At 36.4% G+C, this 288358-nt stretch overlaps 4 protein-coding genes and 1 long non-coding RNA gene across 5 annotated transcripts; 2 read left to right on the top strand and 3 right to left on the bottom strand.

Annotated features, from left to right (window-relative positions):
* Positions 1-50644: 50644 nt before the first annotated feature.
* Positions 50645-57613, top strand: LOC124406412. Its single transcript, XR_006929222.1, has 3 exons — positions 50645-51213; positions 56398-56404; positions 57603-57613. It is a non-coding gene; the product is annotated as an uncharacterized LOC124406412 (long non-coding RNA).
* LOC124406410 (A disintegrin and metalloproteinase with thrombospondin motifs 9) lies at positions 53122-225235 on the bottom strand. The gene is made up of 31 exons (XM_046881818.1): positions 225021-225235; positions 206989-208081; positions 135967-136092; positions 133163-133320; positions 127294-127419; positions 89838-90024; positions 75610-75847; positions 75265-75463; positions 69985-70202; positions 69639-69791; positions 68910-69059; positions 67917-68058; positions 66909-67090; positions 66267-66428; positions 66093-66181; positions 65601-65948; positions 65101-65267; positions 63667-63917; positions 62452-62824; positions 61361-61522; positions 61146-61286; positions 60789-60908; positions 60477-60647; positions 60179-60397; positions 58706-58888; positions 56381-56569; positions 55593-55918; positions 55125-55261; positions 54533-54726; positions 54323-54425; positions 53122-54236 (listed from the first exon to the last, which is right to left on the bottom strand). Exons 2-30 carry the CDS (start codon positions 207290-207292, stop codon positions 54336-54338), a joined length of 5505 nt encoding a protein of 1834 aa, XP_046737774.1. The 5' UTR covers positions 207293-208081; positions 225021-225235; the 3' UTR covers positions 53122-54236; positions 54323-54335.
* Positions 225236-239727: 14492 nt separating this feature from the next.
* On the bottom strand, positions 239728-245838 carry LOC124406411 (ras-related protein Rab-7a). Its single transcript, XM_046881819.1, has 5 exons — positions 245687-245838; positions 243366-243572; positions 240826-241044; positions 240350-240487; positions 239728-240123 (listed from the first exon to the last, which is right to left on the bottom strand). The coding sequence occupies exons 2-5, from the start codon at positions 243543-243545 to the stop codon at positions 240037-240039; spliced, it is 624 nt and encodes a 207-aa protein (XP_046737775.1). The 5' UTR covers positions 243546-243572; positions 245687-245838; the 3' UTR covers positions 239728-240036.
* A 5395-nt stretch (positions 245839-251233) lies between these two features.
* On the top strand, positions 251234-259876 carry LOC124406378. Its single transcript, XM_046881777.1, has 3 exons — positions 251234-255566; positions 255975-256512; positions 256717-259876. The coding sequence occupies exons 1-3, from the start codon at positions 251234-251236 to the stop codon at positions 259874-259876; spliced, it is 8031 nt and encodes a 2676-aa protein (XP_046737733.1).
* A 16048-nt stretch (positions 259877-275924) lies between these two features.
* On the bottom strand, positions 275925-284745 carry LOC124406262 (rhythmically expressed gene 5 protein). Its single transcript, XM_046881615.1, has 4 exons — positions 284366-284745; positions 281140-281311; positions 279468-279560; positions 275925-276554 (listed from the first exon to the last, which is right to left on the bottom strand). Exons 1-4 carry the CDS (start codon positions 284471-284473, stop codon positions 276118-276120), a joined length of 810 nt encoding a protein of 269 aa, XP_046737571.1. The 5' UTR covers positions 284474-284745; the 3' UTR covers positions 275925-276117.
* Positions 284746-288358: the final 3613 nt, after the last annotated feature.

The raw sequence follows: 288358 nt of genomic DNA, 5'->3' as shown, positions 1-288358 counted from the left end.
GGCTAACCCCTTTGCATTCTTGGTGAAAATTTCGACGACTTTGAAAAGTGCTGCAATTAATTCTGTAGGGCACTATTCCGACGTAATTTTGCGAGAGAAATCGAATAAACGCAGTCTTAATACGCTGCGAGCAACACCTGTAAAGTTACAGCCGAAAAACTCATGATTTTCGTCGTCATTTCTCTGCTGCTGGTCCTACGCTATTTTTGATGTGTTTTCTGAGTTCCTGGGCGTCGAATTAGTCTAGAAAACCTCATACGAATCGATTCCCAGACAAAAGATTTTTCGGCCAAAAAAAATCCAAGGCTAACCCTTTTGCATTTTTGGCGAAAATTTCGACGACTTTGAAAAGTGCTGCAATTAATTCTGTAGGGCACTATTCCGACGTAATTTTGCGAGAGAAATCGATTAAACGCAGTCCCAATACGCTGCAAGCAACACCTGTAAAGTTACAGCCGAAAAACTCATGATTTTCGTCGTCATTTCTCTGCTGCTGGTCCTACGCTATTTTTGATGTGTTTTGTGAGTTCCTGGGCGTCGAATTAGTCTAGAAAACGTCATACGAATCGATTCCCAGACAAAAGATTTTTCGGCCAAAAAAAATCCAAGGCTAACCCCTCTGCATTTTTGGTGAAAATTTCGACGACTTTGAAAAGTGCTGCAATTAATTCTGTAGGGCACTATTCCGACGTAATTTTGCGAGAGAAATCGATTGAACGCAGTCCCAATACGCTGCGAGCAACACCTGTAAAGTTACAGCCGAAAAACTTATGATTTTCGTCGTCATTTCTCTGCTGCTGGTCCTACGCTATTTTTGATGTGTTTTCTGAGTTCCTGGGCGTCGAATTAGTCTAGAAAACGTCATACGAATCGATTCCCAGACAAAAGATTTTTCGGCCAAAAAAAATCCAAGGCTAACCCCTTTGCATTTTTGGCGAAAATTTCGACGACTTTGAAAAGTGCTGCAATTAATTCTGTAGGGCACTATTCCGACGTAATTTTGCGAGAGAAATCGATTAAACGCAGTCCCAATACGCTGCAAGCAACACCTGTAAAGTTACAGCCGAAAAACTCATGATTTTCGTCGTCATTTCTCTGCTGCTGGTCCTACGCTATTTTTGATGTGTTTTGTGAGTTCCTGGGCGTCGAATTAGTCTAGAAAACGTCATACGAATCGATTCCCAGACAAAAGATTTTTCGGCCAAAAAAAATCCAAGGCTAACCCCTCTGCATTTTTGGTGAAAATTTCGACGACTTTGAAAAGTGCTGCAATTAATTCTGTAGGGCACTATTCCGACGTAATTTTGCGAGAGAAATCGATTGAACGCAGTCCCAATACGCTGCGAGCAACACCTGTAAAGTTACAGCCGAAAAACTCATGATTTTCGTCGTCATTTCTCTGCTGCTGGTCCTACGCTATTTTTGATGTGTTTTCTGAGTTCCTGGGTGTCGAATTAGTCTAGAAAACGTCATACGAATCGATTCCCAGACAAAAGATTTTTCGGCCAAAAAAAATCCAAGGCTAACCCCTTTGCATTTTTGGTGAAAATTTTGACGACTTTGGAAAGTGCTGCAATTAATTCTGTAGGGCACCATTCCGACGTAATTTTGCCAGAGAAATCGATTAAACGCAGTCCCAATACGCTGCGAGCAACACCTGTAAAGTTACAGCCGAAAAACTCATGATTTTCGTCGTCATTTCTCTGCTGCTGGTCCTTCGCTATTTTTGATGTGTTTTCTGAGTTCCTGGGCGTCAAATTAGTCTTGAAAACGTCATACGAATCGATTCCCAGACAAAAGATTTTTCGGCCAAAAAAAATCCAAGGCTAACCCCTTTGCATTTTTGGTGAAAATTTCGACGACTTTGAAAAGTGCTGCAATCAATTCTGTAGGGCACTATTCCGACGTAATTTTGCCAGAGAAATCGATTAAACGCAGTCCCAATACGCTGCAAGCAACACCTGTAAAGTTACAGCCGAAAAACTCATGATTTTTGTCGTCATTTCTCTGCTGCTGGTCCTACGCTATTTTTGATGTGTTTTCTGAGTTCCTGGGCGTCGAATTAGTCTAGAAAACGTCATACGAATCGATTCCCAGACAAAAGATTTTTCGGCCAAAAAAAATCCAAGGCTAACCCCTTTGCATTTTTGGTGAAAATTCCGACGACTTTGAAAAGTGGTGCAATTAATTCTGTAGGGCACTATTCCGACGTAATTTTGCGAGAGAAATCTATTGAACGCAGTCCCAATACGCTGCGAGCAACACCTGTAACGTTACAGCCGAAAAACTCATGATTTTCGTCGTCATTTCTCTGCTGCTGGTCCTACGCTATTTTTGATGTGTTTTGTGAGTTCCTGGGCGTCGAATTAGTCTAGAAAACGTCATACGAATCGATTCCCAGACAAAAGATTTTTCGGCCAAAAAAAATCCAAGGCTAACCCCTCTGCATTTTTGGTGAAAAGTTCGACGACTTGGAAAAGTGCTGCAATTAATTCTGTAGGGCACTATTCCGACGTAATTTTGCGAGAGAAATCGATTGAACGCAGTCCCAATACGCTGCGAGCAACACCTGTGAAGTTACAGCCGAAAAACTCATGATTTTCGTCGTCATTTCTCTGCTGCTGGTCCTACGCTATTTTTGATGTGTTTTCTGAGTTCCTGGGCGTCGAATTAGTCTAGAAAACGTCATACGAATCGATTCCCAGACAAAAGATTTTTCGGCCAAAAAAAATCCAAGGCTAACCCCTTTGCATTTTTGGTGAAAATTTTAAAGACTTTGGAAAGTGCTGCAATTAATTCTGTAGGGCACCATTCCGACGTAATTTTGCCAGAGAAATCGATTAAACGCAGTCCCAATACGCTGCGAGCAACACCTGTAAAGTTACAGCCGAAAAACTCATGATTTTCGTCGTCATTTCTCTGCTGCTGGTCCTTCGCTATTTTTGATGTGTTTTTTGAGTTCCTGGGCGTCAAATTAGTCTTGAAAACGTCATACGAATCGATTCCCAGACAAAAGATTTTTCGGCCAAAAAAAATCCAAGGCTAACCCCTTTGCATTTTTGGTGAAAATTTCGACGACTTTGAAAAGTGCTGCAATTAATTCTGTAGGGCACTATTCCGACGTAATTTTGCCAGAGAAATCGATTAAACTCAGTCCCAATACGCTGCAAGCAACACCTGTAAAGTTACAGCCGAAAAACTCATGATTTTTGTCGTCATTTCTCTGCTGCTGGTCCTACGCTATTTTTGATGTGTTTTGTGAGTTCCTGGGCGTCGAATTAGTCTAGAAAACGTCATACGAATCGATTCCCAGACAAAAGATTTTTCGGCCAAAACAAATCCGAGGCTAACACCTTTGCATTTTTGGTGAAAATTTCGACGACTTGGAAAAGTGCTGCAATTAATTCTGTAGGGCACTATTCCGACGTAATTTTGCGAGAGAAATCGATTAAACGCAGTCCCAATACGCTGCGAGCAACACCTGTAAAGTTACAGCCGAAAAACTCATGATTGTCGTCGTCATTTCTCTGCTGCTGGTCCTACGCTATTTTTGATGTGTTAGCTGAGTTCCTGGGCGTCGAATTAGTCTACAAAACGTCATACGAATCGATTCCCAGACAAAAGATTTTTCGGCCAAAAAAAATCCAAGGCTAACCCCTTTGCATTCTTGGTGAAAATTTCGACGACTTTGAAAAGTGCTGCAATTAATTCTGTGGGGCACTATTCCGACGTAATTTTGCGAGAGAAATCGAATAAACGCAGTCTTAATACGCTGCGAGCAACACCTGTGAAGTTACAGCCGAAAAACTCATGATTTTCGTCGTCATTTCTCTGCTGATGGTCCTACGCTATTTTTGATGTGTTTTCTGAGTTCCTGGGCGTCGAATTAGTCTAGAAAACGTCATACGAATCGATTCCCAGACAAAAGATTTTTCGGCCAAAAAAAATCCAAGGCTAACCCCTTTGCATTTTTGGCGAAAATTTCGACGACTTTGAAAAGTGCTGCAATTAATTCTGTAGGGCACTATTCCGACGTAATTTTGCGAGAGAAATCGATTAAACGCAGTCCCAATACGCTGCGAGCAACACCTGTAGAGTCACAGCCGAAAAACTCATGATTTTCGTCGTCATTTCTCTGCTGCTGGTCCTACGCTATTTTTGATGTGTTTTCTGAGTTCCTGGGCGTCGAATTAGTCTAGTAAACGTCATACGAATCGATTCCCAGACAAAAGATTTTTCGGCCAAAAAAAATCCAACGCTAACCCCTTTGCATTTTTGGTGATAATTTCGACGACTATGGAAAGTGCTGCAATTGATTCTGTAGGGCACCATTCCGACGTAATTTTGCGAGAGAAATCGATTAAACGCAGTCCCAATACGCTGCGAGCAACACCTGTAAAGTTACAGCCGAAAAACTCATGATTTTCGTCGTCATTTCTCTGCTGCTGGTCCTACGCTATTTTTGATGTGTTTTCTGAGTTCCTGGACGTCGAATTAGTCTAGAAAACGTCATACGAATCGATTCCAAGACAAAAGATTTTTCGGCCAAAAAAAATCCAAGGCTAACCCCTTTGCATTTTTGGTGAAAATTTCGACGACTTTGAAAAGTGGTGCAATTAATTCTGTAGGGCACTATTCCGACGTAATTTTGCGAGAGAAATCGAATAAACGCAGTCTTAATACGCTGCGAGCAACACCTGTGAAGTTACAGCCGAAAAACTCATGATTTTCGTCGTCATTTCTCTGCTGCTGGTCCTACGCTATTTTTGATGTGTTTTGTGAGTTCCTGGGCGTCGAATTAGTCTAGAAAACGTCATACGAATCGATTCCCAGACAAAAGATTTTTCGGCCAAAAAAAATCCAAGGCTAACCCCTTTGCATTTTTGGTGAAAATTTCGACGACTTTGAAAAGTGCTGCAATTAATTCTGTGGGGCACTATTCCGACGTAATTTTGCGAGAGAAATCGATTGAACGCAGTCCCAATACGCTGCGAGCAACACCTGTAAAGTTACAGCCGAAAAACTCATGATTTTCGTCGTCATTTCTCTGCTGCTGGTCCTACGCTATTTTTGATGTGTTTTCTGAGTTCCTGGGCGTCGAATTAGTCTAGAAAACGTCATACGAATCGATTCCCAGACAAAAGATTTTTCGGCCAAAAAAAATCCAAGGCTAACCCCTTTGCATTTTTGGTGAAAATTTTGACGACTTTGGAAAGTGCTGCAATTAATTCTGTAGGGCACCATTCCGACGTAATTTTGCCAGAGAAATCGATTAAACGCAGTCCCAATACGCTGCGAGCAACACCTGTAAAGTTACAGCCGAAAAACTCATGATTTTCGTCGTCATTTCTCTGCTGCTGGTCCTTCGCTATTTTTGATGTGTTTTCTGAGTTCCTGGGGGTCAAATTAGTCTTGAAAACGTCATACGAATCGATTCCCAGACAAAAGATTTTTCGGCCAAAAAAAATCCAAGGCTAACCCCTTTGCATTTTTGGTGAAAATTTCGACGACTTTGAAAAGTGCTGCAATTAATTCTGTAGGGCACTATTCCGACGTAATTTTGCCAGAGAAATCGATTAAACGCAGTCCCAATACGCTGCCAGCAACACCTGTAAAGTTACAGCCGAAAAACTCATGATTTTCGTCGTCATTTCTCTGCTGCTGGTCCTACGCTATTTTTGATGTGTTTTCTGAGTTCCTGGGCGTCGAATTAGTCTAGAAAACGTCATACGAATCGATTCCCAGACAAAAGATTTTTCGGCCAAAAAAAATCCAAGGCTAACCCCTTTGCATTTTTGGTGAAAATTTCGACGACTTTGAAAAGTGCTGCAATTAATTCTGTAGGGCACTATTCCGACGTAATTTTGCGAGAGAAATCGATTGAACGCAGTCCCAATACGCTGCGAGCAACACCTGTAAAGTTACAGCCGAAAAACTCATGATTTTCGTCGTCATTTCTCTGCTGCTGGTCCTACGCTATTTTTGATGTGTTTTGTGAGTTCCTGGGCGTCGAATTAGTCTAGAAAACGTCATACGAATCGATTCCCAGACAAAAGATTTTTCGGCCAAAAAAAATCCAAGGCTAACCCCTTTGCATTTTTGGTGAAAATGTCGACGACTTTGAAAAGTGCTGCAATTAATTCTGTAGGGCACTATTCCGACGTAATTTTGCGAGAGAAATCGATTGAACGCAGTCCCAATACGCTGCGAGCAACACCTGTAAAGTTACAGCCGAAAAACTCATGATTTTCGTCGTCATTTCTCTGCTGCTGGTCCTACGCTATTTTTGATGTGTTAGCTGAGTTCCTGGGCGTCGAATTAGTCTTGAAAACGTCATACAAATCGATTCCCAGACAAAAGATTTTTCGGCCAAAAAAAATCCAAGGCTAACCCCTTTGCATGTTTGGTGAAAATTTCGACGACTTTGAAAAGTGCTGCAATTAATTCTGTAGGGCACTATTCCGACGTAATTTTGCGAGAGAAATCGATCAAACGCAGTCCCAATACGCTGCGAGCAACACCTGTAGAGTTACAGCCGAAAAACTCATGATTTTCGTCGTCATTTCTCTGCTGCTGGTCCTACGCTATTTTTGATGTGTTTTCTGAGTTCCTGGGCGTCGAATTAGTCTAGAAAACGTCATACGAATCGATTCCCAGACAAAAGATTTTCCGGCCAAAAAAAATCCAAGGCTAACCCCTTTGCATTCTTGGTGAAAATTTCGACGACTTTGAAAAGTGCTGCAATTAATTCTGTAGGGCACTATTCCGACGTAATTTTGCGAGAGAAATCGAATAAACGCAGTCTTAATACGCTGCGAGCAACACCTGTAAAGTTACAGCCGAAAAACTCATGATTTTCGTCGTCATTTCTCTGCTGCTGGTCCTACGCTATTTTTGATGTGTTAGCTGAGTTCCTGGGCGTCGAATTAGTCTTGAAAACGTCATACAAATCGATTCCCAGACAAAAGATTTTTCGGCCAAAAAAAATCCAAGGCTAACCCCTTTGCATGTTTGGTGAAAATTTCGACGACTTTGAAAAGTGCTGCAATTAATTCTGTAGGGCACTATTCCGACGTAATTTTGCGAGAGAAATCGATCAAACGCAGTCCCAATACGCTGCGAGCAACACCTGTAGAGTTACAGCCGAAAAACTCATGATTTTCGTCGTCATTTCTCTGCTGCTGGTCCTACGCTATTTTTGATGTGTTTTCTGAGTTCCTGGGCGTCGAATTAGTCTAGAAAACGTCATACGAATCGATTCCCAGACAAAAGATTTTCCGGCCAAAAAAAATCCAAGGCTAACCCCTTTGCATTCTTGGTGAAAATTTCGACGACTTTGAAAAGTGCTGCAATTAATTCTGTAGGGCACTATTCCGACGTAATTTTGCGAGAGAAATCGAATAAACGCAGTCTTAATACGCTGCGAGCAACACCTGTAAAGTTACAGCCGAAAAACTCATGATTTTCGTCGTCATTTCTCTGCTGCTGGTCCTACGCTATTTTTGATGTGTTTTCTGAGTTCCTGGGCGTCGAATTAGTCTAGAAAACGTCATACGAATCGATTCCCAGACAAAAGATTTTTCGGCCAAAAAAAATCCAAGGCTAACCCCTTTGCATTTTTGGTGAAAATTTTAAAGACTTTGGAAAGTGCTGCAATTAATTCTGTAGGGCACCATTCCGACGTAATTTTGCCAGAGAAATCGATTAAACGCAGTCCCAATACGCTGCGAGCAACACCTGTAAAGTTACAGCCGAAAAACTCATGATTTTCGTCGTCATTTCTCTGCTGCTGGTCCTTCGCTATTTTTGATGTGTTTTTTGAGTTCCTGGGCGTCAAATTAGTCTTGAAAACGTCATACGAATCGATTCCCAGACAAAAGATTTTTCGGCCAAAAAAAATCCAAGGCTAACCCCTTTGCATTTTTGGTGAAAATTTCGACGACTTTGAAAAGTGCTGCAATTAATTCTGTAGGGCACTATTCCGACGTAATTTTGCCAGAGAAATCGATTAAACTCAGTCCCAATACGCTGCAAGCAACACCTGTAAAGTTACAGCCGAAAAACTCATGATTTTTGTCGTCATTTCTCTGCTGCTGGTCCTACGCTATTTTTGATGTGTTTTGTGAGTTCCTGGGCGTCGAATTAGTCTAGAAAACGTCATACGAATCGATTCCCAGACAAAAGATTTTTCGGCCAAAACAAATCCGAGGCTAACACCTTTGCATTTTTGGTGAAAATTTCGACGACTTGGAAAAGTGCTGCAATTAATTCTGTAGGGCACTATTCCGACGTAATTTTGCGAGAGAAATCGATTAAACGCAGTCCCAATACGCTGCGAGCAACACCTGTAAAGTTACAGCCGAAAAACTCATGATTTTCGTCGTCATTTCTCTGCTGCTGGTCCTACGCTATTTTTGATGTGTTAGCTGAGTTCCTGGGCGTCGAATTAGTCTACAAAACGTCATACGAATCGATTTCCAGACAAAAGATTTTTCGGCCAAAAAAAATCCAAGGCTAACCCCTTTGCATTCTTGGTGAAAATTTCGACGACTTTGAAAAGTGCTGCAATTAATTCTGTGGGGCACTATTCCGACGTAATTTTGCGAGAGAAATCGAATAAACGCAGTCTTAATACGCTGCGAGCAACACCTGTGAAGTTACAGCCGAAAAACTCATGATTTTCGTCGTCATTTCTCTGCTGATGGTCCTACGCTATTTTTGATGTGTTTTCTGAGTTCCTGGGCGTCGAATTAGTCTAGAAAACGTCATACGAATCGATTCCCAGACAAAAGATTTTTCGGCCAAAAAAAATCCAAGGCTAACCCCTTTGCATTTTTGGCGAAAATTTCGACGACTTTGAAAAGTGCTGCAATTAATTCTGTAGGGCACTATTCCGACGTAATTTTGCGAGAGAAATCGATTAAACGCAGTCCCAATACGCTGCGAGCAACACCTGTAGAGTCACAGCCGAAAAACTCATGATTTTCGTCGTCATTTCTCTGCTGCTGGTCCTACGCTATTTTTGATGTGTTTTCTGAGTTCCTGGGCGTCGAATTAGTCTAGTAAACGTCATACGAATCGATTCCCAGACAAAAGATTTTTCGGCCAAAAAAAATCCAACGCTAACCCCTTTGCATTTTTGGTGATAATTTCGACGACTATGGAAAGTGCTGCAATTGATTCTGTAGGGCACCATTCCGACGTAATTTTGCGAGAGAAATCGATTAAACGCAGTCCCAATACGCTGCGAGCAACACCTGTAAAGTTACAGCCGAAAAACTCATGATTTTCGTCGTCATTTCTCTGCTGCTGGTCCTACGCTATTTTTGATGTGTTTTCTGAGTTCCTGGGCGTCGAATTAGTCTAGAAAACGTCATACGAATCGATTCCAAGACAAAAGATTTTTCGGCCAAAAAAAATCCAAGGCTAACCCCTTTGCATTTTTGGTGAAAATTTCGACGACTTTGAAAAGTGGTGCAATTAATTCTGTAGGGCACTATTCCGACGTAATTTTGCGAGAGAAATCGAATAAACGCAGTCTTAATACGCTGCGAGCAACACCTGTGAAGTTACAGCCGAAAAACTCATGATTTTCGTCGTCATTTCTCTGCTGCTGGTCCTACGCTATTTTTGATGTGTTTTGTGAGTTCCTGGGCGTCGAATTAGTCTAGAAAACGTCATACGAATCGATTCCCAGACAAAAGATTTTTCGGCCAAAAAAAATCCAAGGCTAACCCCTTTGCATTTTTGGTGAAAATTTCGACGACTTTGAAAAGTGCTGCAATTAATTCTGTGGGGCACTATTCCGACGTAATTTTGCGAGAGAAATCGATTGAACGCAGTCCCAATACGCTGCGAGCAACACCTGTAAAGTTACAGCCGAAAAACTCATGATTTTCGTCGTCATTTCTCTGCTGCTGGTCCTACGCTATTTTTGATGTGTTTTCTGAGTTCCTGGGCGTCGAATTAGTCTAGAAAACGTCATACGAATCGATTCCCAGACAAAAGATTTTTCGGCCAAAAAAAATCCAAGGCTAACCCCTTTGCATTTTTGGTGAAAATTTTGACGACTTTGGAAAGTGCTGCAATTAATTCTGTAGGGCACCATTCCGACGTAATTTTGCCAGAGAAATCGATTAAACGCAGTCCCAATACGCTGCGAGCAACACCTGTAAAGTTACAGCCGAAAAACTCATGATTTTCGTCGTCATTTCTCTGCTGCTGGTCCTTCGCTATTTTTGATGTGTTTTCTGAGTTCCTGGGGGTCAAATTAGTCTTGAAAACGTCATACGAATCGATTCCCAGACAAAAGATTTTTCGGCCAAAAAAAATCCAAGGCTAACCCCTTTGCATTTTTGGTGAAAATTTCGACGACTTTGAAAAGTGCTGCAATTAATTCTGTAGGGCACTATTCCGACGTAATTTTGCCAGAGAAATCGATTAAACGCAGTCCCAATACGCTGCCAGCAACACCTGTAAAGTTACAGCCGAAAAACTCATGATTTTCGTCGTCATTTCTCTGCTGCTGGTCCTACGCTATTTTTGATGTGTTTTCTGAGTTCCTGGGCGTCGAATTAGTCTAGAAAACGTCATACGAATCGATTCCCAGACAAAAGATTTTTCGGCCAAAAAAAATCCAAGGCTAACCCCTTTGCATTTTTGGTGAAAATTTCGACGACTTTGAAAAGTGCTGCAATTAATTCTGTAGGGCACTATTCCGACGTAATTTTGCGAGAGAAATCGATTGAACGCAGTCCCAATACGCTGCGAGCAACACCTGTAAAGTTACAGCCGAAAAACTCATGATTTTCGTCGTCATTTCTCTGCTGCTGGTCCTACGCTATTTTTGATGTGTTTTGTGAGTTCCTGGGCGTCGAATTAGTCTAGAAAACGTCATACGAATCGATTCCCAGACAAAAGATTTTTCGGCCAAAAAAAATCCAAGGCTAACCCCTTTGCATTTTTGGTGAAAATGTCGACGACTTTGAAAAGTGCTGCAATTAATTCTGTAGGGCACTATTCCGACGTAATTTTGCGAGAGAAATCGATTGAACGCAGTCCCAATACGCTGCGAGCAACACCTGTAAAGTTACAGCCGAAAAACTCATGATTTTCGTCGTCATTTCTCTGCTGCTGGTCCTACGCTATTTTTGATGTGTTAGCTGAGTTCCTGGGCGTCGAATTAGTCTTGAAAACGTCATACAAATCGATTCCCAGACAAAAGATTTTTCGGCCAAAAAAAATCCAAGGCTAACCCCTTTGCATGTTTGGTGAAAATTTCGACGACTTTGAAAAGTGCTGCAATTAATTCTGTAGGGCACTATTCCGACGTAATTTTGCGAGAGAAATCGATCAAACGCAGTCCCAATACGCTGCGAGCAACACCTGTAGAGTTACAGCCGAAAAACTCATGATTTTCGTCGTCATTTCTCTGCTGCTGGTCCTACGCTATTTTTGATGTGTTTTCTGAGTTCCTGGGCGTCGAATTAGTCTAGAAAACGTCATACGAATCGATTCCCAGACAAAAGATTTTCCGGCCAAAAAAAATCCAAGGCTAACCCCTTTGCATTCTTGGTGAAAATTTCGACGACTTTGAAAAGTGCTGCAATTAATTCTGTAGGGCACCATTCCGACGTAATTTTGCGAGAGAAATCGAATAAACGCAGTCTTAATACGCTGCGAGCAACACCTGTAAAGTTACAGCCGAAAAACTCATGATTTTCGTCGTCATTTCTCTGCTGCTGGTCCTACGCTATTTTTGATGTGTTAGCTGAGTTCCTGGGCGTCGAATTAGTCTTGAAAACGTCATACAAATCGATTCCCAGACAAAAGATTTTTCGGCCAAAAAAAATCCAAGGCTAACCCCTTTGCATGTTTGGTGAAAATTTCGACGACTTTGAAAAGTGCTGCAATTAATTCTGTAGGGCACTATTCCGACGTAATTTTGCGAGAGAAATCGATCAAACGCAGTCCCAATACGCTGCGAGCAACACCTGTAGAGTTACAGCCGAAAAACTCATGATTTTCGTCGTCATTTCTCTGCTGCTGGTCCTACGCTATTTTTGATGTGTTTTCTGAGTTCCTGGGCGTCGAATTAGTCTAGAAAACGTCATACGAATCGATTCCCAGACAAAAGATTTTCCGGCCAAAAAAAATCCAAGGCTAACCCCTTTGCATTCTTGGTGAAAATTTCGACGACTTTGAAAAGTGCTGCAATTAATTCTGTAGGGCACTATTCCGACGTAATTTTGCGAGAGAAATCGAATAAACGCAGTCTTAATACGCTGCGAGCAACACCTGTAAAGTTACAGCCGAAAAACTCATGATTTTCGTCGTCATTTCTCTGCTGCTGGTCCTACGCTATTTTTGATGTGTTTTCTGAGTTCCTGGGCGTCGAATTAGTCTAGAAAACGTCATACGAATCGATTCCCAGACAAAAGATTTTTCGGCCAAAAAAAATCCAAGGCTAACCCCTTTGCATTTTTGGTGAAAATTTTAAAGACTTTGGAAAGTGCTGCAATTAATTCTGTAGGGCACCATTCCGACGTAATTTTGCCAGAGAAATCGATTAAACGCAGTCCCAATACGCTGCGAGCAACACCTGTAAAGTTACAGCCGAAAAACTCATGATTTTCGTCGTCATTTCTCTGCTGCTGGTCCTTCGCTATTTTTGATGTGTTTTTTGAGTTCCTGGGCGTCAAATTAGTCTTGAAAACGTCATACGAATCGATTCCCAGACAAAAGATTTTTCGGCCAAAAAAAATCCAAGGCTAACCCCTTTGCATTTTTGGTGAAAATTTCGACGACTTTGAAAAGTGCTGCAATTAATTCTGTAGGGCACTATTCCGACGTAATTTTGCCAGAGAAATCGATTAAACTCAGTCCCAATACGCTGCAAGCAACACCTGTAAAGTTACAGCCGAAAAACTCATGATTTTTGTCGTCATTTCTCTGCTGCTGGTCCTACGCTATTTTTGATGTGTTTTGTGAGTTCCTGGGCGTCGAATTAGTCTAGAAAACGTCATACGAATCGATTCCCAGACAAAAGATTTTTCGGCCAAAACAAATCCGAGGCTAACACCTTTGCATTTTTGGTGAAAATTTCGACGACTTGGAAAAGTGCTGCAATTAATTCTGTAGGGCACTATTCCGACGTAATTTTGCGAGAGAAATCGATTAAACGCAGTCCCAATACGCTGCGAGCAACACCTGTAAAGTTACAGCCGAAAAACTCATGATTTTCGTCGTCATTTCTCTGCTGCTGGTCCTACGCTATTTTTGATGTGTTAGCTGAGTTCCTGGGCGTCGAATTAGTCTACAAAACGTCATACGAATCGATTTCCAGACAAAAGATTTTTCGGCCAAAAAAAATCCAAGGCTAACCCCTTTGCATTCTTGGTGAAAATTTCGACGACTTTGAAAAGTGCTGCAATTAATTCTGTAGGGCACTATTCCGACGTAATTTTGCGAGAGAAATCGAATAAACGCAGTCTTAATACGCTGCGAGCAACACCTGTGAAGTTACAGCCGAAAAACTCATGATTTTCGTCGTCATTTCTCTGCTGATGGTCCTACGCTATTTTTGATGTGTTTTCTGAGTTCCTGGGCGTCGAATTAGTCTAGAAAACGTCATACGAATCGATTCCCAGACAAAAGATTTTTCGGCCAAAAAAAATCCAAGGCTAACCCCTTTGCATTTTTGGCGAAAATTTCGACGACTTTGAAAAGTGCTGCAATTAATTCTGTAGGGCACTATTCCGACGTAATTTTGCGAGAGAAATCGATTAAACGCAGTCCCAATACGCTGCGAGCAACACCTGTAGAGTCACAGCCGAAAAACTCATGATTTTCGTCGTCATTTCTCTGCTGCTGGTCCTACGCTATTTTTGATGTGTTTTCTGAGTTCCTGGGCGTCGAATTAGTCTAGTAAACGTCATACGAATCGATTCCCAGACAAAAGATTTTTCGGCCAAAAAAAATCCAACGCTAACCCCTTTGCATTTTTGGTGATAATTTCGACGACTATGGAAAGTGCTGCAATTGATTCTGTAGGGCACCATTCCGACGTAATTTTGCGAGAGAAATCGATTAAACGCAGTCCCAATACGCTGCGAGCAACACCTGTAAAGTTACAGCCGAAAAACTCATGATTTTCGTCGTCATTTCTCTGCTGCTGGTCCTACGCTATTTTTGATGTGTTTTCTGAGTTCCTGGGCGTCGAATTAGTCTAGAAAACGTCATACGAATCGATTCCAAGACAAAAGATTTTTCGGCCAAAAAAAATCCAAGGCTAACCCCTTTGCATTTTTGGTGAAAATTTCGACGACTTTGAAAAGTGGTGCAATTAATTCTGTAGGGCACTATTCCGACGTAATTTTGCGAGAGAAATCGAATAAACGCAGTCTTAATACGCTGCGAGCAACACCTGTGAAGTTACAGCCGAAAAACTCATGATTTTCGTCGTCATTTCTCTGCTGCTGGTCCTACGCTATTTTTGATGTGTTTTGTGAGTTCCTGGGCGTCGAATTAGTCTAGAAAACGTCATACGAATCGATTCCCAGACAAAAGATTTTTCGGCCAAAAAAAATCCAAGGCTAACCCCTTTGCATTTTTGGTGAAAATTTCGACGACTTTGAAAAGTGCTGCAATTAATTCTGTGGGGCACTATTCCGACGTAATTTTGCGAGAGAAATCGATTGAACGCAGTCCCAATACGCTGCGAGCAACACCTGTAAAGTTACAGCCGAAAAACTCATGATTTTCGTCGTCATTTCTCTGCTGCTGGTCCTACGCTATTTTTGATGTGTTTTCTGAGTTCCTGGGCGTCGAATTAGTCTAGAAAACGTCATACGAATCGATTCCCAGACAAAAGATTTTTCGGCCAAAAAAAATCCAAGGCTAACCCCTTTGCATTTTTGGTGAAAATTTTGACGACTTTGGAAAGTGCTGCAATTAATTCTGTAGGGCACCATTCCGACGTAATTTTGCCAGAGAAATCGATTAAACGCAGTCCCAATACGCTGCGAGCAACACCTGTAAAGTTACAGCCGAAAAACTCATGATTTTCGTCGTCATTTCTCTGCTGCTGGTCCTTCGCTATTTTTGATGTGTTTTCTGAGTTCCTGGGCGTCAAATTAGTCTTGAAAACGTCATACGAATCGATTCCCAGACAAAAGATTTTTCGGCCAAAAAAAATCCAAGGCTAACCCCTTTGCATTTTTGGTGAAAATTTCGACGACTTTGAAAAGTGCTGCAATTAATTCTGTAGGGCACTATTCCGACGTAATTTTGCCAGAGAAATCGATTAAACGCAGTCCCAATACGCTGCCAGCAACACCTGTAAAGTTACAGCCGAAAAACTCATGATTTTCGTCGTCATTTCTCTGCTGCTGGTCCTACGCTATTTTTGATGTGTTTTCTGAGTTCCTGGGCGTCGAATTAGTCTAGAAAACGTCATACGAATCGATTCCCAGACAAAAGATTTTTCGGCCAAAAAAAATCCAAGGCTAACCCCTTTGCATTTTTGGTGAAAATTTCGACGACTTTGAAAAGTGCTGCAATTAATTCTGTAGGGCACTATTCCGACGTAATTTTGCGAGAGAAATCGATTGAACGCAGTCCCAATACGCTGCGAGCAACACCTGTAAAGTTACAGCCGAAAAACTCATGATTTTCGTCGTCATTTCTCTGCTGCTGGTCCTACGCTATTTTTGATGTGTTTTGTGAGTTCCTGGGCGTCGAATTAGTCTAGAAAACGTCATACGAATCGATTCCCAGACAAAAGATTTTTCGGCCAAAAAAAATCCAAGGCTAACCCCTTTGCATTTTTGGTGAAAATGTCGACGACTTTGAAAAGTGCTGCAATTAATTCTGTAGGGCACTATTCCGACGTAATTTTGCGAGAGAAATCGATTGAACGCAGTCCCAATACGCTGCGAGCAACACCTGTAAAGTTACAGCCGAAAAACTCATGATTTTCGTCGTCATTTCTCTGCTGCTGGTCCTACGCTATTTTTGATGTGTTAGCTGAGTTCCTGGGCGTCGAATTAGTCTTGAAAACGTCATACAAATCGATTCCCAGACAAAAGATTTTTCGGCCAAAAAAAATCCAAGGCTAACCCCTTTGCATGTTTGGTGAAAATTTCGACGACTTTGAAAAGTGCTGCAATTAATTCTGTAGGGCACTATTCCGACGTAATTTTGCGAGAGAAATCGATCAAACGCAGTCCCAATACGCTGCGAGCAACACCTGTAGAGTTACAGCCGAAAAACTCATGATTTTCGTCGTCATTTCTCTGCTGCTGGTCCTACGCTATTTTTGATGTGTTTTCTGAGTTCCTGGGCGTCGAATTAGTCTAGTAAACGTCATACGAATCGATTCCCAGACAAAAGATTTTTCGGCCAAAAAAAATCCAACGCTAACCCCTTTGCATTTTTGGTGATAATTTCGACGACTATGGAAAGTGCTGCAATTGATTCTGTAGGGCACCATTCCGACGTAATTTTGCGAGAGAAATCGATTAAACGCAGTCCCAATACGCTGCGAGCAACACCTGTAAAGTTACAGCCGAAAAACTCATGATTTTCGTCGTCATTTCTCTGCTGCTGGTCCTACGCTATTTTTGATGTGTTTTCTGAGTTCCTGGGCGTCGAATTAGTCTAGAAAACGTCATACGAATCGATTCCCAGACAAAAGATTTTTCGGCCAAAAAAAATCCAAGGCTAACCCCTTTGCATTTTTGGTGAAAATTTCGACGACTTTGAAAAGTGGTGCGATTAATTCTGTAGGGCACTATTCCGACGTAATTTTGCGAGAGAAATCGAATAAACGCAGTCTTAATACGCTGCGAGCAACACCTGTGAAGTTACAGCCGAAAAACTCATGATTTTCGTCGTCATTTCTCTGCTGCTGGTCCTACGCTATTTTTGATGTGTTTTCTGAGTTCCTGGGCGTCGAATTAGTCTAGAAAACGTCATACGAATCGATTCCCAGACAAAAGATTTTCCGGCCAAAAAAAATCCAAGGCTAACCCCTTTGCATTCTTGGTGAAAATTTCGACGACTTTGAAAAGTGCTGCAATTAATTCTGTAGGGCACTATTCCGACGTAATTTTGCGAGAGAAATCGAATAAACGCAGTCTTAATACGCTGCGAGCAACACCTGTAAAGTTACAGCCGAAAAACTCATGATTTTCGTCGTCATTTCTCTGCTGCTGGTCCTACGCTATTTTTGATGTGTTTTCTGAGTTCCTGGGCGTCGAATTAGTCTAGAAAACGTCATACGAATCGATTCCCAGACAAAAGATTTTTCGGCCAAAAAAAATCCAAGGCAAACCCCTTTGCATTTTTGGCGAAAATTTCGACGACTTTGAAAAGTGCTGCAATTAATTCTGTAGGGCACTATTCCGACGTAATTTTGCGAGAGAAATCGATTAAACGCAGTCCCAATACGCTGCGAGCAACACCTGTAAAGTTACAGCCGAAAAACTCATGATTTTCGTCGTCATTTCTCTGCTGCTGGTCCTACGCTATTTTTGATGTGTTTCCTGAGTTCCTGGGCGTCGAATTAGTCTAGTAAACGTCATACGAATCGATTCCCAGACAAAAGATTTTTCGGCCAAAAAAAATCCAACGCTAACCCCTTTGCATTTTTGGTGATAATTTCGACGACTATGGAAAGTGCTGCAATTGATTCTGTAGGGCACCATTCCGACGTAATTTTGCGAGAGAAATCGATTAAACGCAGTCCCAATACGCTGCGAGCAACACCTGTAAAGTTACAGCCGAAAAACTCATGATTTTCGTCGTCATTTCTCTGCTGCTGGTCCGACGCTATTTTTGATGTGTTTTCTGAGTTCCTGGGCGTCGAATTAGTCTAGAAAACGTCATACGAATCGATTCCCAGACAAAAGATTTGTCGGCCAAAAAAAATCCAAGGCTAACCCCTTTGCATTTTTGGTGAAAATTTCGACGACTTTGAAAAGTGCTGCAATTAATTCTGTAGGGCACTATTCCGACGTAATTTTGCGAGAGAAATCGATTGAACGCAGTCCCAATACGCTGCGAGCAACACCTGTAAAGTTACAGCCGAAAAACTCATGATTTTCGTCGTCATTTCTCTGCTGCTGGTCCTACGCTATTTTTGATGTGTTTTCTGAGTTCCTTGGCGTCGAATTAGTCTAGAAAACGTCATACGAATCGATTCCCAGACAAAAGATTTTTCGGCCAAAAAAAATCCAAGGCTAACCCCTTTGCATTTTTGGTGAAAATTTCGACGACTTTGAAAAGTGGTGCAATTAATTCTGTAGGGCACTATTCCGACGTAATTTAGCAAGAGAAATCGATTGAACGCAGTCCTAATACGCTGCGAGCAACACCTGTAAAGTTACCACCGAAAAACTCATGATTTTCGTCGTCATTTCTCTGCTGCTGGTCCCACGCTGGTTTTGTTGTGTTTTCTGAGTTCCTGGGCGTCGAATTAGTCTAGAAAACGTCATACGAATCAATTCCCAGACACAAGATTTTTCGGCCGAAAAAAATCCAAGCCTAACCCCTTTGCATTTTTGGTGAAAATTTCGACGACTTCGACAGGTGCTGCAATTAATTCTTTAGGGTGCTATTCCTACGTGATTTTGCGAGAGGAATCGATTCATCGCAGTTCCGATACGCTGCGAGCAACACCTGCAAAGTTACAACCGAAAAACTCATGATTTTCGTCGTCATTTCTCTGCTGCTAGTCCTGCGCTATTTTTGATGTGTTTTCTGAGTTCCTAAGCGTCGAATTAGTCTAGAAAACGTCATACGAATTGATTCTCAGACCAAAGATTTTTCGGCCCAAAAAAATCCAAGGCTAACCCCTTTGCATTTTTGGTGAAAATTTTGACGACTTTGGAAAGTGCTGCAATTCATTCTGTAGGGCACTATTCCGACGTAATTTTGCGAGAGAAATCGATTAAACGCAGTCCCAATACGCTGCGAGCAACACCTGTGAAGTTACAGCCGAAAAACTCATGATTTTCGTCGTCATTTCTCTGCTGCTGGTCCTACGCTATTTTTGATGTGTTATCTGAGTTCCTGGGCGTCGAATTAGTCTTGAAAACGTCATACAAATCGATTCCCAGACAAAAGATTTTTCGGCCAAAAAAAATCCAAGGCTAACCCCTTTGCATGTTTGGTGAAAATTTCGACGACTTTGAAAAGTGCTGCAATTAATTCTGTAGGGCACTATTCCGACGTAATTTCGCGAGAGAAATCGATTAAACGCAGTCCCAATAAGCTGCGAGCAACACCTGTAAAGTTACAGCCGAAAAACTCATGATTTTCGTCGTCATTTCTCTGCTGCTGGTCCTACGCTATTTTTGATGTGTTTTCTGAGTTCCTGGGCGTCGAATTAGTCTAGAAAACGTCATACGAATCGATTCCCAGACAAAAGATTTTTCGGCCAAAAAAAATCCAAGGCTAACCCCTTTGCATTTTTGGTGAAAATTTCGACGACTTTGAAAAATGCTGCAATTAATTCTGTAGGGCACTATTCCGACGTAATTTTGCGAGAGAAATCGATTAAACGCAGTCCCAATACGCTGCGAGCAACACCTGTAAAGTTACAGCCGAAAAACTCATGATTTTCGTCGTCATTTCTCTGCTGCTGGTCCTACGCTATTTTTGATGTTTTTTCCGAGTTCCTGGGCGTCGAATTAGTCTAGAAAACGTCATACGAATCGATTCCCAGACAAAAGATTTTTCGGCCGAAAAAAATCCAAGGCTAACCCCTTTGCACTTTTGGCGAAAATTTCGACGACTTTGAAAAGTGCTGCAATTCAGTCTTTAGGGTACTATTCCTACGTGATTTTGCGAGACGACTTGATTAATCGCAGTCCCGATACGCTGCGAGCAACACCTGCAAAGTTACAGCCGAAAAACTGCAGATTTTCATCGTCATTTCTCTGCTGCTGGTCCTGGGCTATTTTTCATGTGTTTTCTGAGTTCCTGGGCGTCGAAAGAGTCTAAAAAGCGTCATACGGATCGATTCCCAGACGAAAGATTTTTCGGCCAAAGAAAATCCAAGGCTAACCCCTCTGCATTTTTAGTGCAAATTTTGACGAGTTTGAAAAGGGCTGCAATTAATTACAAGGGCGCTATTCCGACGTAATTTCGCGAGAGTAATCGATTAAACGCAGTCCCAATCCGCTGCGAGCAACACCTGTGAAGTTACAACCGAAAAACTCATGATTTTTGTCGTCATTTCTCTGCTGCTGGTCCTTCGCTATTTTTGATGTGTTTTCTGAGTTCCTGGGCGTCAAATTAGTCTAGAAAACGTCATACAAATCGATCTCCAGACAAAAGATTTTTTGGCCAAAAAAAATCCAAGGCTCACCCCTTTGCATTTTTGGTGAAAATTTCGACGACTTTCGAAAGTGCTGCAATTAATTTTGTAGGGCACTATTCCCACGTAATTTTGCGAGAAAAATTGATTAAACGTCGTCCCAATACGTTGCGAGCAACACCTGTAAAGTTACAACCGAAAAACTCATGATTTTCGTCGTCATTTCTCTGCTGCTGGTCCTACGCTGGTTTGGATGTGTTTTCTGAGTTCCTGGGCGTCGAATCAGTCTGGAAAACGTCATACGAATCGATTCCCAGACAAAAGATTTTTCGGCCGAAAAAAATCCAAGGCTAACCCCTTTGCATTTTTGGCGGAAATTTCGACGACTTTGAAAGGTGCTGCAATTAATTCTTTAGGGTACTATTCCGACGTGATTTTGCGAGAGGAATCGATCAATCGCAGTCCCGATACGCTGCGAGCAACACCTGCAGAGTTACAGCCGAAAAACTGCAGATTTTCATCGTCATTTCTCTGCTGCTGGTCCTACGCTATTCTTGATGTGTTTTCCGAGTTTCTGGACGTCGAATTAGTCCGGAAAACGTCATACGAATCGATTCCCAGACAAAAGATTTTCCGGCCAAAAAAATTCTAAGCCTAACCCCTTTGTATTTGTAGCTAAATTTCTGACGACTTAAAAAATGCTGAAAACAATTCTTTCTTGCACTATTCCGACGTAACTTCACGAGCGGAATCTATTGCGCAGTCGACACTCGCTGCGAACTACACATTGAAAAGAAACGCTAAAAAAACAGGAAATTCGCACTAGGTTGTCAGAGAGACGAGAAAGGGAAATAACGATATTACATCTAAAAAGTTTCTTTTTTTCTAGTTCATTTATCACGTCTTAATCTTAGTTCAAGTGATCAGGTGTCAGTGTATAAAGCGTAAACAAATCGCGAAATAACGACAAAGTGCATGAAAATACACAAAAAATGGTTCAATCTAAATTACATATCACAGGTGACTAATATCTTAGGATGAAGGGGTACACTACATATTTATACCTTAAGCAGCATACGAAAAGTAGGATATGAGATAGTAACGTTCAGGTTGGGTCCGGTATTTTCTACTACGTCTGTTGCCTGGTGAATCCGATCAAACCCGGTGTTTCATTCTTGTAGCTCATTGCAGGTGAAATTCGATAATCTTCCACTTTGATATCTCGATTGTACGAGTGATCTACCCTTGGGAAAATTTGTATGCTCCGCCCCAGAGTGAATCGTTTCATTTCAGAGTTTTGTCTACATGGTTTGCACCGAAGTTTGTCATAATTATTGATATCAAGATCTGGATTCGACTTTTGTGAATACTTTGAATGTAGCTTTCATACACTCTTGCTTTCATACACTTGAACGCAGAATGTGATAAAGATGACCAAAAATTCTGAAACATAAGATGCAAAATGAAACTGAATTTTGAGATTTATTCGAATCTTCAGCCGACTAGATTTCAATCCACAAGAAACTTATACCGCCAAAATAACGTAAGGAAATCAATTTTCATCCCGCCAAAGTCTACTTCAGCAAGATACCTACTTTTGATTAAATTGGAACTATGTTCGGGGATATTTTGGTGCACCAAATCATATTTCTGACAAACATTTTCCGCAAACTTCAACGTTTCCGCTGATGAAGATGAAAATTTACAAAAATAGTTACAGTTGACTTTACTTTGCGCGACCAGTTTGAGAAGACAAAAAAAAATACAACGTGACTAGAAGATGCGAGGCATCAAAATCAGTTTTCATCACATGGGTCTCACCATCGGACGAAGTCGGGGTATCAGTGTCTGGAGGTAGCGTAGTTTGAAACAACGCACCAAACCTGGAATAAGATGAAGAATCACATTGTTATCAATATTTTCATTTGATCAGTTGACCAATACAGCGCATTTACAAATTCAACGCATTCCAAACTAGATTTACTTCTTAACCAAAGTTGATTTCACGTCACAACATTTTCCTTTAAATAAGTTTTGTCGTGAGGATTTTTCGACACCGATACCTAAGTCATCCTTTCGACGTTTCGTATCTTTTGATGAACCAATCCTCATCATTTCACTGTAAGGTATTTGCACAGAAAAATTCATGTGAATAGTTATGATTAATTATCCAAACTTTCGCAAAAAATAATAACTGGTTTTGAGTTAATCATGAGCCAGCCCTCGACCTTCCCGTTCTCACACTGCAGGTTCCAAGTTCACAGGGAAAAAAATAAGAATATTCGATTAGATTTACCGATTTAAAAATCCTCAGGAACTATATTACATGATGATAAGACAATTTTTTTTATTTTGAACCACTTTAACGGGTCCACCAGTACAAAATTCGCAAGCTGACCTTGAATGGGTTATCGGTAATCTATAAAAACTTTGTTTACCAATTTATACCAAAATTCGAATATTCTTAGATTGGATTTGCCATTTTGGATTTCGCAAATATGACCTCTGATTCATGATCGGCCACTCAACAAACCTTCGAATACCAATTTTCATGAAGTTGACAAATGTTTTCTATTTTTCCCCCAGGATATTGAATACGACGAATATAAAATTCGGCATGTCCGACTTTAAATTTGTAATAAGCGACCCGAAAAATTGTACCGTACCAGTTTTCATTTAAATCCATTCACTAACTTCCAAGATAATGTTATTTTGATTTTATTCTTTGAAATTTTGCTATCCAAATATATCAATAAGTACTGAACCAATCGAAGCCAAAATCTGATAAGTTCTGAGTTTGGAGAGGGCGTCCAAATGTGAAGGGTGAAAAAATCCTTACAATAGAATTTTTTTACGCGGAATGAACTCCGGTTGAGAAATAAATCTTTTTAGGAGGACGTCGATTCTTTCAAAATCACTGTACCGAACCGAATATTCTTCTCATCTGAGCTAAATGCTCGTCAAAGTCCTTCCTAACAGATGCCCCGTGATTTTTCAGCATTACTGACCATTGCTCAGAAGGTGGGAAATAAAAATGCGGATGTAATTATATTCGATCTAGTTTCACCCGTTCAAATTTCACGAAAATTGGCCACTTCTGTGCATGCCCTCCCCTTGTCAGAACATGATGTGCACATATTGATCCTGGCACGACAAATGCGAAATGTGGAACGTGCAATAAAACATTTCATTGCAAATAATTTCAGCTACATGACTCATTTACTCAGCTGGCTAAAATATGCGACATACTTCTTAATCGAAATAAGGTGGCATTCTAGTTACCAAATTTTTAATACACTCCAGAATGTTTGGTTACACTTCTCATCAACCTCATTTCGATTCGGGTTAGCTAAATTTTAATTGTCCATTTCAAAGCGGAAATGGTAAACTTCATAACCATGTCCTGATGACATTTAAAACCCTTGTTAGAAAAGTTTTGGGAGTCACTGATTTCGAATTTCGTGGTAAATGTGTTAAACTCGAAACGGGAAAAAGAAGATCATGGCTTAGAATATTTCAAATTTGACCGCGTCGCACGAAAAATCAATAGATGTAAGTCCCAAGTTTTCAATAAACTCAATTTTGAATTCGAAATTGTGTTTTCAAAATTGGAAATAAATGACCTGAGAACTTATCCGAAAATTACGGGAATTCGGTCGAAGCTAACCAAAAACTGACTTCAACGAAATTTTTTTGTTGCCGTTGCCAAACATGATGCTATATTTTCAGAATCCGAAACTTCTTTTGGAGGTGAAAATGTACTACTTCAACAAATTGAAAATCAGCAGCCATACGAAAATTGAAATAAAAACTCATCTTTAATTTTATAGTACCTAATACTAATATACATATACTCAAAGTTAGACATCTTAAATTTCGAAAGATCAGACACAAGATTGATAATTAAAGAGTCCAAAGATAATGAATACACAATTTTCGCACAATTCAAAAGACGTTTTGAGTTTCTGATTCACGTACTGTGCCTGATATTGTTAATTTCAAATATGGAAGCTTAATCAGCAGACTGCAAGCGATTATAAAAAACCCTTTGGTCCAAAAATTGTGTAATGCGACTCAAATTTATCGTGCCTCGCAAATTTACAGATGAAAGAATTAGGGTATGCCAACAAAATTAGTCCCTGAAGCTGGTTAAATACTTCCAAGGTATAAAATTCGTCGGTAAATATAATGGATAAGTCGATAATGTGTTATTGCACGTTCCACATTTCCCATTTGTCGTGCCAGAATCATTATGTACACATCTGGTTTTTTTCCATGACACCAATAATGCCAAAGTATAAAAGCCGAGGAACCTTATTCATCGGCATCAGTTTTGAATCAACCTTAGAAGAAAAACATGACGAAATTCATCGTGCTTTTGGTAGTTCTGGCAATCAGTTCCCAGGCTATGACACAACGACAAAATCGGTTACCGTTCGGCAACTTGTGAGTTATATCCAATTCAGTTTTATCCTGACGATAAGAGGACACGCGTCTAAGGTGACCGATTTTCGTGAAAGTCGAACTGGTAATACAAGATCAAATTCTACTTGAGCCGTATTCCTTCGCTTTGACCGATGAAGAAGTTAATGAAAAATCAGTGTTCCGGCAGAAATATTATTATTATTTTTTTTTTGTCGTCAACAGCTAAGGAGTGTGAGTAATGTTTGATCAAATCTAAGCTTCATCCTGTCAAGGGGAGGACGCGCACTGGGGTGTCCAATTTTCGTTAACTTTGAACGGGTGGAACTAGAACAAATTTAATTACATCCGAATTTTTATTTTTTACATTCTGAGCAACGGTCAGTAAATGCTGAAAAATCAGGTGAAATCTGTTAGCAAGGACTTTGACGGGCATTTATCACAGACTAGAAGTTTATTCGGTTTGGTACAGTGACTTTTAGATTTCACACTATTGCTTCAAAATATCTCAATCATGGGTCATTTTTACAGAAAAACAGTTGTCATCGTATGAATACGGGGGATTGGAAAAAAAATCTTTCTCGACAGACTTTTCCGCTTCTCTGTTTATGAAGTTATTCAAACCACCCCGGAAATGAAAAGCTGAGTGTTTACTAGCTTTGCCTTTTGCCGAACGACAAGTAGTCGGTCAGATCATAACAACTCGTCAAGAATTAAGACGTGTCTGGTAAAAATTGTGTCATCGAGTCAAGCGTCCGCGGCCCAAATCATTGTGCGAGTCAGCGCAATTGGGCGAACGCAATAAAAAACAGGATCATCGAACATCGATTATACCTGCGAGTCACACTTTTATTTTCGGCCCTAATCCGCTGCTAAAGTTCACCCTTGAGATTATTGTCACAACTTTGGTAGAGAGTACTTGACGTAGCTATTTTACTACGACTCGTATATTGCAAACTCACGTTCAGCGTTAAAAGACGTACGTCTTATCGTCTCATCATTATGTAATATGGTTTCTGAGGTATTTTAAATCGGTAAATCCAATTGGATATTCTTATTTTTTTCCTGTGAACTTGGAACCTGCAGTGTAAGAACGGGAAGTTCAAGGGCTTGCTCATGATCAACTCAAAACCATTATTTTTTTAACGAAAATTTGGATAATGAGTCATAACTATTCACATAAGTTTTGCTATGCAAATTACCTTATAGTGAAATGATGAGGATTGGTTCATCAAAAGATACGAAACGTCAAAAAGATGACTTAGGTAACGGTGTCGAAAAATCCTTACGACAAAACTTATTTATTTGATTTTGTGAATGTGCTGTATTGGTCACCTTATCTAATAGAAATATTAATACCAATGTGATTGTGCATCTTATTTCAGGTTTGGTCAATTTTTTAGAACTACGGTACGTCCAGACACTGAGACGACGACTTCAAACGCTGGTAAGACCCATGTGATAAAAACTGATTTCGATCCCTCGCCTCTTCTAGTCACGTTGTATTTTTGTCTTCTCAAACTTGTTGCGCAAACCAACTATTTTCAGTAACTATTGCACAAAGTAAGAACTGTAACTATTTTTACAAATTTTCATCGTCATCTTGTGGATACTTTGAGGTTTGCGAAAAGCATTTTTCCAAAAAATGATTCAATGCACCAAAATATCCCCGAGCATAGTTCGAATTCAATCAAAAGTAGGTATCTTGCTGAAATAGACTTTGGCGTGATGAAAATTGATTTCCTTATGTTATTTTGACAGATATATGGTATAAGTTTCTTGTCGATTGAAATCTGGGTCTCAGAATTTTTGGAAATCCTTGCCACATTTTGATCTCAAGTGTATAAAGAGAAGAGTGAAAAAAAAATACATTCTAGGGATTTGCCAAAGTCGAATCCAGATTTTGATATCAATAAATTTGTCAAATTTCGGTGCAAACAATGTAGACAAAACTCTGAAATGAAACGATTTACTCTGAGGCGAAGCAAACGAATCTTTCGAAGAGTAAATCAGTTGTACAATAGAGATCTCAAAGTACAAGGTTATCGAATTGCATCGGCAATGAGCTATAGACGTGAAATATCGGGTTTGATCTGATTCACCAGGCAAAATACGTAGTAGCAAATACCGAACCTAACCTCAACAATACCTTCTCGGATGCGCGGTTTTCGGTGAGGTTAGGATTGAAGACGTAATAAGTATTTCGTCGATGAGTTTAATGTTTGATCAGACTAGATCTTTCAAGCACTGATGGACGAAGACGTAGTGTAGATATTATTGTATGTACCTGCTGCTGGAACTTGAAAGGACTTGAATATTTCAGGGACCCATTCCACTACCTCGACTACTGCCGAACCTTCTCATTATTCTGACCAACATACAACTCCAGACGTAGACGAGTAAGGCATGGACGGCTTTTAGGAGCTGATATCGGTGCGGGGCTAAAAGATCATGGCCATGCAACCATTGTGTGCAACGAAAAGATCATCAGTTTATTCAAAGTCACTAAGCTAAAAATCATCGATGCATCGGTCAATCCAATCCAAAAAAGTAATTGAACATCGCTCGATTAAATCGGTAAAAATTAATCAATCAATCAAATATTTCCAATTTTTTTGACATGGTGCAAGCAAAATTTTGTGAATCTACGCACGTGTTCTTAATGGTGCCCCATTCAAAATATTCTTCAATTTCAGTCTAAGATATTCATTTATTTTTGACTAATCATATGAAAAAGTTACTCAGTAAGTAAGATAATGATGATAATTGAGACTTTAATCACACAAATTGATATTGTATTGCGTCGCTCATGGGAGTAAAAAGCAAAAACCAATTGCGAAGAAAAATAATAGAATCGGTCGATTAATCGACTACGAAGAATTATTTATTACACTCGTTTAATCGAAGGAAAATAATCGACTTGATCGAAAATTGATCAATTTCAGTCATTCTTATTGTATTGTAATGCGCAATTGTGTTTTGTCGTATGCGCATATAATTTATGCAATTGTTTATTAATCACGAATAAATATTCACTGTCCATGTATCTTCTTGAAATTTCTTACCTTACACCACATTATCGATACCCAAGTACCAACGCCATTTAACTGCAAATTTTTCATTCATATAATTGTTGCTTTATGTTAACTGCATTCTCAAGAATTTGCTGCCAGCCGCGATATGCGACTGCAGTCTATCTGGATATTTTCGCGTCGAAAATAACTGATCCAAGAATGTGGCGTGAAAAATTTTACATCGCATTTTTTTCTTGCAAAAATAAATTTGAATAGCATGTGAATAAATTGATCCGAGCGTACCTCAAAATCCGAAAAAAAAATTTGCTTTCAAGAAGTTCTTGTCTCAAAATCGATTTTCAAGGATCTGTGTCGTCGCGTTGACTCAGCGAATCTTCAAAAATTTCGAAACAAACATCTAGAAGGTCGTGGGTTCAAGTCGTGTTTCCTCGATGTATAAAAACTTACTCAAATAACCTTGCTGATCTGCCAAGTTGAATCAATTTCATTCGAAAACCTGACAGCGACTACACTGAAAAATGCATTGGCCACAATGATCCAGTCTTCAGGGCAGGAAACATACCGAAGTAATGGTTTTTTCCTCTGAATCGTCAATTCTACGATCCTGCAAATTTCGCTGCATATTTGATCAGTTTTGTAGTCTTGATAGGTCAATGCTCTTGTTTTTGTACCGATAGCAGTTTCAATTCCATGTTTTTGTCTCGTACCCAATTTTATCGGTACATTTATACAATGGAGATGAATAATTTAGATAGTTCAGTCACGAATGAAATGGCGTCGCATCTATAAAGACGCGTTGCACACCTCAAAAATGCGGGGATGCAAAACTCCTATACCGCTCAAGCGATCAGAGTGAAACTTGGGCAGTTAAAGCCTTATTTCGGCAAAAAGTGGAGCCTCTTTTTACTTATTGAAAATTTGGAAAAAAATTTCACAGATTGGTTACCACCCTCAGGAATTGGTAAAATTTTCACAGTTGCACTGAATGAATCGAACTATCCAGTATGGTGCTACTCGGCAGTGATGTAACACACATTCTGAGCCCAGTCCAATGAGATTTGATGGTGAAATGACGAAACGGCAGCTGATCTGGTTTTCGATTACGAAGAACACCGAAATCTCATTTTGGCGACATTTTTTACCGACCATTCACGCATACCAGTAATTTTTTACCGACATTACACGCATGCATTACCGGCATGCCCGAAATGTTGGTAACAAATGTCGCCAAAATGAGATTTCGATGTTCTTCGTAATCGAAAACTAGATCAGCTGCCATTTCGTTATTTCACTATCAGATTTCATGAAACTGGGCTCAAAATGTATGTTTCATCACTGCCGAGTGGCACCATACTGGATAGTTCGATTCATTCAGTGCAACTGTGAAAATTTTAACAATTCCTGGGGGTGGTAACCAATCTGTAAAATTTTTTTCCAAATTTTAAAAAAGTAAAAAGTCGCTCCACTTTTTGCCAAAATAATGCACGAACTGCCCAACTTTCACTCTGATCGCTTGAGCGGTATAGGAGTTTTGCATCCCTGCGTCTTCGAGGTGTACAACAGGTCTTTACAAGCACCTTAAATGAATCAAAACGTTCGTAGTCGTAAAAATTTTGGCTTTTCCAAAATCCAAGGACATAATGAATGACACATTGACAATATACTGCACGTTGTCTATTTTATCAACTATATATATATTTAAATAATAATTTACGTACACGGAGTTCACATACATGTATAGTAATTTCTGATATCATACTTTCCAACAGACAGTAGTGTATAGTTATATTAATATATATTGTAAGTTTTGGCGTCGATAAAATCATTTGATAATATGTTATATACTGTGTAAACTTCCATATGTTAAATTAATAATCAGATATAGCTGTACAAAAGTAAAAAATAATAGTATGGTAAAAGGAATTACAGGTTAATTGCGACACGATATGTATACGAACCAATGAGAACATGGGTTTCAGGAGAAGTAATAATTATAATTGACTGGTTTGAATGATGAGTTACATTATATGTATAGTGTGTGATCATCGATACCGGAGTGTAATTGCTATATTAAAACTGAACGAATTTCGGTGAACGGGAACGATTTGTTCGGTTTGTAAAACTGAGATGATAAACTGGCGTAATCGTGATTATTTGATTATTGTTATTCACGTAATCATAATTAGAATAGCGGGCTAATTATAGGTTTCTTATATACGCATGCATTCACTGTAAAAGTCTAGCCACATTATGTTTAGAAATACTTTGCATTGGCAGTAGGAGTTCATGATGAGCATATCATGTATGAATGGTTCTCATGGAAATGGTGCCAATTTGTAATATCATGATAACAGTAAATATCATGGCGTTTCAATAATTATTCATTATTTATCAATGATAACAGTATTCCATTTAATCATTATTCAAAACGAACGACGTATTTTTCTCAATTTTTTGCTGTTGGTCTTTGCGTCGTAATTTCTCTGCTGTTGATCCTACTCTCTTTTGTTGTGTTTTCCGAGTTCCTGGGCGTCCAATTAGTCTGAAAAGGGTCATGCAAATCGATTCCGAGACGGAAAATTTTCGGCCCCGAAAATCACGAAAGAAGTAAGGCCCTTTAGATCATTAGTGAAAATTTCGACGACTTTGAAAAGTGCTGCAGTTAATTCTTCAGGGCACCATTTCGACGTAATTCTGCGAGAGAAATCAATAAAACGGCATAAGATAAAACGATACGTTGGAATAGTCGAAGCACGTGGGTGTTATAAGGCCTTAATATGTATTTTACATTTCATATCGTTATTTTCGCGACAATAACATTGTACGAAGTACAATTTATTACCTGTATCACGATAATTGCGGATGGCCTAGCAGTATTTCAGATTGATAGCATGGAACATGAAGGCAAATTTGAACAGAAATCGTTGAATAACGTCAATAATATTCGACCGTCCAAGAGCAAAGAGTTTTTGCTTGTTGTGTTAGACCACCGGTAACCTGAGTCAAGTGGAGAATTCGACCGGCGATTAATCGTGTACCTGCGGAATCCAGGTGTGATCGCGAACGCGACTTCGTGTCATTATTAGCGTTGGTGTGTGTATACAGGAACAGCCGACGTGTAGCTACGAATGCGAAGCGACAGAAATTTCACGACGTAGAAAAATTATAATGACGGTGAGAATGGACTTGATTTTTATTATTATTTCCGAGAAAAATTGAAGTCATACAAATTTTACTAGTAATATTTGTTATGGAATATCCGGCGAGAGAAAATAGCTATAACTATAGCGTGGGAATTTAATGACCGTTTGATATACCTACGATTCAAATGAACGATCCGAAAGAGAAAGAGTTTCTTTCGGAGCTCACCATTGGACCAGATTTTTTAAATTAACGTACTACTCTCTTTTATGCAAGATCCGTTGCAAATAAATATTCTCAACACGCTGCGAGCAACGCGAAAGAAGTTACAGCCAAGAAACTCATGATTTTCAACGCCATTTCTCTACTGCTGTTCCTACGCTATTTTTGATGTGTCTTTTGAGTTTGTCGGCGTCCAATTAGTACAAGATGCGTCATACGAATCGACTCTGACAGAAGATCTTTTGCCACAAGAAAATTCAAGGCTAACCCCTTTGCATTTTCGGCGAAAATTTCGACGACTTCGAAAATTGCTGCTAATAATTCTTTAGGGCACTATGCCGACGTAATTTTCAGAGAAAAATCGATCGAACGCAATCCCAATGAGCTGCGAGCAACGCATGGTAAGTTACAGCCGAAAAACTTATGATTTTAATCATCATTACTCTGCTGATGGTCAAACGCTTTTTACGAAGTGTATCCAGAGTTTCTGGGGCTCAAGTCAGTCGGAAAAGCATCATGCCAGTCGATTCCGGGACGAAAGATCTTTCGGCCAAAAAAATTCTAAGCCTAACCCCTTTGTATTTGTAGCTAAAATTCTTACGACTTAAAGAATGCTGAAAACAATTCTTTCTTGCACTATTCCGACGTAACTTCACGAGAGGAATCTATTGCGCAGTCTACACTCGCTGCGAACTCCACGTTGAAAAGAAACGCAAAAAAACAGGAAATTCGCACTTGGTTGTCAGAGAGACGAGAAAGGGAAATAACGATACTACATCTAAAAAGTTTCGTTTTTTCCTAGTATATTCATTACGTCTTAATCTTAGTTCAAGTGTCCAGGTGTCAGTGTATAAAGCGTAAACAAATCACTAAATAACGATAAAATGCATGAAAATACACAAAAAACGGTTCAATCTAAATTACATATCACAGGTGACTAATATCTTAGGATGAAGGGGTACACTACATATTTATACCTTAAGCAGCATACGAAAAGTAGGATATGAGATAGTAACGTTCAGGTTGGGTCCGGTATTTACTACTACGTCTGTTGCCTGGTGAATCCGATCAAACCCGGTGTTTCATTTTTGTAGCTCATTGCAGATGGAATTCGATAATCTTCCACTCTGATATCTCGATTGTACGAGTGATCTACCCTTGGGAAAATTTGTATGCTTCGCCCCAGAGTGAATCGTTTCATTTCAGAGTTTTGTCTACATTGTTTGCACCGAAGTTTGCCATAATTATTGATATCAAGATCTGGATTCGACTTTAGTAAATACCTTGAATGTAGCTTTCATACACTCTTGCTTTCATACACTTGAACGCACAATGTGATAAAGATTACCAAAAATTCTGAAACATAAGATGCAAAATGAAACTGAATTTTGAGATTTATTCGAATCTTCAGCCGACTAGATTTCAATCGACAAGAAACTTATACTGCCAAAATAACGTAAGGAAATCAATTTTCATCCCGCCAAAGTCTACTTCAGCAAGATACCTACTTTTGATTAAATTGGAACTATGTTCGGGGATATTTTGGTGCACCAAATCATATTTCTGACAAACATTTTCCGCAAACTTCAACGTTTCCGCTGATGACGATTAAAATTTATAAAAATAGTTACAGTTGACTTTACTTTGCGCGACCAGTTTGAGAAGACAAAAATACAACGTGACTAGAGGCAAGGCATCAAAATCAGTTTTCATCACATGGGTCTCACCATCGGACGAAGTCGGGGTATCAGTGTCTGGAGGTAGCGTAGTTTGAAAAAATGCACCAAACCTGAAATAACATGAAGAATCACACTGTTATCAATATTTTCATTTGATCAGTTGACCAATACAGCACATTCACAAATTCAACGCATTCCAAACTAGATTTACTTCTTAACCAAAGTTGATTTCACGTCACAACATTTTCCTTCAAATAAGTTTTGTCGTGAGGATTTTTCGACACCGATACCTAAGTCATCCTTTCGACGTTTCGTATCTTTTGATGAACCAAACCTCATCATTTCACTGTAAGGTATTTGCATAGAAAAATTCATGTGAATAGTTATGATTCATTATCCAAACTTTCGCAAAAAAAATAATAACTGGTTTTAAGTTAATCATGAGCCAGCCCTCGACCTTCCCGTTCTCACACTGCAGGTTCCAAGTTCACAGGAAAAACAATAAAAATATCCGATTAGATTTACCGATTTAAAAATCCGCAGGAACTATATTACATGATGATAAGACGATCTTTTTTATTTTGAACCACTTTTTTAACGGGTCCACCAGTACAAATTTCGTAAGCTGACCTTGAATTCGTTATCGGTAACCTATAAAAACTTTGTTTACCAATTTATACCAAAATTCGAATATTCTTAGATTGGATTCACCATTTTGGATTTCGCAAATCTGACCTCTGATTTGTGATCGGCCACTCAACAAACCTTCGAATACCAATTTTCATAAAGTTGACAAATGTTTTCTATTTTTTCCCCAGGATATTGAATACGACGAATATAAATTTGGCATGTCCGACTTTAAATTTGTAATAAGCGACCTGAAAAATTGTACCGAACCAGTTTTCATTTAAATCCATTCACTAATTTCCAAGATGATGTTATTTTGATTTTATTTTTTGAAATTTTGCTATTCAAATATATCAATAAGTACTGAACCAATCGAAGCCAAAATCTGATAAGTTCTGAGTTTGGAGAGGGCGTCCAAATGTGAAGGGTGAAAAAATCCTTACAATAGAATTTTTTTACGCGGAATGAACTCCGGTTGAGGAATAAATCTTTTTAGGAGAACGTCGATTTTTTCAAAATCACTGTACCGAACCGAATAGTCTTCTAATCTGAGCTAAATGCTCGTCAAAGTCCTTTCTAACAGATGCCCCGTGATTTTTCAGCACTTACTGGCCATTACTCAGAAGGTGAGAAATAAAAATGCGGATGTAATTATATTCGATCTAGTTTCACCCGTTCAAATTTCACGAAAATTGGCCACTTCAGTGCGCGCCCTGCCCTGAAATGTGCAACGTGCAATAAAACATTTCATTGCAAATAATTTCAGCTACATGACTCATTTACTCAGCTGGCTAGAATATGCGACATACTTCTTAATCGAAATAAGGTGGCATTCTAGTTACCAAATTTTTAATACACTCCAGAATGTTTGGTTACACTTCCAATCAACCTCATTTCAATTCGGGTTAGCTAAATTTTAATTGTCCATTTCAAAGCGGAAATGGTAAACTTCATAACCATGTCCTGATGACATTTAAAACCCTTGTTAGAAAAATTTTGGGAGTCACTGATTTCGAATTTCGTGGTAAATGTGTTAAACTCGAAACGGGAAAAAGAAGACCATGGCTTAGAATATTTCAAATTTGACCGCGTCGCACGAAAAATCAATAGATGTAAGTCCCAAGTTTTCAATAAACTCAATTTTGAATTCGAAATTGTGTTTTCAAAATTGGAAATAAATGACCTGAGAACTTATCCGAAAATTACGGGAATTCGGTCGAAGCTAACCAAAAACTGACTTCAACGAAATTTTTTTGTTGCCGTTGCCAAACATGATGCTATATTTTCAGAATCCGAAACTTCTTTTGGAGGTGAAAATGTACTACTTCAACAAATTGAAAATCAGCAGCCATACGAAAATTGAAATAAAAACTCATCTTTAATTTTATAGTACCTAATACTAATATACATATACTCAAAGTTAGACATCTTAAATTTCGAAAGATCAGACACAAGATTGATAATTAAAGAGTCCAAAGATAATGAATACACAATTTTCGCACAATTCAAAAGACGTTTTGAGTTTCTGATTCACGTACTGTGCCTGATATTGTTAATTTCAAATATGGAAGCTTAATCAGCAGACTGCAAGCGATTATAAAAAACCCTTTGGTCCAAAAATTGTGTAATGCGACTCAAATTTATCGTGCCTCGCAAATTTACAGATGAAAGAATTAGGGTATGCCAACAAAATTAGTCCCTGAAGCTGGTTAAATACTTCCAAGGTATAAAATTCGTCGGTAAATATAATGGATAAGTCGATAATGTGTTATTGCACGTTCCACATTTCCCATTTGTCGTGCCAGAATCATTATGTACACATCTGGTTTTTTTCCATGACACCAATAATGCCAAAGTATAAAAGCCGAGGAACCTTATTCATCGGCATCAGTTTTGAATCAACCTTAGAAGAAAAACATGACGAAATTCATCGTGCTTTTGGTAGTTCTGGCAATCAGTTCCCAGGCTATGACACAACGACAAAATCGGTTACCGTTCGGCAACTTGTGAGTTATATCCAATTCAGTTTTATCCTGACGATAAGAGGACACGCGTCTAAGGTGACCGATTTTCGTGAAAGTCGAACTGGTAATACAAGATCAAATTCTACTTGAGCCGTATTCCTTCGCTTTGACCGATGAAGAAGTTAATGAAAAATCAGTGTTCCGGCAGAAATATTATTATTATTTTTTTTTTGTCGTCAACAGCTAAGGAGTGTGAGTAATGTTTGATCAAATCTAAGCTTCATCCTGTCAAGGGGAGGACGCGCACTGGGGTGTCCAATTTTCGTTAACTTTGAACGGGTGGAACTAGAACAAATTTAATTACATCCGAATTTTTATTTTTTACATTCTGAGCAACGGTCAGTAAATGCTGAAAAATCAGGTGAAATCTGTTAGCAAGGACTTTGACGGGCATTTATCACAGACTAGAAGTTTATTCGGTTTGGTACAGTGACTTTTAGATTTCACACTATTGCTTCAAAATATCTCAATCATGGGTCATTTTTACAGAAAAACAGTTGTCATCGTATGAATACGGGGGATTGGAAAAAAAATCTTTCTCGACAGACTTTTCCGCTTCTCTGTTTATGAAGTTATTCAAACCACCCCGGAAATGAAAAGCTGAGTGTTTACTAGCTTTGCCTTTTGCCGAACGACAAGTAGTCGGTCAGATCATAACAACTCGTCAAGAATTAAGACGTGTCTGGTAAAAATTGTGTCATCGAGTCAAGCGTCCGCGGCCCAAATCATTGTGCGAGTCAGCGCAATTGGGCGAACGCAATAAAAAACAGGATCATCGAACATCGATTATACCTGCGAGTCACACTTTTATTTTCGGCCCTAATCCGCTGCTAAAGTTCACCCTTGAGATTATTGTCACAACTTTGGTAGAGAGTACTTGACGTAGCTATTTTACTACGACTCGTATATTGCAAACTCACGTTCAGCGTTAAAAGACGTACGTCTTATCGTCTCATCATTATGTAATATGGTTTCTGAGGTATTTTAAATCGGTAAATCCAATTGGATATTCTTATTTTTTTCCTGTGAACTTGGAACCTGCAGTGTAAGAACGGGAAGTTCAAGGGCTTGCTCATGATCAACTCAAAACCATTATTTTTTTAACGAAAATTTGGATAATGAGTCATAACTATTCACATAAGTTTTGCTATGCAAATTACCTTATAGTGAAATGATGAGGATTGGTTCATCAAAAGATACGAAACGTCAAAAAGATGACTTAGGTAACGGTGTCGAAAAATCCTTACGACAAAACTTATTTATTTGATTTTGTGAATGTGCTGTATTGGTCACCTTATCTAATAGAAATATTAATACCAATGTGATTGTGCATCTTATTTCAGGTTTGGTCAATTTTTTAGAACTACGGTACGTCCAGACACTGAGACGACGACTTCAAACGCTGGTAAGACCCATGTGATAAAAACTGATTTCGATCCCTCGCCTCTTCTAGTCACGTTGTATTTTTGTCTTCTCAAACTTGTTGCGCAAACCAACTATTTTCAGTAACTATTGCACAAAGTAAGAACTGTAACTATTTTTACAAATTTTCATCGTCATCTTGTGGATACTTTGAGGTTTGCGAAAAGCATTTTTCCAAAAAATGATTCAATGCACCAAAATATCCCCGAGCATAGTTCGAATTCAATCAAAAGTAGGTATCTTGCTGAAATAGACTTTGGCGTGATGAAAATTGATTTCCTTATGTTATTTTGACAGATATATGGTATAAGTTTCTTGTCGATTGAAATCTGGGTCTCAGAATTTTTGGAAATCCTTGCCACATTTTGATCTCAAGTGTATAAAGAGAAGAGTGAAAAAAAAATACATTCTAGGGATTTGCCAAAGTCGAATCCAGATTTTGATATCAATAAATTTGTCAAATTTCGGTGCAAACAATGTAGACAAAACTCTGAAATGAAACGATTTACTCTGAGGCGAAGCAAACGAATCTTTCGAAGAGTAAATCAGTTGTACAATAGAGATCTCAAAGTACAAGGTTATCGAATTGCATCGGCAATGAGCTATAGACGTGAAATATCGGGTTTGATCTGATTCACCAGGCAAAATACGTAGTAGCAAATACCGAACCTAACCTCAACAATACCTTCTCGGATGCGCGGTTTTCGGTGAGGTTAGGATTGAAGACGTAATAAGTATTTCGTCGATGAGTTTAATGTTTGATCAGACTAGATCTTTCAAGCACTGATGGACGAAGACGTAGTGTAGATATTATTGTATGTACCTGCTGCTGGAACTTGAAAGGACTTGAATATTTCAGGGACCCATTCCACTACCTCGACTACTGCCGAACCTTCTCATTATTCTGACCAACATACAACTCCAGACGTAGACGAGTAAGGCATGGACGGCTTTTAGGAGCTGATATCGGTGCGGGGCTAAAAGATCATGGCCATGCAACCATTGTGTGCAACGAAAAGATCATCAGTTTATTCAAAGTCACTAAGCTAAAAATCATCGATGCATCGGTCAATCCAATCCAAAAAAGTAATTGAACATCGCTCGATTAAATCGGTAAAAATTAATCAATCAATCAAATATTTCCAATTTTTTTGACATGGTGCAAGCAAAATTTTGTGAATCTACGCACGTGTTCTTAATGGTGCCCCATTCAAAATATTCTTCAATTTCAGTCTAAGATATTCATTTATTTTTGACTAATCATATGAAAAAGTTACTCAGTAAGTAAGATAATGATGATAATTGAGACTTTAATCACACAAATTGATATTGTATTGCGTCGCTCATGGGAGTAAAAAGCAAAAACCAATTGCGAAGAAAAATAATAGAATCGGTCGATTAATCGACTACGAAGAATTATTTATTACACTCGTTTAATCGAAGGAAAATAATCGACTTGATCGAAAATTGATCAATTTCAGTCATTCTTATTGTATTGTAATGCGCAATTGTGTTTTGTCGTATGCGCATATAATTTATGCAATTGTTTATTAATCACGAATAAATATTCACTGTCCATGTATCTTCTTGAAATTTCTTACCTTACACCACATTATCGATACCCAAGTACCAACGCCATTTAACTGCAAATTTTTCATTCATATAATTGTTGCTTTATGTTAACTGCATTCTCAAGAATTTGCTGCCAGCCGCGATATGCGACTGCAGTCTATCTGGATATTTTCGCGTCGAAAATAACTGATCCAAGAATGTGGCGTGAAAAATTTTACATCGCATTTTTTTCTTGCAAAAATAAATTTGAATAGCATGTGAATAAATTGATCCGAGCGTACCTCAAAATCCGAAAAAAAAATTTGCTTTCAAGAAGTTCTTGTCTCAAAATCGATTTTCAAGGATCTGTGTCGTCGCGTTGACTCAGCGAATCTTCAAAAATTTCGAAACAAACATCTAGAAGGTCGTGGGTTCAAGTCGTGTTTCCTCGATGTATAAAAACTTACTCAAATAACCTTGCTGATCTGCCAAGTTGAATCAATTTCATTCGAAAACCTGACAGCGACTACACTGAAAAATGCATTGGCCACAATGATCCAGTCTTCAGGGCAGGAAACATACCGAAGTAATGGTTTTTTCCTCTGAATCGTCAATTCTACGATCCTGCAAATTTCGCTGCATATTTGATCAGTTTTGTAGTCTTGATAGGTCAATGCTCTTGTTTTTGTACCGATAGCAGTTTCAATTCCATGTTTTTGTCTCGTACCCAATTTTATCGGTACATTTATACAATGGAGATGAATAATTTAGATAGTTCAGTCACGAATGAAATGGCGTCGCATCTATAAAGACGCGTTGCACACCTCAAAAATGCGGGGATGCAAAACTCCTATACCGCTCAAGCGATCAGAGTGAAACTTGGGCAGTTAAAGCCTTATTTCGGCAAAAAGTGGAGCCTCTTTTTACTTATTGAAAATTTGGAAAAAAATTTCACAGATTGGTTACCACCCTCAGGAATTGGTAAAATTTTCACAGTTGCACTGAATGAATCGAACTATCCAGTATGGTGCTACTCGGCAGTGATGTAACACACATTCTGAGCCCAGTCCAATGAGATTTGATGGTGAAATGACGAAACGGCAGCTGATCTGGTTTTCGATTACGAAGAACACCGAAATCTCATTTTGGCGACATTTTTTACCGACCATTCACGCATACCAGTAATTTTTTACCGACATTACACGCATGCATTACCGGCATGCCCGAAATGTTGGTAACAAATGTCGCCAAAATGAGATTTCGATGTTCTTCGTAATCGAAAACTAGATCAGCTGCCATTTCGTTATTTCACTATCAGATTTCATGAAACTGGGCTCAAAATGTATGTTTCATCACTGCCGAGTGGCACCATACTGGATAGTTCGATTCATTCAGTGCAACTGTGAAAATTTTAACAATTCCTGGGGGTGGTAACCAATCTGTAAAATTTTTTTCCAAATTTTAAAAAAGTAAAAAGTCGCTCCACTTTTTGCCAAAATAATGCACGAACTGCCCAACTTTCACTCTGATCGCTTGAGCGGTATAGGAGTTTTGCATCCCTGCGTCTTCGAGGTGTACAACAGGTCTTTACAAGCACCTTAAATGAATCAAAACGTTCGTAGTCGTAAAAATTTTGGCTTTTCCAAAATCCAAGGACATAATGAATGACACATTGACAATATACTGCACGTTGTCTATTTTATCAACTATATATATATTTAAATAATAATTTACGTACACGGAGTTCACATACATGTATAGTAATTTCTGATATCATACTTTCCAACAGACAGTAGTGTATAGTTATATTAATATATATTGTAAGTTTTGGCGTCGATAAAATCATTTGATAATATGTTATATACTGTGTAAACTTCCATATGTTAAATTAATAATCAGATATAGCTGTACAAAAGTAAAAAATAATAGTATGGTAAAAGGAATTACAGGTTAATTGCGACACGATATGTATACGAACCAATGAGAACATGGGTTTCAGGAGAAGTAATAATTATAATTGACTGGTTTGAATGATGAGTTACATTATATGTATAGTGTGTGATCATCGATACCGGAGTGTAATTGCTATATTAAAACTGAACGAATTTCGGTGAACGGGAACGATTTGTTCGGTTTGTAAAACTGAGATGATAAACTGGCGTAATCGTGATTATTTGATTATTGTTATTCACGTAATCATAATTAGAATAGCGGGCTAATTATAGGTTTCTTATATACGCATGCATTCACTGTAAAAGTCTAGCCACATTATGTTTAGAAATACTTTGCATTGGCAGTAGGAGTTCATGATGAGCATATCATGTATGAATGGTTCTCATGGAAATGGTGCCAATTTGTAATATCATGATAACAGTAAATATCATGGCGTTTCAATAATTATTCATTATTTATCAATGATAACAGTATTCCATTTAATCATTATTCAAAACGAACGACGTATTTTTCTCAATTTTTTGCTGTTGGTCTTTGCGTCGTAATTTCTCTGCTGTTGATCCTACTCTCTTTTGTTGTGTTTTCCGAGTTCCTGGGCGTCCAATTAGTCTGAAAAGGGTCATGCAAATCGATTCCGAGACGGAAAATTTTCGGCCCCGAAAATCACGAAAGAAGTAAGGCCCTTTAGATCATTAGTGAAAATTTCGACGACTTTGAAAAGTGCTGCAGTTAATTCTTCAGGGCACCATTTCGACGTAATTCTGCGAGAGAAATCAATAAAACGGCATAAGATAAAACGATACGTTGGAATAGTCGAAGCACGTGGGTGTTATAAGGCCTTAATATGTATTTTACATTTCATATCGTTATTTTCGCGACAATAACATTGTACGAAGTACAATTTATTACCTGTATCACGATAATTGCGGATGGCCTAGCAGTATTTCAGATTGATAGCATGGAACATGAAGGCAAATTTGAACAGAAATCGTTGAATAACGTCAATAATATTCGACCGTCCAAGAGCAAAGAGTTTTTGCTTGTTGTGTTAGACCACCGGTAACCTGAGTCAAGTGGAGAATTCGACCGGCGATTAATCGTGTATCTGCGGAATCCAGGTGTGATCGCGAACGCGACTTCTTGTCATTATTAGCGTTGGTGTGTGTATACAGGAACAGCCGACGTGTAGCTACGAATGCGAAGCGACAGAAATTTCACGACGTAGAAAAATTATAATGACGGTGAGAATGGACTTGATTTTTATTATTATTTCCGAGAAAAATTGAAGTCATACAAATTTTACTAGTAATATTTGTTATGGAATATCCGGCGAGAGAAAATAGCTATAACTATAGCGTGGGGATTTAATGACCGTTTGATATACCTACGATTCAAATGAACGATCCGAAAGAGAAAGAGTTTCTTTCGGAGCTCACCATTGGACCAGATTTTTTAAATTAACGTACTACTCTCTTTTATGCAAGATCCGTTGCAAATAAATATTCTCAACACGCTGCGAGCAACGCGAAAGAAGTTACAGCCAAGAAACTCATGATTTTCAACGCCATTTCTCTACTGCTGTTCCTACGCTATTTTTGATGTGTCTTTTGAGTTTGTCGGCGTCCAATTAGTACAAGATGCGTCATACGAATCGACTCTGACAGAAGATCTTTTGCCACAAGAAAATTCAAGGCTAACCCCTTTGCATTTTCGGCGAAAATTTCGACGACTTCGAAAATTGCTGCTAATAATTCTTTAGGGCACTATGCCGACGTAATTTTCAGAGAAAAATCGATCGAACGCAATCCCAATGAGCTGCGAGCAACGCATGGTAAGTTACAGCCGAAAAACTTATGATTTTAATCATCATTACTCTGCTGATGGTCAAACGCTTTTTACGAAGTGTATCCAGAGTTTCTGGGGGTCAAGTCAGTCGGAAAAGCATCATGCCAGTCGATTCCGGGACGAAAGATCTTTCGGCCAAAAAAATTCTAAGCCTAACCCCTTTGTATTTGTAGCTAAAATTCTTACGACTTAAAGAATGCTGAAAACAATTCTTTCTTGCACTATTCCGACGTAACTTCACGAGAGGAATCTATTGCGCAGTCTACACTCGCTGCGAACTCCACGTTGAAAAGAAACGCAAAAAAACAGGAAATTCGCACTTGGTTGTCAGAGAGACGAGAAAGGGAAATAACGATACTACATCTAAAAAGTTTCGTTTTTTCCTAGTATATTCATTACGTCTTAATCTTAGTTCAAGTGTCCAGGTGTCAGTGTATAAAGCGTAAACAAATCACTAAATAACGATAAAATGCATGAAAATACACAAAAAACGGTTCAATCTAAATTACATATCACAGGTGACTAATATCTTAGGATGAAGGGGTACACTACATATTTATACCTTAAGCAGCATACGAAAAGTAGGATATGAGATAGTAACGTTCAGGTTGGGTCCGGTATTTACTACTACGTCTGTTGCCTGGTGAATCCGATCAAACCCGGTGTTTCATTTTTGTAGCTCATTGCAGATGGAATTCGATAATCTTCCACTCTGATATCTCGATTGTACGAGTGATCTACCCTTGGGAAAATTTGTATGCTTCGCCCCAGAGTGAATCGTTTCATTTCAGAGTTTTGTCTACATTGTTTGCACCGAAGTTTGCCATAATTATTGATATCAAGATCTGGATTCGACTTTAGTAAATACCTTGAATGTAGCTTTCATACACTCTTGCTTTCATACACTTGAACGCACAATGTGATAAAGATTACCAAAAATTCTGAAACATAAGATGCAAAATGAAACTGAATTTTGAGATTTATTCGAATCTTCAGCCGACTAGATTTCAATCGACAAGAAACTTATACTGCCAAAATAACGTAAGGAAATCAATTTTCATCCCGCCAAAGTCTACTTCAGCAAGATACCTACTTTTGATTAAATTGGAACTATGTTCGGGGATATTTTGGTGCACCAAATCATATTTCTGACAAACATTTTCCGCAAACTTCAACGTTTCCGCTGATGACGATTAAAATTTATAAAAATAGTTACAGTTGACTTTACTTTGCGCGACCAGTTTGAGAAGACAAAAATACAACGTGACTAGAGGCAAGGCATCAAAATCAGTTTTCATCACATGGGTCTCACCATCGGACGAAGTCGGGGTATCAGTGTCTGGAGGTAGCGTAGTTTGAAAAAATGCACCAAACCTGAAATAACATGAAGAATCACACTGTTATCAATATTTTCATTTGATCAGTTGACCAATACAGCACATTCACAAATTCAACGCATTCCAAACTAGATTTACTTCTTAACCAAAGTTGATTTCACGTCACAACATTTTCCTTCAAATAAGTTTTGTCGTGAGGATTTTTCGACACCGATACCTAAGTCATCCTTTCGACGTTTCGTATCTTTTGATGAACCAAACCTCATCATTTCACTGTAAGGTATTTGCATAGAAAAATTCATGTGAATAGTTATGATTCATTATCCAAACTTTCGCAAAAAAAATAATAACTGGTTTTAAGTTAATCATGAGCCAGCCCTCGACCTTCCCGTTCTCACACTGCAGGTTCCAAGTTCACAGGAAAAACAATAAAAATATCCGATTAGATTTACCGATTTAAAAATCCGCAGGAACTATATTACATGATGATAAGACGATCTTTTTTATTTTGAACCACTTTTTTAACGGGTCCACCAGTACAAATTTCGTAAGCTGACCTTGAATTCGTTATCGGTAACCTATAAAAACTTTGTTTACCAATTTATACCAAAATTCGAATATTCTTAGATTGGATTCACCATTTTGGATTTCGCAAATCTGACCTCTGATTTGTGATCGGCCACTCAACAAACCTTCGAATACCAATTTTCATAAAGTTGACAAATGTTTTCTATTTTTTCCCCAGGATATTGAATACGACGAATATAAATTTGGCATGTCCGACTTTAAATTTGTAATAAGCGACCTGAAAAATTGTACCGAACCAGTTTTCATTTAAATCCATTCACTAATTTCCAAGATGATGTTATTTTGATTTTATTTTTTGAAATTTTGCTATTCAAATATATCAATAAGTACTGAACCAATCGAAGCCAAAATCTGATAAGTTCTGAGTTTGGAGAGGGCGTCCAAATGTGAAGGGTGAAAAAATCCTTACAATAGAATTTTTTTACGCGGAATGAACTCCGGTTGAGGAATAAATCTTTTTAGGAGAACGTCGATTTTTTCAAAATCACTGTACCGAACCGAATAGTCTTCTAATCTGAGCTAAATGCTCGTCAAAGTCCTTTCTAACAGATGCCCCGTGATTTTTCAGCACTTACTGGCCATTACTCAGAAGGTGAGAAATAAAAATGCGGATGTAATTATATTCGATCTAGTTTCACCCGTTCAAATTTCACGAAAATTGGCCACTTCAGTGCGCGCCCTGCCCTGAAATGTGCAACGTGCAATAAAACATTTCATTGCAAATAATTTCAGCTACATGACTCATTTACTCAGCTGGCTAGAATATGCGACATACTTCTTAATCGAAATAAGGTGGCATTCTAGTTACCAAATTTTTAATACACTCCAGAATGTTTGGTTACACTTCCAATCAACCTCATTTCAATTCGGGTTAGCTAAATTTTAATTGTCCATTTCAAAGCGGAAATGGTAAACTTCATAACCATGTCCTGATGACATTTAAAACCCTTGTTAGAAAAATTTTGGGAGTCACTGATTTCGAATTTCGTGGTAAATGTGTTAAACTCGAAACGGGAAAAAGAAGACCATGGCTTAGAATATTTCAAATTTGACCGCGTCGCACGAAAAATCAATAGATGTAAGTCCCAAGTTTTCAATAAACTCAATTTTGAATTCGAAATTGTGTTTTCAAAATTGGAAATAAATGACCTGAGAACTTATCCGAAAATTACGGGAATTCGGTCGAAGCTAACCAAAAACTGACTTCAACGAAATTTTTTTGTTGCCGTTGCCAAACATGATGCTATATTTTCAGAATCCGAAACTTCTTTTGGAGGTGAAAATGTACTACTTCAACAAATTGAAAATCAGCAGCCATACGAAAATTGAAATAAAAACTCATCTTTAATTTTATAGTACCTAATACTAATATACATATACTCAAAGTTAGACATCTTAAATTTCGAAAGATCAGACACAAGATTGATAATTAAAGAGTCCAAAGATAATGAATACACAATTTTCGCACAATTCAAAAGACGTTTTGAGTTTCTGATTCACGTACTGTGCCTGATATTGTTAATTTCAAATATGGAAGCTTAATCAGCAGACTGCAAGCGATTATAAAAAACCCTTTGGTCCAAAAATTGTGTAATGCGACTCAAATTTATCGTGCCTCGCAAATTTACAGATGAAAGAATTAGGGTATGCCAACAAAATTAGTCCCTGAAGCTGGTTAAATACTTCCAAGGTATAAAATTCGTCGGTAAATATAATGGATAAGTCGATAATGTGTTATTGCACGTTCCACATTTCCCATTTGTCGTGCCAGAATCATTATGTACACATCTGGTTTTTTTCCATGACACCAATAATGCCAAAGTATAAAAGCCGAGGAACCTTATTCATCGGCATCAGTTTTGAATTTACCTCAGAAGAAAAACATGACAAAATTCATCGTGCTTTTGGTAGTTCTGGCAATCAGTTCCCAGGCTCTGACACAACGACAAAATCCGTTCCCGTTCGGCAACATGTGAGTTATATCCAATTCAGTTTTATCCTGACAATAAGAGGACACGCGTCTAAGGTGACCGATTTTCGTGAAATTCGAACTGGTAATACAAAATGAAATTCTACTAGAGCCGTATTCTTTCACTTTGACCAATGAAGAAGTTAATGAAAAATCAGGTGTTCCGGCAGAAATATTATCATTATTTTTTTTCTTGTTGTCAACAGCTAAGGAGTGTGAGTAATGTTTGATTAAATCTAAGCTTCATTCTGTCAAGGGGAGGACACGCACTGGGGTGGCCAATTTGCGTGAACTTTGAACGGGTGGAACTAGAACGAATTTAATTGCATCCGAATTTTTATTTTTCACATTCTGAGCAACGGTCAGTAAATGCTGAAAAATCAGGTGGAATCTGTTAGAAAGGACTTTGACGGGCATTTATCACAGATTAGAAGTTTATCCGGTTTGGTACAGTGACTTTTAGATTTCACACTATTGCTTCAAAATATCTCACTCATGGCTCATTTTTTTTAGAAAAATAGTTGTCATCGTATGAATACGGGGGATTGGAAAAAAAACCTTTCTCGACAGACTTTTCCGCTTCTCTGTTTATGAAGTTATTCAAACCACCCCGAAAATCAAAAGCTGAGTGTTTACTAGCTCTGCCTTTTGCCGAACGACAAGTAGTCGGTCAGATCATAACAACTCATAAAGAATTAAGACGTGTCTGGTAAAAATTGTGTCATCGAGTCAAGCGTCCGCGGCCCAAATCATTGTGCGAGTCAGCGCAATTGGGCGAACGCAATAAAAAACAGGATTTCGATTGATTAACAGATGTCCGAGACAATAAACAATTCCTTTGGTCGAACATCGATTATACCTGCGAGTCACACTTTTAGTTTCGGCCCTAATCCGCTGCTAAAGTTCACCCTTGAGATTATTGTCACAACTTTGGTAGATAGTACTTAACGTAGCTATTTTACTACGACTCGTATATTGCAAACTCACGTTCAGCGTTAAAAGACGTACGTCTTATCGTCTCATCATCATGTAATATGGTTCCTGAGGTATTTTAAATCGGTAAATCCAATTGGATATTCATATTTTTTTCCTGTGAACTTGGAACCTGCAGTGTAAGAACGGGAAGTTCAAGGGCTGGCTCATGATCAACTTAAAACCGCTTGTTTTTTTAACGAAAATTTGGATAATGAGTCATAATTATTCACATAAGTTTTGCTATGCAAATTATCTTACAGTGAAATGATGAGGATTGGTTCATCAAAAGATACGAAACGTCAAAAGGATGACTTAGGTAACGGTGTCGAAAAATCCTTACGACAAAACTTATTTAAAGCAGAATGTTGTGACGTGAAATCAACTTTGGTTAAGAAGTAAATCGAGTTTGCAATGCATTGATTTTGTGAATGTGCTGTATTGGTCACCTCATCAAATAGAAATATTAATAACAATGTGATTGTGCATCTTATTTCAGGTTTGGTCAATTTTTCCAAACTACGGAGTTTCCAGACACTGATACGTCGACTTCGACCGCTGGTAAGACCCATGTGATAAAAACTGATTTCGATCCCTCGCCTCTTCTAGTCACGTTGTAGTTTTTTCTTCTCAAACTTGTTGCGCAAACCAACTATTTTTAGTAACTATTGCACAAAGTAAGAACTGTAACTATTTTTACAAATTTTCATCGTCATCTTGTGGATACTTTGAGGTTTGCGAGAAGCATTTTTCCAAAAAATGATTCAATGCACCAGAATATCCCCGAGCATAGTTCGAATTCAATCAAAAGTAGGTATCTTGCTGAAATAGACTTTGGCGTGATGAAAATTGATTTCCTTATGTTATTTTGACAGATATATGGTATAAGTTTCTTGTCGATTGAAATCTGGGTCTCAGAATTTTTGGAAATCCTTGCCACATTTTGATCTCAAGTGTATAAAGAGAAGAGTGAAAAAAAAATACATTCTAGGGATTTGCCAAAGTCGAATCCAGATTTTGATATCAATAAATTTGTCAAATTTCGGTGCAAACAATGTAGACAAAACTCTGAAATGAAACGATTTACTCTGAGGCGAAGCAAACGAATCTTTCGAAGAGTAAATCAGTTGTACAATTGAGATCTCAAAGTACAAGGTTATCGAATTGCATCGGCAATGAGCTATAGACGTGAAATATCGGGTTTGATCTGATTCACCAGGCAAAATACGTAGTAGCAAATACCGAACCTAACCTCAACAATACCTTCTCGGATGCGCGGTTTTCGGTGAGGTTAGGATTGAAGACGTAATAAGTATTTCGTCGATGAGTTTAATGTTTGGTCAGACTAGATCTTTTAAGCACTGATCGACGAAGACGTAGTGTAGATATTATTGTATGTACCTGCTGCTGGAACGTCAAAGGACTTGAATATTTCAGGGACCCATTCCACCACCTCGACTAGTACCGAATCTTCTGCTTCTTCCCGAAGTACGACTCGACGCAGTTTGTGGGGATTCTTTTAGGAGTTGACATCGGTGCGGGGTTAAAGGATCATGGCTAACCATTAAATTGTGTGCAACGAAAAGATCATCAGTTTATCTAAAGCCACCAAGCTAAAAATCAGCGATGCATCGGTTAATCCAATCCAAAAAAGTAATTGAACATCGCTCGATTAAATCGGTAAAAATTAATCAATTAATCAAATATTTCCAATTTTTTTGACATGGTGCATTGAAACGCAAAATTTTGTAAATCTACGTACGTATTCCCAATTTCAGTTTCAGATATTCATTTATTTTTGACTAATCATATGAAATAGGTACTCAGTAAGTAAGATAATGATGATAATTGATACTTTAATCACATAAATTGATATTGTATTGCGTCGCTCGTGGGAGTAAAAAGCAAAAACCAATTGCGAAGAAAAATAATAGAGTCGGTCGATTAATCGACTTTGAAAAATGATCTATTATACTCGTTATTCGGGGGAAAATAATCGATTTTATCGAAAGTAGATTAATTTTATTCATTCTTATTGTAAAGTAATGCGCAATTGTGTTTTGTCGTATGCGCGTATAATTTATGCAATTGTTTATTAATCACGAATAAATATTCACTGTCTATGTATCTTCTCGAAATTTCTTACCTTACACCACATTATCGATACCCAAGTACCAACGCCATTTCACTGTAAATTTTTCATTCATATAATTGTTGCTTTATGTTAACTGCATTCTCAAGAATTTGCTGCCAGCCGCGATATGCGACTGCAGTCTATCTGGATATTTTCGCGTCGAAAATAACTGATCCAAGAATGCCAAGTAAAAAATTTTCAATAATTAACACATCATCGCATTTTTTCCTTGCAAAAATAAATTTGAATAGCATGTGAATAAATTGATCGTCATTCTACGATCCTGCGAATTTCGCTGCATATTTGATCAGTTTTGTAGTCTTCATAGGTCAATGCTCTTGTTTTTGTACCGATAGCAGTTTCAATTCCATGTTTTTGTCTCGTACCCAATTTTATCGGTACATTTATACAATGGAGATGAATAATTTAGATAGTTCAGTCACGAATGAAATGGCGTCGCATCTATAAAGACGCGTTGCACTCCTCAAAAATGCGGGGATGCAAAACTCCTATACCGCTCAAGCGATCAGAGTGAAACTTGGGCAGTTAATGCCTTATTTCGGCAAAAAGTGGAGCCTCATTTTACTTATTGAAAATTTGGAAAAAAATTTCACAGATTATTTACCACCCCCAGGAATTGGTAAAATTTTCACAGTTGCACTGAATGAATCGAACTATCCAGTATGGTGCCACTCGGCAGTGATGAAACATACATTTTGAGCCCAGTTCCATGAAATCTAATAGTGAAATAACGAAATGGCAGCTGATCTAGTTTTCGATTACGAAGAACATCGAAATCTCATTTTGGCGACATTTTTTACCGACCATTCACGCATACCAGTAATTTTTTACCGACATTACACGCATGCATTACCGGCATGCCCGAAATGTCGGTAACAAATGTCGCCAAAATGAGATTTCGATGTTCTTCGTAATCGAAAACTAGATCAGCTGCCATTTCGTTATTTCACTATCAGATTTCATGGAACTGGGCTCAAAATGTATGTTTCATCACTGCCGAGTGGCACCATACTGGATAGTTCGATTCATTCAGTGCAACTGTGAAAATTTTAACAATTCCTGGGGGTGGTAACCAATCTGTAACATTTTTTTCCAAATTTTAAAAAAGTAAAAAGTCGCTCCACTTTTTGCCAAAACAAGGCAATAACTACCCAACTTTCACTCTGATCGCTTGAGCGGTATAGGAGTTTTGCATCCCTGCGTCTTCGAGGTGTACAACAGGTCTTTACAAGCACCTTAAATGAATCAAAACGTTCGTAGTCGTAAAAATTTTGGCTTTTCCAAAATCCAAGGACATAATGAATGACACATTGACAATATACTGCACGTTGTCTATTTTATCAACTATATATATATTTAAATAATAATTTACGTACACGGAGTTCACATACATGTATAGTAATTTCTGATATCATACTTTCCAACAGACAGTAGTGTATAGTTATATTAATATATATTGTAAGTTTTGGTGTCGATAAAATCATTTGATAATATGTAATATACTGTGTAAACTTCCATATGTTAAATTAATAATCAGATATAGCTGTACAAAAGTAAAAAATAATAGTATGGTAAAAGGAATTACAGGTTAATTGCGACACGATATGTATACGAACCAATGAGAACATGGGTTTCAGGAGAAGTAATAATTATAATTGACTGGTTTGAATGATGAGTTACATTATATGTATAGTGTGTGATCATCGATACCGGAGTGTAATTGCTATATTAAAACTGAACGAATTTCGGTGAATGATCGTTGTATCATAGGAACGATTTGTTCGGTTTGTAAAACTGAGATGATAAACTGGCGTAATCGTGATTATTTGATTATTGTTATTCACGTAATCATAATTAGAATAGCGGGCTAATTATAGGTTTCTTATATACGCATGCATTCACTGTAAAAGTCTAGCCACATTATGTTTAGAAATACTTTGCATTGGCAGTAGGAGTTCATGATGAGCATATCATGTATGAATGGTTCTCATGGAAATGGTGCCAATTTCTAATATCATGATAACAGTAAATATCATGGCGTTTCAATAATTATTCATTATTTATCAATGATAACAGTATTCCATTAAATCATTATCCAGAATCTTACTGAATCGACATCTCCTCGCACATTGTCCCCATCGCATTTATTATAACGACAATAATACAACAATTTTTATTAAGATTTAAAACCTATTTGTTATATTCGTTCAATCAAAAAATTACGAGTAAAAAATTTTCGAAACCGAATCGATTACCCCTGCGGTTTAAGATAAGATTACTATAGATAGTCAAGTTCACTGGAATATTGACCAATTTGGTAGTTATTTTTCAATTAAATTGCGTAATGATGATATTAATAATTGCATAAATACATCATCTTCAATGTTGAAAGCATATAAAATTTGATATACATATATGTATCTATATATATATATATATATGTTTCAAATATTACCTCGCACGAATTATTACGTATCATTCGATTTTCATTATGCGTCAAAATCCCATAGTAGAAATATAATTTACTACCAAGTATACATACAATGCATTGAATGGTAACTGTGCGTTACTTCAAACTGTTTAAAATACGTACTGGGATGACTTTTACGTTATATATTACAATTATCGTTTTTGATTAAAAAATAAGTTAGTTTGTTAGATGAGAAGCTGTTCTTTAAAAATTAAAGAAATTTAAACTAATAGGTTTTTTCTTCAAATTGTAGGTGCTAAGTAACGTGGCACATAAAATTATAATGGAGTTAGTACAACTTATGCAATTTTCAATTCAACTACTACGAGTATATGTATATATATTCGCGTTGAAATGCAAATTTGAAAAGAATTCTTTTTTACTATCGGTTCAATTTTCAACAGTAAGCTGTTGAAAAAGAACTGTTGAAGGAGAACGAACAGGTTAAATAACATTTTATTATTTCAACAAGCATATCGCATACTCTAAGAAGATATTATTATCATTTATAAGTAACACATAACGTAAAGATATATATGGCAGTGCGTTATGCTGACGGCAAATTGGCAAATTCTAGATTTTTCACATACAGTAATTAGAGAGCACAAATTCGGGTTTAGTGTTCTTAAGATCAGATCGTCCATAGACTTTTAAATGCCTAGTCACAAAGTACGGTGCAATCGCGGTATGAATTTAAAATTATTTCTAATGAAATTCAGCAATTTCACCAACTTTTTTCACAAATCAGTGATCGTATTTTGATTTATAACTGACTGATATATCCTAGCGTTTGATTAAAAATTTTATTTTAAACATCAAGTTTCCTACAGACGATTCATCCGACGATTTTGTCTATGTATACTTAATCATTTATACTTATTATTAAAATTTTCTGGACCACGCAATCACAAAAATGACACAGTGTACTATTTGATATACAGTCTCGGATCTTATGCCATTTTGTGAATTCAATAAAAATAATATATTACACGAAAGAAATATAATTCTACTGTATACAGCTCAATATGTTTTTTAACGCTATATTTTTAGCTCGTATCAGTATTTCATGATTATTACTATGGAGTTAACCAGACAATTCAATTCACTTGTTCAAATTCGTTGACAACGTCTTTTTCTCCTTGAAGATATATAATAGCAATATATTTCTATACGTGTAAATTGGCTCGCATTATTTTCTATTGTCTAATTTATTTATGTACAATTTTGGATCTGCTAGAGAAATTTACGTTTGACACAGGAATACGTTCTGTTTTTGCAGTAATTTCGCATACTTTTTATTAATTCATCTAAAAAATTCTTCAATGCATCGGAGTACGTATATTTGCCTGCTCAAGATTATTATTTATAACAAAGGAATTAACCATTTAAAATCCCGAAATTCAATATTCTCTTGTGATTATATTAGTGCGCAGAATTTCGGGTAATGTTTTTCAATCCTGAAAATTATGAGCAAGTCTCAACTTTGTCCGGGAAATAGCAATAATTTATAGAAATGCTCGAAAATTTGTCAAGTTCTAAAGTTAGTTAATTTAACGTTAGAAATATGAAGAATTTTTCGTCTGGTTTATACCTTTGATGCCATAATTACTGGCTCAAATCCTCAACTGATTAGAACTTACTTTCCCTGTCTTTTAGATGAAATTTAAAAAATTTTTCACCAATTACCAGTGGCGAGTTGGGCTTTGTCTAATTTCAGCGAAATGTAATTGTAAAGGGTTATACAATCCTCGTCCTCGATTTTCAGGTATTAATGATATTCATGAGCAAAAATTTGCGAATGACATTTTAAATTCCTAAAATTTGGTATTGATTTTCTCTAGCACCAATTAGCCTTCATGTTCCAAGCAGCAGTCTATGTCTAATACAGGTGGGCTTAGTACGGAACATGACTTAGAATAATAATTAGTCGTAATATCTTAGCTTATGTGTTCCTCGATAATAGTAGTATTGGGCCCTATAATTACCTTGGTTAACTTACTCCGTCTTGTTCTGGGACCAATATTACAAGAATTCAAACTGTTCGTCGGACAGATGCATAGTTCTAGAAGTTTAAAATGTTAAAAATATCAGTCTTGAAACAGCAAACCCTTGCCAAGCGTTTACCAATAACTCAGTGTGCAACCTGTTGCTTAAAAACTTTGCACAAATAAAATGGTTCTGTACAATAGCTGGTCTCGCTAAATATTTTGATTTCGATAGATCGTTTACAATTATATGTAACGTATATAATTATGAATAACAGTAACAATTCTGTTAAATTCAAAAAGAGACTTGCTGTTTCGTCATTGACATTTTTTCCCTACATTTCCAATACAGAAATAGATGTGCTGCACACTCAGTTGAATAGCTATGTTTTTTTAATGGTCCCAGCGCAGAGCCAGAGGTTTGAAGGCACTCGGTGTGGCAATGATGAAAGGCAGCAACATTGCCAATTCTATTGGCATATCCTGGCACTCATGCCATCTGCAGTCTTCAGAAAGCTGTTGACCAAATTCAATGAAAAATTTATCACGAAACTTCAATTTTGGCAATTTGGTAGTGTTTTGTTGTATCGGCATATAATTACCTTGATGCTTTGACTAAGGAGGTAAAACATCCAGCTTCAGGCCGGTCTCTAATTTACAGAACCCACAGTATCCTCCACATTTCCCCACAACCTTCTGTTTGTTCTGTAACGAGAAAAGAAATACCAGAGAATTATCATTGTAATCGCACTTATTATACATTTTTGCACTGTTTATGACGTTAATGACGTTATTTACTGTTATTTACTCACCACTTTGTTGATGATTCGCGACGTCATTGATCCTTGGGTAACCCAGGATAGAGTAGGTGAAAGACCTAGCTGAGTACCGACCAAATTTATGCTAAATTGCCCTTGTGGACACTGTACTGAACTGTAGCAATCGCCGGCTTTGCCAAACTCGACCCGTTTCGATCCCTTTGTCCAGGAAAATGTGAAGTCGTCAACTGTAAGTACGAATAATCATTGTCAAATGAGAAGCAGGTGTGTCAGTCGACGCTTTGCAACACTTTTTTTTTCAAATAAGGTGGTATTGATTCACCGCATCCACTGTTGCTTGACACCTAATTTTTGTATTCCGCTTCTATCGTTGACAAGAAAGAACGGTTTTCTGGTTTCGAAACTTGGTTTATCTCTGATTTGTTTCTGGTCTTTACAATATATTTCCGTAAAGAATATTACTAATGATAAAAACCTGATTTCGTCAACTTATGGTGTCGCAACAATTAACATCTTCAAAATACGTACAAGTGAAGCGTACACATCCAGTTATAATTAGGTTTCATATCAATAATTTTCTTCCCTAATGTTCGATAATTATTATCGTTTGTATCTTTTCCCTTACCATCAACGATAAGCGTTCGGGGGTCGAGTCGTATTCTTCTAAACATTGTTCGGCCTGATGTTGAGCCGGTGTAATTGGCACAATTACAGTTGTCATTTCGCTGACCATTGAATGGGCATGTTCTTGGGTCCAACAATCTGTGGCAGAAAATGTAAGACGAAATCAATACTTGTTTTGACATTGCTGGTTGGCTGACGAAAACAATCGTATCTCTAGAAGCTGTGCCTATAAAAATGTTTTACTTCAAATCTTAGCCGAAATATTGGACTGTGTCATCAGCATGACAATTTGTGTAATCTGTTCACTATAAGGCATCAATTTCTACGTATTTTCTGATATATTTTCAACCAGGGCAGAATTTCAACGCAATTACATCAATTGCCTCAACACTAAAAAATACATGAATTTAAGCATCAGTTTATGCGCGGTGGCATGGCGGAAATACATTATAACTAATAAATGACGCACCTTTTGTCGTAAACTTCAGCAAAATTTTCGTGGTCACCCGACGTAAGGGTCAGGTATTCCAAGGGCTGATCCCCAGTCATATTGTGGCAATATATTGACATGTTCTTTCCTCCAATCATCAGTAAATACTCGCCATCTTGTGTTGTTTTGAATTTCTTTTTAGCTTCCAAACATGAAAGTAGACCGCATCGACGTATGTTACACTTGCGTCTACGCAGTGGTTTGAGTGCACGGGGACAGGAGCGATTTCTCACCCTTGTGCCGTCTTTTCGTTTGCAAAGTAAATTTCTTACTTGTTTTCCTTTATGTCCACAAGTAGCGGAGCACTGGTAAAAAAAAATATCCTTCATATAGAGATTTCAACATACGGAATGGAAACGGTGAAACTTAGGAGGCTGGTGACCAACTACGCATGCTTAAATTAATTGAACTGTATCGGACGGCGAGCTTGTACTGCAAGATTTTCGTCTGTAAGACAGAGCAGCCAACTTATTCGAAAGCTTGCCAAGAAAAAATTTCCATAGCCTTCATAAACTCTATAAGCTGCTGCGTTAAGAATTTGAGGTGGCCAGCCTGCATAGAAAGAAAACTCGCGCATGCGCAGTTGGGCGCTCAGTTTGCTAAGTTTCACAATAAATTTTTTTCAGTACAGATGCGCTATAATAAGTCTATAGAATATAATATCAATAATTTTAATGAATTCAGAATAACCGCATATTAATAATTATGGGGTGAATTTACCCAAGTTTTGCTAATAAAAACAAAGCTGCTTAGTATGTTTACGGTACCTTTTTCCATGGTCCAGGAACCCAGTAATATTCATCATCGCATTCACGGAGCTTGCAGGTTTGTTCAGTTGCGGGCCTTTCACTCATTTGACAGCCATTTACGGGTGTCGGATCCAACCATCCATATTTATTAACTCGATGACAACTGACTGATCGCATTTGCATTCCATTCCCACACTCTGCCGAACACTGTATATAAAATTTATTTAGTGTTGAGACATGTTGAATTGTGTAATTAGGAAAGAAGAAAAAAAAAAAACACAGAATCACCACATTGATTCGTCGACACATGTCATTTGATTTCGAGATTAGAGGAAGGTGTAAGATTTTCAAATAAAGATCTGTAAAACTGTACGTATAAGACACGATCTATGAAAGTATATGAATTATAATATTCACAAACGTTTATTTTCATTTTCAGTATCGGTAATTTATTTTTTTTTTTATTTTTTTTTTTATGATGTACCGATAAACAGAAATTATTTCCTTTATTCTCGTACGTTGATATGCAGGTAAATGGATAGTACCCAAGTGAATTTCGAATTTAGTCTTTCATTGAGATTTGGAGGCAAAGTTATATGAGAAACTCAACTTCACAGAAGAGAATTTCAATAGATACTGCAAAACCAAAATTTTGGCGCCCTGTTGCTATTTATATTAACAATAAGTCTATTCTCAGGAATAAAAAATTCGTAAAATATAAAATTCAAGTTTCGATTTTTAAACATGTTACTTTAAAATGAAAAATCGACGATTTAGGATTGACTGATTTGTTTTTAATAATCGAATTTGGGTACCACCCTTACGCTTATAAACATAAATCATGCTCATGCAATAATATAGGATAAACAATCGAGCTTTCGTCGAAGAGTAATAATATTCATTTTAATTACAGTATATATAATAACAGGTTTGTTTTAACTTTGAAAAGTGGAGGAAAAACAATACTTTTATCGCAAAATATACACAGCTTAATGAACTAGCAGTGTTGCGATAAAATATTGAACAAATAGTATGATTGGGAACCCATTCAATAGTATCAAAAGACGAGTTCAACTGGACTCAGCAGGAAACAGAAAGTACGTAGGTGAGCAAGTTAGCAAGTAGAAAAAGTTGGAGCATTAATTGGTTGTTAGATAAGCATGTCGAGTTTGAACTGCGTGAAAAGGAATAAAAAAAAGAAATAAATAAATAAAACGAGACAGAAAGATTGTGAAGTAAGCATAACATGAATATAAAGCTTAAAATACGCAAATTAATGCAACATGAAGAAATATTGCCAAGCATTGCAACAACATGTGAACGTGCGCTATTGTGAAAATAAGAAAATTAAAAATACTGTGAATACCCTAATACATGCCCGAAAATTTTGATGTGCCAATTTCCCGCCAAAGTAGTAGATATACAGCATTCAAAAAGCAAAAATATTAAACACACGTTACAGTAGGGCTAGGACTCTAATCTTCTACGCGTATCAATCGAGATACTGCAATCACACAAGAATATCGTCTATGATCAGAGTTAGTTGCTTGGTTGAAGGTAACAAAAGTCATTATTAAATAGAACAGTTTAAGAGCACAACTGTATGGTTAAAATTTGCCATTCGTAACACATCGTTAGACTTTACACTTGGGATACATACGTATCATATCGCATCATTGTAGAAATTTGGAGTATAAAACTGTGTGATCTGATTTTCTGATTAATATTCTTTTGTGGTAAAAACGAAATAATCTTTGAGCGATAATTGTCAGAAAAAATATTCCCGGTAAAAAAGTTTGGAAATGACGGAATTTAAAAAAAAATAAATAAAAATTCTTCAACAAGTTATAAGGATTTTTCGAAACTTTGAAATAAATATGTTAAAAATTTTGTATATTAACCGATACTTTGAGAAACAAAGAAATAAAAAATTTGTCAAAAATATTTTTCCCATATCTGGATATGAAGATGTTCCAAAATAATTTCAAGAGAAAAATATTAATTTTACTCTAACAACAATGATAATCTTCAGTTTTCTGTATTCAGTCTTGAATAAAAATATTGCTAGTTCGTCTCTATAATTCTTAAAAATGAACACATTCGATTCTCTTTCACAAGATTCGAATTATCAAAAAAAAAAGAATGAAAAAACGTCTCGAACGAACTCTGATCATCGACAAGTAAATCATTATTCACATATCCCCAATTCCATTTGTCCATGTTTTTTGTTCTCTTCCGTTCAAATTTTCTACCCAAATAACGGCATAACGAGTCATGATAATTTGATGGCGAAAAATGCAACCCCAATTTTGCTATTGGCCAATGGTTGTGTGACATGGGTACCTCAGTCCAGGGTCCCTCCTGCCAAGTCAAGGCACATGGTCTTTGCTGACATGGCCTCTGTGACTTGGGTCGTCGTTTTAGCCCTGCACACTTTTGGTCTTCTACCGTAAGCTCGGCTGTGCCAGTTTTTGCTACGCAGTCCACCCTGCGAGTTTTAGTACCATATCCGCACGATTTTGAGCACTGTAAAAATTTGCCAGTCGTGCAAAGATTTTGATTTCAAGCAAAGTGCGACGTTGCATTTTAATTGGTGTGGCATATGTGAGCTCGTTAATAACTCACCGAATTGTAATCATTGTAATTGTACTATAGTATAAGCTCATAAGTATTATTCTAGTTCTGTTTCTACTTCGAGGTTTGCGAGGAGAGTTTCATCCAATGTATTATTGAACGTCTCACAAAAATTAACACTTTGAGTGCTATTTTGAAGTTATTTAGAAAATAATCTACATCGACAGCCTTGAAGTGGACAAAGAACCTTGTGTGGTACGTGAATTTATTTTAGTATTGTGTTCAGTGATTGAAGGATGATAAAAAATATTATTTTCTGAATCTACTTAGGTGAATTTAGACGCTGTGTAATCAAAGGCTCAAAATTAAAGTAGCGATTGCAAAGTTTTGTGCAATATTTTAGATCCAAATACATGAGAATAAACTTTTGAATGATAGAATAAAATCAAGTTTAAAAGTGCATTGAGAATTTTCAAAGTGTATTCGAATCAAGATAAGCAAAATCGATTCGTCGGTTAAACGAGAGGTTGGTCATTGCACTCTGCTGGTTCGATTTGATTTGTGCAGGAATTTTCTAAAACAAAAGTTTGTACAGTATGAATATCGAGAAGATATCGCATGAAAGATGTAAAGTAATTCTATCCCTGGTGAAAATAATCTTCTCCGCTATTCTACGAAGACATGGAAAAATGAAAAATCTTCGAAAACCGTTGTGTTCGAAGATTTGGCATAGAAACTTGAAATCGTCTACAATCGGTGAACTTTTGTACAAGATTTCGATAATTGACATTTTTCATGAACAAAAATAAAATTCCGTAAGCTGTCGTAAAGTCGCACGAATTTGTGAGAAAATCTACAATTTAATAGATTAACGGTTGTACATAGTTTCGCTGAGATTTTCGTAGAAAATTTGAAAAACAATTTCACCAAGGATGCGAATACGTTTGTGAATCACAGGATAGTCTCTGAACTGGAGATTCGAAATGTAGTAAGACTGTTGCTTAGAGACTATTTATCTTTCTGCTGCAATGGATAGTAAAAAAAATACCAGGCGGATGAACATCATGACAGTTTGTTCGCGCACGTTAATGAAATACAATAGCAAACGATTTGGCATAAGGCGTACAATAAAAATTGACACGTTACTGATATCATTGGACAACAATCTGCACGGACCAAATTGCGACTGAACAACGAAATGTACGATAATTACATAAATAGTTCTGATTAGCTTTAACTTACGGGAGTGAACTTCGAAACTCTCCACCTTACTGATCCTGGAATATTCGAGGAATGCGATTTTCCCTGTGGCGTTTCGCCTGCACAAGCTTCCTTAAAGCACCTCTGAACATGATGAGGCTTTTCACTTTCGGAACATTCTTTGTCCGGCAGAATCTCGCCCCGATCACTTTGACAGCGTACTTGACGGTGTTGGAATCCTGGACCGCACTTAGAAGCGCACTGAAGGAATTCCCTCGTTTTTTTAACGTTCAAATTGCAGCCCCCCCAGATTCATGCTACATTAACTACCCGATCTCACCTGGCTCCAATCACCGGTATTCCATCGCGGGCAGGCGTGTTGATTGCATGAAATGACAGTCGCTGGTTTTTGCTTCCAATCGCAATAGTCATCGTTTGAAACCTCGCCCGATATAGCCGAGCTACATCTAACCATCCTACTTTGATAGCCAACATTACACGGCTTTGAGCACTGTGAAATATAGAATCTCGTGATCACATCTAAGTTCTGACGGCTGCATCAAACCGTATGCAAAAACTGATATTATATCGAAACACGGAAATGAGTGACAACTGTCTCAAAATCCATCGATGGACTGGTTTCATTACTCACATTTCCGAAGCTTCCAGTTCGCCAGGTGTATCCAGGGTGAAACTGGTCAATTTCATTCTCGTCTTGTTTGTTAGAATCATCCAAGTCAGCAGCGTACGTTATTGGCGTAGAAGATATCACCTGTAAGAAATCGTTAAAATATGGCTGAAAAATCTTGGCGTTTCCAAGTAAATTTCCAAAGTTGAAAATGTTGTGAAAAATGTTATGTGAATAATTTCCCCAAGAACGAATCGGCTGGACGGTATGAATCTGGAGTTAGAGGAAGAGGAGCAACCGTTGGAAAAACTCGAGCAATTTTTTTTTTGGGTCAATGATAGTGAAAATGAATGAAATGATGTATAATGGAGGCGTGATTACCTGGATGGGACAAGGCTGATGCTTGCATAATCTCGTCCTTGGTGGCGCACGCAAAGTATCGCATTCTGAACTTGGAGTGCCGTTAACATCTTTGCAAGTAATTTCTCGTCTCGCCACTCCTTCCCCACAGCTCACGGAACACTAAGAAACAAAATTTGATCAGTCTACAATTGTTTCAATGCATGTCTAACAAGGTGATAAAGCTTTAAGCTTACCGAACTCCATTCGCCGGAATGCCATTTGAAACATGGTCCCATGTCGCATATTTTTGAGGATACGGGCAGAGGATCGGTGCAATATGTGGATGATATAATACGATTTTCTATCTGACACCAGTAAGGTTGTATTTGTGTGCCAATGCCGCATGTGACTGAGCACTGAAAACAGTACGAAAGATGGATTTTAGTCAAATTGATGAAAATTAAATTGAATTTTTTACAGATCGCAGTAATTTTAACTTGGGGTCATAATTTTTTATGTGCCTTTTGTCGACTCAATTTTTTTGTACATCAAGTTACTTTTGTTCTAAAGTAATATTGAGGAAAATCTTAAATCGGTTTCACACTACACTTTTCAGATATCATTCAAAGCCACTGAAAGTTCATTTTATTCATCAAGTAGTGTGTGCGCTTTATTGCGAAACTTTTTATTTTAATTTCTGTTAAATTCTGTTCATTTTTGTTAAAATTTATGACTTTGTTCAAGCAAAGAAGATTGATTATACAAAAATACTGTCTCAAAATTTGAAGTAAATCGGTGGAACCGTTTTTTAATGCTTGACGTTATTGTCAATGAAAACTGATACCAATGAAGAAAAACGTAAATAAAACTCTGTCTACATATTTTTGGATAAAAGAAACGCCAATTGAATTGAATAATCGATTGCCGAGATATAAATTACTAAAATTCACCCACTTTTTCAGTCGTCTATTTGTAAAAGAAAGGAGATATCTACCGTGTGTCCATGAGAAAAGTGCGCATCTTATGCGTGTGCGTTAAGTCCTTCGAATTTTATTGGCCGACAATTACCGCCTGATTGAGCAGCCGATGCAGTACCAATCGGGACTGTCATAAAATGTCCCTAGGAGCCCACAGATAATGGTGGGCTCCTAGGGACATTTTTTGACACCACCAGTTGTGGGCTCCTAGGGACATTGTCTGACAGTCGCGATTGGTATTGCGTCGGCTGCTCAATCAGGCGGTAAGTCAGTGTCCTCATGGACACACGGTATATTGTTTAAATTTAATATATCCTACTATCCACATGAACACATTATAATAATATATGAATTATAATTTTACATACCGGCGTCCATTCTAATGAAAGAGTCCATTTTGGACATGCATCCTGTTCACATATTTGCTGTAACACCTTATTCGCAGAGTCGCATTTGATTTCAGGTACCGGATAATTGTTTGAATCGACACAAGTAGCTGTGCGGAATTGTATTCCACCTCCACACGTCTTGCTGCAGTGTCCCCATGGCCCATATAGCCAATGAGCCTCGTCGCATGGTCCTATGCAAGCCTCTCGCCCAGATGGTCTCGCAAGATGAGCACAAGCATGTTCAGGTATCTGCCTTGTGCCGGCCGAAAATTGATATATGCACTGGGAAATAACGGTCCGTGTGCCTGGGCCGCAATGACTGGAGCACTCAGATTCGCTGACGATACTCCACCTGAAATGCAGATCGCATAATGCGGGGCTGTTTCTACGGAATGGATTAACAAAATTTTCGAAGAAGAGTTTGCTGGATTTGAAAATGCCTGGAGCGTACAAAAGTTGCTGCAATTTCAGTCCAGCAAAGTGTTTAATGACATGAGAAACCAGTGATAATCACGACGGAAATTGCCCAAAAATTTTACAAATTTACTCGAAATATCAGTTTCTAAAAGTTTTTGATAAGTTTTAGGTATTTTTTAGAAACATCTTAATTTCTAAGAGCAGAAAATTAATTTCGAAAGTTTTGTCGAAGAAAAACCTTGATATTTAAAAAAAAAAATTCTGATGTCTATTCATGATTCTAGTTTTACTGAAAATATTATTTTACAAATTATTCAAGATTTTTTCAGACGCACCTCAGGAAAACTAATTTCAATCGTTTGTTAACTTTTTTTCATCCCCAGAAACGCCAAGATTCAAAATTTTTAAGGTCTGTGATACAGAATGAATCATAAAAAATATAACTTTTTCTTAGAAATTGGTTCAATTTTCACCTCTTCATCGATTCATTTGATTTTCACCCAGAACTTGACCAATCATAGTCAAACACTTGGTAATTCGAAGTATTTTAGATTTCCAATAGAAAATAAAGTTTCGTAAGTATGTTAGAATTTTTCCCAGAAATTATATAAAATTTCCTAAAATCCCTCAGATATTATCAGAATAACTGGATTATCCTTGTCCGGAAATAATGTTGCAGATTTTTCGCGAGAATAGTTCGAAAAATATGGTTCACAGAAACGTCGTAATTTCGGATGAATTTGGATTTTGGATGAATTTTTCCACCAGTCAACTGACCTGACGGTACAATGCATGTTGCATGGTTGATTTTCTTCGAGTGGCTTCCTTTCCGTTCTGCAATAATCGTCCGGAACAACGTCCTTGTTTTCGGTGCTGCGACATTCCGCCTTGCGATGCATCGTGCCTTGGCAGACGCGATTACACGACGTCCAATCGCTCAGCACCCACGTGTAGCTGGTCAGAATATTCTTCGGAACCGTATATTCGTACGATATTTGTGGTGGGTACAAGATTCCAACCGACAAAATCTGCGTGTTACATAAAATCACAGCGATGAATAATTGTGGTATTTTTTCTATTAAAATCGAAAATTTCTTGAAACGGAGTTATTCTGGGCTTGTAGTAAAAAAATGTCCGATAAAACGGGGGGGGGGGGGGGGGGGGGGGTTAATTCGAATTTCCAATGAATTGCAATATTATCAGAAGCATCGGGTTAAAAACAGACTGGATGAATTCGTATATGTTGGCCGCCGGAAAATCTAAATATAGACGCTGTGCAGTAATATAACAAAACTTTGTTGTTTTTGATGTCGCTGATTACGAATCTGAATTCGAAATTCAAGATGGCGGACCAAATCCAAAAAGTCATTTGATTTGGATGGAACTCCGTATTCGAGGGTTTTTGAGGTCACTGATCACGAATCTGAACTCAAAATTTCAAAATTCATCATGGTGGATCCGATATGGTTACGTAGTGTGACGTATGGAGGAAGCGTTGGTGGCTCTTGTCCTTTTCGAGCTTAGTCGCCGATTGAGCGCTGCTCGCTTCTCGCCAGCCCGATTCGCCTCGCGCCGCGTGCTCACTCGCCGCCGCGCATGCGCAGTGCGGCCACTCGCAGCCGGCTGACCTGAGGCGCGAATGAGGCGCCGCAGCGCTCCGCTCGTGAAGGCGTCGAACTAGGGTGCCAGACGCTTGGCTTATCCCTCGGTGCGCATGTATGGCCCCCTCGACCGTTTCCCTGATAGGGAGCTCCATAAGTAATAACAATTGTTAATAGCAACGGGTTGCTGAACTGTGGGTTGGCGACACGTAGAGTATTTTATTTCGATTTTTGTCCGCCATCTTGAATTTCGAAAATCTGATTCCAGATCCGTTATAAGCGACCCCAACAACCCCACATTCAGGTCTTATGTAGAGCTACAACTTTTGAATTTTTACCTAGCGTTAACCGCCGGAAAGACTAAATATAGGCTCTAAGTGTGATCGGAACTTTGTATAGGTTATGTTTAAGATACAGGCACATTATTTAGGGACTTTCTAAGGGGATTAAGGCTCATAAAATCCCGGCAGTCTAAAGGTTAAAAACTGTACGTAATAATTAGAGCCAAGTAATTAGAGTGTAATAGAGTGAATAAGAGAAGAGATTTATTTTAATTCGCGATCATTGTATTCTTCTGAACTTTTGAACTTTTTTCAAGGAATATACTCACCTCTAAAATTAGATCGAATGCAATAGGCCGGGAGCTGTTTAGACGTTCAATCACGGATTCGGGTCCGCTGTACTCGATAGTAAGCCCAGGTTGTATGATTACTTTACGATGGGCGACCATGTATTTTCCGTTCAGAATGTTCTCTCCGGTTTCACCATTTTTTAGCGCTAAATACAAAGTGAAGACGAAGAGAAAGAAATGATTAATCATTATTATCTGAATTTCTGTAAAATTTATAAGAGGTCGAGAAAAACAATTTGATTCTCATTTTTACGGCCGATGAATTTTTTTTTTCGATTGTCATAACTTTTCGTAAATGTTAGTTAATTTTTTATACCGTGTAAAAAATTGTGGATGAACTCAATTTGCTGTTGTTTTTATTTTTTTCTTTCGTTTTCTATGAGAAATCTACAAAAATTAAGATTTTTTTCGATTTCCCATCTTTCTATGTTTTGGTAGAAAATTTTTTACACGAAAAAAAAAAAAAAACGCGGAATTACCAAGGTAATTGCTGTCGTTGTTCGACCCTCGCCATCCGTGCTGTCTTATATCGATGTAACTACTCCCGGCCGGTATTTTGGTGACCCTGGTATATCCATACCGGCTGATATTGTATGATCCAGTGATCCTTTGGCAGGTTGAATTATCTCCTCTGCAAACCCCGCAAGTATCCAATTCGGCAGATGAATTCAATATGTGATCACAGCCGGCTGCTTTGCAGCGACCATTCACGCAAATGTCGAAAGTATCAAGACCGCAGGGCGTTCCGTCAATCACTTTATCACGTAACATGTAATACTGATTACTTTCTACCTCGCAGTACAATTTGCAACGATCGTTGGGTAGGACTGAAAGAAAAATAGACGAATTACATGCAAATATTTCTCAAGACGCAACGTTTTTACCACATTAAGTTATTTTTCTGTTTTCTTAATCGAATGATTGTCATGTTGTACCAAAAAGTAAAGATTTCTATAATGAAATGAACTTACTTCTATTGTATTTTGCATGCCATTTGACATCTCTTGCTAGGTTGCGAATATTCATATTGTTGTTGTTGAATTTCGAGCACTGTTCTTCTCTGAAAAGAAATTTTTCCACATCATTTCTCACCACATCTTGGTTGTGAGCTTTCGTCTTCCGTATTGATGAAAAATTTTACATACCTGAAATCTTTACTGTCGGATGGACAATCTTTCGTCCCGCAACTACGATACTTCACTCTGGTGCCAATGCAGTAATTTCCACCGTTTTGTGGATGCGGATTATTGCATTCGCGATATTTCTTCTTAATACCTCCACCGCAAGTTCGTGAACACTCTCCGTACCTGAAATAATATTAAACTCATTGTTATAGCTCAAGTAAAATAAAAGATTGGTTTTGATATTGACGCGTCAATAATGGATACAATAGAATCGGTCAGAACGACCCAATAAATAACAATTTGACGGCAATACGTCAACATTTCAATACATACAAGCATTCAATCCAATGTCATAACGATTTAAGCAATCGATCTAGTTTTTTGGTAAAAAAAAAGTCAATTCGGAGGATTCATTTCAAATTTTGAGTACGTATAATATAGAGAATTATAAGTTCGAATTACAGAACATGTGTTAAAAGCTGTGAGACCTGCCAGAAAATGTCCCTAGGAGTCCATCGTTAGCTTTGGGCTCCTAGGGACATTTTCTGGCAGTCACGATTGGCATTGCGCATAAGGTGCGCACTTTTCGCATGGACACACGGTATATCCATGAAGTCTTACTATCATCGTGCGACCTGTTTATTCTTATGAAAGGAAACTCACTCTCCCCATGGTCCCCATTCTCCATCGACCGGCTTGAGATGCTTCCGATGCACGCACTCTCCGCGCTGGCACCACTTTCCATAGGAACAGGCAGTCCCATCAGCCCATGGCATGTGTTGTGTATGGCACAATTGTGCTTGATCCCAGACTGGCGCGGTGCACCACAGTCTCCTGCACACTGCCTGGCCAGTAGCCATCCACACACTCAGATTATGTTTCACTTAATCAGACCACGTAGGATCCATTTGCAATAATTCATTAGCTACTCGGTGTTTTTATATATGTATTTGTTTTTTTTTTATATATGTATTCGTAACAATGACCAGGTAGGCAATTGTGCAACTTCAACAGTAATAGTTTAAGTTTATATGGATCTCTATAATTGATATTTGTTTATCGATCTTTTTCGAAAAGATGAAGAGGAAATTATATATAAATAATGGACTTGCAGTAGTAAGATGAATCCACCCGATGATACTCGCATAATAATGCGATATATGCATGGACATGACGATTCTTTTCTTTGAAATATGATAGAACGAAAGGTTGATTATGATTTGTGTAAATGAATGCCAAACTTCAAAATCCAAAGCTAACTAAGAAGTTAATCGCTGTTACTGTTGGTACATACGATTAAGAAAACCTTTCAACTGTAGTATCAACGTTTTAACTCCACACGCGTTTAACATTTAGATTACTGTTTTTTTTTTTTGTTTTTTTTTTCTTTCTAGTAAGCCATAAATCCGAAATCCGTAAAAAGTATATAATATCTATCATTATAAACTCACTCTAAAAGCTGTGCTCTAAAAGCTGGTCTAATATTATAGGTATATTCATGAGTTTTTGTTAGTAATGTTAATGGTTGCATTACATTATTATTTGGGTCACATTTGTGCTTGTTAATAATTATATATCCGAGAAAGCTTGTTCAAAGCTAATCTGCGGATCAATGTGCAAAATGGACCCAAATATAATATGAAGCAGGATGCGTGACTCACCATCACTCACCATGTACGGGCATATCTTAGAGCCCACGCCAAAAACTAATTCGCATTGCTTATTCTCGGAATAATCTTCCCCAGGTAGCCGTTGATTACGCGGAATTGTGGTGGCACTCGGTTCATCCAGTAAGCAATTTCCGTATCCAGAGCTAATTGACGCGGTGGAAAAAAGGAGACAATATTTATTAATTTATGGCCCATTTTACCAAGTCTGAAACAATTACATTCATTCGATGGAAATGAATGATCTGGTGCGAAAATTATTTCCATGAGAAATTTCACTAACCAGGGAGAAATTAAAAATAAATCAATTATTTTTCGAAATAAATTCTTTTCCAATTAATTTTCATCAACGCTATTTTTAAGCTGGAACAAATAAATTTCTAATGGCTTCCATAATTAGGTAGGCATTTAAACAGGTTTTCGAGCTACAGCTAATCGAGCTTTTTTTCATTGAATTATGACAATTTTGTAGACAGACATTCGTAGGTGCTTATACTTTGGAATTTGGAAAAAAAACATTTCATTAGAAAGTATTTTCCAAGGTAACTCATTTAATAATTCATTGCCATCGAAAGATGCAATATTTTAAGTTATTGCATATAGCAACACCGAATTTTCCGCATTGGTATCATCGCTGATAATTGATTCAATAACAAAATATATTTAAATTTTCTTGTGGATTCAAGACTGACGCACATTCGAAAGCATATCGCAATCACGTTGATTGTATCCGCAGTTCATCTTTATTTATCAATGCGGAAACAATTTTTCTCAGTTAGTTCCGACGTAGAACCAAACTCAAAACTGGAGTTCGGTTCCTCTTAATGGAGTTTTAAAGTTTTCGAATTGAATGCAAACAAATTGAGAAGAATCCATTATTTACTATTGCATCAAATCTTCATGAATTTCTTTTAAATCACGATTTAAAAATGGAGCTGAGCAATTCAGTTTTTCTAACGGAGTGTAATTTGTGGCGCGATCGTAATTTGATACTGACTCTAAGTAGTCGGTGACGAAGTGACGGGAACAGTTTGACCATTCCCACGGAAATGTGTTGTCGTCCAGCATTCTCGACATTACGTTGTGGATTCTCGTGTTGCCCCGATGTTTTCGACAGTTCTTATCATCATCATGCGGCATGCTTAATCTGAAAAGAAATTAACTTTACTATTTACCGATCGAGCAAATTTAAGTGCCACCTATTTTTACTATTATTAGTATAGCTTTCACATCATTGACGCGAAAATGCGGCAAAAAGTGAAATTCCATTTACAATACCGAAAAAAAAAAATGTCTAAAAATTTTTTTTTTCGCATACAATAATAACATCAGAAGATGTATTCTTGCATTTAGTGGAAATAAAATTTCAATTACACACTTTTTATCATTACTGCTGCGTAAAGAAAACATTTTTTTGGATATTTGTGATCGGCATTAGCACATTTTATTTGGTTGGTAAAGACTGACTACGGCATTGTCTTAAGTTGTTGTTAAGTTAAGTTGACGTCAGTTTACAATAAATTGAGTTGCTGATCTACCCAATTTTTTTTGTGTGAATCAACTGTGGCACATGATGTTAAAGATTTAAAAACAGCTTTGTTTCCTAGATGCCTTAGAACTTCCCAAAAACTAATCAGCATAATCCGATCTTGGATGGTTTGATTCTAGAATTAATAATTGGTAGCGGTGACTCCGTTGAACTAATTATATTAAAGTAATATCGTACACGTGGCCAATTTCATGAGCGATGGTAAACGCTGCTGCCAATCCATTGTCCTGCACAATTGCACAAGATGATCTTGGGTTGCACATTTTTCCCAATTCCGCCAATCCGAGTGTATCGCATCTTTGTTCTTGCGTGTTGTGACACAGATTTTCCCTTTAGATTACCGAGAAAAATGAAAGAAGAGGTTAACTTTATTGTTACTATTGTTGTGTCATTGTCTTTATATCAGACATTTAACAATCAACTGTGAATATTTAAATTCCAACTCAAGTTTATTCAATACTAAATCAATTTTGCGATAAGAAAAGGTTTTTTGTTGTGGTCAGATTAAAACATGAAACGGAACCTTGTAAGAAGAAGTGCAGCATCGTAATGTTCCGGGGAAGTTTCGTCGGGATTGTTGTTATGCTTTTGCCACAAGCAGAATTTGCTCAGCATTTCATTAGCAGATATTCCCCCACTGTTTACGTGTCTAGTACCAAAAGTTTCGCTGGTGTTCGTTATTTTCACGACAACTATGCTGATCGCATTCCCGATTGAAGGATCCTTATAGATACGTGATACCTGCAACACAAACGCATAAAAGAAGCGTACAGTGACATTTAATTTTGTACAATTTGGTGCTACGACAGTCGAATCAGACAGCAAGATTACTGTTTCCACTTTTATTTTCAGGAAAAGTAGAAAATCGAGGTAAAATCTAATATCTTTTTTTCTAACACAAAAGGGGAAATAAGATTTACTTTCGTTATAACTACAACTACTACTACTACTAAAATACACGCGATGGTGAGGTAGAAATAAAGAGTCGTAAAAACCGTCCAATTCCAATTGTTCATTCAACTACAGAACTTCCTCAACAAAGGTTTTAATTATTTTCTCACCACTCGTAGCGGTACATGCTTATGCTATACCGTGGATGAATGTGCGAGGTAACTCGTTATTCTCAGAGCACCGCTGCGTCGTAAACTCCAATTTGCTCAGGGCACTTCGGGTGATCTTGACTCCTCAGACTTGGATGTTGTTTACAGTGTGTTATACCTACCTTCCACATTCACGCACATTTACTTAATTGCAAGCGGATAGCTGAACGCCGGAGTCGACTCAAAGACCTCTTCGCATATTCCAATTACTCTTGTAGAATTTTAACGATATTTGTACGCGATACGACGTGTCGAAAACCTTAAAGGTGTGATACTTGCAACGATTCGAAAGTGTTGCAATTATTTTCAAATATTTGTTCTTATTATACTTGTGAATAACTTTTGTTAATTTGTTTCTTGATTAGAAAAATATGAGCTTGAAATATTTTTCTATGTTTCATCGACGCGTTCATGAATTGCAGTTAAGCCCGATTCGACGAGTATGAATGAAAATTGAATTCCGAGGTTTGATATTGCGTGTTAATTGTTTTTAATCCCGGAAACGAGCTACACCTATCAGCTACAGTTTAAAAACGTGAGAAAACTTACGATCAGTGCGTAAATACCTTGCCAATCGATAGTTATGTATGCATATTCCTATACCGGGAGGTGAACGATTACTAGTTACTAGTAAAATATTCACGACAGTAATTACACAGGAATGCCTAGATAAACTGTGTTTGCAAGTCTCATAACCCGCGATAATTATGCCACTTGACGTGCAATTTGCTAGGTCTTGCCAAGTTTTTTCAAAAACTGATTACTTCCGATTACTTTTACACGTGTACAATCACGTAGTGCGATTTGCCTGCTCACAGGATGAAGCGCCGCAATTGCGCCTGCGACACGCAACCCTCGTTGTATTCATGTAATTAGGGTCATTTGAACAGAATGTGCTAGGCGAAGTTATTGCGTGAACGATAGATAATATTCTAATTGTAAGATGTTAAAGAATGGCAATTTGTTCAAATCAATTTCCATTACACGATCGGGATATTGTTTCATTAGTGTTCACCATCATTGGTGCAAATTTTTTCAAAATGTTCTTACTGTTTATCTAATTTTTTATTCAAACGATAGAGCTCATTCGTCCTAAAGATATTAGTTCAAACTATCTAATAATAGAAAAAACTTTCGTTGGTGGTGCATTTAGTGCGGCAAGTATTTATATTGTATATACAGTATATACACACTTGTGAAACTGTCCCGGACCCGGAGTTTGCGCTGCCCATCGTCAGCTATTTCGTGTGCTTAACCACCTTGTTGCCTCCGGCAAACATGCACATGAGGTATGGGTTCGAGAGTAAGTCTTGTATTCGGTTGGCAGATATGATTAAATCGTAATTAGCTATTGGTGTTAAGTTGTGAACCTGATATTTTTCGATCCAACATGTATTTCTTATTTCTTACGTGCTGAGTTCTCGTGGGTTATTGGATACATATCACCACGATACTTGTCTCTCTCTCTCTCTCTCTCTCTCTCTCTTCCCTCGCCGTAGGTACTTTCGATTGAATGAAATATTTCGGTCAGGATTAACATACGTAATTGTCCATGTATACGGTCTGTATCGTCTTTTTTCGTCAGAACGATATAATTGTGGTTGCATTTTACGTTATAAGGTTGCGATAGAATGTTATATACATACTTCTATAGTTATAATAAGAATTCAGAAATGAAATTATCCGCTCAACAATTATGGACAAGAAAGCATGCCAAATCCATGAAAAATTTATCGCATGAAATGATTTACGGACACGTGGGGATTGGTTAAAGTATTTTAAGTAATGAGATGTTACTTGCAGCGTAAGTAGGTCAGAAATAATTAATGCCGAACGATTTGAAAAACAAATATTACCCAATACTTATTCCAAAGCTTAGACAACTCTAAGCAGTTCCAGTGCAGAATATTAATTAGGTTAGTTGCGTACGGGTTTTAATTGCTATCATAATTGCAGAGATTAATTTCGTAATTACCGTCATTACTATCGGTCAGTGGAATGCAACTTTGTCTCAGCTGTAGGTTAAAAGCCATTAATTAACTTTCGACGCTATCGACGCAGGATTTTCCCTCTGAGAGCGAATGGTAACAGATAAAATGATCTTTCTTTACTCACATTTCACTTATTGTTTCATTTTAATAGGTATTGAGTGAATTTCTGGAAGCTAATGTCACCTGACGTTGAATTTATTTGCTCTGCAAATTGAAATTTGGGCAAAATTTCGTTCTACCGATCGGGATGACTTTCGCGAAGAACGATGCCACAGCAGTTGGGTCGAAACTGACTTCACGATCGACAATTTATCAGTGAAATAATGACTCAACATCCGAAGTAAATTATACGATACAAAGAACCTACACCTGCGATATTCGCGAGCAACTTATGGCTGTTATGCAATAGTTGCAAGGTTTCACCTCGATTTATTTTCACTGTAACATATTAATGTATTTCGTAATCGTGAAATATCGGTTTGATCATCGATCTGTCTGCACCAACATCACGATTCTACCAAGAAGTGAAAACATTTTCTTTCCTTATTCGTTTTTCACTCGGACTGTGTTTATACGACGAACCATAACAACTGCATTCTTCCTCCCGATAGCAATGTGATTAATTATAATTTATTACACGTTCATTTTATCAGCCATCCTTCGAGATTCTCAGCGCAGGTCGAGTCACAACGAAATCACCATTTTAAATGGCTGGAGTGATCTGCAGTTTGATCAACAGGCCATGGATGCTTGATCACTCGTACATTATACACGTTGTACTGCCATGATTAATGATTGATTGATCGTCAGCAGGGAGATCAAATTCCAGCTATGCAGGGCACTGTACTGTATATATAACTCACCCTTGGCCAGTGCACCTCATGATCAATGTAGACCTTAAGAGGATGATATAGTCAGACTTTACCGACCGAGTGAAACTCCATTTATTTTGGCTATCAACATAACCTCAACTCTAGCTACGAAATGAAATATCTTTTCGTAACATCGTTATGGAAGAAAAATGTTATCATCAGTTCCAATACACGTCAATTTCAATATGATTCATATTCAATGATTTCACGATGTTGTTACCCTAATTATTATAGCGTGCGGTTTTGTTTTGAAAGAATACAGACGGAAAAACGTTTCGTTGGATTCTCCAAATATAGCGAAAAAATATGGCTGTTGATGAGATTTTGTTGGTTTAAATGACATTTCTTTAGCCATTATTTGTTTGCTATACATTGCAAATTCAGTAAATCCTTTCTCTGCGTGTACATACACATAAGGTGAGCAACTATAGAGAGAATCTGATTTATGCCTATGCAAGTATCCATGCGGAAATCTCGCATTTCTGGTTCCGCCACATGTTCTGTTCGCAATAAATTATATCCTGCCGGCGGAATCAAGGAGCTGACAATGACCTGGACGCCTATGGGTATAATGGAATTTATTTGCATCGCTGGTGACATTTGCATCGAGCACCTTATTCTCCGCGGGTATTCATACATCGTTACAGAAGGTATCTGCAGGTAAGGGATTAATACTTCCCGAAGTATTCGATCAAGAGCGTTACACGCTGCTCAGCCATTCATCACATATACATATAAGTGATCTCTTTTTTTTTTATATCGTAGCAAAATGGCGAGATGTAAGTGTGAGACTGATTATAATAATGAAAATAATACAAACTTAAGGGACACAATAATTATGTGTGATTGTTTGCACAAGATGTATCAAACCGTGGATCAAATTAATCAAATACACGATTTTTTCGGTGTCCAAAAAAGGTGGTCACGATTCGCGCATCTGGTAGGACATAATACAGGTGCATGTAACTATCAAGAATGAAGGACGGCCTGCCCGGTGGTATCTTGTTCGCGGTATTTCATGCAACGATCATGACTGTGTTGAAAACTTACGGAGGCGAACGAAAAAGATGAAAAAAAGAGAGAGAAAAGAAAGAAAGAAAAAAAAAAGCTATCAGGGCACGGAAAACGTAGCCACGAATCGATTTGCATAATGTTTTACTCGTGGATCCACGATCAATGAGAGCTCGATGATTAATGATACTTTTATAAACCGGTAACTGATTCTCTCATTTGATAACTAGATTGTATGTACTTAACCCTCTGAAGTACGAATCTGTTGCAATTGAAATCTAGTTTTATTTTTATATCGTATCTTTTAACCTATGATTTACGACATCTTTTTATTCGTTATTCAGTGCATACGATATTCGGTTAGACGTTTCCTCTGTTTCTTATAAAGTTTTGATGACATTTATCCAATTCTATAAAGAGAGGAAACTATGCAACTTAATAGATTAAAAGTCGGTCTTGCGCATGCGCGAGCTTTGTAGGATCTTCATGTAGGCTGGCCAACTGAAATTTGAGCTGTCACGTGCGGCTGTTAGAGGTTATGAAGGTGATCCGATTACTTTGAGCGAAACAAATCTCAAATAGTTGACGCAGTGATTCGGCAAGACTGCTACGAGTCATCATAGCAACGTCATTATGATTCGCCACTTGACGCGGAAGAATTTGACATTTTTATACCCCGTTTCAAGTAACTCGAGTCCCCTGCTTGGCGCATGCGCAGTAGATCACACAGCTAGCTAAATTCCAGTTCAAATACTAAAAAAGGTAAATGAGATTTGCACGCGTAACGATAATGCTTGCAAGATAATAGATTGGTAAAAATTATACTCACGGTGCTCATGAGGACGAGAATGTAACTGTGTAGTCCTTCCCCGTGGTATTCGGCCATCTTCGCATCGGCAACGACCATTATTTCGATGAAATACTCCTGAGGAAGAGCTCGCCGTGGTCGCCAAGCACTAAAAGGATCCTCGATTTCGTAGTTTTGGTATTTTTGCACAGGATTTATTCGACGTTCGTTAGGAAAATACCTGAAAGCAAAAATCAAACGGTGTTAATTAATCTTAAGCTATTCGACAACGATGTAAAAATTATTGTATCGAGACACTCTGACCAATTGAAATGATCAGTGCCTGAATCTCAGCAGCAGGTGAAAATGGATTATAGAGAATATAACCTGTTTCGGGGCCGTTGATATTGCCCAAAGAATTGCCGTTGATCGCCGTGTCTGACGAACTCGCCGACATCATCCCTCTCGAAATCGTCACTGTCGGCGTAGTAATCCTCTCTGGATTCTTCGGCGTGAGACTTTCGGTATATAGAACGTCTCTTCCGCCTGGGATGTTCGCCGACGTAAATCTTCGGGCCGGAAGTATCGTCGATCAAAAGTGCCGGCGCCTCGTCGTCGATGTTATCTGAAAGGAAGGATTAATTGCCGATAAGAAAAAGGTATAAAAATATTTAAAAAAATAAAAAAAAATAAAAAAAATCCAGGCAATTAATTGAGACGTCAATTCGTCAAGGCTAGTTTATATATGTCTGTACACGTATACACGTAACGCGTATAATATACGCATATCAGCCTCTCTCGTAAATGGATTAGAACTGATCAATGAATATTGATTGGCGATTAGGTGGGTAAATGATTCATGGTTTTCGTGTACATACATCTTCTTGAAACAAATTACGACAAAATCTTTCTACGGAATTGCGAATGGTGTATAGATAGACACTCGTCAATTGAACCGTCGGATGCACCAATTATAACCACTTTGCGTCTTTCATTGTTATATACATACATGAGAATCGTCATATATTTTTTTTTTCGTCAAGTGATTTAGTCGTTCTTTTTCGCTGATTTTTTCACTGAATGTAAGACCCACTCATGCTTCTGATTTGATCTTGATGATAATACATATGTTGGGAATTGTATTTGAAGAGGTTGTCATAGTTGCACAATTAATTTTCTCACTGACTGCATTGTTGATTTGAATTTTATGAAAAATGCTTATCGACAGTTGCAGGACAAAGTCCACGAAAAAAGAATTTCCGGTTAGACAGATAACGTAATACATACTCGAATCAGGTTTTACAGCGTTTATATTATATATTCAATTGCTTGGCTATTAAATTTAGATGCAACTTGAAAAAATATTTTCGTATAACAATGTAAGGTCATAATTACTAAAGCTATTGTCCTTAAAGTCAGTAAGAAAAACATGTAAAAAAAAATTGGACAACTAATGAATCAGTGTAATGTATAATGAAAAAGAGTGTTTGTTTAAAAAAAATTGAAAGAAATGCAAATTACAGACTCATTTTATTTAAATATAATTTTGCCAAAAATTGCGAGAAGCTGATGCATGTTATAATCACAGGTTTTTTGCATCTTGCATTTTGATTTCAAGAAGAGATTTGGAGCAAGAGATGCAATCGCTAAAGTAACCGAAATAATTTGCAAAAATTTAGATCAAAGTAAACGTTTGATTTTGAGCCAGAAATTGATGGTGGTAAAATATATCGGCTCTCATTAACTAAATATTTAGGTATTTGCATTGACTGACATTTGAGATGGGATGTAGAGATTATAAAGAAAGTAAACCACACTAAATACCTTTTATATGTATTATCAAGAATGATGATAGGATATTAGCTTGGGGATCAGCCAATAAAACAGTAATTAGCCTAATTAAGAGTGTACATACCAGGGTTCCAAAGTATAATTACTAGAAATAAAATGCTTAGGTTACCCAAAGTAGAAAAAGAAATTAGAAGGAAAAGACCCGAGTATATTGCCGTGCTAAGCATTTATAGTTTTGAAATTTTTTATTAAAAAGTATAAACAGCAAGAGCTACAAAATAATCATTTGAAATTATTTAAGGAATACCGATGTGCAATAACAATTCTATTGTAATTTTTAATTCTATTTTTGTATTGTTACGATGTAACCTGGTTAATAACAATAATAATAAAGAAAAAAAAAATGTATAAATAAACAGATGAGAATGGATTCGCGAATAAGTGATGTGTTTGAGTACATAGAATAAAACAAGAAAAAGAAAAAATTGCAAGACCGGCATCTGAGTATAAGCTCTTCTCTGAAAAGTGGATTCTCTCCGAACTACTATTTCGATTATAAATGGCTTCGCCAAAATAAACTTTGATCCTTACGCCCAGACGCGTAGGTACGTTGCAAGACTAAGGAATTCGTCTATATTCGTCATAGCGTTAAGCTTAACGATTTGTTACGTGTCATGGAAAGAATGTCTGCGTAGATTTTTGCCGAACCAGAATATGAGTCCTTGGATATATGATTTGAGAAATTTGGCTTCCGAACAATCAATCGATGTCATAACCGCCCGTGGCTGTTATGCATTACTTGCCGGATTCCGACCGCGTGATTCCGACCTCAAGAATATATCGAAGATATTCGTTATACAAGTCTACGAATTGTGTCTGCTATTTAAAAAAAAAAGATCCCCGAATTTTAATATGAAATCAAAAATTACTAGCGCGCGAAAAAATTCAATTACAAAGTTTTGGTGAAATTTCAGGCATGTATGATGTAATGAAATAATTTAGTTTCAGTTGGCCAGCCTGCATGAAAATCCGACACACGACTGACTCATGCGCAGTATGACTTATCTAGTAACTTTCACCGTTTCCTTTCGGTACAACAACTCAGCTAAGATTGAACTCGTGTCACGTGACAACAATAGGACAATGATTCTTGTGATTTGACTCCCAGCATTTCTTCTCGCGTTATTATCTAACCGAAGAAGAAATACAAGATAGTTATCGTATAGTTTGGTAGTTGTGCGTCTCACAATTAAATCTTCATTTTACTTTATCTCGATAATATCTCTATGATTAAGCAGTTCATATGCTGTAGATAAATGCACATGTACTCAATGCATATCCATTGCATCGACCTTATGCTGCCGATTAACGAAGTTAATTGGAGAGAATGTAAAATCGGCATTGATTTCCTCCCGATTTATTCCAGACTAAGAATAAAGTCAGAAACCTTCATACGCATAATGAATAAATTTATATCAAGTACATATGTACTTATAATGAATTTGTACGCGTGTCTGGTTGCGAGAAATGATCACGTGTGTAGGGATACTCAGTGGCAAGAATTTACATGTTTAATTCAGTCAAGGCTTTCCTGCTGGTCGAGCAATGATTTAACGCCCGAGACGCTTGTGTTTTCTTTTTATTCCTTCGTCATTTTTGATCCAGGAATTTTTATCACAAACAATGTATTGCGTAAGCATTTACATTAACTGTACATATATGTATGTATAAGGTGCATGAAAGCATAAGTAGTAACAAGCACTTGCGGTTACCCGTTAATATTCATCACATATAATCACAAAACTATCTTATAATCTATCTCCTTATTTCTCATAATGTGTTAATACGGCGGTATACTTTTCAATAAAATATCTATTTTTCTTACACCATATTGCAATTAAATTTCCATTATCCAGCATCGAAGCATGCATAAATTATTCAAATTTCAAAAACTAGGAAGCCTGATTTGATCAAACTAAAACAGTTAAGAATGCATACGGAATGAAAAAGAGATAAAGGAAAATAAAAAACGGCACACAATTCGCCCACGCATCAACGGTGCTACTTGTGGCTAACTATTATTAGTACTGCACGTGAACGTATCTCAACGAGCAGACGTCGTCGGTCGGATTTCTTATTCGCCAAAGTTAGCATAGGTATTATACACACATAACATCTCTTTACCGCAGCGTGGGAGGCAATAAAGAAAGAATAAAGTTCTAAAAAAGTTGTAACTTCGCTGCAGCAGATAGCCAAGCAGTGTAATCATGATGTTGAAGAAAATAACTCCATTGAAGATGCATAAAACGAATGTACCACACGGCCATTTGCTTATCAATTTTCACAAGATAAATCAATGCAAGCAGTCGTTTAATTCGAAAATATTATCCCCAATGACTCCCCCCCCCCACCCCCGGCCGTCAAAGTGTTACGTTACGCGACTAATTGCTGAGATTGAGGTTAGATTATCGCGCGCGCGCGATTCAAATCGTCAGCAATGACCAGTTCATTAACTATTTGAACGACGTTTCGAGTTGAAAATGCAAAAAAAGAACTGTTACGTAACCTTTGACCCCCTCCTCCCCCCGAGAGTTTTACGTGATACTTGAATGACGCCTATGATGATATAAAGTTATTGTTGAAATTTAGATAATTTTAGAAAGCTTGTTTGCGAGTAATAAGCAAAATTTTCTATTTTGAAATTTTTTATACGCGAACCCAAGTTTTCGACAATTTCTGTCTTTTTGTTACTATATCTTCTGATAACGAGTGACGGTGTAAAGTGAGAAAAATTAAAAAAATGACGAACTTGATAAATGCATTACTTGCAAGTTGATTCTTCCAGTTTTTTTTTTTTTTTTTGTTATAGAAGTTTTCTAACCTCAATATGGCGGTTGGAAAATTTTACCGCAAATTCCAATTCGGCATTAAGATAGTTATTCCGCAAGTCTTATTGTTAGATGAATGTACGCACTGTACATAACGTGTCCACTTCTCCTTTCTTTAATTGTGGCAATTACCTTGAGTAGCGTGATTGTTGCAGAGTCTAAAAATTATTCCTGCCGCGTATCTCTACCCTGTACTTAAGGCTCGTACTGTTTAGAAGAGTATGACGAACCTGCAGCAATTGCAATTTACACGAAGCATGTGCAATGACCATTTTTGTTCCAACGGTGCATGGATCTGTAGATTGTTTGACACTGAGCGTAGCTAGTCTGCAGAAATCATCTGGCAAAGATTACATTGTGCAACGTTCAGGAATTTTCATATTGCGAGATCGTGTCTTGTGCTGCAGGTGCAGATGGAAAATTGCATGATTCATGTTGCTATTGAATTCGATTTTCGAAACGGTGAGAATTACTGTTTCAATATTAAAACTATAAAAGCAGGGAGTTTTGTAATGGCACGGTTGGCTGACCTGCACGGTCAACGCTCGGGGTTTGGCGAGCGTGCAAATTACTGCTTGTACCAACATGGCGTCAGTCACGTGGTAAACTTTTCAAATCTTAAGTCGTTATAACAGAATTGGTAATATTTATTTTATATAGGTAACAAGACAATGATAATAATATTCAATATCAGAGTTGCCACCAAATTTTACGACAACATGGATCTATTTTTGATAGAAAATCATAAGAATCCGCATCGTGTAACGAGTCCATTTTATTTTCATACATTACTGATGGTTGTCTTGCGAGGAATGCATAAGAAGCATTGAAATTAAAATGACAAAGGCCACACCTTGAGGTGTAAGGCCCACTCCTGTTGTCAAGCTCATTAAATTCTCAACTCTCCTCCAACGTGGGAGAAAAGCATGAATTTCTTGACACGTTGCTGTGCGCAGGACGATCGCGACACGTACCAACAAATTGAGCCTCCATTACGTAGCAAAAATTGTCCCAAAGTTGAGAGAAATTCATGCAGGTTGACATAGAAGTTCGAATGAATCGTCATCATCATATTGATTCAAAAAAAAATGTTATTTTCATACGTGTTTGAAACAGTTTTTTTTTTTTAATATCATAGGGTGGTTTCACTAAAATTTGTGCAAAATCATTTCGATCACATAGTAAGGGTGTTTTTTTTATTCGTGTTTACAATCATTGGTGTAAGAGATTTTTCAAAGGATTTCTTTTATTTTTGACACTATCGATGCAGCCGGTGAGACCCATTCATCCTCAATTAATTAAAAAAACATCTCTGTCCATCGGAAAATTGATTCTGTTAAATTAAACCGATAGGTAGCGAGAAAAAATGTTTCCTGAGTGCTCGGATGAAGAAAAAAAAATAATAAACTACAATGAACACCAGAAACCTGAAGCTCTCACGATTAGGACTTAACTTTATCGAATGATAAGCGGCCCGCTCATAATAAATTTACGGTTTCTTATCCGTACTGTATATTTATATATAAGTATTTCAAGTTTCTTCAACTGCTGTGGGAATGCAACCCATTATATAGGTATAGGTACTTAAAAATCGTGAAACCTTAAATTCTTACTTAACTATTAATTGAATATTATCTCGCCTGTATGTTATTCGACTGACATATTTTTACTATAATGATAAATCATGGTGACAATCTTCGAACGATGTTTTTGTGATTAGCTGAAAAGCTAAGGGAATAATTGACTTTCAGCGGTTATTGAAAAATTCATTTGCAAAGCGAAAAAGCTTTGAATAATTAAAACCAGACTCTATGTAAGAATGCAGTAATTGTGAAATTACTTATCATCAAGTCTTTTTTCCAGTCAAAATTCATGATATTTAATTTCTTTCTGTGTTAAGAATTTATCGTTGTAATCAAGTTCGCCTCGATCGTTTTCACTTTTAGTCTCTGCAGAACGTTCGTTTCATAATTCTCCTTTTTTTTTTTATCGATATTTTTTTGCTTCGATTGCTTCCGATGCTTGTACATAAATAAAAGCAGTTCGAGATAATCGTCCTAATAAATTGATTTAATAACAAGGCAATAATAATTGTATCGGACCTTCAATTACTTACTATCTTGACTCGAGTGACGAATCGTGCTCTGACTAGCGACAGTTATACGAGGTTAATTATAAAATATACTTGGTGGTAATTCGCGTTCGTTTAAATACAAGACCTCGGAAGATGATTGGAAGTTATGCGGACATTGTGCTGTGTGGCACACACAACGTATTATACCGTTCAAAAATTGAACCGGTTTCATCACCGGGAACTCTAGCGCTGACGTTAAATTATACTGGTAATACTGCATAAAGGCATATCGCAGCATGTTTGATTTGAAATTATGTCATACTCCGCGGTGCAATTTTAAATAAAGCCATTTGCTGCAGATTCTACATCACTTTCAATTCAACAGACTTTCGTTGTTGCCACGTTTGATTCTGACCACAGTGAATGAAATAAGAGGAAATCAAACAACGTCTTGGGTTGGTAGTTGAAATAATGACAGATGATTAAAAATGTCAGATTTTCCAGGTACAAAAGTAAACCAAAGAAAGCAAAAAATGACATTTTTAGAATATCTATAGATGGAGAAAGAAGGAGATCTGTACTTGTGACACTAGAGGTTCGAGTACCAACACGAGGAATCTTTTACAGTTCCTTCTAGGTATTGCTATCAATGTTTACAACAACGTTACAAATCCATTTGAACCGATCTTTGTTCCTGCACCGATTAAATGCGTAGAAAAACATGTGTTACAAGAATTCTTGCTGTAACTTGCAAGCATTTATATTCTGTGTCTAACCCTAAGGCCCACCAGAGACTTGTCTCGATGGTTGATCGATGCTGCAGTCATTTGTTCGAGAGTTGTCTTCCATGGCCAGGAGGTACATCTGATGGTATCTCGATTATTGGTCTTTCTACTCCTATCTAAATTCGAAGATTACATCGGATAAGGAGTACATGAGTCTGTTCAAACTTTTCAAGGGGAGTCCAAAGCCTCCTCCGGTGATCTGTTGTGCCACCCTGACGATTACACCGATTAATGTCAAAGGCATGTTTGTAGGTACTGATAACGATGTTTCGTTTAGAAGCGACATTTTTTTCCGCTCTCACCTGAAATACCTGTTTTTACGTGGGGAGAAATCTGGAATATGTAGGTCGATCAAGGAAACCTCAATTTTGTGTCGACGTTTCCGTCCTTGTTGTGGGTTCTCCTCAGGACATTTCTTTATTTTGCTTAAAAATCCACAGCAAGAAGCCATAAGCAGATCAGAACTATGTCCTGAGGAGAGTCCACAACAAGGGCCAAAACGTCGACACAAAATGGAGGTTTCCTTAATCGACCTAGATATCCAAGATGTTAAATTAAACTTTAAAAGACTGCTTTCGTAATTCAATGTTTGTCCATTTGAATGACACGTCTTAGCCATAAACTCGCAAAGTTCTAGGGGTTCTAGACGATTCGTCCATTTGGATTTGGTATTTCCGTTTTGTCTACTCCACAAGCTTCTTTCGTAAGACAATTGCAGTGTAGAGACCGTGATATGAGACGTTACTCAGCATGCTTCAAGGCTTTCCTTGGTCATAACCCGTGCCATTTTTTCTCCATTAGGAAGACTAGAGCCGCGTTGCAAGCATGAGCACGCTTCTCGTGGCACTACGCCTTTCTTCGTTTGGAAGGGTTGGAGAGGCAATAAAATCGGATGAGTAATTGTTATCCGTAATGGCCGAGGCCACCCAGCCGTACGCAGGTCAGGTGTAGCAGCGTTGGGCGTTTTCATCGAATTCCGTTTGTCCGTTAAACGATATTTACGTCCCGTTACGGGCATCATGATCCCAGATTTTATCGCCTTGGTTTATTCTCGATGAATATTTCAATCGATGTTCTCTAACAGTGTTCGTTATTAGTGGTAATAATCGTTGCCGCAGGTACATGAGTGGAAGCTGTTCCAACCCTTTCGGAACAGCTGCATGAACGTCTCCAAGTGAGATGAGCATTGGGTATGATAAATTGTCCTTTGAAAATCCTACATTCTTTCTCAAAGCATTCCATTAGATGTGTAGGGTTGATAATGTCCTGAAATTCCAAACCTGCACAATAATTCAGGAGAGCAAGGAAGCCTGACGACGAGACTTTAAACTGCAGTAGGAAATTTATTTTCAAGATCGTTATTCACCTCTTCTTCATGACTGCTGTACTGTTCGAAGAAGCGTGCTCAAAACAGACAACTGATTGTAAAGGGGGAAGAGTCTTTAGGACGTGTTCGCTGTCAAAGGTGAATGGATATTCATATCCCCTGTCTAGAATCTGCTTTTTTCTCTCCCTCTCTCTCTTTCCGTTGGATTATGCAAGTCGACACTTACGAGTTACGGGTCAACGGCTCGTCTAGCGAAGCTAATTGTCAACCAGTATAATTATTATTAATGTACGAGTGATGGCCTTCTGAATAATGGATTCGGACTTTATTGCACGATTTGCAATCGAAGTGATCGGCTTTGCAACCTTGCATTGCTTCATTGCAGAATTCAACACTCTTTGCAATTCTTGACAAAACTCAATTATGTCTTAATTCTACTGAGGATCTACCGAACAATGTTTGCAAATAGATATTTGCACTTAGATTGAGATCGTTATCATAGATTGCATAAATTATTCGACTTGGGCTTCACTAAGTTCACAATACAAATTCCATTTTACGGAAATTTATTACTTCAACTGTCGAACAGGCAATTATTAGTAGCAAATGTATTTTAAAAAATGATGATGTTCGAGTCCTGTGAAACATGGTAAGTGGATAACGATAGCTTCTGTTTAGTAATTTATAGGTAGTGGCCAGTAAAATTAAACCTGTAGCATTTCCTTCCTTCATAACTGACTGCTTTCACTCGCATCCTTGAATCTCAGCCCCAATATCGTGAAGAATTTACTACCTACACATTGAGTACCATGATTAAGTTGAACACGTTTTTGTTCCAGCATGTTGGATTGAGAAGAAGAAGAAAATCTTGACTTTGTAGAAAATAGTTGTCAGAATCGGTTTCAGAAATCGCACAAGTATTCTGGGTTTTCTGGGGATATATCAGATTTTTTTGTTTAATTCCAGTGATTTTTGTATCTTTTGTATTCGTATTATAGCGATCTTCGCATCTTGAGAAGATAATAATTTGACAAGTACCTATACAATGTACGAAAATCTCGTGATAAAATTGATGAAACGTGTCGATTTGAAAGTTCCTTAAAACGAGGGATAGACAGAGAAGAGCCGAAATACTCTCGGTGAAAAGAGATGCGACGTGTTTCGCCGGCGGCTTCATCGACGGCGACGACGGAAAGCAGACCGCGTGGCGCGCTCTTCGATCTTCCTGATGATAAGATAACCAGAAATGTACAGAGGAAGGTAGGTACAGGTAGGCAAGGACTCAGGCAGGCCGGTGCCCATGCCCGTCTAATACTCGACACGAAAAAGAAAGAGATCGCCGATCGAGAAGCCGCGATCGATCGTGTGATTGATGGTACGATATGTAAATATCTTCACGCCGTGTCTTTGGCTTTGAGATATAAGATAAAATCCCGAACCCACCATTGGGGTCTTACTTTTTGGTCCAGAGCCCACAGTTCCGCTGAGATGAATCTCGGTCCCGCATCTCTGTCAGAGAATTTAGTTGAATAACTTTATTAAAGCTCGGGCGTCAAATCGCTGGCAAGTATTGTCAAGTCACGTCGAATCATTTCAAAACGTTTCCCAAAGATATTCACACAAATTACTTTCATGTGTCCAACGAAGTGCGACATTCTTTTGCTTATACTTGGCGTGCCTAGGAGTGCAGCTTCTTTCTCCAAAAAAGTTTCTCTCTCGCGGTGGACTGGACTTAAGTAAGATGCGTACCAACGATGCCAAAATACCCTAGATCGGTAGTGATTAATTGTTGTGACGTTGAATCTGCGAGGGAAAAAATGAGCGGGACTTTAAATAACTCACACCACAACTATACATGATGGTATTACCAAGCAGGGTAGCGTTCTGCAGAAAAATAATTCCCTAAGAATATAGGGATTTTTTTAGACAGTTGGTACACATCTCACTTAAAGGCTTTGACCTCGAAGAAAGGCACGTGTCGTAGGAATTCTAGGCACACGATGATATAGGGTACTGAGAAATGGTTAGATACAAGGTGTTTCCGATTAAGTACCGCAGTGCGTTGGGTTGCCTACCACCGAGGGGTGTAAATATCGGTAAGATAGATCTACCGAGTTATCGGTAGTTAGTGCGTTTAAAGTCCTCTTGAGTGGGCTGGAACTGCCCGTTTTGTCAAGTTGCGTACAGCTCACTCGCAAGGACTTTAAACGCGCTAACTATCGATAACTCGGTGCGTCTGTCTTAACGATATTTGTGCACCGGAAGGGTAGGCAACCCAACATCTTGCTGGAGGGTTTTTTTCTCTTTTCTTCCTAGCTTGAGAATTAGACATTAGGGTCTATTCACCCTTAATAGCTAAATACCTACATTCATGTTACACAATTAGATGCGTAGCTTATTGCGCAGTGTCAGCTAGTAACTCTCTCTCTCTCTCTTTCTTTCTCTCTCCTGAAAAGGTGATACCAGTGCACAAACCGTTCATCCATCACCTCGCCACAACCACATTTCACAGTTTCACCAACCAGACATTATTGATTAACGCTGCTGAGTCAGGAAGCTGCCGGGTATGATCAGACGTAAAATATTCGAGGAATCAATCTCGAGCGTTAAGTCGAGTGATCGGCGTTAAATCGACTTGTCCACGGGACCGAATACATCTTCAAGCAAATTCAAACCTCTACGTGTACCAAAGACCATCATCTCGAAGGTCGTCATCCGTCAGTTTAGGCACCTGTACCATTCGGATCACGTAAGCATTAGCTACACTAATAAGTGTGTGGGTAGCAAAGCATGCAGCATATGTACCTCATGTAAGTACACTAGCGAAGCTACACAAAGATCAAAGATAATTGATCCCATGGGCGGGTTGAACAGAAGAACTTACCCGCAACTTTGCTTCCTTGTACGTATACATATTGGCATAACGTATAACGATACATAAGTTCAACGCTCGGTTTGCAGAACAAACAAGAACAAATTATACGTGTGAATCGTTATAAACGCAACAATTCAACTTAGGACGAAATCCTTCCACTTTTGGACTTATTCAATTTTTACCAACCGGTTTCCGGTGTCTTTTGTACCTATACTTGTATCAAGAGTGTATTATAAACGTATCAAAGTATGAATTGAGATGATTTTTGCTCAATTGTAAAGACGATTTAACGAGTGATTAATCTTTGAGTAATGAATCTTTGTATATCTACGTACACCTTAATTCGGCACATTACGCTAAACGGCCAATGCTACTCGATACTTTTTACGTCACGTTGATTTATTTAAATACATATGTATAAGAATGAAGCGTATTAAACCCGTGAATGATGACTGCAATTTTATAATTCACGACGCCAAGCGGTCTAGGCTCTAGGGAATCGTTCAGCCGCCGGCCAAACACCTGGAGACTGTCTGTCTATGATATTTGAAATGAGAATAATTATTCGGCGTGGGCGATGGATGACCGCCGGATAAGATCATCACCGCAGGCGCCGAAACGGAGAAAATAAAACAAATGTTTTAATTACTCGTAAAGAAAAGATCCGAGGATGATAAATCATGGTATGCACGTATACGTGTTTCGATCGACAAAGGCATCGGTCACATTCACAATCGGAATAGCCATTTAATCTGGTTTTAAAAATTCCCTGAATTTTTCCCATTTAACTGGCTGAAAACTGTCTTCTTTTCCTTAACTTTTCGCTCGTTAGTCATTTTTTTCATTGAAATTGAAAAACGAAATCTCTTATGGAGGTTGGTTGATCAAAAATCGATACTCTTCATGAATCTTATCGGATGACATAGTCGAATATTGAGTATTTATCGAAATGGTTAAAAATCTAGTAAATTCGTTAAATTTTATTCGACAATGGTTTATTTTCATCGTGATACTAGTTTCTTAGAATTATTAATATAGCAATAATTAATTGACAAATACTGAAAGTGCGATTATCTCGTAATAAAATCGATGGAAGTGCAGTTTTTGTCCAAATTATTTTGTTCGTCTACTAGTAAATACGAAACTTAGGTGTTAAGTATATTACATTCACAGTGTTGTTGCCATCATTATCATCATCTTTACAAATGAATATTGATAACTAAGTGAGTGCAGCAAGAGAAATGAAAGTTAAAAAAAAAAAACTTATAAACTAGCGTAGCCAATACCATGTTTCGCCAAATTTCCAAGAACAACTGGAAGAACTTGATGAAATTCTGCGGCACTTTTACTGTTTCAAAGTTTTTCAACTGAGTGATCATCCCGACAAAGTTAAAGATTCTAATTTGTTGAATTGATAAAAAAAAGTTAGAAATTGAAAAATTGAATGACTCCAGTTCACGAAATCAAGTTTTGTTTACACCGTGAAACTGAGTATTATGTACCTATACATATTAAATTCCTGCACGTTTCGTCATCAGCTAAAATTTAATGTTTGCCTGGGTAACCAACCGTCATAAATTTAGACGACAGTTCGCTCGATGTGCCTATATAACTTAAAGAACTTTGACACTTGTCGATGGCGGGTTGTGCTCGATTCAGAACTGTCAAAATTTTTGAGGTTAGAGACAGCCGCTCTCGGGTTTAAACGCGTGCGTATTAAATTTTAACAGACGACGAACCATGCGGTCGTTAGGAATTCACTCTGTATTCTGGTGTAAATATACATGATGTACCTAGGACTGTAGCTTCTTTCTATAAAAAAAGTTTCTCTCTCGCTCTGGACTGAACTTGAGTAAATTCGGTACCAACGCACGCCAAAATACCCTAGATCGGTGGTGATTAATTGTTGTGACGTTGAATTACGGGATTCGTGTACTGGAGAATATATTCATATTTTGAAACATTGAATAATTCAAAATACAAAAACTAAATTACGGAAATCAAGTGTTACACAATGTGCACGATTATTATCGCAACTTTGTACAATACACGAATGCGCCATTTAAACTATAAACTTCATATTCATATGCGAAAAACATTTGAAATAATCTATTTTCCATTCACATCACGAATAACCTGTATGTTGCACAATACATAACCATCAAACTGTAATGACCGTTCTGTGTTGTGTACTCTACACGATGGCGTTACCGAGCAGAGTAGCGTTCACCAATTAAATAATTCCCTAGCAATCTAGGGATTTTTTTTAGACAGTTGGTACAAAATTACTTAAAGACTTCGATCTCGGAGAAACGGGCGTGTCGTAGGAGTTCTGGGCACACCATGTATACTCACACCGCGTTCTACACGATGGCGTTACCGAGCAGGGTAGCGTTCACCAGACAAAAATTCCCTAGCAATCTAGGGATTTTTTTTTAGACAGTTGGTACAAAATTACTTAAAGACTTCGATCTCGGAGAAACGGGCGTGTCGTAGGAGTTCTGGGCACACCATGTATACTCACACCGCGTTCTACACGATGGCGTTACCGAGCAGGGTAGCGTTCACCAGACAAAAATTCCCTAGCAATCTAGGGATTTTTTTTTAGACAGTTGGTACAAAATTACTTAAAGACTTCGATCTCGGAGAAACGGGCGTGTCGTAGGAGTTCTGGGCACACCATGTGTAATCACATCACGTTCTGTACACAATGTAGGTTCGTTATATTAGAGTATACGTATGTGTGGTTAAAAGGAAGAGTGTGTAAGAGCTGACCATATAGAGAGAAAAACGGGGTATACGAGATTGATAAATATTTATAAACCAGATCGAGTTGACATGTAGAAAATGAGCCGCAGAGAGAGATCCGACTTACCAATGAGGACACAATCGTTCTCTCCTGTCCTGTCGTCCGGTAGATTTACGCTGTTAGAATTGGAGCGCGTTGCAGAAGCGAGGTAGATTTGATGGAGGACAGGTTTGTCCGTCAGGCCTCGTCCAGCCGTCTGACGATCCGCCGGCTCGATGAAATAACTTCCGGTCGATGTGCGGATATGTCCGCTCTGAAAGTTGTCGGAAAAAAAGAACGAATATTACTTGAAGTTATTGTAAAATGTGTGGCAATGTTGTTGTTCGAATTAATTTTAGCCACCAGGAACGTTTCACGCCTCTTACAAAACAAAAAATTCTATAACATATCGAATGGCAATGAATACGCTGTTATTGAACAGGCAAATTATAATGTTACCAAGTTTTGTATCACGAGTTGCTGCCATTGAGGATGCCAGTAAAGGAAATCTAAATCATGATGATTTTTGCTCACGGTCAAATAGCGTTCATGAGCGTTCAATATTGATCGGTAACCATAACCAATGAACCTTAACTAAATAACTTTTGTTCATTTTTTATCCGGTTTTATTACGAAATTATTTGCAATTTACAGGCATTAGGGGAATCATTTTTCTGCCTGCAGCTACGCCTTTCATCATTTTCTCTTTTCAAGTCTAACGGAAAGCATTATTTCCATTCTGATAAGATCGCGTGGCAAAGGGATGCGAGTATTAGATATTATCTTTTACGAAATGGTATTTTATTGATGTTGTGTCTGTATCGTCGACCTTTAGAATTTATGTGGGCACGTGGAGCAGGACCGAGGTTAGTAGTAGTGGCAGGAGTCTATGATGTTGAACCTCTGTACATAGATTATTTTGTTTCAGATCACGAAGTCGAAGTTAAGAATAGCTGACCGTTACAGTAAAGTTGTTTCGGCCTGTTTAATCATCTTACATAATAAATCATATTATTATATCAAGCCATTATTCTCTTCCGGTATAAACGATGGCGCTAAATTTAATCAGAAATAAAATTTCCTCCTATTTTTGATCCCCGATATTGACCATAGACTGCACGAGTTGTTATTATCACTAAATTGCATTCGTTTGTATACAATTTTCTATCAACGTTACCATAGAAAATTGTTTCTCAAAAATAGATTGGAATTTTTGTTTTTAATTCTGTACTCGATAATAAAATGAATTTTTATTAAGAGTAGAATTATATTTTGCATATATATAGTTGCGATTTAAATTTGCTTGAAAATCAATGTCAGGATTGAGTCATCCAATTGACAGATTTAATGATCCTGCAAAGTCATCACAAGCTGCAAGGCGCCAGTTGAACGACGAAACACGTGAAACGTGACTTCGTGTTCAAACAGAATTTCTTTTAGCAAGGCTCATGATATTGGAAGGCGAACGATGTGTTGAGATAGCCTTAAATTGACACACGCGAATGGAAATTATCTGATTTAAAAGGGATGACACGTGTGCGTAAGGAGCGCATAGTCGGATTGAAAATATTTCAAAACGAAAAATACCAAATCAAATGCCCAAAAAGTGAAACTGACGTTAACAAGATCAATCTGATGCGAAAAAATCACTCGATCCAAACAAGAATTTCAAAAGATCATAAGTCAGACTGTCTTACTATTTTTTCATTAAAAAATTCATATTGTTTAATTTATCAATAAAACATGATATTTTATCCAAAATCTAATTGAAATAAATTCTGAAAAATTTATTAATGAATAGTATCATGTATTATTGAATAATATTATTTCTTTGCAGATGGTGACGTATAATGATTGAGATTTTGGCAGATGAAATCTACTGTTTTCAAATTGTTTCAATTTTTAGATTAGTTTCATCCCGTTTTAGTTTCAAGACTATTTTAACCTGACTGTACGCGTATCATAAATCGTTAACTTCTAGCATCGTACAATGGAAGAAATTAAGAGACAGTAGATTATAATCGTGGATAATTTATGATTTTCCCAAGTCACGTTGTTCAGCCCCTTGAGACTTATGTAAGCAGATGCATAGGAGAAAAGCTTTTATGCATGCAATATGACGCGAATGCGTGCTGATTTATGTATCTCGCCGTTTTTCGCTCACGTTTTACATTCGCACTTTATACAGGGATTCGACTCGCCGTTGTTTTTCACACGTTTTTCTTGCATTCCACGCCGTAATTTACACGTTTATGTTTATTCACCCAATCTCTATGTCTGAATCACGTGACATTTGGCCGAGAAGTGTGCATACGTATGCATTTCTTTTTCATGAAAAATAATCGAAAAACAAGCACCGACAAATTTCGTTGGACTTCTTTGAAGTCTATATTTATATTGTACTCCCGGTTTTATTTTTAATCCATGTGTTGAGGAGCGAGTTTCACGAATAAGTGTGCATGAATAAACGTAATACAGAAACACAAACGCGTTTCATCGGTTAAGTTACATACATGAGTCTGATTACCGATAGGTATGATAAGTTTAACATAATAAAAAAAAAAAAAAAAAAAAAAAACTTTTACAGCTTTGAAGTGTTCAAAGGAACGGACGCTTGGACTGATAAGACAGTGAAACAGATCATTTTAAAGGTAGTTCTATAGCTATCGTATACTTTCGTAATGAAATTATATTATTAAGATTTATTACAATTTTTTACTCCATCATTTTCTTAATTTTCATTCATTGCGGTTAGTCGTTAATCGCTTTGGAATACACGCGCTTCGTCCATAATATTAGATAATAAACATCGTTGTTGTGACTCGAAAAATTCACTTGGTATTGGCATATAAATAAACAGCATACAAGAACTATTGTTTATCGTCAAGATTATTCAACTATAAAATATGATGGAATCATATTGCGAGATTTTTTTTTTCGAATTCGAAGCAAATTGATCGGTGATCCGTTTCAGTTGTTGGCGAAGAGTTTACTGAAATGGAAAGTGAACAAAGCGTGAAAGAAATGGAAGAAACGACGTGTCATATCACATGGGAGCAATAAATCGTCGCGATGTAGTGAAAACAGGAAATTTTTTGCATGGTAAAATATCATGGTAAATTATATTTAATCCACGACAGGTGCTTGTATACGATATCGTTTTGAGGATTTGAAATAACCTCGAATTAGTTAATGGCTTTTTGGTTATTTATACACTTACATAAATGCTGGCTGTACGATGTTTCTTTCGCGTTGTGGCAGCGTCGATATACACCTACCAGATGTCCCTAAGTTGGGGGTATCGAGTCTGCTGACGTAAGTAATACTGCTTCGAATTCTATTGATTTTGTTGATATGACGAGTGGAAAAGTTTTGCTTTTAATTTTTTTTATTCTCAACGTCTGATTTTCCGAGTTAAGCCAGAACAAAGTGACGATTGGTAGATTCATGCTTTCGCATTTTCTATGAAAAAACTTAGAGGTAGTGTGAAAAAAATTATCTATCGACGGTATTTTACCTCCGCGTGAAAATTTTTAAACAATTTTTTGTAAGGGAAATATCCTGACGATTTCACAAGTAATATAGTCGTTTATGTATAGGATTAGAAAAGTTTCTCTCAATTAGTTCGTGTTTTCGATTTTTCAAATTCCAACGGAAACGAGAATTTCTTTGAAAAACATGGACCTAGCACTCTGTCTATAGTCAAGTTTTTTTTTTTTTGGCAAAGCATTTAATTTTGGCGATCAAGCGTTTTGGTAATTAATACGAGGTATTAGAATTGGCTATTTTTGTGGCTCGCGTGGGCTGCGGCACCTGTTTTGTAGCCCGGAACTCGTTATCGTTTGATTCTGGTCAAAGCTTTTGAATAGCGGTGCGACAAACTTTTTTTTTAATTTCTTGAGCAGCCGACGCAATACCAATCGTGACTGTCAGAAAATGTCCCTGGGAACCCACAGCTAACGGTGGGCTCCTAGGGACATTTTCTGACGGTCACGATTGATGTTGCGTCGCGTCGTCTGCTCAATCAGAGGATGACTGTCGGCCAATAAAGATCGGGCGACTTGAAATTTTTCACAACTCTTACGTGACAATTTCCACTTCTTCGGCAGAACGAAAGTGAAAAGTTAATAAAAGAAAAAGGCATCAGGAATCGTATAATGTGAAGTCAGAACGTGTTTGTACAAAAAGAGACGCTATATTTTCATACCGCAAGTAGAGGAGGCCTCGTTAAGTACGTTCGCATAAACGAGCCTGGAGTAATTGAGACGTTGAGCGTTTATTCTCGTTTTCGCAGATGACCGATGTGCTGCTGCACCATTTACAACTGCATCAGTACAAAGAGTTTACTTGAGGCTTACCGAGAACTCTCTATCGGCACGTGTGCAGTGCGGACCGTTTTTCATCCGTCGAGTTCTAAATCGCTGTCTTCAATTAGGCTTCTCGAGAAGATTTTTAACCCTTACAACCTTACATCATACTCTGAAATTGATTGTTAGTTTAATTTTCTTCACGCTTACTTTCGACTGTATGTCTGCTACTTTCACTTGGTGTTTATTCCTAGCTCAATAAACGTCCGAATGCGCATGCGTGAGCTTTGTTGGATTTTCATGCAGGTTGGCCAACTGAAACTTCATCTGTCAAACGCGGTTTATGAAGGTTATGTTGGTCAATTAGCTTCACATTTCACGCTTCGTTTTGATTGTAAGTTGGCTCTCATGTCCAATTATTCTGCGCATGCGCAGTGAGTCGTTAAGCCTGCTAATAGTAAGTTCCACCTCATTCCTCTCGATATTTAGACCGGCAATTTTCACTGGCAGAAAAACAGCTAGGCTGATCCAAGCATGGTGAATTTACTCGCTCTGTCGACCACGTGGCTCGTATACATGCGCAACGGCTGAATTTAGCTACACATTTCGTGTGTGACTAAAAAGCTCCGGTTTTCTCAGTTGGACAGTTGTCCTTCGCTTTGAAGTCGTCGAGAAATCAAGACTGGCCATATATTCAACGATCACAGGCATCGGTCTCTGCAGTGACCAGATGGCTGGTTGAATACACATTGATTTCTAAAGCAGGAAGCTTGCTCACAGTTTACATACAGTAACTGACCGGTGGCGTTGGCAGCAGCCGTACGAGTCCACCTTTGTTAGGCTTATTGTAGGTTAGGTTGAGCACGTCTTGCACTCGAATCTGATACGCTTGACGTCCAAAAGCAATTGGAAGGTCAAAAATTGTCAAAAAATTGGAAAAATTTATGACTTAACACGTGTCTGAATCGAGGAAATTAATAGATGACTTTTGCACGATACTTCAATTCTGAAGGCGTTTATATTTCTGAGAAACTGAGGTCACGCATGCCACAATATTTTATCGTGCCATTCAAAACGTTGCGACAATTTAACGGAATTGAAATTCTCGTAAACATGGGAAAATTAGGAAATCACCATAAATTTTTTTTCAATATTAACGATGTTTTCGAATCCCAGGGATATTCTTTAAACCTGATGAAATCCCCATGGAAAAGCCATGAAAATTTCTAAACTACCATGAAACACCCATGAAAATTACTGAGACCCCATGAAAATCCCGTTAAAATTTCTAAGCCTCAGTATAATTTCCATAAAAAAAACCTCATGATAATTATTGTAATCCCCTAAATAATCATGAAATCTCCATAGAAAACGTCATGAAACGAATGAAATGCGCACCTTATGCGCGTGCGTCAAGTCACTCGATTTTTATTGGCCGACAGTTACCTACCGTCTGATTGAGCAGCCGATGCTATACCAATCGCGACTGTCAGAAAATGTCCCTAGGAGCCCACAACTAACGGTGGTTTCCTAGGGACATTTTCTGACAGTCGCGATTGGTATTACGTCGTCGGCTCAATCAGGCGGTAACTGTCGGCCAATAAAATTCAAAGGACATGACGCACGCGCATAAGGTGCGCACTTTCTTAATGGACACACGGTATAACACTCAAAACTTTGAATGTACGTCGGAGGAATGTGGCGCGCAGGTTTTATCCACTATAAAGAAAAGAAAATGAAAAAAATTTCTCGCTAGTATAAGTATTTGTAATAAAACGGTAGTTCTCAGTAATTGCTGACGTTGGTATAAGCTTATCGTTTCAGTACGTTGACAGGTAAACGACAGGCTTGTCATTTTCGTCGGGGGCTTGTAGCGTTACGTTATGGGTAATAAAAACGACGTTGGAAGAAACACAAAAATGAGAGGCTTGTTTAAAGAGTTTCTTCAAATTTCACAGAGGCTACGATATACGCACAGTCTGCACTTGAGACTCTCATTTTGTTCTATTTTTTTCCCTTCAAACCGCGCGGATATGTACATACAAATCGAAACTGCTTTCTATTTTTACTTTTAGTCTCGTGCCGTAGTTTTTACACTAAAGTTAATTTATCGTTAAGCGTAAAAGAGGCCCGAGCTTAATCTATTCGATACGATTCTAATTCAGCGAAACATGAATAATCGATTTAGAAATTGGAAAGAAATAAATAAGTAAAATATTCCCGTAAAATAATACATCTATAATGAAATCTGTTTGTTTTTTACAGATTCACCAAGCATTTAAAAAACAAACTAACTTCTCCTCCTGCCTCGAAATTTTATCCTGAAATATTTGGTTTACACATCAATGAAAATTCTTCGAATAGCTCAAACGGTGAATTCAACAAAAACTGATGGTAATGATTTTTGCAAAATTAGAATGCAAATTTTGAACAATCGCAATTGCACAAGCAAAATTCGTTGTGCCCACGTCGTCCGCACGAACAGCTGAGCCTCCGTTTCATTTACGCGTTTCAGCCTGACCCATATATCGGTGTAGATATTTTTACTCATCTAATTTGAAACACTGGCCGCGGGATACACTCATAGTATACTCATAAACTCACACAGACGCACCGTTTGTCTGCAATACACGCACATTTTCCGTTGTGATTTGCGAATTAGTTTCAACTTTCCTTTTCAAAATTCTTCCCGGACCAGCGGTCAATCCGTGCCTTTTATGTACGGGGTGTGCAGTAATTTTAGTCAAAAAATTTGCACAATTGATCCTTCAGTTGAGACCTGAAAATTTTTGATGCGTGGATATAGGTCATTCTAGTGAAAAATTAGCGTTCTGGGATCGTTATCTTGACAGAACAGTATAGGAATGAATTTTCATTTTCAAACTACATTTCCATTGAATAATTTGCCGAAAAAATTGACGTTTAATCTATCAGTTATACCAATTTATCAAAGTATTTTTAAATTCGGAAACTGTATATAAGCAGGCAGGTTTGCATTGTGTTTTCTTTCTGTATAAATACGTCACTGCGGTAAATGTAAATATACGTGCTTTTTGCATATAAATCGAATGTACACTTAGTCGTAGTGATTTTGAAACGGCTAATTTGTTCGACGAGTCGGTACCGTTGGCAATGCAGATTCCGTCCGCAATGTCAGATGGTAATGTGTTGTGATATGCTTAAAAATATTGATTCTATTTCACGTCTAACCGGCGGTGGCGCTGCGGTCGGATCTGTGTTGCCAACTTAAATGACTCCTCGAGAAAACTAATCATTGCAGAATCACTGCGACCAAGTGTACCTACATACGCATGTAAGAGTATCAGATTTATTCATCTTATGTCAGGAATGGACCAAGACGTAGAGTGCAGGCGCCTTTTTTCGGTATTTATCTTATTGTTGGTAAGCTGAAGAAGGCATACGTGTGTACTTTATACAATTTTTTATGACGCACACAGCGGACATGCCAAGTTTGTACCTGCAGTTATACCGTTAACAATGGCACAGCGCAGCTGCAGGGTGGGCTTCTTCGTTGGAATTTGTATTATGGGCTTGACACATGGATATTATATTATACATTGGTTATACATGCGTTTTATGTGTATATATATACATATAGATATATATGCATGTATATATATGATATGAATATCCCACACATTTGAATGGAAACCGATAATCGTTGCCAAATTCCGGACCTCACAAAGCACTCGGTATCTACGTATTTTATGTACGTTGTTATACACAACTCTACATCTGTATAAATGTTATATGATGCACATATGTGCAGTTCATGTCTCATACCGTATATTAATATTCTATTGTCCCTGAAGCAGTGAGGCTTATGCAGCATGGGAAACTCGGGACGACCGTCTTCATTACAACTGTCAGAGTTGTTTTTTTGATACTATTTGTAAAATGGGTAATGCAGAAAGTGTTTTTAAATTAGAAATTATGCTTACAAATCCCATGACATTTTTCATATGTTTAAAGACAACTTTTCATATTTTCTTTTAGATTATTCTTTTTATTTTTTAGTTCGGGATATATGATATTTAAAGTAAGACAGTTTCAGAGAAAAGAAATTGAAATTAGAATCTAACCGGGTTATAGACTTTTGCTGGATTCAAATACTTCTAATCGATTCCGGGGTTTTCACGAATTTCATAGCACTACTAGCAAGGTCATTTATTTTTATAACACAGCTGTACTTATGACAATCCTCACAAAAGTTTTTGGTTTGTCAATTAAAATAAATTTAGTTTCATTTCAAGACACGTGATTATACTTAATATTTAAATATTTTTATAGATAATGTATATTAGTTGTATTAATCGATCGAATTTTGATTGATTGATAAATTATTATTCGAGATATTAATTAACCAAGAAACTCATCACGTGATTAATAGATCGAAAATTTTCTTATCTTGATTCTCCTGATTTTTCACATTTCTTCGATCACTGCCACTTGTTATAATAATCATAACTTTTTCGATCATCGTCGTATGGATATAATCTTGTAACAAACTTGATTAAAATGTTTGTTGATCATGTATAACTTTTGCAAAATGAAAATTTATGCGAATTCACTGAAAGAATTAAGTTCAACTGTATTTGTGAGAATCAAATAAATTAGATTAAAGTATTCTGTAATCCCAGATTTGACAGATATGCTTATTTTACAATGCGTGGTGTGCCTAGAACTCCTACGACACGCCCCTTTCTTCGAGGTCAAAGCGATTAAGTAAGATATGTACCAACTCTCTAGAAAAATCCCTATATTGCTAGGGAATTATTTTTCTGGCGAAAGCTACCCTGCTCGGTGATGCCATCATGCATAGTCGTGGTGTGAGTTATTTAAAGTCCCGCTCATTTTTTCCCCACGCAGATTCAACGTCACAAAAATTAATCACCACCGATCTAGGGTATTTTGGCGTTATTGGTACGCATCTTACTTAAATGCAGTTCACCGCGAGAGAGAAACTTTTTTATAGAGAGAAGCTGCACTCCTAGGCACACCAATTATACTCACAGCATGATACAATGCCGAAATTAGACTCGAGAGAGGTTAAGTGCACGATGGCTGGTTGGCGGGTAAGTGAAACGTCGCGGACGTATTCAAAACCGACGTGAACTTTGTAGTGCAGCAATCTATACCTATTTACGATTACGTGTGTAATTGTAATCGCCGTTTATGCAGCGTTTATCGTCATCCGTGCTTCAATGCCTCGCCAGGCGCAACACGTATAACAACATCATTAGTTTAAATTTACTTAATAAAATCTTTCAACTACTTGTATATCTTAGCTTAATCAAGCTTAAGGTTGTTACTCCTTTTATGTCCTAATCAACTCTCTTGATTGACGTTAATTTATGCAATTTTACATACGTATATATGTATCCACATACTGTACGTCCGTACTCGTGTAATATCACATTTCACTTTTCATTTCATAATCATTTCTCCACACGTGAGCTTCATTTTTGCAACATTTTTATCTTGGAGATTTTTTTCCGTAATTGGTAATGATGTGAAATTTTTTTTTTTCAAAAATTCACGCAAATTTTTATGGTAAATATTTATTCGTATTACAATTTTCATTTTTCACGTGTACTAAAATCGTTGAATATAACTTTTTGACCAGATAATCTACGAAAATTGTATTTGTTTTTAAGATAAATTACTATAAAAAAAAAAGTTTTCTCCAGTGATTATATAAAAAGTAAAAACATCAGGCGTTCTGAAAATTATGCATTCACAGTTCCTGCAGTCAAATTGATTCTGAATTTATTTTGCAAGAACACTAAACAACAAAGCATGGCGGATAATGCAAGTTTTTCATATTTGTACTTTGTTTCCTGGTATTTCTTTTTTTTTTTTTTTTTAATTTACGATATCATGTTACTATATGTCATATGTTCATTGTATTGTTTTTCGATTTTAATAAAAATTAGTATTTACCTTGTCCGTTGAATTTGAAAAGATTGTGAGATTTTTACTTTAGATATAATGCCTGAACCCAAAAAATGTCCAAAACGAACGTGGCCAAGTTCATTTTAATGACTAATTTATAGGTGGGGGTAAAAATGCAGCAGGATCAGAAAACAAAAATGTCACAATAATGAGATCTGAAAGACGTGAAAATCAGTTTTTTATAATTTCAAAATGTAGAAAGTCAGAGTTCTGATGTCAGACTTTGAAAATGTGGAAAATGGAATTCTGTCGACTCTGCATTTTAGTTTTGTGACTTTTCACATTTTCTATATGCTCACGATGTTTGATACTCAGCTTTCTAATCACAGAATCTGTAAATGTGTAAATTGGAATTGCGACGATTCGACATTTTGGTTTTCTATACTTTGCCTTTTCTACATTTAAACTTCCTAAATCTTGAAATTAAAAAAAAATGTATTCACACCTTTTTGAAAAGTGAAATCTATTTTCACCCTTCTACCTTCTAATAATTCTATATATTCACAGTGCCTTTAATTTATTCTACAATTGTTCGCGTTCGAAGTTGGTTCGTTTCCGTCGCTGCGCGATGCACTCTCAGCAGGCGTGAGTCCCGGTCCCACGAAAATTTAGAGGACCATAAAAATTTGACGGTTCACGGCCACGATCGTATGCAAACGTGGTGCAGCATCGCTCGGGTCTCGAGAAGAGGTCTGTTGCCCGGCTGCAGCCTGAGTATCGTGACCCTTAGGTTTCGGGGTCTTTGATCGCGCATGAATCACCTTGTAGATAACAAAGAAGGCTCCCTTCTTGTCGAAGAACTTTATTTTACGTCCAGCCATTCAATTAGAATAATTAATTTACCTAAAATAGTCACCCAAGCCGAGAAAAGTTTTCGGTAAAAGTAGCCTGTAGATATTTCTACGAGACATTAAAAGAGATTAGAAGTAACTAAGATCAGGTTGCATTCAATCACAGGTAATAAATCGTTTCTAGACCTAAACTTTCAGCTTTCTTTCAAGTATCTATCTACAGATAATTCCTTTCTGAGTTATACGGTCTGATAATTTTTTTTTTTTGATAACATGATCGACGTTCAATTTTTACAGATAATTATACACATACTGATTGGGCAGATGAGCTATTAAGTGATTATACTAATCGCTTCGATCGGTGAGAGAAAAAAAAAAAAAAAAAAAAAAATGTAATAAAATCGCATAATACTGACAATCATAGAATATTTTTACAACTGGATGAAAATCTTGCGTTCAAAAGTCTCCTAGAAATATCCGAAATTGTTATATTTCGCATGATTTTTAGGCCAGCATCATCTTTGTTATAATTCGAACTTTTATCACGACCAGAGCTTTACATAAAAAAAAAAATGAAGAAGAATAAAGATAAATGCTAAATGGATGTAAACAAGAACAAAATGATTCGGTGCATTCTATTTCTTCATTCCATCATTTTCGTTCTATGATTACAGTTCATGTTTTTTGAGGAAAATACTTGAAATCTGTTTATTTTTATTTTTTTATTTTAATACTGCGCTATTGATAACTGTGTGGAAATGAGCATAAGTTGTTTTAGTTTCCAAAAAACACTGAGAAAAGTGAAAGTGAAACAAAACACCGTTTAATGTTATCGCTATTTTTACCATTTTCGTTATATTTAAAAATGCCGGAATATGATGTTTTTGTGTATAATTTATGGTTTGCGTGAAGGATATTATATTATATAACGTATCCGTTAGATCAGCTCTCTGGAAAAATCCGATGACTACATCTGTCGTAATATCGATACGATGGTACAGCTGAGAGAGATCAGTGGTACGCAACTGTGTGAGAAAAAAAAAATTATTATAGAGATAAATTTGACGACCATCGTAAACGTGAGATTAACTTGAGACAAGGAAAAACACACTAAAAACAGCAGCTGACAGTCTATATCTCTCGGAGAAGAGGGTGGTGATGAAAAAGAAGAAGAAGAAGAAGAAAAAGAAGAAGTCGAAGTCGAAAATAGGAAAATAATATATATTCAATTATACAAACACAAAATTGGCATTGTTGTTAGACGAATTGATTTCGTTGCCATAAAATTTTACACACGTATCTGAAATATAAAATTCAGAGGGAAAAAAAAGAAAAGATTTGTAATTTTCATTATGTATACAATGTACAATTTTTTTTTTTTACGAAAATGATATTATAAACTATTAAAAAAAAAAATTTAATATACTATCTAATATCTAGGCAAATATCAAAATCATGTTTGAGTATCAAAATTATAGTTTTGATGAAAAAAGAAAGAGGTGATTAAAGAATACGCAGTGATCTATGTCTCTTACAATTGGATCTGCGTTGTTAGACTTAAGGTTTCTATAAATGCATCACAATTAGCTCATCGTTCCTGCTGCGCAGCTTCTGATAGATAAACGCGTTTAATGAAGTGAAATTACTGCCATTCATTTCCCTCAGTCTGTATCTGTGCGCTCAATTTGTTTGTGCATTATGAGTAATACAATTCTTACATGGTACATGGTTATAAGGCTTGTTTATTTGCTGTACATGTATATATATTTTTTTCGAATTAGTTTAGGTAAATAAAAAATCTCGTGGCCGATCTTGTTACACGAGAGAAACTACCAAGCTCGTTTAAATATGTCATCTTTACTACGGGTTTATCTTATCGCTGTGAAAATTCAATGGAATCAAGTCTGGAGCGTATCATCAGCTGTGGCTTTTACTAGGTCCGTATAATAATTCATTGCGGCTAAAGGTTACGGTTAGATTTTGTGCTAGATGTTGGCATTCAATAGTCTAAAATCGATTCTTCATTTAGTCAAATTTTATTATCTTATCTCTGCTGCGTTGTATCGATGATTAAGGTCATGTAGTACTCCTTCCTTTACCGACTGAGCAAAGTCACGTTTGACTAAATGAAGAATCAAATTTAATTAATTAATTCTCTATTAAGTCAAATTTTATTATCTTGTCTCTGCTGCGTTTTATCGATGATTAAGGCCATGTAGTACTCCTACCTTTACCGACCGAGCAAAGTCACGTTTGACTAAATGACGAATCAAATTTAATTAATTATCAAATAAATAACCAAAGGAAATGTGGGAACAATAACACACGTGAAAAAACCACATATTTTTTTACCATTTTCGGGATATCAGTAACTTTTCTGAATTCCGCTAGGATTGTCGAAATTTTAACCCTTTCCGATCGTTTCTTTATTTGATATAAAAACAAAAGGGGTGAGTTTGCTCAGTCGGTAAGGGTGGGAGTACTACACGACCTTAAGGATTTCGCTCATGATTCTTGGTTTTGCTTTCTCTTCTCGATTTCTTTCATCCCGATTGATTTCACTTCTTCGATTACGGGTTTCATCGACACGATGTGCACTCTCTTCACAAATCAAATGTGTGCCTTGGTTTATAACGCGTTGAACATGAACTCCCCAACGCCTTCCAACTCGCTGCAAGGCCTTTATAACGAACGTTTTCATACTTCGGGGTCAAAATCCGATTTAACAATTATTCTCAGAAGCTGATCTTCAGTAAAAAATAACCCAGTTTACTCAACGATTGCGTTCCCGTATTTTTTTTCACACGATTTTCAAATACAAATAAATCAAACCATTCGCTTCGCATGTATTTTTATCTGATTTAAAACTGTGCAAATTATATATCGAATTGTAACTTTCAACTATACAACTTAATTTTATTTTTGCAATCAGATTTTTGAACTGTAGTGAAGAGAAAAAAAAAATTCTGTTTGAAACCGTAGAATTTACGAATAAAGTCAGGATAATATTAGATTGGCTATAGTTTTTACGATATATCGTATTGAATGGCGAGGGGGGGAATTTAATCATGATTTTATTCGTAAATTCCAATTTCTCAAATATTAAAATTGACGATAAAAGTCAGGGCAACAAAAGAATAAACAATTTTTTTCGATTATGCACTGTAGTGTTTTTTGATGAAGATAAGATATTGAAAAAAAAAAATCGAAATTATCATCTAAATATTGCTTTTTTTAGTCATATATGAAAACATCAATAAAATAAATAACTAGAGCCAATTTCGAAAAACTACGTTTACTCCTAGGGTCGTTGAAATCGAATCTTTCTAAACCACTCAAATATCAAGGTCACCAAAACCACTATTGACCAGTGTTATACGTAAATTTATACAGTCAAAAGTATAACAAAATAGTTTCATGGTGTAAAAAATAAACTCTCAAGTTTTACCTTACAGGCGGGGAGTTTTGGCGAGACGCGACGAGTTAATTTTATACTTCATTAAGGGATCATTGAATGTTTAATTGGACCCGTTAAATTTGCGAAGCGTCGCCTCGCCAGACGCTCACGTCCTGCGCCACATGTGCTTCTATAGCTAGGCACGTATGCATATATGTATGTATGATACGTAATCTGAAGCACGTGTATTCATATCTGCATATCCATACGAGTGAATATAGCTATGTACATTGTATGAGTATATATATATATATACATATAAGCATTGCATGTATATTCGCATACATTCGTAATTCCTGTTGCCGAGTATTTTTTCTGATAAATTTTCAACAGATGTTCTCTGCATCTCGTCTACAATTTATTTTTACATACTTTATAACTTTACAACAAACAAAATTGTTAACAATATCAGTGAGAAGAAGAAAATTTCTCAGTATTTCCCCATATAATACGATTTGTGATACATTACAACACTTCGAAACTTGCAAATATTTGTCAATACAAGTTGCGTTATTTTAATTCTCCTTTTTAGTGCAAATCTAACTCAAAATCTGATCTTACTCGACGCGAAACTCAGTTTGATCCGATTACATAACCTAATCTCACCTAACCTAACCTAACCTAACCTAACCTAACCCCTTTTTTTCTGACAAGTGCATAACAGATTACACTGAAAAAATATTGTGAAATACACGCAGTTCAATTTCTGGAAAGCATTCGCAGGAATTTCAGTCAGCCGGTAATTCGAGGAGCGAAGGATGAAGAAAAAGTTGTCTGTGACAATGAGGACAAGGGTGGGAGTCAGACGGGTTGCGTCCGAATAAATTGATGTGTTAATTTAAATTTATAAGCAGTTTGTACAATTCTGGGGTAACTGAAACGACGGACGTGTTCTAGAATGGTTTAATGTAATACTGCAAGGGAGAGCAGAAATTCTTTCTAAAATGCGCGTTTTTAATTACAAAAGTCGACGAAATTTTTTTACATCTATTTTTAGGATGATCTGAAAAAATTGCCCAAAATTACTAAAATCGACGTTACTGGTCATGAAATTCTTCGTCAAAACGTCAGTTGACGTATAACGTGACATTGCAGTGAATGATGTTGGATAAATTTTGTAAAAAGCCTGATAGAATCTGATGTCTCAACTTTGAAATTTTATTTTTGATGGTTTTTTTCGATCACTTTTTATAACGCCATGAAAACTGTAAGTCACGTACTTCTAATGATGCATAATACAACGATCATTGAATGATATTTTACAAACACAGAGGAATATGTCTCAATGCTGTATGAAATGTGTTAAATGATAACTTAGTAGGTACCTAATCCATATTGGGAAAAAATGACACGTGATCAAATGTGCGTGACCTTAAAATTTGATGGCTCATAAATCGGTGATTGACTAATGTGGCATGAATATGACACGTGACCACGAACGAGCCTATACCAAAATGTAGACGGATACCAATGAAGTTTTATATTTCCGTAAGTACTAAGCAGCCTGAAACCTTTACACTTTACTACCGGAATCCGTATAATGGTCAGTTAAAAGGCACATAAATATATTTCTGCGTTAAATAGCAGCCACGTATAACTTCATTTTCAATGAGACTTCAACGGACATTCTTCTCCACGTGACGATAAACCGAAGAGCACAGTTTGACCTGAAAAAAAATTCCGGCCCTAAAATATTTTATAGTTACCATATTCAAGAGAGATAATAGTTGGCTCCTAGGGACATTTTCTGACAGACAGCAAACAGTGAATTCCTAGGGACATTTTCTGACAGACAGCTAACAGTGAGCTCCTAGGGACATTTTCTAACAGACAGCTAACAGTGAACTGAACACAGTTTAATACTTTTATGTATAATTTGGATAATACTTTTGGTAGACATGCAGACTGAACTTTACATTTTTTCAATGTATTTCTAGCTGTTAATTCGTACCAATTATTGATGCTGAATTATTACTTCATGGCAAATCATAAAAAACCTATTTTTTCTTCAAATAATTTTAGTGCTGGTCACAGGATGAAATAATTTTTATATGTCGTCTTTTGTATCGTTACGAACAACTTCGGTTCCACGAAAATCAATGTAATGCATTGAAAAGGTGGAGAAAAATTCTTATACATTCTTCACGCGCCTAAAAACACGTCAAAATTATACAAAAGATGAAATTTATTTTTAAAATATTCTTCATCACATTTACAAAAAATTTTCTAGACAAAAAAAAAAAAAGATCAAGATTTGGAATATACTCACAAAAACTCTATTTTCTATTTCAATCAATTTTCAACGGATCGTGTGGTGGATCCAGTTATTTGTTTATTTATATTGTAAAACAGTTCGATAATTTTTGATCGATTAGAATCTAGTTTTGTTTATTACCCCTTAAAGGTTCTGAAAAATGATGTATGTAAAGCACTTTTATCGTTGAAATAAAGTATGTGATGGAAATAAAGAATGAAATTGTTTAATAATGCATGTAACTCGAAAACTTATGCACAAGAAAAAACGACGTCATCAAACCAAAAGTTTTAGAACAATAAAAAATTGTAACTATTGAAATTCTCCAATTCATTACGGAATGTCGCGTATATTATACCGTGAAGTACCTTTATAATGGTACTTTCTTACAATAACACAGTTAAAAATAAGAAGCCCTTAAGTATCCGGAGAGTAATAATTGCTCAAGCTTCACCGTGGCTTAAACTCTGCCCATAAAGTTAGCGCGCAAAAATTCAGGGTAAAAGTTTTTGCACGGTATAGAGGGACGGACGAGAGCGAGAATAAGGAATGAGGAATGAGGATTAAAGGCATGAGTCAGCCAGAGTTAGTCGGTGAGTAAGTGGAAATATATCGATGGTGTTCGGCCATTTCTAGTCGAAGGTTGCTGCGTGCCACAAGCTGAACACAATATTAGTAGTAACTGTGAGCGATTAGTCAGACGGTGAGCTAGTAGAAAAGCATACATGGCGTGCCTAGGAGTGCAGCTTCTTTGTTGCAAAAAAGTTTCTCTCTCGCGATGGACTGGCGTTAAGTAAGATGCGTACCAACGGCGCCAAAAAACCCTAGATCGGTGGTGATTAATTGTTGTGACGTTGAATCTGCGTGGGGAAAAAATGAGCGAGACTTTAAACAACTCACATCATCAACTATACATGATGGCATTACCGAGCAGGGTAGCATTCTGCAGGAAAATAATTCCCTAAGAATATAGGGATTTCTTTAGACAGTCGGTACACATCTCACTTAAAGGATTTGACCTCGAAGAAAGGGGCGCGTCGTAGGAGTTCTAGGCACACTATGTATGCTCGTATCATGCTGCAAGCCGAAACGGATTTTTGGTGGTAACAAATCGTGCGATGAATGATTATGTCACGAAGTCAGGCTTTGGTTTCAATGGACTTCGATTCAGGACTGCAAGATATACTTTAATTTTAATGGAACTAGTATTCGAGTTATTGGTTCAGACCGCTTTGTTAGTTTCATTCTTACTGTTAAGATGTTCTCAATATGTTTCTTTCTATTTCTATTTCTGTTTCTTCTTCTTCTTCTTTTTTTCTTAATAAATTCTATGCGAGACTTGAATAATGTATTATTTCGAACCGGGAATTAAATTCTTCAGTATTTAGTCACTAGTGATATAAACGTTCCTCCTGACGTTCAATATTTTCATGCTGATATATATATATATCCAATTTAGATAAATATGCTTTGAATTTTACCCGACATTCGCATTGATTTGTGTTGTTGTTGCTGTTGTTGTTGTTGTTGTTTTTTACTCCGCATTTTAAAGTTATGTAAATTATCGATATAACAATAAATGAAATGAGATTTTATTTGATATTGAACATGTTGTAATATCATCTGTTGTTACGTTTAAAACGAGCGAAAAGATATGTTTCACTTGACTCAAGTATTTTTTTCAATCGCTTAACAATGTACTTGAAAAAAGATGCAGTAGTATCAATGAAATACAAAATAACTATTATAATTTATTCTTTCTCCTGCATGCTGCATGTGAATAGGTCGATTTAGCAATTGCAGACTGGAATAATATTATTGGAAATCCTTGTCGTCTATACATTACAATGAATTAAAATCGAAATGAGGCCCATAAAAATTCATTGTGCAAAAGATCCTGCCACCGAAACAAAAATTATAGCACTTGAATCAGAGGAGAAATAAAAAACACATCGTTTCATACAGGAAGAAAACTTTTTACTCATAATAACTTGGAGGTTGATGGTAAAAACAGTGAAAAAAAAAATGGACAGTTTTTGTTAGCGTAAAATATGATTTCTTGTCAATTTCGCCAGTTTTTAGTGGCTTATTGGTAATTGAATGGGTTGGAATATTATTCATTCGACTTTACGGAAACGAATTGTTGACTGTGTTTGCAATTTTGAACGAATAGCTTTCATTATTTGAATATTATGAGGGCTAGCTATGAAATTTGAAAAATACTGTTTAAATAGTCGATCCAAAGAAAAAAATTGTGAAAACTATAATGCTATAATTGAGAGAAATGAAATGATGGTCCACAATTTTTGAATTTAGATCCATAAACAATATTTCAAATCGATTTGAGAATAATAAATTAAGAAAGAAATCGTTGATCAAAAATCTTTTCATGCATGATAGAGCGGCAATTGAAACTTTGTTAAATAAATTTAGTGACAGCTTAACGGTCAACCGGCACAGTTCATTCACTTGGAATACGAATACGTGGATATATGTGTATATATATATATATATATATATATATATATATATATATACATATATATTTATATATATATAATAGTAATATTGTATAGACAATTCGTTTTACGGGTGCGGTAACGAAGGCCGTTCCGTTCGCCAGAGTGCGTAATGCGTTTGGTTGTCCTTGATAGTATAGGTAGTTATATTTTCATCCTCATGCCGTAATCAAGAGGATCAATTAACGTCTAGAAAGGCTCGTGAGTCGCTGGCTCTGCCTCGGCATCCGTAAATCATGGCGTTATAAGAAGAGACAAATTTAATGACACAATGCCAGTGTTGATCTAGGCGATGAACTCAACTTCGACGCTGATGCTGATCGTGCCTTTGCACCAGATACCGAGTGGAAATTACGAAACTTAGTATATTGAGCGCGTGACTGCGCATGCGCGAGTTTTGCCGGATTTTCATACAGGCTGGCCAACTCAGACATCAGCTGTCAAACGCTGTTTACGCAGGTTACGTAGATACACTAAGCTTGGCAATTCTTTATTGTCAACCGATTACTGATTGATGACGGTTATGATTCATCGTAAAAACATAAATTCAATTCCCACTTGACGTGGGAGAGTTTTACATTTCATGCCCCATCGCGATTAGGTTGGCTGCTCTGTTTTGCGCACGAAAATATTTCCGCGGTATACATGGAACGAGGAATAGAATATTCATCTTGGAAGTCCCACTTGTGGCGCCACCTGGCGGCAACTGTTAGCGTCCCTAACCTAGCAGATCACTGATGAAGTTGTACAAATTGGACCGATAGAGTTCAATTGTTTTACGCATGCGCAGTCGGACCTTCACAATGAGTTTGCTGATTTTCATCGTTTCCTTTCTTTTTAACCTAGAGCAAGGATCTCTGATCACGATGTCGTCACAAAACGACGCGGGTAAAACTCCGTCACAATTTTTTGTCATTATACATTGTGCAGCTCTTGAGCTATAGAGAAAACAATTATTGAAAGTCGTTGAAAAGGGTTCAACAAATTTATTTTCTAAGTGTCCGATACGGCTGTCAGACAATTTTTTATTTCTTTCTGATATGCAAGCTTGCAGAATTGGCTATGTGGCGCCAGTGATAATTTCTACGCTAATTTTCGCCGGTGTGCAAATATGATGTGAATTACAATCGTCGCATACGTTCACCTATGACGGGATTAGGATCTGTGTTTTGCATACGAATATCGATCAAGAATTCAGTTTATCAGTACGCGTGTGCATGGGTTTGAAAATTTTTGTTGCACGTGGAGGAAGCGCGAGAGAGGGGGGGGGGGGGGGGGAGGGAGTAAAAGAGAAAGAGAGAGAGAGGTAGCACATTGAAAATAATAATTTTACAATAGATGAATATATACATCGGGTCGTTATGATTTGACGGATTATTAAAGTATCTCGTCTAGAACATTTAATGATCGTAAGAAATTTTTTTTTATATATTAATAATTTGGTTGAAATACTTTTTTTTTCATCATTCCGATAATAACTGATAAACGAAATTTATGCTGTGCCCAATGATTTTTGGGAACAATCATTAAGGTGAATAACTTCTTCGGTTGATTTGATATGAAAATATTTTTTCGTTCGCATAATCAGTTCCTAGAATTTTCACTCCATAAGTATAGCAACAGCAGTTGGCCGCAGCAACACTTTTGGAAGCTCTGCTATTTCCGGTTTGTGAATAGCGATCCACTCGAGTTCTGAGAAATCAATGACTTCTGCAATTTCTCGACGTAATAACTTTTGTTTATTCTGCTGGTTTTCAATTCTTTTCATTTGTTTCTAATTTTCAAATTCGTTTTGATGCTTGTTTTTTTTTTTTTTATTTACAATATCGTACGATAACTAAATTTCAATAGCCGCATTGTTTTGAATTTTTGATAACTGACAAGAATCTAATAACTTCTCGGAAATTAATTTAAACAACCGAAGATAAATTTTGCTCAGTTGTTTATTACTTCAATTTGATGAAACAATTTAGGATTATTGAGCCCATTATCATTGAGATTAAAACACTATCGTCAACCTTTTTTTTTTTTGTACATCCAGAGAAGTTTTTGATATCTATGCTGAAGAATCCTCAAATTTTTTCATTCGTTAACATAACCGATAAATATTGTAGTTCTAGGTACAAAATGAAAATCAGTTACGTATTGTATCACCGTGTAACGATTGCGATAATTTACTGTTTGTGCAAAAATAAATTGATGTTAAGATCTTAAACAATAAAAATAAACAGCTTTGATGTTCCAACAACAAAAAAACTACAGTATGATTATTAAATTAAAAAAATTATATTTTCAGTATTTTGTTTGATTTTTGATCCATGTCGTGGTGTATTGTTATCGATTCTCTCTTACTAAATTAGAAAAAAAAAAATTATTAAATTTTAATATGAATATCAAAAGGTCACTCGAAAAGATCTAAAGAAATGCACCAAAAAATTGAAAAAAAATAATGAGCGACCTTTCAAAATTCAAATTTTGAACTGAAACTTTCGGAAACTTATTTTTTTTTTTTGTCTATAAAATTATACCATAACGAGAAAAAAAAGACGATTTTTGACGATTTCTGACGTTTTAAAAAATGTGGAACGACCTCTTAAAAATTTTTTTTTGAACTGTCTGTGGAATAGGCTCCCAAAACATCAAAACTAACATTTTGTCATACGAGACTGAAAAAAAAAAAAAAAATAGTCGGTTTTTTTGCGCCACCCTAATATACATATATATATATATAAGGTATGGCTATATGCCCGTGATGTAGCTTAGAAGAATTATAACTAAGATTCTATCTGACGCTGCTAGGAATTACGTAATACCCTAACGAAAGGTACATATTATGTACCCGGCAACGTACGCCACGTGTCTAATAAAGATGACGTCTCCTGCATGCTATAGGTGGGGTATATACATGTATATGAGCAAGTATAAAGTGGGCGATATTCATATTTGCATGAGAACGAACTGCTCCTTCTGGCCACAGGGTTAACGCATCTCGTGAACTCGACTACAAACTCTAAACGAGGTGCACATGTATATCTACTGGAGTAATGTACGTGTGATCTTATGGTCTCTTCTCATCGTTCAGAATATGCTGTCCTGGGCAACAGTAAAAATGAGGGCTAATTTTTGCGTAAATATTTTTCGAACGATAGAATTTTTCCTCGTTTTTTCATTATCTATAAAGTTATAACACTCGACACTTATGTGGGTTAGCCAAACATTTGTTCGATCCTTTGTTCTGCACAAACGATCGCTTAATATTTCGTGCAGCAATTTTATGCTTCAGTTGGTCTATTTTTTTCTGCAATTGCATCATTTGCTACACAGCATAATGTCTGTGGATCCGTGATTTTACGTCACATCATTCATTCTGAAATCAATTGTACAATTTTAATTTAATACTGACTCAGACTTTGAGGGGATTGTAACGAGTTCCAAGTTAAGAAGGAGAATATTTTTGCCAGCATCGATAATTCACACTTTCTCAAACTCCATCTGATCGTAGAAGAATAGAAACCACGTCTGATATTAGTTGGCTTCATCTACTTGCAGATTAATCTCAACTGCCATGTGCTCATCATAAAAATAACATTATTTTGTATATTCCAATCAGTATTTAAATGCCATGAAAGCTTCTTTCAACTATTCTTACCATAAAACTTAGCCATAAACGTTTTGCTACTGTCCGCAAGCTCGAGACCTGATTAGGTAACCCTATAACCGGAATTTAATGTTCACCCATAAATAACCCCACAAATACAGATACTCCTGGGGCCAATAACCTCGTTAATTGATACCGTACAGCGATATGTTTTCTATTGGCATATTGCGACGAACGTTCCTTGTTCAGAGCCACACGCAAAACACAAAACAAGCAAGAGAATCTGCTCCCTGTCTGGTACACAATCGGTAATCTGTTTCGTCGGCATTCCATTCTCGCGTTGAAAATGGGAATGGCAACGTTGAGGTTTTACTGACTCAATTTTTGACCAAGAGCAAAGTAACTCAAGTCTAGCTTCTTCTTCTATAATCATCACTGCAGCCCAATACTACGAGCTTCACTATTAGCTTTCCATTCAATGGTAGGGTTCATGCATATCCTGGCGAAAGGAGTTCTTCAATAAATTATGGAAGGACAAATGAATTGGGATCAATTCCACGTCATTTCAGGGTATCCTTAAGGTTATAAAGACCCGTTGTACACCTCGAAAACGCGGGGATGCAAAACTGCTTTACCGGTCAAGCGATCAGAGTGAAACTTGGGCAGTTAATGCCTTATTTTGGCAAAAAGTGGAGCGTCTTTTTACTTTTTCAAAATTTTGAAAAAAAATTTACAGATTGGTTACCACCCACAGAAATTGGCCAAATTTTCGCAGTTACACTGAATGGATCGAACTTTCCGGTATGATGCCACTCGGCGGTGATGAAACACACATTTTGAGCCCAGTCTCATGAGATTTGATAGTAAAATGACGAAATGGCAGCTGATTTGGTTTTCGATTACGAAGTACACCGAAATCTCATTTTGGCGACATTTGTTACCGACATTACGCGCATGCCGGTAATGTATGTGTGTAATGTCGGTAAAAAATTACCGACAAATGTCACTAAATTGTGATTTCGGTGTTCTTCGTAATCGAAAACCAGATCAGCTGCCATTTCGTCACTTCACCATCAAATCTCATGGGACTGGGCTCAAAATGTGTGTTTTATCACCGCCGAGTGGTATCATACCGGATAGTTCGATCCATTCAGTGCAACTGTGAAAATTTGGCCAATTTCTGTGGGTGGTAACCAATCTGTAAAATTTTTTTCCAAATTTTAAAAAAGTAAAAAGTCGCTCCACTTTTTGCCAAAATAATGCATTAACTTCCCAAGTTTCACTCTGATCGCTTGAGCGGTATAGGAGTTTTGCATCCCCGCGTTTTCGAGGTGTACAACGTGTCTTTATAAGCACCTTAACAAGGGAAATGAGGATGAAGTATCACGGTTGAAGTATCGTTTGATGTCCGAGTATAACAGGCGTAGGATGTTGAGAAAGGCGGAACATTAGCGGGATGGTAGTTTGTCATCGTTTGAATGAGGCAACCTAATCCTGATGTTTACGAAATCTACTGAAGATTACAGAGGCCAGACACTAGAGACTAACGACTCTCTGGGGGTATATATAAATAGATATTTCACACTTACGTTAACTTTGTTTTCCACACTGCCGCAATTAAGTAGACTATCTATGCTCGTCGGTATGTTCCGAATGTCGAGTTATGGCCAATCGGTCCTGGATAGTGAATCAATGGTCTGTGATGTTCCGTACCGGCTTCTTGAGAAATGTCCGAACAATCAGTTGCGCGGTTTACAATGAGAAAAGATAACCGTTTCTTCTCGCGATTCATCTTTCGTGTTATTTGTTGTTTCAACTTAGCTCATGTTTAGTTGAACTTGCACCTATCCTCTGCTGAGTACAAGAGAAATGGTATTTACGAAAGAAAAAATGCACTGCACGAGGAGAGACTTACGCAAGCCATGTGGCTTGAGAACTTTGGAAAAATTTAAATATTTATATTCGTCATTTCTTCCATTTGTACAAGAATGTGTGATTCGATTGAACCCAACGACTCCTTTCACTTTTCTTGTCCCTGGTGTTTTCGGATATCAATTTCTGAGAACAATTCTTACAAATTGGGTCAAACCTCGTGATTTTTTTACGGATTTCGCCAGGTTCAACTATGCATCTAGAGACCGTTGTTACGGAAAGAAATAACCATTTCGGTTTGGGTGTTTCAAATATCAGATATGGGTATACCGATGCTTCTTTCAGGATCTATGAGATCTTTCTTTCAGATCTGTCACAACGTTTGATACAGTTTTTCACCTTCTCTTTTTGAAAGTCTAAATTTTTTTTGCTTTTGACTTGACTTGACCATCCGAATAAACAAAATCTTAATCACGGGTTTGAAAACTGTTGACTGTTGACTTTCAATATTCAAATGTTTGGAGAATAGTTGCTGTTGCAGGGATTCGAAACTTTTACTTCTTGGTTTGGAACATCTAAATTGTTATACTCGTTTTCAGAGCTACAACTCAATTCCGGTTAAAAAAAGTCAACTCTTAATAATATTCAAAAAAATTTTTCCGCGATAATTTATGCCCTCATGTGTTCAAAGTTCAACTTTCATCACCAATCTCGACTGCATTCGAATCTATTATCATGAAACACAAAGGAGTTTGATTTTCCTCTTTATTAAAAAAAAAAAAAACGACTCAATTAAATATGTGAAATACACGTCGGTTTTTTTTCATGTCTTTTAACCTGGTTACTTCAAAATGAAAATATTGTCTCAAAATGCCTTTATTTGAGTAAAGAGATGCTTTTCGGACGATTATAAGATATTTTCGAAATGTTTCAGAAATTGCGGGATTTTTTTTCTTTTTCAAAATTTGCATTTCTCTCACGATGAGAGAATAATTAAAAAAAAGTAAATAGTGACAATCGATTTGTCAAAAAATTTGACCCCTATTTCATGTACTTGAAAATAATCTAAAATCAAGATTGTACACTACGGTCTACAAAAAAGTGAATGGATTGAGTCAGAATTTTTTTTAAATTAGTTCTACTATAAAAATTCCTTCTTACTCACAACTCGTAATTTTTGTTTCTTCTTTTTATTAACACAGCAGATTCTGTATAGCACATGGATCGACGTATGCAACTATAGAACTGCACTATTACTATATACATAGTAGACAAGTTTGTACAACATTATGTACATATATTCATATAACGTACACGCGTACGGTAAACTTTTTTATTTCACCCTCTTTCTTTTTATTCTTTCTTTTTTACTCTCTCGTTTTTTTACGATCAACTTATATGCTCAGAGTTTCATTCAACTCTATGCCCCAGGGCACAATTGCAAATTAGTATATAGTGACCTTGGCGAGATTAGTCGACGGCGCGTGCGAACGACTACATATTTACTTTATTAATGTGTGTCAAGTTGTGGCTTAAATTTCAGGCTACACACAAGCCAAGCCAAGCCACGCCAAGCCACGTGCTGCATGCGTAACCATCGCGAAGGCGTAATTTTCGAAAAAAAATCACATAACGTACTCTCGGTGTAATTTTAACTATCGCGAATAATTGAAAACTTGTTACAAATAAAAAAAAAAAATTAAAAAAAAATTATTATACGACTATCACCCACGAAAATATTCAGCCCACGATAAGTTGATTTATGTTACATTGCGGAGGAGGAGTTAACGAGCTGTTTTATTACGGGGGAGAAAAAAAACAAAAAACCCGCATCGAACTTGCGAGATGAATAATTTTCTTTCTTCCGTATAGTAATTTCACGAAAATCTGGCCTACTGGTTGGATTTAAAAGGCACGTGATGATTGAATAACTATATGTATATATTTATCGTATAGGCACGTGTTAATGATGGAAGAAGCGTTAATTTGTGGGAACATTAATGCCTCCGCATTTCGTTGATGCAAATCACAGAACAACGTTTCGCGAATGAAGTATATGTACATTATATACAAGCTTTCATATAAATATAAACTCTAAGTGGTTTCTAAATTCCTTTTTTTAAATTAAAAAATTATTGGCGATATACAAAATGCGGTCACTGATTTTGGAAATGTGTAAAAATAGATATAAGAAACAGTGATTAGTATACGTAGATTTTGTACTAATCAGCCAGTTTTTATTAATCGCAGTACGCGTTTTATACATCCACAAATATTACAATGATAAATTGTAACATCTGTTTTAATTCATACTCCAAATAATACGAATGTAATAAATAATGATTGTAGAACAGCTACGAGACGTGAATCTCTTGAAACTTTTGTTTCACAAACCAAAACAATACGCCAGTATTAATGAGCAGTGAATCAGAATATTATTATCCACTGCACTCAGTTATTGCAGTGATATATATATATATATATATATGTATGTACATACAATGTATAATTATACGTACGCTGATAACGGAAATCGCGTAGCTGTTATTCCAGATGGATGATTCTACACTGACCTAGGGTTCAAAAAACTGAGTAAAACTTTTCAGTTATATTTACTTTCGTTACGTTACGGTTTTTAAAAAAGAAGAAATATCATCGGTATTCTCGTAATTATTTATACGATACATTCTATAATATCATGCGTACACAGGTGTATACCGTGTGTCCATGAGGAAAGTGCGCATCTTATGCACGTGCGTCAAGTAGTTTGAATTTTATTGGACGACGGTTACCGCCTGAGTGAACAGCCGACGCAAGACCAAACGCGACTGTCAGAAAATGTCCCTAGGAGCCCACAACTAACAGTGGGCTCCTAGGGACATTTCTTGACAGAGAGATAAAAGTGGGCTCCTAGGGACATTTCTTGAGAGACAGATAAAAGTGGGCCCCTAGGGACATTTTCTGACGGAGAGATAACAGTGGGCTCCTAGGGATATTTCTTGACAGAGAGACAAAAGTGGGCCCCTAGGGACATTTTCTGACAGTCTCGATTGGTATTGCGTCGGCTGTTCAATCAGGCCAATAAGATTCGAACGACTTGACGCACGCGCATAAGGTACGCACTTTCCTCATGGACACAGGGTATAATTAATGACACGCGGTGGAAATGATTGGGTTGAAATATTATTGAAAGAAAATACAGGTGTAATGTAATACCATGCATTAAAGTAATTTCGTCGCCGCATAGCTGATGATGAGAATAATTGTCCGCTAATATGGTGGAAGAATTGATTTCAGTATTCCTGCTAAGAGATGATGCGATGCGTGTAATAAGGGGAAATTGATAATCGTTGCTGAATCAACGACGGCGACTGGTGTGATCGAAATTTTATTGAGCATCTGCAGAAGAAGTATTATCCTCTGTCTACAATAATTGTCGGAGAGGTATTTTGCGTAAACGGTGACGCATGTTTTCCAGCCACTATGTAATCAGAGGTTAACTAATCGCGCAGTTGAGGATGAATGCAGAGCCGTATCGCCTGAAACGAAAGTAGGAGAAGGAGAAAAACCGTTTAAATAATCTTCAGCAGCGTTATATATTCGTGCCAATGATGGTGAACGAGAATAAAACGACATTTGTTCTTCATAATAGAAATGAGTTTAAGTAAATTCGAATAACCCAAGCTAATATATGAATAATTTTACAATAGATTTTCTAATTAAAATATTCAAAACGATTAAACTCTCGTGATCTTGATCCGATTCTAAAGTTTTTACACTCACTTTGCTAACTGACCGGGGCCTAATAGTTGTCAAATACATTGAACCCAATTCTTATTCACTCTGGACATAACGATTTGTAAAAATGTCTACCATCTATTCCTATGGTGAACAAAATAAGCCGAAGAACATTAGAATCTAATTAAAATCACCAGAGTTTCATCATTTTCAATATTTTATTCTCTTCTATTGAATGATTCTCAAAATCATTTCGATCAGGTAGTAAATAAAATTGCAGGAGATTTTGTGCAAAGCGATCTTGATGATCCACATAAGTAGGAGAGGCTGCCGATCATGCAGAGGCGTTGTTCTTGATCATCTAAGATCCAAACGATTTGACCCAGTTTATGTGACGTCTGACACCGAGACGAACGCGTTCGCCAATCCCATCCGAGATACTGACCCAATTAAAATCGCGCGTTTCGCACAGACCCGTGCTTTGAAGGATTGAATATGAATGGTACACCATATGCAGAAGTTCGGGATGCACGAGTCGATCCTCCAATTTCTCTAATTTATCGCTCACCTTCGCACGAGCGTTACGATAACTTACCGATTATTTCTTGAAATTTTCGCACACATATCGAGATGAAAGCAGGCCGCTCAATCGGCATGCGAGTATAACATATATCACGAAACCTGATCCACTGCGTGCCGAGAAAATTACCGCAGAAAAATTATGTCCAAGAATAAGAATAAGAAGAAGAAAGAGGAGAAGAACAAGTCGTTTTATTATAGATCGCTGAGATGCTACGTGTAATCGACAACGGAAATTCTTCTTCACTGCCTAATATCATTTGGAATTCAATTTTTCGAATCACTCTGATGATAATTAATGAATTCAGATATTGACAACCTTTCCAATTATTCCTTTACATCTACAACAGCTTGGGTGCAGCTTTTGTTTTCACAGAGCCAGACTCTTCACTTTTACAAATATTGAGAGGTTCTAATTTAAACCATAAATTCCTCTCCAACGTCAAAATTTCGTTAGTCTTCATCAGAGTCCTTTTCGATCAGAAAAAACAAAACGAGTCTTTGTCATATAACAGTCCCAGGACACAATTACGTTACTGACCAGTGTTAGCTCTATCGGCACGTTGATTCCTACCTTACCGACCGTCGGTAATGTAGTTGTACCGCGAAACTCTTATATTCTATCTACTTTTTCATTAACGTTTTAATTCTGAGTGAAGAGTGGAGGTACAGTGTCCATTCGTGATAAAATACCCGTCAAAACACGTCTGAGCGTATCTCAATCTGTCAAGTACCTTCTTGAGTCCGGAATAAGAGTTCCGATTATCTGTACCGCCAGTGTTTCGTTTTTGTTCGGATGTTTGCCTTCAATTCTAATATTTTATTTATTTCTTACAGTATTTTTGGTTGCAGTTTTTGAGCCTGAATCACGAATCCGTGACCGGTAATTTTTCTATGGACAGTTGAGCTAAACACTGATGAATTATCAAGGCGGAGGGTCTCTTGACCATGACCGTTTGTGGCGAAGGAAAGAAAAAATTGGGTCATCTAAAGTGGTCTAAACTTAGTTATATCAATTACGCCCACTTTGGAGATTTCATCTGGGTTTTTATTTCACGTAAGTATCTCTATTCGCAGCTGCTAGTTAGAGAGAAAAACCAAACCACATATCGATCAAATAAAACTGCACAGTAAATCAAATTTGCATCGCTTTATCAAATCCTCTGCAATTAATCATTTGAAAAATTATAACATAAGATGGACGAAACTGGGTTTTCGGTTAAGTTTTCAGTAGTTTCGTGTTTCTTTTCAGCCTTTCTTTTTACACCATACACTCGATTTATAATTCTCGTTCAAGATCAATTCGGCCACTTTGAAGTCTGTTAATTTCTACTTGGCATATGGCAGTTGGAAATTATTGTTATCACCGTTGGTAGTGAACGGCGATATAATTCGTTTGCCAAAAACAAAACCATAAAAGCTAATTCAATCCCACCTTAAATGAACCAGCGTTGTACACACGACTGTTTAATACGTTGTACAGAAACTGCAGGATGAATTGGATCGTTTCGTAGAATTACAGAGGCTAAAGTGATATCATCGTCTCATTAAATCAGGATTCTCCTATATACTCGGTCGGTAATGCAGGTTGCAGCAGTACGTTCGGTATAACTATTATTCAATCTTCCCGCAGAATTAGCTGGCAACAATCCAAACATCCTTCGCAGCACAAGTCATTCTGTAGGTTTAATTAAAATTCACCAATCCAAACAAAATACACAAATACACCAACTGCGCGAGGGAAATTTGATAATCTTTGAAAAATCGTTCTCTGAAACGTTTCCAGATTTTTCTTATCATGGTGTAAATGACACGGTGGTCTCTGAACATTTTTACTAAGATTTAACGTCGTCGGATTAAATCAGTTCAAGAAATACGAGAAAGTACGACGATTAAACGAAAACAAACGGATGTCAAAGTTTGGTCAATAGTCTTTGACTCATCTACTGATATATGAACGTCGCAATCCCGATCAACATCGTTCTCGAGGCGTATTAAGACACCATTAAACCTCACTGAATCATACCTACAAGGCAGTAAAATCTTATACACGAAAACACAATGATGGCTCCATTGCAGACGCTGATTAATAATAATGCCAAGCTTTCTTTGTCTCCCTGAATTTAATTCATGTATTTACGTCGCATCTTTGTTCAAAGTTCGTTTATACACTTTGAAAAAAAAAGGTCGTCACAAGTATCAAGTTTTTTTTTTTTTCTAAAGTTAGGATCAGCCTGACCAATTTTTGTTATCGTTAGGACGACACGTTTCCTGCAAATAACTCGAAATACTTTGAGCAAATGCCCCTATTCTTAATTTCGAAATCAAATAAACTGCGGACAATTTGTGATTTCTTTTGGCAAACATTTTTTTGTTCAATAATTTCAAGTATTATACACCGTACAAGAAAAATTTAACTAAACATTATGTCCCAGCAAGTCCACTTTAAACTTATGTTATTTGTTACATTGTTCTGTTAGCGAATATGACACAAATTTGAAAAAATTTAATATTCAAGTTGTCATATCAACATTTAGTTTGTAATTTATATATTTTTTTTTTAACCGTTCAGGGTATTGCTTGAGCTAAACTCACTCTGTTTTAATGCTTTTGTTGTTTTTTTTTTTTTTTCGTTTTATTGTTTTTCGCTTTCGCAAAAATGAAACACCGAGTTCCAAAAACAAGAGATGAGAAGAATTTTTTTCAATACCTTGGGACTTTCGCTGCGCGTCCGTCGTGTTCCATATTATATATACTCTGAATTCTGGACCTTGAAACAAAACTATTTTTGGAACGTTTCTAGAGCCAAGGCAGTGAACTTGCTGGTGATTTTTTTATGTCTCTTCAACACCTCGCGTATAACACGAATGCAAATGTGTACGTGGAATTACGGGAAGTAACTTGACGTATTGTTCGTTCAAAGAACTTCAACCCAAATAGACGTTAATACTCTGAAACGCATTCTGCAGAACGTTTTGATTTGGATTTTAACCCGTAGTTCATGAATTTCAATGACTGATTAGAAGAATTTTACAGTAATAATAATAACTATAATAATTTGAACTAAAAACAGTGAAATCAATTTTTCAAAACGACGTCGAAGTTGAATCAGCGAACTTCAGACATACTGCTAAAGAATCATTGAAAAAGTTGATTAAAATATATAAAAGTTCATTCCATTTCGAGTCCACAACTCAAGCATATCATAAAATGAATTGATCAAATAGAAAATTGGTTGGATGAAAAATTCTAGTTTGTCAATATTTTCAAATATCCCTAATATGATTTGCCCTGCAATTGTTTGAGAGTAAAAAAATAATGACAAAAATATGCTGCTTATCTGTTACCCTGTCATAAATGCCATTTGAAAATTGTCATAATTTTTGCTCAATATTTTTCGTTGAATCTATACACACAAAGTCATCGTTCACGTAATAGCGTACACATAAAAATACAAGCAAGCACACTCACAAGTGATCGAACAGTTTAACGGTGTTTGCGGATCTCTCGTGTCCCGCTGAAGTGCCGTTTCACGCTTCTAATTAGCCCGATTGTTTATGCGGTAATTAAATTTCATTCATTGCTTGTCAGGAGTGAATTTATACACCGCTGCATGCATGCGATGTACGCTGGTTTTTAAGCTGCTCGCTATCTTGAGAACGTTATTTATGATCCGTAGTGTTTTCTGTTAGTCTTCAAAATGCACAAAACATAAACTCGAAATTACCGATCGTTAAACTCTCTCGGTGTAATCTCAGGGTTCAATGAAAATATGTCGCAAGATTTGGACAGAATTAAAAAAAAAAAAAAAAAAAAAAAAAAAACTTCGCGCCAGTAATATTATCGAAACAAAAAGATTTATGTATGACGTTGAAAAAAATTGATGGTATCAAATTTATAGTAATTTATAGTTAATGGATTCACATTATCAATAATACGTGCTTTGCATCTCCGTAATGGAGACAGAAAAAAAAAAAAAAAAAAAAAATCTGACAAATAAAATTGTTCATCTCTTCATTTTTGGACATTCAAAAATTCGATTAATATAAAGTACAGTTGAGTGAAAAAAATATTTATCATTAAAGTATCTAAATGATACGCGCAACTTGACCGCAATTCATCTCAAGTTATCGTTGTATAGTTACCGAGGAATCAGTGTTTGTATATAAACAGAAATTTGGCCAACAGCCTCAATCCGTTTTGCTCGGTCTTTCCGAATAAATAATATCACAAGGCTGAGGATCAGTTAAACGACTGCGTCACGTCTCGTCGTCAGTTGTTCGGTCGTCATTCATCAGACTAATTGCAAAGCTCTGATTTCTCTGGATTCTGGCCAAAGTGGTTCACCGATTTGAAACGGGACGCAGCCTTGTATCGATTTACGGTAACGTGGAATAAACGTGGAACGTGACGTGGTCAGACGGTTGGTAAGGTTCGTTGTTAATGTTTTTTTAAATCAATTTTAACTATACATGTACATTTTTTCAACATAAAGCTATTTACGACCTTCTTCGTTCCGACCAACAGTTGAACATGCAATTGGCACGCCTTAAAAATACGTTCGACACCTATTGGGCAATGGGCATAAATTTTTTGCGTTACGCGAGAATATCTCGGACAAATTGTAAGATTATCGCATCGATTGGATCCGCCGATTCGCCGTCGAATAATTCTTAAATGGACAATCGTTCGGCCGACGATTTGTATGAAAATGCATTGGACGTACCAACTTAATCAAAACATAAGGAACTAGAAAAAAAACTTCATTGAAAAATCTCCAGCAGTATTATTTGTCCCGTTGATGATGAAATTGAATTATACAACATCCTTTGTACTATCTGATGAGAATAATTGTAAGCAAATGCGTATAACACAATCTAGAATATCAACAATTGTGAGAAAAGATTTCATGATCAGAACGTAAAAAATGACTAAACTCTAGTATTTTTGATCCGATTGACTTACAATTTGTTTTTTTTCCGGAAAGGTCCTGCTCGACAATAGCAACTCATCTAGTTTGTAAACGTAAACAACTTCGTAAAAATGTTACCAGCATGGTAAGCAGACTGATCGATGCGTAATGGATCACCACGGCGTCGTGACCCGGCGATTTTTAATAGGCGAGAGGTTATGGTTGACTGTCACTTGTCAACTGGTCGGATCTAGGGATTTTCTTGTTGTCAGGGAAAGTTTGCTTCAGACTGCGAGCACGGATGTCAGCCAATCAAAATTAGGCAAGTTGAATCGCGCGCGCTACCGGTAAGTACTTTCTGATTTTCAACATAACCTCTCACGAAATAACACCTCTTGAAAGCCTTCGTTTCCCAAATGATTCGTGTTGATTCAAAATACTGCAACGACCAAAAGGTCATACAATAAAATCGAAAATGATTTTTCTATAACAAAAAGGTTAGGATGTCCAGATTTTCGAATTCGACAAAGTTCTAACATGTAATCAAGAGGTGATAAAATTCCCACGTAAGTATTTATACACGCAAATAATCCAGTTCACAAAACTTCGTTTCGTAATTTGATCATTATAACCAAAAGTACGATTCAACGAGACTGACGACGAGTTACATCCCCTAAACTTCAGCATCATTCGACTTAAATAGCCTTATCTGATATCAGCAGCATATCTACACGTCTAGCTATTTGCCTACAGGTTCAAAAACCAAGATCATATTGTAATTACTGTTCCCTTTCCGCCATATTATTTAGCCACTCCCACCATGTTGAATCGCAAGAAATCGTGTCGTTTGAGCACAATTTCCTGACATATGATCCATGCAAAGTGCAGTTAGGATATCTAATAAGCGTCTACAGCATGAATCTCATTGTCAGTGAGGACTGCCATCCTCCAAGAAATGTTCCATAACGCGTAGCACATAAGTATGCATTTGCATGTGGATAGTGAGGCAGCTCATTGTATGCTAACTATTCTCCGTCTCTCATCGCATCTTCGAGTCTCGTCTTCTTCGTCCATCTCACTTTCTTCGCAGTGTTCTCATCTCCTCTGCTGCACCGCCGTCCGTGTGATTATCAGCATATTATTTTCGGCGGTCATATTATGTCCTCATGAAATCCGTTGCACCGTTCCGTTGGATTAGCATTCTCGTGTGACAGCCCACGACGAACGTTAACCTGAATCTTAGTCGTGGATTATTCGACAATGATCTCTCTTATAGCCATTCGATGTTCTTCGGTGCAAATACGGCGCCATATTTAGTAAAGTCAATTTTCAAAAGCTTTCTTTACTTTGACAATTTCCAAGAGTTCACAAGTCCCACGATTTTATCATAGCACCGTACATTCAGCCATAAAAATATCCGAATCAAAAACGCATTGGGACCAAAAATATAGCAGAAATTATCTACAACCTTGAAGGAAACCTTCGAAACCATTTGGACCAGCCAAACTATGAATTGAGGTTAAGGCGGTAAAAAAACTATGTAGATTGTTAAGTGTGGTATAAAATTTTGTTCTCAGGATGGATACGGAGGGTATCAAAATTTTCATCGAACCTCTTTAGTATTTTGGGCCAGCTTTATTTAAGAATATAGATATTTCTGATGCCTGAGTCATAAATTTTTTGCGACAGTCGTTTAAGAAGAAAGCGTCAGCGTTCGGAGAAGTTCTTAACTTCCGGTCTTTCTTCGAGATCCAGACAGTACGTCATTTGGCATGTATAACCTAAAAGTACCTATTTCCTGTCCTGTTAGCTGTCGCATAATGAGAATTAAAATTCGGGACTGTAGTTCGTTACTCGATAATTATTATTTGTGTTGATATTTACGGGAAATGAGGCGTTTAATTAACACGCAAGGTCGATTTTTTTTGTTAGTTTTTAATATCGCGCATCATCAGTTGTGATGAAAGAAATGAATCCGGGTTAAAGACACACAAAGTGATTGACGTTGAGGATTTTGCGAAACAGTTTTATCAGCCATCAAATATTTTTTTTCATAAGTATAGCTTTTTCGTTTCAACGGATTGCGACTGGTTCACGCCAATCACGCAATCCTGTCATCGTGTTAAATATTCAAGCATCATCCGTCGTCATGAACATCTATTACCGATGATCTGATTTCAATTGTATTGAACAGACGAAAAAGGCATTTTGGTTTTTCTTTACAGACTCTTTATGTAAAATAAGAGATTCGATTACTCATCTGTCAATTAAATTTGTTTACACACCGCAGTAAAAATTTGAACGACTCTGAACAGTTTCATCGAAGATGGTCAAAGTGAAGATAATTCGTTTAAAATTTTTGCACAATAATATTTTCAATTCGAGTCATTCCAGACATTTTCAAAAGAAAAAAAAGAAGGACACGGCATTTTGAATCCGACCAAACGTCTAGAAGATACGACAAAAAATTCCATGTTGCAATGCCTACTGTAGATCCTGGTTTCGAATTTTTATTCATTCAGACCACAAAAATATTGCTCATACGACTATCAGATTCGGTGGATCAAAGGTCTGCAACCGGCGGATTAATAGAGTGTTTATTTATTCAACAGATCTATTTATAATAATGATCATTAAAGTCTTTGTTGATAGATCAACATTCGAAGATGTTGTACAAAGAGGCACTTTGTTCCGGTTTATACGTCAATCGAATACAGCCTTCGCGAATGACCTTACGTACTCGTGATTTTAATCTGCGCGCGCAGGTCAGTTTGAATTTCAAGAATACTGCACAGTTCGAAAGTCAAAGGTAACGAATATTTGTCGATCATCCATGTTGAGTTCAGAAAGAAAAAAATAACACGGTTTCCAATTTTTTTTTTTTTTTTTTTAAATCAACCAGTAACGTACTATGAGCGCAATTATTGCGCAATCTGTTGTAATGCTATTGATGTTGTTTAACGCTTTTTGGCATTGCAGTATTTTTTTTTCCTTTCATACTCGTGTACTTCATACGTTTGTACCGGTCATAAAAAGGATCAGATTTTATTTATATTCTAGTTATGAAAAAAAAAAAAAAAAAAAAAAAAAAAAAACGGGTAGCGTTCGCTTTCATGCCGTTTTCATTAGCTTCAGTTTTAAAAAAGTTCTTACGTCAGTTCCGGACGAATAAAACGACGTTACGCCGAAACCCTAGCTGTCGCTGAATGTATAAATATAGACCAACACGGAATTAAGATTAGCGATTCACAGTAATATCCGCAAACGCTGCATTTTGTAAAAATAAAGTATACGTAATGCAAGTTTATCACATATTTCAAAGGCATTTCATCTTCCTGTAAGTCTGTTATTTTTTAAATAATGCTGCTTCAAATCTACCACAAAACTTTTATAAAGTCTCTTCGTTTTTAGGTTACAAGATGGCGTACCTCATCTGATTATTTAAAATATGTTTGAATTTTTTGCGACTTTTTTGTCTCCGATTATAGTTTCCTGGTGTTTGTGGTTGGATGTGGTAATAGAAAAAATGTTATTACTTACTATTCCGTGGCACAAGCTGACAGAAACAACGGATTTTGGATCGCCCTGTACGGTACCACTGTAAAAACATCCGATTTGGTGTCCAAGCTGTTCTCGTCTCGTTGAGTTTTCACCCACGTGCGTTACCTGGAATACAGAGGATTGTTTACAATTAATGCATTTATTTCCTGGATGCGTTATTTAAATATGTTGGATGTTGAGGATCTTTTGTTTTTAGTGGTTAACAAAGTAAAACAATTATATTACAACATGTATATGTATATCTTCGCAATGAATGTGAATAATTTATCAAACCTACAAAGAATTGAATACCGTGAACTTTAATTTTGATGAGGATTTGGAAAACGTTTTTTTTTTTTTTTTTTTTTTTTATTTGTGCTTTGAAATTAACAATTTCTCAACGTCGTTACAGGAATAATTTCTTCTGAAAATTGAATCGTTGAGCATTGATTTAAAGTTTTGAAAATTTTTGCTTTTGAAAAATCGAAACAGGTGACGATCGAATAAACGTTGGATATTTGTAACGCTGCAATTTGTGCAGTTTAATCGACTGCGTTAAATGCATGCTTGAATGCCATCTGGACGTCTTACGTACTCCACTTACTGTCTCACTATCGCAATTGAAAGTGTTTCCATTCGGATATCTCAATGTGCATGTACGCGCTGTAATATCTCGTCCTTATGCGTCAATTACATTTTTTTCTACAGGCAATTGCTTGCATTAAATGTACGAAGTTTATACACTTCATAAGATTTACGTAACGTTAACTTCATCGTACAAAAACCGCAGGTTTATTCTGGATAAAAAAAGATTTATAATATTACTTCAACGGTAAATATAAAAGGACGGCATACAGGGTGTCCAGTTATTAGTGAAAACGTAATTCGCTGAGAATTTCAGGTTTTTCGAACAAGAATCATTATTTATCCAGTTTGTTCTTATGTGAAAAATAATTGGAAAATACAATAGTCATACGAATAAGAATATTTTATATCTGACTAGGGCTCAGCTCATTGTAAGGCGAATTTTTAAGAAATCAGGGCTTGGTTCATGACCATTGCCTGAAAGTTGTAGGAAAATTTTTTTCTTTTCACCAAATTTTTTCTTCTTCTACGCTATCCATAGAAGCTAGAGAGAATCCACTAATCGGACAAGTTCCGAAGTGCAACGTGACTCACAGCATCCTCATCGTGTGCTAAAGTGATTCACGCGTAGATTCAAAACCGATGTTAATGTTTCGTTGAAATAAATTAAAGGGCCAGAAACTAGGTTCAATTACACGTTGTTTGAGTTTCTATTTACGATTGTTCATTTTCTTTTTTATCCGAAAAGAATTCGGAATTTTTGTGAAGGGAATTCGAGTATCAGATACTATAAAGCTTCGTAATACTAGCAACGCGTAGGTATACCAAAAGTTGAAGCATGAAGATTTGAATCAGGATTTTCGACTCGTGAGAATTTCGCGACATTCTTTCATCGTCGAATATTTGGTTCAAGACTAAACACCGAGCGGTGAGACAGAGTATACAAACATTCCTGTAACCACGACGAAAAAGAAGCATCAAACTATATCCAAACATTGCGAGAACGTGAGCGAAGAGTACGTGTCTCTTCTAAGGAAGAAACCAGGTACTTTAAGTATTTTGTCGAATTTTAACATTTGAATTCATAACTCATTTATAATAGTAGAAAATTTTCATACATTCCTAAAATGTCTGAAAATTTGTATGTTTGTATTTCGAAGAATGTTAATGCAGAATTTTCGGCAACCGGTTTGTCGTTCTTCCGGTGAACCTAACCTATAAAAAGGTGTAAGCGTGGTAAATGAAACAAGTGATAGATCCGTAAATTGTAAACCACATTGTAAAATTGTCAGTTTAGCTATTTTTGAAGATTTTGGAAAAATCGTAAATGCCAGGAGATGATTTTCTTTCGAGGGAAATCATGATTTTAGTCAGGTGAAATAGGTTAGGTTAGCCTCCGTTGAAATCATGGTTTTCTGCTGACCACGTGACTTGTTCGAAATCAGTTTGATTTTGAAATTTGAAAAGAAAATGCATCGGCATTTTTTTAGTTAAAACAACAAGAATTTTTACATAAAATAACAGTATAATAATGCTGATGGAATGGTATGGAATGATAATGATTTATATGTACTTCAAAAATTGTGAAAAATAGAAAAGAAAGATGAAAGAAATCTTTGGAAACCCGAAACATCGAAATGCTTCTTCAATATTATCTTGAAATTCAGATTTAATATTTGTTGTCGAATAATCAAGGAAAAACGATGTATTTTGATTCTGAGATTCAAATCAATCCATTCAAATTCAAAATTTATGCAATCGCAGATGGAAAACTTAGAAATGCAAACTTTTTGTATTGTTAATAAACATTACAAGTCAACTAAAATAACAATTAGATTATATATCATATATCATTAAAATATTAACACTTTTCAATGGGTCTTGGTAGTATTTATTTACTTAATGGTCCGAAGTTTGCAACGATAACTCGGTGCATTTGCAATTAAAAATTCAGTTGCTTCTATTTTATTGAAGCCTTCGGACATTGCAAAAAAAGGTTGCTTATTATTCAAATAACAAATGTGCTGATTTTATTCTCGTTGCATAAACTTTCGATGATTAAGTTCTTTCTGCTACATATTTATTACATTAGTGTTACAACTAACAGCTACATTATTTTTTGCTGCTCTATTTTTAGAACAGCGATACTTGTGGATAATAATAATCTTTATGACCACAAGCAGCTGACGTACACCAATACTTTTCTCACGGTGCTCACAAACTTTCCACACAAGTCTCATATTTTTACACAGTATAGTCTACAGTTTTTACTCAGAAAAGTTTCTTGTTATATCACAGAAATGTGTCACTGGTTTAAAATAGTTGATTTGACAAAAACGCTCTTATTCAGTGAACAAGCGAATCATAATTTTGTCATTGCATAGTAAAATAATTTTTTTGAAGTTTTGTAAATCCAAAATAAGAAAATAAATATCGTTGGCTCAATCCAACATTTTGTCGAATAAATGATAAATTTAATTGGTTAAATAATGGCTATGAAACTGTTTTTAATGCATGTGATAAGAGAAGAAAGCATCGATGGAACTCGCAGGTGGAAAACCGATGTGTAAGCACATAGAAAAATCACAAATCGAAGCACCCGATAGAAGAGTAAGAGCGCAGTCAGAGCCCTGGTAAGAAATCATAAGCATTGACGTCGTAGGATTAAAATTTTATATTCTCTTTTGAGTACGAGAAAACCTTTGACGATGTTTTATTAACATATTTATTTTAATTGTATGAATTTCAATAGCATTCTACCGACTCACGATGCTAGAATGGATACAGCGAGTGTGATTCGTAAGAGGAAACGAGATGTGACGTGCGAGGCGATGGAAGAAAGAATTCTCAAAAAGTGTAATCTGACACAGAGCTCATTAGAGGAAAAGAAAACTGAAGAAACCATGAAAAAAGCGCCGCAACTGGCTGTTGACGAAAGTGCAAATATGAAGGTACATAGATAAATACACAGATTCTTTTTTTATGCTTTATGGTTAGTTATGTTCAGGATTTAGCATTTAAATTTAGGAACAGTGGCGGTTCACATGTCACAGCAAGAAGGAGACTTCACTTACTGTTTGCGATGTTCTTATAAAATGGAAAAATCTTGTTGAATTAAGATTTAATGTTAAACATTAGATAATATTAAAACTCTTAAGTGTTTGCTGTAAAGATTCCTTAAAAATTGATTCAGGTACTTTTGCTCAATAAAAGATTCTTGAAAGTGGGGAATGGAATACGAGGATAAAAATTCTACAAGGATTTAGAATTAAGTACTTCTTGATAAGTGTTATAACGTTATCTAATGCAATTGTATCACAACGATTCGATTTTACATTTTCATACAGACAGAAGAAAGAGAAACGACTGCCGAATGTATCAAAAAGATGATGATACATTTGAAAGAAGAACTGATGGGGGAGATGAGGAAGAAGCGAATAGAGGAGGAGAAATGGAGAAGTGAAGTGAAGCAAGAGGTGGAAAAGCTTACGCTAGCGATAAATAATACTAAGAAAGAATGGACGCAGGAGAGATCGAAGCTGGAAGAGACAATGATACGATTGGAAACTGAACACGTAAACTGGAAGATAATGGAGCAGAAAAAACGAGAGGATGGTATGAAATATGTCGACAGACAGATGGACGAATTGTTCAAGCGAATAAAAGTAAGCGAATTGCTGGAAGGTTCGGTGTTAGAGGCAGAGAAAAACTACGAAGCCCAGGAGAAATGGGAGAGGAGAAATAACATAATGATCAGAGGACTGGAGGTTGATGTCGGAGGACGTGCAGACAGATTAGCAGAAAGACTTTTAGCCGAAGTAACGGGGGAACGAGTCAATATTAAAGAGGTGCAGGTGTTCCAGGAAGGCCAAAATAGGGCGCTCCTGGTGAAACTTGGGGATTGGGCGACGAAGAGAAAAGTTATGGATGGAAAATCGGTGCTGAAAGGGCGTAAGGTATACATCGATGATGATTTGACTAAAAGGGAAAAGGAGATCCAGATTGAGATAGCAAAGAGGGCAAGTGAAGCGAGGACCAGTGGTATGAGGGTGAAAATCGGCTACATGAAACTGTGGATCGGAGATTCAATGTACGTGTGGAGCGAAGAAGAGAAAGGTCTGAAAGAAATCAGGACGGGAAGGAAACTCGATGCTAAAAGCAACAGGGGCTCTCGAGACCTCGCTCAGAGATTAGGCGACGCACGTGAAGATGGAATGAGAAAAGTTAAGGGCCCGTGGGGGCAGAGATTTGAGTGAAATGAGAGCGAAGAGATGGAAAACGTGAGAAGAAAGGATATATAAATGATTTACAATTAGATGCTGGTATTTGCAATTTCGATTGTTTATCTAATCGCTGTTGTCGAGTGAAAACTGAAATTTCCTTTTTCGAGGTATTCGTATAGAAAAGTGCTGGCGCAGGAATTTTTATTTCATTTATATTTTTGATAGTTGGCGAAAGATTTGATTTTGTTTACTTTGATTTTCGATTATGCTTTTATTTTTCACTACATATCTCTGATGTTAAGTTTTGTATGCTTCATTCCCCTGGATCTATGGGATAAGAATATTTAATTTCGTTTTCTTTCTTTTTCAAGTATATTTAATACTATTTTTTGTTATGTTTCTATAGAGTCAATTATTTTGTTTTTTTATTTCTCTTGAATTAATGAGAAATCAGCTTCTAGTTACCTCAAGGCTAAGTTTCTTACATCGTGATTGATTCTTATTTTGTTGTAAAAAGTATGATCATCAAACTATTTGTTCATTTTGGTTACTTCGAGCATTACGAAAAGAGGTATGCACTGAGTAAAGAAAAGGAAAAACTGTTGAGATGACTTCATAGAAGATAAGTGTAATGAGTGATGTAGAAGCAAAGGACTGGCGACGAAAGACCAAGCAAATAAATACCACATATGTATGTACGACTACATATTTCAATAGTAAAAACGTTTCTGACCATGAGTGAATACTCTGATCCATTATTCATGGGTCGTGCCGTATATTATACGAATGCTAACTTTTGACAGAGACAATTGAAGTGCAAGCAATTCAGGAAGATCAGTAAAGAAATAAACAATATCGATGATTTACTCATGTAAACAACTGTGTAAAAATTCTTCAGACTGAAATATTGTTTACTTCAGGGTTAGAGTTTTTATGAGTTCGAATATTACTATGAATAGTTTCAGAGTGCTGTACAAAAACACGTGAGCAACATTTTTTATATTTTTTATTTGCATAAAATAAAATCTGAATGACTTTCGTTGATTTTTGTTTTTACTCACCGTGATGTCAGGTGAAATGAAACTTGTATCCTGTGATAGCAGAAGGTGAAAGTCTTTTCCAAATGCTTTGAACTCATACTGTGGATGTGGATCCCACACTTCGGCTGTTGAGTGTCTGAAATGTCCAGTATGATGTCTGGTCGCTGTATTGGTTTCCTCTGCAATAAAATACGCAAAATAAAATTGAGGACAAGAATTGGAGAAATAAGACAAGCAATTGATTTTCTAATTCGTGTTTCTCGTTTAAAAATTAGTTTTACAAGATCGATAGTGTGTTTCCCCATCAAGTCAAATAATTTATTTAAAAAAACCGTACCATTGACTTGCATCACCCATTCAAATGTATGAGTCACGAAGATCGAGTTTGGGGAAAAAATGATTGATAATTGAAAAAAGTGTCGTGCGAACTGGCAACTCGTTAAGGATGAACAGGCCGCACAGTCTAAATCAAAAGTTAGGAAAGGACAAAAAAAATTCTTCAGTGATGGTGAACAGAAACGAAATGACGTCCCTATTTCGTAATAGAAATAAATCTGAGATAATTCGACTAACAAGCTAAGCTATAAACAATTCGAGAAAAGGTTTTATAATCAGATGATTGAAAATGATTATATTTTGGTGGTTTTCTAACCGATTTTAACGTTCTTGAGCTCATTTTTCTGACCGAACAAATCCCTACAAATTGTCTGCCATAAATTCGAGAAATTTTATGTTGTAGTATATAAAGCTCGATTGTAATTTTGATTATGTGTTGATCTATTTACTTGAATCCACTTTTATCCACTCCGAGGCTAACTGTTTGTAAAATTTTTTTTCAGATAATCGCTGAAGAACAAAATAAGGCGAGTAACATTAGACTTTGATCAAAAGCACCAGATTAAGGATTTTGAATATTCTGATTACGAAACCTTTTCTCCTACATTTGAAATGTTAGCTTGTATTATTGGAATGTGCAGATAAAATTAATTTTTATCACATAGTAGGATGTTGTTTTAATCGCATTCATCATCATTGGTACAAATATGACGTTCAGAGATATTTTGAACTATCTTTTCCCTTTTTCTAGATTTTTGTCCATCCTTAATTTAGCAAACCAAACGTCCATGTGTAGACGTGAATATTGGTTCTGGAGAAAGATGACAACCTCCCCCTCAGGAATTGAGGAATGAAGGTGTTCGTCTGGCTCCAAGACGAAGGAGTAGCCAGTAGAGGAGACAGCGATACGTTCGCGATCCGTACCGTGAATAGAATAATAATTATTAACCGCATAGCTCTGAGAATTGTCGACGACTGGTGGTGCAGTTAACGACTGCAAACGTACGTTAAACAGGGCTGGGAATAGCCTAATGAATTTAAATGCAAGAGCGTCGCAATATTATTTCAATTGGTCCCTAATGCCGAGCAGAAATTCCATCCACGGCTAAACAGCTTCTCGAGACTGGGACACAAAAAGAATGAAGTGGATGAAAAGAAAGGACGAAATAATAACCGGGCATCGACTGCCGACGACAATCAATAATTAATCTCCAGGAATCTCGTCGTCTCGGTTCATTAGCCATTTCTCTTTTGCTCATGTCTCTTCGGGTTCAACAATCTCCACGTGATTCATTTATTGCAATAATAATGATGCATGCTGGTCCCTAGGTCGCGGATAATTTCTTCAATAATTGTCACTAAAAAATATCAGAATGTCATAGAAGCAATTGCTGCAATTGACCTGTTTTCTGTACCTTATTACCATCCACTATTGCACTTGCAATACCGGAACAAACTCGACATTATTGGAAAGTATACGAAAGTGTTCGGAATAAAAGCGATTCGATTGTAGAATTTTTTGACGATACATTACATTCAGGTGATAAATAGTAAAACTATATTGGCCTAACGATAAGTGTGCAAACTACCATTAATTGCAATTCCTGACATGTTTGTTAGAGTCGTTGAATCTCAATTGATATTCATTTTCATCGAGGTATCGTTAAAGTCAATATGATTTCAGAATTGGTAAGTTAAGGAATCAAGTCTCTTTCGGTAAAAAAAAAAAAGAAAAACAAACTCGTTATGGCTGCCGTTCTACATTATAGAAACATAGAGGAGCAATAGCTATTTATGTGGCATGCCCGTAAACCGCCTGTTTTTTTGGCAAGGATAAAGATTTTAGGACGAGCTGAAGGCGAGTCGGAAGAGAGTACTGAAATTATCCGAGCCAAAAAACGGTTTACGGGCATGCCACATACAATATTTTTTACGGTATGGGCATTGAAAAGCAAAACGAAGAGTGAGGTTATGTCGCGATCTGTTCGACGAAGCTACTTTATTCGGCAGTTTGGGATGCGCACTTCGAACTGCGCATCAAAACTGCGGAATAAAGACTTTATTCCGCAACTTTGTTCGCTGCCGTATAAAGCGTCACTTTACGGAACGAAAACTGCCACAAAAAGTGGACTTTTCAATGCCCATGCCGTAAAAAGGAAATAACTAGCATATCAATTTCAAATGTTTCAAATACTGGTTGAATAATCTTGCCATCTTTTTACTGTAAGAAGCTTTACCGATTTTATTTAGCACAGTGAAACAAGCTATTTTACTTGACGCATTGCCTCACTTTTTTTTTCAAAACAGATGAAGAATATGAGGCCATTTGAATCATCGATGGATATGAGTCGAAACCAATACCTGTATATTGAAATTATGATAATCTTTTCCTGTCTTCGATTCTTACTTATTTAATTTGTTGTACGTTAAGTACGCGGTGACATTCAGACTTGAAGTACAAGCGAAACTTGAATACTGATGAAAATTACCTGAGTCTTCGTAAATATTCCGATGAATCTTCTTCGGCATGACCATCTCCACATTGTCTATTGCAGCAGTTAGGTTTCTAAATTGTTGACCGTAGCCTTCGATGCCCTCAACTGATCGCTGGCCATCTGGAACAAGGAAGGAATACTCTTGGTACTAACAAATCGACAACCGATTGATGCATGCGATAAACAGATGCAGATAAACACCCACGACGTTGCGGTAGACAGTTTAGTCTAGCCGTTAGGAGCTATGTGCATGGAGATTTTGTGCCAAGGTGAAGAATACACAATTCTAAGTATAGTCGTACACTTATAACACCTAGAGTGGTTAGAAAGTGGGGAACTTTTTTGAAAAATGCGATTTTTTCATTGAAGGTTGGTGAAACAAGAAGGGTCGAAAAATTTCGAATTAATAAATATTGTAACGAAACGTTGAAAGTTAACAAATTGAGCGTTGGATTGCGCATGCGCAAGCTTCGTCAGATTTTCATGCAGGCTAGCCAACTCAAATTAGGGATATCAAAAAAGCTTTCTTGTAGAGATTATGCGAGTGATAGATTTTTTTTTGGGGTTAAGCAGATCAGTAATTTAGGAACGAAGACTTATATTGTTTGTTAATTGATGACTGTTGACTGCCATGGCTCATTATAACAGCATAATTTCAATTCGCCACTTGACGCGGGAGAGTTTGTCACCTCATGGTCCCATTACGAATGAAGTTGGCTCCTCTACCTAGGAGACGAAAATATTGTCGCGGGTACGATGTCGGAAAACTTTCCAACATGAAAGGCTTCCGTGATTCTATATGAAAAGAGATAAAGATTGGAAGATGAAATACGGAACGAAATAAATTTGTCTAAATACTCAATTGAGCCAAGAGATATTATCACCATTTACTGGCTCACAAGGGAAAAGCCGCTGAGGCATAAAAACGCCTCATTATTACAGTAGTAAAATTGTGTGTCAAGAGTGTATGAGGTGTTAGTGTACGATCAATGGTTGTGTCTCGCAAGTGGAGAACTGCCGTGAGATTCAGAGGCCGAAGGCGTGAATCTAGGGAGGTTCGATCGGCTGGCGAGAATCTACTGTTTAAATTGGAGAGGAGAGGAAGAGAACAAGAGAGTTCCGAGCGCGACTGGATTGGCCGGAGACTCGAATCAGACTGACAAACCGAGCGTCGATTCCCGGTTAGTTATTTATTCTTCCAACGATCAGCGCCATCTTTGGGGTTAACGACGATTCACCCAATCGCGAATCCCCGCGATCGCGCCTAAACTTGGTAGAGATTTAGAGATTTCGGGTATCAGATGGGGTAGAAAGTACGCGCGGACATGGGAAAGGTAAGGATTGGTACGGTCTGAACACTGCTAATAGTAAGTTTCGTATCCTATCGAAAAAAGAATGTAACCACTACTGAAGTTTTTCTACCGTAATATAAAATTCAATAAATTATCTTACGATTTCTTTTATTATTTGCTAGGCGTTATGAGAGACGTACTATTGAATGAAATTATAAACCTGGAAATAATTTTCGATAAATCGTTTTACCCTGGAGTCTATTCAAAGCTTCATCTGATTGCACAAATTAGTTCGTGCACTGTACTCGCGCAATTGTGTCAGACGGCTATATATAACTATGGATCCGAGCTTGTGTCGTCTCTGACTGGAAAATAAATTGATTATTATTCAATGAAAGGATTAGCAGCTGCATTTGCACGACGAGACGATCATTTGTAATTACCGATCCGTTGTTTTGCTTTACTTTTTCTTCTACAGTATAATAGTTCGAACGTAAAGGATCAATCTACTGAAGTTGCCTTATCAAACTTATTAGATATAAATTACTTGATATTAATAGTACACCTCTTTTGAAAATTAGTTTGAATAAAATGATTAAGCAAACAATATAAATCACGATGAAATATATTGATTGATTTATATTACCAAAGTTTTTTCATTCTTGGTACCTTATACTCACGTTATTATTCTTTCTCGTTGAAAATACTCCATTAATTACAATCCTCGGCGTAGTTTACGGTTTCCTTATAATCGCGTTTTCAAGGTTTACTAATTTAGACTTGCGTTTTATCCCGGATCACAAGTAATATATATTTATGCTTCGAAAGAAATGTATCTGTCATTATTTTTTTGCAACCGGTTAATTCGTCAATTACTATATTTATTTGTTCAAGGGGACTTTTTTTTACAAATCGATTGTGCAATAACATGTAAATATCTTTGTACACAAGGTGAGTATCAACTGTAATAACTTGTCTATTCTACGACAAATTCAACGCAGTCATATCAATTAGTATCAGCAATTTTTTTATTTGTACATGTAGTTTGAAAACCCGTGATTTTTGTGCTTGAAACTTATATCAAATTTTACGGTTTTGGATTAATTTCTCGTGGGCAATTGCCTAAAAATTTAAACAGGAAACAAGGAACTTCAAACCCCAAGGGATTGAAATCTGTAGAGTAAAAATGCTGCTTTGTGGTACGATAAAAGTAAAAATAGGCAACGAAAACCTTGTGGAGGTACGAAGATAATACGAAATTCACTTAATCTATACAAAAACTGAGGGAGAAAGTTATAGTTTTTCTGAATACACCGGACGATTTTTTTTCAACAGATCGAATATTGATAATCAAGTTCTTAAATCACAGTCCAGGTAAATTAATTTATATAAGCCACATTGTATACAAATTTATGATGATATAGCAAGATTTGAAAATTGACTCTTTGTCATTACCGAGAATGAATATCGAGTTCCAAATTTATCGCGTGGGAGTGAGCGCAGCCATATAAGGTACAGCTGACTAGTTATAAAAATTACAAATCTTGATCGGAAGACGTAATAAGCTTATTAATCTGGTGTCTGGAAATATGACCTTGTCATTTCGCTACCGTCTTCTTTTTTCATCATGTCATTTATTTTTATTCTTTCATCCATTCAATCTCATTAGAGGCGTGATATATACGCGTATGTATTCAACAATCTTCTGATACTTGTCAATGTGTAGTCTGCTCAGGCAATGCGACTGATCTTCTTTCATTGGATGTTTCGATCATGTGTTTCACCGGTCAAGGCGTGTTGCCTATTTTCAGGAAATTTTGTTTGCTCCTAATTCCGGAATTTTAGTAAAAGCGCAGTATACTTGAGAGAACAAATTTTTTCAAAAGAAGAATTGATGGAATGAAGGTTGAAAAGGTGCCGCTGATCACAAATCCATAAATGTAGTTACATTTAAATAAAAAAGCGCTCATGATACTTGAAGAAGTTTGGACGTTTTGCTCGAAAGATTTTTCTCGTTTAAATTTACAGCGTAAAGTTGGCGCAATTTCCCAGCATGCCAGGCGACGAAACAACCAATTTACAACGTGCTCCGCGAGGAATGTGGTGAAATGGAGATGTTCCACGTAGCACGTGGATACGCGGTAGGCGCCTAGACGAGGTTATATGTACGGCTAGGTGGCTCGTAATACGGGGTTATCGCAAGGCAATGCGCTCAGCGATCATCGCGGCTGCAGGCTCGGTCAGGGTCAGCTGGGATGGAGACGAGCAGACAGTCTGACCCCAGAGAGCAGGCCCTTGAGGATGGATTGGTCGGACCGTCCGAGGCAAAAGTTGGGAAAGGAGAAAAAAGTATGTTGAAATAAAGAACATCTAACTAGTGATGTCTAACTACGTTGGCCCTAGTAACTTTTCTATTAGGCCGTTGGTCATTCTGCTGTCGGAAAAAATCTCATCTACGTATATAACATGGGAACTATAGAAGGAGCCGAGTAGGTATGTTGAAATAAAGAACATCTAACTAGTGATGTCTAACTACGTTGGCCCTAGTAACTTTTCTTTTAGGCCGTTGGTCATTCTGCTGTCGGAAAAAATCTCATCTACGTATATAACATGGGAACTATAGAAGGAGCCGAGTAGGTATGGTGAAATAAAGAACATCTAACTAGTGATGTCTAACTACGTTGGCCCTAGTAACTTTTCTATTAGGCCCTTGGTCATTCTGCTGTCGGAAAAAATCTCATCTACGTATATAACATGGGAACTATAGAAGGAGCCGAGTAGGTATGTTGAAATAAAGAACATCTAACTAGTGATGTCTAACTATGTTGGCCCTAGTAACTTTTGTATTATATTTTGAAAACTTTCTGCCAATCACTTTGCAAGATCATCGATTGGTCGGACACTTTTGTGCTAAAGGACACTAGCGACGCTAGTGATATAAAAATATTTCTAATGTGTACGATTACTATAACAAGCAGTCTTGGCAACCATACTATAATTATAATAGATATACCACAATTTTGTTACTCATACTATGTAAAATAACGCCAGTACTGTAATCCTTAAACCAACTATAATTTTATGATCCGGAATATTTCTGGTTTTAATTTTGAAGAAGTACAAAATTTTCCATGTGAAACCATTTGATTAAATATGGAAGAAATCAGTTATTCTTTACACTAGCGGTACGACTATAGTACGTAAAACTTTTTTCATTATTCATGGCTCGTTGTAATCTATGTTTATTATATAGTAGGTATGTCTTAAAAAATTTAAACATATTGAAATTAATTCTTAAAGTTCATCGGTTTATTCAAGAGTTTGATTCGTAAAAAATAACTGACTGCATGTAAATAAAATAGCTGTTTATTCACATTCTGTCTTCCACTGTTTATAAAATAAATGGAGGACTCAGATGAGAACATACCACTGAACAAAAAGTATTTCTATACTATGTGAATAATAATGAATATTTATTTATGTAAGCAAATGAAAATATATTGACCTGGCATGTATTGATATGTCTATAAATTTAATTATTTATGTCTTAATCGACGTTTCAGAATCTTGTTCAAGTCTACTATAACTTTGTCATATGTACCATAATTTCACCATCCTGACAACATAATCCTATTCTCAAAGTTTGCCAACACTGGTAACAAGTTTTTTCAATTATCTCATTTGAGTTCGGTCACCATGATATGTACTGTGAAATAAAAATTAGCAATACAACGAAAATCGTTTCAGATGCTAAATCAAATCTCTTTACCCGAGGCAACAATTTCAAATTTCAACTAGCAAATGGTGATGCAAAAATCGAGTCATCTATGGTGAAATATGGTGGACAATTTACTACACGATGGAATTAGTTTTGAACAATAAACTAACAAGTGTACGGACAAATTTTTATTCAGTAAAACCACCTACTCAGTTCTAGTATCTGTTTAGACAGATTGATGAAGACGAAAAGTGCTGCAAGGAATGCAGCAAACTTCACGGTTACGAAAATTTCGCGTAGTAGGTTAAGAAATTTTCTAAAATTCTTAACATAATATCTCGTACCCAGATTTATTTTCATCGCATAATAGAAACGTAATAGTTTTATTAGTTTCTACAATTATTAGCGTAAATAACGTTGCTGGAGATTTTTAAAATGTTTTTTTCACCCCTCCCTAACTTTTGATTCTGACGGTACGGTCGATTCAGTCTTAATGAGCTCGTGACTGGGCATATTCGCGACCTTTACACCCCCCGTTGCATATGCCTATTACACGAGGATTTTTCCTCCTGAAATATTACCAAGGGACGAGGATCACCTCCTCCCGGGGTGATTTTACTTATTACGTGCTGTAACGGCCAACAGGGTTGATCCCCCAGATAACCTGGCAAGATTCACCGTCGAGTGTTTTACGCGGCTATGAGCCATATAACCGCAGACCGCTTATCACCAGCTTCGTTACCGTGGATAGAATGTAATTTTTATTGATCATTGTTGAGCGGAAGTGTGCTAATTGGTTGTAAAATCTAATAAACTGCCCAGTTATTTACAAAAGAACTAAAATACCGATAAGCTTGGGTTTTGTTTTGTTAATTTGAATTATGCATTCTGAAATACTTTATTCAGGAAATATATTAATAAGAAAATGAATAAAAATGACTTTGTTTAAAAATGTTATATTCAATAGGTACTGCAGCTGTAAAAGTTGTTAAAAATTCTATATTTTCAGTGATTCAAAATTTATGAAATTTTAAAGCTCCAAAACCAACAAGGTATTCGAAGTATAATGTTTATAATAACTCTATTTACAGAATGTACAAAACAAAGAAAAAAGACTTCGATAAAAGTTTCAGAATTCAAGCGAAGGAAGGAAGATCGCCGGTCTTTGATCTAGACATAATTAAAGCTGCTCACACTTACGCAATATTTATGCGAGAACAAGGAACAGAAGTAACGATTTCAGTTTTTTGTACGTTAGAAAAAAATCAACATGTCGTATTAATAAGTCGTGATTTAATACAACGAGCAATGCAGGCGCAACAAAAAGCAATAATGAGTTCCAAAAATGGTGTCGCTTATTAATAATGTTGTTCGTGAGCGGTTAGAACTGTGCGCCGATGTTTTTATTATCATCGAACAGTTTCGACGTCAAGGTTTAAGCGAATTAACGGTAAGTGATTACTACTGGCTGTGAAAAAAAAAATTGCAAAGAATAAAGCAACACATAAAATAATTAACTGTTCATTTTTCACTACCGCTGATTATAGGTGTATAACGAATAATAAACACCTGTGACGACGTGACGGAAGAATTCCTAATGCGAGAATTAGTACATGAGAATATAAATCCACTCATCGTATGTCAACGCGCACTTAGTATGGCTGGAAATGTCAGAATTGTGTAAGAATTCATTTGCAGGAGCAGTCATTTACCTAAATTAAACTGTCAGTGAGAAGATAAACGTTTGTCAATTGTATTTAAAAAAGAGCGTGAAGGCGTGGCTAAGCAATATGGCGCCAAGAACTGGACTGCGAGCGGATTGTTTTAGGTTAATTATGCGAATACGAAAATACATACAACTTAGTGCAAGCTGTGAGACTTTAGTTTTCAGACAAGGAATCAATATACTGCAAAAAATAGGACGAAATAGATGTCTTAAAATTAAATACGGCAAAGTTGGAGTAATTAGTTTTTTTGCCACCAGATGTCACAGAGCCATGTTTTTATTCCGAATCTTGAGTGACTCGTTGCACATCATACAAATGTACAGGAAAAATAAAGGAAATTGGAGAGTTCTCGAATATTTGAATGATAAAATTTTTTAATGTATAGTTACTCATTGTTATGTTTTATGTTTCTGTAATTGTTTATGCATTTTGTTACTCTCCGTAGAGATTTGTCCAAATAAAAAGGTTGTTGTCTAACCTATTGGGTGGGCATAACAACTCATCATTATACAATAAAAAAAAATATGCGATATATGCTCTGCACACGTGCGATTCTACATTTATACAACTACGTATTACGTACGATGATACGTTTGTACAGGTACCTAGAAACCGGACGCTATCAACTATCCGAGAATTACTGGCGATGAATTTTAAAACAATGAAGCGCAATCGCTTAGCGCAGTTTATCACGATTCAACCGAGCATGGAGGAGGCTGACTGTCCGGAACCGTTGAGAGAGACACGTGCGGATTAATTATACGAATCATTTATATGCGATGTATTCATTATTGGGATAATAGACGAGATCGTTTTCTATGTTGCATCATGTCTCTGCGTGGATGAAAGTGTTCTTGGAGTCACTGATGTCGAATCAGATGTCAACGTTTCAAAATGCAAAATGGCGTATTACGTTTGTTGAAATCTGTTAGAATTTCATGAAAATTTTGATCACATTTTGATCAAAAGAATCAAGAATGGCGGATCCACTTCATCATGAGATTTTCATGGAAACCTCGAGATACAAGTCTTCATGAAATTCGAATCTATTTTGACATAGTTGATTTACAATTTTGGATCCACTATTTTGAACTTTAAATATCAGATTCGAAAGCAGAAACGCCGGGCATTCTTGGCAAGTACAAATCTGTCTCTGAAAAAATCTTCCACTTATAGTCGATAAAATTTATGTTAAAAGTGAAGAACGAGTTATCTTCTGATAGTAATCATTCTTAGAGTTGAACATCAATTAACTCGAATGCGATATTTCTGATGTCGTGTGAATACCTTTGTAGATACCGGTTGGTGATGCCTGTGGCGAATGCTTAATCCTGTTAATCGGCCATCCACTTTGTTGCTTCTCTACGTTCGATTGACTTTCCCGTTGCGTCAAGCGGCGTTACACGGTATTACGTAAACCAAAGTAGAGTCGGGATCGTTGCCATTGAAAGAGGCAACTATAGGTATGGTCCTACGTTATATTTGTATATAGGTATGTACATACGTATGCTTGTGCAATGATCCGGATGATTTGATTATCTCATAATCGGCATCCTAAATACAACTCAATTATCCTGGACGGTTAAATCTGACGTTGGAGCCAACAACGGAAAAGAACAAAACAAAAAAAGAAAGTGAAATGGCTGTCAAGTTTTACCTCGAGTTCGTGAAACTTATAAGAATCCTGAGTAAAATCTTGAAGACGATTCTAAAGAATTACCGTTCTGAATGGAGGATGGTTCGTGGTTCTTTTTTTTGCCTCATTACGTCATTCGGTGTGCGATAGTTATAATGATTTCGGTAGTGTTCCGGCGGTTAGCCACAAACAATAGAAAGGAATCAAAAGGCCGCAGACGCGCAACGCCGCCCTCGTTCGGCATCGAAATGATTTAACATTTGCGAAGTAAGTAGAGCGAGGGAAACACGAGGCTACCGATGATCGAAAGTCCAGAGAATCAGCTACACTCTTCACGACTCCGTCGGTTTAAGCCCAGTCGAATTGATATGTTAGGTTAGGTTACCTGTTTGCCTAAGTTTCCAATGTGCGAATAGTTCATGAATGAACTGTTTAAAGAGTATTTAAAGATAAGTTTCAGGCATACAAACGACAACAAATTGTAGATGGGAGAGATTAGAGTTAGCTTTTTGCTATTCCTTATTACCCATATTTGAGTAGAAAACTCGGAAAATCTCAGGAACCACTGAACGAAATTGTTTGAAATTTGACAGAGCGATTAGTTTTGGCAGTATAAAACTACGGTTTGAATTGTATAGAAATCGAATGAACGGCGCAGAAGGTCGTCTCCGCGACCGATATAGCACGGTGACGTAATCGTTTGAGACGTCTAATCGTAAGTAACATTTAATTGTAACTGAATGATGCCGTGCAGTTACGCGAGCGTTTTTATACGGCACAATAGTTTGACTGTGATCACCGTGAGGGATCACTGACCAGAGCTATAATGCGAATTTAACCAAGCCACGTGTCGAAGCGTGCCAAAAGTTACAATTCATGAACTGATCGCCGGTATACCCACTGCGACTAACGACCTCGGCTAAAATCCGCCCCGTATCTTCCACAGCGTCTGAGAATTTGCTAATATATTTTTAAGCGCTTACTCATCACTTGCTTTTTCTTGTTTCTAATAAAGTTAGACTTTTTTCAAACCGCATGCCTGAGCGGGCTGTTCGGCCAAATCATCGTTGTGCAATATAATCGCCTAGATGATAGGGCGAGGCAGTTTTCGCAATTTATAGGACGGCATTTCAAGCGGCGTGAAGCACCTCGGTGACTCATTACTTTTACTAGTTGTTTTTTTTTTCTTTTTTTTTTCCTCTTCTGGGTTTTATTCTTCACGCAGAATAAAATTACACGGTGAATCGGTTTTATAAAACTGATTTAATTATATTGTGAGAGTCTTACTTTCATTGAATTGGTAGGTCGAAACAATATGTAAGTAGTGAGTAGAGTGTATCGACTGCGGACTTAAAACAACATAATTGGTTCTCATAATCGGTGACCGTAGATTTTTTATTTTTTTTATACATTTTACTTTTAATCGTGAGATTGTATCATCGAATATGGGTAAGAAATAAGTGTTAAAATGACAAGATTGTGAGACAAAAATCCATACTTAACGTAATTTGATAAGTACTCAAGGCACGACTATCATATTCATCAGCTACGAAAATGTTTTCAATAATACTATAATACAATCTACTGGAAGTATAAATGAATAAAAGTTGAAATTTCAATTATGTGTCATTTCAAATCACTTCAAAATTGTTAAGAATCTATCAGTTTCGTTTGCTTTCATTCTAGATGGCTGTATTTTATTCAGAAGATTACGATCTGCAGTGTCACTAAAACAGATTTCCATTTTCTTCAATAATATTTATAAATCGTAATCAATACCGATACGATATTGTAAAATTAAATACTAAAAAATGAAAATGTGCTTTGAAATGTGTTCCAAATAATTTGTAAAATTAACCACAAATTTTCATCAATTTTTCAACGATTTGAAATGAATCGTTGATGTCTAAGCCTCGGTTTACAATTCCTCCTCACCTTTTTTCATGCTTTTGAATAAATCTTCGTAGCTCACGGATATGATAATTAATAGTAGCTACTCAATCGATAGTCTATTTCTTAACAAAAGTAATGAAAACTGTATTGATTTTAGGTCAATCAACATTCTCAACTTAAATCATCAACTGGGGTAAGAATAAATGTGTCTGATTATGATGCTGCACATCGTGTTAGAAGTAACAATGAATCATGATGATATATATCATGTGCATTCAAAGTGCACGCTTATATCTTTACGAGAAGTGCACAGCTCAATGCTTCGTCGTATACCGAGACATAATTACACGCTATAGAGATTCTAATTCGAATTCATACGATATCTGTGCGTGTGTGTGTGTGTGTGTGTGTATGTGTTGTACAAGGTACATATTTATCAAGAGACCGGAAGCCAGAGTTTATTGAAATGTTAAACGGCGTGTGGCGGATTGTCATTCGCTTCGCATTTCTTTCTCGCCGTGTATGGGATGGAGGATAACCTTTGGTGATACATATATGGTGTATGAAACTTTCCACGTCAAACGAGAAGAACTGGATTTTTTCTTTCACCGCTAAGCGATGCTTAAAAGCTTTTAAAAGCGATTAAAAACATACCTGAGGAGTAAGAAATGATTATAAGACAATTCACGTAGAATATTCCAAAAATGGGTTAAATTTAGAATCCAAAAGAAGTAATTTAAGATCATTTCTTTTCTCTTGGAGCAAATAAAAAAAAAAATTCTTTTGCATTCACACTTTGGTATTAATTTGAATCGTGAGATTCCCAGGACTTCGAAGAACAGTTTTTTAGGTTCGTGATTATTGTTAATGAAAATTTTGGCTAGTTTCGATTCGAAGCGGAGAAATTTTCTTCAAGTTTGAAAGTGGAAAAATCCAATTTTACAAAGTAAGTCACGAACCATACTTTAACACACTTTTCGTGACAATCTCAGTTTTGAAAGAACGATATCTGCTATCTTAGTCATTTCTATCGTGCCACTTAATTAAAAAACAATAATTTTTACGTCAAAATCATTCGTCCGGAATGATTTCTAGATACTTGAATACATGCGTTTTGGAAAATCTGGATTCAATTTAAGAAAATTGTATTTTTCTTTTAAAAACTCTTAACTCCTGTAGTTCCGTGACAAAAATCTGCTGCCTGAGCTTTAAACCCAATACCGAGAATTTTTTAGCATAATTCCGAGGATGAACGGAAGTGTTGACTGCATTTCCTTTCATTTTGTTCACCTAACATGCAAAGAAAAAGGCTGAGTTTGCTCGGTCGGTAAATGTAGGTAAAGGTAGGAGCACTGCATGACCTTAAGAGCAATACAAGGATGCGCATCGAGCAGTACAAGTATATATAACAGAATAGTGAGCTACATGAGCGATATGCGAGAATTTGCACAGTCGTAAATATACACTGACACACACACACACACACACACACAGGAGTTCTCGTTTGAACGTGAGAGTATTTTTATGAATGAAGAAGGAGAAAGTATCGCGGGAAGCGTCACTCTACGAGTTGGCACACAATGGAACAGCCTCTCGAGGTATGCGTGTACATGTGCTTGAATGAAAGACTCGAATATACGACTCCATTCATGGTCTCACTCAGTCCTGCAGGCTTACATGATCATGACTACGCTTGTGGATTCTTCTTATTTATTATGCATCTAGATAGATAACAACCCGCATTTACCTACAAATTTGCATACCTACTCTAAACATCTGTGACATAGATAGTCGTGCGTGATACGTTGATGCAGAAATGTTGAGAGATAATAAACGGCTTTGCATTTATTTTAGAATCATTTTTTCTAAAAAAAAAAAAAAAAAAAACAATTTATTCATTCTCCGGTTACGAAATTTGAGAAAATATTTTCTAATTTTTTACAGATCTTTGAGTCGGAATAATAATATTTTTAATCGTTATTTGGATACTATGAAGAAAAAAGTTTTTTCCAGTCTTGACATTAATTTTATCTTATTTAGATTACACAGGTCATCTGAAAAAAAAAATTTCAATTTTTTTGTCTGAGATTATCCGTGAATAAATAAATTTTATTTCTATACATCAAATTATAACTAAAATCTTTATTTATTACTTATAAAGTTTACTTTTAAGTTTTTAAATTGATAGATAATACTCGTCAATACGAATTTTGAGTCTGAATTCTATATTTCAAATATTTTCATTTCTTCCACGTAACTAATGAAAGAAAAAATAGTTTTATTAGATAAAGTTTGCTTTTGTAGAAACCAGAAAGATATTTTAGATTTCAACAAACATTGCATATTTGCTTAAAAATTTATTGTAACAAATAAACAAACTTCAGTTTTGCATCCAAATCATTTTTATTTTAAATATTTAAATACGAAACTAAAGTTTGTTTAATTTTTATTTACGATAAATATATGAGAAAATAGGTAATTTTTCTTAAAATTCGAAATATCGATCTGGTATTGTAACAAAACTAGAAATTAGCAACGATTGCTTTCGTGACCAAGTAATAAAGACAGTAAAAATCTTTTGATCCGTATTGTTGCAAATTCATAGTTGTTGTGTAATATTAAGCTACGTAACCGGTAACAAGGAATTCGAAACTAAAGAGCGTTAGAACCGTTAGAAATGTTCACTGTTAAATATATTGTTAGTTTTCGTTATATGCATACGCATATTCACACATACCTATATCGGTTGACATACATATATTTAACTGCAAAGTTTATTCTTTGAGCACGAAGAGCGTCTTGTTCCGTGAGAAATTGCTGAAAGTCTAAATACGCTTTGGCACAAATTATCGAAGACAGTTTTAAACGTGATTAAGCTAGAGGATAGATTCATATGATTATCGCTTCGGCACGTGCCTAATTCGCGGAAATGAAACAGTAATTTTACTTATTATTATAATAGTTTAAAAAGAAAGACACGATTAAATTTCGTTTAATCTAGTTACTTGAAAATTCTAGTAAAATGCATATCGTTACAATAACAATTTAAGTATTGTTCGAATTATAATAAGAAAATATGGTACAAGTAAACGAAATTAAAAAAAAATCAAAAGAAGAATAAAAACCAGTAAAGTGCACTCAGTTTTCTGGTCACAGTTACAGAATTATTATCATTTTGTAGCCAAGATTGTATTTTTTTTATTATAATAAAAATAAAAACATTTAATAATTCTACGGTAACTACAGCCAAGATTTTTGTTCTTTGTTCTTAATCTGACATAAAGAATACTAAATTTTAAGAAAAAAAAAAAAAAATTATTTTTTGAGTCTGCGTTAAAGATTCGATTTTCGACAGGCTTGTGGTATTGAATTTCCGTCGCTCTGACGTCATAACTAACCGCTTCTCTATCAATGGGAAACGAATACTAAGTGATGCGTACACCCGGTGTGTTTAATTTTGTTAAAAAATTTGAAAAAACAGTCCTCCAGATTTGTGTATAATACTATATTTGCCGACAGACAGGAAGTAGCTAGAGTTTATTATTGTGTTATACATATTTCTCAATCGAAAACTCAGTACTCATTCGTTCACGTGGGCGAATAGAGAGTAACTTACGGTGTTTGGAATCAAGAGGCTCGCGGGAGATCCAGATTTTTTTTTTTTTTTGGAATTAAAGAAAAAATAACTGTGCTCAGAGAAAAAATTTTACAGTTTTCCAAATCTGCTTTAATCGACTGAAAAATTTTCACCGTATCGTAGCGTTTTCACTGAGATTTGCACGAAAAAATTTATTGATTTTGCAGCAGATTAGTGGGTATAAAAAATATATGTAAGCACGTATTTTTTTTTTTTTTTTTTTTTTTTTTTTTTACAGCAGAAATTTGGACCGAGTACTCAACGAATGCAGCGTTACTTCAATTAGAACTTTACTGAATTGTTTTGATACGTCAAATCTGTAATGTATATTTACTTCGTTCGTTTCTTGCATTTTTAAAAAAATTTTTTTTATAACACTTACCAGCAAGCAAACGCTACAAACAAATAAATGCAATTTATACCATCAGATATCTAGAATCAGATCTGACGTTGTGAATTGCATTTATTTACTGTCAGCAGTTTCTTGCTGGCAGGTGTTCAAAAGAAAAATATAAATAAATAAATAAATGAATAAAAAAGTGCAAGAAATGAATGAAAAACGGAGTAAAAACGATCGAGTACTTATCATTTTGTTCACCGATACGTACGTAAGAATAAAATCAAAACCAACGATGGAAATAAATGAAGAAATAAATAGTCGAAAAATTTGAGGAAAAAATGACGATTATTCTTCTATTCGTTCTGAAACTAATTCTGATAACGCAAGAAGATGTGTGTAGAAAAAAAAACGTCGTTTATACGTGTGGGTATAGCTATATATATATATATATATATAATGTGTCATGTACCTGACGGACTTCGAAGAAGAATATTTTCGCTGACTTTAATTTGACCCTCGTCGTTGGTCGTTTTATGCGGTCCTCGCAGAAAGCGCAAAACTTATTGTCAGAACACACATGATTCGAAATTGTGAGCTGACAATGAGACACGTAATATACACAGAAAAACCTCGACTATTAAACATAAATTAAGAAGAAGGCGGATAAAGCAAAGGAACGAGACAAGCCAAATGGGATGAGAATTTTCGTTAATAAATATTACAAAAGCTAAAAAAAAAAGAACCTTCGAGCTTGGAATATTTTGGATAATCACATGAGGCAACAAATATTTGGAATTGTAACTTGTTAGTGAATTTTTTTAATCAATTAGTGTACCATCATCGTATTTTTTTTTTTTTTTTTTTACTATATTCATGGGTTGGAATTCCATATTTTTACAAATCTTTGATTGTTGCAGGATCGCAATATCGTGTTGCGAAATTTATACTTTGCAAGTATTACGTCTTAGCTTGGAGATGCTTATGCCGATTTGCAAATCCGTGTATATTTAAAATCAATGAAAATCGTACAATTGTTTACAAAAAATTAGACACAACGAGTTGCAGGTAACTATAACGAACCTAATTGTGCCGCGTATGGCTGGTCGTGGCTTTTACTTCCATGGCGTTTGGTGTTGAGTACCAACGGCAATAAGCTTGCTAATTACCTTTGTCAGCTCGTTTTCACGGTTTCGTTTTCTCGGTCTGTATACTTGCTCTTGCTTTTCTTCGTTTGTTATTTTCAACACTGGGTATTACCGTTTCTGGAAACTTCTGTTTACGTCTACATGATTAGAAGTCACTATTCGAGGTGAAACCCTGGCTGATTCATCAGGAACGAAGGTATGGACTAGAGTGGACTAGAGTTTGAAAGCTACGTTTGAGGCAGAATAATTCTTGAATACTAATTTCAAAACTAGCTCTGAAAATTGGAAGTTGTTTCCATTGTAGAATGGAAATGATGTTATTTTGTTTCAAATTACTACATTTCAGAGAATGAAATTCTCAAGAAAAGCGTCTATTGAGGGACATCCGTAGCTAAAGTGGCCATTTAAAGGTTATAAGTAAGTCTTGAAATTAAAATTTACTTTTTACGGCATGGGCATTGAAAAGTCCACTTTTTGTGGCAGATTTCGTTCCGTAAAGTGACGCTTTATACGGCAGCGAACAAAGTTTCGGAATAAAGTCTTTATTCCGCAGTTTTGATGCGCAGTTCGAAGTGCGCATCCCAAACTGCCGAATAAAGTAGCTTCGTCGAACAGATCGTGACATAACCTCACTCTTCGTTTTGCTTTTCAATTCCCATACCGTAAAAAATATTGTATGTGGCATGCCCGTAAACCGTTTTTAGGCTCGGATAATTTCAGTACTCGCTTCCGGCACGCTTCCGGCTCGCCTTCGGCTCGTCCTGAAATCTTTATCCTTGCCAAAAAAACAGGCGGTTTACGGGCATGCCACATAAATAGCTATTATATATCTTTCGGAAATAAACTGTTGAGTTTGGTTTAGAAAAAATAGCGTAATATTGTATCAGAATCGAATCACTTTTCAAGCTAGACCTTCACGAAGGAGCTGAAAAGTTCTTTTTGTTACTTCAGATAAGGTTAGGTCAAGAGCTAGGCCGTGTAACAAGTGAATTCTCATATTTCAAACTTTTGCTAACGATGAAATCGTACCTGAACTATTTCTGCCATCATTTAGTACCGACTGAAACGTCGTTCAGCGAATAATAAGTTCGTGAAATTTTCTTACAGCTAAAACACGATTGCAGGTGTATAAACGGCGGCCATGTTTATCAATTAGCGTATGGGGGAATCCATATGAGTATTCTTTACGTTTTTCATCAATTAACGTCGCTGCAAATATTTTGATCATCTTTGCGGTTGACGCAAGATTTTCTTTTCGTTGAATTGCTGTTCTCGCTATATATTCGTATTCTCATTAGTAATATTTTACGGTTCTTCGTATCTTTACTTTTTACTTTTACTATACCTTCTCATTACTCACTTAATTCAACCTCCAGGGAAACGAGCGTGTATCTACATACGCGTAACCGTATTTCTCTGTTACTCACTACGAAACAGGTTTTCTGGAGATCAACTTACGATAATCCTTAACCAAGGTATAATAAAAAAAGAATTAACGACGCACGTTATTAAAACGCCCAGGGTGTGTCTGCGAGATCGAATCGATCCCTCAATATGGTTCAAAATCGTACATCATCCGCCGTTCCTTATTTCAAATTCCAGACCTGCAAAATGTAGCTCTTAAGTTCTCAATCAATCAAACGCATGTACCTCCAGAAACTTGTGTTTTTCATTCATAGAGCTCCGTATATGGTAAAATACGATAAATCCTTTCAATTTTGCCTACTACTTGTTATTCCCAGAACTCCGTAACCTCGAATTCATCGTTTTTTCTTTAATTCAGCAGTCATAGGTAATCTCCGGGAAATATCCGGGACTATTATTTACGTGATTCAGAATACAAATTAAATACATGCGTGCTACGTTTCTGAGTAACTGTGCTACACAAACATGTTTTCCGTTGCCTTAACCTTAAAAGTTTTTGTAATTTTGATCAGTGTTTCTGGGTAAAGTATGCAGCTTTCGTCTTCATGACTGCAATGCATCGAATATTCAATTCGTCCGACGATGCACAAGTTTTAATCGTTGTTAGTGGAATAATTTTAGCGGGGGGGGGGGGGGGGGGGGGGGGATATGTTTACCTAGTTTAAACCTGGCAGCTGCCTTCCATCATCCCTACGTCGTTTACACACGTATTAAGCAGAAAGACATATGTACTTTGCTGGCTGAAATCGTAAAGTTGTGTAAAATCGTTCTGGGAACTTGTTGATGGGTTGTAATGGCTGTGAGGACGACCTTCGCGATTTCACACTCGTTTTTGTATATACGCTACACAGATACACGTGAGTCAGCGGAAATCACCATCTCCAATACGTGGTATACTAGCTGTGTTATCTTTATTTAATCAGCTGCGATATATTGAAAACTATTTTTAATTTTTAATTTATGAGAGATTTTTGTTTGATTTCGAACATCTATTTTTCAAGCTGCGATTTTTTTTTTTTTTTTTTTTTTGAAGATTTTTATTCGATCGAGATTCTGACCTTTTTTATTGGTTTGTTTTCTTTTTTACATCCGTTAGAATTTGTCATGTTTTTTCTTCAGGATTACAAAAAAAAAAATTGTATGATGGTAAGAAAGAAAAGTATCAAATTTTAGGATCGACCTTAAAGGTTTTTAATTTTTAACGTACAATATTTGGAATCAGACTCAAATTAAAAAAAAAGAGAGAGAATAAAGTGACTGGGAAAAAAATTTTATGCAAATTTATTTATTTTTTTATAAAATTCTTGGAACTTGTGGTAGAAATAAGATTTTTCAAGATGGATGCAATTCTAGAAAATACTATGTTTTATACCAGTTGATACAGTTTAGTCGAAGATATATTTGATATGAAAAATAGCTTCTTTTTTTTTAAGTTCGTTCAAATACAAAAGTAACGCAATGGCGTCCGTTTGAAAAATGTGTAGAGGAGATACAAAACTGTGTGAAAAAAAGATTCTATTTATACATACGTATAATATTTGAGAAGAAGATGGATTCGTTAAGTTGAATAAAAAAAATTTCTGGCCTAAGTCCCAAAATAATACAACTCGATATTGTAGAACTCAAATTTCATCGTTTTGGCACGAATTTCGCAGTGATATAATTGAAGAGAATTATTTCGCAGGAAAGAAAACATTTGGCGCTAATTTTGGAAACAAAAAACCGAAGCGCCGGTGCTAAGCATTTCAATTCTTGGCTACGATTCAGGTACTTGCCTACCTGGAAACGATTTGAAAGTTATACTATAGGATCTGTTAGTCGCGACTGACGCCAAAGTATCGAATAGTAAATTATCTATAAATTCCACGTATGCAATGCTCCGCAGGTTATAGTTTTACGATAGAAACTAAAACTGAGTTATTGGTTGTGCCGGTTATAACGACTGCATGTATATTTTTTCAATTCCCCGCATGTGTGTGGTTGTATGGAATTTCATCAATTTTCTTTTAGTTTATCATCCAAATTGTTGAAAAAATGATTATTTTTCTCTAATTCGTATAATTTATGCTGTATTCATTGATTCGCAATTTCCGCCCGTATAAACTCTGCATTTTTCCCCCACCAATCGTGGTGTGAGTGTGATACATGGTATGCCTAAAACTCCTACGACACGTCCTTTAATTCGAGGTTAAAGCATTCAAGTGAGATGTGTACCAACTGTCCAAAGAAATCCCTATATTGTTAGGGAATTATTTTCTGGTGTGAGTTATTTAAAATCCCGCTCATTTTTTCCCCACGCATATTCAACGTGACGACAATTAATCACCAACGATCTAGGGTATTTTATTTCGCGTAATATTTTTCGTCAAGACTTCTCTTCGATATTTTTTGTTGTGAGAGTTTATCACTAATCGAATATGCAGATGTCCAATTCCGCTTGCTTATTGTACAGGAATTCTTTGCGCGTCAGAAATATCCTGAAAGAAACTATTTCTTTCATCAATCCAAGTCAATTAACGTCCTTTTAACGTTTCTAGTGTTTTTCTACGTTTCTCTTTCTACTGGCGCATGCGCACGACGATCACAAACATCTAAGTCTGTGAGCGATAGCAGCAGGTTAGTTTCTTCAATTTGTTTACATACAAATGCATGCTTCTTCAAAAGGCTGGTGATTCGATTCAAAGTTCTCTTACCCCATCTTTGAAAGCGTATGACTGCGCATGCGCCAGTAAACGACTTTTCTCTCTTTTCAGTTAGAGGATACTTTCAGAGTCACCTTCTCTCCTCTATTCTTATACCTCTATGGTTTTTGCCATCGTACACAACGCTCTTACCCCGATGGTAAAACAGATTTGATGTATTTACTGATTACCATTTCTTCTATGCACATTTGAGAATGATCATGGAATAAACAAAGAGTGAGAAGAAGACGGAGAAACAAAAAAAGAAGACGTCTTGGCTGCTAGTCGGCGAACTCTGTGCTATCACGAGGAAGATCGTTGACAGTCTGCACTGCGTGCGTGAAAGAACGCCGCTAGCCTTATCCATTCTCTTTAATATCATCTTACTTCTCAGTAGTAGCTACTATGTACCGTATTATTCCTTTAATCAAGTTATTAGATCGTAGAACCTTGCAAAATCTGCGCGTGCGAGTGTACAACCAAAGTTCTGAACGAAAGTGAAACTCTTATTTTTGTTCTTTGTATAACGGTTGAATAATTTTGTTGATTCATCGTTTTTTCATTGTGTGTATAAATTTTGTTTCTCAAAATTTTAAGTTTCGGGCCTTATAGATCATGTACGAAATTATTGTGAATATTTGTTATTGAATAGAAAATTTGTTTAGTTTTCATAGTTTTTCACTCGATCTGCACGATTACGAAATCCTTATTTCGCGTATTTGAATGATAAAAACTGTCCACAACATTTTCACCCTAAAAACCCAATTCAAAACTCTCAATATATCACCACTTCGAATTTTGACGATCTCGAATTTGATAAGACGATATATCGAAAGTCTAAAAATTGGTGAATATAAAAATTTGAAACTTGTTATATATACTTGATATATTTGATATATTTGAAAAAACTTGACGATATAGAAATGAATGAAAATTTTCAACAACAATTAGTTTGATTAAGACTAAAATAAGTTTTTATTTTCGACTATTCATTTTCAAAATAAATCGTAACAAAATTGCTTATTATTTGTTGAAAAAAAATCCATAAGTCGTAATCTCTACGACAAAAAAAGAAGAGTAAAAATAGAAAATCAAAAATTTCGATGCTCGTATTTTGATCGTTCAGTCGCGTGCAGCGTCTTGTATGGTTAGGATTATGATTACAAGTGAAAATAAGGAAGATAAAACAGCTGACCGAAACAAAACCTGATAGCAAGTTGAACGCGTTCACACGCCTACGATGGCGTTATTTGTGCGTTTTCTGTATCTCAGACACGAAGCAGTGCAGGCAAAGAAGAGAAACGGAAACGCGCTGCGAATGGTCAACACCTGGAACAGTCGTGCGACTTGCGAAATTTGATACTTATGTGCCATTGAAAATCCGTACCTAGAGGTCCATATCAAACCGACAAAAAATAAAACGCGATGCTGATGTCGAACATTCACCAGACACTGGACATTGAAAATCATGCGAGAAGCATCGGGGAGTTGATCAATTTCGTGAGAAGTCATCGAAAGAATCCCAAAAACTGTGTGTTTTTAAAATTGAAGCCTCAAAAAAATTTGAGGAGGAGTTAGTTGGCTAAGAATTAACGTATTTTAGTGATTTTATCTCGAGATCTTCGTAGATAAATCAAGCATTATGCAGATCTTTTTTACAACACACCTAATTGCAAAATATTGGAATTATAAAAAAAAAAATTAGATATCGATGCACCGTTTCAGAATGGTTTGAGGTGGATTCGTAGATGTGTTAGACTTTACTGATCGATGGCTAATTAACTTCCTGTTTCTCTGTTTTTAGAGAAAAAACGAAGTTATTGTATTTACCCCGAAAATTAATATTTTAGTTTTTACTAGATCTCCACATTTTCAAGTTATGTAATCAATTTTTTGGTTCGATCATATCTCGAGAACGAGTTGCCGGATTTCAATAAATTTGGTCTCGATCGATATGGCTTTTCCAAAATTAGAACTGATTAGATTTTGGCTTTGATCGGTCCGGTACTTTTTTTAATTATTTAAATAACAAAATTTCAAAAAAAAAAAAACAATTTTCAAATCATGATATATTGAGAATGGATTTTAATGAAAATTGGTACGGCAAGATTTTTTGAGTCAATAATCATGAATGTGAAGTCCAATTTGTAAAACTTAAATTTGGCGTTTTTTATATACTCAAAAAAAAACGTAAAAACCTTTGGATTATCATGAAAATTGGTACTCTAAATGGTTTGTTGGGTGGCTGATCACGGATATGAGGTCAGATTTACAAAATCGAAAATGGCGAATCCAGTATGCTGAAAAAAATTCCAAAATATTCTGATTTTGGTAGAGATGAGTAGGCGAAAGTTTTTTAGGTCACGATTCTAGGTCAGACTACCAAAATTTGTAATCGTGGATCTATTATAGTGAATCAAAATAAAAAATGGTCGTCATATTTTTAAGTAATGTGGTACTTGAGTAGGATTAAAATCAATTGTAAAAGCCATTCCAGGACAATTTGAAAGTGGGATGGAGTGTGAAGGGGGGGGGGGGGGGGGGTTGAATAAAAAATTTGTTGCTTTAATCACAAATTATTCGTCAGGGCGTTAGAGCTCCTTTTTGTAAATTTTTTTTCGGATGAAATTATTTTTTGGAAGAATGACAAATCTTTTTCGGACTTTGCTTTTGCATTTAAAAAACGGCTGGTAACGCTATACCCGAGTGCTATTGAATCGTTAATCAGGAATCTGAATTTGTATTTTGAAATTCGAATCAGATATAATTATTTTTTTTAATCTTATTTAATCTTGGGCTTGATTGACATTGTTTCATTATTTTTTCGTAAATTGATTATTCTTCAGGAAGTTTGAAACGTGAATACATGAAATTATTAAAGTGTTCTAAAAAGACGTTTCGACACAGTTCATAAATTTTATTATTCAAATAAACGTACGAATGCACTTTATTTACAAGAAGCTAATATGCTAATATCAAATCACACACTCACGAGTCTTATGGAAACAGAAAAGGGGGAAATTGAAATAAACATTCGATGACCTCTGTAGAAGGGTAAAAAATTGCGTTGATTGAGTCAAAAGTCGCGTGAAATGTTTGGTTGTTCAAAGCATCTGAACAAAGCTTTCGCATCTTCGTTTCGTGCAATTCACAACCTGCTTGTCTCACTTCGTTTGGTACATTGTAAACATTTATGTTGAAAATGAATGCACGTTGCAGATGTCGGGGAGCAAATTAGCGAAATTTGACAGCAGACGGCGAATAACCTTTTTTGCAGATTCAATGTCGTTTTGGCACTTCTCCGCGCTTCTTTTTGCGTAAAACAAACTGCAGTCAAAAGATGAGGAACTGACGACTCATGCATGTGCAATGAATGACGCATACATATATCAGCGTAAATTGAAAGTGTTGTGATTTTTTTATTGGTATAATCCGTTTTTTTATCATTCAATTAGTATATTTAATTTTTTTTTTTAACTATATTATGATTATTCTTATTTTTATAGACAAAGTTTTTTCAAATTCTATATCACGTACGAAACTTTGTGAAAAGAAAAGCAGAGATTCTAAATATTCAAGAATCAGATCGTTTTGTGATTTGTAGAAAAAAAATTTAACCAAATATTAAAATTTATACTCATAACGAAATTGTTTGTTTCAAGATATCAGAAAATAAATATTTCACAAAACTATGGTATAATTTGTCTTTTATACAGGGTGGGCAAAAAATTTTTGGGAAAAAATTCCACGACATTTCCAGTCTTAGTAAGTTACTAAAACCTAAATCGTTTATCTCACTAATACTACATTCGATTAAAATTCAATTTTAATATTTTTTCGACGAAAAAAAGTAAACTTATAACCTAAAAAAAAAAAATCATTTATAATTCCCATTATAGAAAAGTGACATTTTCAGATTTTTTTTATATCACCAAATTATAAATTCCAGGTTTTTCAAGACCCCTTTCAAATTCCCTGACATTTACAGATTTTCCAGATTTTCCAAGTGTGTGGCCACCCCCCGTTGAAGTTAGTTCTGAAAAAGGATTCCATTATTTGCTTTTCATTATTTGCAGAAAGATTGAACTTTTTGACCGAAGTAAGCTAGGAAAATCTGATAAAAATTCGTGAATCAGCTTCCCAGAGGCATTAAATTATATTCAAATATTTTTCGCGCGATCAAAATCCGGACTCAAGTTGTTTTTCCGACTTAACTTCCTCCTTTTTTAAGTTCGCTGATTTTCTAGTGGTCAATGACTAATTCTGACCGCTTTATCCATGATCTCGGTCAACGTTATCGGTTCTACGTTACCACAATTTTAAACCTGGGATCGCATTTGCGGGCAACGATATCACTCTAGCAATTAATTAAATTTTACTCTTTTCCTGTTCGATCGTGAACTTTGATATACGCTGTCCGAGTCAAATTGAATAAAGTTTTTTACGAGTTTTTTAACCTACGATTAAATTCTCATCACTTCTTAATAACGATCATCGTAAAGTGGACCACCAGTTCATCAACACAGCAATTGGAATATGACTGGCAAAAAAATTTTGCAATGCATAAAATGAAACAATTGCTTTCTTTCTTTCTGAAATTTTCTTTCAGAATTTTAGTATCCGTTGATTGAAATTGACGAAACATTGCTCGAGGCTTTTTATTCACGCTTTTACGAGTTACAACAATGTTTTGTTATTTCCTGTGTCAACTACTGTGTTTTCCATTTGATGAACGATTCGCTGATGAGATTTAAGAAAGAGAGAAAGAGTGAGAGAGTGAATGGGATGGGGGGGGGGGGGGGCAAGTGTTTAATAATTTGTAGAAAGAGTTGTTGATTGTATAAACAAATAACTCGCAAGTATGGATACAGCGTTTATTTTTTGTTTTTGTTTTTTTTGATAGGAATGTCTTCTAATCGTTATATTGCGTTCAAATTACTTAAATTGATTGAATGTTACTGCAAGGGCGATACGTTCAAATACAAGACAATAAATATCAATCAACCTTCTGGTCCCGAAGCGATAACGAAGGCGGAGAAACTTTGGTAGACCGATGAAAAGTCGATGCAAATTATATGAGGGGGAATTTTTTATTGTTTCCAAGACGAACAATTGGCGCAGAAATTTACAATCAGTGAATCGTATATCATGAAGTATCGCTGTAGCCACGCCGATGATCGTAAGTGCTCGTTATGCCCATTGATAAAGAATGCCAATGATTGAATGATTGGATGATTGAATGATTGAATGGATGATGAATGAATGGGATTCCAATCCACTCAACCCCTTCGTCAAGTGTCTAAGGTTTAAGGCATGTTGAGCGACGGCTTCGATACGCAACTGGTTCTTGTCAAACATTTTATAACTTTCGAGTCCATCATTTTTTATACCAAGTTGTCATTTTAAGGACGATTTATTTTCTCATAGTTTTTTTTTCTTACTACAACTAGATAGTCCTTCATGTTTCTAGTAGTATTATTATTATTGTTGTTATTGTGATTCAGAATTCATTTCGACCACTTGCTTTCTATCTAGCCTCTCGCTTTCAGCTCTTGTTCATTATTTATATGACAAAGTTGAAAGTTTTTCTTATTTTGTTCATTTGTATCTGGTTATATATGATCAACGTTTTTTTTTCTAATTACATCATCGTTACATTAATGTTCAGTTTTTAAGAAATTTTTTACCCCTTGTACAATTAATTTGCTTATCTTCTTGTCCATTGCTACAATATTTTTTTCTCATCACCAAATTTTATGTTCAGCAAACTGGTGTATTTGCATTGTTGTTTTATTTCCCACGTTACTTGGGAAATTATAATTCACGCAGCGGACAGAGTCAATTTCAATTGAAACTTTATCGATTTGTTGACTATTCTTGACAGTATTCTTGAACATTCTTGAGGTAAACAAGGATAAATGCATTGTCATATTGTTCCACATCATCTTATTGTTTCCCAGATTTTTTGCACCAAGATTGAATCAAGCCACCGTCTGGGTCTTCATAATTTATCCTTCACCTCTTTCCCCCCGTTTCCGTCGCACTCGGAATTAAAGAAGTGTGAATCACGCGAGCCGAAAACGAGAGACGATTTCAAAGTCAGATATCTGCCGAAGTGCACATTAAGGTCGTTGCCTTCCATCGACGTTATATGCTGTACAGAATTCACGAGAGGCGACCGAAGCCAATAAAATAACCATAAAGATGGCCATCGCATTGGAAAGGCAAGCGCGCATAACATTCATTTGAAATTCAATAAAAAAAAAAGAAAAAAAAATAAGAAACAAGAACAATGGTACAACCAAAAAACAAAAAAAGTAACATTCGGGCCAATCACGTCCACCTATTTCTTACGATAATTCATTTGACCCGCACACCGGACTCCACTTATCATGGCAAGATTGGTCAACTGATCTGTACAGGGTATTGCATTGTTAAAAAACAAAGCAAATATTTCCCAAATTATAAGGAAAAGAAGTGAAAATAGTTTCGTATTTACTATTTTCGTTATTTCAAAAAGGAAAACAACATGGCGGTACGAAATTACGGGATTGAAATGATGTAATTCAAATTTTCGACGATCAATAGAAATAGTGGAACGGAAAAGAAACGATGGAATATGGTAGGAACACGAAACACAAGAGGAACGATGAAATAGTAAGAATCTTTAAAGATTGTTATAAAATGAGACATGTTTGTGGAATCATGTAGCTTATAAAAATTCGTGTACATTTAACAGTGACCCAGTCTCTACCAAAAGTTGTTTTTCAAAATAAAATGTTTTCACAACCAAACGCGTCTTTTAGAGAATCAAAGCCACTCGACGTCACACCGTCTCAACACGTTGTTTCATTCAAATGACAATTTCACGGTCGCCAAAGCTCAAAGTACTTCGAGGATATCTCTAATCTTTAGAATCTGCAAGTTTACAGAAACAACAGAGAGATTGAACTGTTGTACTTCCAATTTCCAGAGATCAATAGGAATAATGGAACGGAAAAGGAACGATGGAATAGGGTAGAAACATGAAACAGAAGAATCATGTAGCTTATAACAATTCGTGTACATTTAACAGTGACCCAGTCTCTACCAAAAGTTGTTTTTCAAAATAAAATGTTTTCACAACCAAACGCGTCTTTTAGAGAATCAAAGCCACTCGACGTCACACCGTCTCAACACGTTGTTTCATTCAAATGACAATTTCACGGTCGCCAAAGCTCAAAGTACTTCGAGGATATCCCTAATCTTTAGAATCTGCAAGTTTACAGAAACAACAGAGAGATTGAACTGTTGTACTTCCAATTTCCAGAGATCAATAGGAATAATGGAACGGAAAAGGAACGATGGAATAGGGTAGAAACATGAAACAGAAGAATCATGTAGCTTATAAAAATTCGTGTACATTTAACAGTGACCCAGTCTCTACCAAAAATTGTTTTTCAAAATAAAATGTTTTCACAACCAAACGCGTCTTTTAGAGAATCAAAGCCACTCGACGTCACACCGTCTCAGCACGTTGTTTCATTCAAATGACAATTTCACGGTCGCCAAAGCTCAAAGTACTTCGAGGATATCCCTAATCTTTAGAATCTGCAAGTTTACAGAAACAACAGAGAGATTGAACTGTTGTACTTCCAATTTCCAGAGATCAATAGGAATAATGGAACGGAAAAGGAACGATGGAATAGGGTAGAAACATGAAACAGAAGAATCATGTAGCTTATAAAAATTCGTGTACATTTAACAGTGACCCAGTCTCTACCAAAAATTGTTTTTCAAAATAAAATGTTTTCACAACCAAACGCGTCTTTTAGAGAATCAAAGCCACTCGACGTCACACCGTCTCAGCACGTTGTTTCATTCAAATGACAATTTCACGGTCGCCAAAGCTCAAAGTACTTCGAGGATATCCCTAATTTTTTGAATCTGCAAGTTTAGGGGAATAGCGGCACATTGGTCAGTCGGCGGTTCGTTCGGACAGAGAATTACGGTTGAATACCTAGACGGGACGAAGTGGACACGGTGCCTCGGTGCCGACGACGCGACGGTATTCTTTGGTAACTGAGTAGTGGATACCGCCATGGTCTGAAGAGCAAAGCCGCCAGTGCAATAATGTGTACAGTGCGGGTGATAATTGAGTCGGCATTTCGTCACGACATCATAACAGGCAGCGTGTTTAAACTTTATTCACAATCAGTGGAGTGTAGCCAAAACATGACAGTGCTTCAAGTCCGAGTGATCAACGGTGACGGCCAAAAGGTGGACCGCAGGCGAAACTCTACGCAGGCATTGCGGCGTCCCTCAAAGCCTGGCCTCTCCTATGCACCTATTATCTTTCTAGGAAAACATTTGGCCCTCCTTGTCGTCGACGTGTGAGGCTTCGGTTGCGTTCGTTATTGCAACAGGCGAACGAGACAACCCTGGCGAAAATCATTTCTATGACAAAGTGGAAAAAAGAATCTTAGTTTTTTTTTTTTTTTTTTTTTTTTTTTTAGAGAGAACTCAGACTCTTTAAAAATATCTATGAATATTGAAAACAACCTTCGTAAAATTTAACAGTTTTGTATAGATTTTGAGAGAAACGTATGAATACATTTATGAAGATCTATACAATTAAAATAGATCAGTAATAGTTTTGCATACATTTGTAGAAAACAAAACAGAAAATCTATGAAAAACTATCAGTGTAATTGAACAGAATAGTTTCTTTCGATTATACGGACCAAAACTACGACGATCTATAAAAATCTGAGGATCAAATTTGCACTGATTCTTTTGCAACTAAAAGATCAATTATTGACACGCTAGTCAACAGATAGGCATTTTTTTACATTATTATGCAGAATTTTTTCACAACACTTTACAATAGTACTACATTGACATTTTTTAGCCAGAGTTTACTCTGTCAATTGAATAGTCGTTCGATGACATTTATTATTTCTCATCTTGCCGACCGCAGTCTTCCAACATTCTTGAAGCTTATGATCAAAACATTCTGCAATGACTCATAAAAATTATTTTCTGAGTTCTACTTCTGAGTTTGGTTCACTTAACTCATTGAAGCGATAAGTTGAAGAAATAATTTGATGCTTAAATCTTGTCCCTCTGTATAAAAGTCAATTCCATTACATACACCGACGTTTTTTACATTAACAATAAAAAATATACATACTACAATAGCCGTTTATTGTTAAGTTAACGTGAGATTAGACATGTAGATGTACATATATCGAAAATTTGGAACGAACCAAAGTTTAGTGTGGTGACCGAAGAAACCTGATACGTTTACAGTTAAACCGACCGAACGTTCCATTTCACAATAGTTCCAATTGCAAAGACAAATTTCCGAGGCAAACGAAAACGTTGACTTCTTACTGCAGCGCATTATTGCTGTATACACACAACTATGTCTATATGGAATATAGTATACAGTAGGATCTATGTTGATACCTCACGTACAGAAGTTTGAGGTGAAGGAAACGAAGCATCAGGACCAGCAAAGGGAGAAAAAGAAGAGTGCGGAATTGTTTTTTTTTTTCCAACGTTTTTTGTTTTTTTCCATGTGCTTGTCGAGAGGACAGTGCGCTCACCGTCCATTCGTTGGCACTTTAAGACTCGCTCATATATTATCTCCGGTTGTATCTGGGCACGGAAGAATAACCGGCCGGTTTGGGTGTGCGCAGGTACCTTTTTTGAAAGAAGAAAACCTCGCGGCAAGGGTCGACTTCGCTGGACCGTTCTACCTGATCAAACAGGGCTACACAAATACCTCGCTCTGTTTAGTCAGGATAAGTGATTTAGTAGCTTCACTGTTTCACTATTCACCCTGAAGCAGGACCCGTGGAGGGAAAGGATGACTAAGTCAAACGCCTGCAGGAACCCTGCGGCGACGTTTACGGGAATCTGGATCATCAATCAGGAAAAGTAGAGTGTCGGTTAAATCTGACAATTGATAGAAGCGCGAGCTAATTGCGGGTGCCAAGCCTCGACTCGTGATCGATCAGGACTTCTTCGGTCGCTCCTCAAAGATGGATCTTGCGTCGATTTGATTGTTCGATGGATGAGGAAGAGTACGAGGATCTAGAAGTCGGAAAGTTACCGAATCAATGACATGGATGAATTTTCAAACGTTTAGAATTCGGAAGATTGAACGAATTCCTTTACGGCGATGCGATTGGTGGCCGTTTCAGAAATCTTGACTTGTTTATACGAAATTACTATTTAAAATAGAACTACACTCAAGAGTGATACAACTGCTTTAACAATCAATTCTATCCTATGGTATAGCTATTAGATTAGATTACAGGTCAAAGGTCTGCATTGTTGGCACTCACATTGACCCGTAGGTATATTTAATACCATTTGTAGCAGAGCATCAGTTGAAATGGTTCAATTTCTAAACCGTTCGTTGAATTTCCGAGGATTTAAGTGACGGATGGTTCAGGTTTCTGAAGAGCCACAACTCCAAACGAGGGTGAAGTTGGTAAGGTTACTGTAACGATGTATGTTTAGGAAAAATGGTTACTTTGCACCTTTAGGAATGTCTGAGATTTACTAAACCATGACAAAGTAAAACATGCTCTTATTTTTAAAAGCCAAATATTTCAAAGTCATTATAAAATTGTGCCATAACGGTTTTTTCTCTGACGTTTCGTTACGTTAACGTTACTAACTTCAGCCTCATCAACTCCAAACAGTTTTCTGAATATCCAAAGGCTTCCAAATTCACGAAGATCAAAGTGATGAATGATTAGAATTTTCGACTAGAAAAACCATTTCAACGGTTAGGAAATTCAAGTGATCGTAATTTTTAGTAAAATTCACTTAGGATAAGCATGGTTAGAAAGCAGCAAGTTATTTGGAGATGACCTATTTACATTCGCACTACTACAAAGCCTTGAATCGAGCTTTTCGAACCCAACGTTTGGATTAGGACTGCGAATACCTGCGGAGAGAGAAGCTATGCGGTTAAAATGAGATTAAAATGAGAAACCCTGTATAAATATACCTACTAGCGTGTGGCACACGCGCAGATCCTGCGGCTGAGATTATCTGCAAGCGAGCTAACATAGCAGCTCTCGGTTCTCTTTCCCTCTATACGCGAGTATTAAGCCGGAGCTTAAATACAGAGAAGTAAAAAGCAGATTTTTTATCCCTTCTTCTCTTGAAAACGAGACTCTAATGGTCTGCCAAGAATCCTTCTCTCGAGTCTTCTCTATCCTTCTTCTCCATTCGCCTGCATGAGATGAGATTCACTAGATTGAGTGCATAACTCACTCCGAACAGACACTGCCTGCTTGCTTTATGGTGCGTAAATTGCACCACCCGTCTCAAATTCCAGATCTATCATAAAGACTGCATCCATGCAAATTGCTCGATGTCAATTCCGTCACTCTGATTTCTGCTGATGATTACGAAATAACGAGATACTCAGGATACTCTTGGACGTTTTTCATCAATTGTCAATTTTTGTCAAAAATTTTTAGACAAATCCTATCATTCATCCAGTAAGAAGTAACTCTTTACAATCACGTAGACACCGGTTACTGGTATTTTGGAGATAAAATAATTTGAGAGCAGATACATTTGTCTAATAAAACGTGTTCCGGGCAATAAATACCATAAATTTTTAAGAATAAAAAAATGTTGAAAATCTGACAAGATGTTAGATCTATGCTTGATGAATCCATCCCATTTAATAGTTTTTGATAACGTTTTTACAGCTGAGTTTCACCATTTGATCCACCCATGTTGAGTAAATCAACCCAATTCTCATTTGGTGTAGGTATAATTTTTTGTTGCATATTTCAAAAAGTATGCGAACCTTATTCTTGAAGAATGTTGAAAACGTGTACAGGTTTAGCCAAGTTTAACCTACGGCATCCTCAGATTACAAAAAGATCTGCATTTTGTCTGGCAGCAGGAGGGTCTGGTGACCCAGTGAACCTTTTTTGATGATACATTCCTACTATCGTCTGACCTCGACCCAAGCGCCCCCGATATTACGTTCTCCGCACTCACGTTGTCGAAAATCTCCGATAAACGTACTGGCTCAGTCTAATTTTAATTTCTATCTCTTCTATTTCTGCTATCGTGACTAACGCTTGTATAAACGTTCTTCCCGTTCTGCACGTGGCATGGTGAAAAAAATCTTGCAAATTATTATTAGCATCGGGTATCGTACAGATTCACGTGAATTCGATAAAATATAGAAACACTTTTAGTTGAATGGGATTCGCACTGAGAGGAAACGGTGAAACTTAGCGTGAGCTTCAGCTATCAAACGCGTTTTATTGAGGTTATGTAGGTTTTGCAAATTTTCTTCACTCAGGCAGGTCTCAAATAGTTCATGTGTCGATACGGAAAGGCTTGGAAAACTTTTATCGTCGATTAACCGATGACTGATGACTGTTACGAGTCACCATAACAACATAATATCGAGAGTTTCACGCTTCGTGTGACGTTTCGAGTAAGTTGGCGCCCCTGATCCGCAGTCGAAAATAGTGCCGCGTCACGATCTCACTGACCAATCGAATTCAATTGTATTGCGCATGCGCAGTCCGTCGTTTATCATGTTAAATTTCAGCACTTCGATCAGCCCACCCTAGTCTTCTTTTTTTTTTATCACCATGCATGCAATCGTTGAAGAGATAATTCAGGGTTTGAGACTTTGGATAGAAGTGGAAGTTTGGGTAAACGACCCAAGAGAAATCCGAGTTTTTCAACGGTTATATGGTCCACCTAGAACATAAGTTTTCTCAGGTAGCCTGAGCCGGAAAAAAATTTTAACGATCCATAAATTTATCGGGAGTTTGGGATGTCGGACTTGAGTCACTAAACACTGGAGCTAGAGTGTCTGCGCATTGCTCGTCGAGTACAGCATCAACGTTCCCAGATATATTACACTCTAACCCTCGGCTTACCGGGTCTAAAAATAGAAGCGATACCATTCAAACGGCCAATAACTGCCCCGATCGACGATCCAGATCCGCGAATCACCGAGAACTTTGATCCTGATCTGCTCGCGGAAAACACGTGCAGTTTGCCGGAAACTAACGTGCCGCATCATCTGTTTACGAAGGTCTAAGTGGCAGAACTGTGTTCAAGTTGAAGTTGTTGACCTCAGCCTGATGAACGTTTTAATGGTGGAATTGTGTGACAAAAAAAAAAAAAAAAAAACAGCGTAAAAATTTTGGGAAATCCTTCGCTATTGTTTGTTGGTTTGAATTGATTCGTTACGATAGTACAATTACAAATTGGTGGATATTATCATTGTTGTCACTTTTATTACCTGCCAGTGATCGAAGAAATACTTTATCAGAAATGATGAATAAAGAAAATTGGCACGAAAAATAACGGTTAAAAATATGGAATAACTAATTAGCTATATATCGAAATACGACTGTTAACGATGACGCGTCCATTTCTTTTCGCTTTTCTATTTTCTCTCTCGTCCGGTATTATAAAAATTATTCATCCATTGTATAGACTGAAGAATCCATAACAGCCAGTCCAATTAAAAAAAACGTAATAATCCTCAACAATATTCATGAATGCGGGGCCGACAGACGATACTATCGATCGAGTGGGCGATGGATCGTCCCAGTTTTATCTCAACTCCGAAGCTCGAGGAAGAACAATTACTGCCCCGCCTTTACCTGAAGCCATTCACCTTTACCTGAATGCCTTTAACCTGACCCAAGCTCCTGCGATCACTGCAGAGGCCAAAAGATAAACAAATATAATTATTAAAACAGGTTCATGCATCATTTTGAAAATTCGATAAGTAATTTCATAACAATTTTTCTCACATCGGTATTGTCCATTTTATTATCCGTTATTGTTACAACGCAAAGTTTATCATTTTTAATGGTAACCAGTGTATTCACTCATGAATTTTTCTCAATGACACACATGGGAGGAAAGACGATCGTGATACATAGATCGAAAGTCGTTTTCAGGACAGTTTTTGGTGGAAAGAAAAAAAGAACACGACAAAACGAGTTTAAAAATTATAGATCATTGATCATTGTCACGAATCTACGATTTGTGAGATAATAGTTACATTTGATCAATTGTCTTGAAAAACTCTTGAATCATTTGGAATGTGATCATAATCTGACTTTGATATAATTATCTTCCTACTTTTTCCTCATCTTTGTCGCTAATAAAAGTTGAATAAATGTTTTTAAATAAAAAACTGGCAGTTACGATATCAGCCGCCTGAATTGAGATGAAAAAAAAAACATTCGTGGCCATGTTTAGATCACACGTGCGAAAATAAGATAAACTCTGTGGCTTCGATGTTCGTGTTTCGTGCTTCTTTCCTCTCTACAGTTATCAGGTATCAAATTTCATTGTGAATCTACTATCTTTGAATAACTCATGAGACAATGTCAGACATTTGTTCGGTTACAAATCCGTGTCTTCAAGCAACATATGTTACTTCACCTACACGTGTTCGCATATGTATGCTCATGTTCCAGCTACAACGCCTCATTGTTTGTTCCAAAGCAAAAACAAACCAGTCTTCTGAACCCCGAAATTTTTTTGCCCTCTTTTTACTCTTTCATTTTCACGCCGTGTTAGAAGATCTTGGTAAAATTGCTGCTTGGATTAATTTCCGAAACGTTATTGATTCAAAAAATATTTCATCTGAGTTGTTTCCAGAATTTTTATTGCATCGATCGGAATATTTTGAGATTTGAATTTCAATGTACGGATCTCTTGTCATCAGTTTACATGCAATATAAACTTACAGTTTTAGTTTCAATAATGATTGCCGTTTGAGAAATGACTTCGAACTTAGACTTCTAAAAGTGGACAAATTTGATTGTCAAATATTTTGTTCTTATTTTAAACCGGAATTTCAAGTTTTTCAATTCAAACAACATTGGACGGATGAAATTTCTTTAATTGTTACCACTCAGCCACATTCTAGCGTATCAATTTTTGTTGACAAGTTACTAATTTATCAACCAAAGACGTTTAAAGTTGAATATTGACATAAAATTGATATTTCAAACACTGATAACATATGAACCGATTGAGCTACAGATTTCGCTCAATGAACACTTTTGTAGATAATTTAATTCCCTTCTGAAAGGCTCTGAAGATTACAAAAAAAAATCGCTAATATAAGTAAAAAACAAAGTTACATCTACGCCACGTTGTCTGAAAAGAAAAACTTCAATTTTCAAGAGAGGTAATTTGAGTTTATATTTCAACGATGTCCTTCCGCGAAATTTTTGCATGTAATGTACAAAAAGATTTTCAGGTAGGACCAAAAAAGAAAAAAAAAAATAAAATGTCGCTTCCAGTCGAAACATCCTGAAGAACAGCTGATAATTAGAAGGTGTACCAAGGAGGCGGAATGACTTAAGCAAATGTAAGCAAGACTCGAGTCTCTTGGCTGCAGGATGAAGGTGGCGAGGATGATCCTGGTTCGAATGGAATTGCAAAGTCGCCGGTTTTCACTCTCGCAAACTCGTAATACCACTCTTAGTGGGCGTTCGATTCACCTCCGTTCGTTATGCCAGCTTTGGTGGGTTTTATTATTTGGGTTTTATTACAACATCTTTTGTTTCAGATCTCTGTGCACGTCGTTCCATCGATATCTGACCCAGGATCACGATTTTATTAGGTAAGATTTACACGACCTACACCCGCTTTATGAATACAAAATTAAATTTCTATACATATGCATATAAGAATATATATATATATATATATATGAATATCCTACGTGTGAGCAAAGCGGATGAATATTCATTATTGAAAAAGTAAAAGTTAGTGAATACATATATACGTATAGAGAAGTTTTATTTCTCTTTACTTCCTTGACCTACAGTTAGTTTTTAAGAATAGAAGTGGAAAAAAAAAAAAAAAAAAATCAAATTTCGCCATTTTTTCAATGAGCTACCGTTTGACAAACTTTTTCAAAATTTTCTTATTGTTTTCTAGATAGAATATACGAAATTTTTTTATAAAAACACTGGTTTGAACATTATTGAAAAGATAAAGGAACTCACTCTCTGTTCTTGAATTACTATATCACTGAAAAAAAAACCGGCAAAAATAAATTTTCTCTACATGATTTCAAACTCGATTCACTTTATCAAGAGAAAAAAAAAATCACTAAATTTTATAAAGACTTTTGGAAGCAAGATTTATTCATTTTTTCTCCAAAATCCAACCGTCTGTGCACATTTTTAACAAAACAGATCATTTTCCGTCATGCAGCAAAATTAATGCAATCATCTCAGCTGCAACGCCAAATAAAATTCCAAAAAAAAAAAAAAAAAAAGAAGTAAGCGCGAGCGGGAAGAAAAGAAGAGTAAAAAAAGGATAATAAAAAAAAAGAAAAAGGTGAGGAGAATCGCCGGCTTGAAAAGAGCGAGGTGAAATTTGTGAGGGGGGGGCGTTGGTGGGACGTGCAAGGTTTTAACCAAGGCTTAAATTCAAATCAGTCTTCAAAAGTGAGTCTGCGAGATGAGATGCAGGCGGGGCAGCATCACATCGCATCGCAAGGTTCGCCCATATAATGCAGCTGACTTGCGGCACACTATAATAGTCATCGGATTTCTGTTCTTATTTTAGCGTCCTCGAGCCCTGATGTGTCGATTAAATTACAAAATAATGAATATAGGTTCATGAAGTAGCACAGCTAGCGTCAGAGGTTACGGACCTTAGATTTACGCCTATCTTTGGCACGTGTGTAGGTATATATAACATGGCTGTGCGATTGATCGATTAATCGAAACTACGATGAATTGTTTTTTGGTGATGAATCGTTCTGGTTCCAGCATAAACTTAATATTTTAGCAAGAATAAAGTTTTAAACCGTCGTTAAGCCACGGAACAAAGTAAAATAATATAATTTGTGTAACGTAAGCGTGTTTCATGCTTGTAGTCGGTACGTAAAGTGACTGCTTTACCGACGGAGAGAGTTAGTCACGACTGCGCATGCGCAGGGTACGATAAAGAGCAATTTTAAGTCCTAGGACTCGAAAGTGGTATTTTCTGTATTTCGCGCATGTGCAGCTGCAATCGAATCTGACTTTACGCAACCTAACCTCAAATTCGTGTTCCCTGGAGAAATGCGTAATATACTTTTGTCGTATAAAGAATTGTGTCCACCAAGGAGGCAACGGAGTTTGCATGGATCAATTAATCGATACTTTTAATAATTGATCTTTGATTTCGAGATCGCTGTAGCTTCTCCTTTCATTAGTAATACAAAAACTGTTTCATATTTGTTATGCATCGTATATTCATTGTAATAATGATATTTTTTCGCCTGAGATTGATTGAAATTTGAAATCACTATCGGGCCAGAAATAGAATGATATTAAATAAAAAACGATCAAAAATTTTATGTATAAATATTTTTATATTTAAAAACTGTCGAATCTATCATAATAATGATGTTATCGGCCAAAGTTTGCTATAATAATAGAATTATTAATTGATAATCGTATTAAAATTTTGCGCTTCATCGAGTATAAATTATAAACAAAAATCTGCAGTGATTCCTACTTCCGTTTCAACCCACTTCACCTTTGGAGCCTCCGTCATTTTCTATTTTTGATTCGTTTCCGCGGAAAATTCCTTTAAATCATGGCCACTATGAACACGCGAGGGTGCAGCGCGGACATAACATTCCACGTCTGCAAAGCGATTCGAATTGCTCGCGGTATCTGTGCCAGAAATTTTTCGCTTGCCATGCTTCGTTAGTCCGTATATATTTCAGGTGTGAAAAGAATGAAATTTCACGATTGCCATCGGATACATTCTATACATAGCGCCATAGATAAACGCATAGGTATAACGGATGCGAGTATACATATACATTTTATATATGTATAGGTATAATGTATTATATACAGCAGACGTTAAGTAGCTTTAATTTATCGACCTTCTCGGGTATTTCATTGCTCAGAGCGGCATACGCCAGACGTAGCGAACGATAACAGCTTCGAGATAGATATTATATAGGTATGTATATAGATACCTTGTATGTTAGATCCGTGTAATCTTCGTGCAAATCTTTGCAGTCTTTGGGTAGTCCTTGTAATCTTTTCCGATCCTGAAATCTTTGTAATTCTTGTAATCGCTGTGTAGTTTTTGTAATCCCTTTGCAATTCGTGTGATCTCAGTGTAACCTTTGCAGTCTTTTGGTAGTCCTTGGAATCTTTGTAATTTTTGTAATCTCTTTACATTTTTTATAATCCCTTTGCAATCCGGTGTAATCCCAGTGCAATCTTTGCAGTCTTTTGGTAGTCCTTGGAATCTTTGTAATTCTTGTAATCGCTGTGTAGTTTTCGTAATCCCTTTGCAATTTGTGCAATCTTAGTGCAATCTTTGCAGTCTGTTGGTTTTCCTTGGAATCTTTGTAATTTTTGTAATCTCTTTACATTTTTCATAATCCCTCTGCAATCCGGTGTAATCCCAGTGCAATCTTTGCAGTCTTTTGGTAGTCCTTGGAATCTTTGTAATTCTTGTAATCGCTGTGTAGTTTTTGTAACCCCTTTGCAATTCGTGTAATCTTAGTGTAATCTTTGCAGTCTTTTGGTAGTCCTTGGAAACTTTGTAATTTTTGTAATCTCTTTACATTCTTCGTAATCCCTTTGCAATCCGGTGTAATCTCAGTGCAATCTTTACAGTCTTTTGGTAGTCCTTGTAAAGTTTTCCTCCCTCGAAGTCTTTGTAATTATTGTAATCCCTTTATATTTTCCGTAATATCTTTGCAAGTCCTGTAATCTTCGTGCAATCTGTGCAGTCTTCTGGTAGTCCTTGTGATCTTTACTATACATGGGATCTTTGTAATTCTTGTAATCTCTTCGCGATCCGTCTGATCTACGTGTAATATTTGCGGTATTTTGGTAGTCCTTGTAGTCTTTTCTGCCCCTGAAATCTTTGTAATTCTTGTAATCTCCTTGTATTTCCCGTAATCTCTTTTGCAATCCGTGTAATCTTCGTGCAATCTTTGCAGTCCTTTGATAGTCCTTGTAATCTTTTCTGTTCCTGAAATTTTTGTAATTCTTGTAATCTCTTTGTATTTTCCGTAATCTCTATGCCATCCCTGTAATCTTCGTGCAATCTGTGCAGTCTTTTGGCAATCCTTGTGATCTTTACTGCCCCTGATATCTTTGTAATTCTTGTAATCTCTTCGCGATCCGTGTAATTTTCGTGCAATCTTTGCAGTCTTTGGATAGTCCTTGTAATCTTTGCTGACCCTGGAATCTTTATAATTCTTGAAATCTCTTTGTGATCTTCGTAATCTCTTTGCTCTCCGTGTGATCTTTGTGTAATCCTTGCAGTCTTTCGGTAATTTTTGTAATCTTAGTCGTCTCTGGAATCCTTGTAATTCTTGTAATTTCTTTGTAATCCTTGTAATCTTTTCACAATCCACGCAATCTTTGTGTAAGCCTTACAGCCTTTTGGTAATCTTCGTAATCTTGGCTGTCTCTGGAATCTTTGTAATTCTTATAAACTTTTTCCAATCCTTGTAATTTCCTTCCAGTCCATGTCATATTTGTGTGATCTTCGAAATATTTTGGTAATTCTTGTAATATTCGTAATCACGTGTAATCCATGTAGTCATAGTTGGACGAGCGACGCCACTTTTACATAATACTTAACCCCTTGTGTTTCTCATTCCTACAATTTTATTAGTTTTTAGTTAAAATTAATATATGTCGTAGGATTGTGCGATGAATCAATCGCACTGATGAATCGACTAAACAATTCCTCAAAATAATAATTGACTAAATCGGAAAAACGATTGATTTGACAAACAGATAATTAGAAAAACGATTTATCCGGCTACTGTTTAATCGGAGAAACGATAAATAAAAAATATCGAATAACGCAATAGTAGATGAATTGAAAGAAAATTTAGCCGAAGTCTTCGATCAATCGATTAATCAGACAGCCATAATATCTACACACCAAAGTGACAGTTAATTAGCTATTTGATTTGAAACGTTTACAAAATTATTCTTTCTCAAATTTGTTCGGTTTCCTTGCATAATTGATTTTCGACTTACCGGTGTTTCGTGTGTAACATGAAGGTTGATTTAAAAAAATAATTTTTCTTATGTAAAGTTAATATTTTGTTGAAAAGTAACGCATGTGTGATTTTTTACAGCACTTGAAGAAATATAAGCTCGTTCAGCTATTGCAATGCACCACTATTTGTACACGTCTTTTAGACTGATCAAACTGAACGTTGTCGCTCATTTGTAACCAGGTTAACACCTTCCCACGATATCTGAGAACGTAATTAGGCATAATCGTTACATAGAGCACAACGAATTTCCTCAATTCTGCAATAGAGAACAATTTTTGAAAGTATAATTGAGTCTTGGTGCCCTTAATTGAAACATAGCGATCGTATAAATTGTGAAATGCATTATATTGGCATTCCGTCAATTTCACTACCTTCACCGTCACAAAAACGTCAACTTCACGATCCGCACTGACACGTCTAATTTTAGTGAATTTGTTTTTGTGTGTAATAGAAAATTCTTCGCACTAAATTACACTCGACAACTCAAGAAAGGAAAAATCCTGGATTCTTCAAAAAAACCTTGAAAATGTAGTTCAAAGTTGGGGCTGTATTTTAAGCTTAGTTTCAAATCTCTGGTATATTCAATTCCCGAATTGTTATCTCTGAAACGGTAAACAATATAGATTTCATGTGACAAAAAAAAAAAAATCAAATCGTTTGTATAAACAGAATATAATCAATGTGATTCAAATAAAATTCCATCTTCAATTGTATTATTCGCAAAAATTTTACCATTGAAAATTACAAATTTACGAACAAGTGAAATCGGATTAATCGAATTAAGCACGTGTTTGTAGTATTTTAAGATAATTTCGTTGAGTTGAAGATTGTCACGTGATTACAAAAAAAAAAATAAATAAATAAAAAAAAAGGTAAAATTTATTTTAAATTATGCAAAAAAGAAAAACTCGATTTTTAATTTTAAATCACAATTCTGGTGTTGAGTGATGGTAATACGAGGATAAAAAAAAAATAAAAATACCGAAGTGTCACGTTTTGGATTCGTAAGGTGGATTTTATTTCTTAACTGATTTTGTCGTTTCTGTTTAATTTTTATTTTAGTTTTTTGCTCTTTCTCACTTCAAGTCTGGAACTACAAGACGGAAAGGTTGTCCGCGTAATGGTTTTATTTATAGACGACTAATAGCTGTTCAAATATAACCCTAATGGTGAACTTAAAGCCAGTATTTGCGGGAGATCACGTTCCGTTCGTTTTTAAATAAAAGCCAGTAAATCGTAGACCGACGTTTCCGTCATTTGATATGAAACGCAACTTCCGATGGAAGACGCTCCGGACTTTTTTGCAGTAAAAATTAAGTAAGCGGAGGGCTTAAATTAAGGGGTCTACTCAACTGACGAACAACAAAAAAAAAAGGGACTTTTCAAGAATTTTTTTCAACAAGTTTTTACTTTAAATATTGATACAGGCTTTGTTTGACTTAATAAATACACTCTCGAGTTACATTGAAGGAAAAAAAAAAAAAAATTTCTACCTTCTTTTCTGTCTGATTTTCAACGACGATTTTCGTGTATAAAAAGAGATTAAAATCAATAAGAAATTTTTTCTTTTTCACATAATTTAAGAGAGTATTTATTAAACCTAACAATCCCTTTGCAAAACCTTTTTTTTTTTTTTTTTTTTGCTTGTTCGTCAGATGGGTAGACCCCTTAAAAGTCTCTAGATTTGGGGCTTGTGAAGACGTAAAAGAAGAAAAAAATTATTTTTGGATGTATACCCGAACTACAAATCCACTCAAAACGTGATGCAAAACGTTTCCTGTGCATCGATGAAACCGTTGGATCATTTATCCATTAAATCAGACTCATTCTTATTCTTTTTTATTTGTGGTCTTTTTTAACGCGTGCTTAAATTTGAAATTTCACCAGATTTCAAGCTTCTAGCACAAATTCCACTCAGTAAAAACAGCTCAATTAATTTCTCCATTTTCATGACAGATTAAACATCGAAATTGATTTTTCATCAAATTTTTACCTATTAAAAAAAAAAAACAATTAAAAAACTTAAGATTCATTGGCCTAATTAGTATTTGAAAAAAAAAATGTATTCGGCATACTCAACCACGCTGACACAATACACAAATAAATTTCTGTGCCTACGTAGAGCAAACTTGAGCGTGGGAACGAGAACTCTTGTTATTACATTGTGTATAACAAGAGGTGGTAAAAGGTTATCAACTATCGTGTATGTACGATTGATTGCTGACTTCATACGAGATTCGTTGACCGAGTTATTGCAAGTAACCAGGTGTAAGGCAGGTGTTCCGCTTTTGCTGCAGCGAGAAATTAATGATGTTAATTCCAACTATTGTTCAGCCATGTCTGAGAAGGTTTATAAATGGCGAACGAGATACTTCTACGCATTTCCGGGATTTGAATTATTATCGTCTTTCATTATCATCGACACTTGATCTGCACGGTTGAATTAAACTAACTTAATTAATTGATACTATTTTACTCACTTATTTAGCTTTCTACAGGAATACAGAATATCGGTTAATCCACTTTCACTCACCTGAAACAGACAAAAAATATTTACATTTTATTTACCCTTTTTCTATTTTCAATTGTTCTTAATACCCGTTTGAATTTTCTACGCACCTATATCTTGTTAGAAAATAATTGTAACAAGGATTGATTTACTGCTATAGATGGTATAGCATAAATCGTTTGTCATTATCGCCATAAACGGAAAAGTACTTGTCTGGGATTGATACAACATGTTGAATCCAGATGATTCATTGCTACTCGTTCAACCGTCTCCCAATCAATAAACTCGCAATAAATTATAACGAATCCATCGCGTAATCATTTTTATGGAGTGTAGAGACTATAGGGGGTAAAAAAAATGACGTACAGGTGACTCGAGGTCATGGCAAAGAACTTCACTCTGACATATGATATATTTAAAATCGAATCGAGACCAATTTTCCATTTGCTGAGTATTTATTAATAGAAACTGAAACCCTTTCGCAAGTTTTCCATCAACCGAGGCGTCATAGGTCAACGTAATCGGGGATGAGACAGTGAAGTTGAGACTTCCAATGTCACGTTCCGATTCTGTCAGATCTCTTTAAAAAAAATATCAGCCAGTGATGATCCTGGTACCATTTACCGATCCTTTTTATCTAGGGGCTAGAATTGTTTAAAATATAATTTTAATTAATTTTAATTTGGTCTAGAGAATGGCGAAAAGCTGCCATATTTGATAGACTGAATGAAGTATTTAATCTTCGATTCCAGCAGGAATATTCGGAAGACTTCAATCAGTACAAACGGGGGCTGGATTAGCCATTTGAAAATGAGTTAATTGGGATTGGTTGGCTTATCCCTTTGGACAGGAGAGAGTGGAGATCGTACCCTCGTCAAGCTACCAGCATGGACAATAACAAACGTCCTACAAGGTGTGTAAGAGCGATAAGATTTATCGAAGACGAAATCCCGTCGTCGCGTCTCGTCGCTGGCGATGCGGACACTGAGATCACCTGTCACTTTCGGTTTTTCAACTTCTCGCCTGCAACGAGCTTTGTCTTCGTTCTTAAGGTCATGCAGTACTCCTACCGTTACCGACCGAGCAAACTCACGCTTTTTCTTGATGTATTAGATAAACAAATGAACGAAACGGGTTGAAATTTTAATGGTGCATCGCTCTTTTGTAGCAGAATTTAGGAAAGGTAATTGTTATCGGAAAATCGTAAGAAAAAAAAATTTTACTATTCTCACATTTGTCGTATTTTGGGAGCCAAAAAGTGCATAGCAGATATACTTTGCAAAATTCCAGAACGAATGAGGAGTGTTAAAGTTTAATTATAGTAATTTTGGAAGTAAGTGATGCTCTTACGATCGGCTGGGCGCATGGCCAACCAATTTTGTCATCTCAAGTTTGCTCGGTCGGTAAAGATAGAAGTACTACATGACCTTGACTCCTCGAAATTCCAGAACGAATAACTGCCGACTGGTTGCAGTAACGTCTTGCAATTAATCCTTTCAGAGGTGATTTTATATACATGCGCTAATAAGCAAGCAATGAAGTTTCTCAGACTTCACAATAATTTGTTAATGAACAATGAATACGCCAAGAAATACTATTTTTTGGAAAAAAAAACGTTATACTCAGAGTAAATAGAAATGAAAATCTAGAAACGAATCGTTTTTCACTAGTACTGTAACAATTGTTCGATGTAAGTAAAAATTTAATATGGAAAAACAATCGAAGTAAGTTGAGAGATGGAGGTCAAGAAAATCGTCGATTTTCTAGATTCATAATGTTGAAAAATGTTGTAATAAGGAGAAATGCTGAGAGTAAATGACAATTACAATCTAGGGAATTATCGTGTTTTCTGTTAGTGTCATGAAAAAGTGTTAGAATATGAGGAAATAATCAACGTAAATGAAAATGTAGGGAACTTACGTTTTGCTCTTGGTAATTTAAAAAATTTTTGTAATATGGAGAATACCGAAAGTGAATGAAAATGAAACTCTAGGAAATCATCGTGATGCTCTTGGTAATGTGAAAGAATTTTATACGGAGAAATGATGAAACAAAATAAAAATGAAACGCTGGGCGACCAAATCTCGTTTTTTTCTTGGTTATATAGAACTGTTTTGTAATATATGGGGAATTTGCGTGGATAAAGACACGTGATAAGAAAATTGGTGACACTGGCAGACACTGTTTCGTGAATCTCCTCCACATGACACGCTTCTATGGAGTTGATGCAAAATTGAAGGACTTGAAAAAATGAAAAAAAAATTTCGATACAGGCTTAAAAGTTTCATTTAGGTATAAAAGTGAGCTTGTAAAAATTTAAACTGTTAATATTAATATTAAGATGCTCCGCATCGCACTTTTCTATTTTCCATAAGAATAACACGGAAAAAATGGATTTTGCTCTTTCTGATTTTAATGACTATCCAACGACGCGTCGTACAGAAAATTCATAGACATATTTTGGTAGAAAATTAAACGCTCTAGAAAAAAGATCTCTTGTCATTTTTTGATAAATCTACTCCTTCAAAAGTTATAAGGGCCAATTTTTATTCATAAGAATAACACGGGAAAAATGGTTTTTGCTCCTTCCAATTTTTATAACTAGCTAACCATGCGTTATGCAGAACATTCATGGATACAGTTTTGCAGGGAATTGAACGCTCTACAAAGAAGGTCTGTTGTCATTTTTTGATAAATCTAATCTTTCAAAAGTTATAGGGGGTCAATTTTTGACCCTAGATAACTTTTGAAAGAGTAGATTTATCGAAAAATGACAAGAAACCTTTTTTACAGAGCGTTCAATTTTCCACCAAAATATGTCTATGAATTTTTTTATACAACGCGTCGTTGGCTAGTTACACAAATCAGATGAAGCAAAAACCATTTTTCCCGTGTTATTCTTACGGAAAATAGAAAAGTGCGATGCGGAGCATCTTAATATTAATATTAAGAGCTCAAATTTTTACAGGCTTACTTTTATACCTAAATAAAACTTTTAAGCCTGTTTTTGCAAGAAAAAAAAAAATAATTTTTTTATTTTGAATCACCCTAATAAAACTATGATTATGACAATAGTTACGTCTGTAAGCGGTCTTCCGCTCCAATTTCCTGAGAAACTCGTTATGAGAAAGAGAGAAATGATTTGAAGATGTAAAAAGGCGCGTAGAGTCCGACAGTGTCTCCGGACATTCTTATCCTTATCGGATTGCCTTACACAAGGAAGATAGTAAGGATTATCTACATTTCCACGAAACATGAAAAAACTCTTACCTTTCCAGTTGACTGGCTACACGTGGTATGAAAATAAGAGGAAGGACTATCTTGACTCGAGCGGTAAATAAACTGGAAAAAAAATAAACTCGAAAACACCTGAACGACTTGAAAAGAAGATAAATCAACGGATGTTAATCGCCTGCAGGGAAAAACGAGTCACGCGTTCGACGTGATATTTGCAATTTCATTGCAACAGACAGGATACAATTATATGCAGGGAGTAGATACATCGGCAAATAAAAGTGTCTGGATCATGCAAACAGTCGATGCGATCCGGAGTTGAAGGCTCGTCACCAACAGTGATTAATTATGTTTAAAGAATGTTACGCGATAAGCCGGAATAACGCTGCAATCACTGTCCCACAAAAGAAGAGAAGAAAAAAAAAAGAAGACAAACTGGATATGAACCAATAATGTTGCAATAGTCAATCAATCATTAAGAACCAACATCTGCAGAATGATTCGCAAACGTTTCTTCATGTTTACACACTTCATTTCATCCGGTAGCGACATTTTATTGTCATTTGAAATGCGAACAGCTATGGAAACTGTTTTTTAATTCTTTCATTTTGTGAACTATTAAGGTACGAATAATTTTCACTATAATTCTAAATAACTATATTTTGAGCTGATTTTCTATTACTCGGAATGAAATTAACTAAACAATCAGTTGCTTACAACTAGTTCAAATAGTAACTAATCCAAACCACTCGGACTTTGTTCCATAACCTCTTTTTAAAATTAGACCGTGCACCCTGAAAGCAGGAAGTTACACAGATTAAAGTGTATTAACATTTTAGTATAAACAGTTGCTGATATTCTCCAATGAATTAACGATCATTGAGATAAGATTTTAGTAATATTGTTTGAATCGCAGAGAAAGGTTTAACTTTTCACTTTTCTCTCTCTCTCTCTTTTCACCTTTAACTCCGTCTGTCTTTCACTAGCGCAATCCTGTATTACGTATCCTCGATATAACAAGGTACAAGCCTGTATTATGGATGAAAGCTCGGCGCAAGACTCGTTAGGCGACTATCGAATCGGGTTGTGCGTTAGGCAATTTCTCTGATCTGATCTTTACGACTAATTACAGCAGTCGCCATTGCGCGTATTATACGTGCAGAAACTCGAAGACTTGTTACACTGCGTCCGCGGTGTAATTTTGCAGTTACATAACCAACAGGGGTTGCAGCGTTTATGATCTGCGCGCAGAGATGACAAGACAGAAAAAAAAATTCCCCGGCTTCTTTCTCCAAAAAAGTTTCTCTCTCGCGGTGGCCTGGACTTAAGGCCTTAGGCCACTCTAGAGGCCGAAAAAAATAGGCTTTTTGGGGATTTTTTTTCAGAAATACTACAAAATAAATCGAGATAACAGAAACGTGATTTTATTGTTCATATTAGTGACTGCTTACAATAATTTTTTTAAAGCGATTTATTTCGAAATGGCAGCTGTGCAGCGTTTTTGCGACGACGTCTCCTTTTTTTCGGGGTTCACGGTCGGACTAACAGCTCCTGTAATTTTTGTAATCATAATGAGCCAATGAAGTTTTTTGATTATATATAATAACTGCTATAGAAGTAAGTAGGATTTTTTTTTTATATTGCGAAGTTCATTTGTTATTAACAATTATCTGACAATTTTTTAGGAAAGTTCTTCACTTTCCACTTTAGAAGTGCGCCATTTGGCCAAAAATCAATATATCGCAAAAATCCTATGTACTTCTATAGCAGTTATTATATATAATAAAAAAAATTCATTGGCTCATTATGATTAAAAAAATTACAGGAGCTGTTAGTCCGACCGTGAACCCCGAAAAAAAGGAGACGTCGTCGCAAAAACGCTGCACAGCCGCCATTTGGAAATAAATCGCTTCAAAATAATTATTGTAAGCAGTCACTGATATGAACAATAAAATCACGTTTCTGTTATCTCGATTTATTTTGTAGTATTTCTGAAAAAATTTCCAAAAAGCCTATTTTTTTCGGCCTCTAGAGTGGCCTAAGGCCTTAAGTAAGATGCGTACCAACGGCGCCAAAATGCCCTAGATCGATGGTGATTAATTTTTGTGACGTTGAATCTGCATGAGAAAAAAATGAACGGGACTTTAAAAAACTCACCCCACGACTATACATGATGGCATCACCGAGCAGGGTAGCGTCTGCTGGAAAAATAATTCCCTAAGAATACAGGGATTTCTTTAGACAGTTGGTACACGTCTCACTTAAAGGCTTTGACCTCACAGAAAGGAGCGTGTCGTAGGAGTTCTAGTAATAAAAATGTAATGAACGGTAGTTACATAGAGTGAGGTTAGATTTTTCTACAGTCACGAGAACTACATTGGCAAACCAGCTTAAAGTAGGTCATTCAAAAACTACCGTTTTTGTTTGTTTTTGAATGACCTACTTTAAGCTGGTTATGCCAATGTAGTTCTCGTGACTGTAGAAAAATCTAACCTCACTCTATGTAGACTTCTCTAAGTAGGGCCGCCGTAGTTTTTATTTTCTGAGTGGTTTTTAGCTTACATATATATGTACTTTTCGAGCCTATCCCTGAAAAATGCATATTTTCAACTAAAATACATAACCGCAAAAAACAAATACAATTTTATTAAAGTTGAATCGACTTCAAAACAATTTTTTTTGTCCAAAACGACTGGAGCGAAAAATTTTTGTTTTCCACAAAATTAAAAGGCGTTTAATTAACGACTAATTCTTCAATTTGTAGTTACACACTTGTTATGCTACATTGGCATAGTCGGCTTAACGGAGGTCTTTGAATGGATGAATCGGCTACGAAAGTCTGCGCAGTTTTATCACGTGTTCAACTTTATTAATTGCACGACTGTGATTTACGATGACCTTAACCTCCGCCTCGCAGTTACGTCCTTTCCACTTCTTCGCTATGGAATTTCACGAGATTTGGCGTATCATTCATCGATTATAATCTCTCACGAGACACCGCAGAAATTGCAATATCCCGTTCGATAAAATGCTACCTTGTGATTAATTCCATCGCTGAATATCAGCTGCTGAACACGTAATTTTTCTTTGAACAAGTTAAACATATTAGTAAATAACATTACACTTAAAAAATCTCTTCTCTTAACGAATTCGTTTATAATCATTTCAGTTTACTCGTCAGTTCTTAACTGGAATATTTACTGTTCTGATCAAAATTTCAAACACGCCACGTGTTTGAAATTTTCTCGTGTCTGAGTCTCGTGTGACAAAATGTTAGTTTTTGATGTTTTAAGAGGCCACTCCAAAGGACAGCTGAAAAAAAAAAAAATTTCAGAGGTCGCTCCAATTTTTTTAAAATGTCAAAAGTCGTCAAAAAATTAAATTACAAAATTATATTTTCAGTATTTTGTTTGATTTTTAATCCATGTCGTGGTGTATTTTTATCGTTTTTTTTCTACTAAATAAAAGAAAAAAAATGTACGAAATTTTAATATGAATATTAAAAGGTCGCTCGAAAAAATCTAAAGTAATGCACCAACAAATTAGAAAAAAATTATGAGCGACTTTTCAAAATTCAAATTTTGAATCGAAACTTTCGGAAACTTATTTTTTTTTTTTTTTTGTCTATAAAATTATACCGTAACGAGAAAAATTTTTTCAAAAAAGAATCGATTTTTGACGATTTCTGACGTTTTAAAAAATGTGGAGCGACCTCTTAAAATTTTTTTTTTGTACTGTCCTTCTGGAGTGGGCACTTAAAACATTAAAAACTAACATTTTGTCACACGAGACTCAAAAAGAAAAAAATAGTCGGTTTTTTTGCGACACCCTAATGTATATTATAAATATATCTCGCCGCCACCGATGTGTCAGGAATCCAGGAATAATAATAATTATTGTTATTATAATCCACTAGCCTTTTTCAACCCCTTCCATTAACCGAAACCGAAAAAAAAACACATATATTCTCTACAGTTTTAAAAGACTATGAATATCAAACAAACTCACGCCATCCTAATACCAAAATATGAAGTTGAATGTAATAATTATACATTCATTAATTCCAGATCGTTATTAAAATTATTTATAAGGCCTAGTGCTTAAAGTGCGAAAAAATTTGCATATCTGTAATCTATTTGCAAATATTATAGTCATATTATTTACCTCGAAGACGATTTATTTGTACGCAAACGCAATGTTGGACAAATTATTTGTGAAAAGAAATAATCATGATTTATCAAAACAATGGAATATTGATTCGAAATAATGACTAGAAAGAATCTGATTATTGCATCGAATAAATTTATCGTTCAGCTAAAATTAAGATAAAATTTCGCTAATTAATCCCCGACGAAATTTGTGTCTAATTTTTTCTCCGGTTGTCTTCTTCGGTTATTAATAGGACACGATCGTTTATTACTACTACCCGCCCAGAGTCGAATATATACGGGGTATTCCACGCCAATTCGATCGGTGTTAAGTCCGACCATCTCAAAATCGTTTCATATTTTTTTCTAACATTCTACTCGGTAAAAAACGCGATCGGAATTTTTTTTTAAATTTTTTTATTCAACCGTTTATTTATTATAAATATTTGAAATCGATTGCAAATCCACATTTTTTTGGAATTTGAAAAAATTCTTAAAAATCCAGTGAATGACACAAAACACTCGTCGTTAAGGAAAACGTTGGCAGATTTTTTTTTTTCGATGTTTTTATCACCTAATTCGGGGTTTTGGCATTTTTAAACCCAAAATTATCTTTACTAACTCGAATTTTGGGTTTAAAATTTCTTTAATTCCGAATTAGGTGAAAAAAAAAGTCGAAGATAAAATTCGGCCCACTTTTCCCTCAACGGCGAGTGTTTTGCGTGATTCACTGGATATTTAAGAATATTTTCAGATACCAAAAAATGTGGAAATGCAATCGATTTCAAATATTTATGAGAAAAAAAAAAAAAAAAAAAAAACGGTTGGATGAAAAAATTTGAAAAAAAAAATTCTGATCGTGTTTTTTATCGAGTAAAATGTTAGGTCGAGTAGGCGTGGAATATTCCATACATATAACGCATGCCACCGTGAACGAAGAATCCGAGGTATGCCGTCGCCTCTGTCTCTGCTTTCAGAGGAATAAACTTTGTTGTCTGGTGGTGAGGAAATTAATTGCGAGGCTCAGCCAGGATCAAAGAGTCGCGAGTGTCCATATTGCGAGACGTGGGCACGTTATTAAGAGGAAATGTTCCGCCAAGCCCGGTCTGCGTGGTAGGTAATAGATTTTCACTGTATGGACGTCGCAAACTCTCAGGGGTTAAAATTTACTCTCAACGCCATTAATGCCAGGCTCTCCGTATTTTTTTTTTTTTTTTTTTTTTTTGTTTGGTTTTTTCAGATATAAAGTCTTCTTATCTACGATTATGTTTCTACTTCCTGCAACATCTTTCTGCGAATTTGTATTTATATACCTGCAACATATATATACATATATAATATCGCACGGAACTTATTATTCGCAAGTATGAAATATAAGATGGCGTTATAAAATTTCTTTTCATCTTCAAAAGGAACTGGCAACCTACGAACGATGACATGAATTTTTTTATTTTTGGTATTAAAATCTTTTCATCTATAACAAAGGTAAAAATAGCTATTTATGTGGCATGCCCGTAAACCGCCTGTTTTTTTGGCAAGGATAAAGATTTCAGGACGGGCTGAAGGCGAGCCGGAAGCGAGTACTGAAATTATCCGAGCCAAAAAACGGTTTACTGGCATGCCACATACAATATTTTTTACGGTATGGGAATTGAAAAGCAAAACGAAGAGTGAGGTTATGTCACGATCTGTTCGACGAAGCTACTTTATTCGGGCAGTTTGGGATGCGCACTTCGAACTGCGCATCAAAACTGCGGAATAAAGACTTTATTCCGCAACTTTGTTCGCTGCCGTATAAAGCGTCACTTTACGGAACGAAAACTGTCACAAAAAGTGGACTTTTCAATGCCCATGCCGTAAAAAAAAGATTTATTATACGCGTGGCGATTTTTGGTTACTTTTTTTTACATTCTCTTTATCAATCTCAAACGCGTTTCATTTTTTCGTAAAAATTACCTTCTTGATTTCTTTGTTTGAAAATTATTTTTTTTACGTGTGAATATTGTTCAAACTAGAAAGTTTAACACTGTTTCAATCTATCGAAAGAGAATTAAGTAGCTTAAATTGAATTAATTAATTAATGAGTTTCTTCTCATATTTCTTGTTATATTGATATTGTTCTTTTTTAGTTTGTTTTTTTTTTTCTTCTTCTTTATCCAGTACCGAGCTTCATGTAACAACGACACGACTAATCCACCCTTTGAACATATTCTGAATAAAACTTTGATCCAAAACCCCGGATGAGTATTTCTCTCCTCCCACACATGTGTGATCGGGGTTTCTGGTTCTTTCAGCATATGTAAACAGTTTACTTTCGTTTATTTTAACCGCGTTGCTGCGTCGCACAGCGTATTGGTATATGTCATTGGCGTATACCTAGTATAATACATAGGTATGTACGTACACTACATGTTCCGGGTTTTTGACACGTGGGACTTGACGAGTAGAATATGTAGTATGCAACACATGGACCAAGAAAAATAAAAAACATTCTGATCAACATGCTGGTTGTTGCCATATCTACTAAATGAAATTCACAGTCAGCATCAGGAATAAAAATCGTAAAAAGTGTACGTCGATGTATGTTCTGCAATGAATCGAAGCTTCTGTGAGAATAGCGGACACTGCTGGTCGCCATCTGGTGGCAAATTTCGAAAGCAATATTTTCACGAATTTGTATTTTATTGCATTAATATAATTATTCCAACTAATTCCAACTGCAAATGTAGTGGCCATCCTTTCGAAGATTGCAATACTGCAGATAGACAAGCTCAGATACTCGAAAAAGTGTATACGGGGCATTCCACGCCAAGTCGAGCACTTTCGAACCCGACCGCTTTCGATTTGATTAAAAGTTTTTTTTTTTTTTTTATCGTTTTCTGCCCTGTGAAAAACGTTGCTCAGAATTTTAACAAATTTTTTTTTACCCAACAAAAAAAAAAAGTTGTGCATTTTTTATGAAATAGTTATAGCTTTTAAAAAATTTGACTTATCGCGACTTTTTTTTCTGTAAATTTTTATTTTCAAATGTACTTTTTGTAAACAGAAAAAATTATTCGAACCTATCTATAACGGTTTTTTTTTTTTTTTTTTAGATTTTTGGAAGAAATAGAAAATTTCTCGCTGATTGCCATTTTTGATTTTCTTTTTCTCTTAATCGTATCAAACTTTGACAATTTCTGCAAATCCTCAAATTATTTCAGAGTGATGTTCTTTTGATTTCTATTTTCTTCCAATTGGGGAGAAATTTTTTTTTTTTAAGAAGCCTTATTTCTCGTAACACCATTCTGAATTTTTTTGAGGGTGTTTGGAGAACTTTCAAATTTGAAAAAAATAAATTAAGACAAAAATTTAAAGTGGCAATCAGTGTGGTGGAATTTTTTTTTTTTTTTTTTTTTTAGTAAATTTCGTATTCATGATTCGATGCAATTTTTAATAATCCGAAATTTCAGTACGAGTGAATAAGGACGAAGGGTTTCCCTGAGGCCAAGCAATAGGTTTAACAGAATGACGGAGAACGACGCGAAGATTTCCATAATAGACAAGCGGCACGCAATTCGCGATCAGAATTACAACAGCAATTAAGTATCTTGCCTAGCGACGATGCAATGTTTCGAACTCTGTCACGTAGCTAGCTGCGTTCACAGCCGGGTGGAAATTGCTAGTGAATAATAAATCGACGATTTCCAACGAGAGTCTAACGAGGCTCGATAGTAGATAGGCTGTTGAATTTAGTTGCCTTTTATTCAAATTCGAATACACTTCGTGTCTCTTATACACGTGCGTAAGACTAACGAGAAAATTACAGGAAGTAGGCCATTATAGACCCGAGATCGCAGGTAAAGATGGCCAACTTTTTAAGCGTTTAGCTAATTAGCGAGCAGATAATTTTTAGTTACTACATATGTCGTAATTACCAAACCGAATGTATCTGAATGTCATAATTCATTGTCCGTTTGTATGATTTTGGGATTATTTTATCGAGATTGTAATCGAAGTGCAATGAAGAATTGTCTATTGCAAATAATGATTAGTAGGTATATATATATATATGAATTACCTTACAGCTTAGCTTAATAGAGAATTTTGCAAATTTTCCGCCCTCTCGAGACCATTATCTGCGAATAGCTGCGACGAAACTTTGTTAATTATTCTGCATGAAATTTTATTTACTTAATTACGTTGGATAATTCATTATCATCTTTATACTCACACCATATATTGTATATATATATATATCATCTACGATGATATACTGCTTGACGTAATTGGGTCTTTGCGTGAAAGATTTGCATTTGTGCAAAAAGTAGAGAATATTAACGATGCGATAGTTGGTCGTATTTTTTCCACTATCTAATAGAATCGAAACTAAAGCAAGTACAAATTATTGAGAATCAGAATAATTAGTTTCTCATTTAATTACTTACAGTTTGCATGACTTTAGTGGTTTTAAAAAACTTGTGAAACTACTGTGTAAATATGCCATAAAAATTTCAAAGATCCTATTAATTTACTACAGAAATCTGGTATGAAAATTTTTACAAAACTATAAAAAACATACAAAATTTTATGAAAATTTTCGTCGAGATTGAAAGTATTATGGAAACGCCCAAAACACCCATGAAAATTCTATCACTTTGCTTTTTTCTATCACAAATTGTGTCACCTGAGAAAATGTTGTTTTCCAAAAAATAATGCTACACAAAACAGAAGAAAAAAAAAAAAAAAAAAAAAAGAAAAGAAATGTCTGTAATTGCGTTAAATGTATCGATCTGATCCTGAAATGGAATTTTATCGCGTACATTTGTAATTGTACCAAAAGAGATAATACAAAATGCTGAAATTTGAATGGGATAAGAATATTTCAATTTCGTATTTGAAAAAATCAGCTGCAGATGATTTTTCGCCTTTTTTATCAACGCGAAGCTTACAGAGAAAGAATAAAAAACAAAAGACATATAACAATTACCGATTAATTGCATCGATAAAGTGCGCGCTCGGCGAAGAGTTATTGAACCATGTGATAAGTTTTGCACCAGTCTTTGTGCAGCCATGTACTATACCTACATCTCATAAGAGCCCGTGTAGTTTCTCTTGTCCATATAGTCAGTCAGTGTCTTTATGCTCTGGGTCGATTTTTATCTCCGAGTTGAAGGTCTTTCGCGCTTTTCTTCTTCTCCGCTGTCAAGGTCTCTACTACACTTCTACTTTCGCCGGTCAGTGAACCGATGTTTTTGCTCGCTGCTTAACAAGGCCATTTACCGTCACGTATATAATCCAAGCTCCAATTCTTCGCGATGTTCGACTACCAATCAACTAGGTTAAAGGTTACTTACTGCTCGACTAATTCCTTGCCATGAATTGAACACGAGGTCAAAAGAGAGAAGAGAAAATCTATCAGGAAGATGGTCTTCGAAATGGAAGCGAGAGCTTTGAAAGAAGCAATTTGTTGCGTGTCATTCCTTCGTCCAATAACACGAATGGATCCTGATACGATATGCTGGTGGTTCGTTTTGGTGGACGGTGATGTGACCCTTTCATCGTGTTCGGTGTATTATAACCGAACACCTTTCGGCTCCTCGAGAGACTCGGAGAAGATTGACTCGAGATGTTGGAGAATAGAGACCTACCTCAACACAAAAGATTCCACTTGAGTAGAGCCCCTTTGGAGATAGAGAAACGGTACCTGGTGCATACAGGACTCCATTGTACGACCGAATTGTGATGATTGTTACGGTAATATCACGTCGATTTCATTACTTGATTCACATTTCAATCCCTGCTGAGGAATCTCCATTATTTTCAACAACGAACTATCGTATGTAGGTGTATACCTGTACACGAGAAATAGTAAACTTTTGATGTCATATTCACAGATATTATCATCGTGACGTTTTTCACAACAGTTATTGGTTCTAAAGAAAAGTGTCTAAACTCATAACTCATGTTATAAACTGCAACTGAGGTTTCTGAAACACAGAAGTTTGCTTTCTATGAGAAAATCGTGAGATATTGGACATTGAAAGAGATTCAAAGGATTCTTTTGGCAGTTTAAATTTATCGCTCATTCACTTTCTTTTCCTCTTTCAAGTATATCTTTTTGAATCATGACTAGACACATTTTGCAGAATTCTAAAATCCTGTGAACTCCGGTCTGGTGACGACAGCCGTAAATACAGTTGTACACTACGCCTACACGTTGCTGTGCATGCCAGATAATACCTGGCAGATAGGTAATGGCGTTAGTTTCTAGCACCGCTAGTATTTCTGAGATAGGTATATACCGCAGCATCATCCTCAGCATGCAAAGTCAACGGAGCCTACATGCAGTTTTAGACTGTTGAATCTCGAAAGGGTAGAATAGCTATTTATGTGGCATGCCTGTAAATCGCCTGTTTTATTTGGCAAGGATAAAGATTTCAAGACGAGCTCAAGGCGAACCGGAAGCGAGTCGGAAGCGAGTACTGAAATTATCCGAGCCAAAAAACGGTTTACGGGTATGCCACATACGATAATTTTTACGGTATGGGCATTGAAAAGCAAAACGAAGAGTGAGGTTATGTCGCGATCTGTTCGACGAAGCTACTTTATTCGGCAGTTTGGGATGCGCACTTCGAACTGCGCATGAAAACTGCGGAATAAAGACTTTATTCCGCAACTTTGTTCGCTGCCGTATAAAGCGTCACTTTACGGAACGAAAACTGCCACAAAAAGTGGACTTTTCAATGCTCATACCGCAAAAAAGAAATATGAAGGTAAGGCACATTATTCTGTATGAAACCCCTCGAATAATTTTTAGACATAACGATATAAGTTTTAAGATCAAACCTCGAAGTTACAGTAATACAAGTTCAAGCCGAAAACAAATGAAACCACTCAAGAATAAGCAGTGTAAGTCATGAATCGCCTCGTCATATTGACACTGTTTCAAACTCGTAACGTTATGGTAAAAATAGAGGGATAAATAGGTCACCACACTATCAATTACATCATCACAGTTTAAACGCAAATGAATCATAATGGTGGTTCTTAAGTAGTTGAGAAATCGGATATATCTGTTGAATTCGGTCAGATGTTCAGACGGTCGTATATTTGTCAATTAAAAATTGACCCTCGCAAAGATGATGACGATACCTACGAAATTGACAGAACACATTTGAATACCGACAATTAGCAACGTTTTTCCGCAACGGGTAATTGTACTTTATTAACCAATTCCTAATGTCCAAATATAATATTTATGAATCGTTTCCTTCTGCTCGGACAACTGTAGATCATAAATTGATACTCTGGATTACTGTTAAAACTGTCGTGGACGAGTGCCAGACAGCTGCGTCCCCAATAGTTGTTTTCGTCATCCTTGGACCCCGGAAAAACGTGTGGAAAACGTACTTCACAATTGTGAATCGTAATTCAAAAGCTTTAAACAGGCTACTGATGACCACAGTAACGATTTTTGACATTTACGCTTGAATCACTGGTAAGTTTGTGAATCATGAGAATGACTATAGGACTATTTTTCGTCTCTATTACTACCAACGAAACCTTCCTCAATTTTATAGATAACACGTGCACACCTTTTCCTTTCAACCATTGCTACTCTGAGTTGAAAACTGGATCGGATTGATTTAAACATATTTCCGAAGTGAAATTAAATTGGCTACGCCACTGCAGCGGCTGGTGTCCAGTAGTATTGAACACTATCACGGTGTCCGACATTGCGCCGAAGTTTGTTTGCAGTCAGTACACATGAACAAGTCAGATAAAAGTTTAGTCCCGAGCCCATGGGGAGAAAGATTGCATTTCTGTCCACGGACTGTGTCCGCGAGTCGAGCTAACTCGAAGAATCAAGGCACCGAGGTGCCAAGAGTTCGCCTCTGGTTCTTGGGTTGTAAACATGCCCTGCGAGGCGTTCGAAATGTACCTTTATCTGGAAATACGCTCTCCTCGACTTTGAACAAGTAATCACAGAATGGAGAGATTTTTAGCGGTACCATAGATTCGTTTTTTAGATAACATTTCATGTCTCTGATTTCAAACGACATCACGATTTTGAGGACCAAAATGCTGGGGCTAAAAAACTAGAATCATCAATCCATTACAAGTCCATAAATTCATCCATGGTCCGTAGTTCATCAGCCCTTATCAAATTGACCTCGAAACTCACAACCATGAGCAGCTAACTAAGCTAAGACGATGTGATCGTTACTTTTTTCAGTAACAATGGGTTCGATACGTTGTATTTGTGGTTTCTTGAAAAACCCAAGCATGGTACAATCAGTCCAAATATCAATATGTCCTGGAAAATATCGAAGGATGCCAATCAGGTCCTGACTACTGTTCCGGTGGAATTCTAACCAGGACTCGATCAGTTTGCCGAATATATGGTTGCCATAAACGCGTCTGACATGGTCCCCGTTGAGTATCGGGAATGCCTCGACAAATTTCTTATACCGAGGACGTGAGTGTACAGAAAGAGTGAGAAAGAGAGAAGCGAGAGAGAGAGAGAGAGGGAGTTGGTCACAGCGTTCGATGACCTTAAAATGCATTATATACGAAGGAACACCTCGACGACGTCACGAGGAGGGCTCAACGCAACGAGTGAGAATTCAGTGTCCGTAACCAGTTTACTGCATAATCAAAAAATTCTTTTACCCATAGGCATGCACGAAAGCCTCAAGTTTTATATTTAATGACCCATGGTGAACAGTGACACCTGTTATCCCAAGCTGTGTTGAATCATTCGGAAATCTTGTTTTACAACGAATCGTTAATCACGTGTTTAATCGTCTACAGCCTGAGAATTGAGCCTCAGAATTATGAGCATTGGTCGAAAAGCGGTGAACCGAGGAAAAGACCTCGCCGATTCCGTGTGTGTCATTCCCACATATGTATGTATATGTCTACATTTAATACACAGTCAGTTTATCTCACGCTGTTATGAAATATCCTCATTCCTTACGCAATTTTTCTGCGAATTTTCAGTTTCCGGTGAAGATTTTTCAGACGAAGTTACTTCACTGTTCGACCGCCGTATTATGCTTGTCGCCAACCTCATTTCGCGGTTTCTTACAACCCGTCCAGAATGCTTCACAAGCTTCAAACTGGTCAGTTTCCCGCAGTGGCTAACGTCTCTTTCCACAGTTTCTTACCGAGTCATAATTCGTTTAGTAATCAAACTGTGATTGCTAAACATAATTGTCTGGAAAAACAGCGCGAGCATTGCACAATATCGTTTATAACGAAAGAGGACATCAGACAGGCGTGGGTTCCATTTGTACCCACCACACACATAACCATGAGAGACCATCGTGGGCGAAACATTGGTCGAAAATGCCAAGAAACGCAAACCTTTCGCTGGGTTTTACTTTTATAATACAGCACAATTTATATCCCATGTATAACCAAAGTCTGTGAGCCTGTATGATCAATCCAATCAGTCAGATAAATGGTTAATGGTTAGGACATTTTTACAAAGCTGCATGCGACGTTATTAGCTGCAACGATTGTAAGAAGGAATTGTAAATGCAAGGAATCGTTTTGCGCGTCACTATTCAGTCAACAGCTTCATCTGCATTCTCAGAATAAACATAGTGAAGCATTCACTGTACGATCTCACTCCAAGCACTTCAGTGTCTGCATTCACAGAGAGTTATCGTATCGCTGAGTTGAAGCTGACAAGTGGTCCAGACAAAGAATCTGCAGAAAGGTGGGTTAAGGTTTGGGGTTCGTTAATCGGGAATCTAATGAGTTCCCAGTAAGAGAGAGAAAGAGAGAGACTGACAGATTAACGAATCGTGAGTAAGGAGGTGACAGTTCAACGCACCTTTCTCGATACGGAATAACATACACGCATACAATGCATCGTCGACTCTTGGCCAGAATTATATTGCACTACCACGCGAGTTGTAAAGTGATCTACTCCCCTTCCCTGACTTCATTTTGTGAGAAATATGATACACCGAAGAAGAGCCTGCCTGCCTGTTTGCTTTCTTGCTTTCTTGCTTGCTTGCTTGCTTGCTTGCTGTGTCAGTGCGTTGTTAAATGCGTGCGTGAACATCGTGCCATCAAACCGTCATTCACCGTAATTTATCATCAAAAAGTGACAATCTAATGCCAATATCTTTCATTTGCAAGAAAGTTTGCAATTACAAGGATCACTGATGAGTTGTTAATATCACGATCATGGCAAGCAACTACACCCAAACCAGTTTCAAATTTTCACATCAAACCAGTTCCATCAAACCAAGTGATTTGAGATGACATCAGGCAAACTCACATCATTTAATTATAAAGTCCTTGATATTTTGGGCACGATTTTGGTTAACTTAGAACGAGTTTTACTGTAAGTTCGGTTGGATCAAAGAATACTTTAGCAGAATTAAAATCTTTACTATAGCTGTAAATATTGCGAAAGTATTTTAATATGCAAGGTAATCTTCCGCGTTCAACGAATCAGCCGTAGCACGTGTTTGGCAATTTATTTATTTTTTTTTTTTTTCCTCGTGTATCCTTATTTTCGCGTACACTCAAGTTGTTTATTTTTTCATACCCATCCTATTAAGAAGTCATTATTATTATGATTATTATGTTTTATTGTCTTTTACATATTTATATTATAATTATAGGGTACGAGACGGTACGTTGAGTTAATTAATGAATACCTAACATCATATCTCGAAAAAAAAATGAAAAAAATCAAAATCCTTTTGATGGAAAGTTAATATGTGCCAGAGGAACCATCAAAAAAGAAATTGAAATAAAAAGGAGTTTAATGAAAATACCATAAGACGACAGGATTAAACAACTATATACACATCCTGCACGTTAGGCATACACTGATAATATATATATATATATATATATATATGTGAGTATATCTGAACAGCGAGACGTGCGTCGGATTCTTTGGGCTGTTTTCGCTCACTTCAAAGAGATTAACAAAATCCCGACGTCTCATTACCGTAAACAATTATACAGGAATTATTTAACGACTCAGAAAAAAGAGTTTTTTTTTTTTAACAGACGTTGGTGTGCCGGTCAGTCAGTAAGTAAGTAAGTAAGTAAGTAAGTAACTCCCTCAGGGTCATCAGATAAGAAGAATGAACGAACGAATGAACGAATGAACGAATTCACTTGTCAAAATGAGAAGAGAAGATGAATTTCACTCGACAGCTCACAGCCGGCTGAGCCTGTCTTATCCTGTCAAAACGGCAACCCGATGTCAAGTAAGACAGTTCGGTTCGGCTTCTCGAATGTAAATTAACCGCCGATTAAAATATGTCTGCATAGCGATTCAACGAATCTAGATAACATTATACTGGACGTGTCTCACAAAGGAACTTACAACTCGTTTTATTGTTGACGAGTGAAACCGAGCAAGTCTAATTCCTCTGGTTATATAGAAAAACATGTTGTTCGAGAAAAAAAAAATCACCTTAAACGTGTAACAAAATTGTACGGATCGAATTTCATTTGACAGATATCACATCAAAGAGATAAAGAAAAAAAATGTCTACAGATTCAAAGAATTTTCGAGAAATTCATTTTCTAAATAAAAGAAACTATTTTAATTGTCAGATTTTTCAACCGTACAAAAATATTCATTCGTCTCGTTCACGAAGACTATTAGATAAAATTAAGCTCCGGTTGCAATTTCTGAACTTTCATTTTATATCCTTCAAAACTATATATAAATACAGACAGCATCAACGTCGTGCAGAATTTTTTTTCCTCTTTCTTTAATCTCTCATCTTCTTTTATACTGTTTTTGCTGTTGCTGTTTTTTTTTTTTTCTTTCTCTTCTCTTTTTATTTTGCTGAGAAGAATAAGATGAAAAAGGAAAGGGCCTTCGCGTAGCTGGACTTTGAATCTGCAGAGTCGGGATAGGATTGAAAAAGAAAAAAAAAAAAAAACGAGGTCCTGTCACCGTTTTGCATTCCTTTAATCTCGACAGTTGGAGGTGGATTCACCTGGTCAAGATCATTACACACACACACACACACACACACGTGATTCGTCTGTTGTTGTGACGGCAATTTCTCTCCGTTGTCTTTTATTGCACGCGAACTAATTCCAGCTAACGTTTATTTGCTAGTGAGGTTAACGGATTCCAGGAGCAACGTCAGGCTCACTTATAATTCGAATCCTCTGAACCGTTGAGGAAGAATTTTCACAAGCTTGTTTCAAAGGTGTTTCGTATGATTTTTTTTTTTTTTTTTTTCTTGTTCTACTCTTGAAAATCTCACGTCTGTGCAAATTTTTACTTTTTTTTACTTATCGTATTGTGTGTACTTGACGAATGAATTGTCTTCGTAGATCTAATACGAGATGAAATTCGGTAAATTATATCTTTATCGAATTAAAAACTTGTCGGGATCGTCGAATGGGCGGTAAAAAAAAAAGTTCGGAGAGCTTTTTCGAAGAAACCGTAATATTTTGTACAATTTGGAGTTAACGAAATTAATTGGAATTAAGGTAAAGTGGTAAAATAAAAATGAAAAATGGATTACAGAAAAGAAAGAAAAGAAAAAAAAACAAACAAACAAACAAATCGATCCGACTTCGTAAATATTAAGTCCTTAGATATATGTATAATGTATATGATAATTGCAGGATTTCATTTTACTTGTGACGAATTCTGCGTTCCGAACTGAAGTGCAAGAGTTGACGAAATTTGAAATTCGAATAGTTGAATTACGGATGCTATATGCGTAGTATAAACATCGTGGACAAAGTACACAAACAATATATATATATACATATATAAGAAGTATAAAAAGTCCCGAATCCTAACGACTAGTCACACCGCGATGTTCTCGGACAAGACTCACGTAGACGTTCTGGAGCCACAAGCGACAGCCGCGGTCTAGCAGAACAAAAAAAAAAAAAAAAAGAAAGAAAAAAGAAAAAAGGAAAAAAATTAAACCTGTGTTTGGTTTGCATGGCGTGTACTTTATAACCGTTGTAGGAGAAAAAAAACTACAAAAAGCTATACGAGTACATACAATATAAACATACTTAAAAATTTGATAAATTCCCATTAAGTAATATAAGTTATAAACACGAATATATATATATGAGGTATTCCATCCCAAGTGTGTAAGCCTGTGACCCTCACCCTCTCGGATTTTTTTTAAAATTTTTTTTATATGATCGCATTGAGCCTAAAAGACACCCTCATATTTTTTTTAGATTTTTTCAAACATCCCGTATATGAAAAAAAAAAAAAAAAAATTTCATAAAAAAAAAAGCCATTTTTTTTTAAATCTGAAAAAATTCTCAAAAAAACCGTGATAACATATAAAAAATTTTCAAGCTATCACCCGTAGTGGGCAGATTTTTTTAAATGTGTTTTACAAGCTATTAACGTTCACGAAATTCCAATAAATTCTCAAATAGCTCACCTTGAGCAGATATTGAATTTTTTCGGTACTCAAAATGAATTTTATATTATCAATTATGAGTTTTACATTCATTTTGAGTACCGAAATAATTCAATATCTGAGAGAATTTTTTACTACTCGATGAAGAACAAATTGAATAAACTAAACAAACTGATCCAACGTTTCACTAATCAGAAAATGTAAAATTGACAAAAATAATTTCTTACAATTTTAAAAACATTTTCAATCCATACTATGTAACGATACATCTGCAGTTGAATAATTGTTCTAACTTTCAGTAAGAATTTTTCAGTGACTATAACAAACGAAGTTTTACTTTATCGTTAGTGCATCAAGTCGCAGACATTGATTTGTATAAAACGTAGTCCAAATCCGTCCATCGCGTGTCTATTTCTCTTCTTGGCTCAGTTTTTTACCAAGTTCTTGCTTCGTCCTCGCCATCTTATTTCAACAGTCACAATCGCCGGCCCTTAAGGCTGAAAGTAGCAGACCGTGATCCACTAGCCGTGTCTTCTGCTAGGACTGCTCCTTATGAAAATTCCTAACGTTATCAATAAAAAATTGACCGAATATTGAAGCATTTAAGTCCCAGCTATTCGACTATCTTCCAGCACTGGATTATTACAATTTATTGGTTATTGCAATCTTTTCTAATCTTGTGTCCTAATTTACTGTAGTAGTGTAATGTAAAAAAAAAAAAAAAGAAAAGAAAATGCAATAATTTGTATAACAACTTGCTGTAAGTTGCCTTGCCTAAAGGCTTTGCTAGCTCAAAGCATAATAAAACTATATCTATCTATCTATATCTATCTCTCTCTTTCTCTCTCTCTCGCTCTCCTTATTTTTCAAATGTTCACCTATTCCAACGTGGCAACCTCGGCTAACGCACGCAAGGTACATTATATCTCTACGTCTTGAGAGTTACGCGAATAGGTATAAAACACAAGACACAGCATACCTAAGGAAAGCATGCAGCACATCAGCATCACGGAGATGCTAATTAATGCAAATTATTTTAAGAGGAAGACTTAAGGCTCTTGCTGGGAAAAACTGATATCTATATCTAACTGCATACCTATACATATATATATATATATATATATATATATGTACACATATATCCAAGGAGTGATTATCTAAGTGGCGAATAGTCTATGGTCTTCTAAAATGCAATGCGCATGCGCTAAGATCCGAGAGCAGTTGTTTCAATTTACCAGGGTGACCAACGTCATTAGTTCTATTTTTTCCACCAGATCACGCATTGAGCAAATTGACAATCCGAATATACACTGTTCGCATTCTGCTATAAAAATGTAGTATTTAATTGATATAAAAACTTGAAATCATCAAGTATTCAAAGTAAAGCAAACACGTTAGAACGTCCAGAATTTTCTTCATTTCTTTTTTCGCCCAACTCGTTTATTATTTCTTTTAGATACTGTGCAGACACGATACACCACACCTCAAGGATAGTAAAACCATATTCACCTACTATTATATACCAACCAATTACTTACTGATACATACATATACAATCAAGCCCGTGTCCTGCAAGCTTTAAATTATATGCTTAGACAAACTAATAATTGACGAATTGCGTGCAGGATTTTCACATGTCGAAATCATTGAATTTAATATTGGATGGATGAAGAGGAGAAAAATAAAATGTTGTTAAAGCCAAAACGAAAGTGAGAGATAGAGAGAGAGAGAGAGAGAGAGAGAGAGTGAGAGAGAACGTAATTTGTACCGCAATGTCTGACACATATTGCATTCATATTCATTGCATATGCAGTATAAATGCACCGTAAATGAGCAGCCGATCCGTGATTGGATTAATAGACGGTATAAGTATAAACTTAACTACACCTGTTCTCCGGACACGCGAGTATGATGATATAATAATATCTAGTGTAAAATATTTTCTATTGCATAATCATAAAAGTATAATTAATAATACATGGATCTTGAACGCGCGTGTTAACATCCGTTCAGGCGAACGAAGCTATTAATTAACGATCATTTTATTGAAGGAATGTGAAAGAAAAGAGACGAAGAAGGAGAAACGAGATCAACAACGAATTAAAAAAAAAAAATTGTCTTGTTATTTTGCGCCACCCTAACCTACACGAATAAGAGTAAAGTTAATCGAAAAATGTCGTAATGACGTCAGAGCCTGGTTTTCGGCGCCATTTTATCACCACATAACCTAAGTTTGAAATTTTAATGGAGACAAATCACAATTCTTAAGCTTACTAATTACTCATGTCACATAAATTAGTTAAACACAATCAATAATGTACCTGTTCCACTCTATCCATACGCGAAAAATCACGATCAACGATCAGCTGTCAGCCAATCGTTGCATTAGTTTAATTCTTTCTCACTAGATGGCGCATTTCAAAGTGAGAATCCCAATACCTGTGCAAATGTGTGTATTCGTGTATTAGGAAACATAGAGGTGTTGAGAAAAATAAAAAATAAAGATCGCGTATATGCAAATCGTTTCGTATTTCTTGCTGATTGTATATACATATATAGACTATACACACAGGTTTAGAAATTGAAAATAAATTTGAAAAGATGAAGGAAAAAAAATGCAATACACGTAGTCATAGACTATACACGTGCGGTGTATATCGTACGTACCAAGCGCGTATTATACCTCCATGACATGTAATATGAATTTGCTTACTCCAGGATCTTTCTTAATTCGGAGAGACGAAGGTGAGGACGAACAAGTCAAGGCCGAAAAGTTCTTGCTAATTTCAGAGTTAAGGTCGTTGAATTCACTCGTCGCTTACCACCACGTGCTATCGTAGGAATTGTACGCGGAAATATGAGAAAGTAAACAGCCAAGTGGATACAAAAGAAAAAATGGAGATTTTTTTAACAAAAATTTGGACACTTTTTCATAATTTTATCGTCAAAATAGACGTACGTTGATTATTCCTCATATTATTAAATATGCAATATGTATTCAGAATAATGTATTCAGAAGCTAAACAGATTACTCTAAAAATTCAAAAATTGAAACACAGAAGATTGGATGTTAATGCTTCATTTCAAATTGCTTCAATATTGTTCAAAATTCGACAGATTTGATCGATTTTATTATTCAAGTAGTTTCGAAGAGATCTTAGTAGCTTAAGAATATCTATCAACTCGAGAAATACCAGATGTGCGATTACATTGTAACGAAATTATTAAAAACTGTCGATTTTTAACCTACCGAAGATCTTTAAACAAAAGAAAATAAAATTAAATTAAATTAAGTATATACATATAATACATCAGAATAATTTTTTTCTAGGACGATTTTTATTTTCAGAGTTTTATGATCTGGTCTAATTTTTTATAAACAATTTTCATCGCAAATTAACGACGTAAGTCGTTCTCGCAATGAAGTTTTTGCAACCAAAATTTGCAAATTAATTTTACATCTCACGTCGTAGATCTATCCAAGCGTATCATAACTCTCACTATCGAATTTGTAAATCCTGTCAGAATTGCTGTAGATTTGACTCCAAAAAAAGTGCTATCCATTGTATATTTACCACAGAAGTCGTAAATCTGCAGTGAGATCGAGAGTTAAAAATTTTTTTCGCAAAATTGTCTGACTCTTTCCGGAATCATTCGCAATTTCTCTCTCTCTCTTCAGAACGTTGGTGATTTTCAACAGTGTCCACAAAGAAGCGGATGAATAATAATAAAAAATGACGTCAACTCTGCGAAGCCGGACCTAAAATCTAACGTTCCAAAGGGTCCTCCTCACGCGTCTCGACATGCTTCGCGAGTTAGCGCACGCGCACGCGCACGCGCACACGTATGTAAGTGTTCCGCTAGATTCCTCGCATAATTTGCAAAATTTGTGGACTACTATATATACATATTCACACGAGCAACTAATGGGAGAAGAATTGGTGGTACCGTCGGTGTAAACGATTCCAATTAGCACGTGTCCTCGGCGCGGATCATAGAGACTCAACAGCAGGTTGCCTGCGTGTGTATATGGTTGTTGTAATATGTCATACATATATAGCTACGTATGCGCATATATATGTATACTTGATATGGAATTAACGGTACATGAGATCAACGTCGTGTCGCGTTATTAGCGAGCAGCCTGAAGTGTAAAGAGTGATTGTGGAAGACAGCCGTTCGCCGCATGCTGCACAGGTATCATTATAGACGTGGGTACATGGTTAGTAGGGTGTCGAAAAAGAATCGACTGTTTTTTTTTTTTTTTTTTTTTTTTTGAGTTCGTGTGACAAAATGTTAGTTTTTCATGTTTTAAGAGGCCACTCCGAAGGACAGATGAAAAAAAAAAAATTTTTTAAGAGGTCGCTCCACATTTTTTAAAACGTCAGAAGTCGTCAAAAATCGATTTTTTTTTTTTTTTTCGTTACGGTATAATTTTATAGACAAAAAAAAAATAAGTTTCCAAAAGTTTCGGTTCAAAATTTGTATTGTGAAAGGTCGTTCATAGTTTTTTTTTTTAATTTTTTGGTGCGTTTCTTTAGATCTTTTCGAGCGACCTTTTAATATTCATATTAAAATTTCATATACATTTTTTTCCTTTAATTTAGTGAGAAAGAATCGATAACAATACACCACGACATGAATTAAAAATCAAACAAAATACTGAGAGATATAATTTTTTTCATTCAATTTTTTGACGATTTTTGACATTTTAGAAAAATTTGGAGCGACCTCTTAAAAATTTTTTTTTTTCCGAGCTGTCCTTTGTAGTGGACTCTTAAAACATGAAAAACTAACATTTTGTCACACGAGACTCAAAAAAAGAAAAATAGTCCGTTTTTTTGCGCCACCCTAATGGTTAAGCAGATAGATAGATGATGTGTGGTATGTGCCACGCAGTCTGCAGGCGTGACTGTCGTAAGCCTTCTTCGATTTCTTTTTGCTCTCACATGCTTCTGCCTGTTTGCTCCTTTTTCGCTAATTTTTCAAAGCCCTTTTTTTCAAACTTTTTGTCAGTTACTTGTGCACGAGAAAAGCACATCATCTACGAATAAGTACTGGCACGTGAGTATCAATGTGTACAAATTCTTATTGTGCTCTACTTGTTTTTTTTAATGCAGAAGAAAATGGTTATCAGTTTATATGTGAGCTATTCCATGCGGTTTTGAATGGTCAAAAAGTTGTCAACTCTGTGGGAAAAAAATTTGAAATTTTATCTAACTATTTAACTTATTCAAAATTTTGTTGAACGTGTTTTTTTTTTTCTTAAGCTTTTTAACATTTTTTTAATCGTATGCTTTTGAGATATAACGGTACTTGGAAAATTTTGAAATTTTGAAAGACTTATAAAAATGCGACCCAAATATTTTGAAAATAATTACACTACTCTCTTTCGTATAATTAAAGAATTTGACAAAATTGAAATTTTTTATGTATACTAATTCTAATAGTGGGTTGATTTTTCTTTCCAGCAAAAAACCGTATAATTAAGGTGGCGTAAAAAAACCGACTGTTTTTTTTTTTTTTTTTTGAGTCTCGTGTGACAAAATGTTAGTTTTTGATGTTTTAAGAGCCCACTCCAAAGAACAGATCAAAAAAAATTTTTTTAAGAGGACGGTCCAAATTTTTTTTAAATGTCAAAAAGAAGAATAGATGAAATAGATTGAAAAAATGCATGGATCTAGAACAGTTCAAGTGAAATTTGTGCAAACGATTTCCTCATAACTGAGAACCAGTAGACACTAGAAAATAAAAAAATAAAATAAGAAAATTCAAAGATCGAATAATTTTTTTTTCGATTAACCAAAAACATACTAAAACAAACTGATCAATCCCGATTGCATTGCGAAGATTTGCCTAACTTCGAAGAACTATTTTTTAAAGTTCAAAAAACTGTAACAAAAGTAGTTAAGTATACATATATACATGAAAAGTATAAATAATAAAAAGAGTACAAAATTATCAGAAGACTCGGGTAGAAACAAACGAACAACACGTGATACCGTCTGTCTGCTGACGGAGGTAGAAATCCGACTCTTACATCTAAACGCACCACTTTGTTAGAATAGTCGTAACGCGTGCAGGGCCGTCAGAAACGAACGGTTCTCTACTTACGGATACAATTTGACTTTTACTATACATTATATTATATTAAATATATATGCTATCGATGAATCATCGCGTCACTGTGTGTGTTCAATAATGCAAATGTCACACCTTGCTGTTTTGTGTATTGCGTGTATATATTACTTGAACGTAAAGTAAGCAGAAATTCTATTCCGGTAGTTGTCTCTTTTCTTTTTTTGTTTTTTGTACACTTTGTTTTCCCTCCTTGAAAATACACAGAGAAATATATTATACTGGAGTCGATATTATTTGATTTTCACAAAAAAAAAAAAAAGAAAAAAAGTCGTAGCTGAACTAATTGTCAAAAGTTTCAAAATCCGAGTTTCTTCGTCTGTTCATATATAAGTTTTGTGAAAAAAATTTATCTTGAGAATAATTTGAGAAAAATAAGAAATCGTCGTTCACCTGGAAATGGTGATTCTGATGAGAAGAAAACCGTTATGCAATCAGACAACGCAAACTACCGGCTTCAACGTGTGGTTGACACATCGCCTTCGGGAAGCTTGACGACCTTGTAAGGCTAGATTGCAACTTGACGCTAAAGTCCATATTAGCTCTATTACAGTAAGCATCAATACTTACGCGTTAGTCAAATATCACTCGCCGCGTACTCGGTGTTCACGTTTCTCTATCTTTTTTCCTCTATTTCACTCTCTAACACATTTTCAGAAGAGCAAATTATTCCGATGAAGGATTGCAGTTTGTTTATTTCTGTGAATAACTCTCTGATCAGTTCCTGCTGATCAGTGGACTTGCAATAAAATATGAATCTGCATATTTCAAATTTGAGGTTAAGAGTCGTTGAGAAAGGAATAGAGAACAGTGACGAGGAACGAAGACGAAGATTCTTCTAAAGAGTTTTGGAGCACGTGCAGGTATAACTGATAAAACGACATACTTATGAACCAACCTCCGATGACTCCAACAAGTCGTACGAAGAGGATGAAACAATACTGAAGCGACAGTCGGAATGTGACAGCCGATGGGAATAATGGGAGGCTGGTAATGGAGGCCTTTGTCAAAACGATGAAATTGTGCCGTTTCATGAAGGCATCCATAATTGCTGTCCAGTGTTCACTTTGACGTACATGCTTTCGAGATAATAAGGATGAAGCCCTTTGTCGCTCAGGACCAAGTTATATCTACTCTTGAAGAAGCCGAAAGCTTCAAGGAACGACGTAGCTGCCCTTTTAGCTCCCTCTTATCGCTTCGTTCGGACTTCGGAATTCTGACTTATACATTAGCAGCACTAGGAAACGCTTGAAAACACGAAATGGACCTCAAGACAATGGATCTGGATCACGGTCTTGAGTCGGGGAATGGAGCGATATGAAAATTCGTTACCTACACTTGAGTAACACTCACGAGGAAATGATGATCCTTATACATCTTCAATTTTAAACATTATATACAGGTGATGACTTGATTGGGTGTAAGTCAAAGTTGAGTTTATGCATTAAATCGAATGGTCGAAGCTCCGAATCGAGCCCCAAATGGTCAAAAAATTATGAATTATGGTAAAAACTCTGAAATCTTTGAAATTTTAACTATAGTATTGTTATTACATTTGTTACCGACCTTTCACGCATGCCGGTAATTTTTTACCGACATTACACGCATGCATTACCGGCATGCCCGAAATGTCGGTAACAAATGTTGCCAAAATGAGATTTCGGTGTTCTTCATAATCGAAAACCAGATCAGCTGCCATTTCATCATTTCACCATCAAATCTCATGGGACTGGGCTCAAAATGTGTGTTTTATCACCGCCGAGTAGCATAATACGGGAGATTTCGATCCATTCAGTGCAACTGTGAAAATTTGGCCAATTTCTGTGGGTGGTAACCAACCTGTAATTTTTTTTCCAAATTTTGAAAAAGTAAAAAGACGCTCCACTTTTTGCCAAAATAAGGCATTAACTGCCCAAGTTTCACTCTGATCGCTTGAGCGGTATAGGAGTTTTTCTTCCCCGCGTTTTCGAGGTGTACGACGCTTCTTTATAAGCACCTCAACGCAAACAATCGAAAAATGGACAAGAAACTCACCTTTGTTGGTCAAGTCTCCGGCCTCCGAAGAAGTCTTTGGTTTCACGCCAAAGCGGTGCTGCGGTCGATCGAAGGCGATGGAAGAAGATCCAGTGACGATTTCCGGTGGTCGACTACCGTCCCGTTCCTCGTACAACTCGCGGCCTTGAGGCGTGACCGTTTCGTTGCGAAGGTCGCGGTGCTTGGACGGTCCCGAAATGGTACCGGAACGAACACCGGTCCAAAGAATCACGAGGAGAACAACCAACAGCACAATTGCGACACACGCTGCCGCGGTTGCAGCGCGTCCCAAAAAACGCGACATCGTAACGTTTTTTCGCGGTCGAAATTCGCACTGATTGTTCGAAAACTTGAAGCACTTTTTAAGATGGATATTAGCACTCGACGAATTCACTGATTTTTCCGTCAGTTTTAGTCGGTTTAAATATTTTGTTACTTCGATTTCGAAAGATCAAGCTACTTCACGTGTTGTATCGTATAAATATACGTGAATACCGTTCGTTTGTCTATTTTTAATACTGCTGCAACAGCAGCAGCTTGTTTAACGCGAACTACAAGATTATCGGCAGTATTGTAAAATGGCACTGATTGTACGATATTATTAATGGCAGTGTAATATCGGGTGGATTGGATACTCAAAGCTTTGTTTCAAATATATCTACGATAGTGCAGCGATATTTGGAGGGCATCCAAAAGGGATGTAACCTCAACGGAAACGTTCGGAAAAATTCTCGCTGTTTAAATAAACTTGATCTTAGAATACGGAATGACTTTTCGCAATGATTTTGTTGTACCAATAACCGCAAATTTAAGTGTATCAGCCTTGCCAAAAATGGTTAAAGGCGTATTCTCGCACCGTGACAGTAGAGTTCGACATTTTCGATGATGGCTTCGACTTATTGATCCAGATTTGACTTCTACTAATCCCGAAAACTTGGATTTCCGATTACTTACTAACCGATTAACGAAACCCGATTTAAAGAGTATAACTCTGCTAAGCTACACGCCGAAATCGGTCCGAAACCTCGACTCTCGGTGTGTCGATTAATTCTTCTCGCACACCCTGCTCGAGTACTCGGATATGGTGTTACACCTGAAACATAAAAGTTAAGAAAATTAAGATTAATGGCTGTTGGGGATAAGCGATAACGATATAATCGTAGGTCGATAAAAACAAAGTGGTTAAAAAATTTTTTTTTTTTGCGACAGAACAAAGAGAATCTATTTTTTTTTTTTGCAAAATTCTACATCTTATCCTGATCCATGATGTAGCCGCCGTCGAGAGAAATCCAACGAGCTCCGACTCGCTAATATTAGACAAACGGATCTCGAGATATCGCAAGTTTCTTCGCAGGGATAGCGCTAGTCGCGCGAGTTCGACGGCAGCTATTCTAGCTACTCGCGCCCACGTTTCGTCTCCAGAGACTCAAACTGTTATATCTCAGGACTGCGTCGTCGAAAATTGATCGGCCAGGGCTCGTTGGAATCATTACAACATCAGCTACGATAAAAAGTCACATATGTTCTGTCTTCAAAGCGTTTAGTTAGTCTCGTGGGCCAAAAATCATTCGGCTAATTTTGAATTCCCACTTCGCATTCCACTCGAGCGAATTTTAAAACGGTTGAAACAAATCTAACTAACGGCTATGGAGATATCTGTCTGCCTTTTCCATATCAGGAATACGTTGTCAGTTCAATTGTATAAAACTGGTCTCCTCAGGGACCTTGAATAATATTTTATTACGATGGCTTCGTAAAATCCACACAATTGTAGTAACCCTGACCATTTTTCGTACTGTACCACAGCGTAATCGCTGTATTATATAATCACTTACTGATAAGCGTTATATTATTCACGGCTATATTTTTACGCTACGATATTTTTTGCGAGTTAAAAGTATAAAATGAATATCCAGAGAGTATTTTAATGGGAAACCCGTAGGCGAGGTATACCTTATGTCGACGTTACAAGTACTTGCGATATTTTCTTTATTTGTTATGTAGCAATTAGGCAACATTCACAATATATACATTCACCTTTACGTATCAGCTAGTATTATAATTGCCTCCCGTAGGACGGTAATAATTGTCTTTGTCAACAGTGACAATATGCTGGAGACAGACGCCCTCTATCTCGACATCCGTATGAACTACTCTACAGTGTCGCGTTTTAACGATCTCAGAATCAAGCGAACGTATATTCATTATTTCATGATTACAAGACAATCCTAATAATATTAAAACTAAATTATAATTAAATTCTTGTGACGGTTTAAGAAGAATCGAATTAACTTGTCATTAAAATTACAGATTACTGTATTAAAACGTATCGCAATTTTTTTATGGCTTCAATTTGGTTCAAAATTATAATGCCAAGTGCTTGTTTTTGCTAACAAATTTTTCATTTTTCGGTTTCATTATATTTCTCATTCAAATCATTGAAACGGGTTTCCAACGATCGGAAGACACTAAATAGAGATGATGAATTGTGTGGTTTGCGATAAATGTATTCCAGACCGGAAATAGATAATGATAAACTCTGCTCAATTCATAAAACTTGACAAGTTTTATTTTTTCTCCCATATTTACGTTGAGTTGGGTCAGTTTTTTTTTTTTTTTTAATTCGGTTCATGAATATTGTATTTTCAAACTAGACACGAAAAAATAGATTTGGTTTGATCCAAATTTAATCTCTACCTAGTCTGATCTAACCATGTATAATTTATAGATCCATGTCAGATCTACTCACGTCTATTTCGATGTACATATATGACATGTCTAATTTAATTATTCGTATTTAGACCTAATGACTTCTTGACTTCTGTTTAAAGATCTATTGAACCATGTATGGTTAGATCAGATAAGATACAGGCAAAATTTCGATCCAATTAGATATATATGAATTTTTTCCGAGTAGCAAAAACTAAAATTCCTTCTCTTTCAAATGTTTTCACGATCGAATCGATCGATAATATGATTTTTGTTCAACAAAAAGTCAAGTTTTTTCAAGTCTCACTATTCTCTGAGGATTATGCAATAGGCTGATGTCTTCATACTATGTATTCTCGATATTATTGATATCTTATTGGATTTTTAATGGCTATTCATGTGACATGCTCGTAAACCGCCTGTTTATTTGGCAAGGATAAAGATTTCAGGACGAGCCGGAAGCGAGCCGGAAGCGAGTACTGAAATTATCCGGGCCAAAAAACGGTTTACGGGCATGCCACATACAATATTTTTTACGGTATGGGAATTGAAAAGCAAAACGAAGAGTGAGGTTATGTCGCGATCTGTTCGACGAAGCTACTTTATTCGGCAGTTTGGGATGCGCACTACGAACTGCGCATCAAAACTGCGGAATAAAGACTTTATTCCGCAACTTTGTTCGCTGCCGTATAAAGCGTCACTTTACGGAACGAAAACTGCCACAAAAAGTGGACTTTACAATGCCCATGCCATAAAAAATAAATTACAGCGTGAACAAGTATCACACGAAGTACGTCGAATGGTGTAATATCGGCATCGGGAAAGGCTAGTGACCTCGCGTGGCATCCGTGGTCTAGGTCAAGTTATTCTCTCCCTCGGAACCTCCGCGTCATTGTTAAGCGGTGAAACCTTATAGTAAGTTAGGTATATAGAGTGTGATGACTGCCTCGTTCCTTCCTGGCTTTCGTACCGATCGTTCTCCGCAAGCCTGGCGTTTGCCCCACGGCGAACGGCACACTGTGTGACAAGTCACGGTCAGTGGGGACCCACAGCGATGTCTTTAGGAACGAGGGCAAAGCCAAATCCGACGGGCCTTATGGGGCCTTATGCAGACTTTGGTGCGTGCGCACGTGGTGTGCCTAGGAGTGCAGCTTCTTTGTCCAAAAAAGTTTCTCTCTCGCGGTGGACTGGGCTTAAGTAAGATGTGTACCAACGGTGCCAAAATACCCTAGATCGGTGGTGATTAATTGTTGTGACGTTGAATCTGCACGGTAAAAAAAATGAGCGGACTTTAAATAACTCACACCACGACTATACATGATGGTATTACCGAGCAGGGTAGCGTTCGGTAGAAAAATAATTCCCTAAGAATATAGGGATTTTTTTAGACAGTTGGTACACGTCTCACTTAAAGGATTTGACCTCGAAGAAAGGGGCGTGTTATAGGAGTTTAATTCTTCCCGGCGAAAGAGAAAGGAGGAAGAAGAATATCAGCCATTGAATAAGAATAAAAATCCTCGAAAACCCACGAGACGGGAACAAAGAAAAAGTCATTTGAAGCATATTAGGAATGTAAAAATAATACAACGCCGCGATAATTATTACTCGGAGAGATGACAAGTCCGGAGATTGGAATTGGCCGTTGTCATATATGTATAGTAAATGTATCGGACTGACGACATAAACAGTGTCGAACAATCCTGAAGTCGTAGCGAATTCAAGGCTAGAAAGAGAAAGAAATAGAAGAAAATAACATAAAAAGAGAGGGGAAGTCTGACTCGTTGGGATCGTTCCAACGAAATATCGACGTAAACTTATAATAGCGCTTGCGAGAGATATTTGTCAGCGTCGAATATAATGGATGCACCATATCTATCGGAAAACGAAAAAGTATAAGAAGTTTTTCGAAATAATAATTTGAATTTGGTTAACTTTAAAAATAATTTAACTCTATTGGTAAACGAAATCGCACTGCGCTGGTATTTTTATCTGCAGAGCAGGGCAGCCAACTTACGCAAAACGGGTCATCAACAGGGTATCAAACTGTCTTGCGTCGATTGGTGAATTGAAATGAAGTGGTTATCATGACTCTGATGATCAGTCATCGGTCAGTTGGCAATAAAGCTTGCCAAGCTAGCCCAAATCTCAGTATCAAATATTTGACATCAGTTTATGCAGTAAAATCGAAAAATCCAAAGAGACAAATAAATATTATATATTTTTTTTTTTTTTTTTAAACTAAAGATTTTTTAATCCCTGCGATAAAGAATGTATTCCTTGTGATGTAAAAACGTTTTAAATGATTTTTAAAACGTTCGAGACGAGAATTATTGGCGGCATATAAGTTAGACAGTTGTTGCAAATTATCAACAATCGTTTTGAAATATATCGACAGTCACACATACTTCGGTGTTTATAGATTTGACAATGCGTCGTGAAAGAATACAATAGGCTTAGCTATAAATTCCAAGATCGAATTAGACTCGTATAAATAACCAGTTTAAACGTAAAAATCGAAAAAAAAAATATGTCTTTCTAAGAAAATGAGGTATTAAAAATTCTGGTCAAATTGTTCATTCATATCTAAAAAGCTAAACCTTTGGAAATATAATGCGATTTTAGCGTTGGATTGTGATCAATGGTCCAAATAAAGAAAAATTGAAAGAAAGAAAAAAAACAAACAAACAAACAAAGAAAACACACAAAATTATATGCAAAAGTTCCAAGAGTCGAATCACAATCTGTCACACACAGATACACTTTTTCATTATGTACGCTATAATATACGTTATAATATTTTCTGTTTCACTTCTTTATTTCGGTTGTAGACGTTGTTCATCGAGCGTTCTTTTCTTTAAACATCACATTGCGTAAGATTCCAGTATAATATTAGACAGATATTGTGTAGAAATGAATTTTATTATCCAACTTTATAATTACCGAAGACTATTATACCTATATGTATGTGATGAGAAAAAAAGAAAAGCAAAACTCTACATATTCACAGAATAATATGCACTGACGTCATTATACTTTATACCACGGCTCATAGTAGGTTAGGGTCGCCAAATCTATCGCCTCACTTGTCGATTACGGTTTTAAATGTAGCCTAACTTGACGGCTATACTTTAAATCTATACTTAAAAAATCGTGCGTAAGGCCCATTATATAGACGTAAAAAACAAGTACGCTGAATAGGGATGAGGAATAAAGATACATTATACTCAAATCGAAAGTGTGACCTCTTGTTCATTACGATGGAGGTCACACTTCCGATTTCAGAATGTAAACCAATTTCGTTCTACACGATTACGTCTCATTCGTATATATAGACATCCTATAAAATATAATGCTGTAGTGACAAGAAAAAAAAAATGCAGTTTGAAATGAAAATAATAAACGGTCCCATATGGTTATGCGTTTTTTAAAGAAACAATTATCAACCTTAATTAAATTTAATTAAAACTACATGATAAATTATGTATTTACGTATAAGCCAGTTGTAATAATTCACCCTGACAAGCAGATTGTATGCAATACATACCAGGGTGGCGCAAAAAAACCGACTATTTTTTTTTTTTTTTTTGAGTCTCGTGTGACAAAATGTTAGTTATTGATGTTTCAAGAGCCCACTCCAAAGGAAAGCTCAGAAAAAAAAAAAAAATTTTAAGAGGTCTCTCAAAATTTTTTAAAACGTCAAAAATCGTCAAAAATTTAAATTAAAAAAATTATATTTTCACTATTTTGTTTGATTTTTAATTCATGTCGTGGTGAATTGTTATCGATTCTTTCTTACTAAATTAGAGAAAAAAATTTATGAAATTTTAATATTAATATTAAAAGGTCGCTCGAAAAGATCTCTAAAGAAATGCACCAAAAAATTGAAAAAAAATTATGAACGACCTTTCAAAATTCAAATTTTGAACTGAAACTTTCGGAAACTTATTTTTATTTTTTTTTTTTTTGTCTATAAAATTATACCGTAGCGAGAGAAAAAAATTAGAAAAAAAAATTCGATTTTTTACAATTTCTGACGTTTTAAAAAATGTGGAGCGACCTCTTAAAATTTTTTTTTTTTGAACTGTCTTTTGGAGTGGATTCTTAAAACATCAAAAACTAACATTTTGTCACGCGAGACTCGAAAAAAAAAAAAAAAAAAAAAAAAAATAGTCGGTTCTTTTGCGCCACCCTAATATAAACATATACATATATACGTGGAATGAAACAATCTGCGCAATCACAAATTATTCCCAATTAATAATATCTCAAGCGCAATTAATATTAATATTGTGAGGACAGTCGACGCGTGTTTTTTTTTTCTTCTTTTTTTTTTTTTTTTAAATTTTTATCCTCCTTTTCATTTTGTTCCGCAATATTTTTGAAGACGAAATTGTGTGGCGCCTCTGAAATCTCCTCTTGCTTTGACCCGAGACTGTGTCGTATGACATGATGAGCATGCAACATGTGAAAACCAATGCCTATTACACTGTCACTCAGGCCAATCATCGACTTATCGATCATGGAATGTTCCGCGTTCGTGGTAAACGTGACAGCCAATCGCATTGATGCCCTTGAAATAGGAAAACGCATCTCGTTTGTTTTTGAACGCCATCTTCTCGCCTGCAGTCGTTCGTGCACGTAACATTCTCATTGCGCAGAACACAAGATGTGATAATAAATAATATCCTCATTATCGATAAAAGATACAGACTCAAGTCTCAGATGTTCGCTAAATATAGTACACATGAAGAAATACGTTAATGTAATTAGTTTCGCGATGAATAATCGCAATGTACGAATGAATTACTCAACTGTAAGAATTGTTGCTTACTATTTTTAATTCGTGTTTAATAATTTCATATATATATATGTATATATTAGGTTGATTATATTTGAACGACTATTTTTTTTTTTTTTTTTTTTTTTACTAGTCCCCATCGAAAATTTTGTTCTATATGTCGAACAAAAAATTCCCTACAAGTTGTAGCCCTTAATATTAATATTAAGTACTCGCCCAGGGCGTGAAAAGATTTCCCATGTAAAATACACGTGAATCGAAGCGTTTTTTTTTTTTCAAATCTCTACAACTCAGTGGAATTTTATGATATCACATTGGTCTTGGTCGCAAATTACGCAGAATTTAACGATCTTCGAAAGTGTTCAGAACGGCGTAAGTGCAACTTACATTTGTGAGGTGGTGGAGGCCACTAAAGTTGATTTTTACCCTAAATTCTTCTTTTTTTGCTATTATCTCCAAAATGATTAACAGCACCAAAAAAATGTAGAAAAAAACTTTGTTGGAAATTTGATTTCCTACAAGAAAAGTCCTTTAGACCAAAATGCTCAGATTGATATTTCTTGAGATATCGGAATTTAACTTACTTGACGTATAAAATTTTTATGGTCTATTGAATTAAACGTTTTAATCTAATATAACCAATAAACATTATGGTTTATTGAATCAAACGTTTTGAATTACTGATATTCCAATGAAATAGATCGAATTATTGAATCGAATCAAAAAAAATCAAATTCCAATACAATATCAATAATTTTTAAAACGTTTGATTCGATAAACCATAAAAATTTTATACGACAAGAAGTTAAAGTTCGATATCTCAAGAAATATCAATCCGAGCAATCAAGTCTACAGGACCGTTTTTGTAGGAAATTGAATTTCCAACAAAGTTTTTCTTCACATTTTTTTGGTAAAGTTGATCATTTCGGAGATAACAGCGAAAAATGGAGAATTTTGGGTAAAAATCAACTTCAAGTGACCTGTACCATCTCATCAGTGTAAGTTGGACTCACGACGTTCAAGAGACTTTTGAAGATCGTTCAATTCTGCGTAAATTGTGACCAAGACCAATGTGATATCATAAAATTCCACTGAGTTGTAGAGATTTGAAAAAAAAAATGCTTCAATTCACGTGTATTTTATATGGGAAATTTTTTCACGCCCTGTGCGAGTACTTAATATTAATATTAGAGGCTATAACTTTTAGGTAATTTTTTGTTTGACATGTAGAACAAAATTTTCAATGGGAACTGAAAAAAAAATAGTAGTTTAAATACAATCACCCTAATACACTATATTGGATAATAAAAATTTTACTTTAAGAAAACTTTTCTCTTTTTATATATTGTCAGGAAATATTATTACTAGTAGCAGAAAATTTAGTAGAATTTACACAATTTTTTGCTGATTTGTCGATTAAATTAAGCGTTTCAAAGATATTCATCGTAAAACTACAATGGTTGCAAATTTTAACAGTTTTTGATTGATAATTCAGAAAATTTTCATTCAGTCTATGAGTTTCAAGAAAATTTATACAAATTTGAGTTTCTACGAACAGAAAAAAGTTTCAAACTGTTTTTCTAGTTTTTCTTATAGTCGTGAACATGTTTAGTTACATTTATAAAAACTGTTAAAATTGCGAACCATTGTAGTTTGACGATGAATATCTTTGAAACGCTTAATTTAATCGACAAATCATAACAGACCATTTTTGTAGAACAATTAATTTCCTACAAAAATATGGACTGCGCATTTCATAAAAAAAATTTTTTTTAACGAGTTATAAAATTCATAAGCAAAACAGAAATTTGTCTTAAAATAATAAAACTTAAACCTTTGATATCTTTTAAACGGTAAGGTTTACGGAAAAATTACAAGAAACCTTTTCTGTATAGCGTTCAATTTCCTACAAGAATATGAAAAGAGATATTTTTTAACGAACATTTAACAGAGAGATATAAATTTTCGTTTCTAATGCTGAGGAATAAATGGAAAACTATAAAGCGGAGAACCTTCTTATCAAAATTAAGAGCTCATATTTGGTGAGTATTTTTTAGAGGTGTATAGCAACCGATTTTTCAGAGTATAAAGTGAAAAAAAAAAAAAATAGTCAGTTTTTTTGACCCACCCTATTAACCGCATATTTCGAAAACTAATAACTAGTGACTAGAATTTTTTTTCAACTCGAGCTTGTTTCGAAGCATAAAAAAAAAAAAAAAAGGATCTTCTTTAAAATTTTCTATGCCGAATTCCCTGTCAAACGCGGATGATCATCACGCAGCGCGAAGAATCTTAGATTAGCACAGCCGGTTGGTCTATTTTAATCCTCAGTCGTTGAGTTATATCGTGTGTTGCACACGTGACATTGGAATCGCTGTGAAATAATAGAGGCTGCCTAAAAGGCAACTACACGATCCGGAGTCTTTTTAAGATTCGTTTTCATGCCAACGTGTGATAACCCAGCGACTATACTGTATCGTAAGACGTGTTGAATACAGGCAAGAGAGAATAATAAATCTTTTTTAGCGGTGAAAAATGAAATACGATCTAAAATTACTGTGAGAAGAAAAAGAAAGAAAATAAATTGTGTTAAATACGAAAGAAATTTTCACACGTCCACAAGACACATATATTATACAGAAAAGACGTGTGATTCTTTTTGAAAAACTTGTTTTTATTATAAATATTTGAACGTCAGTTTCAGCGTCGATTTGACTAAGGTCTTCTATTTTATGTAAAACGTCGACTCTTAATGGTTATTGATTTTTTTCGATAGTGGTTATAGAAAAAGAATAAGGAAATGGAAGAAAAGTGGAGATTCTGAGAACAAAAATCGCCGCACTTCACTCGTGACTGTAAAATTTTTCTTCAAAATTATACCGACGAGTAAATAAAAATCTTGAACATGAGGAAAAATTTAATGGTAAAATCGTCAGTGGCAGAAAAATTGTAATAAAAATAGCGATACAGTAAATGTAAAAACTGGTTGATGAGCTTTCGGCGAATCGACCAAAAAGAAAACTGACTGACGAGAAAAAATTAAAAAAAAAAAAAAATTGAAATTGTAATAAAAGAAACCGAAACAGAAAATATTAAACCCCGTTTATAATATTTCGGCGAACCGACCAAAAGACTGCCTGACTAACTAACTAACAGTACAACGTATGTGTAACACGTAACGTATAACCTATAGCCGCAAAGTTATCTTGTAATAATATGTAAATTTGTGTGACATAACTCCACTATATCAATGGTCGTTATCGCAGTATCATCCTCTCTTTATCTTTATCTCTCTCTCTCTCGCTCTCTTTCGTTCGCAGAAGTAAAGCGCGAAAACCGGCTGATTCAATTCCACGCGGCACAGTGTGTATTATATAGTAGTTTAGTGTAGAATGTAGAGTCTAGAGTACACATTACACCGCCTCTCTCCCTCTCCGAGCACCCACTTTTGTTTACACACACGGTACGTAGGTGTCTGTGGGTGTAGATTGCGTGTACAAGGTGAACGCCACCGAACTCTCCTGCACCGAGAAAAAAAAAAAAAAATTTTTTTTTTATCAACTATTTTTAGTTTTTATCATAGCCGAAATATACGGTTCTAGATATTATAGAAAATGAAAATCAGTTTTTTTAATTTTTAAACATGTTTTATACTTTTGATTTTTATTGTTATCAATTCTGATATATTTTTTCTTATGCCTATATTGCGATAATTTAATTTTAGAATCGTACTTGGAAGGGAGATAATTTAGTTATACTAAATAGTTACTTTTACCAGATTTCCTTGTAATTTTTACAATATTTAAATCGTTATTGTAACGATAAACAGTCATATTATAACAGAATTTTTCAAAGTCAGCAAAAACCTATCGAAAATCATCTGGACAATAGAAAATTTACCTTTAAGCAAGAAATAAGGATTTATTAAAAATATTATTAGACATTTTCTCATCTTGTTTTTAGAATTTTTAACAAGCCTGAGTTCCACAGAAAAAGAATTTTCAAGCCAATAGCTGGAGTAAAAAATTTAACCGATTTTCATTATACGGTTTAATCTATATTCTATTGAATTTTTGCTAATATCTTTAATAATAATTTTCAAAACTCTAGTTCTGCATAGATTTAAACTGTGTCACGAAATCGCAGATTCGTTTGAATTTCGGTTGTATCTGTTAAAAAGTTTGCCGACAGAAGTAAAACCGTTGAAGAAATATGCAAAAAAAATCATCCTTGACATTATCAAGACAAAGCCTGGTGAGCATAATACCTCAAGTATTTGTGTCATATTTTGAAATCGGTATGAAAAGATAAAAGAAGAGACATTTTACGGACACCCTGTATATATAAAAACATTTCGAGTCAATTAACGACGAAATTAACATACATTATAATTATTTCAATCCGTTTTAGTGTTACTAGTTTATACATACATAAGAATGTGTGTATAAATCGGTAACACAAATTCTAAGTGTTTGTTTCACATTTCCTTTTTTTCCTTTTTTACTTGCGATAATCTATGTATAGTCTAGGGTGATTCAAAATAAAAAAATAATTTTTTTTTCTTGCAAAAACAGACTTAAAAGTTTTATTTGGGTATAAAAGTAAGCCTGTAAAAATTTGAGCTCTTAATATTAATATTAAGATGCTCCGCATCGCACTTTTCTATTTTCCATAAGAATAACACGGGAAAAATGGTTTTTGCTTCATCTGATTTGTGTAACTAGCCAACGACGCGTTGTATAAAAAAATTCATAGACATATTTTGGTGGAAAATTGAACGCTCTGTAAAAAAGGTTTCTTGTCATTTTTCGATAAATTTACTCTTTCAAAAGTTATCTAGGGTCAAAAATTGAACCCCTATAACTTTTGAAAGATTAGATTTATCAAAAAATGACAACAGACCTTCTTTGTAGAGCGTTCAATTCCCTACAAAACTGTATCCATGAATTTTCTGCATAACGCATCGTTAGCTAGTTATAAAAATTGGAAGGAGCAAAAACCATTTTTCCCGTGTTATTCTTATGAATAAAAATTGACCCTTATAACTTTTGGAAGAGTAGATTTATCAAAAAATGACAAGAGATCTTTTTTCTAGAGCGTTTAATTTTCTACCAAAATATGTCTATGAATTTTCTGTACGACACGTCGTTGGTTAGTCATAAAAATCAGAAAGAGCAAAATCCATTTTTTCCGTGTTACTCTTATGGAAAATAGAAAAGTGCGATGCGGAGCATCTTAATATTAATATTAAGAGTTTAAATTTTTACAGGTTTATTTTTATACCTAAATGAAACTTTTAAACCTGTTTCCACGAAAAAAAAAATTTTAATTTCTTTATTTTGAATCACCCTAAATCGTATACACATTCGCACCTGTTAACATTCACGGAGTCACGTGTCAGATTGTTTATTCGATGTTCTAGCTTTTGTATTGTAGTTCGATGTTATATTTTATAAGAACGTTCGCATGCGAAAAAAGTAAGAATGGTTCTTACCTTACTTTTTCTCGAGAAAGCTAGATAATAATTTAACATAATTGTTTATATGAAAACTAAAGATTTTATTCTAATTTTAGGCATTATTTTCTTTACAATTTTCAGTAAGACTTAATTTTTTTTTTTTTTTTTTTTTTTTTTGTACGGACCAAGTAGATGGATTCACTGGCTTTTTTCATAAAGTTTATTATTCTGTGCGTTAATTTTAAAACATATGGTCGACGATAAATTAAAATGAGAAATTTCATAATTCTTGTAACTAGACGGAATATCACTGTCACTTGACCAAATGTTTCTTCGTCAGTCAAATTTTATTTATCATATTATAAATAAACCGCTGTTATGTCACGTTATATTCCACATTACAGAAGGCATAAATTATCGATCCTTCGCGAGAAGGAAGTCAGTTCAATAAGTTTTATGACACTCGATTCTTCCCCATTATTTAGAATGTAAAAAAAATTTCATACCAAAAAATTATTTACAATTATAAGCGTTATATTTAAGGGTACAAAATAGAATCTCTGAAATATATATTGACGTCAGATTAACTTGACTGTTGATTCGTGAATTAAAACTGACAAGATGAAAAATGCAGAGCATCCTCGTAGTTATTTTTTTTCTTAAATCTATTTATCTGATATTTTGCAAGTATAAAACGACTGCTATGCAAACTTCTATATATATATATACATATGTATAGACGCATCACATTGGAACATAAATGATCCATCGTCTCTCGAAAGCGAGAGCGAGAGTATAATAATCAAGCTTTAGAATCATCCTCGTCGCGAGAGAGATAGACACGGTTTGTCTAACTAGTAACCGTGACCTATGCATCCCGATACTAAACTCTATCGTCGTTTTACTCTGTACGTAATATATTCATCAGTTCGCACGTTTTTAGTTCATGTATAACTATATTTATACATACATATATATATATATATACGTCTCGCTATTTATCCGTCGATGGTCTTATCTTTCTCTCTCTCTCTCTCTCGAGATAGATACGCCGACGAATAAAATTTTCACGACCTTTAGTTTATGTTATATATATGTATATATATATATATATATGCGAACGGTAAACATGCATTAAAATATTACGAAATACTGGTGTACTACATTTTATTATATATGTATATATTATATGCGGCTCCTATGACACATCGACGTGCGGACACAATCGTTCAACGTAACGTATAAACTGGCTGTTAACGCCTTCCGTGTACGAGTTGAATATATAAAGCTGTTTTTAGGCATATTACGTAGCGTAGCCAACAATTCCTACTTCATTCAATGATTTTTCTTTTCTTTTTTTTTTTTTTCTTTCTCTTCTCTCTTTGATTCTCGTTCTTTTCCATTTATAAATCTTCGATAGTGCCTCGAACGTCCCGAAGAAACTTAAAATTCTCTTTTACAGAATAAAATAAATGCAAGTTAAAGAGTCTAATTAAATACACCTAACTTTCGTTTTCACTTTGAAAATAATTGGAACAGTTAAAACCGGAATAAACGACGATGATTAAATCATTTTCGGTGTCACATATATATATATATGTATATATATATATATTGGGTGCCATTGAACTTTGAAGCGCAATGTATGTTAAAGTGGGCCATTCTGGACTGGCAAGTGTTTTTTCTGCTTCCATTACGGTTCGATAGTCTGTCATAAGAAACGAGAATTTTCTAACAAGAGTGATTTGAAGAGAGAAGAGGAGAAAAGGAGCGCGATTAAATCGACCTTGACGTCTTGGAAACTGGCACGTGCTGATCGAAATTTGTTCAGCTCTATTCCAGAACGAACCCCGCAACACCTCGCGTGAAAATCATGCAAATTCTCATCTACAGTACGGACACAATTCACACAATGCCTTTCTTTACACGAGAACTCGGAAGATATGACGATTGTCTGAGCACAATGACTCGAGACGACTCGTCGCCGAACTGTTTATTATTATATAGGCAAACAAAAATAAATATGTAACTTGTTTTCTTTTTCTTTTTCTTTTTCTTTTTCCAGAAGACATACTTTTACCCTCAAACGAAGGTATATTTCATAATGGCAGCGACACGTTACATCTCGCCGCGAAAAATAATCATTCATATTCAATTCACGTTTCTCACTTCGACGTTATACCTACAGTTATACTTTACGTATCTATATACATTCCGCAAAGCCTTAAGGCCTTAGGCCACTCTAGAGGCTGAAAAAAATAGGCATTTTGGGGATTTTTTTTCAGAAATACTACAAAATAAATCGAGATAACAGAAACGTGATTTTATTATTCATATTAGTGACTGCTTACAATAATTTTTTTGAAGCGATTTATTTCAAAATGGCGGCTGTGCAGCGTTTTTGCGACGACGTCTCCTTTTTTACGGGGTCCACGGCCGGACTAACAGTTCCTGTAATTTTTTTTATCATAATGAGCCAATGAATTTTTTTTATTATATATAATAACTGCTATAGAAGTACGTAGGATTTTTGCGATATATTGATTTTTGGCCAAATGGCGCACTTCTAAAGTGGAAAGTGAAGAACTTGCCTAAAAAATTGTCAGATAATTGTTAATAACAAATGAACTACGCAATATAAAAAAAATATCCTACGTACTTCTATAGCAGTTATTATATATAATAAAAAAAATTCATTGGCTCATTATGATTAAAAAAATTACAGGAGATGTTAGTCCGGCCGTGGACCCCGAAAAAAAACGACGTCGTCGCAAAAACGCTGCACAGCCGCCATTTTGAAATAAATCGCTTCAAAAAAATTATTGTACGCAGTCACTGATGTGAATAATAAAATCACGTTTCTGTTATCTCGATTTTTTTTGTAGTATTTCTGAAAAAAATCCCCAAATAGCCTATTTTTTTCGGCCTCTAGAGTGGCCTAAGGCCTTAAGGATGGATAGCAGAAGAAGCTAATTATTACTTTGCCGGGTTAACGCGCGTGTCGTTCTCGTAGTCTTCATCTTGGTAGGGATGTTCGATTCTGAATCGATCTTCAGAAAAATCGATCTTTTTTATCGATTCTCCGATCTACGATTTTCGAGAGAATCGATTCTTATAGGCTGGAATCGATTCTTTTTTTTTTTTTTTTTGTTTGTTCTGAGGCAATAAGACATAGAAACATTTTATAAAACCAAGACACGTGAAAATATTAGAGTGCGAGAACGCTTATAGAACAAAGAATAACTAGAGCAGAGATTAAACGGTAGACATTGAGGTTAGGATTTTGGTTATTCGCTTGATTTCGAGTCTAGCTTTTTTGGGACACGTAACATGAAAAGATCGATTTTAACAAGATCGATCTTTTCCCCTTAGAGTTTTAGTAGAATCGATTCTCTAACATCCGATTCCGAATCGACCCACAGATCGATTATTTATAGAATAAGATCGAACATCCCTACTACTCATATTTTTCAGGAACACCCGCACGTGGATGGAAACTCATTTTATCGTATAGCGTGTTAAAATTATTCCACACCTACATATCATCACAACTTGATACATAATATCATATGAATGTAAGCGAATATCAAGTACACACCGAGTGATTAGAGGTTAGGTAATATCACCCTTCGTGCCTTCTTTCTCGTCAATGATTGGCGCTTAAATTCGGCCCGTGACGTCATAACTCACCACCAATAGGAAGCCGTGATTTGCTTGACCGACAGATTCTTTGTCCAAAAAAAGTTTCTCTCACGCGGTGATACTTAGTTACTTAGTTACTAGATCAATGGTGATTAATTATTGTGACGTTAAATCTGCGTGAGAAGAAAAAAATGAACGGGACTTTAAAGAACTCGATAGAAAAATAATTCCCTAAGAATATTATAGGGATTTCTTTATATAGTTTGTTTGAAGAAAAAAGGGCGTGTCGTAACGCTGCGTGACTTTGTCGCTACTTGTGTATTCACCCCGAGGAAAATTTCATTCCTCGAGAGAATTGATTTCGAGGGAATTGGACAACGAACTCAATCACGGCACGACTTACTTCGCTCAAATTCATAGCTTGAAGGATACGTATTGAAACGTAAGATGGGGAATCACAAGCTCAGTTAGTCCGGATTTTTAATGTCTAACTAAGTGTCTAACAAGTTTGTCGATTATTTTGCGCGAAGATGAATTTCTTCAAGCTCGAAAGACACGTGCGGTTTTACTGAGCGGAAACTAACAGCGTGACGAAAAATTCCAAGGTTCAAAAACTCATTACACGAGTCTTTGACAGGCAGAAAAGTGACCGGTTCTAATAAAATTTTTCTCTTCTCTCTTATTTCTCTCTTTAGCTGTAAATTTTGTTAATTTCCGTAGATACGTGAATGATTTCTGTAACGTATGTAATGTGAGTATATATGGTCTGGTTCGATCTGGCTTTGGTGCAGGCTTTGATGTTACAGGTGTTCGACGTTACGTAAGACGGAAAGAGTTCGTGAAACACTCGCTGGCTAATCGATACATCGATTTATATGGAACCGAATTACGATTTTAATTACTCTAATGCCAGCTTGCCTGCGTGCAAAGTACTACATTGAAGTTTTGCGTTCGTAATTTGACCATCGGATTCTCATATAATTTATTCAGTATTTACGTCAGAAGAAGTTTTGTAAAACTATCGTATCACGTGTGTAAAATTTAGTATTAATCTTTGGTCCGTTTCACTCTTAAATTATAACCTTCTCGCGTTTTAAAGTTATATATATATATATATATATATATATATATATATATATATATATATACATTATGATGTATATAATGTACAGCGTGTTGCGGTACATAAATTTTTGAATTTGACCGTTTCTGCCACTATTCAAACGATTGTCTTTGTTTATCAGAACAAAGACTGCTCACGTATCAAACTTTTCAAGTATGTACATAAAATAAAAAAGTATTTATATGAGGTGATTTTAACACGTGGATATCGTTTAATAAGACAGCAAAAAAAAAAAAAATTTCACGACAAAATCATGAGTGAAAAAATAAACTTTTTTATCAAACAAAATCGGTTTCACCTACCTTCGCGTAAGTAAATCCCTGCACGATATTCACATCATAGACACTAGAATGATTTCACAAACATCACAGAGTCCGTTTACCGCCATAGAACGATCGTAAGTAGTGTCTGTAATTCGATTGAGTGTTATGATTTGAAAATCCGAACAGCGACCGAACATGGTAATTAATTTTTATGGTGTAAATTAGAACGACCCTTGCCCGAAGCGTATATATATAGATATTTCTTTTCATATATATATATATATATATATATATATATATATATATATATATATAAATATAAATATAAATATATATATACACGCGTATAAAAACTCCGAGGATCCCAAATGCCGATCGCGATCTTGATCTCGATCTGAATCTGGATCTGGACCTGGATCTGGACAAGGCGAGGTACTGCAAAGCTCACGATGAGGACGAGAACCTGCCAAGTCCACTTCCACGAGCCGACTAAACTCAGGGAGTTCTACCGAGACGACTTTACCGCGCGGAGTGTTTGCTACGGGCTATAGAGCTGGTCTCAGTCCTCGGTCAGCAGCTATACTAGCCAGATTCCCAAGAGTAGCATATCCCCTCCTCCACATCGAGCAGCACATCGCTCGACGTCACCAGAGCGATCGCATGCTCGTCGTTGGTGTCACGCCGCAACCCTGTTCGCTTTTTTGGAGGGATGATATCGAGGCCTTATGACAAGGGAGGACCGATGATTCTACACGAATCAATTCTGCGGGGTTCATTCTACATGCGGCAGGTCTTGGTTCAATTTTTTCTACAGGTGACTCCTTTTCACAAGTTTGTTTTCATAGGATAGTTTCACTTGTGCTGGTTCGATCTACTTGTTCGTTTCGAGATGCTATTGTTCTACAAGATTTTTTGCTGTATGTTCGATTCTACCTGTGATGATTGTATTAATTTATTCAATATGCGACAGTTCTACAATTTTTTTTTTTTTTTTCTACATATGATGATTCTACAAAATTATTCTACATACGATTGTTCTACAATTTATTTTTTCTACATCATCATTTCTACGTATGATGATTCTACATATTTTTTTTAAATTCTACATCTTCATTTCTACATATGATGATTCTACAATATTACTCTACATGCGATTGTTCTACAATTTTTTTTTTTTTATTCTACATCTTCATTTCTACATATGATGATTCTAAAAAATTATTCCACATGCGACTGTTCTACAATTTTTTTTTTTCTACATATGATGATTCTACAAAATTATTCTACATACGATTGTTCTACATCCTCATTTCTACATATGATGATTCTACATATTTTTTTTTATTCTACATCTTCATTTCTACATATGATGATTCTACAAAATTAATCTACATACGACTGTTCTACAATTTATTGTTTTATTCTACATCTTCATTTCTACATATGATGATTCTACAAAATTATTCTACATGCAACTGTTCTACAACTTTATTTCTACATATGGTAGTCCTATAAATTCGTTTGCATATAGGTTGTTCTACTAGTTATAATACACCGATAAACGAACTTTTAAAAACAAATTATCCGATCTGCTCATCAATTAACGCCTCACGTGGAAACGTAAGTGTAGAAAAAAAATTCCGACCTGTTCACGAGGAACTGCTGATTGTAGAATCTATACCGCCTTTTTCGGAAAACATCCAAACATTGATTCACTCGATGAAACAGTCAAATTTATCCAGATGCCGATGCATATTAGTGTATACTTTTGAAGTATCCCATATGTCGACACAAAAACTTATAAGGCTGCGACTCGAAGGTGCAATTGAAGCTGATCGAGGTCGATTTGACACACCCAGCCTGAAGCCAACTTAACACGTATGAAAATGGTGACGCATATGGCTTGCGTGGATCGATTAAGTATGCCAAATATTTAAAAAAAATCCACCAGAACGAAAATCCTAGATGATCATTTTTCCCGGTTATGAATGATTAAAAAAATCAGATAACACGGACTAACGTAAAATTCAAGTAATAACTAGATTTATAACATTTATGGACACTTTTGGCGTTACCCAGAACCAACCTATATTTCTTTTAAACAAATTCTGTTCAACTCCAAATTATTAAGAATGTTTGACAATAATTTTATTCAAATTATCAATATTTGTTTTATTATTAATGTATTTATTTTATAGTTTAGTGAATAAAATTTAAAGAAGAAAAAAAAAACGAACCTTGAACCTTTAAAGGTGTTTATAATAAATCATTTTGTTCGATTCAGATTTACGACTTTAAAATTCTAGACATATTTAGAAAATATTCTTGTCTTAACGATTTCAGTGCGATATATAACTTTCAAAAGTGCATTTCACAAATATAAATTTTGTGCGTATAATTGAATGCTCTTCATTTTTTTTTTCCAAGCAAAAGTATCTCATATTTCAAAGTAAAAACGTTGATGTATCTAAATTTTCCGATATAAAACCTAAATTTTCATTACAAGAAAATTGATTTTGAAATTCGAAACTCTCACAACATGCACTATTGATTGTATAATTTTTCTACGTCGTCAAAATTTTGGCACGAAACCAAATGCTCATTTTTGTCGAAAATTTTTTTTTTCATACATTCAAGGTACTGAATTATTTGTATAGTTAAACTAATTTCTTCTAGACTAAATCCTTTTGTTGATTCAAGCAACAATTTTCACGAAAATAGACCAGATAAGAAGTAACCGGCACAGCATCGCAGACACGTGTGTAAAATGTATATATATATATATGTATACCGTCTACTCTCGTCTGGTCGGATACGCGAGGAAAGTTTTAGTCAGATTTTGGTTCAGGTTACCCAAATTTCACGAGAAGAGTGGCATGTGTGCCATGTAATTAACCATATCTTGCTACGTTTCGGTGCTTGCATATTAGACGATCCTCAAACATCATTCGTCTCGTTCTTGTTTTCAAATGTTTCAAATTGATTTTTTTCAAATCATTTTTATTATATATTAAATTACCTTACATGTGCTTGAGCTTCATTGTAACACAGCTTTATCTCGATCAGTTATGCTCTAATCCACGCAATTTTTTAGTCGTTCAACGTTAAAACCAAATATCTTTTCAAAAAGTTTCTGAATTTACTGATTGATGGATTTTTTTTCTTAAATATATTGATTGATTGATTGATTCATTGGTTATTTATTTATTTATTTATTTATATTCTAAATGAACTCCAAAAGGAATGATTTGTTTTCGAATTATGTTCAGATCATTTCACAGGAAAGCCTTCAAGAAAATAATTTATTGGCAATATTTTCCTCTATTCAATTACTTCTGACGTTATAAAACCAATCACACTGCTACCAGCACTTGTTTTTGGACACAGTCCAGGACACTGAATACTAAGAATAAGTTGAGACTCCTGCAGACATTGAAGTAATAATTATCAGACAATCTCAGATGAAATGTCATCTTTTTCTCTTTCAATTCTCACGGAATCTAACCAATTTGAACGACCCTCATGATGGGATTTCGAATATTGTCCCATTATAAATGAATATAATGTCCCATTCGGTGATGAGATCCAAAAACTGAAAAAAATGAAAAAGCCTAACTTTTTGGAAACGAAAAAAAATGAAAAGAAAAGTGTGAAAAAAAAAGAAGGTTTATAGAAGGTGTGTTGCAATTAAAGTTATTCGAAAAATTCTCGATCTTTTCCGGGTTACGTAATGATCTAGAAACAGCTTGGGTGGCTGTGAGTGATTCCCGGCATCAGTAATATTACACGTTCCATGTAGAGAGATAGGATTTACATAAAATATCAAAGTTGTGGGGTAAGAAATTATTTAGCTACTTGTTACATCTAACTAATTGGCAATTTTGTTAGTCATTTGTTTAGATAAGTGCTGTCGCATAAATTACTCCCGCGTTATGCAATCGTAAAAACCTCATTCCGTCCATACGGTGGATACTGATCAGATTCGCAGTTACACGTGATCCGTATTACTTGGATTCGATTCAAGAAATTTTAACTTAAACTTGGATTTCTTTCTGCTAAAGATTTTTTGCATAGGATTTTGAATAGGATGTTTTTGCAAAGGATGTAGAGTGTGGTGCTAAATGCTACGAATGTCAATAGATTGACTCACACCGCCATCTATTAAGAACTTATGGAACTCAATAGATTAACTCACACCGCCATCTATTGTAAACTCATGGAACTCATCAATGAATTAAACCCTTTCTCATATAATAAAAAGTCCTTAAATTTGCAATAGAAAATATTGAGGGCCACTTATTGGGATAAAAACTATCCTATCTTTCAAGTTCGGGTAAAACCCATTCTGACGTGATATTTTACAAGTCGAAATTTATTATTAAAAATCTATTTCTATTTTGGATGCGGAAATGATTTTCTTCATTCCATAATATGTGCACTTCGATTTACATTTTATTTGACAAATTTTTATTCTTTATTAAAATTTAAAAATCTTAAATATGTTCATATTTTCATTCACTTTAAATGTCATAAATAATTAATAATTATATTATAGTGAATTCTTTCCGCGTATTAATTTTATTTTAATCATTTGAAAAATAAAAAATGATTCTTGTGTTATTCGTTTAAAGATTGTTTAACTGATTTATGTTTGTTCACTTTAAGATTATTTAAAAACTTAATTTTTATTATAATAATAATATTCCAAAGTCTAGTTAGTTATCTAATAATATAAAGATAATCTATATCTGTGATAGCAATGATAAAGTATAACCTAAATTATTTGCTAAAAAATAAAAATCTTTGATTTACGTCAAACTGTGAGTTTTAGTCTAACTGATACTTTTCTAACAACGTTTTATTATTCAGAAAAACGAGATTGAATCTTACGTAAGAAAAGGGAGGGGGGGGGGGGGTGGTAAAAAATTGTCAAAATCATCCTTACGTAATTAATAAATGGCCCTCAGCAATACACATTTACAAAATTTCATTAAAATCGGTTGAAAGCGATTTCGGAGGCCATCGTGGACGAAAATTGTGACACGAGATTTTCGTATATAAAGAAAAAAGATGAAGGTGAGTTATCGTACGATCAAATAAAGATATCATCTTGTCCAAATATTCTCTTATACACCTGCAACTTGAGTATGGTACTTAAAGTAGGACTTGTGTTGTAATAAACGAAGCTTCTGTACGCCCAAGAGTCTGTATGACTCCTTTGTGTTCCTATATCATCGGTTTTTCACTTGAGTCAAGAGCACCTGCAGTGCGTTGTGCATTCACCTGCGCATTTCCTGCATGCAGAAGGATTTCAATGGCGCCTTTGAAGACAAGCCAAGAAAAATCGAGAGAAGATTTTAACAACTATTCGGTTTTTCGAAAAATATTTTTGATTCCAGAGCCTGACATCGATGAAGTTTTTAGTGACAGCGTCGAGTAGTCGTCATTCTTACAATTAGCTAGAAAAATTTACGAAGTAATGAAGAAATGATGAATGCTTATACTGTTCATTAGGGTGGCGCCAAAAAACCGAATATTTTTTTTTTTTTCGAGTCTCGTGTGACGAAATGTTAGTTTTTGATGTTTTAAAAGCCCACTCCAAAGGACAGCTCGAAAAGAAAAATTTTAAGAGGTCGCTTCGAATTTTTCAAAATGTGAAAAATCGTCAAAAAATTAAATTAAAAAAATTATATTTTCAGTATTTTGTTTGATTTTTAATCCATGTCGTGGTGTATTTTTATTGATTTTTTTTTTTTTTACTAAATAAAAGAAAAAAAATTTATGAAATTTTAATATGAGTATTGAAAGTCGCTCGAAAAAATCTAAAGAAATGCACCAACAGATTAAAAAAAATTATGAGCGACCTTTCAAAATTCAAATTTTGAACTGAAACTTTCGGAAGCTTATTTTTTTTTGTCTATAAAATTATACCGTAACGAGAAAAAAAAATTAAAGAAAAAAAAATCGATTTTTGATGATTTCTGACGTTTAATATTGGCATCTTATCTAGACTCACCAAAACGTTTCGATGCGTGCTTTCACCTGCACCTTTCTACATATTTTTATACCGTAGCGTAAAAATTCGTATATTTAATTTTATAGCAGGTATTCCGGGAAGCTGGACCGGAAAAATTATTATTCGCGTTCTACTTAATCATAGAGAGATCGTGGATGCTGAGCTAAAGTACTGTGACAATCGCAGTACCCGTTATATAGCTTATAGATATCAGAGGTCAAATGTGGTAAGATATTCTTTGCGAATAGATGAAGATGTAAATGAATCCATGAGTAAAAAAGTAAAGTGATAAAAGTTTGTAACGACAGTAGACGGTCGGCCGATTCTTTGTTCAATCGACTGTGTAATGCTGATCACGAAATATTGTGTATCATCAATAAAATTTAAAAAAATGGCAGTTCGATACGCCTCGGATGCGGCGACACGTGCGGATTCCGAGGTGTGTTTAATTAATTCTTTTCATCGTTTGGAACTGAGTGTGGAATTTTCCAGATGAAAATAGAATATAGCATTTAATATCAGTTTTGCAGATCCGATGATCACAAGAGTTATCTGTGAGTTTATAATATGTCTTGGGTTTGGGACGTATCTAATGGATTTTACACTAACAACATGTTTTTGCTTTGAATAAACTACCAAATACATTTAATTTATTGGACATCGATATCAGCAATAAATATTTGCCCATAAAATATTATGCTCTGAAGCATAGAAGTGGTGGTTTGTTATTCATTCTTTCAATTGTTTCTTGAAGAGTTATTTTACAGACCACAATCACAATCACAAACAACCTAAAAAATAATGCAAAAAGAATTACCGATTCGTTATTTAGGTAGGTGGATGTAAAAAATTTTAATAAGATTTTTAGTGAAGTTTTTGTGAGGGTAAAATTTTGTTATGATATTATTTTTTTTTTTTTTTTTTTTTTTTCCTCAGAGTACAAAGAAAGGATATATATAAAATAAAACTTGAAATTTTATAGCATTAATTCATATGAAATAAATGATTATTTATCAGGATAATCGATATTTAAAAATGTCCTCCACCGACTTGCATATAGGAATCCTGCAGAAGGACTTGGGGGAAAATGTCCCTCCCAGATCTTAGGTATCGTCCCTAAAAATATCCATCAAATAGTGCTCACATTGCGATTAACTAATTTACAAGTCAAAATGGGAAGAAAATTTTTTTTTCTTATCGAAGATTTAATTTCTGATTGAAATATTAAAGCATCGTAAGATTAAAAAAAAATTCTAACAGTGTAATTCAGTAGATTGCATATTTTGGTAAGCTCAAATATATGTGAATTATTGTAGAAATAAAAAAAATTGTTGTAAAATTGTTTTTTACAACTTCAGATGCAGCTGAATTATTTCATTATATTATTTATCACGTTTCCTAATTTTTTTTATCACGAATTTACTAAACTAAAAATCTGTCTTGTGATTCTATAAAAGCTTGACCTTCTTTCCATAACAGATCAATTTTTCAAACAAATCGGTCAACTCAATCCTGAGAAAAAAATGATTTTATGATTTTTAGTTATCTTGTTTTCCTCAAAAACCAGTTCAGATTCAGGTCTGATACTATCATGATCTTGATATTTTTGTAGAACCTAGTTACCTACAAACTACTATGTATTGAGATATTCGCTTGCATTTTTACTCCGTTCATCCACCTACGCGGCCTTTGGGCCTCAAAGAGTCGACAACGCTGTCTAGAGCCACGTTTGAGAAATGTCGAATAATCCATTGTCGCTACCCTCTTACCGACAGTAGGTAACTTCGGATCGCAGCTGATCCTCATGAAACGTTTTCGCCGACTGAGGCGCTAACTGCTTTACCATCTGTCGGATATCAACTCAATTGGAAAGTAGTGATATTTATCATTTGGAAGTCTATCCGGTTCATGATGCAACTTAAAGCGTCATTTGTAATCTGCATTGATTTATAAGTTTGCACTATTTTGTTAAGTATATATAAAATTGTTTTCAGAAATGAACCAGAACTTTTTTAATGTTGATTCATTATCCTAACATTTCATTCTGGGAAATAATATTTTTGGAGTAATAACGTGCAAAATTGTGATAAATATGATAATATGATCGGTCAACGATGTTTCAGATTTACTTAATTCTTTGTAATAGATGTAATTAATTAATGCAACCTCAACCTTAAAAATCGTAATATTGTTGAGCGTTCAGAGGATTCACTCCCAATTTTTTCATCATATCATAGGATTTGATATTCTCTACTTACATAAATTTTTTTGAAATTTTTGTGAAGTGGTGCGCCACCTTTAAAATTGCTAAAAACCGACTTTTAGCCTTTTACTCGCAATTACTGGCCAATTTTTGTTGCGATTCGAATTACGAAATTCAAAATTTACCAAAACCTCCACGAATTTCATACCTCAATATCAATAAAAATTGTTCAAGTTTTTATTGAAAGAAAAAATTCTAAATTCAATAAATCAATAAAGAAACACAGTTTTAAAGAGAAAATATTTATTTTTCTCGAATATTATTCAATATTTGCAATTATATTAAATGATCCAAAAAAAGTAATCTAATCATCACGTTCTACTATAGAAATGATCAGCTTATGGTAAGTGAAATAAGCTATATACATATGTTTGTGACTGTATCTTGTTTAAAAATCGTTAAAAAACAGCATCAATGCTTGTACGCTGTTTTGTTATAGATTGTGAAGGACTACTGTTCATAGTTAAATTGAATTTTGAATTTAATTTGAATTGAATCAAAAATTGCAACTATAGGATTTATTACTTGACCAACATCGCAAAACACAAGCAGTTATCAACGAAGTTAGCGACGAAGATTAGATCGTTCTTCCATCCATTAGGCATAAGTTTCTTCGAGAATTCAATAAACCTCTCTTTAAAAAAACAACCAGAGTTTAATCATTCATTTGTATCTGATATTTTCGTTTAATTATTGATTTCAAAATTATATCGACTCAAAGTAGGCCATAGATTGTCAAAAGACGCCAAAAACTCAGTTTTTCGCAATTTTAAGGATAGCGCACCACTCCAAAAAATCTCCAAAAATTCATGCGAGTATAAAGGATATCAAATCTTACGAAATGATGGAAAAAATTGGAGTGAACCATCTAAACTCAACCATATCGCAATTTTTAATAAGTTTTGACCCGCGCTATTGACAATATAACAACAATAGTTCTGACCTAGAACTATCATGGATATCGTCACAGCGTTGAAAAGCGGAAAACTCGGTTTCTTTTAGTTCTAGTTAACAAACTACCAAAGCTTTTGCTGGTGGTGAAAAAATCATTTTGCTGTCGCCTCTAATTTTTTGTTGAAACCATTGAAGATTTGGCAAGATTAACGATAATAAGATACAAATAAAGCGACGAAATATTTATCCGCATGGTGTTGTGTTTAATATTCATCTGAATTTCCTGACACGGATTATGACCGAAACTTCGAGAAAAATTGGGGATTCAGAATGAGAATAAACAATCACACACCGCATTCACTGAAAAATCATCGAAATCGTGTAGGGATGATGCATTTTTTTCAGTTCACGTGGCCGTCATTTCATAATCAAAAGTCGTGGAAAATTAGAGAGATTATGATGCAGCAGAATGACAAACCTCGTCCGAGTATTTTTTATCCATAATGAATGCAGCGCGAGGTTCAAATATTCACTACTTTGCGGAATCTTGCGGAAGTCGCGGTCAGGGTGTCCTGTATTCATGGAAATTATGGAATCATGGAATTCTCAGGAAATTTGATATCCTCTGGAAAAACCTGGAAATTTCAGAGAATTTCACGTCGTATCTGGAATATAATAATTTTTCATCCTAGGTTCATAAGAATTTAGCCATTTGGTGAAAATAAACAACTTTTCTTTTAATTTTCAGGACATGGTAATGAACCAAGCCCTGACTTATTATTAAGGACGTTGCCTACCCAGCTCGCGCGGGAATTTTGGCTTCTCGCGCGACTTAAATCAGGCGGCCAAGGGGAAAAGTCGGCGAGACTAAGTTACACAATTCATTGAATAATCATGGCTAACACTATTGAGTTTTCAAGAGATTTATTGCATAACTCGATGCAGTAGGGTGAAAAAAATTACAAGAAAAATTACCCGCTACAGCAGTTAACTAATTCATGACTAAATACTAGGTGTATAGGCGATCTCAAGCAAAAGATTAATTCTCAGAATCGATTCGAATTGATTCTGGTAAAATCGATTCATCCAAAAAATCGGTTATAAAAGATTGATCTTCGGAAGATCGATCGTTATTTTTACTTCTTAGTTTGAATGGATACAGGTAGTTGTATTGGAGATTGAAAATCGTGTAACACAAATGTAGTGATTGTTTAACAGTTTTGATATTTAACGATAGTTTTCTTTGGGTCATATTTGTTTATCACACCAATAGTTCTCACATAAGTCTAGCTGACTAGGTGGGAAGCTTTTTTTATTGGTTGTGATGTTAGGTTTATTCAGCGCTAAAAATTGGTCGATTCTTTTGTATTCTCAAACCTATATCAGCCATAAAATACAGAACGCCAAAATGAACTTTCAAACTTTTTTTCATTGAAGATTTAAGAACTTCGTCAAACTCGGTAACATTATCTGTTATCGTGTCTTCGGTTGGCACGCCTTCCGCGACCAATTCTTCGTCGATCATTTGGCTCGCAGTAATTCTACATATTGACCATATATTATGTAACCGATTGACAAGTCTGTACAAAATATTGGAACCGATCTGATTTGAATCCTGACCCCAGGTGGTTGTTGTTTCAGACAGATTTTTTACTTCTATTTACAAAATTTTCTTCAGTATTGGCCGAAAAATGTTTGTTATTTTAGCTTTGAAAAGCCTATTTATTGGGTAATCGCGGGGCATATGATAATAATATTTTTCAGTAGAAAATCTTTTATTTTTTCACGCAATCGTAGTATAGGCAAGAAAAATTAATTCTTTTCCATCCGCCACTTGCGAGTCAAATTTACGATGTTTTAGGTGAAAATGTATTGCTATTGGAGAATAAAACAGTAACACACTTGTTCGAAAAGGACAGTGCTAGCTTATTAAATTTTTTTTTTTAATCAACAAAACTGATACAACTGAATCAGTGCCGAAGTCAAAAGTCTCAGGTTTCATGGAGCTGAATAATTGGCTCATTTCGAAACGTAAATGTAGCGTACCGGACGTAGCTGACATCGAAACTTTACGCTGCAACAACGTCTTCGACAGCATTTCATGTTTTCAGTTCAATAGTGTATTGTGCATTGACCTTGGCAAGTAGATGCCAAATATAACCCTCAAATAGTCAGTTAGGTAAATCAGTGTACGGTAAAAGTCATCGATAAATTTATAATTGTGAGTGGACGAAAGATGGAAAATGATTTTCGGAAGAAAAGGTTAATAAAATACACATTGAAAAACGGACAGTAAATAACAATTCGAAGAGATTGTTAGGAAAATAGGGTGTTCTGAATTAATAAAACGTATACATGTTAGTAAGTCGGTCAGAAAATGAAAACAATCAAGTCTGTGTAAACAAACTTCATGCCATTCTACTCACCTCAACCTCTCTCGCTGATAAGCCGCCAAATTTCTCCAACCCTGGCCGTTTTTCTCACTTTTCCGTAACACTTTCCTTATCTTAGTCATAGTAAATGACTAACGAACACTTATCACGGAGTTTCAGATACTTTACCAATATTTATTCGCGAAGGACACACTGAATAACGCTCACGGCTCGCGGTTTAAATTACGGATCTGCAAGTGTTCGATGCTGACTTCACGCTACGGCCGTTAGTTCGAACGACGGACGGCCTGAGCCAAAGATGGCGCTAGCAGGCGATCGCTATTCGCGGCGAAAATTCGTTATTTCGTGCTTCAGCTCGTGCAAGTTTTCTCGGAACTCTTAAGTTCGATTTTATTGCTCTTAGTCCTGAATTAAAGGTAAAAGATGGATCTGTGTCGTATAGTTTGTAGAATTTTGAAAAAAAAATTCGTACTTGTTTTATTACGACGGGAACTTTGCTCACTTTCAGTGTCGTTTTTTACGATTCTGAAAAAGAATTTTGAAATTCGGAAATATACACGACACGGATTGCTCCTTCGACTTCAAAATGCTTCTAATACAAATTCAATATGTGTAAAAATTCAATATACAATAAATGACTATTGTATTTTCCATTTATTGTTTACATGAAAACAAACTGTATAAGTAATGGTTCGCGAATTCGGATAAACATTCAATCTTCAATTTTAAATTAACGAATCTGATCCTTCAATCGCAAACTTTACAAAGAGAAGAAGGTCTTCTACATTTCAAATCGTTGCTGTGTCGAACATTTCCCCATGTAATAGAAAAACAAAAGAAAGGAACTCGATCGAAAAGATATCAAAATTTCAAACATGCGAAAATAAAATATCGAAAAACGAAACGTTCAAGATCTTGGTTTTCGAAAATGTCACTGATTAGTAGTTATTCTAGCTGCAGCTTGTTGGGACACAAAAAAATTCTCCGGTTTGAAAAAAAAAGTTTTCAAGTAGATTCTTATATTTGTTTCGTGAGTTTTTCAAAATCATCAATCCAACCCCCCCCCCCCCCCCCCCCACAAGGCAGCTGCTAGTAATAAGAATGAATACCAGTTATAACTAGTCATACAGAACTAAGTAATTTTTGAATTTTATTCTCTATTTCTCTCTCTTTTTTGAAACTCACAAAAAATCATTCGGAATTGAAATTTGAATTTGCACTTGAACGAAAATTCAATATACGAAATAAAGAGTTAATCACATAGCGAATCATAGGTACGAGGTAAAATTATTTGTCTGGTTTTATTTATTTGTTTATTAATTGTTTTTTTTTTTTTTTTTTCAAGTTAATTCGTTTTCATTATCATATAAATGTTTATAAAATAATACTTTATAATATAACGTAACCCAAAAAAAAGAAATCGTTCGTTTCACCATATGTATATTAATTTTCACTACGTTGCAAAAGGACAAAAAACTTTTCCCTTTTCTCCTCGTTACTAAAATATTCTGCATTAACTTTTTTTACTTTATTTCCGAGGATCAATGTTTAATTTACGTGTAGGCAATAAGTTGACGGATAAAAAATGTTTTATAGAAAATAAACTATGCACACAACGGCATTGTTAATTGTGTATAAATATTATTCACAATAATATACATTATTAAATTATATATTATACGTATATTGATATAATCGCGTAATCAGACGAAGACTGCGTTACTAATTTCCTTAATTACACAATTTTCATAATACATGCGATGTACATACATACAATTATGCGATGATTAATCAAGCATGATTTTTCATTGTACGTTATGTCAGATATTTTATGACAATTATGGTAGAATGTAGATGGTAAAACGATGAAATTGGTTGTTCGTTTTTTTTTTTTTGTTTTTTTTTTCTTTTTGAAATTGGAATGGTCGCTTTTCGATTCATTTTATCGATCATTGAATTATCTAAAAGAATCGAAAACAACTACGTTTGACGATTGATTCTACGAGGCATTGAAAATACGCAGAAAAAAACGAGTCAGCTGTCAACTATACGTACTTTATTAATTTTATTTCTACGTAAAACAATATTAAATTCGAGATCATGCTCATGTTATTTATTTTTTATTAAATTCCTCACCGTAAATAATGTTCAAAACAAAAATATTCTGCCTGTGTTCTTTTTCTCGATTTTGACTAACGATATATATATATATATATATATATATTGCAATGTCATCGTGTTATCGCTCTTGTCAAATAACGTTGAGATACATAGAGAAGGAAAAAAAGGGAAAAAATAGAGAGAGAGAGGATGACATGACAGTATATCGATAAACACTCACAGCTTGTATTCAAGAATATTTTGTTCGTATAATTTTTTTTAACGATTCGGGACATCATGTGTCGTAAAAGAAAAAAAAGAAAAAAAAAAAGAAAAAAAAAATGACCAATTACGTATTATGATCCCAAGTACCGATATAGGATAGAAATTTTACGCTTATAAAAATTCACAGTGATGTCGATGTCTACTAGAAGTGTTATTTTCCGGTTTTAGAAAACAATGTCTCGAATTAAACGCGGTCAGCAGTTGTGACATTTCAATCATTTGCTCAGCTATAAATAGTTATGCAAATACAAATTAAACTAGATAAAAATAGTAATAATAATAATAATAATAATAATGATGTAATTTATGATTAGCCACACGCGTTGCAGTTTTTTTTTTTTTTTTTTTTTTTTTTTTTAATCTATATAATTTTTTTCTTTTTTTTTTCTTGTTTTCTAATATTTTTTAGTATTTTTCCAATTTTTATTTTAACGTCTATAGAATATTCACTAAATAGCATATTGTTATATATATATATATGTATGTAAAAAAAGAAAGAAAAATAAGGCGCAAAGATATTTTTAACAAATGTAATATAATTTTCTAATTTAATAAGACAGAATATCTGATGTTTTTAAGGTCAAGTATGTTACCATACTTTTCAAACATTATAATATGTTATTATATCATACAGCCTATCGCGATCAAGCAATGACCTAATAACTCTTTTATTATATCAATAAGACTATTTTTATTTTCTTCATTGTTATTATAACTATTATTAGTATTATTTTTGTTGTTGCCGATGCTGTTGTTGTTACTATTGTAGATATGTTGAAATTTTCTTTCAAACTGTAATGCTATACAATATTTTTATTCTTCAATATAGATACCTATACATTTCACATATACAATAAAATAATTAATATAAATCAGAAATCAGAGTTCTGAGCCTAGTATGTGTATATTTAATTTAATTTCTTTTTAATTCATCATTGTGTTCAGTTTTAATTCATTTTTTTTTTATAGTTTATCTTCAATATCGCATTTACATTTCACCGATCCCAAAAATGTCAGGTCGACTCTTTGTCTAGGTTGCTCATAGCGTCCTCCGGGACGCTGACCAGACGTTATACTTGCTCCAAAATTGAGTTACGTTTGTATCTAGCAGGCACAAGAATCTCCCTTCCCATTGTTTTTTGTATCGTCGGATAATCTTATTTGGGGTGGGAACTCGTTGTATAATTCCACCTTTGAAAAACATGAAAACAACGAAATGAGAATCCAATCATGAACATCGTTACAAGTTATTAATATTACAAGTTGACGCGTGTGTTTTCACTGCGCTTTTTTGGCATTGATTCGCGAAATGTCTAGAAGTACGCATCAATTGGGAATTGAATATTCAACAGTAAATACTGAATAAAGAACAGGCAATAATAATAGACGTATCTCATGAATGACTGTGCAATTTTACCTCGTTTTCTTGAGCTAGCGCATTTTTGGCTATCGTTTGAAAGGCTTGCTCGACGTTTATCGCCTCCTTAGCACTCGTCTCAAAGTATGGAATATTGTTCTTAGACTCACACCATTGTTGAGCTCGTTTTCCCGCAACCTGAAACAAATGACACGTGAAATTTTGATATCCCTGAAAATATAAGTATTAATGAAACGCGTACACAGCAAAACTACGACGCAATCAATATCGAATCCAACAGTGATAAACGTGGATACTCGAAGCAACATTTTGTTAAATAAAATTATGGACATTATTTTCGGGAGAAAAAAAGCCTTAAAGTATCGTAAATTGATATCACATCAAAGCTTCAAATTGTAAAACGATTTTTGTGATCATTTCAACGAATCCATGTACGCATGATTGATCTGGAGGGTGGAAATGAGAAAGGAAACAAACAAAGTATGATAGGATATGTAATTAAATATATGACTAACGGCTTTAGTCTCGAGGTCGACTTTGTTGCCGAGAACAACGAAAGGAAAGTTGTCCGGATCTGTGGGCGACGCTTGAATGAGGAATTCGTCTCTCCATGAATCTAGGGACTTGAAGGTGTTCGGCGCAGCAACGTCAAAAACCAAAACACAACAGTCGGCGCCTCTGTAAAAAGCTACGCCCAAGGATTGAAACCTTTCCTGCCCTGCCGTGTCCCAGATCTGCAGAAAATAAAATTAATCTTGAATTAGTACAAAAACGGTAACGAAGATTACACGACACAAAACAATTATTTTGAAATTGCATAGAAAACTGAAAATTAGAAATTTCGTTGAACGTCGTATTACACGATAATTTCTCATTGCACTCATGATGAAATATTACAACAGTTAAAAGTCACAAATCGAGTATTTAATCTGTGAGAAATAGAGTGCAAGCCGTGAGTAACATCGCGAACGTTGTTGTTAATCAGAGTATGAAGTGAGAGAAAACTGTTATTCAAATCAGTGTACTTAATAAACAGTCTTTATGCAATTAATAAGAGCAGACGTAAGAAAAAGAAGTAGAAAGCAATAGTTTTAGCTGCGGCTTTAACAAGAGTCAATAATCCGACACATGTTGATAAGGATAAACAAAGTATGATACATCAATGACAAACAATTCTCTATCTAATGTTTACTATCGCGAGTAAAGCTAATTCTAGAAGTTGGCTAACACTGAATGAGCAAAAATTTAAAATTCCCTGGTGGAAATGAGTTCTACGTCTAACTACGAATTTGATTTTATGATCAAGTACAGAAATTCGCTTAATCTCGTAGTTTTGGCATAAAAATTTTTTTAGAGTATCGTATTATTTGTGTTGTATTGTACTTTTTCGTAGATTATTGTCATTTTTAACAGATAATTGTAGAATAGCTCGTATTTACAGGATCGTTTTTCTAATATCCAATGTTGAAATGAATACAATTTCTTCTAGAATACCATAAAATTCCTGATTTAGAAAAATTGAGACAAGGTGAGTTCAAAAATACATAACAGATTATCCAAAGTCTAAATCCATCTAGATAATGCTCAAAACATGAGAAGATCAGTCTTCGAATGTAGACCCAAATTTTGCTAGGTACTCAACTTGTCTGTAAATAATTTTTCTCGTTAATGAGATGCGACATCTAGCGGTGGTTTAAAATAAGTCACATTTGTAATCTTATCAATGTAAATTGAAATCTAAGATTGTCTATCATCAAAATTTTGTAAAAATTCATACTCTCGTTACGTCCTCCAGACCTCAGATTTTGGATTTGATCGGTCAAGTACTTTTTCAATTATTTAAATAACAAAATTCCAAAACGTCAAATAAAAATGATATTTTGAGACTGGACGAACGGATTCAAATAAAAATTGGTACCGTAACGTTCTTTAGGTCACTAATCACAAAACTGAAGTCAGATTGTGAAATCCAAAATAATGAATCCAACAAGGTAGAAAAAATCTAAGATTATTCAGATTTTGATGAAAATTAAAAGTCAGAGGTTTTTTGGGTCAGAATTCTAAAATTTATGATCGTGGATCCATTATAATGGTTCAAAATAAAAAAAAATCGTAATATTTTCATGTAATATGGAGTTCATAAAAAACTGCACTTTTCAACGAATTTCTAAGAATACTATGAAAGAAAAAAACTTATGTTGCTTGGGTTTGAAATTGTAATTATCTTTCACAGAAAATTGAAGATTTTCATAATTTTTTCTAGAAACTTGTAGTTTTTTAAGAAATTCCACGAGATTCTAAGAATAAAAAAAAACGAATATTCTATCCGTTTCGACAATTATAATTATCTTTTATAGTAAATTGTAGATTTTAAAAATTTATAATTTTCTATTATACAAAATACTACAATTTCTACAGTTTTTCACAATGTTTTACACTTTTTGAAAATTTTCGACAAATTTGCGAATATTACCTACAATTTTCAACAAATTGCACTTTATTGTAGTTTGTAATATATAAGTGTACTTTGATTTATTGCAGTTCACTGGATTTCATACAATTCTAAAAGTCACGAATTAAAAATTTATCCCAAAATGCATAGTTACATCAAGATTGCGAAATTCCATCTGATTTGCTGCAATATCGATAAATTAACATTTTGGCTTGTCTTCTGGTTCATTGTTCGTAAATGATGGAGACAAAGTGTTTTAAACTTTGTACGCCTCATTCCTTAGTTCGTATTTTTGAAATTGGTTAGATTTTTTAAAACTTGATATTGTTAATTGTTGAAGTTCGCAACAAAGCGCATACAAGTGTTAAAAAATTTTTGAAAAAAATGGCAGCGTTGTGTCAACTTCTAACGACTCCACTTTTGGTAGACAACTTATACAATGAAATATTCTTCTTGTCGATTAAACCAATCGATGGAAAAAAATCACAGGTAAAATGTACGATACGAGTTTTCCTATTAATAAAAATTAGCAGGCCAGCACATTTTCCTTTTTTTACTCTTCTTTATACATTTATTAAAGGAACTAGTGTGAGCGAAAGTTACCTGCATAGTGACTATCCTGCCGTCAACCATAACTTCCTTGGTGAGAAAGTCAGCGCCGATTGTAGCCTTATACTGGTTGCTGAACTTTTTATTAACATACTGATTCATTAACGAGGTTTTTCCCACTCCGGAATCACCAAGGATGATCACTTTCAGGAGCGTTTTCTTGCGCGACGCCATTTCTCTCTACTACAGTAGTGAGATTAACTGAAATTTAAAAAAACAAACGTTAAAACTAACAAATTAATGGAAAACTGTTGCTATTCAAAAAGAAAACTTGAGCGATATTGTCCTGAAACTTATCAGGCGCTACTGTTCCTACTGTTATTTTCTGTGAAAAAAAAAAACAGTTTTTCTAGAACAATGAAGAATATGTTACAAGAAAATTGTGTTCTGTTAGAGCTTAATTTGAAGAATCTGAGTGAAACTAATCAGGCTAAGCCTAAAGCTATAATTTTTTGACCATCTGGGCTTGTTACAAGAAGTTTAATTTAATTTTCTAATCCAGTAAAATTAGAAAATCTAATTTATGGTACAGTAAGTTCAAGAAAACGAATTTCTCATAAAGGTGGCGATTCGGCAAAGGAATTGCAGCATTTCAAATGAAAAAAGATATGAAGTTCATAATATTAATTATATTTGCTTTGTCTGTTTATAAATGTACGAGACAATCGTAGATATTCGATGTTTTAAGTCATCACAGTTTGCAAGAGCTTTAAATTGGGATATAATTAGTCTGTGTAATGAAAATTTCTTTTAACGAAGACTCGAGTTTTTTTTTTACAGTTACATCATAGGTTTGATATCAAAAAGTGTTCAAATTTCTGCATTTACTTTTATTTTTGATCTCTCGCCTAGGTTGGCTATTAAAAAAAATTAAAGAAGAAGTGGAAAGTAATTTTACTGTGATTGAAATGACACTTCAGCGTAAAATTAGTGCTTCATTATCTAGAACGATTTTCATTGTTGATCTTTAAACTGTGACTCAATAGTCTGTCTTATTATGATACATGGGTTCCCCTGAGTTCAGCTAATCAGGACGCGAGTAAGGAATGATTATATTCATTATTTGTCAACTCGAGTGTCTGTAAATACCTTTGATTTGAAAATTAAACAACGCAAATAATCACATCAAACAAGAGCAAAGAGTCAGCTGTAGAATGAATGTTAAATAATGACTCAAATCATTTGATTTTAGAATCAGTTATCGAACCGACTAACAACGAATAAAGAATTAGGTGAGAAATTAGTGAATCGTGCTGAATTCATAGTCGGCAGCAATGTCAGGTGGAGTAAATATTACGATAAACCGATCACATTAAAACGATCAACAGTGTGTCATAAGAAACCTGATAGAGGCAGACTTTGATAATTCAGATAGAGACCAACAACATGCCTCGTATCGTATTACTTCCTATTCACGATAACTCGCACGCCTAGAATTAATCTCGACCGATGCATTTCGCCTGTGAAAGGCTGACACTGTAACGAGGTTAAGCGTTTACTCATGACTTTCCCTCAACCCAATGGACATTGGAAGATAAACAAAACAGCTGCTTCTGACGCAACGACATCGAATAAAGGATATTTTTCAATGTTTCATGCGCCACAGGATATTGAAGAATGAATAACAGGTCTGATTGAGTGAACAATGGAAAGTATTTGAGAATTTTTTTCAAATAAATGGAGCATACTGAAAATCAGAAAAATTGAATGAGTCAAAAATACTGAAACCTATGCTTATAGGTGAGTCAAAATTACATTTGTGTTGGTATTTCTGATAGAGAATAAAATAACGAAGTGAAGTTGGTTTTTTTCTCTGATAGTTTCTTCTTTGTTTGTATCTCTCCTTGTATTCGTCCTTTAGTTTAATAGCAAAACGGTTCTCCCCCACACACACGGATATTCAATGGAGTATGCGTGTCGAGAAACGCTTTGTGATATATATTTCATGAGACACGCAACGCAAGTAGGTATGAGTAATGCAGATAGATACATACAAGGTTTGATAAGATTTTTGAGGTATTGTTGTCTCGCGGGGATTTGGAAGCAGGTAAATGCGGATCCGATGAACGGTTAGGCTAGCGAATAGCGACGTTGGATCGAAGCCGTGAAAGTTGAGGCGTAATCACAAGCAAAGCTGATGCTATCCGACTAATAATACTGGTGATAGAGAGACCTGTCAATGCGTAGTAGAACGTCGCGACGTCAATTATGCGCAGTAAATGTGACGAATTGTCGTTTATTTCAGTTAGATGACGGGAAGTTGGATGATGGATGGGCGAAAGGTGATCGAGTGTCATTGCCTGAGGTAGGATTACCTTTTACTTGAATTAAAAACAGCGATATTCCGTCTGCTTCGACACTTCACACACAAAGAAAATGGCGTACTGTGAAATCACGAGCGAACTGGACTATGGAGAGAATGACAACGGCGCTCGTTATTTGTTTCGATAGCTCGCGATTGCTCGAACCTCGATCACCCTGACCATAGACTATACGCATCAGCGCATTCCTTGGGCCATGCCTGCTAGGAATCATGCCCAGGAGGTGCTGCCATCTATCGTACCTTCTAAGAGTTTGGCTAAAAGAGCATTCTAAGACGACGTCGCTGCTTAGAGCATATACAGTATGGAGGAAGCCTTGTATACCCTTTCGTGTAAGTGGAAAACGGCACAGAAAGGGGAATATTAAGACGAGTACCTTCTCTGTCTCGCACGCTCGCGATTGGTTGACTGACGTCAGCGCCCCGAACACTCACGCTCGTTACACAGGGCCCCGGCGCCCTGGGTTTGTTGAACATACCTTGTAAGCTTATAAACACTGCTTATAGCAGACTTCAATACTTAATGAATGAAATCATGACAGGGAAATGTTTCTACGTGCGAACTTGAGCAAGATGTTATAGAAGGTTTTATTAGTTTTCATCGGTAAGTTTCACGTTACTCATTTTTTAGGTTATGATAGGGATTGTATCAACAATTTTGTGTCACTCAATCATATATTTCTCAACAGTTTACCGACTTGTTTTAATCGCCTGACCCCCTAGTGCATTTGCATGTTAGGACATGTTCTTCGTATTACAATATCGCTGCAGTGCTTGGGGCACTCAATTACGATAGGTATGCTCTTGCTGTAGAAAGAGAGAAATACTCGTCTTACTATGTCCCTCTCTTTCGCCGGTTTTCCGTCGCCACGCTTCCTCCATACTGTATATGCTCTAAGCGTCGCTGCAACGACGACGCTGCGCGGAGGAACCCCCGAACTTCTTACTTCCCTATATATCCTCGGTCAACGCTGAAGCTAGGCGTGGTTAGTTAGTTTATGGAATAGAAGGGCAAAAAATTGTGGTGGGACGGTTGGATGTTACACTGTGCTTACTTCTGCATCTCGCCTAGCCTTGATCAGACGTGTAATTTTCGTGAGCTGCCTTTTTTTTCAAATCGTTTTGTCTCCTTGAGTTATTCTTTGTCGTATCGTATCTTATCTGTGTCTTTTCTTTTGTTTTGAGTATTTTTGTTTGGTGAGCCTGTGTGCAATCTCAATTACTAGAACTCTTTGTTTTATTTTTATACGTGGGAATAGTCCTGTTTATTAACGTAAGTGAGCTTTTGTTACCGCTCGAACCCCCGAGACTCATTGTCTTGCGTTCTCTCTTTGTTGACCGTTTGGGTCATGTAATATCGTATCTCACGTGGCTCGTGTGGCTTATTAATTTTATTAATGACCATTTCGACGAGCCTGACTAATATTTTGGTCCCTAATTTTATTCCCGAATTTCTGTTAATTTTCCCCCGCATGGCCCCCTCTCCCCGCGTCCGCGTGGCGATGGCATTATTATCTATTTCTCGTGTTTTCGGATAGTTGTTTTTGAATATCGTTTTGACTATCGCTTCCGTATGATTAATTATTGTATCTGATCGCGTTGCCTTGTTACCGTGAGTCAAAAATTATATCTCGAGTCATTGTGCAACGGTCGTGAATTATTGCGCAGTGGCGTCACCGTTTGAATCGTCCCCGCGCTGACTCACGTTGCCGCGTGGCACTGCTTTCGAGATATCGACTCATCGCAGTAGATCGAAGCCGTGCTACGGCCGTGCGTTCCCCGAGTGTCCGCGCCACGGTATACTCCCCCCCCCCCCCCCCCCCCCGCGCCCCCCGCCCGACGACTGTACTCGCCTCTTTAAGATAGATTCGACTTGTGCGCTTTATTCTTTCTCTTTCCGTTAGAAATTTCGTTACCGATTGCAAATTAATATTAAGGCTGCCGTCCCACGGTCCGGAATTTGTTCCGTCTCCACGAACCCGGAATCCAGTGACTTTTCAAGCCCCAATCAGAGGCGTTCCGGATATTCCGTTCCGTGTGCACTACCAGTATTTGCGAACTGTCAAAAAAATCTCTGTATCTGTGTGTGTGTGGGTGCGAAGACAAAAATGAATTCGTCAGGCCAGGTTCCATCAAAGCGAGTAATTGATTGAAAAGTCTGGGTGTCATCCGAAAATAATTCACGTATTTGTCGTTGTCAACGAACTCCATTTCGTTTATCAAGTTGTCACTTGCACCCTGTTGAAATCGCATCTCTGTAGTAAATATCGGGCGAACCCAAAACTTACGTTTTATCACACGATCGTTTTCTGACTCCAAAACATCGTAAATGCACATAAATCGTAACAACTTGCGGCGCAGCACTTCTCTCTGTCTCGGCGGTGCTGCCTTCCATTTCGTCCACACAGCCGCGATGGATAACAAAACGGTTTCGGCATCCATTTATTCTTAACAATATTACAATTCATTAACCAAAAAGAGGTTAAGCGCGTAACGTGAGCATGTAAACAATACATATGCTTGTGTGAGTTGATACGATTCCATCTCTGTCAGCATCGAGTGTCCCATGACACGGAATGCACAGGCCCGGAAGTGCCGACACCCAATCATAGTAGCGCATTTCAAATTCAGCGCTAAAAGAAACGATCGCAATTTGCCGGCGATCGTTCCGTGCGTGTCATTTCCGTATCATGGGACAGTAGGAAAAATGCATCCCGTAAATCGGTGGAGCCGGAACGTCTCTGATTGGGGCTTGAAAAGTCACTGGATTCCGGGTTCGTGGAGACGGAACAAATTCCGGACCATGGGAGGGCAGCCTAAGACTCTTTGTTAAATTTATCTACGTATGATTTTCTGGAGGAAAATTGGTCGAAGTGTAGCTCCTCTAGATGGCATGTCGAACGCCATCATGGCTATCATGCCTCTAGGGGCATGTGCTATGCCGATCTGCATAGTGTGGTTTTGTAAAATTAGTGAATCACGTATTCACAATTCCATTCACTCATTCACGTTTGCCACGAACAGAAACATTTTTATTCTGGCCAATTTTTTCTGATGATGGGTGTCGCATCGAAAAAAAATTGAGAAGAGGGGGTCATCAACTTACATGTGAAAATATGTATTTCACTTGCTTTGGAACGAAATTTAGTCCGCGAATCGTGTGGTGAAAAGGCACTTTTGACCGGCCTATCTAGCTGTGCCCTTATCTTGAAGTCGTGCCCATGATATAGTTAAGAATGTCAGTTTTTTATTTTTTTGACAATGACGCACCAATTGTAAAAATCTGAAAAAATTACAAAAAATCACATAAATGCAGATGTTTATACTGTAATAAGAACAAGGTGGTACCTCTTCAAAATCCACCGGAAACCAGCGATCTAAATGTTCAAAAATTTTTTTAAGATCCAGGTTGATACTGAAAAATCTGAAAAAAAATCTGTAAATGTGTACGAACGTCTGCTGGATTTGTGATTGTCTCTGGAATTTTCCGAGTAGAAATAGCGGAGTTGTTGCGAAACGGCTGGAAAACACGTTTTTTGCGATAATTTCGAACAAAATAGAGGTAAAAGGCTAAAATTTGGTATGGGTCAGTCATTTACCAAGAGGAAACAGTTAGTCATCGAAAGAATCCATTTGGTGAAAGGGCACTTTTGGCTTGCTTATTCGGCTATGCCCTTTGACGTGAATCACGATGGTTGTACTAAGAACTCGGTACAAGGTAGGGGCAATTGTTAAAAATCGATTCAACATTTTGATTGCTTAAAACAATATGAATTTGTGGATAATTGTCAATGAATCTTTTTTTTTTTATCAAAATTTATTCCTCCAGCTCTAGAATGAAAAAAAAGATCCTTCTAGCTTGAATGGTACTGGAGTTATGAATTTTTGAGGATGAGTCTACAACCCGAATATCACCAGATTCTCAAATTTTCGATTCACTCTGTTTTTCAAAGTATGTGAAAGAAAAAAAATCCTAAAATACGTATTTTTTTGCCTTTGATATGGAACCCGTAAAACAAATTCAGCCAAATGAAAATGTCTCGGTCAATTTTTATCCAAATCTGTCCGGTTCGTGAGAAAAAGTCCCATATGGGACTTTATTTCTGGTTCGCCGCCGGCCGTAGTAGTGACTTGAATAAAAAGAGGCGAAAATCTAAAGAAGGCATACAAGTCTTAACGGGTTATCACTCTATTATAAGAGTTATTGAAGAAGAATAGAGTATCCGAATTCCGACACGTTAGATTACCGACCTAAAAAAGTCTCTGAATTGTTTTCTGATTTTTTAACCACTGGTGAAACTTGGAAAAAATCAAAAAAGCTATTCCAAGAACGCTATTTTGAGAAATCCGAAAAAACTCACAGAGAATCGATGATTTCAAATATGATTTCGAGTATCACACCATGATGGGATCTCAGTATTCACCACTTTTTCTATTTAATATTCACTATATTTACTATTAGTGTTGCGACGTAGGATAAATTTCACCAGTGGCTAGAGAAAATCTGGAAAAATTCCGGAGACCCTTTCGGGTCCGTAAGAACATCGCTTTGGAAAATGATCAAAATCGAAGGGAGTGAGGTTCATGTGCTGCTAATGTGACGTAGAATTCCTCATATACATATTGTAACGAAGGTGTGTTCGTACCTCTTATACACCTCGGTACGAGTGATGTCGTCAAAATGTTTACATCCGTAATTAAATGGTCAATCTCTTGCCTATCATACGGATACTCGGCCAACAAATATTATTGTAATAACAGAATTTTTTGCGGCGGCCTTGTACTATACTTTGAAAAACAAGTACTTACAATCAGAGATATTTTCCGATCATAATCTTTAGGGATAATATTTTGAAAGTCCTAAGGGGCCATTTAGAACAATACGAAAAAAATCGGTTTTTTCAAAATTCTAGAGGCCTGACCCCTTAACATTGGATTTACAATTTGGACCAAGGGATAAGTGTCTCCGATAACAAATGGATGAAGGTGACAATGGTGGGTACATTGGCTCGAGCTGTACGCAAAAATAAATGCCGTCAAATATTAACCCGTCAAAACAGCAAGTTAAAAAGTTACGACAAAACACAGAATTTGAAAAAACATTTTTCTCTCTTACAGTAGAGCATCGAGTGCCTTTCACTGAAAGTGTTGAGCAGATTCGTTCGATTAGTTTGCTCTGCACTTTGGTAAAACAGACATTTTTATTGCATTGCTGATAAGCCTGTGCTACCATTTTACTTCCGGAAGTATTTTTATAAATCGTACGCAAGATGTGTTTTTAACAAGTTTGATACAATCATGCCACATATTGAAGAAAAACCTAATGTTTTGTGAATTTTTCCGTTAGACTCGACAGCCGTTTGTGACGTGCTCGGGAATCATCACATTTGATAAGAGGCAGAAGCGGTTATTTTGAGAGAGATACACGTGACAAGGGAACATCAGCTGATAGAAGGTAACATTTTTGAAATATAATCACTTTGAATATATCGACTGTTTCTAGACTGCATCCGTATTAATTGTCACAGACTGTTCCTTCGCAATGAATTCAACTCCTAATTCACCCTACGTTGGAGATGATAAATACGACGCGAAAGGCGGGCAGGGCTGTCTGCTAGGCTTTATTTACCAGCTGAAGCTGTTGATGCTTTTCATGGTACGTGGATTACGGAAAGATGTGAAATTTCGAATAGCGACCGAAGTGATGGCCGCAGGGGAATTCGACGATCTGGTACTTGAGTGTAAAAATGATGATGCCAGCGATAGTGAGAGTACCTATAGGTTTCTTCAGGCAAAGCATAGTCGCGATAAATCGCCGAAAATCGATGTCAACAAACTTTTTACTGACAGTGACTTCTACTTGGAGAAGTACTTTGATTCCTACTGTAAGATTGAGAGACATCCCACACTCAGCAAGGGCAAATTGGAAGCTTTCGTTATTTACACCAACATCGATTTGGATGAGACGGAGTTCGAGTCTCGAGATATTAGAGTTATTCGGGATGACCAACGTGACGACTTTTTGACTGTCGAAAGTAAGGGAGAAAAGTCTAGACGATACAAGTTTAGCAGCACGGGCCCATCAAAAGTATATGAAAGTTTAAGATCGGAAGCGTCTAAACTGGTGCCGGTCATGGTTAAAAAAGTGCTCACGGGAAAGAAATTATCAAACGCAATTATTCCCGAAAAATATCGTTCTGCTTTTATGCAGGAAGTTATTGATATCGATCAGAGAAAATTGTCTGACGCTTTTATCGAAGGAGAAAAATTGTCGGAAGGGGCGAAAAATTTCCGCGATGCATTTTATTTTCAGGTTTTGAAACAAAAGAAATTACCCGAAGATTACAATGAGCCAGAAAAAATATGGAATGAGATGAAAAATAAGTCTCTCCAATTCTCCCAGGATTTCATTTCAGGCTCGAAATTGAAGGATGTTGAAAAATTGTCCGAAGAATTTGAAAAGTTGTTAAGATCTGCTGATGATAACAAAGTAGTTAGAATAGAAATGTGTCAAACAAAACGCTCAAGGAAAAAAAACCAAAGAATTTCTGCACCGAACATTGAACGGAATCTCATAACGCTATTGGAATACGTCTTCATCAAAGAAACTCAAGGCAAGATTAGATTTCAGCCAGAGTTTTTGAACAATGATGTCAAGCATCCTGATGGGATCTCCGAGTTGAAAGAATATTTGAAGTCTAAGCTCGGTAATAGCTTCAACGACCTCGACCAATACCAGTTTGAAATTTCTGATTTGGACGCTCGCGTAAAAGAAAAAAAATGTTCAATGGACGACTTTCACGACAGTTACGACAATGACAAAAAAATTCCCGATTTTCTTAAAAGATTAATTCTTGCGGTAAAACAGCCGAACGAAGGTCAACTTGACGATGTATTGAGGAAAGAGATGGGTGAGAATTACAATTTAGATTTACTACGTGCTGATTTAGTCACCATGTCTTTTGAAAGAGAGATGCGGAATTGGTTCTTGAAACAACAAGGATCATGGCTATCAAACGAAGAAGGACTTAAATTTGTGAATGACGTTAAAGACAAAATCCAAACTCTTATAATGTCAGGGTTAAGCTTAGCGTACTCGGAGGAACTTGAAAATTACGGAATGGATTTCAGACAGGAAAATCGGGGATTGACGGACTACTTGGAACTAAAAGAGACGCGCGAAATGAATACATCTTGTAATTTTGTTGCAACCGAGGGACCGCTGACAGCGGCCATTCAAGTTTACCGAGCTATCAAGAGTTCACCCAGGTTTGAAGGAGAATATGACTGCATAATTATTCGTGTGACCAACCTGTTGTTACCCGGAATCAGGAAACATGTCATCGATGCATTTAAAATGCAAAACCAGTATGATTTGTTGGTTGTCGTTTCTGAACGGTACAATGAAGAGGAGTATGGGGAATTAGAAAGATTGTATAATGAAGATTTACACGAAATCGTTATGAATGGCCATAATAAAATGAAGAGGCTGATTTTCGTTACAAGCATGAAGTTACCTTTCAAAAACTGTTATCACGTTGACTGTAAATTAGGCTTCAATGACCTCACGGATCAGTCACAGTGGAAACTATTGGATAAACGGCTCGTCAATTTGCAAAATCGCGTCAATTTGCAAAATCGAAAAGAGTACATGAGTTTCGCAGAATTATTGCGAATTTGCCCTCCAGAAAATGTAGAATCGAACGGTTTCAAAAACTTCAGAGACGCTATGGACTCGACAACGTTAGAGAAGCTTATCCGTGGCACAGACGATATAAACATAGGCTCTTCTTCAGAAAGTTTGGATCGGATAGAAAATTATTTTATAAACCGTACGTTTTATCGGTGCGTTATCATCAAGGTCGACGTTCTGAACTCCGAACAGACTTCCGAGGTTTACGCAGTCGGCCACGCCGACCACAATTCTTTACGTGACCTAGTGATGAGACAAAGACGGGAAACTTTTCAGAGAACTGATTCCTTAGAAGGGCGTCAACTTAGATTCGTTCCATTGAAAAGTGGTGAAGAGCAGGAACAATTCGAAAAGCTGTGTAAAGAATATCCTCGCGAGAGTCATAACGTTCACTGGCTCATGGCAGGAACGGAAAAATTACTATGGATACGATCGAATGGTAGTATCGATAGTTTGCTGGAGTACCGAGACTTTGGGGAAAACTTCGATTGTGACTATCGGTGCAGTGTATGTCAAACAGCAGCCAGCGATGCGGCGATTGATGAACTAGCTTCTCAGGATGGTCGTCCCGTAATCGTTTGCGACATCCCCGGTATGGGAAAATCGACCGTTTTAACTCACCTCACGAGGCAAATGAAAACGATGAACCCTAAAATGTGGGTGATTCGCATCAATTTAAACGATTATACAGATGCGTTGCTGGAGGAAAGCAAGCGATGCACTTTAAAAATCGGGGACAAGGAAAGTGTTACCGAGTTTCTCGTTAAAGGTTTTCTCAAGCTCAAGACTCCAATAGAAAAAGTGGTTTTGAAACATCTGATCACGGTACCGAGTGGCTTGGGCTTACTTTTCGATGGCTTCGATGAAATAAGTCCCCGATACACGGAAACTGTAATTAAAATGTTGAAGGCATTCAAAGAATATTCCGGAGTAAAATTGGTCGTCACCACCAGGCCCCACACGCGGAGTACATTAGAAGGAACGCTTCAAGCATTTTCTTTCCGAATGAAACCGTTTTCTCGAGAAAATCAAATCGATTTTCTAGTCAAATTTTGGAGAAACAGATGCGACGAAGCTGACGAAGCATTGCTGAAAGAGAGTGCCAAAATGGTGTTGCGAAAAATTAAGGATACAATCTCCGTTCGATTTGACGAATTCGCTGGTGTCCCTCTGCAAACTCTCATGATTGCCGAAGTATTCTGTCCCACGGATATGAGGACGGCTTCAGTGGTTGGTCACGAAAATATGAAGCCGGATGTGCCAGATCATATGACAATATCTGATTTATACAAAATGTTCGTTGACAGGAAGTACGAAATATATCGTCTAGAAAAGAAAAGAGAAAACCCCAGCAATCTGGCGGTGCAGGAAGATTTTAAGAAATGGAAGAAAAAATTTCTGAAAGCCTATCGACGATTAGCTATGTACACGCTGCTTGAAGAAGAAGTTTCAGGAACGTGGACTTTGTGTGTGAAAGAGGTTGCCAAAGTGAAGGAATTGATCGATGAAGTATGTGGAGGTACAGATCGAATTGGCATTGTGACGAATACAATCAACCAGAGAGCTCAATTTATTCATCGTACTTTTCTAGAATATCTAGTAGCCAGTTATTTGTTTCAAAAACTAGAGGAATCGAACAAGGACGAGTCATCTAAGCAGTTTAAAATGTATTTATTGAATGACATTCTGGTCAAGTCAAGATATAAGGTAATTCGTGTCTTTCTCAACGATCTACTATACAAACCACCGACAGTAGACTCGATATTCGACGTTTCTATCTCCAAGGAAGAAATGGATTCACTCATTCTTGGCGAAAACGGCATAAACATATTTCACATCGCTGCGGACGAAGGCAACTACAAGATTATGGAATTCTTTTTCTCTCGTCTCGCGAAGAATTTCCCAGAACCGCGGGAGGTGATTAACTTGAAGTCCGCGGATTCTGGTGAAACCCTCATGCATAAGGTGGTTTTGAAATTCCCAATACGCAGATTTCAGAGTTTATCAGCGGAAACTGAAAAAGCAGTTGTGACATGGTTATTGGAACAAAATGCTGACGTTAATATTACCGATGAAACAGGAGAGACTCCGATGCACACAGCTCTCCGAATGGAAAAATCGATGGTTTTCAAATTATTGGCAAGTCAGACAAATGCTGATATGACAGCCCAAAACTGTCAGGGTAAAACATTGCAGCATGTAGCTGCTCAATGTGGTGACTTAGAACGTCTAAAGTGGCTTGTGAAAGATCCAGGCTGCAATGTCGACGTACGAGATAAATTCGGGAGAACATTGCAGCACACGGCTGCTCAGTGTGGTAAATTGAATATATTGAAGTGGCTTTTGGAAGATCGGGGCTGCGATGTCGACGTACGAGATGAATCAGGGATGACATTGCAGCACATGGCTGCTGCGTCTGGTGATCTGAACACATTGAAGTGGCTTTTGGAAGATCGGGGCTGCGATGCCGACGTACGAGATAAATTCGGGAGAACATTGCAGCACATGGCTGCTGCGTCTGGTGATCTGAACACATTGAAGTGGCTTTTGGAAGATCGGGGCTGCGATGTCGACGTACGAGATGAATCAGGGATGACATTGCAGCACGTGGCTGCTGCGTTCGGTGATCTGAACACATTGAAGTGGCTTTTGGAAGATCGGGGCTGCGATGTCGACGTACGAGATGAATCAGGGATGACATTGCAGCACATGGCTGCTGCGTCTGGTGATCTGAACACATTGAAGTGGCTTTTGGAAGATCGGGGCTGCGATGTCGACGTACGAGATGAATCAGGGATGACATTGCAGCACATGGCTGCTGCGTCTGGTGATCTGAAAACATTGAAGTGGCTTTTGGAAGATCGGGGCTGCGATGTCGACGTACGAGATGAATCAGGGATGACATTGCAGCACATGGCTGCTGCGTCTGGTGATCTGAAAACATTGAAGTGGCTTTTGGAAGTTCGGGGCTGCAATGTCGACGTACGAGATGAATCAGGGATGATATTGCAGCACGCGGCTGCTAGGTTTGGTAAATTGAATATATTGAAGTGGCTTTTGGAAGATCGGGGCTGCGATGTCGACGTACGAAATAAATCAGGGATGACATTGCAGCACGCAGCTGCTGCGTCTGGTGATCTGAACACATTGAAGTGGCTTTTGGAAGATCGGGGCTGCGATGTCGACGTACGAGATGAATCAGGGATGACATTGCAGCACATGGCTGCTGCGTCTGGTGATCTGAAAACATTGAAGTGGCTTTTGGAAGTTCGGGGCTGCAATGTCGACGTACGAGATGAATCAGGGATGATATTGCAGCACGCGGCTGCTAGGTTTGGTAAATTGAATATATTGAAGTGGCTTTTGGAAGATCGGGGCTGCGATGTCGACGTACGAAATAAATCAGGGATGACATTGCAGCACGCAGCTGCTGCGTCTGGTGATCTGAACACATTGAAGTGGCTTTTGGAAGATCGGGGCTGCGATGTCGACGTACGAGATGAATCAGGGATGACATTGCAGCACGCAGCTGCTGCGTCTGGTGATCTGAACACATTGAAGTGGCTTTTGGAAGATCGGGGCTGCGATGTCGACGTACGAGATAAATCAGGGAAAACATTGCAGGACATAGCTGCTGCGTCTGGTGATCTGAACACATTGAAGTGGCTTTTGGAAGATCGGGGCTGCGATGCCGACGTACGAGATGAATCAGGGATGACATTGCAGCACGTGGCTGCTAGGTTTGGTAAATTGAATATATTGAAGTGGCTTTTGGAAGATCGGGGCTGCGATGTCGACGTACGAAATAAATCAGGGATGACATTGCAGCACGCAGCTGCTGCGTCTGGTGATCTGAACACATTGAAGTGGCTTTTGGAAGATCGGGGCTGCGATGTCGACGTACGAAATAAATCAGGGATGACATTGCAGCACGCGGCTGCTAGGTTTGGTAAATTGAATATATTGAAGTGGCTTTTGGAAGATCGGGGCTGCGATGTCGACGTACGAAATAAATCAGGGATGACATTGCAGCACGCGGCTGCTAGGTTTGGTAAATTGAATATATTGAAGTGGCTTTTGGAAGATCGGGGCTGCGATGTCGACGTACGAAATAAATCAGGGATGACATTGCAGCACGCAGCTGCTGCGTCTGGTGATCTGAACACATTGAAGTGGCTTTTGGAAGATCGGGGCTGCGATGTCGACGTACGAGATGAATCAGGGATGACATTGCAGCACGCGGCTGCTAGGTTTGGTAAATTGAATATATTGAAGTGGCTTTTGGAAGATCGGGGCTGCGATGTCGACGTACGAGATGAATCAGGGATGACATTGCAGCACGCAGCTGCTGCGTCTGGTGATCTGAACACATTGAAGTGGCTTTTGGAAGATCGGGGCTGCGATGCCGACGTACGAGATGGATCAGGGATGACATTGCAGCACACGGCTGCTGCGTCTGGTGATCTGAACACATTGAAGTGGCTTTTGGAAGATCGGGGCTGCGATGTCGACGTACGAGATAAATCAGGGAAAACATTGCAGGACATAGCTGCTGCGTCTGGTGATCTGAACACATTGAAGTGGCTTTTGGAAGATCGGGGCTGTGATGCCGACGTACGAGATGAATCAGGGATGACATTGCAGCACGTGGCTGCTGCGTTCGGTGATCTGAACACATTGAAGTGGCTTTTGGAAGATCGGGGCTGCGATGTCGACGTACGAGATGAATCAGGGATGACATTGCAGCACGCGGCTGCTAGGTTTGGTAAATTGAATATATTGAAGTGGCTTTTGGAAGATCGGGGCTGCGATGTCGACGTACGAGATGAATCAGGGATGACATTGCAGCACGCAGCTGCTGCGTCTGGTGATCTGAACACATTGAAGTGGCTTTTGGAAGATCGGGGCTGCGATGTCGACGTACGAGATGAATCAGGGATGACATTGCAGCACGCAGCTGCTGCGTCTGGTGATCTGAACACATTGAAGTGGCTTTTGGAAGATCGGGGCTGCGATGTCGACGTACGAGATAAATCAGGGAAAACATTGCAGGACATAGCTGCTGCGTCTGGTGATCTGAACACATTGAAGTGGCTTTTGGAAGATCGGGGCTGCGATGCCGACGTACGAGATGAATCAGGGATGACATTGCAGCACGTGGCTGCTGCGTTCGGTGATCTGAACACATTGAAGTGGCTTTTGGAAGATCGGGGCTGCGATGTCGACGTACGAGATGAATCAGGGATGACATTGCAGCACGCGGCTGCTAGGTTTGGTAAATTGAATATATTGAAGTGGCTTTTGGAAGATCGGGGCTGCGATGTCGACGTACGAAATAAATCAGGGATGACATTGCAGCACGCAGCTGCTGCGTCTGGTGATCTGAACACATTGAAGTGGCTTTTGGAAGATCGGGGCTGCGATGTCGACGTACGAAATAAATCAGGGATGACATTGCAGCACGCGGCTGCTAGGTTTGGTAAATTGAATATATTGAAGTGGCTTTTGGAAGATCGGGGCTGCGATGTCGACGTACGAAATAAATCAGGGATGACATTGCAGCACGCGGCTGCTAGGTTTGGTAAATTGAATATATTGAAGTGGCTTTTGGAAGATCGGGGCTGCGATGTCGACGTACGAAATAAATCAGGGATGACATTGCAGCACGCAGCTGCTGCGTCTGGTGATCTGAACACATTGAAGTGGCTTTTGGAAGATCGGGGCTGCGATGTCGACGTACGAGATGAATCAGGGATGACATTGCAGCACGCGGCTGCTAGGTTTGGTAAATTGAATATATTGAAGTGGCTTTTGGAAGATCGGGGCTGCGATGTCGACGTACGAGATGAATCAGGGATGACATTGCAGCACGCAGCTGCTGCGTCTGGTGATCTGAACACATTGAAGTGGCTTTTGGAAGATCGGGGCTGCGATGTCGACGTACGAGATAAATCAGGGAAAACATTGCAGGACATAGCTGCTGCGTCTGGTGATCTGAACACATTGAAGTGGCTTTTGGAAGATCGGGGCTGCGATGCCGACGTACGAGATGAATCAGGGATGACATTGCAGCACGTGGCTGCTGCGTTCGGTGATCTGAACACATTGAAGTGGCTTTTGGAAGATCGGGGCTGCGATGTCGACGTACGAGATGAATCAGGGATGACATTGCAGCACGCGGCTGCTAGGTTTGGTAAATTGAATATATTGAAGTGGCTTTTGGAAGATCGGGGCTGCGATGTCGACGTACGAGATGAATCAGGGATGACATTGCAGCACGCAGCTGCTGCGTCTGGTGATCTGAACACATTGAAGTGGCTTTTGGAAGATCGGGGCTGCGATGTCGACGTACGAGATAAATTCGGGAGAACATTGCAGCACACGGTTGCTCAGTATGGTAAATTGAATATATTGAAGTGGCTTGAGGCGGAGCGAGGCTGTTATGTCGACTCACGGGATATTTCAGAGGTAACAGCAGCAGTTAGCTACTGAAAGTGCAAACGTGGATATATCAGACTGGTTGGTTGGAGGTCAAGGCTCGTGATTATTCGTGGAGAACGCTGGTGCAGAGTGGTGCTTGAAAATCCCACTTGGGTTGGCCGATTTTCAAGATAATTCAGGGAACAAGACATTGCTGCAAGCGGCGGGTGCAAACAAGAACTGCGAGACAAATTATTGATGACAGGAAAATTTGTCGTGCATGGGATAGTTTGGTCAGGAAATCTCGACGTCACGCTGCCTAGGCTGGGAACGTCTGGAAGAGACTGTAGTATTTCCAATCAAATTCTAGATGATTGATGTTGTGACTCTGATGGTCGCTTGATAATACTAAGGAGTAAGCGCAAACGCCACACAGCTAGGAGAGAAACCACGCCTTTGGTCATTCAATTAAATTTGCAGACATAGCCTTGACCTTCCATTGACTGCGTATTGACCGTTCATATGACATCTAAACATCCAGCTGAAGTGGCCCATTTGTTGACCAACTATGATATCACGATTGTGAAGGCTAGCAGAAACATCGGAATTGTCATTGTTCGAAAATTTCTTCTTGAAAACTGATTCTACTACTGTAATGATTCAAATATTACCGCTTCTGAGTCACAACAAGAACAAGTGAACTTGACTCAGCGAGTAGGTAAATCACGTGATATTGGCAACGGGAACCCTCACCGCAAACCTTCCGAAGATGTGAGGCCTCTCTCTCTCTCTACAAGTCTCTCGGCGAGATAAAACGTGCTATCCCGAAACGAAGTATACTTCCTAGTCATATAGCAAAGTGGCGAAGAAGACGTCGTTGAATTATCAGATAAATTGAATAAATTCTACGCATCGTTTAGAATCTTCAAGTGTATTGTGACAAATAACAACGACAAATTTACATTAACGAGAGACGACTTTTATACACTATTTTAAAGGAAGACGTTTTATTTTTACAATTAATTTTATTGAGAGACATTTTATTTTTACTATTTTATATATTTACACCTTTTTTTTTGTTATTGTTATTACTACGTTGTATTGAATGAATGAATGAATAAATGGATGGATAAATGAAAATTATTATTTAAAAATGCAGGAAATAAAATCACATTAATTTAGTGACCATCAAGTTACAAAATATTCGCATATTCTTTTTTTTTTTGTCAAAAATTATTTCTAACCAAACTTGAGCATTATAAATTGGTGCCGAACGCGAAGGCTCGAAAGCTAGGAAAAGTGTGAATGAGTAGATGTTAAGGTAGAATTAGGTATTTTAAATTAAATTGTACGGGTGGACTAAAACAAACTCCTTCTTCTAGACCGAAAACTACACGTAGCGGCCGAAATATCCGATATATTAACATGGCACCTGGTTCGAAAAATTCAAATTCTGATCGCGATGATAATGTGACTGGAGCTGAAGGTGGTGATGATTCGAACAAATTGAGACTGGAACGGCAACAATTGGCTAGTCAGAAAAAAGAATTGGATCAGTCTTTGAGAGATAAACAGCAGCAGGATGCGATGATGGCGGAAATTCGACGTTTAACGGAGGAAAATGATAGGCAGCGTCAATTGGTCGAAAGATTGTCGGTAGCTGAGCCAATTCAACAAACTCAAAATATTGAAGGAAGGTTAGTAGGAGGATTGATAAACCACTTGCAATCATTTTAAATAGAAATTGAGGTACCAAAATTTTCTGGAGAAGATAACACGAATCCTAGAGAATTTTTAAATGATTTAGAAAGATATTTTGACGTAAAACATGTACCAGCCGAACAAAAAATATAAGTTATTCATGGTGCATTGAATGGTAGAGCTGAAATTTGGTTTGATGGTAAAAAAAAGTAGATTTCTCGATGACGAATGTTTTAAAACTGCGTTCTTGAAAGAATTTTATTCCGTAGCTATAAGAATTAGAGAAAAAAATCGTTGGTCTATGCGTGAATTTGAAGGGAATGAAAATAATTTGCAAACTCATTTTTTAAAACAAACTAAAGAAGCTCAGTATTTTGAACCCAAGTTGACAGATTATGAAATGAATTATAGTATTATACAACAAATGCCGATTGAAATTAGAGAAAAATTAGTTGCCATTGATTTGACGGATAATAATAAAGTTGAAGCCGCATTAGCTCAGTCAGTTAGATTCTGCTTATGAAGAAAGAGAGCGTGAAAAACTTCGAAATTCACAGTCTTATAATAATAACCCATATAATACCAGAGATATGAATAAACAAAGTCGTATAAGCTCACAAGTGAAATATCAACAAGGGCACAGTCAGTCTAATGGAGTATCTCTTAATACAGGTTTCCAAAATACTGTACCAGCAGCGGTTAGTTTCTGTTTACCAAACACCAGTTTACCACCACCTACGTTTTTTCGACAAAATCATACTAATCTGATAGCTATAATTTACAACCAACGAATAATCATCATAATAATAATTACAGTCAACGACGAGATTTAAACTGACGATCGACGCGCTGAGCCAAGGTTCAATGACGTGTCGAGATCCTTTTGATTATATTAAGGACCTATCGTATGATGTTACTGGTAATGCAACGAATATGCAAAGAAATTTAAAATTAACGATACCGAAATGTCCACATCCTTTAGTTACTGTATCGGGGATTCAAGTACATGCACTTCTTGATACCGGTAGTCAAGTGACATGTATATACGAGGAATTTTTCAATCAATTAATGACAAGTATAAATTTAGATATTTTGCCAGTAAGTAAAGTAGTTGTAATCCCAGCTATTGGACGAAAAACGATAACCGTTAAAAGAACAAGTTTTCCTGCGATTGCATTCGGCAAATCAAGTTATAGAATATTCATGTCTTGTGATTCCACATTTATCTAATCGTATTATACTTGGTAATGATTGGTTATTGAGAAACGAAGTGATAATAAGTTACGAAGACCGTAGTTTAGAAGTAAACGGTGTTCATATCGACAAACCAACGGTGTGGTTTGATTTGGAACCTTTAAATAAATTGGTGTCCTCTACCAATGATGAAGTAGTATTGATTCAAATAACAAACATGCAAAATGTTAATTTAGATATAAGTGATGTAAATGATAAAGTTGATCTTTTTGAAGAAATCTGTGGAGTTGATGTGTTGGTTCACGAAGAACAACCAGACTGCCATTTCGAAAATGAAATTGAATTTGAAATTGATGAAAATAATGTTGTTAATGATGAGGATGTTGATACACAGCATCTCAGTTGTGAGATTTTTGAAAATAATTTGTCTGTTAAAAATGATTTTGTTAGTCTAGTAAGTGTCACTGTGAATAATGATATTCATGACCAAGTAGAAGAAGCAAATGAAAAGGAATTATCACAAAACTTAGAGAAAGATGTGAGAATTTTAGCAAATGGAGGGGATCATAATTTTTTCAAAGAGTTTTCAAACATCGTGCATAGTCTAACGACACTTAGTAATGTGCAGATTGAAACTGTTTGCGCACTTCTCAAAAAGTATCAGATTTTGTTTTCCAATAAACCAGGGTGTACTCGAGTATATGAACATGAAATCAAATCAACTAAACCGAATCCAATTGTACGAAAAACTTATCCTATTCCTTTAGCTTTACGAGATTCAGTTGATAAAGAGATAAAAACTATGTCAGAAATGGGAATAATTGAACGATCCGTTAATCAAGACTGCAATCCTTTAAGAACAGTAAAAAAAATCAGATAACCAAATTCGAATATGTTTGGATGCAAGATTTTGGAATGAAGTTATTGAATCTGATAACGAGTCACCACCATTAATTTTTGAGCTCTTACAAAAACATCATGGAGCACAATATATGACAACTATCGATCTTACTCATGGATACTGGCAAATCCCGTTAGCTAAAAATTTAAGGCCCTATACTGCATTTTTACACGGATCACAATTATACCATTTTTGCAGAATTCCATTCGGACTTAAAACAGCAGGCAGTGGATTTATAAGAGCTCTTAATTTAGCGATTGGAAATAATTATTCCAACTTTTTGACCTGCTATATTGATGACTTATTAATAACCTCTCCAACTTTTGAAGAGCACATGGTACATTTAGACATAGTTTTTAGCAAATTACTTCAACGTAACTTCACTTTGAAACTCGGAAAATCTGAATTTTGTCAAAAATCATTGAAATTTTTGGGATTTATTTTGTCACCTGATGGAATCGGGCCAGACCCAAACAAATTGGAGATAATTAAGAATTTTGCAGAACCAACAAATAAGGAACAACTGCAAAGATTTTTGGGTGTATGTAACTTTTATCGCCAATTCAGTATCAAGCACTCATATCATTTGGAACCTTAACGAATGTTATTGAAAGATAATGTACCTTTCAAATGGACAAAAGAATTAGCAAAAGCATATCAAAACTTAAAGGACAATTTCACTAAAAATGTAGTATTGCATTTAGATTACCAACCGACGCAAGTGATGAAGGTAACAAGTCTACAAAGAGAATTGGGAAAATTGCATTCGTGTTATGTGATCCAGAAAATTTAAATGATATCAAACGTACATACAATAGATGAAATTTACGCAAGTATCAAACTTCCTAGTATCCTAAATCAATTTTAATAGCCGTTTATATTTGTTTTCTTTTATCTTTTCATAATGATACATTTAACCAGTACTAGTCTCAATAAAACTCAAATCATCATCGACTTCAGACTTAACGCAGAATTTAATAACAAGAAGATTTTGTGATTCATATTTAAGTTTATTTTTGTTTTATTTTATTTTTTCTTTCATGTTGACATGATTGTTACGATCAATATATAGAATAACTAAAAAATTGTTCGCTAGCATAAGTTGTATGTAGAATGAATAAAGGTGAGAGTATGGATGAATGTGTATGACAAACTTTTAAGTGCAAATAATACAAAAGTGACTAAATTTCATAGGTGTGTATAACGTAAAATGTCTAGTGATGGATGTTTGTGATAATTATGACGAATCTCACCATCACAAAAGGGAGGCCAATGTAATGATTCAAATATTACCGCTTCTGAGTCACAACAAGAACAAGTGAACTTGACTCAGCAAGTAGGTAAATCACGTGATATTGGCAACGGGGACCCTCACCGCAAACCTTCCGAAGATGTGAGGTCTCTCTCTACAAGTCTCTCGGCTAGATAAGACGTGCTATCCCGAATTAAAGTAGACTTCCTAGTCATATAGCAAAGTGGTGGAGAAGATGCCGTTGAATTATCAAATATAAATTAAATAAGTTCTACGCATCGTTTAATATCTTCAAGTGTATTGTGACAAATAACAACGACAAATTTACATTAACGAGAGACGACTTTTATACACTATTTTAGAATAAGACGTTTTATTTTTACAATTATTCTTATTGAGAGACATTTTATTTTCACCATTTTATATTTACACACGTTTTATCGAATATAATTTATACTGAATGAATGACTGAGCGAGTGGATGGATAAATGAAAATTATTATTTAAAAATGCCATCAATATGATCACCTTACTTTAGTGAACATCAAATCCCAAAATATTTGCATATTCTTTTTTCTTTTTAATTATTCCTTTACAACTTGAGCATTATAAGTTACAGCCGAAAAACAGGAGATTTTCGTCGTCATTTCTCTGCTGTTATTCCCACGCTATTTTTAACGAGTTTTCTGAGTTCCTGGGGGTCGAATTACTCTAGAAATGGTCATACGAATCGATTCCGAGTCGAGAAATTTTCGGCTCCGAAAATTGGCATTTATACGTCATTCAACTTATAGCAGCGCTCAAGATGCATCAAGTTGGCTAAATCAATCGCAGAATTGCGGATTGTGTAAGGATAGTTTGGATTCGATAATACCAAGCAGTATATGTCTATATTGCACATAAAAATAAAGAATTATTGTAACACTATATAGTTTTTATTGATTTTTCACACGGGCTACAAGTTATTGAGCGGTAAAAACAATCCGCTAGAACATGACTACAGTATAGGGTGAAAAGTTAGTGAAGAAAAATTAATTTCTGTCGGGTGCAGAAGTTTGATTTTTTTGGAGTCTGGCGATGTATTCCATTAATCGACGGTTCTGGTCCATAAGTTGTTCGATGGTAGCAGTGTCAATTTTGGGTTTTGATACCTCACGCTGCGGTTCGGCGGTGGTTGTTCCGATTGGAGTCGCGTGTAATACAAACGTCGTGGGGAGGGATGTTGGGTCCTTTGTAGAATTGTTACAATCTAGGTTGAAATGATTTGTAAGTTTTTGTAATGAGCGTATAATAAACTTGAGTTACATGTCGATTTTGATCATGGCCAGAGTTTGCAAGTAAGAGTCGATGGTGAAAGGTTTTGCGACTGACTCTGAAAAAATAAGATTAGTATGGTGTCAAAATTTTTTGATATACCTTTTTTGCACTGAATAGTGGATAATTATGACTCACAGGCGGTTTCGGCGGCTGTGTTAATGATCGGGGCGGTGTCGTTGGGCACTGTGCTGATTGTGGAAGCGGTAGTTGATGATGTTATAGTTTCAGCTAAAACCACAATAGCTTACATTATGCAAAAACATGGTGAAAGACTTGCGTGGGCTAAAGATTGAGAATACTCACATCGTGAGGTGGTCGCGATGGTCGTTGTGGATGGGTTGTGGTGTAGAAGTTTGTGGTCATAACCATAATGTACTGTGGAGGGTAATAAAAAAATGTTTGAAGGTGTGCACAAAAAAAGTTTATAGTAAGGATGTGATAGCTACCTCCGGCGAGAGTCCGATTGAATGTGGTTCTTGTTTTGTGCGGGTCGATCACTTCCTTGATGTCTATGTGGGCGCCTTGACCATCGCCAAGCACCCTTGCATCGGGTGAGTGGTAGAACAGGTTGAGGGTGCTTAAGTTTGAGGCTGGTTGCTGCTCTAGCGGTCGAGCAGCCGCGAGGGTAATGACAGCGAAAATTGAGATGATGAAGATCATGATTGCGATGCAGTGTAAAATCAGACTGTGAGCATCTGCAGCAAGACTCTGCGCTTTATGGTATGAATTTGGCGGGTGCGGGAGGTGCAGCTTTGATGACCGTGCGCTAATAAGGGTAGGTGGATGTAAAAATAGCAGAATCGCGAGGTGTACGTTACATTGTAAGAAAACTGCAACTTTGTTGGCGGGCGGAAGTGTATGCATCGAAGTTGGGTAGCTGGCCAGGCGACATTGTATGCATCGTAAATTTGGGGTGGCGGCGACACTAGCGAGAGTTCTACTTACCATTGCATCGGCATTGCACCCACTGATGGTAACACACGGGGGTGGTTGAGAACCACGGGGCGGTCGCACGCTCACACCACACACGGACACACGCACACGCGGTGAGCCAGAACCAACATACTACTGCTACTTCTTAGTCATCATCTACTTCATCCTCTTCTGCAGCTTTGTTGACATCCCTCCAAACCCCTTTAGCTTCTTCTGTTACGGCCAATTCAGCTCGTTTGGTATTCAATGCATTGATAATGTTCCGTCGAACACCCACAGCCTTGAATTTCAATACATGAATATCCTCTGTGGCAAAAGATGCTATTTTCCAAAGATATTAATCTGTCCGTCCTCCAACTGAATGCGTCAACGTCACAGCTCCATATAGTGAATTCTGTCTGATGCTAAGCTCCACAAAAGCACCATTGCAAAATATTCTTGCCCATGGCCATGAATACTGGTGAGCATCTGGCTCAGCGTAATTAACTAATATCCGATAAATCTCCATATCAGTCATTTGATTGGCTGAGATAGCCACGTATCTAATTAGAGACTTATCTTCATCGAAATGGCTGCACGCTAGGTCCAGTGTAGGCATTCCAGACCAGTCTTTGATAACAAGAGCAAACATCCCGCTCCTCTTACTATTTCTATTTGTATTGGGGGAAACCCGTTTAAAGGTTTGTGCAAATCTATGGAGTGCTTTCTCATTTGGAGGATAACATGTCTCTAATGGCATGACAATGGTCCATAGAGAATCAAATCGTTGCTTCCCATGTTGGAAGATGTGTGTGAATATATCTGGTGGGTCTTTGACACTTGCACGTAGCGTCATCAGAGCTAAAAAAACCTACATAGTTAATAGACATTCGTTGTCAATATCCGTGATCATCGGTAAGCTTCTCACTTTTCTCAGGAAGCGATAACGTACCAAACAGGAATTTGTTTCAAAATCCTGTCAAAAGAGAAACATCTCCAGGAGATTCTAACGTTATTGCAGTTGCATCCTCAGCAGGCCAAAAATATGAATCAAATAACCCATCTTCTTCCCCAGCCAAGGGCATCCCATAACATATTCCAAGTATAGTATCACTAAGATTCTTAGGGTAGTTTCCACTTACATACCGGTTAAGGAATACTTTTGCAAATAAGGCACTCTCTGACGTTGGCAGTTCATCTTTCAATCTACAGTTCTTGAGGTGCATATTTTAAAATATCTGACTTTTCCAGTCCTGCTCCTCCAGGCCGTCATCATGGAAGTCTTTAGAGCCTAAAGTATTCTGTACTTCAACCCAATCAAAGTCTCCATCCTGCATAAACTGCTTCCTCTGCTCTTGAGCTCTTGCCAGAGTGAGTTAGAAGATTAATAAATAAAATTGGCAAGTTATTATCTTGTATACTTTGGTAAAAACCTAAATGCGTACTTCTGTTCTATTTATAAACATTCATGGATCTATTAGCTAACTTTATTCCATTCACAGACTATTGTCAGACTACGTTATAATGTCGAATAAAAAAAGCATTGAGGTATTCCTACGAATTGGCGTCATCCTAAACGGATGATAGTTTCAGGCTACCATTTCTTAATTCCAAAGTGTGTAGAGATGAGCTGGTCGAGATCAATCGATCTGCACCAGTTGGCGTTGTTCTTGAAAAGTGGAGCGTCCGTATACCGGAATCGTCACGTTGGTTGACGAGTCCGAAATCTCCTTCACATCGGACGTTATCGTTGATGTACGCTTCCTAATGTGGAAAAGGCTCTCCAATTCGTTGCAGTAAGAAGTATCCAGGAGGATGCCTCTTTCTTCGTCGTTTGGGGGCGTGGATATATATCATGTTACCGAGGGCACAACCCGCAGAATTGGGTAACCAAATGTGCGCACTAACTTCACTTAGACAGGCCATTGACGATGTTGGCTGCAAAGTTTCGACATAGCCCAACAAAACCCAAACATGGCTTGTGATTGACACATCCTTTACCTTCTCATTTTGTACCTTTGGTCCAAAGCATTCATATTACACATACTTATGTGTAAGCCAATATTCCTATTAATGATGAACAAGTTTGCTATTGACTTGTTCTTTTCTACTAATTGTGTTGTTAGGTATCAGGTGGTTTTTTGTTCCAGAATACACCAGAGAAATAAATCTAAAATACTACATTTCATTACGACTAAATTGCTCTCTGCTACCAAAGAAGTGATGTTCTGCCCATGTTTTCGTAGGAAGAAAACAAACTCCAAATTTGGGATCCCATAGGCACCTTAAATGATTTGGCACTCATATACGCTCCTGACGGAGGCAGTTTCCACGTTGACCACCAGTCGACTTTGCCGTCGACTATAACTAAGGATATCAACTCTGACGTTGAGTCAAATATATAGGTTTATATTTTCCCATTACAATGCAGTGTGATAGCTATGGATCATGTAAATTTTTTGATTTGAACAATCAAAAAAATCCATGAGCGAAAGTGTATCAACAAATACTATTTGGTTCATTTACCATACAAAGAATACTATTTAACAAGAATGCTGCATGCTGTGTTTGTCCTAAGGCTAAATAAAAACTAAAAAAACTTAAACTCTATAGAATAGTAATAAGATAAACATAAATGTTCGCGCGAGCTTTGCAGCTATCTTCCGTAGGGGTTCAACGTTTACGTCATCTGGTGATCTAGAAACGTATGATAAACGATATGGCTAGTGAACCGGAAGTAGAAGTGGGAAATATAGCAATTGCTGACAATGTACAATGTACAAGCTGACAACATTGGAGAAAATAATGCTGGTGGTAATTCACTTTCAGGAAACAGAGTCTCAGGTTGATCAAGCAATCTAGCTTGTCTGGCATGGTAAAAAGATGTGGTCATGGCTGGGAAGGAAGCAGCGATTCTGCGATTCTAGGTATGGTGATGGCAGAAGCTGGTAGAGATTCTCCTGCTGCTCTTTTTGAGGTGTTCAAATTATATTTCTCTTTTAGAATATTCATTAGTTGTGCAAAATCCTTGGAGCTTTTTGCAGCAATCTCAGAGAACGATGATTCCCTGGTGGCAAATATGAGTCAGAGTAGTTTCACATCTCCACTCAATTGCTCGTTGTTTGAGTAAGTTATTGATTCCAGCTTATCGTTGATGGTGACTGTTGTCACATCCTCGATGCCCTCTGTCCCTGCTCATTAGTTTTATTTCAGTTTTCGATTAAATTCATTTATATCTCATGTTTTTGAGTCTCCGTATGCATTGTATGCATACGGCTTTCTTTATCACTTTTTACGGCTCTGGGAAATAACCACCCCCAGCTTATAATAATCTTACCCAATAAATAATGTTACGGGATAATCCTTACCTAAACAGACTAGAATATACAAACTCTCTAAGAGTAACCAGATGACCGGAAATCGCTTCTCGATATTTCCAGGTATGCAGAATCTGGCACGCACGTGCAACGGATTAAAATCCATATATCCATCTTTGAAGTGTCTGTTTGGACAGGGTCATCCCCAACATACAGTAGAATATTTTTTATCATGTACCAAAACAAGCACGGCAATTCCCACCCGCACTCATGGAAGAGGCGGGATTAGTTAAGATAGTTTTGCATGTTACACCGTACCCAAAGGGCGGTGGTAGTTAATAGCGAATGGGAAACTCAAAATCTTATCAATACTTCCTCTTATTGGACAGCTCTCTCAAAGATGCTGGGAACCAATCAGGAAGTAGTTTCTCTCAATTCTCAATTCTCAGTTTTCTGAACAGTCAGTTGTGACATGGTCGTCAGACAGTTCTTACCGTTTCGTCAAGCAGTCATTACATAATTGTCAGACAGTCTTCAACAGAAATCGTTCTCTCAGCTTTAGGCAGATCAATCAGACCAGAGAATCTGTTAGAAATTCAAAAGGTCTTTTATTTTATTTAATTCAACAACTAAAGCGCTAAAAGGGAATTCCGTGACTTTACATTTAAAACCTTTCATCTTTTATAATTAAAATCATTATGAGAATTTTCTTTAAGCCTTAATTGAATAAACAGATATTCGTGTGCTAAACTTACATCGCGAGTTGAACAATTAATTACCTTTAACGCCTAATATAAGTTAAGCGATCAGTAACTTTAAACAATCTCACCACCGGCCGAACACGCAGAGCCGCCCACATAGCCCGAATCAACGGTCACCAGCAAAAGGTAAGTGACCATTTTATTATCAAAGTCGGTTCAACCAAGAGGGAAAACGACATCAAAATTCAAATAATTCACCATCCGAGAGAACTAGTCCGAGCCAAGCGTTATATTTTTGGGAGTGGTTTGGTCATAAACCAACCCAGCCCATAACACTTTTGATATGTAGTTTCATCCATCGGACCATTCTTTATCTCAGTTGAAATTGATTGAATTGATAGTTTAATGCGTAGAAAGCCCTGTTAAACATAACTTGATTATTGTTTTTGTATGAAATAATCATTTTCAATATCCTTTCATGAAGTTCTAATGACAGGTCCTTATGGACTTGAGTGCAAACGGACATTGTTCCTTCCCCATTGTGGACGACTTCACTCCACTCAATGTGCTCAGCCAATATATTTTATTATTCCAATAATAGATAGGCTTAGCGTATGTACTCAGTGTCATAATAATAACATGAAAAGTTAATGTACCGAACGATACAATCAATGGCTTAATTATCGTATAGAATTGCTACTCGAATTATGAAGAAATACGACACATTATAAGTTTCCACCACTGTTGTTTGTTATTATCATAAGATACCGAAGCGCATCTCGTGTGCAAAAATCTTTCGGCCAGTGAATTGAAAAAATGTAGTCTTTACTCACAAAAATACCTTTTCTGTGCTGTTGCGTTAACTTTCGAAGACCTTGCCTAGCAAGTGTACCACAGCTATGCTAACAGGGATGCACAGGATGCAAGGGGAAGTAAAATGATGCCGTTTACGAGGGAACTCGCGGCTGATCCTCCCACCAAAGAAATAAGATGGAATATTCCTTCTCGTCCCGGAATCCTAACAAAACATTATTAAAAATGTATTCGTATAATCACCTAATACAACAAAAAATTTAATTCACAGACTACTGCCAAGTGAGTAGTTCCAAGACATTACGCCTTTTTGTGTCCTTTGGGAAAAAATAGTAAAGATTGACAAATAAATTCTTTCAAAGTAACTATAGTTGTAATTTAAACTGAGTTCTATGTGTCGCATTGAATTTGAATTATAAAATATTTTCGGAATTCCCGAAAATTGGGTTTACACACTAAAATTGTCTCTACCCTGGCGTGTCCCTCTAACAAATTTGTACATTCTGGTGGTAATATCTGATAAACTACCCAATAAGTTGCAATAAAAAATGGATTTTCTCATACCTGTATAAACGTTTAGTGGTATTTCAGTATCGGAATTGATACCAGAGTACTATTTTTCGAAATATTCCATATTGAGTTTTGTCCCACACTATCGGCGTCTCCTCCCCTGGCAATTTTATGGTCGTTAATTTTGAACTAATGCCTTGGGTTTTTTCGTAACAGTTCGGCGGGTCTGGGCGGGGTTTGGGGGTATTAGCAGTTTCACGTATTATCGACTGAGTAACTGACCAGACCGGTATAAGAAGTTCTTCATAATCAACAACTATCACGTGCAAAACGTTGGTAACATACCTAGTCAAGTCGAATTAGCAAATATAAAAACATTAATTCTTAAAAGCAATTTTCCTTCGGAATACTTTGCGGGGGGGGGGGGGGGGTCACTGGCAGTCTAAGTTTCGGTTTTCCGGGATACTAGACCCATTGCGTCATCCACCACCTTGAATTTAAGGGTCAATTTTTGTTTATTGAATAACTCGTTTATTGTCAATTGTACACGGAAAATAGTTATTCCAAAAGTTGTTTGAAATTAAATTTCCCACAATTTTGGATCTCATACATTTTTTCCTAGGATCGATATTTTTCGATTTATACCCGATAAAAGGAGGGGGTAAAATCTTATAACCGTATTATCACGTTTATTATTAATTTTATGCCAAAAATTATCATAGCCAAAGTTGTTTAAGGGAGATTTCGTCCTTGGAGCATCATATTACAGGTGTTTAATTTTTTTTTTTTTTAAAGGAAACGAGTAAAGCTTTTTTCTTTCTTTTATTCATGATGTTGAACGTGAATTTTATTCATGAATGAAAGTTAAAAAATTAAAAAAAAAAACAAAATGGCGGCCGTTGCAGCTCCGCGAAAACAAGTCCTCAAGATTTTATAATATCTCTATGGATGCTACGCGTGAATGTGATGCCTGCAGGCAATGGTAATTGACCACACTTACCTGACAATGGTAGGAATTTTAGTTTCCAAACAGCCATAGCAGATGCTTTGATGCTTCACTTAACTAACAGTAGGTTTGTTAAAAATGCGTGCATAACAACCCACTAGGAACTCATGTAGCACTTTGCATATCAAAATTGTCTTGAAACGAATTTGCAAAACAAAATGATGACTGAAGTTCTCGGACGAATATCCACCTCGTTTTTTTTTTTTTTTTTTTTTTTTTATACATACATTTGAATATTTCGTACAGATGTATGTATATATTTGTCTACATCAAGTGCCAAATGGTAGTCAAATCGATTTACACGATTCTCCAATCAACATTTTCAGATCCCAACAAAATATTCTTATTTCCGCATACGGAAACAAGTACATGAATCGGTAACCAGCTAGGCAATATGTCATTACAAAAAAGATCTGAAATTGGAATACCTATAGTTTTTGACCTGAAACAAATGGCCTATGAATTGAACTTGAGTCTTGACTCGATACTGGATACAGAAGAAGCGGAACTGAAATTATTTGACTTGATATTCGCAAGACTTTGTGAAATATTTCAACTGTATTAAAAATATGATGGAAACGTATGGTATAGATCAAACACATAAATAATACAATTGTTTTGAAGCATGTTTTACTTTAATTATGTTCAAAAACTTGTACATCTCGTAGAAAACACGTACATAAAATAAATCAAGTTTATCTTCTACTGTATATAGTTTGATAGATACAGATACATATATGTACAGTGAGAATAATTACGTCTAATAATACGAATGGGTAACATCACAAATTAAACGTGTACCGAATAATAATTATAAATTTTTTCGCCCACGAACAAATCGTTCACGTTGCAATTATTATATTTTGAATCAAAACGTAAATAGAAAATATTATTTTCTTAATTAAAAGATTTTTCTTCTTAATGATTTGGATCAGTATTATCAATATGACATACAATTTTGTGACTTTTAACTCACAATTTACTCCTTATAAATTTAATTTTATAATTTGTAATTTTTAGTTTTTTTTAGTTTTCATTTATCACAAATCCTACATGTTACACAGTTATTCCATACAGGTATGTTTAGTGTTGATTCAACGAAAATAGAAATAAGAAAGACGAAAAAAACACTTCGTTAATCAAGGATATATAATTGTTAGAATTTTGATTAATGAATCGAGCCTCAACGCATTATATCACACATTACAACCGCGAACCAATGAAAAGTTAATAGAAGTATTAGAAAAAAAATAAAAAAATACACATCGAAAATGAAGATGAACGGTGGTAGCAAAAATTACGCTATTTACAATATAATATTTACAAGGAATTACTATGCCCATATAATTATGGGCATTTAAGTGACTTTTGTTCTTTTCAACCATGAGAATTCCTCGTATCATCGACATGATCTTTTCTACATTTTCTCACTCGGTTTCTCTCTTTGTCTCGAAGCAATATCTCATTGTACCTTTATTAGAGTATAAAAATCAAGAGTGCCAGTTATTGATTCCGTTCCAAATATAACAAACGTACACGACGAAATTCTCAGACGGCTGTATTAATACCGAATAGTCCTCAAAATTTTATATGTAACGTAAAATCGAAATATCAAAAATGTTAATAGATATACTAGAATTATGTATAACAGGTGTTAAAAGTTGAATAAATAGGAATGCATGAAATTAACTTAGCGAATCTTAGCCCTAACTTAATATCTACACATTTTATTAAATTAATGTTTCGTCATGGTCAGCCTGATGTTTGTATCTAAACATCTTCAGAAATCACCCTACCATTGTACAACTTACTGATCCCGAAACGACATTTGACATAAAAATTTTACCCTTCCTCATCATCACTTTGACGCAACTCTTTATCAACTAAAAACCACAAACCTGCGGTTTCGCGTCAACATTATTTATCCGGATATTGTGCAGCCAACCAATCGTCAGTGCGAATATTTTGCATACCGAGATCAGACGGTGAAAACTTATCAGACCAAATGATCGACTGCGCATGCGCGAAATAATCGAGCTCAATTTGTCGGTAAGATTTTACTGAGGCAATATTTTCGTCTGCAAATCATTGGAGCCAACTTACTCGAAACGAAGGATGAAATATTAAACTCTACCGCGTCAAGAGACGAATTGAAATTATGTTTCTACGATGACTTGTAGCAGTCATCAGTCAGTTAACATTAAAAGTTTTCCAAGCCTTTCGAAATCACAACATCAACTATTCGAGATCTGTTTGATCTAAAATAAATCGTATCGCCCACGTAACCTCCATACGCCTAAGTCGCGTTTGACAGTTCATGCTTAGGGTGGTCAGCCTGTATAAAATCCGACGCAGCTCGAGCATGCGCAGTGGACATTCGTTCTATCAAGTTTGACGATTTTCTCTCGGTAAATCTATATACCTACATACATACATAGGTATATGTGGTATGTCATATACATACATACGACATAGCGTCTTCATATGTTGTATATAAAAGTTAAACTATATACGATTTTTTTCCATCAGAATAAGGTGTTTGTTCTTTTTTTTTTTGGCTAAGCAATCGTTAATCACTATCACTAAAAAATATCGTCAAAAATAATTGACGTTTGTCAAATCGAATCAAAAAAAAAAAAAAAAAAAGATATGAAAAAATAACGGAAATAACAAGAAAACTTCTCAGATTTTTAATAATATCGAATGGATCGCTCGTAGCTGTCGAAGATATCTTTTTCACCGCGAGCTCTGTCGTCGAAAAGCGGATTCTTCTGCTGATTTCCGGATCGTCTGGTAGTGAGAATTACGCTTGGTTTCTGCTGCCCGACGGAGAATATCGGTCGTTTAGCGGGTTTTCCCGACGAGGCAAGCGACTTGCCGAAGAAAAAAGACCTCGACTCGATTTCCGCGATGGACGGCAACTTCGCGTACTTCAGATCGTCGACGTCCTCGTCGCGGGGCAGCGGAAGTTTCGAATCTCCGGGAACAGGGCGGCCGTCAGGAAGCACTCGGATCACCATTGGGCCCATCAAGTAAGGCCCAGTGTGACCGGCCGGACGAACATAGTCGCCGGAAGGCGCCGAAGACTCTTCAGCAAGGCCGTTATTATCACTGCCAAAGTTGTCGCCTGTAACAAAACGAAGAAATTGAGGTTATAGTATGGAGATACGAGTCGTTTTATACCGCTAATTATAGCAGCCAGTGTTGCCAACTTCGATTTTCATTATCTCACTGGTGAGTTTCATCCTGACAGCGCTGAAAGTCACTATTATTTGTAGATTTCTTTAAAGAGCATAACATTCAATTTGTTTTTCTAGTAAAATCAATGCTTTCAGCAATGAACGAAACGTAATTAATAACAAAAATTTATGAAATCCATTTGAAATCAGAAAATTTCCCGTTAACCGTTAAACAAATGAATCTCCTGCCCAAAAGGCAATAACCTTTGAAAGCTACCAAGTTGGCTGTTAACACTGTTAAATTTTGCTTCCGCATTACTGCAGCGGCAGTTTAAATTTATTCAATTCCATAATTGCTTAAAATTTATCATGATTAAGTACGTTTCATATCTATATGTAAGCAGAAAGCGTGGGATCGGAGTTCAAGATTATTGCAAATTCCTGTACTTGATCGAGTATCTATCTGTATGCGGTTGTACGTTGCAAGATATGTGCCAAGGGAAGAAGAGGGGACTGCCTTGCGATATGATAATTTATTTGTTGTTAAAGGCCGTCGATATCAACGGGAAAACCTTCTTACTTCCGACAGGCGGCTTGAGCTTGAATTTAAATACAATACCGGCGAGGCTGTGTTGCCCGAGCCTTTGCGCGGTCTTGAAGCATCACGATCCGAGAATACCGGAATTAGATACTATAAATGTATGCATCTGCAGTACATGACTTCTGATCGAACCTGAAATTACTCTTCAATTCTCAACAATCAAAAAGTGAATTTACTTTTTTTCTTATACATTTTGACAGTTCGCGTAAAAATAATAATTTTGCCGTTTCGATTCTATAATTTATTATTAGATTTTAACAAAAGTTGAAACAAATTTGCTTAGTTTTGAGATAGATTTTTTGGAGAAATTGTTATGTGGCCTAGTAAATTCAACTATTCCGAAATCATTTTAAATTTTCAATACAGTATAGATTTTTTTCTTCGATATTTAATTAGGTTGGCGTTAATAACTTTAACCTCATGGGTAAAAACTGCGTTTAAAAAATAGGCATTATACTACAACCAAAAATTTTTGCAACAAGATCGCGGAAATTGTAAATAGGCATTACAAGCAACGGGGTTGAACAACTTAAGTACATGGAAGGTAGAAGCGTTACGTGTAAGTATAAGGTGTAGCTGGTAATTGTGTTCAATGTTAACGAGCAGGACGTGATTAAAGTGCGTGTATATAATACTGCGGAGATGTCATCGTCTCCACTACAATTTACAAGGTGGTATAAAGGTAGGCGACTTATACAAATGGAAATGCTTATAGGTAGTCAGTCATACGACGCGCGTGAAGAACACTGCAACAGAAACAGCAACAGCAACTAGGCCAAGGACCACGAGGATGATTTTTTTATTTTGATTCTTTAAATAGTATCTTATATACGTCGAAGTCTTGTCATTGAAACACGATACGCCAGAAAAAAGAAGCGGGGAAGTAAAAAAAATGGAGAATAAAACAGAATAAAAAATGCACTCAAAGATTCCTTTTGCATCTGCATTTATATATACGAACCAGGAAAATAATTAATTCGATACGATATTTATACTGCGCGTGAGATTTCTCAATTTTACGTTATATAAATTTCATGTATCTTCTCATTCTCATGTTATAAACTTGTCTCGGGTTCTACGCAGTCTGTGAACACCGTTTTGATATCGACGTAAAAATGTTCGGTCAGTGATTGGGAAATATTTTACTGGTGAAATCATCGGGAATAGAGACTAAAAAATACTCGGAGTAATTAAATGAGAAGTCGTTGAGAATCCATGTGAAATTTTTTTAGTATATTTTCTTCTCAAACTTTCTATTTATCAAGCAAATATATTCTAAGTATTTTGAGAACCTTTTTCTGCTCCTCGTACGTACGTAACTAGAAATTATCGCGATATTATAATCGAGTTGTTACAAGTAATAAAAATGGCATCTTATCAATTTTTTCCACATCTATTTTGTAAAAATTAAATATTTTAAAATTTTTACCACGGTTTTCAAATTCTGAGTAATTTTTTTTACATTGAACATGAAATACAGACAAGTTACTAGAATCTCGAAAGACTTTCACAAAAAATTTTACACGCAGCGGAGTATTAACATACAGAAAGAAAAATGATGAAGAAAGATTTTACGGACGGCGGATGTTTTTTTTTTTTTTTTTTTTTTTTTATACGTCAAGAGACAAAATTCTGTGAGCAATAAAAGTAGAAATCTCACAAATCTGAGAAAGTATAATACTTATAATACGTGGTTAAACGGTAATTTGTCAGCGAAGATAAGTGCTCTAAACGATGCGGTCTCAAGATCATCGTTTAAAATGGCGTTTGTAGAATGGCGTGTTTATAGTATTAACGTATACAATCACAGAGACAGAAATCACGGGGAAAATGTGAAAGCGATAGAAATCACTCTGTGGTACGGAGACGAGAAGAAGAAAGGAAAAAAAAAGGAACAGACGGAGACGACATAACGCTCAGCTAACGTTCTTTCAACATATTTCAAAATCCCCTTAGTTACAGGTGCGTGTATCTATACTGAATTCCTGTACAATCGCTGTCTTAACGAAGTGTAAAAAAATTTGATGTACTGTTTGATATACATTCTAAAGAGCGTGGAGAATTATTATTAGAACTCATCGATTCTCATGGTTATTCAAAACTACCCGATATACCTTGTTTATATATTGAAAGAAAAAAAAAAAATGCATCTCCTCGTTATTTTCATAATTATTTTTTCATGCAAGTGCATTTAGGTGTATATGGATGTATGTATTTTCTTTATAGATTAATTATTTATAAGAGTAAGAATTCAACTCACCGAAACGATCAGCTTCAGAATAGTAGTACAAGGAATCTCCCTCACGTTCGAATGTAGATTCGAAATCGTCGTTGGTCAACAAAGCGTGCCAAACTGTAAAGCAAAACGAAAGATTGATATGCTGCATAACCTATAACTATAACTACATACTAAATCACACATAATTACGGAGGTACGAATACTCTTTGAGTATGAAAAGTTAGCTACGCGTTTATAACATCCTTGTTTGTCCTAGATACATGCTTCAAGTATTTATTTTACGACAGTGATTTTTTAATCACTCGCGAAATGGTCGAGTAAACATTTAAGAAAATAGCACATGGTTGACTACAGAGAAGCCAAAAAAGAAAAAAATATAGTCACAGTTAGTCTAACTAAGTAACAAGCGCTAAATATTGTCAATTAAGAGTTACTCTGGTTAAAATTATACGCTATGTAAAACTCGAAAAACATTTCGGTGGGCACAACGATTATCAAGTAATAAAAATTGACTATGGAAATTTTTGGTGTCGGATGAACTGGACTTTTTCCTGTTCTTCTTCTTCTTCAGTTCAAAGTGAAGTGTATATTTTTAAACTCGACAACGTCTCGCCGGATAAATTTTTTTCATCTCTTTATTACTTCTTCGCGTTATATATATATATGTCTCGTTGCATAACCAGTTCCGAACGCATCGATATAAATAGAACGATGCATTCTGAGTGCCGGAACGCACGGAACAAACCATCGTCTACATAGTAAGTATGCAAAATTTGTAACATTGGTAGCATTGATAACTTGTATGATAACATAAATTTGTCTTTGCTATGAAAAAAATTTCAATATATATATATATATGTATAATCTACGAATCGGAGATTTTCAATTTCTATACATTTACATATTTCTATTTTATATCTACGAACTTTTCTCTTTTTGGAAGAAAAACAATCGGTTTGAAAGATGAACAGAAAGATTCACAGTTACATGAATAGTCATCGGACGACTTGGACAATGCTATAGTCAGTTTGTACCGACGGAGTAAAATGTCATTTGGTAACCGGAAATGTCGCACCTAGTGCATCACCAAGTGCAATGCTGCACACAGATATGTAAGAAAATTTTGTTTCGTGCAGTAAAAATGCCCGAAATATCTTTCGGTAATTGAATCACCGATAATTACAGAAACGCGTTTACTGGTGCCATTCATTCTGGCACGAAACAGAAGAGTTTCTGCTTATTTTTGTTCAAAATCGTATGTGGAATTGCACAATCTACTGCTTTATCACATCGGCGATGTGCAGAGTCTGTTTACAGTGAAAATAAGCGACATTTTACTCGGTCGGTAACGACGGACTGTACATAATCTCCTCTTTGAACATCGAATCACGATACGTGTACATAGAAGAACACCGCGAAGCGCATTTCCTGACTATTCACCATCACATCCTGCCGTGATCAATTTAACCGTACATCGTTCATTGTGCGTTCAATTGTCTAACCCTGTTAGTAGCACGGAAATAGGTTATAAATTCCTATAGCATTGGATTTGCCACTGTTATTTTCATCTTTGAAATTATATATTCGTCCCCGACGATGAATGACGGCGAAATTAAAGCGACATGGAAAACGAACAATTGAACGAATACGTGAAAAGAAAAAATGAACTATCGAATAAATCGAAAATGCTTACTCATTTCCGTGGCACCGCGCTGGTAGGGGTCCATTGTGTTGAGATAATCCTCGTCCATGTTTGCCAGGTTTCTGAGGCCTGAGACTAGCAGATTTTTGTTGCAATCAGGCTTCGATGAATCTGCGCAATATTTTGCCACCTGTTTGCTGAACACTCTGTACAAGTGACTCATCTGAAACAATAGGAAAAGAAATTGTTACGCAAGCCCGATCATTGTGCTATGATAAAGTATAAATTGTACAGCTATTATTTTCTTGTTTTGTCCTTTTTACATCCCAAGGTAGATAATATATAATGTGCTTGTTTTAGAGCGTCGAGACTTTGGCGTAGATTCAATGTGAATTGTAAATAAATACGACTGATGAATTGTATCCGATTTTTCAAAGTCATTTATCGCATTTAAATCATTTCTTAAGCTGATAAAAAAAAGGAATCAAATATAACAATAATAACAAAGACGTTAGACGCTTTGCGCAACGCGACGCGACGTGAAGAATTTTTCGTGTTCTAGATTTAACACATGTATACAATATTATACTAATGACGGCGTGAAACTAATTATGTCTGGTCTACTTTCGAATCCATAGTAACCGATTGCAGTAAATCAATTTTTTTCCCAGATCACAATCGGCTTGTTAAATTTTTAATGCAAAGAAGTACCTTACATTCAAGGATGATTTGAATTATCGGCGATCTATATACTACAGTAGTTCAACTTTTTACAGAGTTGATTGGTGCTTCGTCAGATCATCAAAGTAGTACAAGTATTGTTTTTTTAACGAGTGAAGAAACGAAGAGAATAAGTAAGTTGGAGAATGAATACCGATGCAGTGAGCTTTTTGTTATTTACTTTTCTTTTACTGGAGAAAGTCTGCGTTGAAATTTGTATAGGAAGAGGTCCGCGTTCGGAGGTATAATTGAAATTCAACTCACGTAGCTGGTGAAACTAGGGAATGTGTAACACTGTAGAACCGTTACATATGCACGACGCGCATTTTGTATAAGGGCGTTGGCAATACTTTTCACAACGAATTGAATACGTGATTGAAATTCAAATTGTTTTCGGAGACTTTGCATGGGTTGATTCGTACACGCAATACTTTTGCACCGAGAGAGTTTATCGCATCAAGAGAAAATATCGTGGGGTTCATTGTTCAATTCAACAATTCCGCGGGGATCAACATAATTCGAAAATTCGAATAGCGAAGAAACATGATCAATCCGAAACGATTTATATTGATCTCTGCTGAAGCTAAATTTCTGATGGTTTAATTGTTCTTCTCTATAATTGCAGCTTTCACTGTAATTCAATTTCGCAATTTATTTTGCAAGTGGATTTTTGAATAACATATTAGCGAGTGAAGTGCATTTAACAAGGTTAAATTTAAGCCTGCAATCGTTGTACATGTATGATCTCACCGTTCAACGCAATAGTCGAAAATTTAAGAACCGAATGTTAGGACATGAAATGGGCTATAAAATATTGCGTGTGTGGGTATCGATGACCATTAAATTTCAATTACTATCAAATTAGTTGTTTTGCCCGAAAATGGATGTCGACCAGCGCAATGAAACGTGTGCTCGAATAACAATTAGTAATATTCGACTGTAGCCAAATAAAGTAGCGTTACGTTCCATGCAAGGAGATATACATCGAAATACCAATGAGATGAAATCATATGCACATACAAATTATTTACGGTCTCAAATTTGACTAACGCATGAATATTCGCACCTCATGCAAGTGGGCTTTAAAGTTATGGCATCGTCGTTCGTTATTCTCGCCGGGAAATATTCGCAGTATGCGTGTACGTATTAAGTTACATAATAAAATCGGCGTACACATTACAAAGTCAGCATATTACATTACGGTTTTATGCCCGGACTACACACCATTGTACGAACTGGTTCAGAACTACATATTGTGAACAAGAAGATCTACATATAGATATAGAGAGAGGGAGGAAAAAAGTGGCGATTTAATTCGTACATGGAATTCGGTATATGTTGGTTTATTAAATAAAACAGTCGTTCCGCCGATAATTTATTATAATATGCACATGCATACATTGAGAAACGTTCAATTATCAATACAGAATCGGCATATACGTACAATCGTATGTAATAAACTCTCTTGACCGGTCGACTAGAGCCTGACGTAACGCGTAATTGCGATGGGTTTTTGCCATTTTAAGTTTTATCCAAGCGGATACAAGTCCTACTTATTTCATTAGTTTTTCCGCATCAATATAGACTCATTGTTGTAATTATTTTCTACCGGGAATAGAATTGTTTCGAAAATACAGAATAATAATGTCAGTATCAAAATTGTGGACACCAACTCAAATCGTTGGTCTTTTCGTACTTGAAGTTATATCTTTCGAGTTTATAGAACTAATGCAATTAATTTTAGGTTTAAATTTTACGCTGCTTCCCTGACATTTTTCGTTTTACTTCTAGAACGTATCTTCTTCGCGTGGCAATGGACCGTATTAATACGATATTAAATACTTTTATTGACCCAGATTCATCCGCGTCCATGTAATACAAAAATTGGTGTGAACAGTGAAGGTATTCAAGCATTCGTTGTGCTAATTAAGTTGACAGTAAAAGACGTCGATCGGGATTCCCGAACGAACTTGCCAGGTGTGCATTTCTCATTTTTCTCCATCGCCAAGACACGTCGACGAATTCTCCAAATCAGCTTTCATTTGTGTTCTACTTTTCCCCGGCGTAAATCAATACGCCAACAAGTCTGTGCGAGTAAGCCAGACAAGAATTACTCGGTACAATAAATGTAGCGGTGTAGTCATGAACTTGTACTTGGAAAGAGCTGCTCCGTGGTTCCCAACGTGATTGCGTGCGATAAGAAACACGCTGCTCTGCGGCTGCACGCGACTAGAAGGGCAGTGACCGAATTGGTGCAGCGCCATAGAATAACGAAGATACAAGACGCTCTTCAGCCGTTTGTGGTATATTTAAGAGGTTACTCGCCCGCCTGGCCCAAATAAAGTCCCACAGGAGTTCATATCAGAACGAGTAATACTTATTAATGAATAAAATGTTTTTGCATTTCGTCAAATTATGCGTCTCATTACAAACTGATATCTCATGCACATCTTACGTGTCTAACTTGTCCATCGGACCTTAATCTAACTATTTGCCGTTCATGTTACAACACGTCCGACCTTTCTGCGTGGTGTGAAATGTGATTAAAAAAACTTACTTTTTCTTCCTTCGACAGGAATTCCCACATTGGAATAGCCGAGCCTTCGCTGTAGGCGACAGCAAGACACAGCACAACAGCTGCCGAGATAATCGAACACCGAATCATCTTCACTGTTTATAGTTAATGCCCGAAGTTTGTTCGGTGACGGTTGGGGCTTCAGCAGCCGGAGTCACTGATTTGTATAATCACGGTTTAGAATCGCTGCGTCGCGTCGTCTTTGTTTTCTGCCCTTTAGCTTGTTTGTTTGTTTGTTTGTTTGTTTACCAATTGTATTCTGTACGATAGTTTTCGCCAATTGTCACGCGACGACGATGAGCTTGAAACGCCTGTATATAAAACGACCGTGCGAAGCGCTCGTATGGAACTGTCTATCCTCAGGTAAACGTCGGTTCGTTATATGCCGGGCTTCCTCGAGCCGGTCCCCCCTCCTCGAAATACCCGCCGACCCCGTCCCCTCCACCCGAGACGAAGACTCGGCGCCACACGCGTGTTTACAGCATCCTGGAGGCAGAGTAGGCACCAGACGCGATTCAAGATTCAAGATTCAAGATTCAAGTTCCAAGAGCCAAGAGCCAAGAGCCAAGAGCCAAGACCCGAAATTCGTTGTTCGAGGCCCACGCGCGTCTCCCAGAAGGCAGTGCGGCGACACTATTTCATCCCGTCGCGTCCCAACGGATCCGGCGACGCGACGACGATGTCTCAGTTTGAGTATTATGATAATTACCGGTCTGCGTCTTGTGTGGACTGGAATTCGGCAATTATTGTGCTCGCAAGAAGGAGAGGGAACGGGATTCACATGGCGCTTTAAACCTTCGGACGCGAATTCCAAGCGCATGTATCGTTCGTTGCTCGACTGATCGGCAAGGATTCCGGATACGGACGATTCGAGATGACGCAAATGTTTGTCCATCTAGTTCAGGCTCACTGACATCTCATCCCGGAACACGTGCGAAGTTTATTTTCGACACAATTTTTACACCTTATCGGCATCATGCCTGCAAACATTTATAAATTATTCACTCTCAAGCAAAATGGAGGAAAAACTAGAGTCTGATAAGACTTGTATTGTTTATAACGTAGTGTTGAGAAAATCTCTTGTCGAAGTAAACAACGATACAGAAAAATAGTAGAAAAATTTGAAACTGATAGTAATATAATTTCGTTGTTTATCGCGGTATAAAAATTCTCAAGATGGAAATGTGACTGAGCTTTGATATTTTACAATTTTGAAGAAATGAACGAAACAATATTGTTTATTCACACTGTTACGTAAGTCCTTAAAGACAAATAGAGAGAGAGAGAGAGAGAGAGAATGAAAAAAGGAAGTCATTAGGTTGATAAATAGCTGACACTGAGATATGTGGTATCAAAGTTGACTACGCAAAAACACACTTCTTTATTCCAAACCATCATAATACGTGCCAAAATTCCAACAGATTGTGCCGCTTACAATTGCTTGAAACTCTATGTTAGAAATTTTTCGAAGCAATGGCGTTCAGTTGGTCAGTTGGACTGAGACAAATTCTGGGATAAAGTGCAATCTAGTCTCTAATGAATTAGAGCAAGTAATTAAAGAACTGCTCATGTTTGTCTGAAAATTACAAAACATAACGAATCAAGAATCTAAAATCGATTCTTATGTACGGCAATCGTACACATCGGTATCCAACACGATGCAGGTGTAGAAGTGTAAAACGCTTACTCATGTATGAAATGTACATGAAAGCGGAAAAGAGAAGATTTAACGGGTTTCCTGGTAGACAGGAAAGGCAAGCAACTCAGTCGAGGAAATGCCTCTGATCAACATTCTTCTTGGTCACCCACGTGCAGGCAATGAACTCATCGCAGCATCTTATGCTTCACTATTTATATATCACGATTCAAGAACCGACCTTCATGGACGGACGATATGAAGGGAATTTATTTCGCTCTTCTGAAAACTGAATTTTTCCCATCTCCTCGTTTTCGAGATGCAAATCGGTGCCAGAATGATCGAAATACTTGGTTGGAGGCTGCATTTTTATGATCCTTTTAAATGTTCCTTCACTCTCTGTGATTACTTTTCGCATTAGCTTCTCGGATGAGTTCGCAGGTATGTATGATAAATTTGGGAGGTACGTGTTTTCACGATTAAGTTGATGATGTATACTGCGTATATGTGATGTACAAGGATATGAATGTTTGTTGACCTATCGTCGTCTCTTGCTGACCACGAGTTTACTGGAGAAGTGGATCCTGTTTCGGTTTCCAAACAATAAACTGCGAGTTGCGCTATGACACAGTTGCAATCAGACCCGAAGTTACAGTCTTCGTGGCGATAAATCGTGGAATTGCAATGAGACTTCGTCGTCTTTTCTAGTGGCACCAAGCCAGCAGACGAAAAAGAATTAAGTCAAATGTTGCGTACACTTATGTTACTTAACCAACGACCGGGTAACTGTGTGGTATTCAAATTGATCGAATACTGTGATCATGGCATAAGCTATGAACAACAGAACTGATACAAACGTGTCTAAAGTTGGAGGAAAGAAAGAAACCAGAGACCCAATCTAAGGTGTAATTTGTTAAAAATTGGAATCTCACTGCGATGCGTTGTATAATGGAATAGCACGTTGTTATAATCTTATTCTGTGATGTCTTTTCGAAGAGGTCCTCTAAAAAAAGGCTTTTGTGATGCCCTTTAAGACCAGAAAACGTCAGTCTGCGAAATCTTTCCCCGCGGCTTTTCGAATTCTGGTTACCATATGCTTTAGAGAATTCGATCACTGAAGGTTGGACTGATTCAGGTCGCTTGAAATCTATAATTCATGCCTTATTTCGGGAGTCTGTTAAGGCCTGATCCACACCTTTTTTATAGCTTTTTGAACTCACGGCAGCCGTCTTAATTGACGGCATCGTAAGGCATCTTTGCCTGCATATAATCATACAAAATTTTTATGATCTAATGATATTAGTTTATTTATTCGTAACTATATGTATAGAATGTGTAAACAATTTTTTTTTTTGTACTCAAAAAATGGATACCCCCACCATCATCCCTTCTCGGAAATCTGTGAAGGATTACGCAGTTGATTAATACAACTTGCTTACCGATGAAAAAAAAAATCATGCTTTAAATCACTCGGCAAATTGCTTCGGGCTCATCGCGCTTTCATCAGATTCTTTCGTTAAGATGTTTTGACTTTTATGGTATGATTTTTCAAGGGTAATATTATTGACACAGTTGTAGAGGTATGCCGAGAAACTATCATGTTATTTACACCGTTCATTCAAATATAAATAATACGTTTAATTAAAATGGAATTGTAAAATTACAGTGAAGACGATCTAAGGTTGGCAATAAAATTTCCAATTATTTTCTAATTGACTTATTTGCATCAATTTACTGCATACCTTGAGAGTATAAAGATATAAACGATTTTATCTATTTTAATTTTCTTGTATTTTACAGTGCATTTGTTTATAGTGGAACGTCTGTTGTTTACATTGTGTTAACTAGAGCATAAAATAAAGAGAGAGGGCAATGACTCGGTACTCAGACAGACTTTCATTGAAAGAACGGCAAGGAGTTATCCACGCGTACAAAGCTGTGCAATTAACTGAACACAATAAATCTCTACAGAACAATTGCAAAATAAGCATGCCATCGGACGAAACCGCGAAAAGAGCAAACAAATTTGACGATGGCAAAAAGTCAGAAGCCTTTTCCCAATTACCACGAAAAACTTATCAATTTTCAGGATTCATAGTTACGTTTCTTCGACAAAAGGAGATCTTATATTTGAAAGGATTATATTCCAACTAATTATTAGCATCATTCAGATGTCAAGGTTCGTTCTTCCACTCTGCCGGATAAACATTCTCTTGACATTTAACAAATGTATGTCTTCCGGATTCACTCACGTCAGAATTACTTGTAACCGCGAGTAGAAATACCTGCAACTGCATGTTCCAAACTGACAAAAGTGGCTAAAGATTCTTATCTTCATC

The sequence above is a fragment of the Diprion similis genome, chromosome 5 (genome assembly GCF_021155765.1).
Source record: "Diprion similis isolate iyDipSimi1 chromosome 5, iyDipSimi1.1, whole genome shotgun sequence".
NCBI lineage: Eukaryota > Metazoa > Arthropoda > Insecta > Hymenoptera > Diprionidae > Diprion > Diprion similis.
The sequence above is the reverse complement of the archived record's forward strand: the minus strand, read 5'-3'. Positions and strand labels throughout refer to the sequence as shown.

What these genes read in the sequence shown, in the direction of transcription:
- LOC124406410 (XM_046881818.1), bottom strand. Translation starts at nt 207,292, where the DNA reads ATGTCGCGTTTTTTGGGACGCGCTGCAACCGCGGCAGCGTGTGTCGCA. An exon ending in CAACGACAGCAATTACCTTG is followed by an intron (nt 65,268 to 65,600) that starts GTAATTCCGCGT and finishes CTTTGTATTTAG; the next exon opens with CGCTAAAAAATGGTGAAACC. An exon ending in ATTCCGGCGAATGGAGTTCG is followed by an intron (nt 61,287 to 61,360) that starts GTAAGCTTAAAG and finishes TTTGTTTCTTAG; the next exon opens with TGTTCCGTGAGCTGTGGGGA.
- LOC124406411 (XM_046881819.1), bottom strand. Translation starts at nt 243,545, where the DNA reads ATGGCGTCGCGCAAGAAAACGCTCCTGAAAGTGATCATCCTTGGTGAT. An exon ending in GCAGGATAGTCACTATGCAG is followed by an intron (nt 241,045 to 243,365) that starts GTAACTTTCGCT and finishes TATTTTCTGCAG; the next exon opens with ATCTGGGACACGGCAGGGCA. An exon ending in CGCTAGCTCAAGAAAACGAG is followed by an intron (nt 240,124 to 240,349) that starts GTAAAATTGCAC and finishes TGTTTTTCAAAG; the next exon opens with GTGGAATTATACAACGAGTT.
- LOC124406378 (XM_046881777.1), top strand. Translation starts at nt 251,234, where the DNA reads ATGAATTCAACTCCTAATTCACCCTACGTTGGAGATGATAAATACGAC. An exon ending in GACAGCCCAAAACTGTCAGG is followed by an intron (nt 255,567 to 255,974) that starts GTAAAACATTGC and finishes GAGATGAATCAG; the next exon opens with GGATGACATTGCAGCACGTG. An exon ending in TTGCAGCACGCAGCTGCTGC is followed by an intron (nt 256,513 to 256,716) that starts GTCTGGTGATCT and finishes CGCGGCTGCTAG; the next exon opens with GTTTGGTAAATTGAATATAT.
- LOC124406262 (XM_046881615.1), bottom strand. Translation starts at nt 284,473, where the DNA reads ATGATTCGGTGTTCGATTATCTCGGCAGCTGTTGTGCTGTGTCTTGCT. An exon ending in TCCTGTCGAAGGAAGAAAAA is followed by an intron (nt 281,312 to 284,365) that starts GTAAGTTTTTTT and finishes CTATTGTTTCAG; the next exon opens with ATGAGTCACTTGTACAGAGT. An exon ending in TTCTGAAGCTGATCGTTTCG is followed by an intron (nt 276,555 to 279,467) that starts GTGAGTTGAATT and finishes GTTTTGTTACAG; the next exon opens with GCGACAACTTTGGCAGTGAT.